The following is a 257,403-nucleotide window of genomic DNA, read 5'->3' as shown; positions in this document are numbered from 1 at the left end:
TAAAAAAAAAAAAAAATTAGCCAGGCGTGGTGGCGCATGCCTGTAATCCCAGCTACTCAGGAGGCTGAGCCAGGAGAATTGCTTGAACCTGGGAGACGGAGTTGCAGTAAGCCGAGATTGTGCCATTGCACTCCAGCCTGGGCAACAAGAGCGAAACTCTGTCTCAAAAATATATATACATATCCCTAAAACTACCTCAGTTGAAGAATTCAAAGTGCAAAATAACTTTTCTTAGAATTTTTTAATCTATTCCCCCCAAAATGGTGGCGTAAGTATTCTCAAATACATAAGTATACACATATATGTATATGTATACATTTTATATATATATATATATATAATCTCAAAGAAGTGCGGTCTGCCATTTGTCTGCCATTTTGAGGATTAGGTACTACATAAAGTATTAGAAATTCATTTAGACCAGAGTTGTAAACTGGTGGTTCACATAGGCCAGTTTGACCCACAGTTATTTTATTGGATGTACATAATGTTTCAAAAATGTTTGAATTTGAAAAGTCTTTTTACTGGGTATGCATTCCCCAGTTTGCCACAGCCTACTGGACTTCCCTCTTATATCAGACAACTTCTCTACTTTGTAGTTCCTGCTCAGCCCTGAAGATCTCTAAGTTTGAGACCCCTGATTTAGATCTGTAATTAGAAAAAGCTTCTGAATTTCATGATTTGCTAATGTAATTACTATTAAGTCATTTTAGCATGTGCATTTTAGATTCCTTCTTTGTATTTTTGTAATGTGGTGCTTTCTCTCATAAAGATAATTGAATTGTTAACACTGTAATTGAAATTTTAAAAATCATTTCCAAATCTTTTATTATTATATTTCATAATAAAAGTCTATTTAAGAAGCTAATCATTTGTGCTTTTTTTCAAGAGGTATTATTGTAAATACAGTAGACAAATGTCATATTTGATTAATGTATCCAAACTTGAACTGAGTGTATATGTTCCCTCTTTGTTATTATGCCCTAAACGAAGTAAGACAGAAATAAGCAAGGGAGGCTCTAGCAGAACAGTATCAGTATCTCTATAAAAATAACCAAAATTTTCCCCAAATATGTGTGATCTGAGGGAAATAGACATTCTTACAGACCATAGTTATCTCAATGTTGCTCAATGTTGAATGTGATTACATTTACACTCATGAATAAATATACTGCAAACAAAATCTAGAGATTTAGTTAGACTGGGAATGGGAGTCTTAGATAGTCTTATTAACTATTATATGTTCATAATAGTAACTGCGTTTGGAAATGTGAAGAAAGATTATGGTAGATTAGACAAAGGGGAAAAAGGTCATTTGTCCACTTTGCAGTAAAATAGCCTAATTCTATGAATATTCTTATAGACAAAATCCTAGGAAACCAATGACTGTATGAATTATAAGCCAGGAATTGAATCAGCCAGCACCTTGGTGGACTCCCCAGCTCCAGAAGTGTGAGAAATAAATATCTATTGTCTAAGCCACCAAATTAAGGTATTATTTTATACTAGCCCAAACAGACTGAGGTAACAGGTCATGTGAGCAAGCATTAAATAAGAGTATAAAACAGCACTGTCCAATATAACTTTATACAGTGACAGAAAAGTACTCCATCCACTCTACCCAACACAGTAGTCATTAGTCACATGTAGCTATTGATCATGTGAAATGAGGCAATCATAACTGAGGTACTGAATTTTTTTTTTTTGAGACGGAGTTTTGCTCTTGTTGCCCAGGCTGGAGTGCAGTGGCACGATCTTGGCTCACCACAACCTCTGCCTCCCAGGTTCAAGTGATTCTTCTGCCTCAGCCTCCCAAGTAGCTGGGATTATAGGCATGCGCCACCACGCCAGGCTAATTTTGTATTTTTTTTAGTAGAGACGGGGTTTCTCCATGTTGGTCAGGCTGGTCTTGAACTCCTGACCTCAGGTGATCCACCCGCCTCGGCCTCCCAAAGTGCTGGGATTATAGTGTGAGCCACCGCGCCTGACCTGAATTTTTTATTTAACATTCCAGTGTTAAAATTTAATGTAAATAGGCTGGGCCCGGTGGCTCACGCCTGTAATCCCAGCACTTTGGGAGGCCGAGATGGGCGGATCACGAGGTAAGGAGATTGAGACCATCCTGGCTAACACGGTGAAACCCCATTTCCACTAAAAATACAAAAAATTAGCCGAGTGTGGTGGCGGGCGCCTGTAGTCCCAGCTACTCCTGGGGAGGCTGAGGCAGGAGAATGGCGTGAACCCGGGAGGCGGAGCTCGCAGTGAGCCGAGATTGTGCCACTGCACTCCAGCCTGGGCAACAGGGCGAGACTCTGTCTCAAAAAAAAAAAAAAAAAAAAAAAAAAAAAAAAAAAAAAAAATTTTAATGTAAATAGCCACATGTAACTAGTAACTATTAGATAGCACCTATACAAAAAATCTGAAAAGTGGCCCAGTGCGGTGGCTCATGCCTGTAATCCCAGCACTTTGGGAGGCCCAGGTGGCTGGATCACCTGAGGTCGAAGTTCAAGACCAGCCAGGCCAACATGATGAAACCCCATCTCTACTAAAAATACAAAAGTTAGCTGGGCGTGGTGGCGGACGCCTGTAATCCCAGCTACTCGGAATGCTGAGGCAAGAGAATCACTTGAACCTGGGAGATAGAGGTTGGAGTGAGCCAAGATCGCACCACTGCACTCCAACCTGGGCAACAGAGCAGGACTCCGTCTCAAAAAGAAAAAAAGCTAGGCCTAGCAGAGCACAGTCTTGTGTGCCTGTACTGCCAACCACTCAAGAGGCTGAGGCAGAAGGATCACTTGCACCCAGGAGTTCAAGGCTGCAGTGAGCTATGGTTGCACTACTGCATTTCAGCCTGGGTGACAGAGCAAGGCCCTGTAAAAATAGCTGGGCACAGTGGCTCAGGCCTGTAATCCTAAAGAGAACCAAAAGTACACAGGCCGGGTGAAGTGTCTCACGCCTGTAATCCCAACACTTTGAGAGGCCAAGTCGGGTGGATCACAAGGTCAGGAGTTCGAGACCAGCCTGACCAACATGGTGAAACCCCATCTCTACTAAAAATACAAAAATTAGCTGGGTGCGGTAGCACGCGCCTGTAATCCCAGCTACTCGGGAGGCTGAGGCAGGAGAATCGCTTGAACCCTGGAGACAGAGGTTGCAGTGAGCCGAGATCCCACCACTGCGCTCTAGCCTGGGCGAGAGAGTGAGACTCCATCTCTAGATAAATAAAAATAAACTAATGTTGACTAAAGAATTTATAGATGCACCAAAATTTGACAAAATTTAGATCTGCAAATTTGACCTACAAAAATCAGTTAAAATAAAGATTTTCAAAGAAAACTCAAAATAGGCCAGGCACGGTGGCTCACGCTTGTAATCCCAGCACTTTGGGAGGCCGAGGCAGGCGGATCATGTGGTCAGGAGATCGAGACCACGGTGAAACCCCATCTCTACTAAAAATACAAAAAAAAATTAGCCGGGCGTGGTGGCGGGCGCCCGTAGTCCCAGCTACTCGGAGAGGCTGAGGCAGGAGAATGGCATGAACCCAGGAGGCGGAGCTTGTAGTGAGCCGAGATTGCGCCACTGCACTCCAGCCTGGGTGACAGAGTGAGACTCCGTCTCAAAAAAAAAAAAAAAGAAAACTCAAAATATAAAATTAAGAGGGATGAGAATTGATCCCGAGAAAATTAGTTAACAATTAGTATGGGCCAGGCGTGGTGGCTCACGCCTGTAATCCCAGCACTTTGGGAGGCTGAGGCAGGCAGATCACAAGGTCAGGAGATTGAGACCAGCCTGGCCAACATGGTGAAACCCTGTCTCTACTAAAAATACAAAAAATTAGCCGGGTGTGGTGGCAGGCGCCTGTAGTCCCAGCTACTTGGGAGGCTGAGGCAGGAGAATCACTTGAACCTGGGAGGTGGAGGTTGCAGTGAGCTGAGATTGCACCACTACACTCCAGCCTGGCGATAGAGCGAGACTCCGTCTCAAAAAAAAAAAAAAAATTAGTATGAAAGTGGAAATGGGCTTAACTGCATCATGAAGAAATTGATCAGAGTTTAACTTGTTTAGTAAAATTTGTTCCTGAAAATACTTTATTAATGAAGTGCTATAACTAGATTATGCAGGGTCCTGTAGGATTTTAGTCTCTATGCAAAGAGCTACGGGAAGACATTAAAGGCTTTTCTCCATTGATTTACCATGTGTCTTAAATACATTTTAAGATGTATTTGGGACAAATTTAGGATTAGAACAAATACCTAATGCATGCAGGGCTTAAAACCTAGATGACGGGTTGATGGGTGCAGCAAGCCACCATGGCACGTGTATACTTATGTAACAAACCTGCACGTTCTGCACATGTATCCCAGAACTTAAAAAAAAAAAAGATTGTCAATTGATCATTAGAAAAAATGTATCTTAAAAAGCTCATTCACTCTGGCTGCAGTGAGAAGAACCAATTGAAGGGAGCCTATAGCTCATGCAAATGTTTCAACTAGAAGGTCATCAACGTGGCCAGGTGAAACATGATGATAGCTAAAACTAGGATGGTGGCAGTGGATATGAAGAAATCTGGATGGATTTCAGAGATAATACAGGTGATGGGATGATGGTAGGTTGGGGGCGGTGGGGGTGGTACTCTTCAAAGAGATAGAGAACCCTGGAAGAAAACCAGTGTGAGAATACAGATTACAGATTAAAACTCTAGTCTGGCACATACCTTGTTTTTTTTGGTTTTTGTTTGTTTGTTTTTTGTTTTGTTTTGTTTTTTTTGCCACAGTCTCACTCTGTCACCCAGGCTGGAGTGCAGTGGCGTGATCCCGTCTCACTGCAACCTCTGCCTCCTGGGTTCAAGCGATTCTGTTGCCTCAGCCTCCTGTGTATCGGGGACTACAGGGGCCTGCCACCACGCCCGCTAATTATTTGTATTTTTTAGTAGAGACAGGGTTTCACCATGTTACCCCAGGCTGGTGTGGAACTCCTGAGCTCAGGCGATCTGCCCACCTAGGCTTCCCAAAGCGCTGGGATTACAGGCGTGAGCCACCGTGCCCAGCCCATACAGATTTTTATATGTCTAAAACTAGATAGTAAGATGGCAGTTGGAGGCTCAAAGCAGAGCCCTGAACAGGAGATAAAAACTCCTAATCACTAGTATTTAGATGGTAACTGATGTTATAGGCATGGGTGACATTTTGAGGAGAGCCTAGGAAAGGAAGAGGACATTGGACAATGGTTCTCAAACTTTTTCATCTGGCCGGGCGCGCTGGCTCACGCTTGTAATCCCAGCACTTTGGGAGGCCGAGGCGGGCGGATCACGAGGTCAGGAGCTCGAGACCACGGTGAAACCCTGTCTCTACTAAAAATACAAAAAATTAGCCGGGCGTGGTGGCGGGCGCCTGTAGTCCCAGCTACTTGGAGAGGCTGAGGCAGGAGAATGGCGTGAACCCGGGAGCCGGAGCTTGCAGTGAGCTGAGATTGCGCCACTGCACTCCAGCCTGGGTGACAGAGCGAGACTCCGTCTCAAAAAAAAAAAACAAAAAAAACAAACAAACAAAAAAAAAAAACCTTTTTCATCTAAGAAATCCTTTAACTCTTTTTTTATTTTTTTTGGAGACAGAGTTTTGCTCTCGTTGCCCAGGCTAGAGTGCAATGGCACGATCTCACTTCAACCTCCGCCTCCCGGGTTCAAGTGATTCTCCTGGCTCAGCCTCCTGAGTAGCTGGGATTACAGGCGCATGCCACCACGGCTGGCTAATTTTTTTATAGTTTTAGTAGGGACGGGGTTTCGCCATGTTGGCCAGGCTGGTATCAAACTCCTGACCTCAAGTGATCCGTCTGCCTCAGCCTCCCAAAGTGCTGGGATTACAGGCATGAGCCACCACGCCCAGCCTGAACGATATCTATTTTATAAAAAGAAAACACAGTGAAAGGCGTTCAGGTACTTGATGAGATCCTCACTGTTAGTTTAATGGTAGAGCCAGAATTCTTCTCCTTCCCCTCCTTTTGAATCAGCCCTCCAGAGATTTCTCTTAACTGGGGCTAAGGCCCCTAATTTTGTTATTTCTGTGACACTTAGTACTTTCCTTTATCACAGCCCTTATTTCATTATATTTAAATAATTAGTTAATTGTGTCCCACCCCCTCCATACCCAGTCTGTGAAGGAAGCAGATCTTATTCATTTTTATGCCCTCAGTGCCTGGCACGGTTGGAGGCATTACCAAGTGTTCCACCAAAGTTTGCAGAATGATTTGAAGTGTAGTGTTCTTTTCACTGTTCCAGCTTGTAGTTTTAAACCATATTAGAGAGGAATTTTAAGCAGAAATTTTATGATCTTCTCCAGTGGTTTTCAAACTGGGTTCCACATGCTTCTGAGTTGTTTTTTAGAATTAAAAAATTACAGCCAGGTGAGGTGGCTCACGCCTGTAATCCCAGCACTTTGGGAGGGCAAGGTGGGTGGATCACCTGAGGTCAGGAGTTTGAGACCAGTCTGGGGTAACATGGTAAAACCCCGTTTCTACTAAAAATACAAAAAATTAACCAGGCGTGGTGGCGCATGCCTGTAATCCCAGCTACTCGGGAGGCTGAAGTGGGAGAATCGCTTGAACCTGGGAGGTGGAAGTTCCAGTGAGCCGAGATCACACTACTGCACTCCAGCCTGGGTGACAGAGTGAGACTCCAACTCATTAAAAAAAAAAAAAAAAGTACATGTTTTCGTCTTAATGACATTCTAAAACAACTAGTATACAATCTTCTGCATCATTTAGGCCAATAGTTCTCAATTCTGGTTACTGATTTGAGTCTCAGTAGAAAGCTTTTAATAAATATTGATGTCCAAGCTATACTCCAGACTAATTAAATCAGAACCTCTGAGAAGGGGGCCCCCTACAAGGGCATTTTTTTCCCCAAAAAATCTTGAGGTGATTTAAATGTACAGTCAAGGCTGGGCATGGTAGCTCATGCCTGTAATCCCAGCATTTTGGGAGGCCAAGGCAGGTGGATCACCTGAGGTCAGGAGTTCGAGACCAGCCTGGCCAACATGGTGAAACCCCGTCTCTACTAAAAATACAAAAAATTAGGCCGGGTGCGGTGGCTCACGCTTGTAATCCCAGCACTTTGGGAGGCCAAGGCGGGTGGATCACGAGGTCAGGAGATCGAGACCACGGTGAAACCCTGTCTCTACTGAAAATACAAAAAATTAGCCGGACGTGGTGGCGGGCGCCTGTGGTCCCAGCTACTTGGAGAGGCTGAGGCAGGAGAATGGCGTGAACCCGGGAGGCGGAGCTTGCAGTGAGCCAAGATTGTGCCACTGCACTCCAGCCTGGGCGACAGAGCGAGACTCCGTCTCAAAAAAAAAAAAAAAAAATTAGCCAGGCGTCGTGGTGGGCACCTGTAATCCCAGCTACTCAGGAGGCTGAGGCAGGAGAATCACTTAAACCTAGGAGGCTGAGGTTACAGTGAGCCAAGATCACGCCATTGCACTCCACCCTGGGTGACAAAAGTGGAACTCCACCTCAAAAAAAAAAAAAAAAATGTACAGTCAATGTTGAGATTTACCATGATCTAGATCAGGGGTTGGCAAACTTCATCTATAAAGGGCCAGATAGTAAATATTCTAGGCTTTGCAGGCCAACACACAAAATTGAGGCTATAATTTAGGTACTTATATAAGGATGGAAATAAATTTCCACAAATTTTTATTGATGAAATTCAAAATATGATAATAATTATTGTTTCTACTATAGCTCCACTAATGAGAAGAATTGGATTCTTTTTGGAGGAGATAATTCACTTAGTTGAGGATCAAGATTTGTGTTCCCTATCATCAAAATCTGTTGCAAATATTCATCTGTTAATACTGATCTGTAATGAAATTTTACATATTTCAGCTTTGAAAATGTCTCCACTTGCCGGGCGTGGTGGCTCAAGCCTGTAATCCCAGCACTTTGGGAGGCCGAGGCGGGCGGATCACGAGGTCAGGAGATCGAGACCATCCTGGCTAACATGGTGAAACCCCGTCTCTACTAAAAATACAAAAAATTAGCCGGGCGTGTTGGCGGGCGCCTGTAGTCCCAGCTACTCGGGAGGCTGAGGCAGGAGAATGGCGTGAACCCGGGAGGCGGAGCTTGCAGTGAGCCGAGATCGCGCCACTGCACTCCAGCCTGGGGGACAGAGCAAGACTCCGTCTCAAAAAAAAAAAAAAAAAAAAAAAAAAAAGAAAATGTCTCCACACAGATAGGTACTGCCAAATACTGATATCAATCTAAAAGCAAATGCTTTTATCTATTTATTTTTTCTTTTTTTGAGACAGAGTCTCGCCCTGTCGCCCAGGCTGGAGTGCAGTGGCGTCATCTTGGCTCACTGCAACCTCTGCCTCCCAGGTTCAAGCAATTCTCCTGCCTCAGCTTCCCGAGTAGCTGGAATCACAGATGCCTGCCACTATGCCCAGCTAGTTTTTGTATTTTTAGTAGAGATGCGGTTTCACCATAATGGCCAGCCTGATCTCAAACTCCTGATCTCAGGTGATATGCCTGCCTCGACCTCCAAAAGTGCTAGGATTACAAGGGTGAGCCACGGCGCCCAGCCAAGGAAATGCTTTTTTTTTTTGAAACAGAGTCTCGCTCTGTCGCCCAGGCTGGAGTGCAGTGGCGCAATCTCGGCTCACTGCAAGCTCCACCTCCCATGTTCACGCCATTCTCCTGCCTCAGCCTCCCGAGTAGCTGGGACTACAGGCGCCCACCACCACACCCGGCTAATTTTTTGTATTTTTAGTAGAGACGGGTTTTCACCGTGTTAGCCAAGATGGTCTCGATCTCCTGACCTTGTGATCTGCCCGCCTCGGCCTCCCAAAGTGCTGGGATTATAGGCGTGAGCCACCGCGCCCGGCCAGGAAATGCTTTTAATTGAACATATTCACCATTTGAAAGGCAATTTATAGAATTCTATTTGATTCTGTTCCTGATATTTGCCTTTCTTTATACTGCCTTTTTGCAGCAATATAAAGTGATGATAGCACCACATAAGGTCTCTGTTACCACTACTCAGCTCTGTTGTTGTAGTGTGACAGCAGCCATAGACAATACATAAATGAATAAGTATGGCCTTGTTCCAACAACATTTAATTTATGGAACTGAAATTTGAATTTTGCTGGGTGCAGTGGCTCATGCCTGTAATCTCAGCAGTTTGAGAGGCCGAGGCTGGTGGATCACCTGAGGTCAGGAGTTCAAGACCAAACCTTGTCTCTACTAAAAAAATAACAAAAATTAGCCAGGCGTGGTTGTGCACACCTGTAGTCCCAGCTACTCGGAGGCTGAGGCAGGAGAATCGCTTGAGCCTGGGAGACTGAGGTTGCAGTGAGCCAAGATTGAGCCACTACACTCCAGCCTGGGTGACAGAGTAAGACTCCATCTCAGGAAAAAAAAAAAAGAAAGAAAGAAATTTGAAATTTGTGTTTTTTTATGTGTAACAAAATACTCTTCTTTTTTTCTTTTCTTTTTTTTTTTTTGAGACAGAGTCTCGCTGTGTCGCCCAGGCTGGAGTGCAGTGGCACAATCTCGGCTCACTGCAACTTCTGCCTCCTGGGTTCATGCCATTCTCCTGCCTCAGCCTCCCGAGTAGCTGGGACTACAGGTGCCCGCCACCATGCCCGGCTAATTTTTTGTATTTTTTTTAGTAGAGATGGGGTTTTACCGTGTTAGCCAGGATGGTCTCGGTCTCCTGACCTCGTGATCTGCCCGCCTTGGCCTCCCAAAATGCTGGGATTACAGGCATGAGCCACAGTGCTTGGCCCCTCTTTTTTTATTTTCTTAATCATTAAAAAATGTAAAATTCATTCTTAGTTTGTTCCTGTATAAAAATAGGTGGTAGGCCTGGCGCAGTGGCTCACGCCTGTAATCCCAGCACTTTGGGAGGCCGAGGCGGGTGGATCACGAGTTCAGGTGTTTGAGACCAGCCTGACCAACAAAGTGAAACTTCTTCTCTACTAAAAATACAAAAATTAGCTGGGCGTGGTGGCACACGCCTGTAATCCCAGCTACTTGGGAGGCTGAGCCAGGAGAACTGCTTCAACCTGGGAGGCAGAGGTTGCAGTGAGCTGAGATTGCGCCACTGCACTCCAGCTCGGGCAACAGTGTGAGACTCTCTCAAAAAAAAAAAAAAAAAGGTGGTAGACAGATTTGGCTCATGGGCCATAGTTTCCCAAGGCCCGATCCAGATAATCTATATGACCTTGAATTGTTTTCTAAGTAATATATTTTTACTAGTGCTTATGATTGGAATCAAGCAGTTATATAGTAATAAATATGGTTGTTCATATATTTGACATATAGTAATAAAAACATTGTAAGTCAGAAAAAAAGCCAGTAGTCTTTCTTACCCTTCATGTTCCCTATCTATGATTTTGTAATTAGAAAAATATTGGGTCACTGAGTTATGTAGATCTCCAAAATGTTGACACATTTCATTACACAACATCAAAAATTAGGTTCATTAAAATCACTACTGAGCTCAACAGAAAATCTTTAAGCACTAGGAAGCTGTTGAGTTCATGGTAATGGTTACAAGTTTTCCAAGCTTCTCATTTTCTCTTGAAAACTTGAAGGTTATCACTGACAACAAATATTGTCTCGTTGTTGCCACTGATGTGACAGGCTCATTTCATTCATTTTTTAGAAAATGTCTGCCAAATTACCTAAGCACAAGTAAACCTATTTTGTTACCAATAGTTTTTTTCTTTTTTGTGTGTGTGACAGAGTCTCACCCTGTTCCCTAGGAGTGCAGGGGCGCGATCCCAGCTCACTGCAGCCTCTGCCTCCTGGGTTCATGTCATTCTCCTGTTTCAGCCTCCGGAGTAGCTGGGATTACAAGCACCCACCACCACACCCAGCTAATTTTTGTATTTTTTAGTAGAGACGGGGTTTCACCATGTTGGCCAGGTTGGTCTCGAACTCCTGACCTCAGGTGATCCGCCGGCCTCGGCCTCCCAAAGTGCTAGGATTACAGGTGTGAGCCACCATGCCCAGCCCCATTTCATCTTATTTCTAGGGGATCATGACACTGAAACCACAGAGAAGGGAATGCAATCCTCTCATACTACACTGTTCTGCAGTAAGAGATAGCTATAAACTCAAAATAACATAAAGCTGTTTGTGGATTCTTAAATTTTCGGACCAATCTATGAACAAAGCACAAAGGTACATTATGGTTACTCAATAGAGTATAAGTGATTACTCCTAACGATGTAAGGAAAAGGAAGAAATGTCCAGGATGGGCCGGGCGCGGTGGCTCATGCCTGTAATCCCAGCACTTTGGGAGGCCGAGGCGGGTGGATCACGAGGTCAGGAGATCGAGACCATCCTGGCTAACACGGTGAAACCCCATCTCTACTAAAAATACAAAAAATTAGCCGGGTGTGTTGGCGGGCGCCTGTAATCCCAGCTACTCGGGAGGCTGAGGCAGGAGAATGGCGTGAACCCAGGAGGCGGAGCTTGCAGTGAGCCGAGATCGCGCCACTGCACTCCAGCCTGGGCGACAAAGCGAGACTCTGTCTCAAAAAAAAAAAAAAAAAAAAAAAAAAGAAATGTCCAGGATGTGGAGACCTCTCATACACTGCCAGTGGGTGTGTGAATTGGTACAAGAGTTTGGAAAATGACTTGGCAAAATATTTGGAACAAATGAAGATATACAGATCCTATGACTCAGAAATTCTTTTTTTTTTTTTTTTTTTTTTTTTGAGACGGAGTCTCGCTCTGTCACCCAGGCTGGAGTGCAGTGGCGCAATCTCGGCTCACTGCAAGCTCCGCCTCCCGGGTTCACGCCATTCTCCTGCCTCAGCCTCTCCGAGTAGCTGGGACTACAGGCGCCCGCCACCACGCCCGGCTAATTTTTTGTATTTTTAGTAGAGACGGGGTTTCACCGTGGTCTCGATCTCCTGACCTCGTGATCCGCCCGCCTCGGCCTCCCAAAGTGCTGGGATTACAAGCGTGAGCCACTGCGCCCGGCCTATGACTCAGAAATTCTATTCCTAAAATGATACCCTCAATAAATTGGCACATGCACACCAGAAAAAAAAAGTTCATAAAAGCCATGTTTATAGTAGTCCCAAATTGGAAGCTGAAAAATTCATCAACAATAGTATAAAAAATTGTGAGTCATTCAATGAAATACACATACTATAACAGAACAAATGACCTACAGCTACTCTCAACTTGTATGAATCTTAGAAACATAGTATTGAATGAAAGAAGCAAGACAGAAAGTAGCATATGATTCCATCTACATATAGTTTTAAAAATAGGCAAAACTATGGAATGCATATTTAGTGATAAACCGTAAAGAAAAGCAAGAAATTTGGGGAGGCCAAGGCAGGAGTATAGCTTGGGCCCAGGAGTCCAAGACAAGCCTGGGCAACGGACACCTCATCTCTACAAAAATGGAAATAAATAAAAAATTTGCCAGGGCCGGGCACAGTGGCTCACGCCTGTAATCCCAGCACTTTGGGAGGCCGAGGCAGGTAGATCACGAGGTCAAGAGATCGAGACCATCCTGGCCAGCTTGGTGAAACCCCATCTCTACTAAAAAAAATACAAAAATTAGCTAGGCATGGTGGCATATGCCTGTAATCCCAGCTGCTTAGGAGGCTGAGGCAGGAGAATTGCTTGAACCTGGGAGGCGGAGGTTGCAGTGAGCTGAGATCGCACCACTGCACTCCAGCCTGGTAACAAAGCGAGATTTCGTCTCAAAAAAAAAAAATTTGCCAGGCTTGGCAGCTCATGCCTCTGGTCCCAGCTACTTGAGTGGCTGAGGTGGGAGGATCTCTTGAACCTGGGAGGTCAAGGCTGCAGTGAGCCGTGATCGCAGCACTACACTACAGCCTGAACAAAAGAGTGAGATCTTGTCTCGAAAAAAAAAAAAAATGGTGTGTGTTGGTGGGAGGACACATGGGAGTTCTAATAAGAGGGTTGAATGTAAAAATAAAGAAAAGCAGACAATATAAGAAGCTCTTTCTAAAATTGGTGAAATACTAAGTAAACGTTCAAATTACTTAAATTATTTAAAATTTCCAAGTAAACAACAAAAAATATCAGAAATTGGGAGGAGAATCGAGGAGGGGCTTATGTAAGTGTGTTAAATCCTCATGTTTTATAGTGGCAAGGCAAAAGTTGAAAGATGGTAACTTTGGGGATTAGTACTTCTGTGAAGTAGAACTGTTTTTTTATTTTCATTATAAACAATATTGTACCATTTGCTGTTACCATATGCATAAGCTAATTGCATTTTTTTTTTTTTTTTTTTTGAGACGGAGTTTCACTCTTGTTGCCCAGGCTAGAGTGCAATGGCGCCATCTGCGGCTCACCGCAACCTCCGCCTCCTGGGTTCAAGCGATTCTCTTGCCTCAGCATCCTGAGCAGCTGGGATTACAGGCCACCACACCCAGCTAATTTTGTATTTTTAGTAGAGACGGGGTTTCTCCACGTTGGTCAGGGTGGTCTCGAACTCCCAGCCTCTCGGGTGATCCGCCCGCCTCGGCATCCCAAAGTGCTGGGATTACAGGCGTGAGCCACCACGCCTGGCAGCTAATTGCATTTTAAAAACCACAAGCTTGGCCGGGCGCGGTGGCTCACGCTTGTAATCCCAGCACTTTGGGAGGCCGAGGCGGGCGGATCACGAGTTCAGGAGATCGAGACCACCGTGAAACCCCGTCTCTACTAAAAAATACAAAAAATTAGCCGGGCGTGGTGGCGGGCGCCTGTAGTCCCAGCTACTCGGAGAGGCTGAGGCAGGAGAATGGCGTGAATCCGGGAGGCGCAGCTTGCAGTGAGCCGAGATTGCGCCACCACACTCCAGCCTGGGCGACAGAGAAAGACTCCGTCTCAAAAAATAAAATAAAATAAATAAAAATAAATAAAAAATAAATAAAAACCACAAGCTATTTTGTAGTATTGCTGAACAACTTTAAGGGAAAAAAAAGGCAAAATAGTGTACTGTTATGGTTAAGAGTATGAACTATGGAGAACTATGAAGCCAGATAGCTTGGGCTCAAATCCTTGCTCTGGCACTTTCTTTTTTTTGAGATGGGAGTCTAGTTAGTTCTGTCGCCTAGGCTGGAGTGCAGTGGCATGATCTTGGCTCACCGCAACCTCTGCCTCCCGGGTTCAAGCAATTCTCCCGCCTCAGCCTCCCAAGTAGCTGGGACTACAGGCATGTACCACCACACCCAGCTAATTTTTGTATTTTTAGCAAAGACGGGGTTTCACCATGTTGGCCAGGCTGGTCTTGAACTCCTGGCCTCAGGTGATCCACGGGCCTTGGCCTCCCAAAGCGCTGGGATTACAGGCGTGAGCCACCACGCCCGGCCCTGGCACTTTCTCATTGTATGATTCTAGGCAAGCCATTTATCCATTTTGCCTCAGTTTCCTCATTTAAAAATTGGGGGCAATAATAATCTGTATTTTATATAGTTGTTCTTAGGATTAAATGAATTAACACATGTAAAACACTTAGTGTCTAGCATATGTGTGTTAACTATTACCTACCACTAGGTAGTTAATTGTGAAAAATAAAGCTGAAAGGAAAAGATGAAGACTGAAAATTACCCAGTAGATTTATTAACATGTAAGTCATTTGATATTTTAGTGACACGGTTGAGTGATAGAGCCAGAAACTGGACTGAAGAGGGAGAGGTGAAGAAACAGATGCATACTCAATTTTCCATGAATCATTGATCATATTCCTTACATTTTTTTCTAAACTCCTTTGACTTTCCCAAAGATAACTACTATCTTTTTTTTTTTTTTTTTTGAGATGGAGTCTCGTTCTGTCACCCAGGCTGGAGTGCAGTGGCGCGATCTCGGCTCACTGCCACCGCGCCTCCCCGGTTCAAGCAATTATCTGCCTCAGCCTCCCGAGTAGCTGGGATTATAGGAACAGGCCACCACGCCTGGCTAATTTTTGTATTTTTAATAGAGACAGGGTTTCACCATCTTGGCCAGGCTGGTCTTGAACTCCTGACCTCGTGATCCACCCGCCTCAGCCTCCCAAAGTACTGGGATTACAGGCGTGAGCCACTGTGCCCGGCCTGATAACTGCTATCTTTACTTCTAACACAATAGATTAATTTTGCTCCTTTTGAACTTTAATTTAACTCTACTCAAATCACAGTGTATTTATGTGTGCCATCTTTTATGTTTACCAGCCTAACACTATGCCTGTCAGATGTATCCATATTGTTGCCTGTAGATGTAGTTAATTTTTCAAAGCTGTATATTATTTCATTATATACTGTATTAGTCAGGGTTCTCTAGAGGGACAGAACTAATAGGATATGAAAGGGAGTTTATTAAGGAGAACTGACTCACACTATCACAAGGTAAAATCCCAGGATAGGTGGTCTGCAAGTTGAGGAGCAAGGAAGTCAGTGGTAGATCAGTCCCCCAAAACCTCAAAAGTAGGGAAGCCAACAATGCAGCCTTCTGTTTGTGGCCGAAGGCTCAAGAGCCCCTGGCAAACTACTGGTGTACATCCAAGAGTTCAAAAGCTGAAAAGCTTGGAATCTGATGTTTGAGGGCAGGAAGCATCCAGCATGGGAAAAAGATGAAGGTCGGAAGACTCAGCAAGTGTAGTCCTTCCACTTTCTTCTGCCTGCTTTATTCTAGCCATGCTGGCAGCTGATTAGATGGTGCCCACCCAGATTGAGGTTGGGTTTGCCTCTCCCAGTCCACCAACTCAAATGTTAATCTCTTTTGGCAACACCCTCACAGACACACCCAGGAACGATACTTGAATGAAGGATTTTTATTCTTCAATCCAATCAAGTTGACACTCAGTATTAACCATCACATATACCATGCCACTATTTATGTATTCTACTGCTGGTAGGCATTTAGGCTATTTCCAGTTTAGGGTTAGAAGAACGATAAAGAATGCTGGGATTTTTCTGTTCATGTGTTTTGGTGCACTTGTGCACACATTACTGTTGGAGCAAAATGGCTGGGTCAGAGATATGCTCATATTCAACTATAGTAAGTACTGCCAGTTTCCCACAATAGTTGTACTAATTTTGGTAGTGTCAGACTGTTTTTTTCTCTTTCTTTTTTTTTTAATGTCATCTGGTAAGTTGTAGTGTTTGTTTTCTCCCTTTCTGTTTTTTTTTTTTTTTTTTTTTTTTTTGAGATAGAGTCTTGCTCTATCGTTCAGGCTGGAGTGCAGTGGCTTGATCTCGGCTCACTGCAACTTCTGCCTCCTGGGTTCAAGCATTCTCCTGCCTCAGCCTCCTGAGTAGCTGGGATTACAGGCGTGAGCCACCAGGCCCGGCTAATTTTTTTATTTTTAGTAGAGACGGGGTTTCACCATATTGGTCAGGCTGGTCTCAAACTCCTGACCTCTTTGATCTGCCCGCCTTGGCCTCCCAAACTGCTGGGATTACAGGCGTGAGCCACTGCGCCTAGCCAGGTTGTAGTTTTTACTCTTTGTGATTTTAACTTACATTTCCCTGCTTTCTTTCTTTTTTTTTTTTTCTGAGACAGAATCTTGCTCTTGCTCTGTGGCCCAGGCTGGAGTGCAGTGGTGCGATCTCGGCGCACTGCAACCTCCGCCTCCCGGGTTCAAGCGATTCTCCTGCCTCAGCCTCCCGAGTAGCTGGGATTACAAGCACACGCCACCGTGCCCGGCTAATTTTTGTATTCTCAGTAGAGACGGGGTTTCACCACGTTGGCTGGGTTGGTCTCGAACTCTTTGACCTTGTCATCTGCCTGTCTCGGCCTCCCAAAGTGCTGGGATTACATGTGTGAGCCACCGCGCCCCGCCCCATTTCCCTGCTTTCTAATGAGGTTAAACATGATTTTGTTTCTTTCTTTTTTCTTTTTCTTTTTTGAGACAGGGTTTCACCTTGTTGCCTAGGCTAGAGTGTAGTGGTATGATTGCAGCTCACTGCAGCCTCAATCTCCCAGACTCAAGTGATCCTCCCACCTCAGCCTCCCTAGTGGCTGAGACTACAGGCATGCCACAATACCAGGTATCCATGAAAGTGTCAAATTCTGTAAAATATTTGAAGAGATTTATTCTGAGCCAAATATGAGTGACGATGACCCTCAGGAGGTCCTGAGAACATGTGCCCAAGATGGTAGGGGTGCAGTGTGGTTTTATGCATTTAGGGAGGCATGAGACATCAAGAACATTTAAGAAATACGTTGGTTTCGCAGGAAAGGCAGGATAACTCAAAGCGGAGTGGGTGGGGGGCTTCCAGGCTATAGGTAAATTTAAACCTTTTCTGGTTGACAATTGGTTGAGTTTGTTTAAAGACCTGGCAAAGTAGCCAGGCATAGTGGCTCATGCCTGTAATACCAGCACTTTGGGAGGCGGGGGCGGGCAGATCACCTGAGGTCAGGCGTTCGAGACTAGCCTAGCCAACATGGTGAAACCCCATCTCTACTAAAAATACAAAAATTAGCCGGGTGTGGTGGCTGGTGCCCGTAATCCCAGCTACTTGGGAGGCTGAGGCAGGAGGATCACTTGAACCCAGGAAGTGGAAGTTGTGGTGAGCCAAGACCGCACCATTCAGCCTGGGCAACAAGAGGGAAACTCCACCTCAAAAAAAAAAAATAAAATAAAAAGACCTGGGAAAGAAAGACATTTTCCTTTTGAAAGAAAGAAAATGTTGAAGTTAAGATAAAAGATTATGGAGACCGAGGTTATTTTTGAAGCCTGATAGTGGCTAAGCTTAGAGACAATAGATGACAAATGTTTCCTATTCAGATCTTTAAAAGGTGCTATGCTCTTAGTTAATCTCTTTAGGATTTGGAGGGCCTGGAAGAAAATACCTAGCTATGTTAATGTGGATTCTTTACAGATACAGATATCCCCCCCTACAAAGGACAGCTTTGCAGGGCCATTTCAAAATATGGCAAAGGAAAGAAAAAAAAAAAAAGGCCTGGCGCAGTGGCGCAAGCCTGTAATTCCAGCATTTTGGGAAGCCCAGGCGGGCGGATCACCTGAGGTCACTGAGATTGAAGCCAGCCTGGCCAACATGGTGAAACCCCATCTCAACTAAAAATACAAAAAACTAGCCAGGCGTGGTGTCGTGCACTTGTAATCCCAAGTACTCAGGAGGCTGAGGGAAAAGAATCGCCTGAATTCGGGAGGCAGAGGTTGCACTGAGCTGAAATCGTGCCACTGCACTCCAGCCTGGGTGACAGGGTGAGACTCCGTCTCAAAAATAAATAAATAAATAAATAAAATAAAACAAAATATGGCAAAGAAACATGTTTTGGGGTAAAATATTTTGACTTTCTTCTTTGTTATGCCAGAGTCACATTGGAAAGTAAGTCACAATACATAGGGTTAAATAAAACCCATCTGATGAGAATTTATGGTTTGTAGGGCATGACTCCCCAGACCCCTTAGATAGGAATTTGGGCAAGATAAAAAAAAATGAGAGCTTAGTCCTCACTGGCCATATATATATATATATATTTTTTTTTTGTAGAGACCAGGTTTCATCATGTTGCCCAGGCTAGTCTCGAACTCCTGGGCTCAGTCTCCTGGGCTCAGTCAATCCACCAACATTGGCCTCCCAAAGTGCTGGGATTACAGGCTTGAGCTTCTGTGCCCAGCCTATGATTTTCATATAAACATATGAAGCATTTTGATTCTCTCAGATTTTACACTCAGAATACACTATCTACAGTTAATTCTCAACTTTTTCTCCTACTTAATTATATTATAAGAATACTAAGAAGATGAGCTGAGATAGGGTCTTGCTACATTGCCCAGTCTGGTCTCAAACTCCTGAGCTCAAGTGATTCTCCTGCCTCAGCCTCTCAAGTAGCTGGGACTACAGGCAGCTGCCACTGTGCCCAGCTTTAGGCAGAAATTTAGAACTTGATCTCTTTATTTCATTTCTCATATCCATTAGATTAGCAATTCCTGTTAATGAGATCATTCCCAAAATGTATCTCAAATCATTCCATTGTCCTATGTACTGCCACCTCTTAAGTCCAGACTATCATCATATCGTTCTTGGAATACTGCAACAACTTCATGTTTTTCACATTTTGCATTTTGTCACTGCCCATTCCACTTCATTTTCCGTATTACAGCAATAGGGGTAATAACTCTTACATCTTTTCAGTGTTTTTCTTTTTTTTTTTTTTTGAGACGGAGTCTTGCTCTTTTGCCCAGGCCAGAATGCAGTGGCGCGATCTCGGCTCACTGCAAGCTCCGCCTCCCAGGTTCATGCCATTCTCCTGCCTCAGCCCCCCAAGCTGGGACTACAGGCACCCGCCACCGCGCCTGGCTAATTTTTTGTATTTTTAGTAGAGACGGGGTTTCACCATGTTAGCCAGGGTGGTCTCGATCTCCTGACCTCGTGATCCGCCCGCCTCGGCCTCCCAAAGTGCTGGGATTACAGGTGTGAGCCACAGCGCCCGGCCTTTTTTCTTTTTTTTTTTTTGAGACGGAGTCTCGCTCTGTCGCCCAGGCTGGAGTGCAGTGGCGCAATCTCGGCTCACTGCAAGCTCTGCCTCCTGGGTTCACGCCATTCTCCTGCCTCAGCCTCTCCAAGTAGCTGGGACTACAGGCGCCCACCACCACGCCCGGCTAATTTTTTTGTATTTTTAGTAGAGACGGGGTTTCACCGTGGTCTCGATCTCCTGACCTCGTGATCGGCCCGCCTTGGCCTCCCAAAGTGCTGGGATTACAAGCGTGAGCCACCGCGCCCGGCTTTTCAGTGTTTTTCCATTGCTCTGATAGAATTGAAATTCTGTCATAATCCAGAAGCCCCTGCAGCCTCTGCCTTAGGCTATCTCTCTAACCTCATCTTTACTCATGCTTTTTTTTTTTTTTTTTTTTTTGAGACAGTCTTGCTTTTTCATCTAGGCTGGAGTGCAGTGGGGTGATCTTGGCTCACCGCAACCTCCGCCTCATGGGTTCAAGCAATTCTCCTGCCTCAGCATCCCCAGTAGCTGGGATTACAGGCACCCCCACTACACCCGGCTAATTTTTGTATTTTTAGTAGAGACGGGGTTTCACCATGTTGGCCAGGCTGGTCTTGAACTCCTGACCTCAAGTGATCTGCCCGCCTCAGTCTCCCAAAGCGCTGGGATTACAAGCTTGAGCCACCATACCTGGCCGTTTTCTTTCTTTCTTTCTTTTTTTTTTTTTTTTGAGACAGGGTCTCGCTTGAACTCGGGAGGCGGAGGTTGCAGTGAGCTGAGATGGCGCCACTGCACTACGGCCTGGGCAATGCAGCGAGACTCTGTCTCAAAAAAAAAAAAATTTAATTAAAAAGTGAAATGGAACTGAATAGACCATGTAAGAATGTCTTCATAGCAAGGCGCAGTGGCTCACGCCTGTAATCCCAGCACTTTGGGAGGCCGAGGCGGATGGATCACCTGAGGTCATGAGTTCGAAACCAGCCTGGCCACCATGGTGAAACCCCGTCTCTACTAAAAATACAAAAATTAGCTGGGTGTGGTGGCGGGTGCCTGTACTCCCAGGTACTCAGGAGGCTGAGGCAGGAGAATGGCATGAACCCGGAAGGCAGAGCTTGCAGTGAGCCGAGTTCGGGCCACTGCACTCCAGCCTGGGTGACAGAGCAAGACAGAGGCGGTGGCTCTCGCCTGTAATCCCAGCACCTTGGGAGGCTGAGGCCGGCAGGTCACCTGAGGTCAGGAGTTCAAGACCAGCCTGGTAAACATGGTGAAACCCCATCTCTATTAAAAACACAAAAATTAGGGACGGGTGCAGTGGCTCACGCCTGTAATCCTAGCACTTTGGGAGGCTGAGGCGGGCGGATCACTTGATGTCAGGAGTTCAAGACCAGTCTGGTCAACATGGTGAAACCGCGTCTCTACTAAAAATACAAAAATTAGCCAGGCAGCGGGTATGGTGGCTCACACCAGTAATCTCAACACTTTGGGAGGCCGAGGAGGGTGGATCACTTGAGGTGAGGAGTTCAAGACTAGCCTGGTCAACATGGTGAAACCTTGTCTTTACTAAAAATACAAAAAACTAGCTGGGCTTGGTGGTGCGTGCCTGTAGTCCCAGCTACTAGGGAGGCTGAGGCAGGAGAATTGCTTGAACCTGGGAGGTGGAGCTTGCAGTGAGCTAAGATCCCGCCACCACACTCCAGCCTGGGCAACAAGGTGAAACCCCGTCTCTACTGAAAATACAAAACATTAGCTAAGCATGGCAGCACATGCCTGTAGTCCCAGCTACTCGGGAGGCTGAGGCAGGTGAATCTCTTGAACCTGGGAGGCAGAGGTTGCAGTTAGCCGAAATCATGCCGCTGCACTCTAGCCTGGACTCCAGCTCAAAAAAAAAAAACACCAACAAACAAACAAAGATATTTATGGCTGGGTGTGTGGCTCACGCCTGTAATCCCAGCACTTTGGGAGGCCGAGGTGAGTGGATCACTTGAGGTCAAGAGTTTGAGAGCAGCCTGGCCAAGATGGTAAAACCCCTTCTCTACTAAAAATTCAAAAATTAGCTGGGTGTGGTGGCAGGCACCTGTAATCGCAGCACGACACCACACCCAGCTAAATTTTTGTATTTTTAGTAGAGACGGGGTTTCTCTGTGTCGGCCAGGCTAGTCTGGAACTCCTGACCTCGTGATCCGCCAGCCTTGGCCTCCCAAAGTGCTGGGATTACAGGCGTGAGCCACCTCGCCTGGCTGATGGCAGTGTTTTGAACCAAATAATTTGTTCTTCCAGACCAGGTGAACACCCTACCCAAGGGCAGGTAATCCACAGATTGGCTAATGACTTGTATAATCTGGCTGGAAAAAGTAAGTAGGGTCAAGCAGTCTTTTATCCTTAATTTTGAACTAAGAAGCAGAGGAAGAGTCTGGCATGTAGCTGCAGAGGCAGAATGAAGTAACAAGATAGAGGTTAGTAACAAATTGGGTCAGTCAGATGAAACTAAAATCAGACAGAACGCTCAAATTTTGGAATTTTAAGTTTATTATTAAAAGGACACTTTACAGAGGTATGAGGCTAGGCGTGTGGTGGCTCACGCCTGTAATCCCAGCACTTTGAGAGGCCAAGGTGGGGGGATGATTTGAGGCCAGGAGTTCGAGACCAGCCTGGCCAACATGGTGAAACAGCGTCTCTACCAAAAATACAAAAATTAGCCGGGCGTGGTGATGGGCGCCTGTGATCTCAGCTACTCGGGAGGCTGAGGCACGAGAATTGCTTGAACCCGAGAGGCAGAGGTTGCAGTGAGCCGCGATCGCACCACTGCACTCTAGCCTGGGCGACAAAGAGAGACTACCTCTAAAAAAAAAAAAAAAAAAAAAGCCGGGTGCGGTGGCTCACGCCTGTAATCCCAGCATTTTGGGAAGACGAGGCAGGTGGATCATTTGAGGTCAGGAGTTCAAGACTAGCCTGGCCAACATGATGAAACCCCGTCTCTACTAAAAATACAAAAATTAGCCGGGTGGTAGTGGCGCGCCTGTAATCCCAGCTATTCAGGAAGCTAAGGCAGGAGCATCTCTTGAGCCTGGGAGGCAGAGGTTGCAGTTAGCCAAGATCACGCCACTGTACTCCAGCCTGGGCAACAGAGTGAGACTCTGTCTCAAACAACCACCACCACCACCACCACCTCCACCAATAAAAAAATGCAAAGCGCCACTAATAACAGAGCTAGTAAAGATGGATGGGAATATAGGTGGAAGTACAATCCCCGTTTAATTGCAACAAGGTTCTCCAGGTTGCTTAGAGTCGGGTAAACTGGAGATCACTGACACGGAAAACAAGAAAACCCTTATTGTTTATAGCTGTTATGTATGAATAGGTTATTAGCCTTAGGAAAATCATTTGTGCCGAATACAGCTTTTGAGTAAGCAAAAAATATTAACGTCAAGTTGAATGTAATTGAAGCGACTTATTGGGCGTGGGGTGGGGATGGGGGTTGCAAGCCCATACAAAAGGCGAGCACAGATAATTTATTTAACAAGACTATGGGGTTGTGGGGGGGCTCGGAAAAAAATCGGCGGAACCTGCTCTCAGTCACCTTGCACCAGGACACAAACACTGACTCAAAAATACACGCATATGAAACGAGTATCATCTCTAAGTGAATATGAGTGCCAAGTAGAAAGCTCGTATCCGATTTATTATCAAAACGTCTTTGTACCATTTTAACATCCATTCCAGGAAGAAAAAACCTATTGGGAATATGGTTAATTTGTAATTAAGTGCTATTCCCCAAATTAAAGAAACAGGTAACAAAAAAATTTTAAAAGCCGGCGAAATACTATTTAATTTATTCAGGAACACTTTAAAACTCTTGTTAGGTGGTGGGTGGGAATCCGGGCGGGGAAGCGCACTAAGCCGAACGATCGGGCAAAGGTTTCCTAAACAGTCACCCAGAGGTAACTCCGCCTTCATCTGGGACGTGGCTCAAGATTACAGGTGATCGCGGTGCTCCGAGGCGCCAGGAGGCAACTTTCACCTGGGGCAGGCGCCGGGCGCCAGGGGAACAAGCGGCCCAGGCGGGGAGCCCACTTCACTTGGGGAGCTGCCCCAGGCCGGAGGTCGACACCGCGTCCCCCCCCTTAGCCTAGCTGCGACCCAGCTTTAGGGCCTAAGGGCAAATCGAGCGCCCGGTCCTCCCGGCGCCATGTGCGCGGCCCGCCCAGGCCCTTGGCCGCCGTCGCCGCGGGGGCAGGCCGCAAGCCAGCCGCGAGCCACAGAGGCCTGGTGCGCGCCCCGCCCCTGAGCCTGCAGTCGGGGCGGCCTCAGCCAGTGAGCCGGGAGTCGTCCCCTTCGTCCTCCCTCGCACTCGGAGGGCCGCTGGGGCGGGGCAGGCGCTCGGGCCGGGTGGCACCTGGGCGGGCGAATCCGTCAGCTCCCGCGGGAGGTCCGACGAGGGAAGGAGCCGGTGAGTAGCCACGTCACGCTCCTCAGGGAGGCCCCGCCCCGTGCTCTCGGGCCGCCCCTTCTCGCCGTCTCCACGCCTCCGCGGGCAGTTAGTGGCTCTGGTTGCTCGCGCTTCTCCAACTCCGGTAAAGCTCCTCGGCCTCGGCGTGCTGCGCCTCCGCGGCTGCCCTGCGCCAGGTGAGGGCTCGTGGCTCCCGGCTGCGGCTCCCGGCGCGTGGTGGCGGGCTCCGGGCGTGCGTCGCGGAGAGGACGGGGCAGGTGGGCGGTTGGCGCTCCGTTCGGTGCGGGGAGGGGCGTCACGCCGGGCGCTGCGCGGCCTCGGCGGGCGGCGGCGGCGGCGGCCACGGCCGCCGGGCTCTCGGGTTGTCTGCCCCCAGCTGGAGCCGGTCGGTGTCCCGGCGGAGAGACGGGCAGTCGGGCTCCCTGGCCTCGGGGCCACCCCGGCTGGGGCGGCTGGGGCAGAGGGACGATGTCTGCTCGCGCCCCGATGCCCGCCGCCCATTCTCGGGAGAATCCGCCCGCGGTGACTGCAGACAGGGAGTCGCTGTTGGCCGCGGCGAACCGGCCGGCCGAGCAGCCGCCCCCGCGCGAACGTGAGGGCAAAGAGGCGGCGAGGGAGGAGAGGGCCGCGGCCGCCACTAACGCTGGTGCGCGGGGAGAGCCGTCGCCGGCGCTGGTGCTGGGACGCAGCGTGCCCCAGGCGGCTGTCCCCGTGAGGCCCCTGGCGCTGCACCTGGCGCACAAGGCGCGTGGGCCGGGGGGCCCTTTCAGCGGGGAGCCGCCACCACCGCCGCCGTCGCCGTTGCCGCCGTTGCTGCGGGATCCGCCAGCCGAGGACGCCCGGGAAGAGGCGGCAGCTGGCCCTGCGGAAAAGCGGCAGCCGCAGCCGCTGCCGCCTAAGAGAAATCCCTGGACCAAAAAGCCTCCCCAGCACCTGTCCCCAAACACTACAGGTCCGCCACCGCCCCCGCTGGAAACCCTGGAGGCAGGTCTGTGGTTGCTCTGCGTTGGGCACTGGCGGGGTGCGGGCAGGGGCGACTTGCGGGACTTGCCGGCGCGTGGCGGCGGTAGCGGGCACCGGGCCTGGGTAACGGCAGGCCTCCCCTCCCTGTCAGTCGGAGGTAATTTGTTCCAAGGTGTCATTCACTTTGCCTATTTACATACATGGGCATCTGGGAAGGGAGCGGCAGGAAGAGGTGGGACCTCAGGTTCTCTTTGCCTGATGGGGCACGGAGGTGGTAGCTTGGCGGCGCAGCCCTGCTGGCGCGGTTGCGATTGTGTTTTGTCCCCACGTGTTAGTGACTTGGGAAAGTAGCTAACTTTAGATACTGCAGTGCTTCGTATGGGAAAGTTTTGGTAGACTTTTTTTTTTTTTTTTTTTTAATAAAAAAAAAAGGATTGAAGCAAGTCAGAGCAAGGGGATTTATTCGTAAGTGGAAGCGCGATTGTGGTCTTTTATTGTGAAATAAGATGAAAATCTCAAGGTTTTCAAAACACTGCTAAGCAGTCATATTGAAAATGAGACTTTAAATGTGGTTTTTAAAGTGCTTTATGGGGGGAGGGGGGAGGGATAGCATTAGGAGATATACCTAATGTTAAATGACGAGTTAATGGGTGCAGCACACCAACATGGCACATGTATACATATGTAACTAACTTGCACGTTGTGCACATGTACCCTAAAACTTAAAGTATAATTTAAAAAAAAAAAAGTGCTTTAAGCTATAAGTGTGCTGGAAAATAATTGAAATAGGATAGTTGACATGCCAGCGTGGATTGCACGTTAGGTAAATGGTTTTCTAACATTGTCAGCTCTCCTTCCCTTTAGAGGAGGTAAGATTATGCCACTGTATTTGAATGCTGACCAATGCTGTATGGCCCTCGGTGCTTTATTTTGATTGTAGTAACTGCAATTTAAGAAGGTTAAAATGGGCCGGCGCGGTGGCTCACGCCTGTAATCCCAGCACTTTGTGAGGCCGAGGCCGGCGGATCACCTGAGGTCAGGAGTTCGAGACCAGGCTGGCCAATATGGCGAAACCCCGTCTCTACCAGAAATACAAACATTAGCCAGGCCTGGTGGCAGGCGCCTGTAATCTCACCTACTTGGGAGGCTGAGGCAGGGACAATCGCTTGAACCCGGGAGGTGGAGGTTGCAGTGAGCCGAGATCGCGCCACTGCAGTGCGGCCTGGTCGACAGAGTGAGACCCACTCTCAAAAAAAAAAAAAAAAAAAAAAAAAGTTAAAATGGAAATAAAAACCATGACAAAGAGCAGTATCTGGCCGGGCGCGGTGGCTCACGCCTGTAATCCCAGCACTTTGGGAGGCCGAGGCGGGTGGATCACCTGAGGTCAGGAGTTCAAGATCAGCCTGACTAACATGGAGAAACCTTGTCTGTACTAAAAATACAAAATTAACCGGGCGTGGTGGTGCATGCCTGTAATCCCAGCTACTGGGGAGGCTGAGGCAGGAGAATCGCTTGAACCCGGGAGGTAGAGGTTGCGGTGAGCCGAGATCGTGCCACTGCACTCCAGCCTGGGCAACAGGAGTGAAACTCCGTCTCAAAAAAAAACCCCAAAAAACTGTATCTTCTACTTTCTAAATTAAGTTGTAAATGAGTTGAACTTTTTATATGCAAATGACAGCTGTTTAATTGCAAGTCTTCATTTTTATTTAAAATTAAAGGTTAGCAGTAGAATAGGAAATATTTGAGCGTGTTTACTGGCTTGTGAGGATCAAATACAATGAAGAGGTGGTATAAATGTAAGGCGATTGGCTGTGCGCGCTGGCACAGGCCTGTAATCCCAGCACTGGGAGGCCGAGGCGGGTGGATCACCTGAGGTCAGGAGTTCAAGACCGGCCTGGCCAACTTGGCGAAACCTGTCTCTACTAAAAACACAAAAATTAGCAGGATGTGGTGGTGCATGCCTGTAATATCAGCTACTCAGGAGGCTGAGGCAGGAGAATCGCTTGAACCCGGGAGGCGGAGGTTGCAGTGAGCCAAGACTGAGCCACTGCATTCCAGCCTGGGTGACAGAGCAAGACTCTGTCTCAAAAACCAAAAAAAAAACCAAAAAAAAAACCAAAAAAAAAAAAAACGGTGATTGTTACAAGCACCCATTATGTTATGTTAACATTTCTTCAGAGGAACTCTCCAAAGAGGGTTGAGTTAATTGATTCTTTTGCCTTTGCACAGAAATACTCCTCATTAATTGCTGATAAATTTTGACACTTGCAGAAAAAAACAGTTTGCTCCGGATTTAATATTGGCATAATTCCTTCCTTGCTGTAAAGAGCTGTTTGTTTACTCCTATTACTAACCAAAGAGAACATGGTTAAGTAAAGACCTCATAAAGTTTTTCTTTTTTTTCTTTTTTAAAGCCCAGTGGCAAGCACTCTAAAATTTAGCAAAGAAAGAAAACCCTAGTGAATCATCTTATTTGCTGTTTCACCCCTCTACTTCTAGACTTACAGACAATAATACATTCAGTGAATTACCAAGTAGGAACTCTTTGTTGATCATAAAACCAGTATCATAATTTTAAAACTTTGAAGCCATGCATGGTAGTATGTGCCTGTAGTTTTAGCTCCTTGGCAGGCTGAGGCAGGAAAAATCAGTTTTGCCCAGGAGTTTTAGGCCGTAGTGTCCTATCATAGTGCCTGTGAATAGCTACTGCATTCTAGCCTGGGCAATATAGCAAGACCACGTTTAAAATAATAATAATAATAATGATAATAGAACTTTAAAAACTGTCAAGGTAAGCCTTGGGAACTTTAATTGCAAATGACCTGCGAAAAATATTTAACAGTTAACCTATTGGTGCCTTCATTCTCCAGTCTTCACTGGAGATTAAGAATACTGTGATACTAGTTGTATGGTATCGTTCATGGAAATTTCAGTTTTGCTGTTGTCTTGTGTAGGCAACTCTTTCTGTCTTTGGATGGAATCCATTCTGCACTGGCAGGAAGACCATCTTTCAGACCTGGAATAGTGTAGTAATAGTGTAGTAACCATGGTCTCTTCCCAACACTGACTCTGCACCATTCTCCCACAATTTCTTTCTTTCTTTCTTTCTTTCTTCTTTTTTTTTTTTTTTTTTTTTCTTTTTTTTTTTTTTTTTTTTCCAAGAGATGGAGTCTCTCTGTTTCCCAGGCTGGTCTTGAACTGCTGGCCTCAGGCGATCCTCCTGCTTCCCAAAGTGCAGGGATTACAGACATAATCAGGCTTTCTATTTTCTTAAGCAGATTTACAACTTCAGGAGTAAAGAAATAGGACCACAGTCTATTTGCAGTTAAATAACTTAAGTAACTTAGATAAAAGAGATTGAGGTGTAGAAACGTACTGTTTTGAGAGACTTGGGTTCTAGTGCAGGTTTTGTTACTAACTAGCTAGTTGACTTCTGGCAAGATTTCTGGGCATTATAAATGAGTAACATGGATAGACTCATCTCTTCTGGTTCATAATACCAGAGTGCCACTTATAACCTGGCTGTCTTGGCTTCCATTTATATATTTATTTAATATTATTTAATTTATTTAAATAAATAAATTTTACCTTAGTTTATTTAAATAGGTAGATGTCTTGCTCTATTGCAGTGGTGAGATCATAGCTCACTGCAGCCTTGAGCTCCTGGACTCAAGCAATTCCCCTGCCTTGGCATCCCAAGTAGTTGAGATGACAGGCACGCATGTCATTCCATGGAATTAGCCATGCCTGGCCAGTTATTTTTAATTTTTTTTTTTGTAGAGACAGGGGTCCCTTTTGTTGTCCAGGCTGGTCTTGAGCTCTTGGGGTCAAGCTATCCTCCTGCCTCGGCCCCCACAAAGTGCTGGGACTACAGGTGTAAGCCACCCTGCCTAGCGGCTTTCTATTTTCCATTTTCTTTCTTTCTTTTTTTTTTTTTGAGACGGAGTCTCGCTCTGTCGCCCAGGCTGGAGTGCAGTGGTGCCATCTCTGCTCACTGCAAGCTCCGCCTCCCGGGTTCACACCATTCTCCTGCCTCAACCTCCCGAGTAGCTGGGACTACAGGCACCCACCACCATGCCTGGCTGATTTTTTGTATTTTTAGTAGAGACGGGGTTTCACCATCTTAGCCAGGATAGTCTCGATCTGCTGACCTCGTGATCCGCCGGCCTTGGCCTCCCAAAGTGCTAGGATTACAGGCGTGAGCCACCACGACCCGCCTTTTTTTTTGTTTTTGAGACGGAGTTTCATTCTTGTTGCCCAGGCTGGAGTGCAATGGTGTGATCTCTGCTCACCGCAACCTCCACCTTCTGGGTTCCAGCGATTCTCCTGCCTCAGCCAGCCAAGTAGCTGGGATAACAGGCATGCGGCACCATGCCTGGCTAATTTTTATATTTTTAGTAGAGACGGGGTTTCTCCATGTTGGTCAGGCTGGTCTCGACTTCTGACCTTAGGTGATCCTCCCACCTCCGCCTCCCAAAGTGCTGGGATACAGGTGTGAACCACTGCGCCTGGCCAAGCTTTCTATTTTCTTGTCTTTTTTTTTTTTTTTTTTTTGAGACAGAGTCTTGCTCTGTCACCCAGGCTGGAGTGAAATGGCGCGATCTTGGCTCACTGCAACCCCCCATCTCCCAGGTTCGAGCAATTCTCCTGCCTCAGCCTCCTGAGTAGCTGGGACTTCAGGTGTGTGCAACCATGGTTGCCCGGCTAATTATTATTTTTTTTATTTTTACTAGAGATGGGGTTTTACCACATTGGCCAGGCTGGTCTCGAAATCCTGACCTCAGTTGATCCACCCGCCTCGGCCTCCCAAAGTGCTGAGATTACAGGGGTGAGCCACCATGGTTGGCCTCAGGCTATTTTCTTAAGCAAATTTGCAACTTAAGAAGTAAAGAAATAGGACCAGAGGTTGTTTAAAGTTCACAGTGGTTATCTCTAAATCTATTAGTTATCTGTTAGTGATTGTATAATTTATACTATATAAATTGTGTAATTCTACAAAACAGGATGCTCTTTGAGAGAGATAATTGTATTGAAGTAACAGACTTAAATCAGGTCTATCCTGCTCAAGCTTGGATTTACTGTCACTGTGTTAATGAGGTAAAGGAATTCCATCCACAGAATTTTGCCAGGAAGTTTATTACTACAGTTAGAAACATAGGAAACACAGGGGAGAGTATTTCAGGACAGAAATTATGAATTTTCTCTACATTACAACCTGCAGATCTAAGTGAACCAGATTCTTGATGCCTCGGCCCTTGTGAAAGACTTTCTTCCACTTTTAGGATGATTTTGATCATGTGTTGCTGTTTCTAGACATCCAGATAAGGCACTCTTCAGCCAAAGTTGCTACCTACCCAAGAGGCCTTTTATCTTGAAATTTAGTCATGAGACCAGAAGGAACTTCTCCCATCTGTGTCTTGACTTGGTATTACTTTTATTTTGGATTCTTCCTTTTTTTTTTTCTTTTTTTGAAATGGAGCCTCGCTCTTGTCACTCAAGCTGGAGTGCAATGGAGCAATCTCATTGCAACCTCCATCTCCTGTGTTCAAGCGATTCTTCTGCTTCAGCCTTCCGAGTAGTAGCTGGGATTACAGGCGCTTGCCACCATGCCTGCATAATTTTTGTATATTTAGTAGAGATGAGGTTTCACCATGTTGGCCAGGCTGATCTTGAATTCTGGACCTCAGATGATTGACCCACCTTGGCCTCCCAAAGGCTGGGATTGCGGACGTGAGCCACCACATCCGGCTTTTTTTTTTTTTTTTTTTTTTAAGAGACCGGGTCTCACTTTGTCACCCAGGCTAGAGTAGGAGTACAGTGGCACAATCGTAGCTCACTGCAGCCTAGAACTCCTGGGCCCAAGGGATCCTCGTGCCTCAGCCTCTCAAGTAGCTAGGTCTACAGGCATGTGCCACCATGCCTGGCAAATTATTTTATTTTTATTTTTTAAATTTAAAAATAGAGACAGTATCTTGCCATGTTGCCTAGGCTGGTCTCAGAACTCTTGAACTCAAGCTATTTTTATTTTTTTTTGAGACAGGGTCTCACTATATTGCCCAGGCCTAGTCTTGAACTCTTGGCGGCCTCAAAGGATTCCCCCCACCTCAGCCTCCCAAAGTGCTGCTATTACAGGTGTGAGCCTGGCCTGGCAGATTCTTTTTTTCCCCTCTTTTAAAGATTTTATTTTAAACCTATTATATCAGAGTATGTTTTATACACTGACATATATAACCCCCTAACAAGATAAAGCAAAGACAAAAAAGTTTATCTTATTAGAAAGAAGATAGACCATCACTTATTCTCTTCAAGCATTTTTGCACTTTAACTTTTCTTAATTTGACAAAGCATTCATGAAACAGTCTGCAGACTAGTTTTAACAGATAAATAATACCTGTAAGCAGACATGATTGTCCTAAATTATTTGTTAGGTATGAATTTTATAAACTTTACTTATGTTGGCTGTAACGGTGGAGCTGGAGAGTATTGCGCCTTCTCCAAGCTCCCTGGTGAGAACCACCAATAGTGTGGTGGCACTTAAGGCCCTTTCCAAGGCCATGGCTCTTTCGGCCTACAGATGGCAGCCCATGCATCTCCCTATGCTTGTGGACTGATTTAGTGATCCATTGGGTGTCAGGATTTCTTCTGATAGCTTTAAGGAATGGATCAATGAGGATAACCTCAAAAAACTTGTATGTGGAATCTTCACCAACCCAGTAAGAATTCAGGACTTTTAGAGCCCCACAGTGGCATCCAGCTCGCTCCTTTGCAACAGACTGAAGACTTTGAGCAAACTTTAGCTGGTTAACACCATGATGGACAGGCTTGCCATAAGTTGCACCCTTAGGAACTGGGTGTTTTCGGCCACCATGGCGAACACGAATGCTATATATAACGTAAACTTGCGTGGCCTTGTTAGCCCCGTTGGTGTGCTTTATCAGGCCAGGTGGGGTGGGGAGCCCTGTGAAGAGCAGAGAGCTGGTGGTACTGCCAGCAACTGACTCTCAGAAGAAAGCGCATGGCATCAGACTGCTTTTCTCCATAGCTCCTGGATTTACTTGTATGCACCCATCTTGGCTTACCTGATGGCTGCCGCTAGACGGAAGGGGTGCAGATTCTCTTATTAAAATCGCGATATGGGTTTATTAATCCCTTACTTGTAGTTATGGTTGTTTTTTGCCTGTTAAACATCAGCATTCTAGTATAATTTCCATTCTTTTACTCATAACAATATGATGTTTAAAAAATACTGATTTTTTTCTGTCTTTTTCATTCTTATTTTTCTCGAACCCTGTGTTCATCATCAACCTCTTTTCTCCTACTATTTGGTTCATCAACACTATTTTCTCCTGTTTGGTTCCTAGAAACCTCAAGTAAGCTTACTGTTGTTACCCTAATGGAATACCATTTTAAGTAAGTTATATAGAAAAAATGCGTAAATATATTCTCCTTACAAAAATGAAAAACTTTCATGTCACCTTCAGATAATTTACTGAGGCCGGGCGCAGTGGCTCACGCTCGTAATCCCAGCACTTTGGGAGGCTGAGGTGGGCGGATCACGAGGTCAGGAGATCGAGACCATCCTGGCTAACACGGTGAAACCCTGTCTCTACTAAAAATACAAAAAAAATTAGCTGGGCGTGGTGGCGGGCACCTGTAGTCCCAGCTACTTGGGAGGCTGAGGCAGGAGAATGGGGTGAAGCTGGGAGGCAGAGTTTACAGTGAGCAGAGATCGCACCACTGCACTCCAGCCTGGACGACAGAGCGAGACTCCGTCTCGAAAAAAAAAAAAAAAAAGATAATTTACTAAATCTAAACTCCTTTTAAAAATTGCTGAGGACTTCCCGGGCATGGTGGCTCATGCCCGTAATCCGAGCACTTTGGGAGGCTGAAGTAGGCAGATCACCTGAGGTCAGGAGTTCAAGACCAGCCTGGCCAACATGGTGAAACCCTATCTCTACTAAAAATACAAAAATCAGCCGAGTGTGGTGGCCGGCACCTGTAATCCCAGCTACTCGGGAGGCTGAGGCAGGAGAATTGCTTGAACCCAGGAGGCAGAGGTTGCACTGAGCCAAGATGGTGCCATTGCATTTCAGCCTGGGCAACGAGTGAAATTCCGTCTCAAAAAAAAAAAAAAGAAAAAAAAAAAAAGGCTGAGGATGACCAGCTGTAGTGGCTCATACCTGTAATCCTAACACTTTGGGAGACCAAGGTGACCAGGGTTTGAGGACAGGAATTTGAGATCAGCCTGGGCAACATTGTGAAACCCCATCTCAATTTAAAAAAAAAATAGCTAAGGAGTGGTCCTAAATATGGCTGACATAGTTGATTTAGAGATTTACCTATTGATCATCTTGATTTTTTTCATTTTTGTATCTAGAATAAACTGAACATTTTTATACATATGTTTTATATCCATGTGTGCCTTTCTCTAGGGTAGATGCTGAGAAGTAGAATTGTTAGGTTATAGGGCATTTTTTAATTTATGAGTTGCTTTTTATTTATTTTTTAATGTTTTTATTTTTATTTTTATTTTTTATTTTTTGAGACAGAGTCTCGCTCTGTCGCCCTGGCTGGAATGCAGTGGCGTGATCTTGGCTCACTGCAAGCTCCGCCTCCTGGGTTCATGCCATTCTCCTACCTCAGCCTCCTGAGTAGCTGGGACTACAGGTACCCGCCACCATGCCCGGCTAATTTTTTGTATTTTTAATAGAGACGGAGTTTCACTGTGTTAGCCAGGATGGTCTCGATCTCCTGACCTCGTGATCCGCCACCTCGGCCTCCCAAAGTGCTGAGATTACAGTCGTGAGCCACCATGCTGGCCTTCACAAGTTGCTTTTTAAAGTAACTGTATAAATTGATACTCCCACTATTAGAGTTTGAGAATTGTCTTCTTTCACTTTTTTTTTTTTTTTTTGAGACAGTCTCACTCTGTCACCAAGGCTGGAGTGCAGTGGCACTGTGTCGGCTCACTGCAACCTCCGTCTCCTGGGTTCAAGCAGTTCTCCTGCCTCAGCCTTCCGAGTAGCTGTGATTACAGGCGTCTACCACGACGCCCAGTTAGGTTTTATATTTTTAGTAGAGACGGGGTTTCACCATGTTGGCCAGGCTGGTCTTGAACTCCTGACCTCAGGTGATCTGCCCACCTCAGCCTCCCAAAGTGCTGGGATTATAGGCATGAGCCACCGCACCCGGCCATTCTTTCACATTTTAAAAAGCACTAAGTTTTACCACATTTTCCCTTAAATATGATAAAATGTGAAATATTGATATCATCAGTGCATTTTCTTAATTAAAATTTTGCCAAAAGATCATGGTCATAAGAATTAAGCTGAGTGAAGTAGGCTGTATTGTGTTGTAGCTTCTGTTTAAAGTATCCTAGCCCTTAAAAATATATTATTTTCTTTATCTGTTTACAGTTATTTCCTTGTAGGTCCCAGGGTTTAAGGATAACATTTTATTATTTATTTATTTTTATTTTATTTATTTTTTTGAGATGGAGTCTTGCTCTGTTCCTCAGGCTGGAGTGCAGTGGTGCGATCTTGGCTCACTGCAACCTCTGCCTCCTGGGTTCAAGTGATTCTCATGCCTCAGCCTCCAGAGTAGCTAGGATAACAGGCACCCACCGCTATGCCTGGCTAATTTTTGTGTTTTTTAGTAGAGACGGGGTTTTGCCATGTTGGCCAGGCTGGTCTCGAACTCCTGACCTCAGGTAATCTGGCCTCATTGGCCTCCCAAAGTAGTGGGATTATAGGCGTGAGCCACTGTGCCCGGCCTAAGAATAACATTTTAAAGACAGTGAAATAACGCTCAAAAAAGATGTACTGGTATATAGTGTCTGTCTTACTGATGATGTCTGAAAAATGGAGATATGTAGATCCCATGCTTGTTCATGTATATTTATAGTAGCTTAAATTTGCAGGGTGTTTTGTTTGTTTGTGAGAAAGGATCTCACTCTGTTATCCAGGCTGGAGTGCAGTGATGTGATCATTGAGCTCCAGCAATCCTCCTATCACAGCCTCCTGAGTAGCTGGGACTACAGGTGCACACCACCATGCCCAACTAATTTTTTTTTTTTTTAAAGACAGGGTTTCACTTATGTCACCAGGGCTGCTCTCGAACTCTTGGGCTCAAGTGATTTCTCCCGCCTTGGCCTCCCTGAGTGCTGGGATTACAGGCTTGAGCCACTGTGCCTGGCTTGTTTCTTACTTAGAAACAAAAAACAAGTTTCATCTGTTTGAATATACATGTTTTAGACTGGGCACGGTGGCTCACTCCTGTAATCCCAGCACGTTGGGAGGCTGAGGCGGGTGGATCACAAGGTCAGAGATCCAGACCATCCTGGCTAACACAGTGAAACCCCGTCTCTACTAAAAATACAAAAAATTAGCTGGGTGCGGTGGCATACGCCTGTCGTCCCAGCTACTCAGGAGGCTGAGGCAGGAGAATCGCTTGAACCCGGGAGGCAGAGGTTGCAGTGAGCGAAGAGCGCGCCACTGCATTCTAGCCTGGGTGACAGAGTGAGACTCCGTCTCAAAAAAAAAAAAAAAAAAAAGCATATACATGTTTTTTAATGCGAAATTTTTTTTTTTTTTTTTTTTGAGACGGAGTCTCGCTGTGTTGCCCAGGCTGGAGTGCAGTGGTGCAATCTCAGCTCGCTGCAAGCTCCGCCTCCCGGGTTCATGCCATTCTCCTGCCTCAGCCTCTCCGAGTAGCTGGGACTACAGGCGCCCGCCACCACGCCCGGCTAATTTTTTGTATTTTTAGTAGAGACAGGGTTTCACCGTGGTCTCGATCTCCTGACCTCGTGATCCGCCCGCCTCAGCCTCCCAAAGTGCTGGGATTACAAGCGTGAGCCACCGGCGCCCGGCCGAAAAATTTTTTAATTTAAAACAATTTCCTAAACTGGCTTGCTATTTCAGTCTTAGGTGTTCTCTAATGACATGCAGTGTGATTTCCTCCATGTTAAAACATGAGAAAATGAAAAATTTCCTTTCTTAGGCTTCTTTTACCTGTAATCTGTACATATATATATATATTTTTTTTTTTTTTTTTTTTTTTTTTTGAATCAGCGTCTCACTCTTGCCCAGGCCGGAGTGCAGTGGTGCAATCTCGGCTCACTCCAACTTTCACCTCCTGGATTCAAGTGATTCTCCTGCTCAACCTCCCAAGTAGCTGGGATTACAGGCATGTGCCACCACACCTGGTTAATTTTTGTTTTTTTAGTAGAGATGGGGTTTCGTCATTTTGGCCAGGCTGGTCTTGAACTCCTGGCCTCAAGAGATCTGCCTGCCTTGGCCTCCCAAAGCTGTTTGGATTACAGGCATGAGCCACTGAGCCTGGCCTGTATATATAAAATTATATTTAAAACCTGGTGGACTTCTTTCCATGTCAATACATATACAGCTTTGTCTGATTTCTAAAAGTTATGTAGTATTTTGTGTATTATTACATAGAGGCTGTTTAAATAGGATTATCAACAAAGTTGCACTGAACATCCTATATAGACATCTTTGTACCTTTTCTTGATTCCTAGATAATTTCCTGAAAATGGAATTCTTTTATTAAAAGTTATATACATTTTAGATGACAGATTACCCTTGAAAGATACACTACCTTGGCTGGGCGCCGTGGCTCATGCCTGTAATCCCGGCACTTTGGGAGGCCGAGGTGGGCGGATTACTTGAGGTCAGGAGTTTGAGACCAGTCTGGCTAACATGGTGAAACCCTGTCTCTCCTAAAAATACAAAAAAATTAGCCAGGCGTGGTGGCAGGTGCCTGTAATCCCAGCTGCTTGGGAGGCTGAGTTAGGAGAATGGCTTGAACCCGGGAGGGCGAGGTTGCAGTGAGCCAAGATTGCGCCACTGCACTCAGCCTCGGTGACAGAGTGGGAAGATTCTGTCTCAAAAAAAAAAAAAAAAAAAAAAAAAAGAAATACTGCCTCATACTCTTACCAGCAGCATGACAGAAATAAAGAGACTCTGTCTCAAAAAAAAAAGTTGTATTTGTAATTTTCTCCTGTTTTTTTTATATATATATATATATATATATATATATTTTTTTTTTGACAGAATCTAGCTCTGTCGCCCCAGCTGGAGTGCAGTGGTGCAATCTCGGCTCACTGCAACCTCCACCTCCCGGGTTCGAGCGATTCTCCTGCCTCAGCCTTCTGAGTAGCTGGGACTATGGGCATGTGCCACCATACTGGGCTAATTTTTCTATTTTTAGTAGAGATGGGGGTTTCACCATGTTGGCCAGGCTGGTCTCAAACTCTTGACTCCGGTGATCCACCCGTCTTGGCCTCCCGAAGTGCTGGGATTACAGGTGTGAGCCACCAGGCCCAGCCTATATTCTGTTAATGAAAGGATTGTTCTGTCTGTTCAGTGTAATACACTGTGTTTTTTTTTTTTTTTTTTTTTTTTTGAGGCGGAGTTTTCCTCTTGTTGCCCAGGCTGGAGTGCAATGGCAAGATCTCGACTTACCGCATCCTCTGCCTCCCAGGTTCAAGCGATTCTCCTGCCTCAGCCTCCCAAGTAACTGGGATTACAGGCGTGCGCCACTGTGCCCGGCTAATTTTGTATTTTTAGTAGAGATGGGGTTTCTCCATGTTGGTCAGGCTGGTCTCGAACTCCTGACCTCAGGTGATCCACCCACCTCAGCCTCCAAAAGTGCTGGGATTACAGGCATGAGCCACCGCGCTTGGCAACACTGTTAATATTTCTTACTTCTTGATTTGAAGACTGAAGATCACCTTGAATCTATGTGTCAAATGGAGTTGATTTTTTGCTAGGAATTTGAGTCTCAGAACCTTGGATTTTGGTTGGAAATGATGATTATACTGATTTACTGAAATTGACATAATAGTTATTTTGTTGAATTTACTGAATGAAGTAGTTGTAAAAACAATCCTGTATATTTTCTTTAGAGTTCGGTTCCCTAAAAATTATAAAAGCAGGAAAGCTCAAGACAAAGAAATCCAACAAGGTATGTCTTCATAGGAAATAGTTCTTAACTGTATTGATTTTTGAAACTTGAGGCTAAGAACTCTTAGGTTATTATAAGTGTATTTTTCTTCTAATTGTATTATTGGTATTAGATTAAAGTTAATATTATGGGAAATCATAACCTTTATCCAAATCTCTATATATGCCTTTGTTATCATGTATAACTCAATTTAATGTTATTAAATAGTGGTGAAAGTTTTATCATAAGATTAAGCCATTCTTATTTCAAAATATTCTATTGTTTGCAGAAACTTTTTGATTAATTTGGCAGATGCCTGCATATAACTGAATATAAATGATTATTAAAACTCCTTTTACTTTTAGAAAATGTTTTTTTCCTGCTTAAAATTTCTAAAACTAATTTGCAGACCTAACACTTATTTGTTAACTTCTTAGGCTAGTGATTTCAGTGATATGGAGAATTGGCCAACACCAAGTGAATTAGTGAACACTGGAGTGAGTATTATTTTAAAGTTTTTTTTTTAAAGAAAGGAATATATATTCATTTCAACGTGCAGAATTTTATTTTACTTAAAATGTAAATAATTGTCATACTGGGGGACAGATTTTTTTTATTTGTTTGAGACAGGGTCTTGCTCTGTCTCCAGGCTGGAGTGCAGTGGTGTGATCACAGTTCATTGTAGCCGGAAACTCCTAGGCTCAGATGATCTTCCTACCTCAACCTCCAGAGTAGCTGGGACTACAGGCACGCACCACTGTGCACAGCTAATTTTTGTATTTTTCATAGAGACAGGATTTTGCTGGTCTCCAACTCCTGAGCTCAAGTGATCCTCCTGCCTCAGCCCCCCAAAATGTTGAGATTACAGTGCGAGCCACCATTCTGGCTGAGGAACAGATTTAAAAACTTGATTCATCAAGAAGATTACATTTTTGTTAGTTTAATTTGCAGTTATTATTTGATGCTGCCAGTAACATTAGTAATGAACTTGTTGTCTTAAGCTTTACTCATGGTAAGCTTAACCTAACCTATTATTTCTTTCTTTTTTTTTTTTTTCTTTGAGACAGGGTCTCACTCCATTACCCAGGCTGGAGTGCAGTGATGTGATCACAGCTCACTGCAGCCTTGGCCTTCCAGGCTCAGGTGATCCTCCACCTTTGCCTCCCAAGTAACTAGGACTACAGGTGTGTGCCACCACACTGGCAGATTTTTAAACTTTTTATAGAGATGGGGGTTTGGTCATGTTGCCCAGGCTGGTATCAAACTCCTGAGCTCAAGCAATTGGCTCGCCTCAGCCTCCCAAAGTGCTGGGATTATAGGCGTTAGCCACCATAGCTCGCCTGTTATTTCTTTAATAATGAAGACATATTATAAATTGTAATCAAATTTTTATATTTGTATAAAATCACATACATTGATAAAGAGGTGCTGAAAATGTGGCAGCTATCCTTTTGATAGTTGACCCGCTTTTCAGATAACCTAATTTAATTCATCACATTTCCCTCATCTGGTTGTATTCTTTTTTTGAGATGGAGTCTTGCTCTGTCGCCCAGGCTGGAGTGCAGTGGTGGGATTTCAGCTCACTGCAACCTCCGCCTCCTGGGTTTAAGTGATTCTCCTGCCTCAGCCTCCTGAGTAGCTGGTATTACAGGCAGACACCACCACATCTGGCTAATTTTTGTATTTTTGGTAGAGACAGGGTTTTGCCATGTTGGTCTCGAACTTCTGACCTCAGGTGATCCACCCACCTTGGCCTCCCAAAGTGCTGGGATTACAGGCGTGTGCCACTGCGCCCGGCCTCGTCTGGTTGTATTCTTAAGAGGTAATCTTATATTTGAGATTTGCATTTTCTAGAATTTTATATATGTGGAAGCATTCAGTAGGTACTCTTTTTTTTCCTGGCTTCTACTCAGCATTATTTTGAGATTTACTTGTGTGTCAGCAGTTCATTCCTTTTTCTTACTGAGTAGTATGGATGTAACACAGTTTGTCCATTCACCTATTGTTAATGGACATTTGGATTAATTTTACGTTTTGGTTGATACAAATAAAACTGCTATATGAACGTTTGTGTGGAAAATTTTTCATTTTTTCTTGGATATGTAACTAGGTTGGATCATATAGTAGCTACCTGTTTTAGCTTTTTAAGAAACTGCCGAATTTGCCCTTCTATCAGCAGTGTACATGAATTCCAGTTACTCCCCGTCTTTACTCACTCTCTTTTTTTTGTTTTTTTTTTTTTTTTTGTGAGACCGGGTCTTACTTTGTCACCCAGGCTGGAGTACAGTGGCATGATCTCAGCTCATTGCAGCCTTGACCTCCTGGGCTCAAGTGACCCCCCACCTCAGCCCCACAGGTAGCTGGGACTATAGGCATGCACCACCACGCCTGGCTAATTTTTTTGTATTTTTTGTAGACATGGGGTTTCGCCATGTGCCCAGGCTGGTCTCAAACTCCTGAGCTCAAGTGATCTACCTGCCTTGGCTTCCCAAAGTGCTAGGATTATAGGTGTGAGCCACCGAACCCATCTTTATTCACCCATAATATAGTCAAGTTTCAAAAAATATTTTAGCCATTCTAATAAATGTGGAGTGGTATCCCATTGCAGTTTTAATTTGCATTTTTCTGATGAATGAATGCAATAATCTTTTCATAGATTTGCCATCAGTATATCTTTTTGATGAAGTATCTGATCAATCTGCCCATTTAAGAAAATGGAAGGCTGGGTGCAGTGGCTCATGCTTGTATCGCAGCACTTTGGGAGGCTGAGGAGGGTGAATCATTTGGGGTCAGGAGTTCGAGACCAGCCTGACCAACATGATGAAACCCCCTCTCTACTAAAAAAAAAAAAGAAAAAAAAAAAAAAAAGAATTAGCCAGGTGTGGTGACATGTGCCTGTAATACCAGCTACTAGGGAGGCTGAGGCAGGATAATTGCTTGAACCCAGGAGGTGGAGGCTGCAGTGAGCCGAGATCGTGCCACTGCACTCCAGCCTGGGCAATAAAGTAAGACTCTGTCCCCCTGCCCCCACCCCCACAAAAAAAAAGGCGATATTGATTTCTTGTTACTGAGTTTTGAAAGTTCATATGTATTTTAGATAAAAGTTCTTTATCAAATACTTAGCAAATACTTTCTCCTAGTCTGCAGCTTTACTTTTAACTGTCTTTTGAAAAGTAATTTTTTGCTTTTGATAACAGTTTTTGTCATTTGTTTTGCAATTTTAGGTTAGGTATATTACAAATTTTGGGGTATGTTAGTGAAAATATTAATGGAAATCATTTCATTCTGAAAACCTTTTTGCAGTTTCAGAGCGTCCTCAGCCAAGGAAATAAAAAGCCACAAAATAGAAAAGAAAAAGAAGAGAAGGTTGAAAAGAGAAGTAACAGTGAGAGCAAAGAAAACCGGGAAACAAAATTAAATGGTCCTGGTGAAAACGTCAGTGAGGATGAGGCTCCGTTAAGTAATCAACGAAAGAGAGGTCAGTTTGTCCGTATCTTTATTTTGATTTTAGTTTTTGAAGAAAGTTGTAATGAGGAATTTCATTAACTGATCTCTGGTAGTCAAAAATGTATAGTTTGTATTTCTTCAGGATAAACAATCTGCAGTGGTAACTCATTTGCTTTTGTAACATTTCTGAACTATTAGACTTTCCTTTTTGTATGTAACTTGTATTCTATGCAAGAAAATGGAATGGAGTTCCACTTAGAGGTACAGTTGTAGATACATTCTTGGAAAGTTGTGTGACAATTATTGTTCTTTTAGATCTGCATTGGAACTGCTTCCTATATTTAGGGAGTACTGTGAAAATTAAATACATTTTTTTCCTAAGAGAAAAGTGTGAATAGGCGGGGCGCAGCGGCTCACGCCTGTAATCCTAGCACTCTGGGAGGCCGAGGCGGGCGGACCACTTGAGGTCAGGGGACATGGTGAAACCCTGTCTCCACTAAAAATACAAAAAAAAATTAGCCGAACTTTGTGGTGCGTGCTTGTAGTCCCAGCTACTCAGGAGGCTGAGGCAGGAGAATTGCTTGAACCCAGGAGTTGGAGGTTGCAGTGAGCCGAGGTCACGCCATTGCACTCCAGCCTGGGCGACAGTGCGGGGCTGTCTCAAAAAAAAAAAAAAAGGAAAAGTGAGAATAATTTTATTCAACCTTTTCCCTCATAGCAGTCACCTGTCAAAATTACAGTTTGAAGGAATAAAAATATTGTCTTCATATCCTTTTCCATTTTCTTTTCTGAACTTTTCGTGTGTCTAGGGACAGTTTATGATTTACCTGCTTTGTAAAAGCATATACTCATTCAGTGGTCGGAGTCTTGGTAAAAGTGTCTTCAGGCGCTTCTAGGCAGAAAAGGGCTTTAAATTGTTGTCAGTGACTGAAGCAAGGTGATTTTCTGGGAGAGTAGCAGGAGATGATGTTAGAGACATAGATAGACAATGTCCATGGTATACAGGGCCTTGGAGTTACGATTCTATTTTGAGTGTCATGGGAAACCATTAAACCAAGATACTCTGGAGGTGATATGGCACGGGAGGGAACATTTAATGGTAAAGTTGTTGCCAATTTCTTTAACACTTTAACTTTTACCATAGATTGATCACTTACTTGAATAATGTGTCTTTTTTTTTTAAGAGACAGAGTCTTGCTCTGTCACCCAGGCAGGCCGTAGTGCAATGGCTCCATCTCGACTCACTGCAACCTCCACCTCCCGGGTTCTAGCAATTCTTCTGCCTCAGCCTCCTGCGTAGCTGGGATTACAGGCGCACGCTGCCACGCCCGGCTAGCTTTTTGTATTTTAGTAGAGACGGGGTTTCACTGTGTTGCCCAGGCTGGTCTTGAACTCCTGAGCTCAGGCGATCCACCTGCCTCGGCCTCCCAAAGTGCTAGGATTACAGGCATGAGCCACCGGGCCTGGCCGAATAGTTTGTCTTTTTAATAAATAACTAATCCTTAGTGTAGGATAAGTATTATATTCACTTGATACAGTGAATAAAGGCTAATTGCTCAAAAACAGTGACAAGACAAACAAGTGATTGTTAGAAAAATTTCTTCCTGTTTCTTTTTTTAAATTTTTAAATTTTAAAATTTTGAGACAGGGTCTTGCTCTGTCACCCAGGCTGGAGTTCAGTGGCATGCTCATGGCCCAATGCAGCCTCGATGACCTGGGCTCAAGTGATCCTCCCACCTCAGCCTCCTGAGTAGCTGGGACTACAGGCATGTGCCACCATGCCTGGCTAATTTTTGTATTTTTTTGTAGAGACAGGGTTTCACCATGTTGGCCAGGCTGGTCTTGAACTCCTGGGCTCAAGCGATCCACCTGCCTCAGCCTCCCAAAGTGCTGGGATTAGAAGTGTGCGCCACCATGCCTGGCCTCCTCATTTCTTAACTACTTTGTCACTTAACTTTTTCCTGCTTCCTACATACATAAGTAGTGTTCTTGACTGTCTAGAATCCATACGGATGACAGATTTGTTATCCTGATCTAAAATTTGTCTTTTTTTTTTTTTTTTTTTTTTTGAGACGGAGTTTCGCTCTTTTTGCCCAGGCTGGAGTGCAATGGCGTGATCTCCGGCTCACCGCAACCTCTGCCTCCTGGGTTCAAGCGATTCTCCTGCCTCAGCCTCCCAAGCAGCTGGGATTACGGGCCCCACACCCAGCTAGTTTTGTATTTTTTTTTTCAGTAGAGACGGGGTTTCTCCATGTTGGTCAGGGTGGTCTCGAGCTCCCAACCTCAGGTGATCTGCCCGCCTCGGCTTCCCAAAGTGCTGAGATTACAGGCGTGAGCCACCGTGCCTGGCAATTTGTCTTTAATTGCTTCAATTAAAACTGGTCAGTCAACAGTAAAACCCAAGTGTTTTGTAGTTAGAACAATTCATATAATCAAGCTATTAATTGATCTAGAGTACAGATTTTTGACTTTAAAAGGAGGGCATCTTTATGTCAAGGAATCTCATTGACATAATTTATAGTATAAGATTAAAAGCCTTTTTAGATGCATTTATATTCACTTTTCCTCATTTTATCCATAGATTGCAGGATTTATAGGATATCAATATTGTAGTTGCACACTAATATTTATTTTTAAATTACCTTGGCAGTTTTTTCATTGCCATGAGTCTTTATTTTTGTAGAAAATATAGATTGGGGGCCGGGCGTGGTGGCTCACGCCTGTAATCCCAGCACTTTGGGAGGCCGAGGTGGGCGGATCACGAGGTCAGGAGATCGAGACCATCCTGGCTAACACGGTGAAACCCCGTCTCTACTAAAAATACAAAAAATTAGCTGGGCGTGGTGGCAGGCGCCTGTTGTCCCAGCAACTCGGGAGGCTGAGGCAGGAGAATGGCGGGAACCCGGGAGGCGGAGCTTGCAGTGAGCCGAGATCGCGCCACTGCACTCCAGCCTGGGCAACAGAGTGAGACTCCGTCTCAAAAAAAAAAAAAGAAAATATAGATTGGGCAGAATACTAAACATTTTGAAACCCAAGCTATGGCATTCATGAATAGATGATCTTCAGAATTTCACTGTAGAATAACTACAAATAATTAGTTACATTGTCATTTAGTCATCAAGAAAAGTTAAATTGCTTATGTTTTTTTTTTCCCTTAGGAAGATGCATAATAGCTGTAAAAAGTTCTGTCAAGTTAAACAAATTTTGTACTTATCCCTCTTCCCTCTTGTATTTTGAGAAACCTCATTCATTAGTAAAAATCTTGGGTAAATTAATGTTTTAGGCAGTGATCTGGAACTGAAAGTGCTGCAAACCTAAAGCCTAACTTTCCAAAGTATACGTTATAGCGTTTTATCAGATATATCCCATTCTTTTTTTTTTTTTTTTTTTTTTTTGAGACGGAGTCTTGCTCTCTCACCCAGGCTGGAGTGCAGTGGCACGATCTCGGCTCGCTGCAAGCTCTGCCTCCCGGGTTCACACCATTCTCCTGCCTCAGCCTCTCCGAGTAGCTGGGACTACAGGCGCCCGCCACCACGCCCGGCTAATTTTTTTGTACTTTTAGTAGAGACGGGGTTTCACCGTGGTCTCGATCTCCTGACCTCGTGATCCGCCCGCCTCGGCCTCCCAAAGTGCTGGGATTACAAGCGTGAGCCACTGTGCCCGGCCAGATATATCCCATTCTAAAGCCTAAGAATTTTAAATTAAACTGATTTTTTTTTAAAAAGCCTAAGAATCAATTACTAAACAGGAATAGTATGTATATGTACTTTTTTTTTTTTTTTTTTGAGACAGACTCTCGTCTCTGTTACCCAGGCTAGAGTGCAGTGGCACGATCTTGGCTCACTGCAACCTCTGCCTCCCGGGTTCAAGGAATTCTCCTGTCTCAGCTTCCCGAGTAGCTGGGACTACAGGCATGTGCCACCATGTCCGGCTAATTTTTGTATTTTTAGTAGAGATGGGGTTTCACCATGTTGGCCAGGCTGGTTTTGAACTCCTGACCTTAGGTTATCTGCCCGCCCCAGCCTCCCAAAGTGCTAGGATTACAGGCGTGAGCCACTGCGCCCGGCCTTTTTTTTTTTTTTTGAGATACAGTCTCACTCTGTCACCCAGGCTGGAGTGCAATGGCACGATCTCGGCTCACTCTAAGCTCTGCTTCCCAGGCTCAAGCTATTCTCGTGCCTCAGCCTCCCGAGTAGCTGGGATTACTGGCGTGTGCCACCACACCTGGATAATTTTTGTATTTTTTAGTAGAGACAGAGTTTCTCCATATTGGTCAGGCTGGTCTTGAACTCCTGGCCTCAAGTCATCCGCCCACCACGGCCTCCCAAAGTGCTGGGATTACAGGCATGAGCCACCGTGTCTGGCCTCTTTACAAATAATCTTAAAATACACATTAAGTGTTTCACTTATTTGATTAAAGTTCAGAGTGCTTTTAAATTGCAAGGGTTTAGTGAAAATTGTACATTTGTCCTTAAATGATTTTATTTTGTTTTCTTCAAGCTAATAAGCACAAGTGGGTACCGCTCCACTTAGATGTTGTAAGATCAGAGAGTCAAGAAAGACCTGGATCCCGGAACAGCTCAAGATGTCAACCTGAAGCCAATAAACCAACACATAACAATAGGAGAAATGATACACGAAGTAAGTTACCATTCTAAGACAAAAATGACTAAGGAAAGACTTAGTCTTAATGCTCATTATTTTAGTAACCGCATGTATAAACCATTTGAGAATAAGTTGAAGACATCATGTCCCTTTAACCCCAAATACCTTCAGGGTATATTTCATAAGAACAATATAACCGTAATGCAATTAACAACAATGAAACTTAACATTAATACAATGTGATTGTCCACAGGCAGATTTTTCTCAATAAAGTCCTTTATAGTCGTCCCCTCCCCTGCTCCAAGGATCCATTCTGGGATCACCCATTTAATTTAATTTTTTTTTTCCTCTTTAGGCTCCATTAATCTGTAACGGTTCTTGCTTTTGTCTTTCATGACATTAATTTTTTTGAAGATTGTAGGATAATTATATTGTAGATATCCCTTACTTTGGGTTTTCTAATGTTTCCTTATGATTGGATTGGGGTTGTGAATTTTTGGCAGGAGTACTGTATAAGAAAATATATCATTTTCTTCTTAGTGAATCACATGGGAGTATGACCTTGGTTTGTCCCGTTATTGAAGATGCTGACTTTGATTACCCCTGTAACTTTATTTGATTATTAGTTTGATTAGAACATTGATTAATATTAACTTTGATTACCCCTGTAACTTTGATTATTAGTTTGATTACAACATTGATTATTATTATTATTATTATTATTTATGTTTTTTGTTTGAGATGGAGTCTCGTTCTGTTTCCCAGGTTGGAGTGCAGTGGCTTGTGATCTGGGCTCACTGCAACCTCTGCCTCCCGGGTTCAAGCAATTCTTCTGTTTCAGTCTCCCAAGTAGCTGGAACTACAGGCGCATGCCACCACACCCGGCTAATTTTTTTATTTTTAGTAGAGATAGAGTTTCACCATATTGGTCAGGCTGGGCTCAAACTTTTGACCTCAGGTGATCCACCCACCTCGACGTCCCAAAGTGCTGGGATTATAGGCTTGAGCCACTGCGACTGGCCACAATGATTATTAAGCTTGATTACTTGGTTGAGGTAGTGTACTCTAGACTTTTTAAAAATTTTTAAGTTTCTTCAGTTTTTTTGTTTAATTTCTTTTCTCCCTTTGTAATTACTATGTAATTTGTGGAGAGAGGCTTTGAGACTGTGGAGATAATAATTTTCTCAGACTTTTCAAACAAGCCTTAGCTTCCTTTTTTTTTTTTTTTAAATAAGTGATGGTGTCTCATTCTGTTGCCCAGGCTGGAGTGCAGTGGGACAGTCATAGCTCACTGCAGTCTTGAACTCTTGGGCTCAAGCGATCCTCCTGCCTCAGTTCTCCAAGTAGCTATGATGACAGGTGCGTGCCACCATGCCCGGCTAATTAAAAAAAAAGTTTTCTTTAGAGACAGTCTTGCTTTGTTGCCCAGGCTGGTCTTGAACTCCTAGCCTCAAGCGATTCTCCTGCCTCGGCCTCCCGAAGTGTTGGGATTACAAGCGTGAGCCACTGCACTTAGCTTCTCCCTCTTTATTGCCAAATAATATTCTGTTGAATGCATATAGCCCTTTGTCTTTTCATCTGTTGATGGATAAGTGGCTTGTTTATAGGTTTTGGTCTTCATGAATAACGCTGATGAATAGTTGTTTACAAGTCTTTGTGTGGAATGTATGTGTTTCTCAAATGCCTGTGAGTGAATTGATTGGTCATATAGTAGCTGTATATTTAACATTATAAGAAACTGCTACTTGTAGCATTTTACATTTTCATCAGCAACTATTTTTCTCTTTGCTATGTGTTAAGTCCCATGTCTAGTGGAATTCATGTATTTTGGATTTGGCTGATTGCTTTTTCATGGCATTTTTTTGTTTTGTTTTTGAGACGGAGTCTCGCTCTGTCACCCAGGCTGGAGTGCGGTGGCATGATCTCGGCTCACTGCAAGTTCCGCCTCCCGGGTTCACACCATTCACCTGCCGCAGCCACCCGAGTAGCTGGGACTACAGGCACCTGCCAGCACGCCCGGCTAATTTTTTTGTAGTTTTTAGTAGAGAGGGAGTTTCACCACATTAGCCAGGATGGTCTTGATCTCCTGACTTCATGATCCGCCCTCTTTGGCCTCCCAAAGTGCTGGGATTACCGGTGTGAGCCACCGCGCCCAGCCGCTTTGTCATGGTATTCTTTAGCATTTGCATGTTCCTTTTTTTGAGACAGGGTCTCACTCTGTCTCCCAGGCTAAGTGCAATGGCATGATCTCAGCTCACTGCAACCTTCACTTCCTAGGCTCAAGCGAGTCTTAGCCTCCTCAGTAGCTGGGACTACAGGCATGCACAACTGTACCTGGCTAATTTTGTATTTTTTTGTAGAGATGGGGTTTCCCCATGTTGCCCAGGCTGGTCTCAAACTTTTGGGCCCAAGCGATCTTCTAGCATCCGCCTCCCAAAGTGCTGAGATTAGAGGTGTGAGAGCCACTGTACTTGGCCTGCCTGTTCCTTTTGTCTTTTCTCTTTATAACTGGCAATAAGAAAGAGCTAGGTTGATTAGGTTCAGGCTTATTTTTTTGCTTGGAATACTGCTGTGTGTATTTCACTTTCAGTTGTGTTAATATTGAGCTAGCTCAGGTGTTAGGTTGATCAGTCCATTATAAAGTATTCCATTAGTCTTTTTTTTTTTTTGAGACAAAGCCTCAGAGTGTCGCCCAGGCTGGAGTGCAGTGGCGCAATCTTGGCTCACTGCCTCCCAAAGTGCTGGGATTACAGGTATGACCCACTGCACCCTGGCCCATTAGTCTTTACTGAATGGTTTTACTTTCATTAAAATCATTGGCTAGATACTTTTTTTTTTTTTTTTGAGACAGAGTCTCGCACTACTGCTCAGGCTAGATTCTCCTGCCTCAGCCTCCTGAGTAGCTGGGATTACAGGCATGGGCCACCATGTCTGGCTAATTTTTGTAGTTTTGGTAGAGGCAGGGTTTCACCATGTTGGGCCAGGCTGGTCACGAACTCCTGACCTCAAGTGATCTGCCTCCCTCGGCCTCCCAAAGTGCTAGGATTACAGGTGTGATCCTGTAAATATACTTATGTAGAGTATATATAGTATATATATATACTATATATATAAGTATATAAGTATATATACTATATATATAAGTATATATACTTATGTAGAGGTAAATATATTTTGATAAAAAAATTTCCAATATATTATGAAAAACTTTAAACATACGAAAAATTGAAAGAATTGTACAGTGAATACCTGTCTAGCCACCATCTAGATTAATAATTTCTCTGTATTTAATTCATTCATCTGCTGAATCCCTTGAAAGTAACTTGGAGAAGTTGATGCTTTATCACTAATGGCCTAAGAAAATACATCATTTAAGAAAATCACACTAGTTTCCTAGTACCATCTAAAATCTAGTCAATAAGTTAATTTTTCTCAATTGTCCACAAAATATGACTTTTAAATTATAAAACTTTAGCTAAATGCAGTGGTGCAAGCCTGTAGTCCCAGCTACTTGGGAGGCTGAGGCAGGAGGATTGTTTGAGCCTGGGAATTTGGGGCTGTAGTGCACAATGATCATACATGTGTGTGGGGGAGCATATATATATATATATGTATTTATGTATAAAACTTGTCTATAGAAAAATGGACTTTTTTTCTATTGTTTTTCAAAATGTAATTTTAAGTTTTCTAAAAGTAATGGATTCTAATAATTTCATTAATTTTTTTCTTATTAAATATTGAATATGTAAGAAAATAGACAAAGTTATACAGAACAACAATATAATGAGCTGAGTATGGTGGCACTCAACTGTAGTCCCAGCTACTTGGTAGGCTGAGGTAAGGAGGATTGCTTGAGAGCCCAAGAGTTCGAGGCTGCAGTGAGCTATGATCATGCCACTGCAGCCTGAGTGACAGAGTGAGACCCCATCTCTAAAATCAATAATAATGATGATGATGATTATGATGAACAGTGGAAACACCCTGTTTAAGAAATGTATGTTAGTATTACTTTTAAACTTCACTTTGTGCACTCTGCAATTTCATGCCATTGTCTCGGAAAAAATGAGCTTAAGTGCATGGGTTTCTTGCATGTTTTGAAATCGCCATGCAATGTGACTTTATCAACATTCTTTGGCAGGAATTTTTGTTTTTTTTTTAATTCAGCCTACTTTTCTTTAGATTAATGCATGTTGGTTGTATTACTGTAAGTCTTTTCCTGCTGAAGGGCTGTTTCACTATTTGATAAAATCTGTACTAACGGTGGGTATTTGGATTGTTTCTAGTTTTTTTTAATATTAAAGTACTACCAAGAACATTTTAATGCCTGTTTTGCACACAAGTACAAGAGGCTCGAGCCTAGGATAATTTTTTCAGACTGCAGACACTACAGTCTGTGAGTGGGTTGTGAAATCAGTATATTGGTTCATGATCAGGTTTTTAAAAACCTAGAGTGCTTCACATAGTAAATTTTTAAGTGATACGTGTTTAAATTATTAAATTTTTTGTAAGTGTACTTGTGTGTGAAATAAATAAGGCTTACTTACAGATTAAGGCAGAAATGTTTGAAAAAGTGGCTGGGCGCAGTGGTGCACGCCTGTAATCCCAACACTTTGGGAGCGGGAGGTGGGTGGATCGCTTGAGCTCAGGAGTTTGAGACCAGCCTGGGCAACATAGTGAGAACTCATCTCTATTAAAAAAAAAGGGAAATGTTTGAAAAAGACTGTTTTAGGTCTAAGCATTGAGGATGGAACTATAGGATCTAGGGTAATGTTCTCAGTGAGGGTGATTTTTTTTTTCCCCAAAGAGTCATTTGGCATTGTCTGGAGATATCTGTTACTGGTTGTCACAACTGAGGGAGTGAGTGGGTGCTACTGGCATCTAGTGGGTAGTGGTCATTGATGATGCCAAACATCCTGTAGTCCACAGAACAGGCCCCCACACCAGAGTCTAAAGTGCTAAGGTTGTAAAACCTTGTCTCTAGGATTTGCATATCTTCACATTAATTAGATTATTCCAAGTTGATTTTCAAAGTAGATATACCTATTTTCAACCTCATTAGCAATATATGAATGTTCTACCTGTTTTTTGAGACAGAGTCTCACTCTGTTACCTAGGCTGGAGTGCAGCAGCGAGATCTCGGCTCACTGCAGCCTCTGCCTCCCAGGTTCAGGCGATTCTCCTGCCCCAGCCTCCCGAGTAGCTGGGATTACAGGCGCCCACCACTATGTCTGGCTAATTTTTGTATTTTTAGTAGAGATGGGGTTTTCCCATGTCGGCCTGGCTAGTCTCGAACTCCTGACCTCAAGTGATCCACCCACCTCAGCCTCCCAAAGTGCTGGGATTACAGGTGTGAACCACCGTGCCTGGCTAATGTTCTACCTTTTTAAACTTTGTCAACATTTGATATTAGAGACATTAAAATATTTGTTGTACTGGGGTAAAGAGCCTTTCGTTGTCTTAATTTGCATTTCTTACAGTCAATAAGGCCGAGCACTGTTTTCGTTTTTCTTTTTTTTTATTCTGAGACGGAGTCTCGTTCTGTTGCCCAGGCTGGAGTGTAGTGGCAGGGTCTTGGCTCACTGCAACGTCTGCCTCCCAGGTTCAAACAATTTTTCTGTCTCAGCCTACTGAGTAGCTGGGATTACAGGAACTCCACCACCACGCCCGGCTAATTTTTTGTATTTTTGGTAGAGACAGGGTTTCGCCATGTTTCCCAGGCTGGTCTTGAATTCCTGAGTTCAAGCAATTTGCCTGTCTCAGCCTACCAAAGTGCTGGTATTACAAGTGTGAGCCACCACACTGGGCCTCTTTTTATGATTTCTTTTTTTTTTTTTTTTTTGAGAGGGACTCTCGCTCTGTAGCCCAGGCTGGAGTGCAGTGGTGCAATCTTGGCTCGATGCAACCCCTGCCTCCCGAGTTCAAGTGATGCTCCTCCCTCAGCCTCCCGAGTAGCTGGGATTACAGGTGTGCACTATGGCACCCAGATAATTTTTGTATTTTTAGTAGAGGTGGTATTTCAGTATGTCAGCCAGGCTGGTCTCCAGCTCCTGACCTCAGTTGATCCGCCCGCCTTGGCCTCCCAAAGTGCTGGGATTACTGGCCTGAGCCACCGCACCCAGCCTTGTATGATTATTGACCCATTGGTAGGCACTGTTTTCTGTATTTATTGTCCACTTGCATTTTTTTGCCCTGCTTGTATTTTAGATATTTTTCCCATTGAGTGGTTGTGTCTGTGTGTGTTGCATGAGAGAGAGTGGTATGAGTTCTTACATGTACTCTAGATAGAATTTCTATATTTCGCTTCAGATATCTTTTCTCAATTCGTTTTGTGCTTTCATTTCCTTTTTACTTTATAAGGAATGTCATTTACTTAAATCGAACCATCCTTAAATATTTTATGAGAAATGTTTTTTAGCAGTTTTATGTAATACAAACTTAGTAGTCTTGGAACTTCTTGAATCTTTAACAGCACAATCTTAATAAAACTATCTCTTTACCTTTCTAGTATGTTACTTGTTAGAATGTATTCTTCATGTGTCAGTACCTTTTAGGCTCTGTTTTATGCTAGAGATATTTTTGATAAATTCTTACTGCATCTCTTCAGTTTGTATCCATCTGAAAAATGCCTGGCTACTGTTAATTAGTTACAAAGTGGAAGAAGGTGGCTACTATGTTTTCATAAAGACAATCATGTTATTTTACTTGGCAAATTGAAGTATATAAAAATATTTTTATTTTTAAAAGGTTGGAAGCGAGATAGAGAAAAAAGAGATGATCAAGATGAAGTTTCCAGTGTGAGAAGTGAGGGCGGTAATATCCGAGGTTCCTTTAGAGGTCGAGGAAGAGGCCGAGGACGAGGAAGAGGACGAGGCAGAGGAAATCCTCGATGTATGACTTAATTTTTGTTTTGTTAAATTAGATAAACTTTGAAAAAAATAGAGCAACTATCCTTTATTATGTTTTAACTAATTTTCTTTGTCTGAGAATAGATGGTTTTATGTTTGTTAACCTTTGAAGTTCTTCACTTTATCCGTAGTAACTATTTTTTTTTCTAATATGTGATTACCTTTCTTTTTCTTTATTCACATCAAGTGAACTTTGATTATTCATATGGTTATCAAGAACATGGTGAAAGGACTGATCAACCATTTCAAACAGAACTTAATACCAGTATGATGTATTACTATGATGATGGTACAGGTGTACAGGTGTATCCTGTGGAAGAAGCATTGCTTAAAGAGTATATTAAGCGTCAAATGTAAGTGGATGTTTGATGTAAGCAGATGGGATAGCAAAATCTGTTGCAATATCAAACTTTAATGTCGTTGATAATGAATATGTTATAATTTTTTTTTTTTTTTTTTTTTGAGACAGAGTCTCACTCTGTTGCCCAGGCTGGAGTGTAGTGGTACAATCTTGGCTCACTGCAACCTCTGCTTCCTGGGTTCAAGTGATTGTTCCGCCTCAGCCTCCTGGGTAGTTGGGATTACAGGCACACGCCACCACACCTGGCTAACTTTTGTAGTTTTGCTAGAGAACGGGTTTCACCATGTTGACCAGGCTGGTATCGAACTCCCGGCCTTAGCTGATCTGCCCACCTTGGCCTCTCAAAGTGCTGGGATTATAGGCGTGAACCACCGTGCCTGGCCTGTTTATAACATTTTTAAAAGCTACTTATTTGTAAAGGTTGGAAAATGTTAATTATTTTGATTATATATTTTTAGGGAATGTGATTAAAATAGGTATTTTAAAAATTTTGTATTTGGTTTATGTTGTTTATATAAGTCTCCTGGCTTCTATACTATTTAGATATTTTTCTCCTTAAAGGAGATTAGGTAAAATTTATTGCATAATATGAATAAATATAAGACTGTAAAGCTTCTCTATATATACTTGAAATTGAACAAGTAAAATTTGGCTTATTATTTGCCAATAGGTGTTTATATTAGAATTTGCAAATGAACATAAATAAAAAATGGTAGTATCTTTTGATTTTCTTCTTAGCAATTGACTTTTGAATTCTTAAGTTTTTTTTTATCTTCTAAGTTTTTCTTTGTGACACAATTAAATGGGGACTACCTTATATTTTAGTTCAGATTTCTTACTCTAGTTCTCATAGTAGTTGCTTTCTGGGTACTGAATGTGAAGTCAGGAGAATATTAGTTCTATTTTCTGAAAGAAAAAACAAACCCTATACATATTAGTAGTGTATAGGATATTTTGCTTATTTATATAGTATGTTTTTATAGAGGCAAGAGAAAAATGTTGCCAAGCAATTTGCATAACCAATTTGTTAAAACTTGAAATTTTTCTCTCCTTACAAGGTGAAGGAAAAGGGCTGTTTTTGAAAGGGCATAAGCATTTTTAAATCATCTATTTTTCCAAAATAAAATAGACTCTACTCTGTTACTAGAAAATTTCTTTATCATCATCAGCCAGGCACCTTCCTGGGTTGCCTTCATGGTGGATCCAATTTGCTTACAGTGTGGAGCAACTTGTTTATATTGTTCTTGCTTCTTTTGTTACAGTTGATGCAAACACTGAAGAAAAGGGCCTTTTTATGGGCACAAAGTGCTTGACATGTGGCTGTCAACTTCATACCACTATTACTGTCTTTTTTGTAACTTTTGCTGCCAAGTCCCTTCTGAGACCTGACAGTGGACATGCAACTCCATGTCAGGATAATCGGCCTCCAGTGTGCTCATACAAGTGAGGGAGGAACAGAGCTACTTCAGTGTTGACAAAATTTCTGATCATGCAGTGTAGAATCCAGAGCCTCTAAGGTAGGACTTGATGATGTCCCTAGGACACTGAGCAAAATGTCAGACATGGCATTGGTCATGCCTCTTTTTTTGTTGTTGTTCTAGCAGTAGGGATTTTGGCAAGTGTTAGTAGAGCACTAGGTTTAGTGTGGCTTATTATTACCATTCTTTGATTAGTGGAGTTGTGGCTTTGAAGGAGTTGTGCTTTTTGCTTTGTATTATTTGGTTTCTAATATATAGATGGGCTGATTGATTGAGGTTTTGATTTTCTTTTTGAGAAGTCACTAAAAATTTTCCTGGCCAGGCGCGGTGGCTCACGCCTGTAATCCCAGCACTTTGGGAGGCCGAGGCGGGCAGATCACGAGGTCAGGAGATCGAGACCATCCTGGCTAACACGGTGAAACCCCGTCTCTACTAAAAATACAAAAAATTAGCCAGGCGCGGTGGCGGGCGCCTGTAGTCCCAGCTACTCTGGAGGCTGAGGCGGGAGAATGGCGTGAACCCAGGAGGCAGAGCTTGCAGTGAGCCGAGATAGCGCCACTGCAGTCCGGCCTGGGCAAAAGAGCTAGATTTCGTCTCAAAAAAAAAAAAATAATAATAATAATAAGTTTTCCTGACACCTGTGGAAAAATGATGCAAAATGTATTGTAAAGTATGAGGCCTAAACGTATTCAAAATGGTTGAGGGTTTTTTTTTTTTTTAAACTTTTTTTTTTTTTTTGAGATGGAGTTTCGCTCTTGTTGCGCAGGCTGGAGTACAATGGCACGAACTCGGCTCACTGCAACGTCCGCCTCCCGGGTTCAAGCAATTCTCCTGCCTCAGCCTCCCGCGTGGCTGTGATTAAAGGCATATGCCACCACGCCAGGCTAATTTTTGTATTTTTAGTAGAGATGGGGTTTCTCCATGTTGGTCAGGCTGGTCTCAAACTCCTGTCCTCAGGTGATCCACCCACATCGGCTTCCCAGAGGGCTGGGATTACAGGCGTGAACCACCGTGCCTGACCCTTTTTTTTTTTTTTAACATTTTAAAAACTTCTTATTGCAGTCTACTTTTTTTAACATTGGTTTTTATTTTTTTGAGATGCTAATTTTTGTGTTTTTAGTAGAGACAAGGTTTCACCATGTTGGTCAGGCTGGTCTCGAACTCCTGACCTCGTGATCCGCCCTCCTCAGCCTCCCAAAGTGCTGGGATTACAGGCGTGAGCCACCACGCCCGGCCTACTTGTTTTTAACATTTTAAGTGAAAATTTATATTAATTCTTTGTGATGTCAGCATTAAAATGTAAAGATCTTGATTATTTCTAGCTGTGATAATCTCTCTTGGCACTCAGATGACAGCACTCTGACAGATTTGCAGATCTTTAGAGGTTTTTTTCCTTTTTTCTTTTTCTTTTTTTTTTTTTTTTTTTTTTTTTTTTGAGACGTTGTCTCACTCTGTTGCCCAGGATGGAGTACAGTGGCGCAATCTTGGCTCACCTCAACCTCTGCCTTCCGGGTTCAGGTTCAAGCAATTCCCCTGCCTTAGCCTCTCGAATAGCTGGGATTAGAGGCGCGTGACACTGCGCCCAGCTAATTTTTGTATTTTTAGTAGAGACGGGGTTTTGCCGTGTTGCCCCGTCTGGTCTCGAATTCCTGAGCTCAAAGTGCCTGGCCAGGACAGTTTATTATTGATTTAGGGAAGTTCACATCTCACAGCTAAGAACAGTTGTAACTTGTGACTAAATCGAATGTCTTAATGTCTGAAATTTTAGAATTTTTTTTTTTCTTTTGAGATGGAGTTTTGCTATTGTCACCCAGGCTGGAGTGCAGTGGTGCAATCTCGGCTCACTGCAACCTCCACCTCCTGAGTCCAAGCGATTCTCCAGCCTCATCCTCCCGAGTAGCTGGGATTACAGGCATGCAACACCATGCCCGACTAATTTTGTATTTTTAGTAAAGTCGGGGTTTCACCATGTTGGTCAGGCTGGTCTCGTATTCCGGACCTCAGGTGATCTGCCCGCCATGGCTTCTCAACGTGTGGAAATGACAGACGTGAGCCACCGTGCCCTGCGTGAAATTTTAGAATTTTAACACATGTATTATATATCTACCACATGCCAGACATTATGAATAAGGCTTTTGAGGTGTAACAACCATCAGAATCTTCATTTCTTTAAGACTTAGATTTTTTCCTTCAGTGTTTAAAAAGAGTAAATGAGGCCAGGGCGTGGTGGCTCACTCCTATAATCCCAGCACTTTGAGAGGCTGAGGCAGGTGGATCATCTGAAGTCAGGAGTTCGAGACCAGGCTGGCCAACATAGTGAAACCCCGTCTCTACTAAGAATACAAAAATTAGCCGGGCATGGTGGCACACACCTGTAGTCCCAGCTACTCAGGAGGGTGAGGCAGGAGAATCGCTTGAACCTGTGAGGCGGAGGTTGCAGTGAGCCGAGATCATGCCATCCCACTCCAGCCTGGGCAGTAAGAGTGAAACTCCATCTCAAAAAAAAAAAAAAAAAAAAAAAAGCGTAAATGATTTACTAGTGTTACTGAGATGTCAGTAGTATTTCAGTAGTCTTTGAGAGAGCTTTGCACTCTCACAATTGGATACATATCAAACTATTAAAGGAAAATTTGGCTATTTACATTCTTAAAATAAGTTGATTTATTTTCTTCCCGTTCAGTAAAAGGTAGCTGAAAACCAGTTTTCAGTTATAGATGCCTTTATTCAAAGATAGAATTTGGCCCATATACTTCAAGGGCATCTTTAGTCACTGAGTTTTATACCCAAAAATGTGAGCTGGTTTGTTTTCTCATAACTTGTATTCCATGTTTGAAAACTTTCTCTGTGATTTGGAAATAGTGTGGGATTATTAAACTATAGGCCCCATCATCACTGATGTTATGTATTTCTTTTGTATCATTCTTCTCTTTATTTTCCCGTTTGTCTTCTTCTCTGTCTTTAAAATCCTCATACTCTCATTTATATATATGGAGGCTATAATTTAAACATGTATTTCTCTCTGTCTCTTTAACCTTTCCTGTGGTGTGGATAAACATGTATTTCTCAAAGGCTATTATTAAATGTATTGTGAATATTATCTTTATATCTTGGGATTTGTAGTTACTGATCATACTGACAGTTCATCCATTTACATTTCTCTCGGAAAGGTTAAGTGGGTTTGTGTTTTTCAAGAGAAGACAAAACATCTAATCATCTTCTATATTTTTGCCTCCATGTGCCTCATGGTGTCAAGGATATTCCTTCTTTAGCTGTATTCCGTTCACCCTTAATGTCTTTCTTTCTTTTTTTTTTTTTTTCTTTTTGAGATGCAGTCTCGCTCTGTCGCCCAGGCTGGAGTGCAGTGGTGTAATCTTGGCTCACTGCAAGCTCCGCTTCCCAGGTTCACGCCATTCTCCTGCCTCAGCCTCCCGAGTAGCTGGGACTACAGGCACCTGCCACCATGCCCGGCTAATTTTTTGTATTTTTAGTAGAGACGGAGTTTCACCGTGTTAGCCAGGATGGTCTCGATCTCCTGACCTCGTGATCTGCCCGCCTCAGCCTCCCAAAGTGCTGGGATTACAGGCGTGAGCCACCACGCCTGGCTAATGTGTTTTATTATTATTTTTAGACAGTCTTGCTCTTTCGCCCAGGCTGGAGTATAGTGGCTGGAGTATAGTGGTCCCTGTTCACTGCACCCTCTGCCTCCCAGGTGCAATCGATTCTCCTGCCCCAGCCTCTCTAGTAGCTGGGATTACAGCCACCCGCCACCATGCCCAGCTAGTTTTTGTATTTTAGTAGAGATGAGGTTTCCCCATATTGGTTAGGCTGGTCTTAAACTCCTGACCTCAAGCGATCCACCCACCTCGGCCTCCGAAGTTGTTGGGATTACAGGCGTGAGCCACTTCACTGGGCCACCCTTAATGTCTTATAGTCTGTCTATCAAAGAAAGAAGCATGGAGGACTTGAATCATTGAAAATATATATGTGCACATATGCCTGTGTGTTCACTAAGTGTTTTTTTTTTTTTTTTTTTTTGAGATGGAGTTTTGCTCTTGTTGCCCAGGCTGGAGTGCAATGACGCGATCTTGGCTCACTGCAATGTTCGCTGCCCAGGTTCAAGGGATTCTCCTGCCTCAGCCTCCCGAGTAGCTGGGATTACAGGCATGCACTACCACACCCGGATGATTTTGTGTTTTTAGTAGAGACAGGTTTTCTCCATGTTGGTCAGGCTGGTCTTGAATTGCTGACCTCAGGTGATCCACCCGTTTCAGCCTCCCCAAGTGCTGGGATTACAGGCGTCAGCCACCGCGCCTGGACATGTTCACTGAGTTTTTAACTAAGAATTGTGCTGGTTACTAGGCTTCAGAAGTATTAAACATGTCAATACTTTGTCAATTTAGAAAACAAAATGAACTACTTTTCTGTATGCGAAGTTGACAAGGGATACTTCCAGTATACCATTCTTCTCAGCGACTGGGAAAAAGGTGGAAGGCATTATGCTAACATGTGATTGGCTTTGTTATCTAATGCTTAAATGAAACAAGTAGAAGTGGCTTTGTAAAGATTTTCATCTAATTAACTCATTAAAATCAATTTTGGAACTATTTTAAGGTAAAATGAGCAGCTTAATTCTATTTAGTGAAGCTGATCTAAATAGAAGTTATTAATTTTTTGGAAAATAATCAGTATTTTAAGTTTAAGAGAAATTATTAATTCAGTAGGGTTTTTTGCTATCTTATATGTTTACCCTATCTATGTTGTATTAGAGCTATACATATTGTTAACCAAATTACAATATTTTCATGTTAATGATTGGTTTTCACAGTTAATGTGCGAGCAATAGAAATATTTATTTCCTACTAAATAAATGGATGAAATTCTAATTTCTCTTTTCAGTGAATATTACTTCAGTGTAGAAAATTTGGAACGAGACTTCTTTCTTCGGGGAAAGATGGATGAACAAGGTTTCTTGCCTATTTCCCTGATTGCTGGTTTTCAGCGTGTTCAGGCTCTCACTACAAACCTTAATCTCATCTTAGAGGTAATTACTCATTTGAAGAACAATTTGTACTTTCCGCTCAAATTTCCTTTGTACCTAAAACTTATCTAAAAAACAGAGTATTAAAAACAGACAATCTGTAGTTGCTTGAGGCTCAGACAGCATTCCATGATGTTTTTCTATTTTGTAAAACCTTCATAAATGTCTAACCTTGGAAATCCCTGAAAGTATTGCTAATGATGTTACTATGTATTTTCTCCTTCCTCTCCCCCTCAATTAGTCAACCTATTTTAAACCTGATCCTTCAAACGTTAACCCTTTTGAACATCCTTGGTCCTTAAAACTTCTTCAGGGCTGGGCGTGGCGGCTCACCTGGGTGATAGAGTGCAACGGCGCAATCAAACAAAAATTTCTTCAGGTTACTGTAAAAAAACATGTGTTCCTGTGTGTGTGTGTGTGTGTGTGTGTGTGTGTGTGTGTGTGTGTGTATTTTTTTTTTTTTTTTAGACAGCGTCTCACTCTTGCCCAGGCTGGAGTGCAGTGGCACGGTCTCGGCTCACCACAACCTCCGCCTCCCGGGTTCAAGCGATTCTCCTGCCTCAGCCTCCTGAGTAGCTGGGACTACAAGCACGCACCATCATGCCCGGCTAATTTTTGTATTTTTAGTAGAGACTTGGCTTCACTCTCTTGGCCAGGCTGCTCTTGAACTCCTGACCTCGTGATCCGCCCACCTCCGCCTCCCAAAATGCTGGGATTACAGGTGTGAGCCAGCACTCCCAGCCGTTCCCACTTATTGAAAGGCTAATTTAAAATAGTCCTTCTGGCTGGGCATGGTGGCTCATTGCTGTAATCCCAGCACTTTGGGGAAAAAAAAAGTCTCTCATCTGGCGAAATGCTTTCAACATCTTTTTTTTTTGTAGCCAATTTCTTTCCCTACACACAGCCCTTGGTAACCACAATCACTAATCTGCTTTTTCTGTTTTTCTTTTCTTTTTTTTTTTTGAGACAGAGTCTCATTCTGTTGCCCAGTATGGAGTGCAGTGGCACAATCTTGGCTCACTGCAACTTCCGCCTCCCAGGTTCAAAGATTTTCCTGCCTCAGTCTCCCAAGTAGCTGGGATAACTGGAGTGTGCCACCATACCCAGCTAATTTTTGTATTTTAATAGAGGCAGGGTTTCCCAATGTTGGCCAGGCTGGTCTTGAATTTCTGACCTCAGGTGATCCATCCCCACCTGGCTTCCCAAAGTGTTGGGGTTATAGGTGTGAGCCACCACGCCTGGCCACTAGTCTGCTTTTTATCCCTATAGTTTTGCATTTTCCAGACTATCATAAAATTTTAAAAGTTGTAGCCTTTTGTTTCTGATTTTTCACTTAGTATTGTGCTTTTGAGATTCACCTATGTTGCATGTAGCAGTAGTTTGTTCTTTCATATTGCTGACTAGTATTCCGTGGTATGGATATACCACAGTTTATCCATTCACTTGTTGGTGGACATTCAGATTGTTTATGGTTTTGGAGAGTATAAGTAAAGCATGAAGATCTTTACAGGGATATATATATATATATATATATACACACACACACACACACACATATATATATACACATGTATATATATATACACACACACGTATATTATATATATATATATTTCTGTTGGATAAATATCTAGTATTGTGATTGCTGGAAAGTATAGTAAGTATATGCTTATCTTCATAAGAAAATGCCAACCTATTGTCCAAAGTGGCTTTACCATTTTGCATTTCCATGATTATGTATGGGACTTGTTCCTCAGCCTTATCATTGCTGATATTGTCAGTTTTTTAAATAATAGATATGTAGTGGTTTCTCATTGTAGGTTTTTTATTTTTTTTTTGGGACAAAGTTTCAGTTTTGCTCTTGTTGCCCAGGCCGGAGTGGAGTGCAATGCCATGATCTTGGCTCACTGCAACCTCCACCTCCTGGATTCAAGCAATTCTCCTGCCTCAGCCTCCCAAGTATCTGGGATTACAGGCGCCTGCCACCACGTTTAGCTAATTTTTTTATATTTTTAATAGAGATGAGATTTCACTGTGTTGGCCAGGCTGGTCTCGAACTCCTGACTTTCAGGCGATCCATCTGCCTTGGCCTCCCAAAGTGCTGGGATTACAGGTGTGAGCTACCGCGCGCCTGGCCTCGTTGTGTTTTTTTGTTTGTTTTTTGAGACAGAGTCTCTCTGTCGCCCAGGTTGGAGTGCTGTGGTGCGATCTTGGCTCACTGCAACCTCCGCCTCCTGGGTTCAAGTGATTCTCCTGCCTTAGCCTCCCAAGCAGCTGGTACTACAGGCGCACGCCACCATGCCTATCTAACTTTTGTGTTTTTAGTAGGGATGGGGGTTTCACCATGTTGGTCAGGATGGTCTTGATCTCTTGACCTTATGATCTGCCCGCCTCAGCCTCCCAAAGTGCTGGGATTACAGGCGTGAGCCACCGTGCCTGGACTCATTGTGGTTTTAATTTGCATTTCCCTAGTGATTGAAGTTGTTAGCAGTTTTTCATGTGCTTTTTTGTCTGCATACCTTATTAGTGGAAATGTCTGTTCAGATTTTTTATTCATTATTATTGAAGTGTTTTTTAAAAGATACTGTATGAGTTCTTCATTCTGGATACAAGTCCATTATGTATTTTGCAAATATTTTTTCCTAGTTTTTGTCTTTTCATTTTCTTTTTTTTTTTTTTTTTTTTTGTTTTTGAGACAGAGTCTTGCTCTGTCACCCAGGTTGGAGTGTAATGGCATGATCTTGGCTCACTGCAACCTCCGTTTCCTGGGATCAAGCGAGTCTCCTGCCTCAGCCTCCCGAGTAGCTGGGATTACAGGCGCCCACCACCATGCCCGGCTAATTTTTGTATTTTTTAGTAGAGACAGGGTTTCACCATGTTGGTCAGGCTGGTCTCGAACTTCTACCTCAGGTGATCCACCTGCCTTGGCCTCCCAAAGTGCTGGGATTACAGGAATGAGCCACCGCGCCTGGCCTCATTACTTAACAGGCTTCTTTGAATAGCAAGTTTTTGAACACATGTGCTTCGTGTTTTAAAAATCAACTACAGGGCTGGGCACGGGGGCTTATGCCTGTAATCCCAGCACTTTGGGAGGCCCAGGCGGGTGGATCACTTGAGGTCAGGAGTTTGACACCAGTTTGGTCAACATAGTCAAACTGTGTCTCTACTAAAATACAAAAATTAGCTGGACATGGTGACGTGCATGTAATCCCAGCTATTTGGGAGGCTGAGACAGGAGAATTGATTTTACTGTAGTAAAATCCATGTTTTGAAAACAACATGAAATAATGATTTGTTGGTGTATAATTAATGGTTCTTGGTTTCATGAAAATACTGTAAGCAATGTCATTATTGCATTTGTTTATAGGTAAGTATATAAGGTTTCTATATATTGTAATTAACAGAGAAAATTAGTTTTTTTTTTTTTTTGCAAAATTTGCTCTTAGAGCAAATATTATGATTCATAGTAGAATGAGTTTGTATATTTATTTATTTATTTATTTATTTTCATTTTTTAGTAGAGATGGAGTTTCACCATGTTGGCCAGGCTGGTCTCGAACTCCTGGCCTCAAGTGATCTTCCTGCCTCAGCTTCCCAAAGTGCTGGGATTACAGGCATGAGCTACCGCCCCCGGCATTAGAATGAGTTTATTAACTGCTGCCATTGTGCTATAGCAAAGTGCTATAGCCAACTCAGCTGCTGTTTTTTTATGAAGTTGTTGCTATTTTTCCCTGTCTACTTCTGTACGAATGTAGTGGTAATTTTATTATTGTATGCCTTTTTGGTCTGTTTGTAGTCCCATTAAATCCTCAAGCACAATTTTAAGATTATTGACATTTTCTTTTTACAACTTATAGCAGTAAGGAAGGATTTTTAAAAGGAAGCTTTGAGCTACTGTTATGGTTAGCACTGATACAGTAGCTAATGATACAGTAAAAAATAATACCACCATTGAAAAGCAGAAACACGTAGGCATAGCAATTTAGAAGAACATAAGTCTGCATTCACTTAACATTCATTATGCACCTACCATTTGTAATAGTAGGAAAGGTGTTCTTTTTCTGTTGAGAAAGTAAGGCTTCATTAGACATTGCAGTGTTAACATATCAAGATCATGGACCTATGAATATGTCCCTTGTAGCTCTGTGACTATGGTTAGTGTCCTGAGATAGTAATATGTATTTCCTAGGGTTGTCCTGAGGATGAATTGTGTTAATGAAAGTATCTGGCAAATGTGGTAAGCTCTAAATAAGTAAGCATTTGCTATTGTTAGTCTTAAACGATGTATTTCTGTTGATAACTCCTTTATCTTCATGCATTTCATTTTTACCAGCTTCTTCCCATATGTATTTGAATATGCTCAAGTTTTTTTTTTTTTTTTTTTTTGAGACGGAGTCTCGCTCTGTCGCCCAGGCTGGAGTGCAGTGGCGCAATCTCGGCTCACTGCAAGCTCCGCCTCCCGGGTTCACGCCATTCTCCTGCCTCAGCCTCTCCGAGTAGCTGGGACTACAGGCGCCCGCCACCACGCCCAGCTAATTTTTTTTGTGTGTTTTTAGTAGAGACAGGGTTTCACCGTGGTCTTGATCTCCTGACCTCGTGATCCACCCGCCTCGGCCTCCCAAAGTGCTGGGATTACAAGCGTGAGCCACCGCGCCCGGCAAGTTTTTCTTTTCTTGAAAAACTCTCAAGAGAAGCAAAATACTTTAGCTGATACCCGTATCTGCCCTGGTTGAGTATGCAAACGCAAACCAAACTTGTTGAATCTGATTCTTCTCCACTCATTTATTTTTTAGCTTACTGCATTCTTGATGTCTTCCCCATAATTGAAAGCTTTTTGTGTCTTCCATTTGTTAGAGCAAATTGATCCTGGTTCTATAGCTTACCGGTTGTGTAACTAAGCAATTAACATCTTCATGCATCAATTTTCTTGTTAAAATATAGCAAATAATACTTAAGCTACAATAGAGTATGAGGATTTAGAGGAATAATTTATATAATATCAGCCTCAGAACTGTGCCTGCTACTTTCATCTCAAACCTTGTTTTCTAAATTGTCTGAACTTGTGCTTCCTCAAAACTTGTGCTCTTTTCTTTTTATCTCCAGGTCTTTGCACATTCAAGTCTTTCTCTTACTACCAGGCAGTAAGAATACAACATTTATGTATTCCAGCATTGGTAGTTATTCATAGTAGTAGGTCTGTATCATTAAGAAAAGAACCAAAATTAATAGCTAAGTCAGTTAAAACCTCAGATACTGGAAAATACTGATGTACCCAGTAACTCATTGTTTAGGAGTTCAGGATTACCAAGGCTTGGTTTTTAATAAAAATATGTGTAACTCTGTTTCTTCTAGGTCTTTACCTTAATTTTGTGCATGGTGTAATTTTTATATGATCCTTTTATGGCCTGAGTGATGAATGTTTCACTTTCTGTGTTCTTCATTTCCCTTTTAAATTTATTATTTCTAAATAGGAAATAAGTTACACAAAATTCAAAACTCAAAAGGTTATATGGTTATCTTACAGTGATTGTCCAAGGAAAAAAAAGGTATATGGTAAATTTTTTTTTCCCATTTTTCACCAACAATGAATGAGTTACCTGCCTTGGTAGTGGTCAGTGTTACTTCTTTCTTGTGTCTTCCTCCTGAGATAGTTTGTTTATGTAAGAGAATACTATGATACCTTACTACATACAATGTTTGTTATGCCCCTTCCTCTTTTGTTTTTTTATTTTTTTGAGACAGAGTCTCACTCTGTCACCCAGGTTGGAGTGCAGTGGCATGATCTTGGCTCACTACAACCTCTGCCTCCCAGGTTCAAGCGATTCTTCTGCCTCAGCCTCCCGAGTAGCTGGGATTACAAGCGCCTGCCACTACGCCTGGCTAATTTTTGTATTTTAGTAGAGACGGGTTTTTGCCATGTTGGCCAGGCTGGTCTGGAACTCCTGACCTCAAGTGATCTGCCCGCCTCGGCCTCCTAAAGTGCTGGGATTACAGGTGTGAGCCACCATGCCCGGCCTCCTCTTTTTTTTATTTTTTATAAAAAGCTTGTGTTGGCAGAGGCTTTAGTAGCTGTACATAAAGAACTTTGAGCTTTTCATCCCACAAGTTTTTCTTTATTTTCTTTTTTTTTTTTTTTTTTTGAGACGGAGTCTCGTTCTGTCGCCCAGGCTGGAGTGCAGTGGCGCAATCTTGGCTCACTGCAAGCTCCGCCTCCCGGGTTCACGCCATTCTCCTGCCTCAGCCTCTCCGAGTAGCTGGGACTACAGGTGCCCGCCACCACGCCCGGCTAATTTTTTGTATTTTTTTAGTAGAGACGGAGTTTCACCGTGGTCTCGATCTCCTGACCTCGTGATCCGCCCGCCTCGGCCTCCCAAAGTGCTGGGATTACAAGCGTGAGCCACCGCGCCCGGCCTCTTTATATTCTTTTAAATTGAGGCATAATTTATACATTATTATTTATTTATTTATTTTGAGATGGAGTCTCATGATCCTCCTGCCTCAGCCTCCCAAAGTGCTGGGATTACAGGTGTGAGCCATCGCACCTGGCCTTTATACATTATATATTGTAACTCATAAGATTAGAGATGATTTTTTTTCCTATGTATACGGTCAGGTAACTGCCATCCAGATTAAGATAGAGAACATTTTCAAGACCCAAGCAAGTTGCTTTCTGTACCCTCCTAGTCAGTACCACTGCTCTCCCTTTTAAGAGGCTTCTCTCCTGTTTTTGAACTTCACATAAATGGTGTTATGACTTTTATATCTGATTTTATTTCTGAAGTTGTTTCTGTGAGATTTATTCATATTGGTGTATAGCAGTTGTTTGTTTTTTGGTAGTTTTTCCATCGTATGAATATAACAGTTAATCAATCTTTCTTTTCTTTCTTTCTTTCTTTTTTTTTTTTTTTGAGACCAATCTCTCTCTGTGGCTCAGGCTGGAGTTGTACTGACCTGATGTCAGCGCACTGCAGCTTCCACCTCCCAGTTTCAAGTGATTCTCCTGCCTCAGCCTCCCGAGTAGCTGGGATTACAGGCACCCACCACCAAGCCTGGCTAAGTTTTTGTATTTTTAATAGAGACAGGGTTTCACCATGTTGGCCAGGCTGGTCTTGAACTCCTGACCTCGTGATCCACCCGCTTCGGCCTCCCAAAGTGCTGGGATTACAGGCTTGAGCCACCGTGCCCGGCAACAGTTAATTTTTCTGTGCTCCTATTGACAGACATATTTGGGTTCTTTCCACTTTGGGTCTTTGATGCTACTGTGAACATTATCGTAGATATTTCTGGGTGAACATAAGCATTTATTTTCCTGGGAAATTGGTGGGTAACAGGGCATAAATGTGTGATTACCTTTTGTAGATACTGCTAAACATTTTTTTAAAGTATCGAACCAATCAAAACCACCACTATTGGGAGTTTGACTTGCTTCACATTCTAACCAACACTATTGGCAGTCTTTTTCCACAACTTTACTTTGGAAAATTTAAACATATGGGAAAGTTTCAAGGAGTTTTGTTTTTGTTTTTTTTTACATTCAGGGATAGATAACATATGGTAAAATACAGCAATCTTCGATGTTCACTGTGAGTTTTGAAAATTAAACATAAGCATTACCCCAAACAAGATGTAGAATACTTTCATTATTCTAAAAACTTCCTTCATGGCTCTTTCTAGTCAGTGTCACACAGCCTCTCCAACAACTTTTCTGATTTTCATATCATAGATTAGATTAGTCTGTTCTTGGCATTTGTGTAAATTGATTTCTTCTGTCTCTAAGTTCTTTTCATTGGTAGTTTTTGACATTCTTCCATGTTGTTGCATGGTCTGGATGCTGGGCATACTGTTTGCTACTGGGGTGTCATTGCTTCTAGGTCTTTCAGTGGACAAAATGAGGAAAATATATGTTGGGAAAAATATACTGATTTTACTCACTTAAAGCTTTCACCATAGGATTCTTTCCTATCTTTCTCCATTTTATATTTCAGACTCCCTTCTCAAAGGAGTTTTGTTTAAAATAAGTCCTAATTGTAATTTAAAGAAATGCCCAATTATGGCTGGGCGCGGTGGCTCACACCTGTAATCCCAGCACTTTGGGAGGCCGAGGCAGGTGGATCACGAGGTCAGGAGTTCAAGACCAGCCTGGCCAACTTGGTTAAACCCCATCTCTACTAAAAGTACAAAAAAATTAGCCAGGTGTGGCAGCGGGCGCCTGTAATCCCAGCTACTCTGAAGGCTAAGGCAGAGAATTGCTTGAACTTGGGAGGCGGAGGTTGCAGTGAGCCAAGTTCACACCACTGCACTCTAGGCTGGGTGACAGAGTGAGACTATGCCTCAAAAAATAAAAATAATAATAATAATAAAAGAAATGCCCAGTTATGGAAAATATAACTTGAGAGTTAAGTACCATACTAATATTAAGAGCAAGAGTAGGTTCTTTTTTCAAAATCTGTTCATTTCTGAATGGATAATGTTCTTTTTTTCTTTTTCTTTTGAGATGGAATCTTGCCCTGTCTCCAGGCTGGAGTCCGGTGGCGCCATCTCGGCTCACTGCAACCTCTAACTCCCTGGTTCAAGTGATTCTCCTGCCTCTCCCTCCCAAGTAGCTGGGATTACAGGCACGTGCCACCATGCCCAGCTAATTTTTGTATTTTTAGTAGAGATGAGGTTTCACCATATTGGCCAAGATGGTCTCAATCTCCTGAGCTCGTGATCCACCTGCCCCGGCCTCCCAAAGTGTTGGGATTACAGGCATGAGCACCTGGCCCAGTTAATGTTCTTAATTATATACAGCATGTTCTCCAGCTAAAATGTAGTGGGCTTTAATTTTTATAAGTTAATGTACATATAACTGTATATTGTTTTTATATTATACATTTTGTATTTATCCTAATTTCTAAAAGGTGAGTACTCCTGTATTTCAGTGAGAAGTTAAATCAATAAGGCTTTAGTTTGTATCTTGAAGAAATTTTGGCCTAGTTTTGTTTTATCCTTATAGTACATATTAGGGAAGCACCTTTGGCCTAATGGCTAAGACTTTTAGTTGCAGATAGATAGTGGTTTGAGTCCTGGTGTTGTCTCATACTAGATCTATGATCTTTGATTAAGTTTATTTCTTTGAGCCTCAGTTTCCTCATCTATATGTAGGGGTGATACCTTCTTTATGTGGTATTGCGGGGAATCATGAGTACATGTAGTACTTATTATTCAATAAATTTTGGTAATTATTACAATACTAAAATGCCTAAATTTTATTTGGTAATATTTTAATGGAAGACAAGGAAATATGAGAGAGAGAAGAAAATAGTAAAAGTCAATTTGCTTCTAGCTGATTCAGTATTCCTTAAATGACTGTTCTAATTGTGAAAAATATATCATCTGAAGTTAAATAAGTGGGAGATCAGGATATTTGTTACTTTACAGGTGCAAATGATTTTAAAACTTGTGTTCTGTGTGGTTAACTTATGGATTTTTTAGAATCATTAACTGCAAATGAGTTTGCTAATTTCAGATTTTCAAATTTTTAGGTTCTTAGAAGTATAGCACAGGCAGTGAAATAGCTCATAATTTTAATAGCTCAATTTCTGTTAATAGGCACTGAAGGATAGCACAGAAGTAGAAATTGTGGATGAGAAAATGAGAAAAAAGATAGAACCAGAAAAATGGCCAATTCCAGGCCCTCCTCCACGCAATGTGCCACCAACAGACTTTTCTCAACTGATTGATTGTCCAGAGTTTGTACCAGGCCAAGCCTTTTGCTCACATACAGGTAACATCTTTTCTTCTAGAGCAAACGATGTAGCAGTGGGTTATTTGGTCCAATTTACTTATTTATTTTTTTTTAGTTTATTTAGATTTGATAGGAAAATTAAAGCTAACTGAAAGACTTTTGATGTCCCATTTTGTATTCATATTGCCTCACAGAGGTATAAATAAGGATTTAAGAATTATAAGGAAAGCTGTCTTATGTTTCTTGTTCTTAAATTTTATTTGTACTTTGTCATGTATGGAATTTCTAACTTTTATTTTTACTAAATAACTATAGATATGTATTGTTTTCCCCTGTAGAATTGGAATAGTATGATTAGATTATTCTGAAAAAGGTCTTATACTCAAGAATGGGGTAGTCTTCCTTTAATTTTGTTACCAATATGCTTTAATCTTGTCTTGGAAAGATAAGATGACCTACATTCTAAATCAGAATTGGGGTTCTGTTTAATTTGGTTGTGTTTAGAATTTCCAAAAGATTTAATGTTAATAATTTTTTCCTGGATCATTTTTAAGACATTCCCTCTTGGGAAAAAATGTGTGCTTAAACTTTTTTCAGTCAGGGTGATGATCTTCTGAAGCTCTTGGATGTCATTTGATCGGAATATGCAGTGGAATAGGTGACTCACTGAAATGCCATTATAAACACTGGAACAAATCCTGCTGCAAAATGAAAGTGATCAGACTGTCTTCTGTTCAAGAATGTCTATTCCCACCTCTTGGTGGAGGAAGTTGGGCCAACACTGCAGTGGAGATAACCACCTTTGTGATAATGAGAGACAGACCAGAGGACTGCTGCTCTTTTTATAGGAGCTGCCTATTTCTGTGTAATTGGCCTGGGCTGCATGGGCTGCTTTTATTCATGGTGGGAAAGTTTATTATTATTATTCTGGAAATACCGCAAGATTATGTTTTCTGTTTCCAGGGTTATGTACTTGTGTCCAGATGAATAAAGCAGAAAAAGAGGGGATTGAGTAGCATTTCCCAGATTCTTAAGTACTTTGCTATTTGATTTGCCTTTCAGTGTAGTGTACATTGCAAAACTCAGATATTGTCATGATGTTTCACTTAGACATAAGACTTATTAATGTGGACACTTAAGGGGTAAGGAATTTAAGAACTGGATGAGGTTATTTCTTCCTTTACTCTTCAAAATGTATTTTTGATACATCAGTATGAGAGAACGTCCCATCAACAAAGCATCGATGATGGACAGTCTCACAGTATTTTTATCTTATGTTTCTTTGTCAGCCTTCTCCTTCTAATCCCAGTAAGCAACTTGGACAGGCATTTTAAAAGCTGAAGAAAAGTGACATTATTTTAGCAAGTGGTTTTTAATTTATTTTTTGTTAAGATAAAATGGGTGATTATATAAGTTAGATTTATTTATGGTATCAACTTGGGTCCAAGATGATAGTTTTAGCTAGCTTGTGAACATTGGGTTCACAAGGCATTGGGTAAGTTAGATAAAATAGCATATACTTTCTCTACAGGGTAGGTAAGATAAGTCAGTCAAGTTGGTAATGCCTGTCCATTAACCATTTATTCATACTAATAAAATTATAAGAATAAAATCATAATGTACATTTTTGTGTTTTTTAATATACACTCAGATGCATGCACATACATATTGTCTGAAACAAGCCAGTATATATTAAAATGTCATAAATTTTAGGTTATTTAGATTATATATCAGAAACTAGATGGTTAATGAAGAAATATAAAAAGATGGAGGGTTCTTAGAATTATGCTGATTCACATTAGGTCATAGGAATAAATATGTAAATCACCTCTTTCCATGAATTCTCAAATTGCTGACCTTAATAATTTCCTAGTGATAAGAAAGCCTAGTTTCTTTAAGTCAATGGAGAGTAGTATGTCACCAAAAATTTGAAGTGGAAATAGGGATAAGAAGCCTAAACTGTGTTTATATGTATCTATGAGTAGAGAAAAGTAGTGAAACTGTATATCATTTTAATCTCAAATTTGAAGACCTTAAAATTTTAATAACATAACGCTTTATGATTTCTGAGGGATTTGTATGGTAAAATATTCTAACATAATTGGTCTTCTTCATCAAAGAGATTAAAATTTCTATCTGGAGGTTGAATTTTCTAATAGGGGTTGAACTAAGCAGAAGTCTACCTTTATGCACCACAAAACATTGATTGTGGGAATGGTAAGATTACTTCTGAAACATAGGTTTTGCAGTTTTATGGATATTGTGTAACTCTTAAATGAAAGAATTTCATTCATCAGAATTGAAAGGTCAGGTACCTGACAATGTTGGGTTTTTTTTCTTTTTTTAAATTTTAATAATCTTCACAAGGGCACTGTAATGTAGTGTTTTTCTTTCTTTTCTTTTTTTTTCCCCTTGACTCTTAACACCACTCAATGAGAATTTTAAAAAGTGCCACACAAAATATGTAATCCTTTTTTCAGGAAACCTTTTTAATTACCCAGAACTGTGATACTCCCAAGGTAGAAAAAAAAATCATACCAGAGATGAAATGTATATGGTGATTTTTCTTGGGAGAGTTTAGTTGATAATTTTCTTTCTTTTTTTTTTTTTTTGGTTGGGACGGAGTCTTGCTCTGTCACTCAGGCTGGAGTATAGTGGTGAAGTCTCGGCTCACTGCAACCTCCGCCTCCTGGATTCAAGCGATTCTCTTGCCTCAGCCTCCTGAGCAGCTGGGATTACAGGTGTGCGCCACCACGCTTGGCTAATTTTTGTATTTTTAGTAGAGATGGGGTTTCACCATGTTGGTCAGGCTTGTCTCGAACTCCTGACCTTGTGATCAGCCCACCTTGGCCTCCTAAAATGGTGGGATTACAGGCATGAGCCACTGTGCCCGGCCACTGATTTTTTCAATTAATAAAAGCAGCAAAGATAAATTTTCTGTGTTCTTACAAATTAAAACAAGTATTAAATATATGTATCTAAATTTTTTTTTGTTTCTAAGTAAGTTTAATATCGGTAATCTAAGTCATTTAAACTCATTTTATCTTGGAAGATTAGGGGTTTACTATTACCGTTAATCCATTCAGATGTATAGTTTGAAATCTTTTCGTTATTTAAAAAAAAAAAGATGCAGCAGACCACACAGAGCATATATATAAATTAATCATGAGGTTAACACCTTTACAAGTCTTATTCTAAGAATTGTGTGTTTTCTCGTTTTACCCAAATTCTTTAGTGTTTTAATGTCATTTCATTCCTAAGCATATGTGTTGGCGAATGTATTGAAATGCTTTACTTCACAGTAGAAGCATAATTCAAGCTTAAATAGCATTTAGAGATAATTTTATAAGAAACATCTGAGTGTGGGGGGTGTACACCTATAGTCCCAGCTACTTGGGAGGCAAAGTTGGGAGGATACTTGAACCCAGGAGTTCCGAGGCCAGACTGGGTGACATAAGAAAAACTCATAATGTTTTTTTTTTCTTTTAAGAGACGGTGTCTTGCTCTGTCGCCCAGGCTGGAGTGCAATGGCACGATCTCTGCTCACCTGCAGACTCTGCCTCCCAGGTTCAAGCAATTCTCCTGCCTCAGCCTCCCGGGTAGCTGGGACTACAGGTGTGTGCTGCCACGCCTGGCTATTTTTTTGTATTTTTAGTAGAGACGGGGTTTCACCATGTTGGTCAGGCTGGTCTCAAACTCCTGACTTCAGGTGATCTACCTGCCTCGGCCTCCCAAAGTGCTGGGATTATAGGTGTGAGCCACTGAGCCCAGCTCTTCATCTACTTTTAAGGCTTTATTTAGTATGAACATTGATAATTCATAGTATTAGAAATAGAGTTCTCTGGGCCAGGTGCAGTAGCTCATGCCTATAATCACAGCACTTTAGAGATTGAGGTGAGAGGATTGCTTGAGGCCAGGAGTTCAAGACCAGCCTGGGTAACAAAGTGAGACCCAGTCTACAAAATATATATATTTTTAAATTGGCTGGATGTGGTGGTGTGCACGTGTAGTACTAGTTATTCAGCAGGCTGAGTTGGGAGGACTGCTTGAGCCCAGGAGTTTGAGGCTGTAGTGAGCTATGATCATGGCACTGTACAGCTGTAAGAGGCCCTCTTTTTTTTTTTTTTTTTTTTTTTTTTTTTTTTTGAGATAAAGTCTTGCTCTTGTCCCCCAGGCTGGAGTGCAGTGGCTCACTGCAACCTCTGCCTCCCGGGTTCAAGTGATTCTCCTGCCCCATCCTCCCAAGTAGCTGGGATTACAGGTGCCTACCACCACGCCTGGCTAATTTTTGTATTTTTTTTTTTAGTAGAGAAGGGGTTTCACCAGTTGGCCAGGCTGGTCTTGAACTCTTGACCTCAGATGATCCACCCACCTCAGCCTCCCAAAGTGCTGGGATAGGCATGAGCCACCGTGCCCATCCTCTGTCTCTCAAAAAAAAAAAAAAAAAAAGTTTTATGTATGGTTCATTAAAAAGAAAAAAAATGTGTTCTCTGGAGTTAATAATTCCCATTCCTATAACTAGCCTATTAATGTTCATTCAAAGCTTGTATTTCACTTGTACTTTTTTTGTGAATGAATTGGTGATATATGTGCTGTTAATAAAGTTACAGAGCACCAGTGTCCAATAAAAATGTGAGCCATATATATATAACTCTAAAAATTTTAGTATTCTTAAAATTATAAAACATGAAATTAATTTTAATATTTTAAATAGATATTTTAATTTAACTTAATAGATCCAAATGTTATATGCTCAATGTAAAAATTAATGGCACTATTTTTTTTTACCAGGGTTGGGAGTACCTGGTCTTTAATACCTGGTGTGTATTTTACTCTTGTCCTGAGCATGTTTCAGGACTAGCCACATTTGACGTGATAGATAACTGCGTATAGCTAATGCCTACTCTATTTTTTTTTTTTTTTTTTTGAGATGGAGTCTTGCTCTGTCTCCCAGGCTGGTGTGCAATGGTGTGATCTCAGCTCACTGCAACCTCTGCCTCCTTGGTTCAAGGGATTCTCCTGTCTCAACCTCCCAAGTAGCTGGGATTACAGGCACCCAACACCACGCCCGGCTAGTTTTTGTATTTTTAGTAGGGATGGGGTTTCGCCATGTTGGTCAGGCTGGTCTCCAACTCCTGACCTTAGGTGATCTGCCCACCTCGGCCTCCCAAAGTGCTGGGATTACAGGCATGAGCCAGCACGCCCAGCTGTGCCTACTGTATTGAACAGCACAGTTCTAGAGCTTTTCCTGTTATGAAACAATATATAGTCTTTTATAAATAATACAACAATCTAGTAGTTGAGTCCCGGTTGAGTCCATGTGTCCAAGGAGAAGATATTAAAGCTATCTGATTTTACTCTCATCTATGTCTAGCATGTAGATGAATGTAAAATCTTGAAATATTCTTCTTAAACCCATTCTTAAAATGTGCCTTTCATTTAGTAAATATTAAAAAAAAGATCGCTGATGTTAATTTATTTCAGCTTTCTGCTGGTGTTAATTTATTTCAGCTTTCTGCATTTAACATTTAACTTCTCAATATTTTCAATGAATTGACTTAGAGGAGTTAATGATGTTAAGAATTTTATGGTATACATTTTTGAAAAATAAATCTTATTGTGTATATTTGAGGCTTACAACATAATGTTACCTTTTTTAAAGACACCTTGTGTCCAAAGCAAGTTCATATTGTATCTTCAGATCTAAACATGAATATAACTTAAAATATTTAAATATTCTTTGACTTTTGAAAAAGTATTTATAAAAGAAGCCATTTGATTTTTGTTTTCTTTTTCTTTTTCTTTTTTTTTTTTTTGAGACAGGGAGTTGCTCTGTCGCCCAGGCTGGAGTGCAGATCTCAGCTCACTGCAACCTCCGCCTCACGGATTCAAGCAATTCTCTGCCTCATCCTGAGTAGTGGGGATTACAGGCGCTCACCACCAGGCCTGGCTAATTTTTTTGTATTTTTAGTAGACATGGAGTTTCACCATCTTGGCCAGGCTGGTCTTGAACTCCTGACCTTGTGATCCACCTGCCTCAGCCTCCCAAACTGCTGGGATTACAGGCGTGAGCCACTGCACCTGGCTGCAATTTGAATTTTAATCGTTTTGATTAAAAATAAACCTACAGAAGTGTGCCGTATAAAAAGGCCTTTTAAATTCCAACAATTTTTAAATGCTTTTAATGTTATTGCCAGGGCTGTGTGCGTTAGTGATGTGACGTTTACTCTTTTTTTTTTTTTTTGAGTTGGAGTTTCGCTTTTGTTGCCCAGGCTAGAGTGCAATAGCGCCATCTCGGTTCACTGCAAGCTCCACCTCCCAGGTTCAAGCGATTCTCCTGCGTCAGCCTCCTGAGTAGCTGGGATTACAGGCATGCGCCACCATGCCCGGCTAATTTGCAGTTTTAGTAGAGATAGGGTTTCTCCATCTTGGTCAGGCCGGTTGACATTTTACTCTTTAAAGTATTTCAGTATGAGCCAAAGTAGTAAATGACTACACTGCATTTACTGCAGTAGGCAAACCTTGCTGAGCCAAGGAAATGTGAAAAGTAGGAGTAATAACGGCTTTAGTATAGACCCTAGTAGAACAAGAGACTAATTTTACCTTGAATAAGATGTGCATTTAGCTTAACTATGGCTTAATAGCAATTGAGATTCCATAATTTCCTTATAATTTATAGATTTTAATCTAAGATTTTTCAGAGAACTTGACTTCCTAATAGTTGTACTGTCATAATTAGGAAGTGACTCACACTGATATTTTTGAGAAGTTTACATGAATGTAGTGGTCTGTGTAAGAGTCGGTGACATTCTTTAATTATTCAATGGCTTCACTTTTGAGTAAATCTTATGAGCCCTTCAGGTTTGAAAATCACTGGAAAGCTTACAGTTGAGACTGATCATGTTTTTGTGAAAAAATATCAAGCCCCAGTTAAGGAAAAAATGAAATGTATTTTATAAGTAAGAAAAGCCATTATCATTTTAACTATAGAACTAACTTAAAATTTTAGAGTCTGCCCCAAATTCTCCAAGAATTGGAAGCCCATTGAGCCCAAAGAAAAACAGTGAAACAAGTATTCTTCAAGCAATGTCTAGAGGTTTGTCTACCAGTTTGCCTGACTTGGACTCAGAACCTTGGATAGAAGTTAAAAAAAGACATCAGCCAGCCCCAGTGAAATTGAGGGTAAGTTGTTACAGACTGAGTGAAGTGTGACATACCCTGGGTGGAGTATAAGGTCAGTGCATTTTATGTTTGTTAGGTACATATGTAAAATTTGGAAAAGTTTAGCACAATTTTAAATTTGTAATTGTTGGCCTTCAGTAGAGCCCTGGCCTCCTGAGTAGCTGGGATTATAGGCGTGAGCCACCATACCCCGCTAATTTTTGTATTTGTAGTAGAGACGGGGTTTCACCATGTTGGTCAGGCTGGTCTCGAACTCTTGACCTCATGATCCGCCTGCCTCCGCCTCCCAAAGTGCTGGGATTAGAGGCATGAGCCACTGCGCCCGGCCTTAAAATGTATTTTTTATTTCTGAACATGATTTAAGAATTTTGGAGGCTGGGCACAGTGTCTCATTCTTGTAATCACAGCACTTTGGGAGGCTGAGGCAGGAAGATTGCTTGAGCCCAGGAGTTCGGGGCCACCTGGGCAACATAGGGTGACCCTGTCTCTACAAATAATTCATAAAGTTAGCTGAATGCTAATTTTTTTGGTGGAATGTGCCTGTGGTCTCAGCTACTCAGGAGGCTGAGACAGGAGGAACACTTGAGCTCAGGAGGTCAAGACTGCAGTGAGCCATGATCACACCACTGCACTCCAGGGAGGGTGACAAAGTGAGACCCTGTCTCAAAAAAAAAAAAAAAAAAAAAAAAAGAATTTTGTCTTGGTTTTTCTACTTGTGACTAATTTTAGCTTGAATAATATTTCAGTTTTTTATAAAGTTGAAAAAATATGACTTTTTTTTGAGACAGAGTCTCGCTCTGTCGCCCAGGCTGGGGTGCTGTGCTGCCATGTTGGCTCACTGCAGCCTTTGCCTGCTGGGTTCAAGAGAGTCTTGTGCCTCAGCCACCTGACTTACTGGGATTACAGGCTCACTCCACCATGCCCAACTATTTTTTTGTGTTTCTGGTAGAGACGGGATTACACCATATTGTCCAGGCTGGTCTCAAACTCCTGTCCTCAAATAATTCGCCTGTCTTGGCCTCTCAGAATGCTAGGATTACAGGCGTGAGCCCCTGCAGCCTGGCCAGAAAATATATAAATTTTGAAGTTATACTCATGTTAATTATTTATAAGGTTTATGTAACTGTTGGTGATTTATATATCTGGTTTATATATGTTTTGGTGATTTAATGCACAAAAGGAAAAGAAAATAGAATTTTTGGTGGGGGGTACATAAGGGAGTGAGATGGTTATATTTATAAAAAGAGAAATAGGAGATCGTTGTGGTGGTACTGCTCTGCATTTTTCACTGGTGGTAGATACACGAACTTACGTACGTGATAGGATTGCTTTGATCTAAATCACAAATGAGTGCAAGTAAAACTGAGGAAGTATAAGCTAAGATTGATTTATATCAAAGTCAATACCTTGTTTGGGATGTTGTAGTATATTTTCGTAAGATGTTAACATTGGGGGAAACCAGCATACATGAAGATCGATCTCTCTTATTTCTTACAACTGTATCTGAATGTATAATTATTTCAAAGTAAAAGTTCACTGAAAATACACTTGGGAAGAATGCCACTCAAAAGATTCAAATATTGAAAGTAAGCTCTCTAAAGGGGATGGAAGGTATTGAGAGGCTTGTGATGTGGAGGACCAGCAAATTGGTTCTGGTAGCTGGTTTTAAAAGTGTAAGGAGAACTGTGTAGTTTTATGGCCAAAGAATGCCAGTACATCTGAAATGTATGGTATTCTGATGCTACAGACTGAGGATCTGGCCTGGAGGAAACATGATTTTAGGTTCTGGGGGCCTAGATATTTCAGAGGTAGCTCAGTTACTGACATTATTTTTAATATACTTTTAAAAAAGTGATCTTTTAAAAACATTTTAGAGTGGGTATACAAATCTTTGTTGGACATCATTTTTCTTTGGAATTCTAAAAGCGTTTTTCTTTTGTCATCTTGGTTTCTTTTCTCATCTTATGAAAGTCAGTCCATTCACATTCTTTGTATCAAGTGATTTTTTTTTCCTCAAGATTTTTTTTTTCTTCGAGTCTTGCTGTGTCACCCAGGCTGGAGTGCAGTGGCGCAATCTTGGCTCACTGCAATCTCTGCCTTCTGGGTTCAAGCAATTCTCCTGTCTCAGCCTACCGAGTGGCTGGGACTATAGGTGTGTGCTACCATGCCCAGCTAATTTTTTTGTATTTTTAATGGAGATGGGGTTTCACCGTGTTAGCCAGGATCTCCTGACCTCCTGATCCACCTGCCTCAGCCTCCCAAAGTGCTGGGATTATAGGGATGAGCTGCCACGCCCGGCGTGAGATTTTTTTTTTTGAGACAGAGTCTTGCTCTTATTGCCCAGGCTGGAGTGGAGTGCAATGGTGTGATCTTGGCTCACTGCAACCTTCACCTCCTGGGTTCAAGAGATTCTCCTGCCTCAGACTCGTGAGTAGCTGGGATTACAGGCACCTGCTGCCACACCCGGCTAATTTTTGCATTTATCCATTTATTTTTTTCAGACAGAGTCTCACTCTGTTGCCCAAGCTGGAGTGCAGTGGCGCGATCTCGGCTCTTTAACCTCCCCCTCCCGGGTTCAAGCGATTCTCCTGCCTCAGCCTCCAGAGTAGATGGGATTAAAGGCACACGCCACCACGCCCAGCTAATTTTTATGTTTTTAGTAGAGACGGAGTTTCGCCATGTTGGCCAGGCTGTTCTCAAACTCCTGACCTTAGGTGATCCACCCACCTCGGCCTCCCAAAGTGCTGGGGTTACAGGTGTGGTCCACCGCACCCGGCCTAATTTTTGTATTTTTAGTAGAGACGTGGTTTCACCATGTTGGCTAGGCTGTTCTCAAACTCCTGACCTCAGGTGAACCGCTGGCCTCGGCCTCCCAAAGTGTTGGGATTACAGGCATGAACCCCCGCACCTGGCCTCGCTTGAGATTTTTAAGATCATTTCTTCATTCCCAACTCTTGAAATTTCAAGATGATATGCTTTGGTGTAGGTCTAATTTTAAACAGAAAATCTTTTTTTTTTTTTTTTTTTTTGGCAGAGGGTTTCACTCCCTTTGCCCAGACTGGTGTGCAGTGGCTTGATCTCTGCTCACTGCAGCCTCTGCCTCCTGGGCTCAAGCGATTCCCCTGCCTTAGCCTCCCAAGTAGCTGGGACTACAGGCACAAACCAACAGGCCCGGCTAATTTTTTTTTTTTTTTTGTAGAGACAGGGTTTCTCCTTGCTGCCCAGGCTAGTCTTGAACTCCTGGGTGCTAGTGATCCACCCACCTCAGTCTTTCAAAGTGTTGGGATTACAGGCATGAGCCACCGTGCCCAGTCAGGTCTTTTTTTTTTTTTTTTTTTTTTGAGATGGAGTCTTGCTCTGTCACTAGGCTGGTGTGCAGTGGTGCGATCTCAGCTCACTGCAACCTCCACCTCCTGGGTTCATGCCATTCTCCTGCCTCAGCCTCCCAAGTAGCTGGGACTACAGGCGCCTGCCACCATGCCCAGCTAATATTTTTTTTTGTATTTTTAGTAGAGATGGGGTTTCATCGTGTTAGCCAGGATGGTCTTGATCTCCTGACCTCGTGATCCGCCCACCTCAGCCTCCCAAAGTGCTGGGATTACAGGCGTGAGCCACCGTGCCCTGCTCAGTCAGGTCTATTTTTATGCATTGTGCTGAGTATTCATGTCCTTCATTTTGGGGAAACCAATGTTTCTCTTATTTCCACTTTCTGGTATCTGTTTTCATCTGTTGTTGGACCTCCTTGATTGATCATCTAAATACTGGGCATTGGGTGTTTAAAAAAAGTTCTCTTCTGATACTTTCATTATTTCCATCATTGTTTTGGTTTCTTTTTGAATGCTTTCTTAATATCTGGCAATTTTTGGTTGATAGTTTATATTAATATTAGTAAATTGGCATGGTTTTCTTGTTTGGTCTAATCTGTTCATCTAGTGGGCTGTTTTGTTTAATGTGAGGTATGATTGCACACTCTTTTTTTTTCCTTTTTTTTTGATAGTTTCGCTCTTGTTGCCCAGGCTGGAGTGCAATGGCAGCGTGATCTCGGCTTACTGTAACCTCCACCTCCCAGGTTCAAGCGATTCTCCTGCCTCAGCCTCCCAAGTAGCTGGGATTATAGGCACCTGCCACCATGCCCAGCTAATTTTTTTGTGTATTTTTAGTAGAGACGGGGTTTCACCATGTTGGCCAGGCTGGTCTCAAACTCCTGACCTCAGGTGATCCACCAGCCTTGGCCTCCCAAAGTGCTGGGATTACAGGCGTGAGCCACTGCACCCAGCCGATTGCACGTTCTTAGTAAGTGAAAACGTCCTATGGACTTGGACACCTAGGCAGAGAATAGGGATGCTGGCTCTTTTTCTCCAAAATTGCTAAAAAAAAAAAAAAAAAAAAAAAAAGGAGTACTTTTCTCTGGGATGTAGAATTTCTTAGTGTATCTCATTCATTGGTGAAATTACCTTTTCTTTTCCTCCCCCACAGCTCTATTTTAGAGGTTCAGAATAATACTAGGATGTGTTCAACTTCTATTGAGCCCCAGTACACAAAACATGAGCCCTCTCATGTCAAATCTTACTTTGTTTAGAAAGTAATTCTTGGGCTTTTAGTTGGGAGCGATCTTTATATAGTTTTATATTCTGAGATAAAGGGATTGGATCTACTGTTCTAGCTGTGTTCTGTAGTTGGTTTTCCAAATACCTATTTTGATTGCCATCCAGTAGTCCATTCCTACTCCTTGTAACTGCCATCTCAAAACTTTCTAGAACCCTGGCGGGATCAATGGCTTTTGCTTCCCCTTTAACCTTTGTATCGGTTCTAGGTTGCTGTTTTCTCTGCTCTTGTTTATTATCAATACAATCCCATTTATTTTCTGCTTTCCAGAAAGTCATAAAAGTCTTTGATCTTCTGATAGTGATACTTGTTTTCAGTATTGATGTAGATTTATTGTTTTTATTCTTTGCACTGTGTATTATTACTGCAAATAAGCATGCAAACTTAAGTCATCTTCAACCCCTGATCTCTTAATAATGGCCTTTTCCTCAGAAATTACAAAAACAAATTTAAGTTTGTTTATTCTCTTAGACTTTTATCATGTACCTACAAATGTGAAAAGCAATGTATATAGTTTAAAATATATCATCAATGTTTTTAAAAATATATATTCACAGTGTTTTACAACTTGTCTTTTTTTTAGTAAAAACATCTTGGGCAGCCTTCTGTTTACTAGAATGTTAGCTCCATCAGGGCATAGTTGTTAAATTTATTGCTGTCTGTCCCTGCCTAGAACAGTGCCTGGCTCAGAGGAAGCACTCAGATAATTATCAACTGACTAAATGAATATGGATCTACATTATTGGGAATTTTGCAAGGGAGGAATTGTTTTTTTCCTAGACATAGGAAGTTAGCATGAACTGACGGGTAAAATAGGCCAGAGGATGAAAAATGAAGGTAACACCAAGGAGAAACTACTTCCTTCTGTTGGGAGTTTTAAACTAGTTTACATGTTATAAGATCTAGGATCTAAAAGCTTAGACTTTTAATGTAAACCGACAACTGTTTTAAGTTCTTTTTTTTTTTTGAGATGGGGTCTCATTCTGTCACCCAGGCTGGAGTACAGTGGCACAATCTCAGCTCACTGCAGCCTCCGCCTCCAGGGTTCAAGCGATTCTCCTGTCTCAGCCTGTCTCAGCCTCCCAAGTAGCTAGGACTACAGGTGTGCACCACCATACCTGGGTAATTTTTGCATTTTTAGTAGAGAGGGGGTCTCACCATGTTGGCCAGGCAGGTCTTGAACTGCTGGCCTCAGGTGATCTGCCCACCTTTGCCTCCCAAAGTGTTGGGATTACAGGCATGAGCCACTGCACCTGGCCTAGCTGTTTTAAGTTCTATAGAAGGGGTAGACAGTTAACTGTCTATCTATCTATCTATCTATTTATTTTTTGAGACAGTTTCACTCTTGTTGCCCAGGCTCTAGTGCAATGGCGCGATCTTGGCTCACTGCAACCTCCCTGCCTCCCGGGTTCAAATGATTCTACTGCCTCAACCTCCCAAGTAGCTGGGATTACAGGAATCCACAAGCAGATAATTGGTTCTATTTATAATTATGAAATCATAGGCAAATACTTTCATATCTCTAGGCCTTTGTTTTAATCAGTAAAATAAATCAGTGCAATGTAATGGATGATTAAGACTATTCCAACTCTAAAAGAGTCTTTAATGTAATCCTTTCTTTATTCAACTTTGTGTTTTTCTTTAGTCTTAAATTTACTAGGCCAAAATAATACTCACTTGATTTTCTTTTACAGTTTGGCTGTTAAACTAGCAATTGAGCATAAAAGCTTGATATTACTTACTTGCAACACTGTTTTATGACATTTAATTTAAAAATGATAGAAAGTTTTTTATATAAATTACCAATTTCTTCCTTCAGGAATCAGTGTCTGTCCCTGAAGGGTCATTAAATCAGCTATGTTCTTCAGAAGAACCAGAACAAGAAGAACTTGATTTTTTGTTTGATGAAGAGATTGAACAAATAGGACGAAAAAACACATTTACTGATTGGTCTGATAATGATTCAGATTATGAAATTGATGACCAAGACTTAAACAAGATTTTGATTGTAACTCAGACACCACCTTATGTGAAAAAACATCCTGGAGGAGATCGAACAGGCACCCACATGTCTCGGGCAAAAATCACATCTGAACTTGCTAAAGTTATCAATGATGGCTTATATTATTATGAACAGGATCTATGGATGGAAGATGATGAAAACAAACACACAGCCATAAAGGTAATTGTTTCTGGCCAACATCTTTCTACTGATGCTTTGTTTTGATTGTATGTTGCTGTTTATATTTTCTTAAACTTGAGGCTCTATTTTTTGAAATGTTGAATATAAATACATTGTATTTAACTTGAAAAATTCCTGGAAATATACCTGATAATTACCACCTGAGGAATCATTTTATTTTGTGAAAGTAACAGTGTGATGAATACTGTAATTACAAAAGAAAATTAGCACTCACTTAAACCCTTTTTTTTTTTTTTTTTTTTTTTTTTTAGGTGAAAATACTAAGAACGCCCTTTCTCATATGAAAGAATAAAAACAAGTTACTGTGGACAGGCTTAATTTATATGCTCATTACTTAGCTGGCTATTATCCCAGCTGTATGAGCCAGTGGCTTTAGAGAGCACTCTTCTTGCCTCTTTCTGTTTTCCCCACTTAGTCTATGGTGCATGATCTAAGGTAGTGGAAATGGTTGTGGACAAACTATAAATGACTGAACTGGATGATTGTCTCTCTTGGTCTAGTCATTACTGTGGTGGTAGGGTTACTTTTTACAATCTTGTTCTAATTTTTTTTGTCTTCTTGCATTTCACCCCAGATCCTGGTTCCTATCCTAGTTATTAAGGTAAAATAGAGAACCAGAATAGTTTATTAGGTATCTGCATTCCTTCAATATGAATTATAATGGTACAGATATGGGGATAAAAGGGATCTTTTTCTGCTATTAAGTTTATCAGAAAAGCCCCAATAGTTAAATATTTGTCTTCAGGATAGGGTATAATAAGGGAAAGTTATATAACATTATATTCCAAATAGGAAACTGATCTTGGTTGGAAATAAAGTTGTAGGAAGAAAAGCTAGCCTATTAGTGGCTGAGTGGAGGGGACTACCTGTCTATGGGGCTTCATATCATCAACAAGAAGTGTGCTAGCCTTCTTGGCTCCTCATTTCTTTTCTTCCTGGTATCCCCAGTACTGCTTTTAGCCTTCTGTAGCCACTGCCTTCTTGGAGAACCTGCCTCAGGCTATGATAGCTTGTTATGTGACTTAGAGCCTGAGCAGTTCTCTGCCTGTCCTACTGCTGTGGGAAAGGAAGTGTGTTTTTATAATGCTTCTCAGTTGAAAGTCTTTCCTAGTGAAAGCATTGCTATTTTATTTGTAATACTTAGGTTCTGTAAGTAATACGTATCTTAAATCCTTTTAGAACAGAGATACTAGTACATTCTACTAATAATCAGTTAAAATTATCCTTCCCCCATTCTCTATCCCTTTTCCCAGCTTTGTTTTTCACCATAGCATATATCATTATCTATAATTCTATATATTTTACTTACTTTTATTCTCTTGGAGAAAAAACCATGGATGTAATACCAATGACAATAGGATTTTTTGTCTATTTTTTTCATTACTATTGTATCTCTAGTGCTAGAATAGTTTCTGGCACAAAGAAATGTTCAATTCATGTTTGTTAAAGTGGGTAAATAAATTATGGAGTAAACATTATGCATTAACCAAAGGAACCCAACCATTGTGTATACTATTTGTTCTGTGGGAAAATGTTTTCAGTCTTCCAAGTAACAAATTTGTAAGCCAACTTGAGAAACATGCCATTTGTAGGTGATTATTTCCTTAAATTATAGACAACAATAATTAAAAGCCATGTATTGAGTTCTTGAGGCATGTGCTGATCTTATTCATTAAATATTAACGGAAAGTAATCTTGGCTTATATAACTTTAACCATTATAATTGCAGATATGTCTTACTTTGACCTGATTCTTACGTACATTCCCATCATTTAACTCATCTTCTTTGGTTCTGATTCTGTCCTCTACATGTAGTTTCTCATTAGACTTGTACTTTTCCTGTGGGTCTGCTTAAAGGGAGAGAAATCAGTCATTTAACATATACTCATTGAATGCTTACTATGTGCCAGACACTGCTTAGAAACTGGGCACAGATTGAGAAGATAACAAATAGGGTTTCTACATGCCTAGAACCTACAGCTAATTGGGGGAACAGACATAAAAATAAACCCACAATAAGTACTTAATCACAAATTACAATAAATATTCTAAAAGAAAAACAGGATGCTATTTCATTGGGTAGTCAGGGAAGGCCTCTGAGAAAGTCAGTAATAGTGAAATCTGAAGTGGAAGTAGGACGTAACCAAGCAAAGAGTAGGGAAACAGTATTCCAGGAAAAGGGAACAGTAAATGTCAAGGATCTGTGGCAGGAAAGAATTTGGTGTATTTGAGGAACTGGAAAAAAGGTCAGTTTGCCTACGGTATTATATAAAATGTTAATTATAGATGAATAGGCAGGAGTCATCATTTATGCACCATGTTAAATAATGTGGAATTTATCTAAAGTTCAAATGCAGTACCTTAGGTTTTGCAAAGGCAGTATGACATCTAATTTTTATTTTTAATAGATCACTCTGGTTGTTTTGGCACAGAATGGATTATACAGGGACAAGAGTGGGCAGAAGAAATCCAGTTAAGAGGCTGTCCATATAGAAGATGAATTGGTCGGCTAAGACAAACAGGTGGCAGAGGAAATATAGAAGTGAGAAGACCCGTCTCATCTGAGCCTTGAGGAATGATTATACAGGAGTTGTATAGGAAATTGTGGTGTTGTGGAAGTCAAAAGCTGGCTCTAAGAGAAGAGAATAATCAGGTGTGTCAGCAACTTTACAGGTTGAATTAGATAGGAATGAAAAGTATGCCAAATTGATAGGGCAGTTTAGTACTCATTTTTGACCTCTGCAAAAAGAGTTTTGGTGGATCCAGAAGCTATGTTGAACTGGATCAAAGAGTGAGCAAAGGCTTTATTCTGTTTTTGGCATATATTTACTGCTGAAGACTACTAAAATGATAGGCTTATAGGTAAGAAAATATCTGCTTAAAATCTTTGAAGATATGCTAGGTAAGTTATTATCAGGATAAAACTATACAGAAGTGAAGTACTGAAACTTAGTTTTGCCCTTAAGACCCTTTGTATAAGCTACCCAAAATGGGTAAAAACCATAAACTCAGGGACCAGCCAAAATCGTGGATTCCCATAGGATTCCTTTTCCCGTTTAATTGGTACCCAAAAGTGCACCAAGATCTCACAGATCACCACTAAGGAACTTACTCATGTAACCAAATACCACCTGTTCCCCAAAAATCTATGGGGAAAAAAAAGATACCCCAAAAGAATGCACTTACAGTGGAAGAACTAAACTTGCTTCCTACCTACTCCCCTAAGGGACTCTATAAAGAATATTTTTCTGGCTGGCGCAGTGGCTCACGCCTGTAATCCCAGCACTTAGGAGGCTGATGTGGGCAGATCACGAGGCCAAGAGATTGAGACCATCCTGGCCAACATGGTGAAACCCCATCTCTACTAAAAATACAAAAATTAGCTGGGCGTGGTGGCGTGTGCCTGTAGTCCCAGCTACTCGGGAGGCTGAAGGCAGGAGAATCACTTGAACCCGGGAGATGGAGGTTGCAGTGAGCGGAGATCACGTCAATGCATTCCAGCCTGGTAACAGAACAAGACTCTGTCTCAAAAACAAACAAACAAAAAACAATGTTTTTCTGGTTGTGCTGAGCAGAATAGGAAGGAAAAAATTGGGCTAGAAGTTGTATTCATGCAACCCAAGTTCATACGCTCTGAGTGACTAAAGGAAGCACTAGTTGTAAATTTAATGTGATTGTGGTCTCTTAGTTTCCCAGACACCTAGCATATGAAAATAAAGATTTTTTGTGTGTGAAAATATTCACCTTTATCCTAGACCTCCTTTATTCACATTATATTGCAAGGAAAGTTAGCAGCACATAAAGTGAATAATCTAACAAGAAAGTGAGATCTCACATGTGAGAATGAGCAAAAGTAACAGGCAGCAGAAACATACCTTAAAATAATCTTTTTTTTTTTTTTTTTTTTTTTTTTTGAGATGGAGTCTCGCTCTGTTGCCCAGGCTGGAGTGCAGTAGCACCATCTCAGCTCACTGCAACCTCTGCCTCCCAGGTTCAAGCGATTCTCCTGTGTCAGCCTCCCAAGTAGCTGGGATTACAGCCATGTGCCATCACACCTGGCTAATTTTTTATGTTTTTTGTAGAGATGGGGTTTCACCATGTTGGCCAGGCTGGTCTCAAACTCCTGACCTCAAGTGATCTGCTTACCTCGGCTTCCCAAAGTGCTGGGATTATAGGCGTGAGCCACCATGCCTGGCCCCTTAAAATAATTTAGATAGTCAGATTATTAAACAAAATATGCAGTAGCTAGGCTTACTGTGTTTAAGGAAATAAAAATATGTGTAGAGAAGAAGAAATCCTAAAGAATAACCATAGAACTTCTGGAAGTAAAAACAATTATGATTAAAATTAAGAACTAAATCAATTGAAGGGATTAACAACAGATTAGACAGAATTAGAGAATTAGTCAATTGGAAGACTGTTCACAAGAATTTATTCAGAAATTTCCACAGAGTAGCAACGAAATAGAATATATGAAAAGAGGGTACAGAATGATTTTCTACAGTCTTTGCTATTGGTTGGTAAGTTTTAATCAAGTTTTGTGGTTTAACATCTAGTAGATTTTATTATAAAGCTTTTTATTTGTTTTTTTTTTTTTTAAAGGTAAGCAAGAAACTTGGAATATAGGGTAATGGAGAAGGTCTAAAATACACATTTAGTCAGAGTTCCAGAATGAAAGGGTAGAGAGAATAGGGCCAAGTCATTATTATAAGAGGCAATTAGGACCTCTACAGAACTGAGGAGAGGTGTCAGAGTTTAGCCAGAAAAAAAAAGACAGGTTACTTTCAAGAAAGAAGAATCATTAGATAGCTGATAGCTAGTTTCCCAACAGTGACAACCAATAGACAATGGAATGATCGCTTTAATTTGCAAGGGAAAATAACTATCAACTTACAATTGTAGGCCTTGCAAAAATATCTTTCAGTAAGAGTGTAGAATATGAGAAATGACCACCAGCAGAGCCTCATGAAAGAAAGTCCCAAAGGGTAGAATAAAAGTGATTTTACCTATCTGAGACACAGAAAGGACTGCAGAGCAAAACAAGTAATAAATACGTGAATAAACCTAAGTGAATATTAACTGTATAAAGCAATTATTATGTCTTACAGATTTACTATAACAACACAAACTGGGAGAGAGAGCAGTAAATGAATCTAATATTTAAATGTAACTTCCTATCTGGAAAAAGGGTACTGATTAAAGTTTGCAAATTGCAGTTTGAAGGATACACATTTAATTGACAAGGTGATCTAAATTCATATGGAAATTTCAGGAATCCATAGTAGTCAAAATATTCTTAAAAAATAACAAAATTATGGCCGGGCTCGGTGGCTCACGCCTGTAATCCCAGCACTTCGGGAGGCCGAGGTGGGTGGATTACCTGAGGTCAGGAGTTGGAGACCAGCCTGACCAACATGGTGAAACCCTGTCTCTACTAAAAATACAAAATTAGCCGGGCATGGTGGTGCGTGCCTATAATCCCAGCTACTTGGGAGACTGAGGCAGGGGAATTGCTTGAACCCGGGAGGTGGAGGTTGCAGTGAGCCAAAATTGCAACATTGCACTCCATCCTGGGCAACAAGCGTGAAAACTTGCAAAACAAACAAAAAACAAAATGGAAGAACTCATATTTTATGATTTCAAAACTTACGACAAAGCTGCAGTAATCAAGATAGTGGTACTATCATAAGGATGAACATATAGATCAATGGAATAAAATTGAGAGCCCAGAAATAAACATGTCTATTTTCAACTGACTTTGCAACAAATATGCCTAGACCATTCAGTATGGAAAGAATAGTTGTTTCAACAACTGGGACTCTGTCAACTTGGTATCTACATACAAAAGAAGGAAGTTGGGTCCCTCCCTATCTTACATCATGTATCAAAATTAACTTGAATTAAATTCATAAATTTAAGAGGAAAAAGTATAAAACTCTTAGAATAAAATGTGTAAAATCTTCATGACCTTGGATTTGACGGTGGTTTTTCATATGACACTAACAGCACAAGCGACAAACAATAAAAACAGGTAAATTGCACATCATCAAAATTTAAAAATTTTGAATCTCAAAGGACACCATACAGAAAGTGAAAAGCCAGTACAGATGTTCCTCAAATTATGTTGGGTTTACATCCTTATAAACTCATCATAAATTGAAAATATACTGTTAAACTGAAATGTATTTAGTACACCCAAACTACTACACATCATAGCTTAGCCTAGCCTACCTTAAACATGCTCAGAGCACTTATGTTAGCCTTAGTTGGGCAAAATCATTTAAACACAAGGCATATTTTATAATAAAGTATTAATAGCTTATATAATGTATTGATTACTATAGTGAAAGTGAAAAACAGAATGGCTCATTGCTGCTGCCCTGCATTGCAAGAAAGTATACCACATATTGCTGGCCTGGGAGAATTTAAAAATTTGAAGTACAGTTTCTTCTACTAAGTGCCTCTTGCTTTCACAACATTGTAAAGGCAGAATCGTAAGTCAAACTATCATAAGCCTGGGGCTGTTTGTACAAAAAAACACAATACAATTTACATTATCACCCAAATACATGAAATAGTTATAAATCTGACAAAATATGTACAGGATCTATCTGAGGATTACTACAAAACCCTGATGAAAGAAAAAGGGGCCGGGCGCGGTCGGCTCACGCCTGTAATCCCAGCACTTTCGGAGGCCGAGGCGGGCAGATCACGAGGTCAGGAGATCGAGACCACCCTTGCTAACACGGTGAAACCCTGTCTCTACTAAAAATACACAAAAAAATTAGCCGGGCGTGGTGGCGGGCGCCTGTAGTCCCAGCTACTCAGGGGGCTGAGGCGGGAGAATGGCGTGAACCCGGGAGGCAGAGCTTGCAGTGAGGCAAGATCGCACCACTGCTCTCCAGCCTGGGCGACAGAGCGAGACTCCGTTCCCCCCCACCAAAAAAAATAAAAAATCAGCCAGGCATGGTGGCACGCGCTTGTAGTCCCAGCTACTCCAGAGGCTGAGGCAGGAGAACTGATTGAACCCGGAAGGCGGAGGGTGCTGTGAGCCGAGGTCACACACTGCAGCCTGGGCGACAGAGCAAGACTCCATCTCAAAGAAAAAAAAAAGGAATAAGTAAATAAATCGAGAAACATTCCATGTTCATATTATAGATAGGAAGACTCAATAATGTCATGTCACTTCTTTCAAACATAACCATAGATTCTGTGCAGTTTATGGTCTTGTTAAATTGAGATGCATTTAGTATACCCAATCAAAATCCCAGCAAATGATTTTGTGGCTATCTCCAGAGGCAAAAAAAAAACACCTAAAAAACCCAGAATAGCTAATACAACATTGAAAATTGAAAGATGACACTACCTGACTTCAAGATTTACTGTAAAGCTACAGTAATGAAGGCAGTACGGTATTGGTGAAAGAACAGACAAATCAATAGAACAGAATGGAAAGTGCAGAAATAGACCCACAGAGATGCAGTCAACTGATGTTTGACAAAGGAGCAAAGGCAATATAATAGAGAAAAGTGTTTTCAACAAATGGTGCTAGAACAGCTGAGCATTCATGTGAAAAAAAAATGAATCTTCACCCTTCAGAAAAATTAAAGTGGACGGACCATCATCCAAAATGTAAAAGACAAAACCATAAAAGTCCTAGAAGATGATCTAAGAGAAAATCTAGATGATCTTGGGCTTATCATGACTTTTTAGATTCAATACCAAAACAATCCATGAAAGAAATAATAAGCTAGAATTCTTCAAAATTAAGAACTTCTGCCCAGTGAAAGATACTGTCAAGAGAATGAGGAAGGCCAGGTGCAGTGAGTGGCTTATGCCTATAATCTCAGTACTTTGGGAGGCTGAAGTGGGAGGATTGCTTGAGACCAGGAGTTTGAGACCAGCCTGGGCAACATAGTGAGACTGTCTCTACAAAAAATTTTTTTAAAAAAGGAGAGAGGCCATTGACTGCTAGAAAATACTTGCAAATGACAAATCTGATAGAGGGCTATTATCCAAAATATATAAAGGGCTATTAAAACTAAGAAAACAGAATCCAATTTAAAAATGGTTCACTAAAAAATGGTTGATAGACCAGTTTATTGAAGAAAAAAAGAAAAAACTATTGAAAGACCTGAGCTGACACTTCACCAAAGAAGATAAACAGCAAATATGCATATGAAAAGATGCTCAACATCAAATATCATTAGGGAGCTGCAAGTAAAAACAACAATGAGATACTACTGTAGATTCATTAGGAGTGCCAAAATCCAAAACAATAACACCAAATGCTTTCAAGGATGTGGAGCATTAGGAAATCTCATTCATTCCTGGTGGCAATGCAAAACAGTACAGCTTCTTTGGAAGGTAGTTTGACAATTTCGTACAAAACTGAACTAAACTCTTACCAAAGGATCTAGCAAATTTACTGAAATGAGTTGAAATGTATAGCCACACAATAACCTGAACATGGATGTTTATAGCAGCTTATCCATAAATTGTCAAAACTTGGAAAAAACCAAGGTGTCTTTCAGTAGGTGGATGGATAAGCTGTGGTACATTTAGACAATGGACTTACTCAGAGCTCAAAAATGAATGAGCTATCAAGCTGTGAAAAGACATGGATTCATACAAAGAGTTTATATTGGGTGAAAAAAAGCCTATTTGAAAAGACTACATACTGTATGTTTCCAACTATGTGGCATTCTGGAAAGGGCAAAACTATAGTAACAGTAAAAAGATCAGTGATTGCCAAGAGTTGGAAGGGGAAGAGATGAATGGACAGAGCACAGGTTTTTTAGGGCAGTGACACTATTTTCTATGATGTTCTAATGATGGATACATGTCATTGTACACTTCTCAAAACCCATAGAAAATGTACAGTACAATTTTGATAATACTATCAGTGTTTTCATCTATTGTAACTAATGTATCACTCTAGTGCAGGATGACAGTGTGGGAGGTTGTATGTGTTTGGGCACAGGGGGTCTATGATATACTCCGTACATTCTGCTTGGTTTTGCTGTGAACCTAAAACTTCTAAAAATACCTAAAAAAAGATAACAGGTTAGGAGAAAATATTTGCAAATCAAAGGAGGGAGGGGCAAAGAGCTTATTTTCTTCTAAAATTTTTTCTTTAAAAAGTTTTTACCAGTCTGTGTGTGTTGAAAAATATTTGTAATATACAAAGAGCTCTTACAAATCAATAAGACAAATAACCTAATTTTAAAATGGGCAAACAGGAGTTCAAGGCCAGCCTGGGCAACTTAGTGAGACTCTGTCTCTAAAAAACATAAAGATACAAACTAGGCAGGTGTGGTGGTGTGTGTCTGTAGTCCCAGCTACTCCAGAGGTTGAGGCAGGAGGATTGTGTGAGCCCAGGAGTTTGAGGTTACAGTGAGCTGTGATCGTGCCACTGCACTCCAGCCTGAGCAATCAAGCAAGTCCCTGTCTCTAAAAAATAATAAATAAATTAAAATGGGCAAAGAATTTGAGTAGACATTTCTTCAAAGAAGATATACATGGAGCCAATAAGCACTTGAAAAGTTGCTTAGCATCATTAGCCACCAGGGGAATTGAAATAAAATCGTCATTATACCATGTTATACCCAAAAGGATAACTATAATAAAGAAGACAGATACACTGACAAGTGTGAGGATAGGGAGAAATTGGAACCCTCATACTCTACTGCTGGGAATGTAAAATGGTGCATCTGCTTTGGAATACAGTCTGGCAGTTTTCAAAAGGCTAAACATAGGGTTACCATGTGACCTGGCAATTCCACTTTTATGTATGTAATCCAAAGAAAGACATTTGTCCACACAGATGTCATGTTCTTGTACATGAATGTTCATTTCAGCATTTCAAAAAATGAACAAATTCAGATTTTTATTAACTGATGTTCGGATGAATGTGGTATATCCATACAATAGAGTATTTGGCAATCAAAAGAAATGAAGTGCTATTTGTTTTTGATTATTATTATTATTTTTTGAGACAGAGTCTCACTCTGTGGCTGAGGCTGGAGAGCAGTGGTGCGATCTTGGTTCACTGCAACCTCTGTCTCTTGGGTTCAAGTGATTCTCCTGCCTCAGCCTCCCAAGTAGCTGGGATTACAGGCACGCCCCACCACTCTTGGCTAATTTTTGTATTTTTTAGTAGAGATGGAGTTTCACAGTGTTGGCCAGGCTGGTCTCAAACTCCTGACCTCAAGTGATCTGCCTGCCTTAGTCTCCAAAAGTGCTGAGATTACAGGGGTGAGCCACTGTGCCCAGCCGATTTTTAAATTTTTATTTTTTGTCTTAAGATCTTTTTTCTCTAACCTGCTTCAGAGAAAGAGAAATGAAGGACTAATGCATGATAAAATATGAAAGCATTATGAAGAAAGTATGTGAAAGGAGCCATCTACATATTGTAGAGCAGCGGTCCCCAACCTTTTTGATACCAGGGACTAATTTTATGGAAGACAGTTTTTCTGTGGACTGTGGGGCATGGTTTTGGAATAATGTAAGCACATTACATTTATTGTGCACTTTATTTCTGTTATTACATTATAATATATAATGAAATAATTGTGCAACTTATCATAATGTAGAATCAGCAGGAGCCCTAAGCTTGTTTTTCTGCAACTAGATGGTCCCATCTGGGGGTAATGGGAGACAATGACAGATCATCAAGCATTAGATTCTCATGAGGATCACACAACCTAGATTCCTCGCATTTGCAGTTCACAATAGGGTTCATGCTCCTATGAGAATCTAATGCTGCCACTGATCTGGCAGACGGTGGAGCTCAGGCAGTAATGAGAGCAATAGGGAGCAGCTGTAAATACAGATGAAGCTTTGCTCACTTGCCTGCCCACCGCTCACCATGGTTCCTAACAGGCTACAGACCAGTACTGGTAAGTGGCTAGGAGGAAATGTGGAGTGATTGTTAATGGTTATCAGGTTTCTTTTGGAGGTGATAAAAATGTTCTATAGTTGATTGTGGTAATGGTTGTGAAACTCTGAATATATGAAAAACAATTGAATTGTATACTTCAGTGAATTATACTGTATGTGAATTACACATTAATAAAGCTGTTATAAACAGCAAATAAATGGAAAGTCATCTCATGTTCATGGATGACTTAATATTATTAACATGTCAGTACTACCCAAAGTATCTACAGCTTCAGTGTAATGCCTATGAAAATCCCAATGGCATTTTTTGCACAGTTAGAAAAAGCCACCCAAAAAATTCACATGGAATCTCATGGGGCCTTGAATAGTCAAAACATTATTGAAAAAGAAGAAATTGGGAAGCTTCAGACTTCCTGATTGTTACAGTAATCGAAACCTTGTGGTACTGTCATAAAGACAGACATACGGACCAATTGAATAGACAGTCCAGAAATAAACCCTTACGTATATGGTTAAATGATTTTTTTTTCTTTTTTGAGACAGAGTTTCACTCTTGTTGCCCAGGCTAGAGTGCAGTGGTGTGATCTCAGCTCACTGCAACCTTTGCCTCCCAGGTTCAAGCGATTCTCCTGCCTCAGCCTCTTGAGCAGCTGGGACTACAGGCCTGCACCACCATGCCTGACCATTGTTTGTATTTTTAGTAGAAATGGGGTTTCACCATGTTGGCCAGGCTGGTCTTTAACTCCTGACCTCAAGTGATCCACCTGTCTCAGCCTCCCAAAGTGCTGGGATTACAGGCGTGGGCCACCGTGCCCAGCCCGATTTTTTTTTTTTTTTTAAGACAGTTTCTCACTCTTTTGCCCAGGCTGGAGTATGGTGGCACCATCATGGCCCACTGCAGTTTTGACCTCCTGGGCTCATGCAATCCTCTCACCTCAGCCTCCAGAGTAGTTGGGACTACAGGCTCACACTGCCACACCCAGGTAATTAATGATTTTTTTTTTTTTTTTTTTTTTTTTTTTTTGTGGAGGCAGGGTCTTGTTGTACCTGGTCTCAAACTCCTGGCCTTAAGCAATCCTTCCGCCTTGGCCTTGCAAAGTATTGGGATTACAGGTGTGAGCTACTGAAGCTGGCTGGGTAAATGATTTTTTTGACAAGTGTATCAAGACCACTCAATGGAGAAAGGATAATCTCTTCAACAAATGATATTGGGAAAATTGGGTATCCACATGTAAAAGAAGGAAGTTAGATCTTTACCTTATACCATAAATGAAGATTAATTAACCTGGATTAAACATATTACATAAAATTTTTTTTTTTTTTTTTTTTGAGACGGAGTCTTCTTACCAGTTATCAGGAACATCGCTTTTAGCCAGGAAAGCCCTTAGGGGGAAAAGGCCCCTTCAATGATCTTGGGATTTATTTGGCAGTGGTTTCTTGGATATCACACTAAAATCACATGTTACAGAACAAATGTAGACAAATGGAATTCTTGAAAATTAAAAATTTGTGTGTATGAAAGGACACAGTTAACAGTAGGCAACCTATGGAATGGGAGAAAATATTTGCAAATTATATATCTGATAAGAGATTAGTATCCTGAGTATATAAAGAACTCCTACAAATCAACAAAAAATATAACTTGATTTTAAAAATGGACAGAAGACTTGTATAGACAGTTCTCTAAAGGTGATATGAAAATGGCTAATAAGGCTGGGTGCAATGGCTCGTGCCTGTAATCCCAGCACTTTAGGAGGCTGAGGTGGGTCAATCATTTGAGGTCAGGAGTTTAAGACCAGCCTGGCCAACATGGTGAAACTCCATCTCTACTAAAAATACGAAAAAATTAGGGTTGGTGGTGCACGCCTGTAATCCCAGACATTCAGGAGGCTGAGGCAGGGGAATCGCTTGAACCCTGGAGTTGGGGGTTGCCGTGAGCTGAGATCACACCACTGCACTCCAACCTGGGTGACTGAGACTTCATCTCAAAAAAAAAAAAATAAATAAATAAATAAAAAGGATAACAAACATTGGAAAAGATACTCAGAATAGAAATGCAAATAAAAAAATCACAGGATTATCACCTCACACTGATTAGGATGGTTACCATTTAAAAAACCACACAGAAAATAACAATTGGTAACAAGGATTTGGAGAAATTAGAACCCTTGCGAACTCTCAGTGTGAATGTAAAATTGTGCAGCCCTTATGGAATACAGGATGGCAGTTTCTCAACAAATTAAGGATAGAAATACCATGTTATCCAGCAATACCAATTCTAGGCATATATCCAAAAGAATGAAGGCAGGGTCTCTGAGAGGTATTTGCATGTCCATGTTCAGAGCAGCATTATTCACAATACCCAAGAGGTGGGAGTAAGCCAAATGTCTTTCAGTGGAGGAATGGATAAACAAAATGTAGTATATACATACAGTGGAGTATTATTCCACCTTAGAAAGGATGGAAATATTGCTGCAACAGGGATGAACCTTGAGGACTTTATGCTAAGGGAAGTATTCAGTCACAAAAAGACTCAGTTGAAGTATGTTTCCACTTATAGGAGATATCTAACTAAAGTGGTGAAGTTTATAGAAACAAAGTTAAGAAGGTAGTTGCCAGGAGCTGAAGGGAGGAGAGAAACAGGGAAAGTGTTGCTTAATATGGGTATAGGGTTTTATTTTTGCTAGATGAAAGTTTTGGAGATCTATTGCACAGCAGTGTGAATATATTTAACACTACTGAATTGCACACTTTAAAATGGTTAAGATGGTAAATTTTGTGATGTGTTTTTTAACATTATTAAAAATTATTTTAAAAATCCAACTACATACCAAATTAAAAAAAAATAACCAAAAGAAAACTTAATACACATAGGCTGGGTGCGGTGGCTCAGACCTGTAATCCTAGCACTTTGGGAGGCCAAGGTGGGCGGATCATCAGAGGTCAGGAGTTCGAGACCAGCCTGGCCAACATGGCGAAACCCCATCTCTCTTAAAAATACAAAAATTAGCTGGGTGTGGCGGTGCACGCCTGTAATCCTGGCTACTCGGGAGGCTGAGGTAGGAGAATTGCTTGAGCCCGGGAGGTGGAGGTTGTAGTGAGCCGAGATTACGCCATTGCACTCCAGTCTGGGATACAGAGCTAGACTCCGTCTCAAAAAAAAACAAAACAAAAACAAAAAAACAAAAAACAAAACTTACATACATATTAATAGCAGATGGAAGACTTACAAAGTTGACTTAGAGATAAAAAGCATTACTAGTGTGAAAGTGTCATATAATGATAAAAAGTGAAGTTTATTGGAGGAGATAACTTCAAATTCAATGTATTTAATATCAACGCTTCAAATATATGAAAAAAAATTGGTAAAACAAATCCACTGCTGTAATTTACTCTCTAAGTGATTTACTCTCTAAGTAAACAAGGCATAATCAGACAATAAAAAGTAATTTCAGAAACGTTTTGCCTAAGAACTGCAGAGCATATGTTCTTTTTTAGTATATACATGGTACTTAGACCTCCACTGGTCTATAAAGTGAATTCCAAGGCATTTATATTACACAAAGCACATTATTAGTGGAATTAAACTGGTGATTTTATTTGTTAATTTTTACATGTTTTTGTAGAGATGAGATCTCACTATGTTGCCTGGCTGGTCTTGAACTCCTGGCCTCAAGAGATTCTATGGCCTTGCCCTCCCAAAGTGTTGGGATTACAGGCATGCCACACTGCACCTGGTCAAGCTAGTGATTAATAATAATAAAAGTGAATGTAATAAATTCCCATATTCCCAAAAACAATGATATGTTTTTAAATTAAATAACTCAGTGTTCAAAGAAGAAATTAGTGGAAATTAGAAAATATGAATTGAATGATAACTAAAGTTAAAAGGTGCAGCTAAGGCAATAGGCTTAAATGCAAATATTAGGAAAAACACTTGAAATTAATAGGCCAATTACCAATATTATCTTGGCTTTATTTAAAAAAAGACTCCCCCAACAGGTTGCAGTGAGCAGAGATTGTGCCACTGCACTTCAACCTGGGCAACAGAGCAAGAGTCCATCTCAAAAAAAACAAACAACAGCAACAACAGCAACAACAAAAAACTCCCCCAATTCTCAAAGACAGAGCAAAAGCTTCTCATTCATGTTACCTGACATTGGCTGTGAGTCAGCTATTACAGCTCTGTATGTTTGGTTCTTCTCCAATTGTCTTCTCATTTGGGGATTAATTCCAAAACACCAGTTCCTATACAATACATGCTTATTCATGTGGCAGAGGGGAAGAACAAGAGGCAGAGCCAAATCTTAGTTATATTTGATGTTGCTGCTTATATGTGCTTTATGTGCATTTTTTATATTCCATTGACTATATGGCCAAGCCTATATAGGCGGGGAACATATATTTTTTCCTTCCATTTGGTATTTATCTTTTAGGGATACATAATAATAGTATATATTTATGGGATACATATGATATTTTGATACATGCATACAATGTGTAATGATCAAATTAGGGTAATTTATATATCTGTCACCTCAAACATTTATCATTTCTTTGTATTTGAATAGGGAATATATATATATATTCTCAGACTGGTCTCGAACTCCCAACCTCAGGTGATCCGCCCGCCTCGGCCTACCAAAGTCCTGGGATTACAGGCGTGAACTACTGTGCCTGGGTTATGTTGTATATTTCAAAATGCAAAATTCTTTTACTCTCTTCCTAACACCTTTCTCTGAAAGACTTCTCAGATCGCTTTCCTTTCATGGACAATGTGAGCTCTCAAGTTAACTGTAGTCACTCTCTCTTTTTTTTTTTGAGACGGAGTCTTGCTCTGTCCCCCAGGCTGGAGTGCAGTGGCGCGATCTCGGCTCACTGCAAGCTCCGCCTCCCGGGGTTCACGCCATTCTCCTGCCTCAGCCTCCCGAGTAGCTGGGACTACAGGCGCCCGCCAACACGCCCGGCTAATTTTTTGTATTTTTAGTAGAGACGGGGTTTCACCCTGTTAGCCAGGATGGTCTCGATCTCCTGACCTCGTGATCCGCCCGCCTCGGCCTCCCAAAGTGCTGGGATTACAGGCTTGAGCCACCGCGCCCGGCCGTCACTCTCTCTTTAGAAATGGTTTTGAACTAAAGTTCTTTCTGCTGGAGAGTCAAGTGAATCAAGAGACCTGATTTTAGAGGCCAGGCACGGTGGCTCACGCCTGTAATCCCAGCACTTTGGGAGGCCGAGGCAGGCTGATCATGAGGTCAAGAGATTGAGACCATCCTGGCCAACATGGTGAAACCCCATCTCTACTAAAAGTATAAAAATTAGCTGGGTGTGGTGGTGCACACCTGTAGTCCCAGCTATTCGGGAGGCTGAGGCAGGAGAATCACTTGAACCCTGGAGGCAGAGGTTGCAGTGAGCCAAGATCACACCACTGCACTCCAGCCTAGTGACAGAGCAAGATTCTGTTTCAAAAAAAAAAAAAAAAAGAGACCTGATTTCAAGTTTTGCCTCATTATGTAAATTCTAGCCATAACCCCTTGCACAAGTTAGTCCTATATTTCAAATATGGCAGCCTTATAATAAATTGACTGTGACAGGGATTCATTCATTAACATATATTTGAGTGTCTGCTATGTACCAAACAATGTTGGGAGCTGGGAATTTGGTAGTGAACATGACTGACAATTGAAAATACAATCTCTAAATAATTCAAAATGGTGGAGTGGGTGGAGCTAATTAAACTGGAAAATCTAGGCAGAAGAGAACTATCTAATTGACCACTGAATTCAGTTTTATGCCTCTCGATAAACAAGAGAGAAGAAATTTGCTGAGGTATCTCAGTGGAACAGTGGTGGGGGAAGAGTGTGAATGAATTAATAAGCAGAAATATGAGTATGATACATTCAAATGTATAAGAGTATATTGCACTCAAATATTGAAACTTGGTATAGGTATTGGAGAAATGACAGTATCTGAACATAGATAAGGCACAGGGTGTGTGTGTGTATGTGTGTATGTATGTATCTATGTTAATATGCTTTTATTTATTTATTTATTATTATTTTTTTTTGAGATGGAGTCTTGCTCTTTCACCCAGGCTGGAGTGCAGTAGCGCAATCTCGGCTCACTGCAGGCTCCGCCCCCCGGCGTTCACACCATTCTCCTGCCTCAGCCTCCCGCGTAGCTGGGACTACAGGCGCCCGCCACCTCGCCTGGCTAATTTTTTGTATTTTTAGTAGAGACGGGGTTTCACCGTGTTAGCCAGGATGGTCTCGATCTCCTGACCTCGTGATCCGCCCGCCTCGGCCTCCCAAAGTGCTGGGATTACAGGCGTGAGCCACTGCGCACGGCATTAATATGCTTTTAAAGAATGAAAAGAACATTTTACATGGTGATGGCAACGGTCCAGTGTAAAGAGAGAATTGAAGATAGAGTTGAGAGTAGATAATGGGGCTAAGTTCCTGAAAATATGAGACTAGATAGGATTCGGAGCATGTAGTACAGGGTTTCTCAACCTCAGTACTATTAACATTTCGAACTAGGTGATTCTTTGTTGTAGAAGCTGTCTTATACATCATAGGATGGTTAGCATTATCTCTAGTCTCTACCCACAAGATGCCAGTAGCATCCCCTCACCCCAATCCCATGACAATGAAAAATGTATTGTGGAGGTGTGGACAAAATCAAAACCCAGTTGAGAACCACAGAAGTCAGCCATTATTTGTATTCTTGTTCCCTTGTATGTAATGTGTTGTTTTCCCCTCTGGCTTTCAAGATTTTTACTTTACCATTGATGTTCAGCAGTTTTACTATGATGTGTCTTGGTTTGGTGTTCTTTGAATATATCCAATTTGAGGTTAACTGAAACTTTTGAATTAGTAATTTGATGTTTTTCATCAAATTTGGGGACATTTCAGTCATTAATTCTTCAAATATTTTTTCTGTTCCTTACTCATTTTTTACTTGGGAATTCACTTACAGGTATGTTATACTATTTGATAATATTTCACAGGTCCTTGAGGTTCTTCCTGTTTTTTTGTTTCGTTTTTTTGAGATATTACCCAGACTTCTTGTGAAATCCTAGGCCCAAGTGATCTTCCCATGTCAGCCTCCCGGGTAGCTGGGATTTCAGGTGTGAGCTGCCATGCCTGGTTCTTTCTGTTTTCTGAAATATTATGTTCTATAGATTGGACTATGTTTATCAGTCTGTCTTAAACTTCACTAATTTTTGTCTACCATTTTCATTCTATTTTTAGGCCCATCCAAGTGTAAATTTTTTAGTTCCGGAATTTCCGTTTTTTATAGTTTGCATTTTTTGGGCTGTGATTTCCTATCTATTCACTTATTAAGACCATGTTTTTCTTCTGTTTCTTCATATATATTTATAATAGTTGCTTTGAAGTCCTTGTCTTAAAATCTGACATTTGACATTTGAGAGATCTTGTGATAACATTTGAGCGAGCTACTGAGTGCTTTTTTACCTTGACTATGGATTACATTTTCCTATTTATTTTCACTGCTAGTAATTTTTATTTTTTATTTTTTTATTTTTATTTTTATATTTATTTTTTTTGAGACGGAGTTTCGCTCTTGTTGCCCAGGCTGGAGTGCAGTGGTGCGATCTTGGCTCATTGCAACCTCCGCCTCCTGGGTTGAAGCGATTCTCCTGCCTCAGCCTCCCGAGTAGCTGGAATTACAGGCATGCGCCACCACGCCCAGCTAATTTTGTATTTTTAGTAGAGACGGGGTTTCTCCATGTTGGTCAGGCTGGTATCGAACTCCTGACCTCAGGTGATCTGCTCGCTTCAGTCTCCCAAAGTGCTGGGATTACAGGCATGAGCCACCGTGCCCAACCACTGCTAGTAATTTTTAAAGTTTTATACTGTGTATTATACATATGCTGTAGAGATTATAGATGTCATCTTCCTCTGAAGGATGTTGAGTTTTTTTGTTTTATTGGATGTTGTAGGCTACACTTGGAATTGTGTAGGCTTATTTTACTCTTTGTTAGGTTAGATCTGTGGAAAGCCTCTTTAACTTGACAGAACTTAACCTCCAAATTCTGTGTTTCCTCTAGATCTTATCAGGTTTTATATTAGGCTTTGCTAGTGAGTCTAGAGTAGGTCTTATTCCCTATACTCGAGTGTGGACCTTATTCTGTAGCATGGCTTCATTTCTAAGCTGTATCACAGATGAATGCCCAGAGGGTTAATACTGAAGAGTAGCTTACAAAGGCTATCCATTCTTAACTGGGCTTGTATGCTCACCATCCCCCAGCACTACTGGACCTTTAGTATATCTGTTCAGCTTAACCACATAGCAGTCACTTTGGGGTATGTCTTAGGTAGTGTTATCCTGAACATATGTGCTCTGCCTCCAGCCAAGGACACACAGCAGCCTGACCCTCACATGGACTTATTGCCCCCCTCTTCCCTGCATAGATTGTCTCCAGTGCTCTATTCCACAGGTTCCACTGCTTCAACTGTATTAAACTCTAAAGCACTACCTTCTCAGCTCAGCAGGACAGTTATACTTTGCTTGGGCTGAAGCTTGCTGTACCATGGTTAGGAAATTGTACCCAGAAAGAGAGCTGGAGTGATCGTGGAGCCCATCTTGTGAGCTTTTCTCTCAGAGATCACGGTCTTACATCACTTTTGTTCAATCCCTAAAAATAGTTGTTTCATAGTCATATCAGTTTTATGGTTATTTACATGAGGAGGCACAGGCTGGTATTGCTTGCTCCATCGTAGCCGGAAGCAGAAGACCATACCCATTACATCATAAAATTAAAAAGTCTGACAATATTAAGTCTTGGTAAAGAAGTGGTGCAGCATGAATTCACACATCACTGTTGGTGTTACATTAAGTTGTTACAACCAACTTTAGTATTACTTATTAAAGTTGATTGTTTATGTATCCTAAGAAGCATCAGTTTCATTTCCACATGTACATATGTATACATGCGTATTTCTAATACACATCAATTCCATTTCTAGTTATGTCCATATGTGTACATATGTGTGTGTATCTTTTGTAGAGAAACTTTTGAATATGTGGACTATGAGACACATACGTATTGTTAAATCTAATAGCTTCATTATGTCTAAAATGGTATTATATGTGTTTTGTGTACAGTGGTATGGTATTTAACAGTGAAATAATTGGTATAGAAATGAAGATGATTTTAAAAACAATGCCAATATAGATCAAATAAGAGAATGGTAAAATGGTGATAGTTGTTGAAACCATGTGGTGTGTATATAGGACTTTGTTATACTATTCTATTTTTGTATATGTTAGAAAAATCCAAAGTAAAGAAGTTTTAAAAGTTTGGTGGATGTTAGTCATATAATATATGCAGAAAATGTGATTTTATTAGTATACAGTTCTAAAACGGGAAATGAAATATATTGCATAGGGAAACTTTCAAAGGTAATAAATGAAGGAACAGTTAGGAAATTGGTCTCTGCTAAGGTCAATATGGTGGTTTTTCTGAAGAGAAGGAGGGGAATGGGATTGGGCAGGGGCAAAAAGGGACTTCTAGGATATTGGCAGTGTCCTATTAACATAGATGGGTAGTAGCATGTGGTGTTCATTATATTAATTTTCATACCATACACATAGGTTTTATACAAGATATTTCAAAGCAAAACAGTTATTTAAAAATAGCTGGATGAAAGAATTTTGAGAGTTTTAGGTTGGCATAATCAAGGGAAGCATCCTAGAGAAGCCTAGAACTTAGAACTAGGTCCTAAATAATGAATATTCTGTATTGTAAAACATCTGATCTAGGACCCACTGTTATGCTTAGTATTCCTGACCAAAAATAAAGGACACAGAAGATAACTTCCATTGGAACACATTCTCCTTGATGACAGTGTCTATCCCATTTGTTCACTCATTCATTCATCTATCCATTTATTCATTTAACAGATATTTAAGTAGCTGTTAGGTGCTAAGCATAGTGATAGGCAATTTGTGAACAGTGTTGAGGAGTGATGGAGTTTCCAGTCCCCAGATTCTTTATGATTCTCCTCTTTGTTGAGCTGGGACGAGAGACCTCTTTTGTATATTTGCCTTGAGGTGTGAACTAGTTAGCCCCAAAAAACTGGCTGGCTTCTTTCTTGCCCTTTTTCTAAGACTGCCTGGTTTCTTTGCTCAGATTTCTGTGGCAGAGTCTTTCCCTTTTTCTCACTGCTAAGACAGCGATTGAAAAATTTGCTCTTTTATGCATTCTTTCAAAAATTCCTCCCCTTGATGCATGCAAGAGTTTTGCCTTGATTATTAGGCAATGTTTGGATATATGTACAAAATCAAAACAGAGAATAAGTAGTCTAGCTAGAGAAGGTAGCTGGTGGGCTTGATTTATGAAGGGGAACAGTGAAAAAGAGAGGTTGAGGACAAAAAGTAGTATGGGGTGCTCTAAGTGGGTAGATTGCCTCTTAAATATTGAAATCTGGATGTGGTTATTGCTAGAACAGTGGCTGAAGAAAATCTTGTGTTTCAAAGAAAGTGGATTGAAGAGTACTTTTTGTGACCCGGAATTCAAAATTAAAAACTTATAAAGACAATAAATGGAAAACAAATGAGTTTCTGAAGTGTCTTCATCAAATATAGAATTATGGCCAGTAGTAAAAGAAGAAAGAGTTATGGCCAGTAATTACAATATAATTTATAAAGTTTCTAGTCACTCCTTCATTGATAGAATACAGTAATATGTAAGCACAAATGTGTTTATTAATAGCCTGTTGATATAATTTATGAAAAAAATACAGAGTTTACAACTTTTTTTCGAAATTGGCTCCTGAGTAATAAAAGGTTTCTTGACATTGATTATCTAATGAGAGCTAAGTATGTGAATTATCTAACAGAGTTCAATATTATTTGGGAATAGGTTTTAGAGCCCTTTTAAGTTGAAAATTGAGAATGATCAAAATATCCTAATTCTCTTAAATCACCAGTAAAATACATATCACTTCATGCATAGCCTTACACCTTAATATGCATCTAAAGCTGGACGCGGTGGCACATGCCTGTAATCCTAGCACTTTGGGAGGCTGAGGCAGGTAGATCACCTAAGGGCAGGAGTTTGAGACCAGCCTGGCCAACATGGTGGAATCCCTCTCTACTAAAAATATAAAAATTAGCCAGGCATGGTGGTGGGCGCCTATAACCCCAGCTACTTGGGAGGTTGAGGCCGGAGAATCTCTTGAACCTGGGAGGTGGAGGTTGAAGTGAGCCAAGATTGCACCACTGCACTGCAGTCCAGTCTGGGCAACAAGAGCAAAACTCTGTCTCAAAAAAAAAAAAAAAAAAAGCTTCTAAATATATATGTAGTAATGTAGCAGGATCATATTTCTAAAATAAAGTATTGAAGTGCTTGAATTTTGAAGTACTTGAGCATATTTTTAAAGATTCTAATTTGGTGGGTCTTCCTGTCCATAGTCATCTTTCTCTTTAGAAGCTGAATTTTTTAAATTTTATTATTTTAACTTTATTTTATTTATTTATTTTTGAGATGGAGTCTCATTCTGTTGCCCAGGCTGGAGCACAGTGGCGGGGTCTTGGCCCATTGCAACCTCCACCCTTGGGGTTCAAGCAATTCTGCTGCAGCCTCCTGAGTAGCTGGGATTATAGGTGCTCACCACAATGTCTGGCTAATTTTTGAATTTTTAGTAGAGATGGAGTTTCACCATGTTGGCCCGGCTGGTCTCGAACTCTGATCTCAAGTAATCCATCTGCCTTGGCCTCCCAAAGTGGTGGAGTTACAGGCGTGAGCCACTGCACCTGGCCAGAGGCTAATATTTAAAATAATTCTTTCTACTTTTAGTTGTTATTTCCCTATGCTTTTCAACATTTTTGAACATGAAAGGATATGGTAAAACTATACTTGTTTGGGCACTTTTCAGTGGTCAGGACATTATCGAAATGTATTCATCCTTTCGTTAGGTTTTTCTTTCTGTGCATTAACATTAGGGTTTGATTACATCAATGCATACATTCATTGAGTAGAATAGCAGTGGCATTGCTGGCCCATTTAAAAAGTGTTATTATTATTGCTAAACAAGTATAATTGAATTTCTATAAGTTAAATGTTAGCACTACAGTACTCTGAAGATTGTTTGGGTAGGTGAGGTGGGACCAGATTGCAAAGTGTCTTGAAAGCTATATAGGAATTTAGAATAAAGAGCAATTGCAGTTTTTACAAAGAAAGTGGAATGATCAAAATAGTGGTTTAATAGGTTTATGTACGTGAGGCATTAACCTAGATCAGAATAGGGGAGGACAGAAGTTGAGTTAAAAACCCACTTATAATAATCCAAGGGTGAAATGAAGTGCTGAACAAAAGGAATATCGTTTATTTTCTCAACATTCATTAATAACCTACATGAGAATGAAAAAGTGCCAAAATTGGGAAGAGATTTTAAAGAATCAGTTCATAATACCTTGTGAAAGAAGTAGGGACATTAACAAGGAAAACCTAGGAGAGAATGATCTTGAGATCAGATTTGGAAATGTTGAGTTGATGTCATGGTGTCTATTCATGTAAAATGTCTTTTATCCTCTCTCTAAATCCTAGAGATGATAAGAAGGCCAGAAATGTAGATTTTGGAGTATTTAGTAAAGAAGGGAGACTTAAAGCAGGAAAAGTGATTGAACTTTTTAAGGTATTAAAGAAAAGGAAAGGGAACAATTGAGACAGGAAGTTCATTAGTGGTAATTTGGAGGAAAAAAATAGGTGTGGGCTGGGCGCAGTGGCTCACGCCTGTAATCCCAGCATTTTGGGAGGCAGAGGCAGGCAGATCATGAGGTCAGGAGTTCGAGACCATCCTGGCCAACATGGTGAAACCCTGTCTCTACTAAAAATAAAAAAATTAGCCAGGCATGGTGGCGCACACCTGTAGTCCCAGCTATTCAGGAGGCTGAGGCAGGAGAATCACTTGAACCCGGGAGGCGGAGGTTGCAGTGAGCTGAGATCGTGCCACTGCACTCCAGCCTGGGCGACAGATCAAGACTCCGTCTCAAAACAAAACAAGACAACAACAACAAAAAAGTGTGGTTATTATATATAGTTTCACTGAAGAAGCCAAGAAAATAAATGGTGTCTGAGATTGTGACCCATAAAGGGACACATTCTATCTGAACTATAGCTTTAATTTTTTTCTTTTTTTTTTTTTTCAGACAGGGTCTCACCCTGTTGTGCCTAGGCTAGAATGCAGTGGTGAGATCATAGCTTACTGCAGCCTCAAACTCCTGGGCTCAAGGGAGCCTTCTGTCTCAGCCTTCCCAGTAGTTGGGATTACAGGCATGTGTTACCACACTTGACTAATATTTTACTTTTTTGTGGAGACAGTGTCTCACTGTGTTGCTCATGCTGGTCTTGAATTCCTGGCCTCAAGTAATCCTTCCACATCAGCTTCCTGAAGAGCTGGAATTATAGATGTGAGCCACTGCACCCAATCAGCTTTCATCTTTTTCCCCCCCACTGACTTCTTATTTTAAGGCAGAGAAAATTGCTTGAACCTGAGAGGCAGAAGTTGCAGTTAGCCAAGATCACGCCACTGCACTCCAGCCTGGGCAAGACAGCAAGACTCTGTCTTGGGAAAATAAATGAATAAATAAATAAATATAAAATAAAAAAATAAAAATCCCTTACTGCTGACCACCTTGGACCTACCATCAGACTGTAATTCACATTGACATGAATAGGAAGTGAGAAAGTTGAAGCACCGAGGGTTCTTTCAAGCAATTTGGCTGAAGGGAAATCCTTGTTGCTTAAACTTCCTCTTTCTAGTCAGATCAATATGAGTTGCAGAGAAATGTATACTTTGAAAGACAATGTAATTTTCTCACTTAATGTTATGAATATTTTTCTGTATCAGTAATATGCATCTATATTTTATTCCCTCCAAGTCTTCATTTTGAAATATTTCAAACCTTCAGAAAAGTTACATACATAATATGAGGAATGCCAGTATATTGTTCACCTAGATTTGGCAAACATCTTACCATATTTCCTTTTCTTCTATGTATAAATATATAGGTGCATATATGTAGATTTTTTTCCTGAATCATTTGAGAGTTAGTTGTAGACATTATGTCAACTTATCCTAAAATACATCAGCAAGTATCTCCTAAAAACAAGTACACTCTCCTACATAACCACAATTATCAAAAACACAAGAAATTTAACATTGATAGGATGCTATTATTGAATATGCAGTTTATATTTACATTTCTCCAATTGTCTCAGTTGTCCTTTATAATTTCTTTTATTTTTTTCTAAGTCAGTTCTAGACAGGAATCACACATTGCTTTGAGAGTCATATAATTTTAATGTTCTTTCATTTAGAACAGTTGTGCTGCCTTTTTTTTTTCTTTTTGGCTATTCATGACATTGATGTTTTTCAAGAGTTCAGGCCAGTTGTTTTGTCCTTCAGTTTGGATTTGCCTGATATCTTTATATGATTAGCTTCAGGTTAAGATTTTTTTTTTTTTTTGAGATGGAGTCTCGCTCTGTCACCCAGGCTAGAGTGCAATGCCGTGATCTCGGCTCACTGCAGACTCTGCCTCCCGAGTTCAAGTGATTCTCCTGCCCCAACCTCCTGAGTAGCTTGGATTACAGGCATGCACTACCACGTCTGGCTAATTTTCTGTATTTTCAGTAGAGACAGGGTTTCACCATGTTGGCCAGGTTGGTCTCGAACTCCAGACCTCAAGTGATCTGCCCACCTTGGCCTCCCAAAGTGCTGGGATTACAGGCGTGAGCCACCGCGCCCAGTCAGGTTAAGTATTTTTGACAAGAACATTACATAGGCAATGTGCCCTGTTAAGTATATGCTCTCCAGAGACGTGATGTCAGTTACAAAATTTGATGTGGTTAGAATTGGTGATTTGGTCATTTGGTTATGATGATATCTACCAGATTTGCTCACTGTAAATGTACCTTTTCTCCTTTGTAATTAATAAATGATCCTTGGAGTGATATTTTATTTTATTTTATTTTATTTTATTTTTTTTTTTGAGACGGAGTCTTGCCCTGTCACCCAGGCTGGAGTGCAGTGGTGCAATCTCGGCTCACTGCAAGCTCCGCCTCCTGGGTTCACGCCATTCTCCTGCCTCAGCCTCTCCGAGTAGCTGGGACTACAGGCGCCCGCCACCACGCCCGGCTAATTTTTTTGTATTTTTAGTAGAGACGGGGTTTCACCGTGGTCTCGATCTCCTGACCTCGTGATCCGCCCGCCTCGGCCTCCCAAAGTGCTGGGATTACAAGCGTGAGCCACCGCGCCCGGCCTGGAGTGATATTTTAAAACTGTGTTCCCCAACAGTCTTTATTCAGTATTTTAGCTTCCATTGGTGATTTTTGCTTGAATCAGCTATTATGCTTATTATAAGATGGTGATTTTTTTTTTTTTTTTTTGAGGTGGACTCTTGCTCTGTCCCCGGGCTGGAGTACAGTGGCGCAATCTCGGCTCACTGAAACCTCCACTTCCCGGGTTCAAGCGATTCTCCTGCCTCAGCCTCCCGAGTAGCTGGGACTACAGGCGCATACCACCACGCCCAGCTAATTTTTGTATTTTCTATAGAGATGAGGTTTCACCATGTTGGCCAGGATGGTCACGAACTCCTGACCTCGTGATCCGCCTGCCTTGGCCTCCCAAAGTGCTGAGATTACAGGCGTGAGCCACTGCGCCCGGCCAACATGGTGATTTTTATTTATTTTTTATTTTATTTTTTAGGTTAATGTTTTTTATTTTTTTTTATTTTTTTATTTAGATGGTGATTTTTAAATTTGTTATTCCCTATACGTCTGTTAGTATTCTTCTATAAAGAAGAACTTTCCTCTCCGCTTCATTTTTTATTTTTATATTTTAATTTTCTCCCTTTTTAGTGCTAGTATGGACTCCAACATGGATTTCTATCCATTCTTGTCCTCATTCATTTTGATGTTCAGAATATCTCAAACCTAGTCAGGTTAGAGCTCTCTCAAGATGGCTCCTGCTTATAACCAGCATGTCCTCATCTGTTCAGCACATTTACATTTTATGGCACAACAAAATGGTCTTCCTGCCTTCTTTCTTTTTTACTTTTGTTTTATAATTGTGATAAAACATACACAACAGGATGTATTATTTTACAGTTTTAAGTTTACAATTTTGGTTTGCATTTTTTTTTGTTTGTTTTTGTTTTGTTTTGTTTTGTTTGAGACGGAGTTTCGCTCTCGTCACCCAGGCTGGAGTGCAATGGTGCAACCTTGGCTCACTGCAACCTCCACCTCCTGGGTTCAAGGGATTCTCCTGTCTCAGCCTCTCAAGTAGCTGGGATTATAGGTGCCCACCAGCACACCCAGCTCATTTTTGTATTTTTAGTAGAGACGGGGTTTCACTATGTTGGCCAGGCTGGTCTTGAACTCCTGACCTCAGCTGATCCGCCTGCGTCGACCTCCCAAAGTGTTGGGATTACAGGCATGAACCACCACACCTGGCCTTGGTTTGCCATTTATTTATTTATTTATTTATTTATTTATTTTTGAGACAGAGTCTCACTCTGTCGCCCAGGCTGGAGTGCAGTGGCGCGATCTTGGCTCACTGCAACTTCCGTCTCCCGCGTTCAAGTGATTCTTCTGCCTCAGCCTCCTGAGTAGCTGGGACTGCAGGTGTGCACCACCATGCCTGGCTAATTTTCGTATTTTTAGTAGAGATGGGGTTTCACCATATTGGCCAGGCTGGCCTTGAACTCCTGACCTCGTGATCCATCCGCCTCGGCCTCCCAAAGTGCTGGGATTACAGGCATGAGCCATGGTGCCTGGCCAGTTTGCCTTTTAAAATGTGGTCTTCCCTGGTTTATCCCTGGCTTACTTCTCTTATTATTTTGACAGCTTGTCTAGATATGATAGACTCTATTCTTAAATTTTGGGTTTTTATTCATTAACTGTATGCTAATGACTCCCTTATGTCTTTGTGGGACTCTACAACTATATTACTGGTAGCCTACTAAATTCTCCAGTTATTTATCTTATGTTTCATAGGCATCTTTTTTATATTCTCTCATTTAAAAAAATGAAAGAAAACCTACCCCAAACCTATATTTTTTATTTTGCGTGGATGCCTTAGGAATCCCCATCCACTTAACGTAACTTCTAACACGCAGTTTGTCACTAGGTCCTATCAGTTCTTTCATATTCATTCCTACTGCCATGCGTCATCTCTCTATATAAGTTTTATAGGATGTTCTTGGCTCTAGTTCATTCTCTTTCTAGCTTAACTCTTGTCAGAGTAGTCTTTCCTCCTTATTTCTCATTTCATTTTTTTTTCCTAGCAAATTAGATAATTTACTACAAGTCCAAGAAGCAATTCTTGATTTTAGGCAAGGCTTTGTATAAGACACCAAAGAACGACTTTGCTTTTCTTTACCCCTATCTTTGGTGTACTTTCCTCTGTGTTAGCTTCATTTTCAGTTATGCTTTCTCTGAGTGGGAGCAACAATGGCCATTGATGGTTTCAGGCTTACATTATTTTCAAAGTAAATGATTCCAAGGAAAATCCTTCATCCTTCTAAAATCTTTCATCATCGTAAAATATAAATATGATTATTTCTCTATTTTTCTTAATTCTATTCAGTGGTTCCTCACCCCCTTCAGGATAAAGTTCAAATTCTTTGGCAAGCAAGAATTCATGAATTCTTGATTTGGCTTTTACATATTTTCATTGTCCTGTTGCTCTCTGCTTTAAAATTTATATCCATAAATACCAAGTTGCATGTGCAGTTTCCTCCGCCTGCAGTGGCTTTTCACATTATTTACTTGCCAAACTCCTTATCTTTTAGCTAAATAAACCCCAGTTCAGATATTACTCTTCCAGGAAAATCTTATTTGATAAATTTTGTGCTCAATCCCAGAAAAATTACTCTCCTATTCTACCTTTGCACCACATATGTATGTTTGTTTTTGACTTATACTGAATTGTAATCTGTTTACAAAATTTTATTTTTTTTGAGACGGAGTTTTTGCTCTGTCACCCAAGTTGGAGTGCAATGGTGTGATCTCGGCTTGCTGCAGCCTCCGTCTCCTGGGTTCATGCAGCTCTCCTGCCTCAGCCTCCTGAGTAGCTGGGACTACAGGTGCCTGCCACCACGCCCAGCTAATTTTTATATTTTTAATAGAGATGAGGTTTCACTATCTTTTTTAATAGAGATGAGGATCCACCTGCCTCAGCCTTGCAAAGTGCTGGGATTACTGGTGTGAGCCACTGTGCCCAGCCTACAAATTTTTTTATATCCATTAGATCATTAAATCTCTTTGGTCCCTTTTTGAACAAGGCAAGGTATAAATTTATTAAAAATAACAACAACAACAACAAAAACAAAAACCAAAATTAGTCTTTGCTTGTGCATCCAGTTGTGGTAGACTGGCTAATTCTGATCAACCCTATTGCTGAGAACAGCTGAAAAAGTAGGTTTAAAAAATCTCTGTGAAGGCACAGTAGAGGGCCAAGACAGTAAAACATCATGTGATCAAAACCTGGAAAGAGAGTCGGAAGCCAGCACCGTGGACCCCACGGAGCCGCCAGCCCCGCTTATGTTCTGAGACTTCAGGGAAACCGGCCCGAGCTCCGGGAATAGCGCGGGTATGGCGGCCCCGCGCATCCCCCCGGCCGCAGCGCAGGCAGCCCAGCAGAAGTTCCACCTAGTGCCAAGGATCAACAACATGAGTGGCAGTCAGGAGCTGCAGTGGATGGTACAGCCTCATTTTCTGGGGCCCAGCAGTTACCCCAGGCCTCTGACTTACCCGTAGTCCAGCCCCCCACAACCCCAGCCAGGAGTCATCCGGGCCCTGGGGCCGCCTCCAGGGGTACGTCCAAGGCCTTGTGAACAGATCAGCCCGGAAGAAGAGGAGAGCCGCCAAGTAAGGCCCGAGCGGAACAAGCTGGCTGCGGCCAAGTGTAGGAACTGGAGGAAGGAACTGACCGACTTCCTGCAGGCAGAGACTGATGAACTGGAAGATGAGAAATCCGGACTGCAGCGAGAGATTGAGGAGCTGCAGAAGCAGAAGGAGCGCCTGGAGCTGGTGCTGGAAGCCCACTGACCCATCTGCAAAATCCCCGAAGGAGCCAAGGAGGGGGACACAGGCGGTACCAGCGGCACCAGCAGCCCGCCAGCCCCCTGCCGCCCTGTACCTTGTATCTCCCTTTTCCCAGGGCCTGTGCTTGAACCTGAGGCACTGCACACCCCCAAGCTCATGACCACACCCTCCCTAACTCCTTTCACCCCCAGTCTGGTCTTCACCTCCCGCAGCACTCCTGAGCCCTGTGCCTCAGCTCATCACAAGAGTAGCAGCAGCAGCGGAGACCCATCCTCTGACCCCCTAGGCTCTCCAACCCTCCTCGCTTTGTGAGGCACCGGAGCCTTACTCCCTGCAGGTGCCACCCTAAGCAACGTCTCCTCCCCTTCCCCCACCAGTCCAGCTGGCCTGGACAGTATCCCATACCCAACTCCAGCAGCTTCTTCTCCATCCCTCTAATGAGACTGACCATATTGTGCTTCACAGTAGAGCCAGCTTGGGGCCACCAAAGCTGCCCACTGTTTCTCTAGAGCTGGCCTCTCTAGCACAATTTGCACTAAAACAGAGACAAAATATTTCCTATTTGTGCCAGAGGAATCCTGGCAGCCCAGAGACTTTGTAGATCCTTAGAGGTCCTCTGGAGCCCTAACCCTTTCCAGATCACTGCCACACTCTCCATCATCCTCTTCCTGTGATCCAACCCTACCTCCTGACAGAAGGTACCACTTTACCCACCTAGAACGCTAACTCACCAGCCCCACTGCCAGCAGCAGCAGGTGATTGGACCAGGCCATTCTGCCGCCCCCTCCTGAACCGCAAAACTCGGGAGGTGCCCGTGGCTTCTGTGATGAGCTGATCTGCAGATCTCAGCTTTGAGAAGCCTTCAGCTCCAGGGAATCCAAGCCTCCACAGTGAGAGCAGCTGCTATTTATTTTCCTAAAGAGAGTATTTTTATACAAACCTACCAAAATGGAATAAAAGACTTGAAGCTAAAAAAAAAAAAAAAAATCTGGAAAGAGAAGGAAGCCTAGAGAAATAAGGCTGGAATTTGGGTCTTCATTTCCCTCAAATGCATCTGCCAGTTCTGTCCTGAGCCTCAAGCTTTTACTAATAATGTCTGGTCCTCAAAAAATAATTAGGAATATTGGAAGACAATATGATATGATAGAAAAAAACAAAAGAAACAACAGGAAATAGAAACAGACCCCTAGTGATCCAGAAAATAGAGTTATCAAGCAGACTTTGTTTTTAATAAGTTAAAAACTAAAAGATAAGATGGAGAATTTCGGTATAGAGCCAGAAACTTTAAAAAATAATCAAGTGGAAATTTTAGAGCTGTAAAATATGATAATCAAGTGCAATGGGTAGGCTTAATAGTAGATCAGGACAGTGAAGAGATAATTATTAAACTGCAAGATGGATCAAAAGAAAAATCCAGAGTGAAGCATTGAGCAAAAAGATGGAAAATACAGAAAAGGGTGTAAGAGACATAGTCTAACACATATCATTGGATCTTCCAAAGGGGGAAGAGAGGGAGAATAAAGCATAAGTAATATTTGAAGAGATTATGGGTAAGAATTTTCCAAAACTGGTGAAAGACACCAAAGGACAGATTCTAATCCTAAAAACTTCAAAGAAGATAAATACAAAGAAAACCTCTTCAAGACCATCCATATAAAACAACTGAAAACAAAAGCTGGATAAAAAGGACAGATTACTTTATAAGCGTTAATAGTAAGACTTACAGCTAACTCCTCAGTAGAAATAATGGAGGTGAGGGAACAAAGGGATGATGTAGTTACAGTGCCTGAAAGAAAGGGAAAGTAGTGTTCAAGAATAAAGGTAAACAAATAATTGAATTGTATGCTTAAATAGGTGAATTTATGAGATGTAAAATAAAGCTCTAAATAAACCTGTATAAAAATGAAGGTAAAATAGAGATATTATCAGAGAAATGAAAACTATGAAAATTTATTTTCAGCAGATCTGCTTTAAAGAAAATACTAAAAGGAATTTTTCAGGCAGAGGAAAATGATTCCAGAAAGAAGTTTGGAGATGCAGGAAGAAATGAAGAGCAATGGGAAGGGTAAATATGTGTAAATATTTAAATAAATAGTGGCAATAAACACAACAAAGCTGGTGTAACTCTGTTTATCAGGCAAAGTAGGTTTTGAAGGGAAAACTTATTCAAGATATAAATATGGATATTTTATAATCATGACAAGTTTCATTGCCTCAGAAGATATAATAGTTCTAAATTTGTGTACATCTAATGATGTAGCTTCAAAATACATAAAATTTACAGGCAAATAGGCGCATTCATAATCATAGTGGGAGATTTTAACACACACCTTTCTTACAAAGAAAGGTGTAAGATGGAGCAATCAGAACCAAAAAATCAGTAAGGTTATAGAAAATGTGAATGCAGTTTAGAAAAGTGAATTCCAGATGGATTATAGTTCTAAACGTGAAACACAAAATAATAAAACTTATAGAAATAATAGCTCAGTAATATTTCAGTGGGGAAGATTTATTGAACAGGAAGCACAATGAAGGAAATGATTGATAAATTGCACTACATTAAAGGACTTCTTTTCATCAAGATACTATAAGAGGATAAAAAGACAGTTAAAAAAGTGTCAAAAGGTATTTACAACATTTTATGAAGAACTCTTACAAATCAATGAGAGAGACAACCCTATAGAAAAATGAGCAATAGTACTGAATAGAATAGTCACCTCAACAAAAGAAGCTATCTAAATCAGCAAATATACTCAAGGTTTTCAGCCTCATTAGTAATCAGAGAGATACAAATTAAAGCCACAGTGAGATAACACATATACCTACCAGGATGACTACATTAAAAACTTTTTCTGAATATTTATTTTGAGATATTTATAGATTCACAGGAAGTTGCAAAAATTGTACAGAGAGGTACTGTGTACCGTCACTTCCCTTCAAAAGTCACATCTTATATATAACTATATATACATCTTATATAACTATAGCACAATGCTGGGCAAGGTAGCTCATGTCTGTAATGCCAGCTGTTCTGGAGGCTGAGGCAGGAGGATTGCTTTAGGCCAGGAGTTCAAGACCAGTATGGGCAACATAGTGAGACTTCATCTCTTAAAAAAAAAAAATAAAAAAAAAAAATTAGCCTGTCATGGTGGCATGCACCTGTAGTGCCAGCTACAGGTTGAGGTGGGAAGATCACCTGGGCCGAGGAGTTCAAGGCTACAGTGAGCTGTGGTCGTACCACTGCATTCCAGTCTGGGCAACAGAGCAAGACCCTGTCTCTAGAGGGGGGAAAAAAAAGAAATATGTTGTATAATATTAAAACAAGAAAGTAGACATTTCTTATCACAAATGTATGTGTATAGTTTTGTGCCGTTTTATCACGTGTAGATTCATATAACTACCACCACAGTCAAGACACTGAACTGTATTATTACCACAAAGTTCTCCCTGTGCTCTCTAAAGTTAACCCCTTTAGAGTCTCACCCACCTGCCTCACCTCCACTATCCCTAACCCCTGGCAACTGTTCTTCATCTCTATAATTTTGTCATTTTGAGAATGTTACATGATGGAATCACACATTTCTTAGAGCAATTTTAGATTCATAGCAAAATTGAGCAGAAGGTAGATTTTCCATAGATCCTCTTCCCCCACACAAGCATAGCCTCCCGTATTGTCAACATCCCCTACCACAGTGGTACATTTGTTGCAGTTCGTGAAGCTACCTAGATGCATCATTCTCACTAAAAGTTTGTAGTTTACATTAGGGTTCATTCTTGTTCAAATGGCTAAATTTTGAGACTGAAAATACCACACATTGGTGCAGATGTAGATCAATAGGAACTTTAATATACTGCTAATGGGATAAAAATAGGTACAGCCACTGAAAAACTGGCATTTTCTACTAAGGCTAAATAGAAACCTACTGCTCAATTCAGCAATCCACTCCTAAGTAAATATCCAACAAAAATTTGTGTCCCTGTTCACCAAAAGAAGTTTTTGTAAAAACGTTTTCATAGGAATTCATTTGTAATAGCTATAATCTGAGAAAGGACCCAAATGTTCATCAATAGCAGAATGGATTTCTTAAAAAATTGCAGTGTATTCATATGGTAGAATAGAACAAGGGTAGACAAATATAGTAAATATCTTAGACTTTGTGGGTCATACGTTGTCTGTGGTCATACATTGTCTACCTAACTCTGCAGTTGTAGCAATGAAGTAGTCATAGGCAGTATGTAAACAAATGAGTGTGGTTATGTTCCAAAACAGCCATTTATAAAAACAGGCTTTAGCCTTTGGGCCTGTAGTTTGCTGACCTCTGCTGTAGAGCCACAAACTGTGCTTACCTGCACGTACATGGATCAGTCTCATAAACATAATTTTGCATGAAAGAAACCATATGGTATAATTCAATTTTTATAAAGTTCAGAAACATGCAAAACACCTACTGTATTGAAGGTGTATGAGCTATTTTGGGGGAGAAAGAGGAGATCCGGACCAGAAGGGACATGAAAAGGAAGCTTCTGGGGTGCTAGCAATTGCTTTTACCTGAATGGTGATTACTTAAGTCTGTTTACCTTTGATTATTCATTGAGATGTATACTTATGATTTGTACACTTCTCATGTATGTGTGTGTGTGTGTGTGTGTATGTTATACATTAATGAATTAGTTAAAAATAAAAACTAAACAAAAACATACACAACTTGTGTTTCCATCAGGGTAGAATTGTGTTATTTATCTCTGGCATGTAGTAAACATACAATAATTATTTATAGAATTGGGAGTTGCTAATAGCAAGCTCTGTAGCAAGGTAAGGGACAAGAGGAGTGAGCAATGATTCTGATTTAGCCTGAAGAGCTTATTGAAAACTTTTGAGGAAAAAATGTTGATAAATATACATTTTGATGTAATTAAAGATACTTTAGTGAAAAAAGATCATAATCTAAAAGGCTAACATTGGGATTTAATAAACGATTTGAGCTGACAAGTGACTATTCATCTTTGGACAGAAGGAAAAGATTCTTTTGTTATTAAGAGCAAGCTACAACTATTTTGTAATGATATTTAATTTGCTTCCTGTTTTAAATTTGCTTCAACCCGACAAATTCTTTGTTACGTTTTTTGCTTGCTTAAACCCTCTATGGATGTTGCCCTGTAAAGATTCACGTACCCATTAGTACCAGGTGGCATAGATGTGATATAGGGTTTTATTGGGAAAAACTTAGAAGAAATAGTGGAGTGTAAGCAGTCCCTCAAACTCCTTTTTTATCTCGCAGTTTAGGCCAGACATAGAGGGTCTTTATGCACCTGTGGCCAAGTGAACTTCCAGTAGAGAATGACCTCTACCCTCTGTAATGCTCCACACATTTGTAGGTCAGGGCCGGAAACACCTAAGTGAGTATGTAATAGTAGTTACGAAGGGGAAGCCTTTAGAACCCCAGAGGCATGGAGGGGTCTATTCTTCCTTTGAGCTAACAACTCAAACCTACTGAGTCTCTTTGTTGCAGCTATCCAGGGCCATCCAGATTTATCTTTATCACATGCATCCCATTATTATAAAACAAAGTGAAATCTTCTTGACCCAGTATTAAAGGTCTTCTAGTAGCTTTCTCCAACTTCCTCATCAGGCCTCTTTGCCACTGGTTCTACACAGATTTTTCTTTTTTTTTGTTTGTTTTTTTGTTTGTCTTTTTTTTTTTTGTCTTTTTTTTTTTTATGGATCAGTGATAATAACTCAATCCTCTATTTGACAAAGAAGAAGGAGAAGGAAGAGGAAGAAAAAGAAAGTGGGATAAAGGATCAGAAAGGGAGGAAAATAGAAAAAATTAGAGTATGACTCCAGGGTAGACCTGTTTTGTTGTCACTGAGTTGGTTGGTTGGTTTGTCTGTTGTATTTTTCATGTTTCGCCATGTTGGCCAGACTGGTCTCGAACTCCTAGCCTGAAGTGATCAACCCGCCTCGGCCCCCCAGAGTGCCGGGACCACAGGCGTGAGCCACCACGTCGAGCCCCCAGATTGCTTCTGGCCTCCGTGGTAGACCTCCCAGACGGGGCGGTCGGGCAGAGGCACTCCCCACATCCCAGACGGGGCAGCCGGGCAGAGGCGCTCCTCACTTCCCAGACGGGGCGGCCAGGCAGAGACGCTCCTCACTTCTTCCCAGATGGGGTGGCCGGGCAGAGACGCTCCTCACTTCTTCCCAGATGGGGCGGCCGGGCAGAGGCGCTCCTCACTTCCCAGACGGGGCGGCCGGGCAGAGGTGCTCCTCATTTCTTCCCAGACGGGGCGGCCGGGCAGAGGTGCTCCTCATTTCTTCCCAGACGGGGCGGCCGGGCAGAGGTGCTCCTCACTTCTTCCCAGACGGGGCGGCCGGGCAGAGGTGCTCCTCATTTCTTCCCAGACGGGGCGGCCGGGCAGAGGTGCTCCTCACTTCTTCCCAGACGGGGCGGCTGGGCAGAGGCGCTCCTAACTTCTTCCCAGACGGGGCGGCCGGGCAGAGGCGCTCCTCACTTCCCAGACGATGGGTGGCAGGGCAGAGGCGCTCCTCACTTCCCAGACGATGGGTGGTCTACACAGATTTTTCTTATTCACTTAATTACTTTCTAATAAACACATTGCTTTTTCCAAGCTTCTTATCTTTGCTCACATTACCTATTTAGAATGTTTCTCCCTTTCTGTAAATTCTCATTCTTCAAGAGCTGCTTTCGTCCCATCTCTCCTGTGATGGCTTCCTGATGATCGTAATTCTTATACCAATATCGCTCTTCACATACTACCTAATATTATTTATTTTTATGTGTTCATTTCTTCCTTTTCATCTAACATATAAATTCCTTAATGGTAGGGAACATGTATTAGATTACTTTGTAACATCTGTAATACCTGGTAGTCTTGTATGTAAATGCTCAACAAATAATTAATGATTAGTATGTGTGCTCTTATAAGGTTTTTTAGTTTTAAAATCGTCATATTTTAGGGTTTTATATGCCTCTTAGATTCTGAATGTTGTTATTAAGTATAATGCTAGAGTCCATAATAGAACATCTTTTTCACTCCATTGTAATTAATCCCTATTTTAGAAGTTCATTTTTTTTGAGGTTGGTATCAATTATTGTCTGTTGGTTACTCTGTTAGCCAGTTTAGTAATTAGCTTCCTCCATTCTACTTCAGCAAGAAGTTGAGAACTTTAAGAAGCTAAATCTCATTAGTAAAGAGCAGTTTGAAAACCTAACACCTGAACTTCCTTTTGAGCCAAACCAAGAAGTTCCTGTAGCACCTTCACAGTCCAGGCAAGGTATGTAAATCTGCTTTTGTGTAAGTGTCTGAATAGTATTAAAGCAGTTCTGAATTGTTTTTAAAAATTGCTCCTTTTTTTTTCTTTATTTGTGGAAAATCATTAGGTAAATGGTAAAATGCTAGAATTTTAAAACTCAACTTTTATCCTTTTGTGAACTTCTATTATCACACCAGATTATGCTCAAAGCCAGAGGCTTACCTTAGAAGTAGGCAGAATTTGTTGGTTCTTTATGTATCTGATGTGATTTTAAGATTGCTGGGAATGTTTCTCTTCCCAAAATAAAATTTTTCATTGACTCACTGATCCTTAGAATGCACTAGAGTCATTCTTTTGTTTTAAGGGTTTAGCTCTGTGTGAGAGTGTAAATAAATACATCGGGCGATCCATAAATTGAATCTGACATTTCAGACAAGTATAACTGATTTTGTTATAGGCTTTTCCTGAAGGTGGTTAAAAAAAAAGATTTATAAAAAGTCACACATATACAAAGATAGAGTGAATTTTATAATACAGCTCCCATGTACCTGTTATACTTAATCATCTCATACCCAATTTTGTTTTGTCTTGACTCCAGTCACTCCTATACCTCCCTCTGGATTATTTTTAAACAAATTCTCAATCATATGATTCATATTTTTTTATCCCTAAAGATTTCTGTATGTGTCTTTAAAAAGATAAGGGCTATATCTTTTAACACATAAATAGCAGGACATTATCATATCTAAAATTAACAATAATTCCTTAATGTTAGATATCTAGTTAGTGTTCAAATTTCCTCATTCATCACTTTTTTTTCCAGTTTCTTCAAATAGATTGCAATAAATTGATATGTCTTTTTTAGTCTACAGGTTTCTACTATTTTTTGCCTTATAATTTATTGGTCCTTGCAATTTGGTATTGAAGAAACTGGGTTGTTTGTCCTGTAGAATTTCTCATATTCTGAATTTTCCTGATTGCATCCCCATGGTTTCATTTAACCTGTTTTCTAGTCCTGAATTATCTGTAACTGTTAGTTCAGCATAGAGACTTGATTAGATTAAGACTCAAATCTCTGTAAGAATATGTCATATGTAGTATTGAATACTATTAGGAGATACATAATGCTCTATTGTCTCTTTTTGTAATGTTAGCAGTCATTGATGATCAGTGAGTGAAGCTTTTATTTTACTAGGGGTTGCAAAATAGTGATGATTCTATTTTTAATCATTACGTCTTACCTTAATAGGTAGAATACTCTTATAAAGAGAACTTTCCCCAGAATATTTATTTATTCTGAGGTAGAGTTCTTACAGGAAAGTGAGTCAGTGCTGAATTATTTCCCTTTGTTTACTAGTTTCAAAGTACTAGCTGGTTCCTTAACATTCTTCGCTGGTGACTAATGAAGTTTTTGTTTGTTTGTTTTTAAATCATCATTGTGAACTGATAAATACATGAGATGGGTTTCACTCTATTATAGTTATTATTATTATTATTATTATTATTGATACCTGTACCAGTTATCAGTTTATTGACTTTTAGCTCTAAAGCCACCTTTCATTTTCTTGCTCAGTAATAATGGAGTTGGACTGTTAACTTTAATGTTTCCCACTCCACAGAAGGTTGAGTCCCCACACAGGGTTGAGCTTTGTCAGTACCACATCTGCTACTCAGTTGGTCATTGTTTCTAGGCCTTTTGAACAGAAAGAGCTAGGAAATTTTTTAAGGAGAAAAATATATTATGTATTCATGTTGATATTTTCTGTCTAAATTTAAGATTATAGGTTTTAATTTTAATTTCTTTGATTTTGTAGTTGTATTGCTTTTTACTTATATATAAAACATCTTTCTTTCTAACCACAGTAACATAATTATTTATTTGCTAATCCTACGATATAATAGTTCCAGAATAACAATAACATTAAATAATAATATTATAAATACTGAAAGGTAACTACTTTTAGAGTTCTTTAAACTGTAAACTTTTTTTTTTAATTATTATTATACTTTAAGTTTTAGGGTACATGTGCACAATGTGCAGGTTTGTTACTTCATACTTTAAAGCTTTCTTTAAAGTTCTTAGTGTGTCCCACTAGGGTTGTTCAGTTAAATTGCTGGATTTTTTGTCTTGTTAAATTTGAATACTTTAAAATTGAGAATGTATATTCCTTTGCACATCATAGAAAGCATACAAGTCACAAATAAGGAGATAAATTTGGCACTGCATGACATTAACAAAGAATTAATGTCATAGAAATCTAAAACCTTAAAAATTAGTATGAAAAATGGCAAACATTAATAGAAAAAGTAGTAAATTAAACATGAACATCAGTTTCATATTTGGGAAGACCAAATGGCCAATAAATATGAAAAGATGCTATTTTTACTGAGGTTTTCCAATTAAAACCATAGTGATACACCATATTATAACCCAGCAGTTTCATTTCAAGAGATACTGTTGCAGGCCGTTGTGGCTCATGCCTATAATCCCAACACTTCGGGAGGCCAAGGCAGGAGGATAACTTGAGCCCAGGAGTTTGAGACCAGCCTGGGCATACTGTTGCCAATGTTTACCAAGAGAACATTTGTAGTATCATTGTTCATAATAGAAAAAAGCAAATGAAAACTAAAAAATGCCAAGTTATAGTAGAATGTATTATAAGATGTGGTGTATTCATACATAGGAAAAATAGGCAGCAGTGGAAAATGAAATAACTAACGTTACATGTGACAAAATGTGTTAATCTAAAAATATAGGAAAAAATAACAAAAAAATAAAAAAAGGGATGTATAAAATAAGCTAGAACAAAAAAGTTCATTCAGTGTAATGCTATTACATAAAGTATAAAATTCATGGATAGATGCATAGCACATAGGAGCCATGAAGAGAAGCAAGGAGAATTATTAATATAAAAAATTAATATATTAATTTACTCCTGAGGGTGGGGGAAATCCCATCTGGAACGTCTGCACATGTGTTTGCTAACATCTGGAATTTATGTATGTATTGGTCTAGTTGGTCGGTATGAGTGTGTATCAACTGTATTTTAAAATTTATATATAAATTTATTAAATTTTATTTGTGTGCTATAATCTCTAGTTTTTAAATATATGAACAGAAAAATATAAAAATAAAGCAAAAATTTGAAAGATAGAATTTGACCCAATATATTGCTATGACAGGAAATGTTGAACAGATTAATGTTCAAATTAAAAGATAATTTTAATCTTAAAATTAATTGGACTTAAAATTCACTCTATGCTAGTTATATGTCATAACATATGGAAAGACTGGAAGGTAAAGGATGGGAAATCATATAAAAGAATGATCCTAATAGAAAAGAGTTGGTATTGCTATTACGATATTGAATTTAAGGCATAAAGAAGGAGTTTATTTTCACTGTCTTCAGTATCTATATTCCTATTTATTCCCTATACCTGCTCCAAACAGGCCTCTGTCCTCCACATCCCAAATCAGCTACTGATAATACCACCAGAAATCTCCATATGTAAGAGGGTTCAAATTAGTTCTCATCTTACCTGACATCAGCATTAGATCAAATTAATCGCTCTGTCCTGAAACACATTTTTACTTCCTGGACACTTATTCACTTATTCTCCTTCTGCCTCATGGAGTCTTTTTTGCTAGTTCTTCAGTGTTTCTCTAACCTCTAAAATTTGGATGCTTTAGGACCCAGTCCTCAAATTTCTCCTCTTTTGAATCCTCAATAACTCCTTGTGTAATAGCATCAAGTCTCATGGGTTTTAAAGAGCATTATTATACTAATGAGTATCAAATTAATATGTATAGACAAGACCTCCATCCTGTATTTCAGACAAATATTCAACTGTGTGGTTAACAGTTCCACTTGTATATTTTATAAGCATGTTAAATTTCATATGTCCAAAATCTAAGTTCTGAATTCCCACCCCTCTCCAAGGACTTTTCCTCCTAGACTTCCACATCTCTAAATATTACCTCCATTTTTCCAGCTGCACAGGTCAAAACATTTCTGTGTCATTTTTGATCCATTTGTTTTTTAAATTCCATATCTTATTTATTGGAAAGTTATATTCATATATATTTAAAATATATCTAGAATCTAACCACTTCTCACTTTCTCCATCTCTATCACCCTGTAAAAGTCACCATCGTTTTCTCCTTGGTTAATTGTAATAAACTCCTAGCCTGTCTCCCTCCTTTCATTCTGATCACCCTACAAATATCCAGTTTTATTTTTTGTTTCCTCTTAAAAATTATATATAAGGTGTACAACATGATGTTTTGATATATACATAGTGTAATGGTTACACTAGTTAAGCAAATGAACATATTCATTATCTCACATAGTTACCTTTTTTTTTGTGGCAAGAGCACCTAAAATCTCTCTTAGCAAAAATACCAAATATAATATAATATTATTAGCTATGGCCCTCAGGTTGTACATTAGGTCTCTAGACTTATTTATCCTACATATCTGCAACTTGGTATTTTTTTACCTGCATCCCCCCATTCTCCCTTATCCCATCCTTGGTAACCACTGTTTTATTATATACATCTATATACTTTTTAAAGATTCTATATATAAGTGACATTATGAAGTATTTTTCTTTCTGTGTCTGGCTTATTTCATTTAGCATAATGTCCTCCAGTTTCATCCATGTTGTAGCAAATGGCAGGATCTCCTTTTTTTAAAGGCTTAATTCTATTCCATTCTCTCTCTCTCTCTCTATATATATATATATACACACATATATACATATATACACATATATATATATACACACACACATATACACACACACATCACCATTTCTCTGTTTATCATAAGTGGACACATACTTTAGTTGTTTCCATATCTTATATCTTGGCTATTGTGAATAATGTGGCAACGAACATGTGAGTGCAGATAGATATCTTTCTATTGTGATGATTTCATTTCCCTTGGGTATATACCCAGAAGAGGGATTGTTGGGTCATATGGTAATTCTACTTTTAATTTCTTTACAAATCTCCACACTGTTTTCCACAATGGCTGCACCAGTGCACCTTTTCATATACTGTTGGCATTGTTATGTCTTCTTTGGAGAGATCTCTAATCAGGTCTTTTGCCCATGTTTTAATCGGATTATTTGCATTCTTGCTATTGAGTTGTTTGATTTACTTATACATTTTGGATATAACTCCTAATCAGATGTGTGGTTTGCAAATATTTTTTCTTATTCTGTATGTTGTCTCTTCACTCTGTTGATTGTTTCCTTTGCTGTGCAGAAGTTTTCTCATTTGATGCAATCCATTTGTTTATTTTTGCTTTTGTTGCCTGAGCTTTGTGGGTCATATTTTTTTAAAAATTAAGATATCGTTTACATTCAGTAAGTTTCACACCATTTATGTATATTATTTTGGGAACTTTGACAGATGAATACAGTCATGTAAACACCACCTAGTTAAGTTACTGAACATTTCCATTGCTCCCTGAGAATTTTTCCATGCCTCTTTGTATTCAACCCAGGCCAAGTTTTTGGCAGCTTGTTGTCTATTTTCTATCCCTATAGTTTTGCCATTTCTAGAATGTCATATAAATGGAATCATATAAAATATAGCCTTTTGAGTCTGGCTCCTTTCATTTAGCATAGTGCCTTTCAGATTTATTCATGCTTTTGTGTGTTGTTTGTATTACCTTTTTATTGACAAGTAGTATTCCCTTGCATGGATGTAAACAGTTTATTTATCCACTTATTAGTTGAAGGCATATAGGTTGTTTTCCTGTTTTTGGTGATTATGAATAAAGCTGCTATGAGTATCAAGTTGCTATGTGAATATATGTTTTCATTTCACTTGGGTAAATGCTTTTGAGTGGCACTGTTGGATCATACAGTAAGTATAACTTTTTAAGAAACTGTCTAACTTTTCCAAAGTGGTTGTGCCATTTTGCATTCTTACCAACAATATATGAGGGTTCCAGTTGCTCTACATCATCACCAGCATTTAGTGTTGTTAGTTTTTTTAAAAAAAAATTTGCCCGTCTAATAGTAGTATCTCATTGTGGCTGATGCTGTTGAGTATCTTTTTATGTGCTTATTTGCCATCAGTTTATGCTTGGTAAAGTGCCTGCCCAAATCTTTGGACATTTCTTTTATTGAGTTGTTTATTTTGTTACTGAGCTTTGAGAGTTCTTTACTCTGGATACAAGTCCTTTGTGTACATATGTACATATGTAATTTGCACATATCTTCTCAGAACCTGGGGCTTATATTTTCATTTTTAAGAATATCTTTTGGGCCAGGTGCAGTGGCTCACGTCATATGGCTTGTCTTAATTAGTCTGTTTGTGTTGTAAAGTACATTGATTGGTTTTCAAATGTTGAACTAGTCTTGGATTCTCAGGATAAGCCTCATTTAGTTATTATATTATCCTTTTATATATTGTTAGACTCAGGTTGCTTACATATTTTTTGAAGCCTTTTGTACTATATTCATGAGGAATATATATATTTTTTCATTGTCTTGGATTATATTTGTCTGATTTTGGTGTCGGAGGAATGCTGGCATCATAAAATGAGTTGGTAAGTGTTCCTTCTTTTGTATTTTGGAAGAGTTTGTCTACAATTGTTTATTTCTTACACATTGGTAGCATTCCCCAGTGATGCCATCTGGGCCTGGAACTATTGGAATGTTTTAAACTACACATTTATTTATTTAAGAAATATAAGACTAAGTAAGTCTTTTTTCTCAGGTGAGCTTTTGTACCTATTGAATTTGTTCATTTCCTGGAATTTATAATACGCTCTTTTTCTCCTTTTACTCTTCGTAGGTTCTGTAGTGATATCTCTTCTTTCATTCCTACTGTTTATAAATTTGTGTCTTTTTTGTCTTGATCTAGCTAGAGGCTCATCAGTTTAATTTTTTTAAGTTTTATTTTCATTGATTTACTTTATTCCAGTTTTATTAATTTTTGCTCTTTATTATTTCCTTTTTTCTTATTTTGTTCCTCCTTTTCTAGTTTGAGTGGAAGCTTAGATCATTTATTTGACACCATTTTTCTTTCCTATTATAACCATTTAATGCTACAAATTTCTCTCTAAGCAATATTTTAGGTGTTATTGTGTTTTGATTTTCATTCAGTTCTATATATTTTCTAATTTCTTTTTAATTTTTTGATACATCAGCTATTTAGAAGTGTTTTTGTTTAATTTTTAAAATTTGGATATCTTCCTGAAATCTATTTTTTTGAAACCTAATTTGTAAGGGAGAAGTTTAAATTATTGATTTGAGAGTTTCTTTTCTGATATAAGCATTTAATATTCTCTCTCTATCTCTATCTTTATCTCTATCTATCTATATATATTTTTAAGACAGAATCTCGGAGTCTCGCCCTGTCGCCCAGGCTGGAGTGCAGTGGTACAATCTCGGCTCACTGCCACCTCTGCCTCCTGGGTTCAAGTGATTCTCCTGCCTCAGCCTCCTGAGTAGCTGGGATTATAGGTCTGTGCCACCACACCTGCCTAATTTTTGTACTTTTAGTGGAGACCAGGTTTCACCACATTGGCCAGGCCGGTCTCAAACTCCTGGCCTCAAATGATCCACCCACCTCGGCCTCCCGCAGTGCTGGGATTACAGGCATGAGCCATGAGCACAGCCCTTAATTCTATATATTTTTATTTAAGCACTGATTAAGCTGCATTCCACAAATTTTGATATGTTGTATTTTATTAATTTTTATTCTTTTCAAAACATTTTCTAAATTCTTTTGAGACTTCCTCTTTATGGATTATTTAGGAGTGTATTCGGTGTAATTTCCAAGTGATTGGAATTTTTTCAGTTACCCCTCTGTTATTAATCTTATTGATATATAGTTTAATTATATTATAGCCAGAGAACATACTTTACATTATTTTAAAATTTAAAATTAATTTGTTAATTTCAAATTTGTTTAATTTGCTAATTTTATCACCCACAATATAGTCTGTCTTGGTGAATGTACCATATGCATCTGAGAAGAATGTTTATTATACTATTTTTCAGTAGAATGTTCCATATTGTCTGTTCAATTCAGTTGGTTAATGGTGTTGATGAGTTCTATATCTTTGCTGATTTTTTGTCTACTGGTTCTATCTTACTGAGAGAGGAGTGTTGAAGTCACCACCTATAATTGCAAACTTGTTTATTTCCTATTTCAGTTCTGTTGTGTTTTGCTTCATTTATTTAGAAGCTCTTTTGTTAGTTCACCTTATACCCATTGGTATATTGTGTCATCTTGGTGAATTGGCCCTTTCATTCATATATGTTGTCCTTGTTTGCTTTGAAATTTAGTTTGTCTGATTTTAATATAGCCATTCCAGCTTTCTTTCATTTCTTCCTCATGGTATGTGATGTATCTTTTGCCAACCTTTTACTTTTTTTTTTAACCTACCTATATCATTATATTTGAAGTCAGTTTATTATAGATAGCATATAGTTAGCTCATGTTTTTATTCAGTCTGACAGTATATCTTTTAATTGGTGTGTTTTGACTAATGTAATTATTGGTATGTTTGGATTTAGGTCAACCTTTTTATTATTCATTTTCTTTTTTTGCTTCTATTGCCCATTTTGTGCACACTTTGTGTTGTTTGTAACTTTTTCCATTACATTTTAATTTATGTACTATGAATTTGGACATATATATCTTTTTTTGTGTAATTGTTTTTAGTGATTGCTCTAGGGATTGCAAAGCACATACTTTTCAGTTTATTTGGAATCAATATTTTACCATTTCAATAAGAATGTAGAAACCTAACCCCCATAGAGATATTTTTTTTTTCCTTTCTCTCCCCACTGGCCCCACCCCAAGAGATAGGGTCTCACTCTGTTGCCAAGGCTGGAGTGCAGTGGTGCAGTCATGGCTCACTGCAGCCTCAAACTGCTGGGTTCAAGCAATCCTACCACCTCAGCCCCCTGAGTAGGTTGGACTACAGGTGCATGCCACAAAGCCCAACTAATTTTTTTATTTTTTGTAGAGACAGGGTCTCACTACATTGCCCAGATTGGTCTAGCACTCCTGGCCTCAAGAGATTCTCCTACCTCAGCCTCCCAAAGTGCTGGGATTATAGGCATGAATCAACACACTCAGCTGAAATTTCTTTATGTAATAATTGTCTTATATATCTTCATATGTTAAAAAGCCCATCAGACAATGTTTTATTTTTTACTTTCAAGCATGTTTTAAATAACTTAAAAGGATAATAGTCTATTATATTTATCCGGACCTTTACCGTTTATCTTGCTGTTCCTCTATTCGTGATGTTTCAGGTTTCCTTCTGTTATCATTTTCTTCTGTCTGAAATACTCAGGTTAGCAATTCTTTTAGAGCAGTTCAGTTGGCCATGATTTATAGTTTTCTTTCTTCTGAGAATGTCTTTATTTCACCTCATTGCCAAGGATATTTTCACTGGATAAAGAATTCTGGACTGACAATTGTTTTCTGTTAGTGATTCAAAACTGTTGTACCACTTCTTTCTGTCCTCCATGGTTTTTGGTATAAAAATTTATAGTCATTCAAATTGTTTCCCTACAAGTAATGCATCTCTAGCTACTTTCAAGATTTTTTTTCATCTTAAGTTTACAGCAAGTAGAGTGTGATGTGCCTTGGTATGGAATTCTTTGGGTTTATCCTGGATGGGATTCTCTGTTTCTTAAATCTGTAGGTTTGACTTTAGACAAATTTGGGAAGTTTTCAGCTAATATTTCCTTAAAAAAAATTTTAGCCCTGCATTTCTTCTCTCCTAGACTTTTTGTTGTCTCACAGGTTCTTAAGGATTGGCTGATTATTTTTTTTCAGTTTCTTTTTTTTTCTGTTGTTGAGGTTGCTTTTCTGTTTTCAGTTCAATTTCTGTTGATTCTGGTTGCTTTTAATGTTTCCTCTTTGTCACCTATTTTAAGCACCTTAATTACGATTGCTTTGGTGTACTTTTCATGTTTCTTGTGCTTGAACTCACTGAATTTTTAAAATATGTGTGTTTATACATTTTTAATCAAATTTGGAAAGCGTTCAGCTGTTCCTTTAAATTTAAAATTTTAATTAAAAATTAATAGGCTGGGTGTGGCAGCTCATGCCTGTAATCCCAGCATGGGATTTTGGGAGGCCAAGGCGGGTGTATCACCTGAGGTCAGGAGTTTGAGACCAGCCTGGCCAACATGGTGAAACCCCATCTCTACTAAAAATAGAAAAATTCGCTGGGTATGGTGGCGCGCACCTATAATCCCAGGTACTTGGGAGGCTGAGGCACGAGAATCACTTGAACCCGGGAGGTAGAGGTTGCAGTGAGCCAAGATCGAACCACTGCATTCCAGCCTGGGTGACAGAGTCAGACTGTGTCTTAAAAAAAAAAAAAAAGAAAAGAAAATTAATAATGTTTTCCTGTTACTTTTTCTCTCAAGACTCCAATTACGTGTAAAATTTATATTAGGGCACTTGAAGTTATCCCATACTTCACTAATGCTCTGTTTTGTTGTTGTTTTTCAGTGCTTTTACTCTGTTTTTGTTTTAGGTAACTTTTATTCCTCTCTTCAAGTTTATTAGCCTTTTCTTCTACAGAGTCTATTTTTAATCCCATCCAGTGTGTGTGTGTGTGTGTGTGTGTGTGTGTATGTGTATGTTTTAAAATCTCAGCTGTCGTCCTTTTCTCATCTAGAAGCTTGATTGGGTTCTCTTTTATACTGCCTATATGTATATATTTTTTAATATGCTTATGTTTTTCTGTGCTTTATTGAATACACAAAATATAGTTATGATTTTGTTTTTTTGCTAGCAAAGTGTAAATCCAGGATTTGGATTCATATCTATCTGACTGCTATAGTTCAGTGGCCAGCAAATTATGGCCCATTGGCTGAAACTAGCCTGCCATGGGCCAATGTGGTAACACCGGTCATTTACATATGGCCTCTCGCTGTTTTTATGCTACAAAAGCAGAGCTGAGCTGTTTCAACAGAGACCTTATGTCTTGAAAAGCCAAAAATATTTACTATCTGACATTGGTAGGAAAAGTTTGCTGAGTTCTGCTTTAGAGGCATTTTTATTTATAAAAAACCTGAAGTGCCAGTTCTCATGTAGCATTTTTAATTTTTGACGTTCACTAAACACTAACAGCATAATATTGAATTTTATTTTTATAAAGGCAGTGGAGACTGTAGACAAGGCTCATATAGTTCAGGTATGAAGCTGTGCAATGATCTGATTTGGTAGTGATAAAATTTGGAAAATCTTAGATAGTAAAATAGTTAGCATACCCCTAAGTTCAGTGGTTTTTACATTTAGCGTGTTTAAGATTCACCTGGAAAGCTTGTTGAAACAGATTAAAGGACTCTGTATCAACTTTCTGATTCAGTAAGTTAGGTGGGATATGAGAATATACGTTTCTAATAAGTTCCCAAGTCATGCCAGTAGTTCTGTTTGGGACCATACCTTGAAAATTACTGCTTTAACCCTTTTTAAGTGTATCATTTGAATTTCAGTAAATGTATAAAATTGTAAACCAGCACCACAGTCCGGTTTTAGAACAATTCCATCATGCTAAAGAGTTCCTCATGCACATTTGCAGTCAATGCCAACATTCACCTTCAGCCTGAGGCAACTAGTTATCTTTCTGTCACTATGGTTTTGCACTTTTCAGAAATTTTATATAAATGGAATCATATGATACATAGTTATATACTTGGAATCTTTCACTTAACATAATACTTTTAAGATTCATCTATGTCATTGCATGTATCAGTAACTTTCTTTTATTGCTAAGTATTATTTCATAGAATGAGCATACTACTTTTTTTGTCCATTCAACATTTTATGGACATTTGGATTGTTTCTAGTTTTGGCTATTATGAAAAATGCTATTATGACTATTCATGTACAAGAGATGGCATATGCTTTTGAGCAAAAGGAAGTTATAATATCTAGATGATATTCGTATATTATCCTATGCTTGTAGTTGACAAAAAATGTTAATATGTTCTTGTTTCCTAATATATTTCCAATAATAATATTTTAATATTTACTATGAATATTTTATGTTCTTGCAATGAACTAATATTTGATAATTTTATGTCAAAATATTATAAATTGGTATATGATAGTCTATAAACATTTTGTAAAATGTTTCTTTTGAGATAACCAACATACTCTATAGATGTTGATGTTACAAAATTAATATATCTACTCTTATTGGTGGGCAAAATTCACCCTGAGCAAACCTGGAATAAAATAATTATAAAACAAATAAAACTTAGCTTTTGATGTTGGAAATGTTCAGATACAGATAACAATAGGGAGAATTGTTTAATGAAATCCCCATATGTCCATCTCACCTAATTTCAACAATTGTTAATAGTTTGACATTCTTTTTTAATCTGTATCTTGCCCCCCAATCTATTCCTGGTATTCTATACTGAATCTCAAAATCATATCATTTCTCCTGGAAATACTTCACTATATATGGCAAATTGACGAGGACTTACAAAACAAGTATGTATGTAAGTTTTTACAGCACCATTAATTCACCTAACAAAATTAGCAATAATTTTTAATATCGTCTACTACCCAGTATATGTTTACTTGTCCCTAATTGTCTGAAATATATTTTTCAAATTGTTTGATTGAACTAGGATGAAACAAGATGCAAACATTGCAATTGACTGATAACACTGTTAAGTTAATCTTAATCTATAATGATTTCTCTTCCCTTGTTTTTCCATGACAATGATTTGTTGAAGAAACTGGTTAATTTGTTGAAGAAACTGGTAGGATTTCTTATGATCTGCATTTACCTGACTATATCTTCTTCATATCATTTAGTATATCCTTTATCCCATGTATTACTAATGAAGTATAAGTACAAAGGATTTAGATAGAGGATTGAGTATATTCAGGTTTTGGCATTGTTTTTTTCCTAGTAGCAAGGATATTTCTTAGGAAGACTTGTCTATTTCCTATAGCATCATAGCATGTCTATCACTCCCACTTTTACTGATGCTGTGATTCATGATTTGATTCAGGTGTTGTTAGCCTGATCCTTTCATTATCAAGTTTCCCTCCAATCTTTTACCAAATGGTTTTAGCAGCTATTGATGAATATTCCCTAGATTTCCTCTATTTCAGTAGAATTGCAAAATGGTTATCTTCTAATTCCATCATTCCTTCTGCAATCCTTACATAAAATTTTTCTGTGAAGAATGTTCTTTCATCAACTCTTTGGTTACCCTGAAATTCAACCTTTACAGACAAGGAAGGATAAATGCTTGCTTCTTTCTTTTTATTCAGTTTATTGGCTTTCAAAATAATGAGTTGGTGCCCTAGGACACTAAATGTGATTGAGTTTTAAAGTATCATTATGAACTCATGGAGCTTATTTATTCGATGTGTTTAATCCATTTCGGTCATTGTTTTTAGTGGTCAAATTGTTTTATTTTTGACTGGTGGACCTCTAAGATTTACTCCTGTGTCCTTTGATTTATGCTAGTATTTTTAAAACGACTTTATTGCTTTTTGCTCAAGATTTCCCAGGCTCAGATTATACATTCTGTGCTCCAGATGTTATTTCTTTGAGGAGAACTAATTAGTGGGAATTGGAATTTATAGACCATAATCTAGGTGCTAGGAAGCTTACTCTTTCTGGGTTGTTACTGCTCCTAGATCTTTGAAAATTTCTTTCACAAAGGTACTGGATTTAACACATTTTTCAGTGTATGTTCATGTTTTTATCTCTAGGATTGTCTCTGTCTCTCTGTCTCTCGATATATATATATATATATATATATATATATATATATATATTTTTTTTTTTTTTTTTTAGATGAAGTCTTGCTCTTGTTCCCCAGGCTGGAGTGCAGTGGCATGATCTTGGCTCACTGCAACCTCCACCTGTTGGGTTCAAGCAATTCTCCTGCCTCAGCCTCCCGAGTAGCTGGAATTACAGGCACCTGCTACCACGCCTGGCTAATTTTTGTATTTTTAGTAGAGATGGGGTTTCACCACGTTGGACAGGCTGGTCTCGAACTCCTGACCTCAGGTGATCTACCCACCTCGGCTTCCCAAAGTGCTGGGATTACAGGCGTGAGCCACTGCTCCTGGCCAGATTGTATATATTTTTGGTATAAGGAAAACAGTATTAACACAATTCAATTAAGTTTAGCATTCCTTTGATGAGGATATATTTTTTCCCAGACATTATATATGTATGGTAGGCACTAGTATTCGATGCAATTGTGGCAGTTGCTTTCTGGGAAGCCATGAGACTTACTCTTGGCATCTATGGGATGATATGTAAGAAAATAAATTTTAATTTAATAAATGAAACAATAAATGGATAAAATGCAGACACAGCACAAAAAGGGACTAATTAACTCTCTTGGCAGGAGGTGTTCAAGGAGTGCTTCACATTCCCAAGAAAGGTAACATCTGTGGTGGGTATTAAAGGAAGGCTATGATATCCGTTGCATTGGGTATACAAAAGATGCAGGAAAGGGACTTTCAGATGGAAGAAAAAGCATATGAAAAGATATGGAACAAGAAACAGGACTGACAGTTTGGTGCTATTTGTGTCACCAAGATCAAATGGTGACAAGATCAAATGGAAAATGACAACAGATGAGGCAAAATCAGCAAAATCTCATATGCCAGGGTAAAGAGCCTAGGCTTATTCTAGAGGCAAATGGGAAACACTGAAGGATGTTAAGCAGAAATATGAAATGATCTAATTTGCTCCTTAGAATAATCATTCTGGTAACAGTGAAGAAAATGGATTGGGAGAGGAAATGGCAAATGTGTAAGTTCACTTTTGACTTTACAAACTCGTAAATAGTACTTGGCAAATAGCGGGCACTTAATATTTGTTGAGTGAAAAAACAAAAAGTTGTTATATGAATCAAAAAAAGTCGATAAGTCTGAAGAAAAACCACACAGATATAGAGCCTATTTTTTATGTTGCTACTGCTTGATTCATCTACTGGCTTGTTTGGTATTTTACCATAAGATTTTCATGAACAAATCAGTAAGTAAAATAACTGAATTAAAAAAACAGTCAAAGGATTTGAATAGCAGGCTCACAAAAGAGGAAGTCTGAAGGGTAACTAGTATGAAAACATGCTCAATTTCACTAGCAACAACTAGATCATTTAAATCCCATGAGATGGAAGAATATTTAAGAGTTTGCACAAAACCCAGTCTTCACCAGAATGTTGAATTGTTGGAATTCTCACATGCTGCTGGTGAGAGTGTAAGTTGGTGAAATCATTATGGAAAGTGGTTTGGCGGTCAGTAGTCATTAAGTTAGAAGATGCACATCTCTTTTGACTCAGCATTTCCACTCAGATATAAACCCTAGAGAAACACTCATACCTGTACAGAGACATGTTCAACAATGTTGATCACAGCATTGTTGATTAAACAAAAAACTTTGAAATAACATAAATGTCTATCTGCAGGAGAATGGATAAATTGTGATATATTTGTACACCACATACTATTCAGCAGTAAAAATGAACAAATTAGAGCTATGTAAATAAAACATGAAAAAAGTTTACAAAGTGATATATATATATATAGCATTATGTTACATATGTAAAAGTTAATTATGCAAAATAATATTACATATATGTAATAATAGATCAAAATTCCAAATTTAAGAGGCTAGTTATCTCTGAGAAGGGAAAGCAGGAGGGAAATGGGATTAGGAGAGGTTACACAGGAAGCTTCACCCTTTCTTTAAAAGAAAAAAAAGGTCATAAATAGATATAGAAAAATAAAAATTTTATAAAGCTAGATAATGGTCAAAAAAGTTTTTGTTATTTTTTTTTTTTTTTTTTTTTTTTTTTTTTTTTTTTTTTTTTTTTTTTTTTTTTTTTTTTTTTTTTTTTTTTTTTTTTTTTTTTTTTTTTTTTTTTTTTTTTTTTTTTTTTTTTTTTTTTATTGTTTTCAGATGATATTGGATACAAAAAAAAAAAAAAAAAAAAAAAAAAAAAAAAAAAAAAAAAAAAAAAAAAAAAAAAAAAAAAAAAAAAAAAAAAAAAAAAAAAAAAAAAAAAAAAAAAAAAAAAAAAAAAAAAAAAAAAAAAAAAAAAAAAAAAAAAAAAAAAAAAAAAAAAAAAAAAAAAAAAAAAAAAAAAAAAAAAAAAAAAAAAAAAAAAAAAAAAAAAAAAAAAAAAAAAAAAAAAAGTCAAAAAAGTATTTGTTATTTTTGTTTTTATATATTTGAAGTGTTTTCAGTGAAAAATCCTTTGAGCTTAGAGAATTCCAGAATTATCCTTATTCTCAAAGTAAAATATTTTCCTAGCATCTAAATAATTTTAAGAGTTTTTTATTTTGCAGATTTGACTGATGAATTAGCTCAGAAGTTATTTGATGTTTCAGAAGTAATTTCAGCAGCAATGGTTCATTCGTTGCCTACAGCAGTTCCAGAATCTCCTAGAATTCATCCTACAAGAACACCCAAAACACCTCGAACACCTAGGTTACAAGATCCTAACAAAACACCAAGATTTTATCCTGTTGTTAAAGAACCAAAAGCCATTGATGTAAAGGTAAACAAAACAACCAGGAATATAAGGCTTGCATTTTGTATCCTTTAACATTACAGAATGAGACGTTTTAATTTCTATCACATTAAAAAATGTGTGTTATAACTTGTAATATTTCACTTAAAAATCATACTTTACCATAGTGATATATTCTCAGGTTAAGAAATTTTTTGGTTGGGCACGGTGGTTCATGCCTGTAATCCAACACTTTGGGAGACCAAGGCAGGTGGATCGCTTGTGCTCAGGAGTTGGAGACTAGCCTGGGCAATGCGGTGGGACCCCATCTCTAAAAAAATACAAAAATTAGATGGGCGTGGTGGCGTGTGCCTGTACTCCCAGCTACTTGGGAGGCTGAGGTGGCAGGATTGCTTGAGCCTGTAGGGATCAGGGCTGCAGTGAGCCATGATCATGCCATTGCACTCCAGCCTTGGCAACAGAGTAAGACCCCATTTAAAAATGAACAAACAAACAAAAACCTTTTTTACAATTGGATAGTGTAATTAAAGACGAACAGAAAGTATAATGAAGAATCACACTAAGCTGCACTTCATTTCATCTTTGTGTCACAAACCTACCAAAGGACTTCATTTATTAAGTTTTGTAACTTGTGTGTGAGATTTTTGAGTTTTGTGACTTCATATGATTTCACAATGTGTTATCTACAGTATGAAAATGTTTGAGTTCATTTATAGTCAGAGGGTTTTAATTTACTTGTGAAGTTCACACTATTGAAACTAATCGCGATGCTTGACTTTATTTTCTTTAGAGTCCAAGAAAGAGAAAAACAAGGCATAGCACAAATCCCCCTCTAGAGTGTCATGTTGGTTGGGTAATGGATTCCAGAGACCATGGGCCAACAACATCCTCTGTCAGGTACTATATGTCTCAAACATTACTTTTTTGTTTGTGATTTGAAGTTTTTTGAAAACAGTTACTAATTAGATATTTCAAAATATTTAAAAATTAATATGTTAGCAAATTATAGAACAATGAAAATGGTACAAAGAAGCCAAAGAAGAGATAAGTTTTATAAGTATGTTAAGGAAATAATCCAGTTAGACAGTTTTTTTTTCCCATTTAAATTATTTTTCACAAATGTGAACTTTTAGATTTATAAACTATGTAGGTCTATGAAAGTTATCTTTGGAAAGATCCCAGAGTCTTGGTGGCATTTAATAAGTTCTTAGTAGATATTCATTGAGGGCATTAATGTGCTAAACAAACTACTAAAACTGTATAAATAATATGGAAACAAAGCATTATTATTTTGCTTTTTTCCCTCTTTTTTGGGAAATCATTTAGATTAGCTGATTATTAGCAGGAATTTTTTTTATAAGAAGAAATTAATTAAAAAAAAAGAAGTCTAGAGCAAATCTTTTAGAGTGCCAGTGATATGCAAAGCACTATGGTATGTTTTATCCTTCAGAGGGGTTGCAGAGGTGATTTATTGCTCATTGCTTTGTGATTCTTTCTTTTAAATAAAAATAGAGACAGAATCTTGCTCTGTTACCTAGGATGGTCTCAAACTTCTGGCCTCAAGCAATCCTCCTACCTTAGCCTTGTAAAGGGCTGGGATTACAGGCATGAGCCACCTCACCCAGCCTGTGTTTCTTAAAAACCATTTTGTGTTTATACTAGATATTTTCAGAATAATTAACTGATAGTTTTTCCATTTGAAAACTTTGGGAAAATAGGTTTTTGACTGGTTACTAGAAAAGAAGTATTAGTTAGTTTCATGAAAAGAAATGCTAGGGAGTTTATCATGCTCTCAAAACCTTGAAATCTGTCTTTTTAATGATACACATTTGATTATTTTACATTGTTCTTACTAGCTATATTGTCTCTAAAAGATAAAAAGTGTGTATGTTCTTCTGCACACCTGTGGTATACTAATAGTTATTTTGGGGTTATAAGTGATTTTTCAGTTTTTTTCCCCCAGAGTATTTCTTTTTATTGGAGCAGTATATGTAGAGATCAACAACAATGGAAAATGTTTAATTTACCTAATGAAGGAATCTTGTCTTTGTTGCTTCCAAGTTTTGGGATTTATGAATAAAGCTGCTATAAACATCTATGTAAAGGTTTTAGTGTGGATATATTTTAAAATCCCTTAGATAAATACTAAGGAGCATGATTGCTGGATTGTGTAATAAGAATATATTTAGTTTTGTAAGAAACTGCCAAACTGTTTTCCAAAGTGGCCCTATCATTTTGCATTCTCACCAGTAATGTTTCTTTTTAACCTTGGTAATGTCTTGTTTTGAAGTCAGCCTTGTCTGATATTTATATAATTATGCCAGCTTTCTTTAGATGAGTGTTTGCCAGTGTATCTTTTTCTACCTTTTTACTTTTAAGCAATCTCTTTGTTTTAAAGTGGGTTTCATGTAGGCAGCATGTATTTGGGGTCTTTCTTTGCTTTTTATAGCCCAGTCTGATAATGTGTTGTCTAATCAGAATGTTTAGACCATCCACATTCAGTGTAGTTATTGATGTGGTTGGATTTAAATCTATCATTTATTTTTCTCATCTATTCTTTTTTTTTTTTTTTTTTGAGACAGAGTCTCACTCTGTCGCCCATTCTGGAGTGCAATGGCGTGATCTTGGCTCACTTCAGCCTCCGGCTCCCAGGTTCAGGTGATTCTCCTTCCTCAGCCTCCTGAGTAGCTGGGATTACAGGTGCCTGGCACCATGCCCAGCTAATTTTTGTATTTTTAGTAGAGATGGGGTTTCACCAGGTTGGCCAGGCTGGTCTCGAACTCCTGACCTCAGGTGATCCACCTGTCTTGGCCTCCCAAAGTGCTGGGATTACAGGCATGAGCCACTGCGCCCAGCTGTCTCGTCTATTCTTCGTTCTTTTTTCTCTTTTTTTGCTTTCTTTTGGATTGAGTTTTTATAATGATCCTATTTTATCTCTGCTATTGACTTATTAGTTATGTCTCTTTTTTATTTTTTACTGATCCTCTAGGATTTACAGGTATACTTTGTTTTGTTGTGCTTCATAGATACTGTGTTTTTCACAAATTGAAGGTTTGTGGCACACCTGTGTTGAGCAAGTTTATCAATGCCTTTTATCTAACAGATGTACTCACTTCATGTCTCTGTGTCACCTTTTGGTAATTCTTGCAGTATTTCAAACTTTATTATTATCATGATGTCCTTTTTTTTTTTTTTGAGACGGAGTCTCACTCTGTCGCCCAGGCTGGAGTGCAGGGGTGCAATCTCAGCTACTGCAAGCTCCGCCTCCTGGGTTCACGCCATTCTCCTGCCTCAGCCTCACGAGTAGCTGGGATTACAGGTGCCCGCCACCACACCTGACTAATTTTTTTTTTGTATTTTTTTAGTAGAGACGGGGTTTCACCGTGTTAGCCAGGATGGTCTCAATCTCCTGATCTCGTGATCTGCCTGCCTCGGCCTCCCAAAGTGCTGGGATTACAGGCATGAGCCATTGAGCCCGGCCTTTTTTTTTTTTTTTGAGACAGAGTCTCACTCTGTTGCACAGGCTGGAGTTCTGTGGCACAATCATGGCCCACTGCAGCTGTAACCTCCCAGACTCAAGTGATCCTCCCACTTCAGCTTCCTGAGTAGCTGGAACTACAGTTGCATGCCATCATATCCAGCTAATTTTTTTATTTTTTATAGAGATGGGGTCTCACTCTGCTGTCTGGGCTGGTCTAGAACTCCTGGACTCGAGCAATTCTCCTATCTCGGCCTTCCAAAGTGCTGTGATTACAGACATGAACCACCATGCCCAGCTACTATTTTGTATTTTATGGTGATCTGTGATTAGTGATCTTCGATGTTAACTATTGTAATTGTTTTGGTGCACCATGAACCACGCCAAGATAAGACAGTGAACTTAATAAATGTTATATGTTTTCTGGCTGCTCCACTAACTGGCCATTTCTCCATCTCTCCCCCTCTTCTTGGGTGTCCCTGTACCCTGAGAGACAAAAATGTTGAAATTAGACCAACTAATAACCCTACAGTGGCCTCTAATTGTTCAAGTGAAATTAAGAGTCAAAATTCTTCAAAATTAGGAATGCCATCATTAATGAGGAACGCATGTTGAAAGCCCCAAGACAGGCTGAAAACTAGATCTCTTGTGTCAGACAGCCAAAATATGAAGGCAAAGTTTTTGAGGGAATTTAAAGGTGCTACTCCAGCGAATACACAAATGATAAGAAAGTGAAACAGTTTTATTGATGATAGGGATAGAGTTTGAGTGGTCTGGATAAAAGATCAGACCACCCCCAATATTCCCTTAAGCCAAAGCTAATCCAGAGCAAGGCCCTGACTCTCTTCAATTCTCTGAAGACTGAAGGAGGCGAGGAAAGTGCAGAAGAAAAGTTGGAAGCTAGCAGAAGTTGGTTAATCAGGTTTAAGAACTGTCTCCATAATATAAAAGTGCAAGGTGAAGGAGCAAGTGCTGATGGGGAAGGTGCAGCAAGTTTTAAGGAAGATCTAGCTAAGATAATCAATAAAAGTGGCTACATTTCTGCAGGTCTACATCTGAAAAAAAAGTGTGGCTACCTTAAACAATAGATTTTCAGTGTAGACAAAACAGCCTTCTATTGGGAGAAGAAGCCATCTAGGACTTTCATAGTTAGGAAGGAGCAGTCAATGTTTGGCTTCAGAGCTTCAAGGGACAGGGCTGACTCTCTTGTTAGGAGCTAAATGCAGGTAGTGACTTCAAGTTGAAGGCAATGCCAGGGCTCTTTTGAATTATGCTAAATCTACTAATCTGCTTATGCTCTATAAATAGAACAACAAAGTCTATGTGACAGCACATCTACTTACAGTGTGGGTTACTACAAATTTTAAGCTCACTGTTAAGACCTACTGTTTAGAAAAAAAGATTCCTTTCAAGATATTACTGCTCATTGACAGTGTACGTCATCACCCAAGAACTCCGATGAATATATACAAGGAGATTAATGTTTTTTTCATACCTGCTAACACGTTTATTCTGCAGTCCATGGATCCCAAGGAGTCATTTTAACTTTCTAGTCTTATTATTTAGAATATTCATATATAGTCTATTCATAAGGCTATAGCTGCCACAGCTAGTCATTCCTCTGTTGGACCTGAGCAAAGTAAATTGAAAACATTCTGAAGAGTATTCACCATTCTACATGCCATTAAGAACATTGTTGATTCATAGGAAGAGGTCAAAATACCAACATTAACAGGATTTTGGAAGAAGTTGATTCCTACCCTCATGGATGACTTTGAGAGGCTCAGACTTCAATGGAGGATTTAACTACAGATGTGGTGGAAATAGCAAGAGAAGTAGAATTAGAAGTGGAGCCTGAAGATGTGACTGAATTGCTGCAATCTCATGATAAAACTTGAAAGGATGAGGAATTGCTTCTTATGGATGAGCACAGAGAGTAGTTTCTTGAGATAGAATCTACTCCTGGTGAAGGTTCTACGAACATTGTTGAAATGACAACAACAGATTTAGAATATTATATAAAGCAGTGGCAGGGTTTGAGAGGACTGACTCCAATTTTGAAAGGAGTTCTACTGTGGGTAAAATGCTATCAGGACAGCAACCATGCTACAGAGAAATCTTTTGGGAACAGAAGAGTCAATCAATGTAGCAAATTTCATTGTTGTCTTATTTTAAGAAATTGCCACAGCCACTCCAACCATCAGCAACCACCACTCTGATCAGTCAGCAGCCATCAGCATGGAGGCAAACCCTCCACCAGCAAAAAGACTATGACTTGCTGAAGGTTCATATGACCATTAGCATTTTTAGCAATACAGTTTTTAAAAAAATTGATACATAATAGTTGTACATATTTTGGGAGTTCATGTGATATTTTGATACATGCATACAATGTGTAATGATCAAATCAGGGTAATGGGGATATCAGTCACCTCAAACATTTTTCTTTACTTTGTTCTATTTTTTTCCTTTTTTTTTTTGAGACAGAGTCTCGCTCTTTCACCCAGGCTGGAGTGCAGTGGCGCGATCTCGGCTCACTGCAGGCTCCGCCCCCCAGGGTTCACGGCATTCTCCTGCCTCAGCCTCCCGCGTAGCTGGGACTACAGGCGCCTGCCACCTCGCCCGGCTAATTTTTTTTTTTTTTTTGTATTTTTAGTAGAGACGGGGTTTCACCGTGTTAGCCAGGATGGTCTCGATCTCCTGACCTCGTGATCTGCCCGCCTCGGCCTCCCAAAGTGCTGGGATTACAGGCATGAGCCACTGTACCCGGCCTCCTTTTCTTTTTAAGATTTTTTGCATACCAATCTTCTACCTATTTTGTACTATACAATATGTTGTTGTTAAGTATGGTTACTCTATTGTACTATAAAATACTAGGTCTCATTTCTGGTATTAACTGTATTTTTGTACCTGTTAAATAACTGCTTTTCACCCCCCTTTCCCCCTACCCATTCTAGTCCCTAGTAAGCACTAATCAACTCTCTATCTGTATGAGATCTACTTTTTTACCTCCCACATATTAGTGAGAACATCTGGTACTTACCTTTCTGTGCCTGGCTTATTTCATATAATATAATGACTTCCAGTTCTATCTATGTTGCTACAAATGACAGAATTCTTTTTTATGGCTGAATAGTATTCCATTGTGTATGTGTGTATGTTTATGTATGTGCATATGTATGTATGTGCATATATTTACACATATATACATACACATACATGCACATATATATACCCATATATATAATTTTCTTCATTCATCCATTGATAGACATTTAGGTTGATTACATATCTTGGCTATAGTGAATAGTGCTGGAATAAACGTGGAAGTGCAGCTGTCTCTTCGACATACTGATTTCCTCTATTTTGGATATATACCCAGCAGTGAGATTGCTGCATCGTATGGTAGTACTGTTTTGGTTTTTTAAGGAACTTCTATTCTGTTTTCTGTAGTGGCTGTACTAATTTACATTCCCACCAATGGTGTGTGAAGCATTCTCCTTTTTCTGCATCCTTGCAACATCCATTAATTTTTGTTTTCTTGATAAAAGCCATTTTAACTGGGGTGTGATGCTTTATCATTGTAGTTTTGATTTTTATCTTCTTGATAATTAGTAATGTTGAGCGTTTTAAAATATACCTGTTGTCCAGTTGATGTCTTCTTTGGAGAAATGTCTATTAGATCTTTTGTCAATTTTAAAATGGGATTATTTGTGTTTTTCTTTTTTTCTACTGAGTTGTTTGAGTTCCTTGTATATTCTAGTTATTAGTCCTTTTTTGGATGGATAGTTTGCAAATATTTTCTCCTATTCTGTAGGTTGTCTCTTCACTTTGTTGATTCCTTCATTTGCTGTGCAGAAACTTTTTTGCTTGATATAATCTCATTAGTCTATTTTTGCTTTTGTTGCTTGTGCTTTTAGCGTCTTACACAAAACATCTTTGCCTAGACCAATGGCCTAGAGTGTTTCCCCAATATTTTCTTCTAGTAATTTCATAGCTTTGGGTCCTAGTTTAAGTCTTTAGTCCATTTTGATTGGCTTTTTGTAGAGAGAGGTCTAGCTTCATACTTTTGCATTATGGTTATCTAGTTTTCTTAGCACCACTTATTGAAGTGACTGTCCTTTCTTCAATGTATGTTCTTGGTATCTTTGTCAAAAATGAATTTGCTGATAATGTGTAGATTTTTTTCTAAATTTTATTCTGTTCCATTGGTCTATGTGTCTGCTTTTACACCAGTACCATGCTACCTTGGTTACCATGGCTTTGTATTATATTTTGAAGTTGGGTAGTGTGATGCCTCCAGCTTTATTCTTTTTGCCCAGAATTAGTTTGATTTTTCACGGCCTTTTGTGGTTCTGTATACATTTTAGGATAGTTTTTTCTATTTCTTTGAAGAATGTCATAGGTATTTTGATAGGGATGGAATTAAATCTGTAGAAGTTGTTGTGTAATATTGGCATTTTAACAATATTAATTTTTCCAATCCATGAGCATGCGCTATCATTCCCTTTTTTTCGTGTGACCTCTTTAATTTCTTTTATCTGTGTTTTTTAGTTTTCTTTGTAGAGATCTTTCACTTTGGTTACACTTATACCTAGATACTTTATATATTTTTGTAGCTGTCTTGATTTCTTTTTCATTGTGTTTGCTATTGGCATATATAAATGCCACTGTTTTTAGTATATTGATTTTGTATTGTGCAACTTTACTGAATTGACCCAGATTTTTGGTGGAGTCTTTAGATTTTTCTAAATATAATATCAGATCATCTGCAGGCAAGGATAATTTGACTTCTTCTGTGGATGCTCTTTCTCTTGCCTAATTGCTCTTGCTAGGACTTACAGTACTACGTTCGATTAAAGTGGTAAAGTGGACAACCTTGTCTTATTCCAGATGTTAGAGGAAAGGCCAAGTGCTCATATGTCTAAGACAATGAGAAAAACACCTTGAACGCATTTTAGAGACTTCCCACCACAGGACCAGAGGCCTAGGAGGACAGAATGGGGCCCTGCACAACTTCAGGAAACTGCTCCCGGCATTCCAGCTGCTGCAGCTGTAGCATGGCTAAAAGGGGCCCAGATACAGCTTGGGGCTGCTGCTTCAGAGGGTACAAACCATAAACCTTGGCAGCTTCCATGTGGTATTAAGCCTGCAGGTGGTGCACAGAATGCAAGAGTTGAGGCTTGGGAGCCTCTGCCTATATTTCAGAGGATGTATGGAAAATCCTAGATGTCTAGACTAAAGCCTGCTTAGGGGCAGAGCCCTCATGGAGAACCTCTACAAGGACAGTGCAGAGAGGAAATGTGGGGTTGGATCCCTCATACAGACTCCCCACTGGGGCACTGCTTAGTGAAGCTTTGAGAAGAGGGCCACTGTCCTCCAGACCCCAGAATGGTAGATCCACTAGTAGCCTGCCCCCTCAGCCTTGAAAAGCCACAGGCACTCACTGCCAGCCCTTAAGAGCAGCCATGTGAGCTAAACCCTGGAAAGCCATAGGCATGGAGCTGCCCAAGGCTTTGTGAGCCCACCCCTTGCACCAGCATACCCTGGATGTAACATATGGAGTCAAAGGAGATTATTTTGGAACTTTAAGATTTAGTGATTGCCCTTCTGGGCTTTGGACTTGCATGCAGCCTGTTGCCCCTTTCTTTTGGGCTATTTCTTCCTTTTGTGTATTTACCCAAGGCCTATACCTCCATTGTATCTTGGAAGTAACTACCTTGTTTTTGATTTTACAGGCTCATAGGTGGAAGGGACTAGCCTTGTCTCAAATGAGACTTTGGACTTCTGAGTTAATGCTAGAATGAGTTAAGACTTCAGAGGATTGTTGGGAAGACATGACTAGATTTTGCAATGTGGGGAAGACATGACTAGATTTTGCAATGTGAGGATGACATGAGATTTGGCAGGGGCCAGGGTGGAATTATATGGTTTGGGTCTGTGTCCCCACCCAAATCTCATGTTCAATTGTAATCCCCAGTATTGGAGGTGGGGCCCGGTGGGAGGTGATTGGATCATTGGGGCAGTTTCTCATGGTTTAACTCTATCTGCCTTGGAGTTGTCATTGTGATAGTGAGTTTTGAGATCTGGTTGTTTAAAAGTGTGTGGCACCTCCACTGTCTCTCTTCCTCCTGCTCCAGCTATGTGAAGTGCTGTTCCTCTTGCCTTCCACCATGATTGTAAGTTTTCCTAAGGCCTGCCTAGAAGCTGAGCCAGCATCATGCTATACTGCCTACAGAACCATGAGCCAATTAAACCTCTTTCATCTATAATTTACCCAGTCTCGGGTATTTTTTTTTTTTGAGGCGGAGTTTCGCTCTTGTTGCCCAGGCTCAAATGCAGTGGTGTGATTTCAGCTCACTGCAACCTCCGCCTCCCGGGTTCAAGTGATTCTCCTGCTTCAGTCTCCTGAGTAGCTGGGATTACAGGCATGCACCACCACGCCTGGGTAATTTGTGTATTTTTAGTAGAGACGGGGTTTCTCCATGTTGGTTAGGCTGGTCTCGAACTCCCGACCTCAGGTGATCCGCCCACCTTGGTCTCCTAAACTGCTGGGATTACAGGCATGAGCCACCGTGCCTGGCCAGGTATTTCTTTATAGTAACGTGAGAACAGCCTAATACATCTAGCTGAAAGTTTGTTGATTTTGTTTATCTTTTCAAAAAGCCAACTTTTCATTTCATTGATTTTTTTTTGTACTTGTTTTAGCCTCAATTTTATTTATTTCTGCTTTGATCTTTATTGTTTCTTTCTACTAATTTAGGGTTTGATTTGTTCTTTTCTAGTTCTTTTAAGTACATCATTAGGTTGCATATTTGAAACCTACTTTTTTGATGTAGGCATTTATTGCTATAAACTTCTCTCTTAGTACTGCTATGCTGTATCTCATAGGTTTTAGAAAGTTACGTTTCCATTTGCATTTGTTTGAAGACATTTTGAAGTTTTCTTCTTAATTTCCTTATTAATCTGTTGATCATTCAGGAGCATGTTGTTTAATTTCCACATTTGTGTAGTTTCCAAAATTCTTCATGTTATTGATTTCTATTTTTATTCTGTTGTAGCCAGAAAAGATACTTGATATGATTTTGACTTTTTTAAATTTGTTGAGACATGTTTTGTCGCCTAACATATGTTTTATCCTGGAGAATATTCCATGTGCTAATGAGAAGAATGTGTATTCTGCAGTAGTAGGTGAAATGTTCTATAAATGTCACTAGGTCCAGTTGGTCTAGGTGTAGTTTAACTTCATTGTATCTTTGTTGATTTTCTGTCTGGATGATCTGTCCATTATTGAGAGATGGGTGTTGAAGTTCCCTGCTATTATTTGTATTATAGTCCATCTCTCCTCTAGATTTATTAATGTTTACTTAATATATCTGGGTGCTCCAGAATTGGGTGCATATATTTATAAATTGTTACAGCCTCTTGCTGAATTGACCCCTTCCTTTATCATCATACAGTGACCTTCTTTGTCCTTTTGTTTTGTTTTGTTTTGTTTTGTTTTGTTTTACAGACTTTCACTTGTTCTATTTTGTTTGATACAAGTATGGCTACTTTTTTTTTTTTTGCTTCCATTTGCGTGGAATGTCTTTTTCCATTCTTCACTTTCAGACTATGTGTGTCTTTATAGCTGATGTGAGTTTCTTGTAGGCAATATATTGTTGGATCTTGTTTCTAAAAGTTTTTAAAAATTCACTCAGCCATGCTTATATCTTTTGATTGGAGAATTTAGTTCATTTACATTCAGTATTATTATTGATAGATAAGGACTTACTACGCGGTATTTCATTACTTGGTTTCTGGTTGTTTTGTAACTCCTCCCTTACTTCCTTCTTACTGCCTTTGTTTGTGATTAAGTGGTTTTTCTCTGTGAGTATGTTTTAATTCATTGCTTTTTATTTTTAGCGTATCTATTATAAGTCTTTGCTTTGTGGTTACCATGAGGCTTACCAAAGCCATAGCTATGTTATTTTAAACATATGACAATTTAACTTTGATCACAAAGAAAAGGAAAGAATCAAGGGAAAAACTAAAAAACTCTACACTTTAACTCCATCCGCCCACATTTTGACATTTTGTTGTCTTAATTTACATCTATTTATCTTCCCTATCTCTTAACAGGTTGCTGTTAATATTTTCAGTAGATTTGTCTTTTAGTCTTCATATTAGAGATATGAATGGATTACATGTAACAATTACTGCGTTAGAGCATTCTGAATTTGTCTACTTTTACCAGTGAGTTTTATACCTTCAAACATTTTTGGTTTTGCACATCAAAGTTTGTTTTCTTTCAAATCAAAGAACTCCCTTTAGCATTTCTCGAAAGATGGGTCTAGTAGTGATGAATTCCTTTAGCTTTTGTCTAGGAAAGACTTTATATCTCTTTCCTGTTTGAAGGAAAACTTTGCTGGGTACAGCATAGTTGGTTGGCAGGTTTTGTTTTTGTTTCCTTTTATCCTGTAGCACTTTGAATGTGTCACTTGACTCCCTCATGGCCTGTTTGGTTTCTGCTGAAAAGTCTCTTGCCAAAAAAATCAGAGCTCTTTTATATGTTCTTTTATTTTTTTCTCTTGCTGTTTTAAGGATCTTCTCTTTGTCCTTGACATTTTCAGGTTTGATTATTATTTGCCTTGGGATACTCTTATTTGGATTGAATATTGATATGGTTTGGCTTTGTGTTCCAACCCGTCTCATCTCGAATTGTAATTCCCATAATCCCCAAGTGTCAAGGGAGGGACCTGGTAGGAGGTGATTGGATCATGGGAGCAGTTATCCCATGCTGTTCTTGTGATAGTGAGTGAGTTCTCACAAGATCTGATGGTTTATAAGTGTTTGATGGTTTCTCCTTCACACATACTCTCTCACCTGCCGCAATGTAAGGGTGCCTGCTTCCCCTCCCACCATGATTGTAAGTTTCCTGAAGCCTCCCCAGCCATGTGGAACTGAGTCAATTAAACCACTTTCCCTCATAAATTACCCAGCCTCAGGTATTCTTTATAGCAGAGTGAAAATGGACTAATAAAAATATATTTGGTGATTTCTGACCTTCTGTACCTAGATATTTATATCTTTCTTTAGATTTGGAATGTTTTCTGTTATTTCTTTGAATAAGCTTACTACTCCTTGCTCTTAAGTCATCATTGAATGCCAGTGGCTCTTACATTTGTTCTTTTGAGATTATTCTTTATATCTTGCAGGTGTTCTTCATTCCTTTTTTTTTCTCCTCTGACTGCATTTTCCAATAGGCTGTATTTGAGCTCACTGATTGTTTCTTGCAATGTGAGAGCCTGTAATCCATTTTCAGAAAACGTATTTCTGAGTTCCAGGATTTTTTTTTTAATTTCAATCTCTTTGTGTTACATTTCTCTGATAAATTTCTGAATTGCTTCTCTGTGTTATCTTGGATTTTGCTGAGTGTCTGTAGAACTGTTATTTTGTTCTTGATCTGAGACCTCAGGCATTGCTTTCTTCTTTAGGTTGGTCCCTGACTCTTTGCTTTGTCCATTTGGGGATGTCATAGTTCCGTGTTTGCTGTTGTTTCTTGTGGATGTACATCTGTGGCTTTGCTTTAAAAGATTTATTATTTATTCCAGTCTTTGCTGTCTTGCTTGTTTTGTCTTTCTAAGGTATGTTTGCTTAGAGATTCTTTGCAGTTGCCTGTGAGTCACCTTAATACTATTGTATATCACTGCCTGCTTTTGGGCACTAGATGGCGCCTTAAGCCCAAGTTTGCCTTGGCTCTGACAAACATTAGAGCCCTGGCTATCAGATGGTGGGGGTGGCAAAGGGGATTACCCCAACTATGTGGTAAGGCTGGCAAACGGTTTGTACCCAGAAAACTCATGGATCATGCCTCCTACAGTGTGGTCCTGCTGAACAGCCACTCTGATATGGCATCTCTTTTGGCTGAAATAAAGAGGAGAATTTCAGGGCTAGGGTTTCTGTTCCTGCGTCCCCTCTTTTTCTGTAACTGCCTTCATGGGTTTTTTTCTCCCTACTGGCCCTCATGATATTATACTTCTTATGGGTTGAGGCAGGAACAGTTTTCCTGCAAGGGAACCCAAGATGGTGGGAAAGCTGGCTGTCCTCCTCGATCTAACTTTTTCCAATGAAGAAGCTGAGTCTGGGAGGAATTTTTCATGCACAGGGCCTGGCAGATTGCGGAAAAGACATCATGCAAAGAGAAAGCTATTTCTCCTACTGTTTGCTTAGAGTTTTTCAGTTCTCTGTGGCTCACGGATAGTATCAGTCTCAGATTTGAGTTCTGGGATATTGCTGATGATAAGCTTTGTGCTAGATATTTGTTTTTGGCTTTCTGTGGGAGAGTGAAGCCAGATTGCTTCTACTCTGCCATTTTGGTGACATCATTGTCTCAATAAAGTATTTTTAAATTAAGGTATGTACTTTTAAGTTATAATGCTATTGCACACTTGGTAGAGTACAGTATAATGTAAATATAACTTTTATATTTACTGGGAAACCAAAATATTCGTGTGACTTGCCTTTTTGCAGTATGTGCTGTATTGTGGTGGTCTAGAATTCACCAGCAATATCTCTGAGACATGCCTGTATAATTCAGCTGTTCCTTGAATCATGATGTGGTTACATCCTGATAAACCCTTTGTAGCTTGAAAATATCATAAGTTGAAAATGCATTTAATACACCTAACCTACTGAACATCATGGCTCAGCCTAGCTTACCTTAAATGTGCTCAGAACACTTATATTAACCTATAGTTGGGCAAAATCTAACACAAAGCCTATTTTATAATAAAATGTTGAATATCTTATGTAATTTATTGAATGCTGTACTGAAACTGAAGAACAGAATGGTTGTATGGTACTTGAACTATGGTTTTTACTGAATGCATATTGCTTTTGTACCATCATAAACCTGAAAAACCGTAAGTGAAACCATCTTTTAAGTTGAGGACCAGCTTTATACATTTTAACTTACCACAGTTTACTTTCAAATAATTTTATCCCACTTCTTGTATAGTATAAGCACCTTACAACATTAAACTCATTATTTCTCCCCATTTCTCTCTTTGTTTCTTTCTTTCTTTTTTTTTTAAATTAGAGACAGAGTCTCGATCTTTCACCCAGGATGGAGTGCAGTGGCAAAATCTCAGGTTACTGCAGTCTCAAACTCCTGGACTTAAGCAGTCCTCCCACCTTAACCTCAAGTATCTGGGACTACAGGTGTGCACCACAATAGCTGGCTAATTTTTAAAAATATTTTTGTTGCGACAAGATCTTGCTATGTAATTCAGGCTGGTCTCGAACTCCTGGGCTCAAGCAATTCTCCTACCTTAGCCTCCCAAAGTGTTGGGATTACAGTTATGAGTCACCACACCCAGTCCCCCATTCTTTGTGCTATACTTTATTATTTTTCTTTAGACAGTTATGTGTACATGTATATACACATACATATATCTGCACATGTGCGTACACACATACACACATATAGTTTGAGTAGATAGTTTAGCACATTAAATCCTTCATATATATCTATTAAAAACTTTCTAAATGCCATTGAGAATCTGGGAGGTTTCTTTAGTAGGTTCGTAATAGATATTTGCCTGTTATTAATACACCCACACACAAACACATACACACACGTATGAAGTATTTATCCTGCTCTGGTTCTCTGATGGTTTCAGATTTATGGCTTTTTAAATTGTTAGAATACTTTTTGACTCATCATAAATTTTTTTGCCCTGTTTTCTTTTTCTCCTTCTTCTGGGTTTCAAATTACATGTATGTTAGACCATTTGATAATACCCATAGCTGTTGGATGCTCTGATCTGCTTTTTCTCCTACTCCTTTTTTATTTTATTTATTTATTTTATTTATTTTTATTTTTTGAGACGGAGTTCTGCTCTTGTTGCCCAGGCTGGAGTGCAATGGAGTGATCTTGGCTCACTGCAACCCCTGCCTCCCTGGTTCAAACGATTCTTCTGCCTCAGCCTCCCGAGTAGCTGGGATTACAGGTGCAAGCCACCACGCCCAGCTAATTTTTTGTATTTTTAGTAGAGACGGGGTCTCACCGTGTTTGTCAAGTTGGTGTCGAATTCCTGACCTCAGGAGATCCGCCTGCCTTGGCCTCCCAAAGTGCTGAGATTACAGGCGTGAGCCACTGCGCTTGGCCTCCTACTCCTTTTAAATTGTATTTCACTTTGTATAATTTTGATTGACTTATATTCAGGTTTCCTGATTCTTTCCTTAGCTGTGTCTAGTGTGCTAATAAGTCCATCAAAGAAGTATTCATTTCTGATATTGTGTTTTATATATTTTTGCATTACTGTTTGACTATTTATTTATTTATTGAGACGGAGTTTCACTCATGTCGCCCAGGCTGGAGTGCAATGGCACGATCTCAGCTCACCACAACCTCCACCTCCTGGGTTCAAGCGATTCTTCTGCCTCAGCCTCCTAAGTAGCTGGGATTACAGGTGCCTGCTACCACACCTGGCTAATTTTTGTATTTTAATAGAGACACGGTTTCACCGTGTTGGCCAGGCTAGCCTTAGACTCCTGACGTCAGGTGATCCGCCCACCTCGACCTCCGAAAATGCTGGGATTACAAGTGTGAGTCACCGGGCCTGGCCCCATTTGACTTTTTAAAAATAGTTTTCTTGGCTGGTTGCGGTGGCTCACACCTGTAATCCCAGCACTGTGGGAGGCTGAGGCGGGCAGATCATGAGGTCAGGAGATTGAGACCATCCTGGCTAACATGGTGAAACCCCGTCTCTATTAAAAATACACAAAAATTAGCCGGGCGTGGTGGTGGGCACCTGTAGTCCCAGCTACTTGGGAGGCTCAGGCAGGAGAATGGCATGAACCCAGGAGGCGGAGCTTGCAGTGAGCCAAGATCTCGCCACTGCATTCCAGCCTGGGCGACAGAGCAAGACTCTGTCTCAAAAAAAAAAAAAAATGTTTTCTTGGCTGGATGTGGTGGCGCTCACTGGTAATCCCAACTACTCAGGAGGCTGAGGCAGGAGAATTGCTTGAACCTAGGAGGCGGAAATTGCAGTGAGCTGGGATGGGGCCACTGCACTCCAACCCAGGCAACTGAGCAAGACTCCATCGCAAAAAAAAAAAAAGTTTTCTTTTTTTCTGCTGAAATTCTCCGTCTCTTCATGAATGTTCATCTTTTACATTAGATCCCTTAACCTATTAATCATGGTTATTTTAAAGTTCATTTGTGATTATGCTAGTACTGAGTTATCTGTTAAGTCTGGTTGTATTTATTACATTGTCTCCTGAATTTTATTTTTTCTTTTTGTGTGTCTTATACATTTTGACTGAATTCTAGATTATTACTTCTAGACTTTTTTTTTAATTTAAATCTTGCCAAATCCCAGTCTGAATAAATCCAGCTTTCTTTCTATTATATTTGCTCCTAGTCCACTGAATGTTGCTAAAGTAAGTCCTAGGCTTATTGATAGTAATATAGATTCATGTGCTGTAATTATAGTTAGAGCTTCGATGTTATCTGTATTTCTTTTACTAATCTAAATATTCGATATTAATTTTATCTTCGTTCTTTCCTTTTGATTGAGGAATTCTTTATCTCTGCTTTCCTTTATCTCTCATTGTTCCATCTTTTGAAAACTGTTTTCAAATTTCTGTTTGTTAGTCCTCATTTTGATCTACCTCTTTGCTTTCTTCTGGCTCCCTGTGATAAGTATGCCAGTAAGGTATATTTATTCATTGTGGAGAATTTATTTAATGATAGCTACTGCTTTTATATGCTTTCAATAAATGTTCCAGGCACTGTGCTCAACATTTTACGTGCATTATTTGTTTCTCTATGTCTTCTTTAGACAATAAGTTCTTTAATATAAATAACTTCTCAGTACCTGTCATACTTTGCAGTCAATAAATAACTACATGAATGAAACTACCGATTCCATATAGAGACAGGGAATTTTATGGCTGTAAATGCCTACATTTAAAAAAGAAAAAAGATCCGAAATTGGCAACCTAGCTTTATACTTTAAGGAACTAGAAAAAGAAGAGCAAACTAAACTCAAAATAATAGAGAAAATCAAGGAAACTAAAAGTTGATTCTTTGAAGAGATCAACAAAATTGATGAAACTTTAGCTAGGCTGACAAAGAAAGAGAGAAGATGCAAATAACTAGAATCAGAAAAAAAAAAACAAAACTGGGGATATTACTACTGGTTGACCTTACAGAGATAAAAAGGATAAGAGAATACCGTGGGCTGGGTGTGGTGGCTCATGCCTGTAATCCCAGCACTTTGTGAGGCCGAGGCAAGTGGATCACAAGGTCAGGAGTTCGAGATCAGCTTGGCCAATATGGTGAAACCCCGTATCTACTAAAAATACAAAAATTAGCTGGGTGTGGTGGTAGGCGCCTGTAGTCCCAGCTACTCAGGAGGCTGAGGCAGGAAAATCACTTGAGCCCAGGAAGTGGACGTCACAGTGAGCCAAGATCATGCCACTACACTTCAGCCTGGGCGACAGAGTGAGAGTCTGTCAAAAAAAAGAAAAAGAAAAAGAAAAAGGAAAAAAAAAAACCCAAAAATTAACACCCAGCCTGGGCAACATGGTGAGACCACGTCTCTACTAAAAATCCAAAAAATTAGCCAGGCATGGTGGTACTTGCGTGTAGTCTTACCTACTTGGGAGGCTGAGGTGGGAGGATTGCCTGAACCCAGGAGGTTGAAGCTGCAGTGAGCCATGACCATGCCACTGCACTCCAGCCTGGGTGACAGAGCAAGACCCTGTCTCAAAAAAATAAAAAGTAAAAAAGAATTAACACCAATCCTTCTCAAATTCTTCCAAAAAAATTGAAGATGAAGGAATTTTTTTTTTTTTTTTTTGGATAGGGAGTCTCACTCTGTCGCCCAGGCTGGAGTGCAGTGGTGCAATCTCGGCTCACTGCAACCTCTACCAGCTATACCACTCTTAGTTAAATATCAAAAGTATTGAAAACACATATTGTATGCCCATGTTTATAGCAGTATTATTCATGATAGCCAAAAAGTGGGATTCTCAACAAAAGACTGGATAAACAAGTATCCAACAACAAATGACTAGATAAACACATACAATGGAATATAAATATTCAACCACAAAAAGGAATGAAATTTTGATTTATGCTGCTACGTGGATGGACTTTGAAAACACTATGCTTAATGAAATAAGGTTGACACAGAAGGATAAATATTATACGATCCCACTTGTATGGAGTACCTAGAATAGTCAAATTTATAGACAGAAAGTAGAATAGAGGTTATTAGGGGCTGTAGGGAGGGGTAGAGGGGTAGTTTTTATTTAATAGGTACAGTTTTTGATGGAGATGATGAAAAATTTTGAGTCAGATAGTGGTGATGATTACAGAATATTGTGATTATATTTAATGCCAATTAATTATACACTTATGAATAGTGTTTAAAATGGTAAATATTATGTTAGGTATATTTTTACCACACATGTACACACAAAAACTCCTAACATTCTTTTTTATTTCATTAGAAAAATCTTTAAGTATTAGTTGTAACTGTCAGGCTCTTAGTGACAAATACAAGATTTCCAAAATTTTTATTTTTGCTTGAAAGCTCAAATTTTATCATTGGAAAAAACAGTTGTTTGCCTTGACATTAAAAACTCATTTTTTTTATCGCTGGGCGCAGTGGCTCACGCCTGTAATTCCAGCACTTTGGGAGGCTGAGGCGGGCAGATCACGAGGTCAAGAGATCGAGACCATCCTGGCCAATATGGTGAAACCCCATCTCTACTAAAAATACAAAAATTAGTTGGGTGTGGTGGCAGGCACCTGTAGTCCCAGCTACTCAGGAGGCTGAGGCAGGAGAATCGCTTGAACCCGGGAGGTGGAGGTTGCAGTGAGCCGAGATGGCATCACTGCACTCCAGCCTGGCAACAGAGCGACACTCTGTCTCAAAAACAAAAAACAAAAAACAAAACTTTTTTTTCGTTTTCAAGGAAATGAGAGATAATAAAGTCTGAGTAACCATAGTTTGTTGGTTGTTCTTTTAGTTAAACATGAAAAAAGTTGCTAGTTTGCCTTATAACTTAATCACACAAGTGCTGTGCTTTAAGAAAACGATTGTAGCTTTTTTTTTTTTGAGATGGAGTTTTGCTCATCACCTAGGCTGGAGTGCAATGGGGTGATCTCTGCTCACTGCAACCTCCGCTGCCCGGGTTCAAGTGAGTTTCCTGCCTCAGCCTCCCGAGTAGCTGGGATTACAGGTACATGCCACCATGTCCAGCTAATTTTTGTATTTTTTATACAGACAGGGTTTCACCATGTTGGCCAGGCTGGTCTCGAACTCCTGACCTCAGGTGATCCACCCGCCTCGGCCTCCCAAAGTGCTGGGATTACAGGTGTGAGCCCACCACACCCAGCCACGTTGTAGTTTAATATGCTGCAAAAATGCTTTGTGCTTTCTTCTCATTTTTAAAAAATTGTAAAAAATGTATAACATGAAATTTACCATCTTAACAGTTCTTAAGTGTACAACTCAGTAGTGTTCAGTATCTTCACATTGTCGTGAAACAGATCTCCAGAACATTTTCATCTTGCAAAACAAGCTTGCATTTCATGTTTGTCACACACAAAAAGATATGTACTCATGAGTGAGATTTTATAAAGTTAATTTTTTGGCTTTATCAAGGATATTTTTAAGTTGAAACTGGAATTGTTTTATTTTTTCTAATTGCAAGTGCATAACAATGAAGAATGCAGTCACAAGTAAGTAAAGTTTGGTGCCACTGCCTCAATTCACATCAGTTTTACACACCATTGCTTCTGTACCTTCAGTAGAAAGGTCAACACAGAGGCAAGGGCCAACAATGTCTTCTTATTGTGAAATCAGTTTTGACTTCGTAGACTTTCTAGAAGGTTCTTAGGAACTTTCCAACAGTCCACAGACCACTTTGAGAACCACTGATTTAGATAAATGTTTTAGGAAGATAACTTCGGTGGCAGGATAGAGAAGGGACACTTGGAAAAACAAAGAGACTGGTTAATTCAAGTGAAAGAAGAGGAAGATCTAAATTTGAATTTAGGTCTAAATTTGAATTTGAGTGCAGATGAGAAGGAAAAGACAGATTTAGGAGACAAATCAAAAGTGGAATTGATTTAGAGAATTGCAGGTTCTGTCTTAACTTTTGATGCCTTTAGAAAAAAAGAAAATTGCAGGTATGTCTTTGAGATAATGAAATTATTGCCCATCTTTGTGCCAGATTTTACCCCTAATCTCCATGTATTCAATTTACATCACTAACCTAAATTATTCAAGATAAATTGAAAGTTTCCACATAATAAAAAACTAATCTAAACTAATAATGATTTGGAGGAGGAATGAGCTATTCAGTTATCTGCTTCTGCTTAAACTATGTTAGCTTGAGAGTTTATGACCATGCTTTTTATCAGCTTCTGAATTTATATATGTGTATTGAACATAAGTAGCACTATATGCGGATCTGTATGTCATTAATTTAGGAGAGTTTTAGGGACTACTGTCTTTTCCACTGCTTAGACCCCCAATAATGAAAAAAAAGTACAAATTGGTTCATATACTTGGTTCTTGATTTTTCATTTTGAAGGCTTTTTTCCCCTTCCTCAAACAGCACTTCAAATGCTTCACCTTCAGAAGGCGCACCACTAGCAGGAAGTTATGGATGTACTCCTCGTTCATTCCCAAAGTTCCAGCATCCTTCTCATGAACTTTTGAAGGAAAATGGGTTTACCCAACAAGTGTACCACAAGTATCGTCGAAGATGCCTAAGTGGTAAGATGCTTGTCCTTTATCTATCTAATATATTTAAAATTAAAATATAATTCTAAAAAATTTAAATGTTGTCATTTAATATCAGGTTAAGATATTCTTTTATTGTTAGACTATAAATAGTTTTACTTTAAGTAAACATGTTTACATATATTCTTTATTCATGTACTTTATAACTTAGACACATTAGGAAATAAAAATTAATATACTCGGCCGAGCATGGTGGCTCATGCCAGTAATCTCAGCACTTTGGGAGGCCGAGGCATGCAGATCACTTGAGGTCAGGAGTATGAGACCAGCCTGGCCAACATAGTGAAACTCCATCTCTACTAAAAATACAAAAGTTATCTGGGTGTGATGGCAGGTGCCTGTAATCCCAGCTACCCAGGAGATTGAGGCAGGAGAATTGCTGGGACCTGGGAGGCAGAGGTTGCAGTGAGCCAAAATCGCGCCATTGCACTCCAGCCTGGGCGACAGAGTGAGACTCTGTCTCAAAAAAAGAAAAAAAATTTAATATACTCTTCTTGTTGCTATTGAGAGATATTTATTATTTAAGCAGTGAGTCAAAAAATGGGTTAGAATTTGTCAGCTATTTCAGCAGTCCTCAATCTTTTTGGCACCAGGGACCTGTTTCATGGAAGACAATTTTTCCATGGGGGATGGTTTTGGATAAAACTGTTCCACCTCAGATCATCAGGCATTAGATTCTCTTAAGGAGTGTCCAGTCTAGATCCCTCACATGTGCAGTTCACAGTAGGGTACCAGTCTGTGGCCTGGGGGTTGGAGATCCCCACTCTATTTAGAAGAAACCTAAATACATTTTGAGGATTAATATGGTTGAGCTTTCTTCATTTTATATATAACATCTGCTGTCTTGTCTTTAAAAAGTATGTTTAATTAAATAATATTTTATTTAACTTTTTTCAGAGAGAAAACGCTTGGGAATTGGTCAGTCCCAAGAAATGAATACGCTCTTTCGTTTCTGGTCCTTTTTCCTCAGAGATCACTTCAATAAAAAAATGTATGAGGAATTTAGACAACTTGCTTGGGAAGATGCAAAAGGAAATTACAGGTCAGATATTTTCTTTTACACTTCGAGGGAGTTTTATTATTTTCTTTTTCTTTTTTTCTTTACCCAGGTAGATCCGATAGAGGGAGTTTTTAGAAAATAATTTTAAAAACTAGTACTGAAGTAGCCTGATTTTGAACTGTGAAAGTAGCACAATATAACTAGAGGGAGAGCTGTATTAGTTTTCTATTTCTGCATTGCAAATTACCCCAAAACTCTATAGGTTAAAACAATAAACATTTGTTAGTTCACAGCTTCAAAGAGTTGAGACTCCAGGAACTGCTTAGCTGGGTGGTTCTGGCTTATGGTTTCTCATGAGCTTGCAGCCAAGATGTTGAAGTGGGCTGTGGTCTCTGAAGACTTGGCCTGGGCTGGAGGATCTTTTTCAAGCTCATTCACATGGCTGTTGGCAGGAGGCTTCAGTTCTTTGCCACATTGACCTTCCCTAGGGCATTTTGCAATATGGTTTCACCCTGAATGAGTAGAGCTTCCAAAATGGAAGCCTCAGTATTTTATACAACCTGCACTTGGAAGTGGCATACCATTATTTCTGCCATATTGCATTGTCCATACAGACCAGCCCTGGCACAGTATAGGAGGGTACTACACAAGGTTGTTAATACCAAGAGATGGGATCATGAGGAACCATCTTAGAGGCTGGCAGAAGGGCTGAATGAAATTACAAAACTTTTCTCTCCCATGCTCCCACCATTACAGACTTCCCTTGCATGTACATATACATACCCCAACTGATATGTGCTTAGAGCCAACCCAGTTCTTAAGATTCTTTGAGAAAAGAAAAAGCAAGGCCTCTCACAATATGTCCTTTGACTCACCTTGTCTAATTTTTTCCCCGCTAGTCCTCTAGTACTCTGGGCAACAGTGGTACTGAACTACATATTCTTCAAATGAACCAAGCTCTCTAGCCTCTGGACATCTGTGCATGTTCTTAACTTTGCTTCTACTTCTCTTCATCCTCCCTGTGCTTTTCTAAACCTATTCTTTTTGTCCCAGCTTAGACCTTGCTTCCTTCAGAAATGTTCACGGAAAGTCTTGAGAGTGCCTGTAGGGCTGAGTGAGGGCAGACCAAGAGGGTAAGAAGGATCATGGCGTGGACTCATGAAGGCTCTTTATTCATGGGGAAAAGGAGAAAGGAACAAGAGATGGAGAGAAGGGAAAAAGATGATTTTTCATTCAATCATATTTACCTAAACTTACCCTTCTTTAAGTTCTGAAAATGGATTCCTCTTGTAAATATCAAATAAGAATATATTGTTTACCAGATATTGTGATCTTTGAGAAGAATACAAGGTGCTACAAATACATTTTTCTGATTAAAAACACAAAAATTTCTTTGCTGCGTTGACTTACGTATAATAAACAAAGCCCGTTTAATTTTTATCTGTTATCTATATCAGGAACAGCAGATCCATGGCAGGTATTTTTCTATTTCTTTTTCCTCTGTCTATTACTGATATCGCTGATCAATCCCAGTTATGTTTTATGTTCTTTCTTACCCCACTTTTAAGATTTATACTCTTCCTTATGACTTTAATAGCTATTGCCAGTTTACCAGAGTTGGCATAAAAGGCAAAATTTGCCATTCCAAATCTCATTGTTCTTATTCAAACTGTGGTTTGCTACCTATTCGTCAATTGTAAAATCAATTTAGTGGTTCTAACGTGCTTTAAAAAATACAGTAGAAAATACCAGACTGCACTGAGCATAGTAATTCATACATATGAATTTAATTCATACCCATTTACATACAAATTTAAGAACTGTTTTGCAAAACATATATCTTTTTATGTACACACATATAGAGAAGTGCATATTGATTTAGTTATAAGGTAAAATATTTTTCATAGTATTGGACCTAGTCAGAAAAGTTTGAAAGCCATTGTTTTAATTTATCTCAGACTATTTTGCTATTTATGCAATTTCTGTTTGTTCCTTAAGACTTTCTAATAACTTCTCTGATTCCATTTCCACCCAAGTCTAGGTTGGGAGTTCCTCTTCTGTGTTCCTATACACACAACTCTGTGTATGTTTCTAATACCTTTGTAATACAGTTTCCTACCTTTGGTTCTGTTTCTGCAGTATTTATTAGCAGACTGTATTAGCTACTTCTAGACACTAGACTGTATTAGCTACTTCTTAGGAAGTAGTGGTTAAGCACCTGAAGTCCTTGAAATCAGGACTATGTTTGAGTCCCAGCCATTAATTTACTGTGGCCTTGGCAGATCATAATCCCACCAGGCTTTAGGTTCTTTATAAAAAGTAGGTTAAGCCAGGCATGGTGGCTCACACCTGTAATCCCTGTACTTTGGGAGGCCGAGGCAGGCAAATCACTGAGGCCAGGAGTTCGAGACTAGCCTGGCCAACATGGCAAAACCCCATCTCTTCTAAAAATTAGCTTGGTGTGGTGGCCTGCGCTTATAGCTGCTTGGGAGGCTGAAACATGAGAACTGCTTGAGCCTGGGAGGAGGAGGTTGCAGTGAGCCAAGGTTGCACTACTGCACTTCAGTCTGGGCGACAGAATAAGACTCTGTCTCAACAGAAAAAAGGTTAAATTATGATAGATACTCTCTCATGGGGTTATTGTGAAGATTACACAAAGCATTTAAAGGGCTTAACACATTAACTTATGTATAGTAAATGCTTGATAAATGATTCCCTCTCTCCCTCCCTGCTTCCCTCCCTCTTTACTTTTTCCTCCCTCCCTCCCTCACTCCCTCCCTCCCTTCCTCCCTCCCTTCCTTCCTTTCTTTGTTTTTTTGAGACAAAGTCACACTGCTGCCTAGGCTGGAGTGCAGTGTCAGGACCTCGGCTCACTGCAACCTCTGCCTCCTGGGTTCAAGCAATTCTTCTGCCTTAGTCTCGCAAGTAGCGGGCATCACAGGTGCCCACCACCACACCCGGCTAATTTTTGTATTTTTAGTAGAAATGGGGTTTTACCATATTGGCCAGGCTGGTCTTGAACACCTGACCTCAAGTGATCCACCCACCTTGGCCTCCCAAAGTGCTAGGATTACAGGCATGAGCCACTGTGGCCGGCCAGATGATTATTGTTATTAGGGAATTGTTACTAATTCTGTCCATTGGTTGAAAGTAGTAATAATGTGATTTCAGGAAGGAGGGAGAGAGCTAACATCGCTTGCATCTCTTCAATGTGCTAGCTCTGGTCTAGAGGGTTTACAAATATCTATTTTTGAAAAATAGGATCTAATTGACTCAATTTTCAGTGATATAATTACAAGCCCATGATTCAAATATAGTTCTTTCTGGTTCTAAGCCTCTAGGTTTTCCACTCCTCTGAGCTGTCTTGCAGTAAGTGGTAAATGAGTAAATGACAACTGAGAAGGCTGATCATTTGCCTCGGTCCTTCACTCCAGCAGTTATGCTGCATATTTGGGTTGTGTTATTAATGTCATACTTTTGGTATTTGGAATAGTTTGCTAAGAAATAAGAGTAAAAATCCAAATATTGCCTATTCAATATAAATGTTGTATTGTTATCCTTTATCAATAATCTTAAGAATTTCTATATTTCTCTAAAATATGATTTACTTGATAAAAGCCAAAAACTTACTTCTCCAGAAATAAAGAGAGATACTGAGGCTTCACCTCAAAGATTCTGATTTTGGGTACAAAAAAAAAATGGTTGGAAAGAATGAACAAGACCTACTATTTGATAGCATAATAGGGTGACTATAGTCAATGGTAGCTTAATTGTACACTTTTAAATGGTTTAAAGAGGCTGGGAGTGGTGGCTCACGCCTGTAATCCCAGCACTTTGGGAGGCCACGGTAGGTGGATCACATGACATCAGGAGTTCAAGACCAGCCTGGCCAACATGGTGAAACCCCATCTCTACTAAAAGTACAAAAATTAGCCAGACGTGGTGGCAGGCGCCTGTAATCCCAGCTACTTGGGAGGCTGAGGCAGGAGAATCACTTGAACCCAGGAGGTGGAGGTTGCAGTGAGCTGAGATTGTGCCACTGCACTCCATCCTGGGCAACAAGAGTAAAACTCTGTCTCCAAAAATAAAATAAAATAAAATAAAATTAAAAAATAAATAAAATGGCTTAAAGAGTGTAATTGAATTGTTTGTAACTCAAAGGATAAATGCTTGAGGGGATGGATACTCCATTCCCCATGATGTGCTTATCTCACATTGCATGCCTGTATCAAAACATGTCATGTGCCCCATAAATATAAGCACCCACTGTGTACCCACAAAAATTTTAAAAATTAAAAAAAAAGATCCCGATTCCATTGGTTTGGAGCAGAGCCTGGGCATCAGTATTTTTTAAAAGCTCCCTAGATGATTATAATAAGTAGCTAAGATTGAGAACAACTGATGTTGGTATAATATGATCCCATAAGAGGAACATCAAAGCAAGTTTGTCATTCTGAACTGTGGTTCCTTTAGTCTTTGATCTCCTTAGACTTCAGTCATGCAAGCTCAACCAGTAGCATCACTTAAGGCTATGGGAGTCAAGGGCTCAGGTTAGTGTATAAGTGTGTAGTTGGCAGTCCTGCATTTCTCTTGTTGGCTTGCCAGACCATCACTCTTCGTCTTGTAAATAAGCTGGTTACAAAAGAGACACACAATCCATACCCTGCTTCCTGTGACTGACAGCCAGTTAACATTATGTTAGCAGAACGAAGAGGTTGTAACCTTTCTGTTGAGGTACCCAGAATGACTTAGGATTCTAACTTAAGAGTGTTTTAATTGTGGTATCTTTTAGTTGAGTCAGCTAGACAAGGTCTTTTTGCTGCCATCTTACAGCCTTGTTTCACTCTCATGGGTTCTGCTCATCACCTGTGGTTGAAGGTTGAGCCTATATAGTTTGCTGATCTACTGAGCAGAACTCCTAGATTCTCTAGATAGTTACAGACAGAAACAAGGAAATTTGTTTTCTCATTTACGTAGTGATTATAGCTCTATTAGCAATATATCTACTATTAATTGTACTTTATAATGAAAGCAGGGAGGCTCTCTTAACCATTTAATTATGTTTGTACCATTATAGTTGAATGGGATAACCACACCTGGGATCTAGGGCACAGCCGTATGGTCTTTATCTTCCTAGAGTAAAGCTTACATTCAAGAGTATTTATTTAATACTGTGTACAAACACACCATTATAAATTTTAGTTTGGGGAAAATCTAACACGTCCCCAATTTATCACTAAATCTTTTGGCCAGTTCTTCAGAAATACCAGGGAGAGATATTGTATGCATCTAAAGAGGTCATACTGAACTGTCCAAGGGCTGTCTCTCATGCAGCAGGTTCTCAGTATACCTTCATGATGTGCTATGGCTGAGTCAACAAAAATAGCAAAGCCAGCTATGGATTACTAACTACCAGTTCAGTTAAAAATCTGCATACCTGCTGGGCGAAGTGACTCACACCTGTAATCCCAGCACTTTGGGAGGCCGAGGCAGATGGATCACCTGAGGTCAGGAGTTTTGAGACCAGCTTGACCAACATGGTGAAACCCCGTCTCTACTAAAAATAAAAAAAATTAGCCGGGCGTGGTGGTGGGCACCTGTAATCCCAGCTACTCAGGAGGCTGAGGCAGGAGAATAGCTTGAACCAGGGAGGCGGAGGTTGCAGTGAGCCGAGGTCGCACCATTGCACTCCAGCTTGAGCAACAAGAGCGAGACTGTCTCAAAAAAAATTTAAAAATCTGAATGCTAAAATTTTATTTTTTGTTTAGGATTATTTGTGCCATGTTTGCTTATATTGATGTTACTAACTATAGAGATATTGTATTTTATTATAAACTTTCTATTTTCTCTTTATAGGTATGGGTTAGAATGTCTGTTCAGGTTTTATAGTTACGGACTGGAAAAAAAATTCAGGCGAGAAATTTTTCAGGATTTCCAAGAAGAAACCAAAAAAGACTACGAATCTGGTAACAATAACATCAGAAAACTTGTGCTCTAATTGGAAATTGTAAACCTGAGTCTGTCAGTAAATAGGGAGGGAGTTCATAGTTTTTTTCTTCAGGGCAAACCATTTAAGATCTTCATGCTATTATTGTGTTTCATGATGAAGGATGGGGCACCAGGTAGTAAGAAGGCCCTTCCTGGGAGGTGTTGGAAAGTAACTACCCTCAAGTCTTTCTTTTATGGAGGTATATTTTGTCATTATCCCTTTGACAAACATGGCTACTCACTGATGTTCCATTACATGAAAATTCTATGCAACATCAGCAGGTAAGCTTGGAAAGGCAGAAATAGCACAGTGCTTGAGTGCAGGCTGTGGGCCAGACTGCTAGGTCCAAATTCCCTTTCCACTATTTAGAAGCTATGTGACTGTGGGTAAATTGCCTACCCTTGCTAGCCTCAGTTTTCTCATCTGTAACATATATGAGAACACCCATGTTTTGGGTTGTGTATGGTTCAAATTAGTTTGATGCATAATAAAGCACTTAATACTTGTTACATAGCAAATGCTCAATAAATATTAGCTGCCATTATTGGTTAATTCATTACATGTCTTATTCCCAAGATCTAGAGTAAGCATATATTGGAAGATAAATTGTTTATTGCCGATAGGATTATATTTAATGTGAATAATTTTTAAAATTTCATATAATTTATAATGTATGTTCTTCTTTGTTATTAGGTCAGCTGTATGGACTAGAAAAGTTTTGGGCTTATTTGAAATATTCTCAATCTAAGACACAGTCTATTGACCCAAAACTTCAGGAATACCTCTGTAGTTTTAAGAGGTTAGAAGACTTCCGTGTTGATGTAAGTTTTAAGTCATTTCCTCTATTCTTTTTATTATCCATATGTTTCAGTCTCTTATCAGTGACTTTTTAAGCTTTAATTTTGTAATTTTTATTTTTTAACTTTTTAGTTTTAAATTAAACTTTGAAATAGATATAAAAATAGTTCAGAGAATTCCCATATACTCTGTTCACTCAGATTTTGCAAATGTTAGCATCTTGTATTACCACAGTGCAATTGTTAATTCAATTTAATTTTCATATGCTGCTATAATTAAACATTTTCTAGATTTATTAATTTTTATCTGATATGCTAATTTGTCACTAGTAATGTGAAAACTTTTCACTTTTTAATGATCTTTTATCTATGTAATTTCTGTAACATGTGCTGATATGGATTTAGGGTACCTGCATAATAAAATTAAAGAGAGAATGTTGTGTGCATGTGTGCAAGCGCAAGAGTGGTGTCTTTTAGTTGAGTCAGCTAGACAAGGTCTTTTTGCTGCCATCTTATGACAATGTCCACTCTCATGGGTTCTTCTCATCACCTTTGGTTGAAGGTTGAACTTATATAGGCTTTATCAATCTGATTTCAAGAGGAAAAGAAAAGCATTAAAAAATGTCATGAATGTAAGAAGATAAAGGAAAAGGAGGAAGAAGATAAATAAAAAATAAAGGAAAAAGGCTGGGCGTGGTGGCTCACACCTGTAATTCCAGCACTTTGGGAGGCCGAGGCAGGTGGATCACTTGATGCCAGGAGTTCAAGACCAGCTGGTCAACATGGCAAAACTCTGTCTCTACTAAAAATACAAAAATTAGCTGGGTGTGATGGTGCACGTGTGTAATCCCTGCTACTCAGGGGGCTGAGGTGCAAGAATTGCTTGAACCTGGGAGGTGGAGGTTGCAGGAGATTGTGCCACTGCACTCCAGCCTAGGCAACAGAATGAGAATCTGTCTTAAAAAAAAAAAAAAAAAAGAAAGGAAGAAGAAAAATTTTAAATTTAAAAATAGGAAAGTAAAAGGAAGGCTAGGTTCATCATCTCTGCTTTGTGTTGTAATTTGTCTTGTGGTTTTGTGTAAATGGACTTGATGACCCACGGATAGGGTTAATAAAAGTGCCTGTCTCTGGAATTAAGAGCTATTTTTCTAGAGTGGCCTAGCCAGTTCTGTCACAAAGACATCCTTGCTCTATATTTCAGACTCTTGCCCCATCTGAACATAAGCTAAGAATTCAGGCCTCCTTTAAGTACAACAGAAGTTTGGATGAGAAGGTTACTATCTTAATTTAGCTCCACATAAAAATACTAGTTCATTGGTGTCCAGTTCTGGGCTCCCAAATCTTGGTAACTGGAAAGGCCTAAAAAGCTGACTTTTTTTTGAATGCAGGATGCCTTTTCACTGGGTACTTAAACGTTTGAAGATGTTTAAATTTGGTATCATCAATAATATTCTCCAGTCTCCTTATCACAGGAATTCTAGATAAACCTTCAAATTTGCTAACGATAATTTAACTTGGCATCTCTTTTATTCCCCTACTGCTTTCCTTTATCTGTTATTTAAACATTTTCACTTAAGCAAGCCTGGAATAGGAGTTTAGGATTGAGAAAGAGACTGAAGGTACAAATCCTTTACAATTGACGAAATTGAATAAAGAAGGCAAATAGCCTCGCTGAAACATTTTCTTGGAGCCATGGAACCCAGCCTTATACCTATGCCCGGTCAGATCGCTCAGGCCCTAAAACATGAGAGAAGCTTAATAAACATATGTTGAGGCCAGGCGTGGTGGCTCACGCCTGTAATCTCAGCACTTTGGGAGGCCAAGGTGGGTGGATCGCCTGAGCTCAGCAGTTTGAGACCACCCAGGGCAACATGGTGAAACCCCGTCTCTACTAAAAACACAGAAAAATTAACCGGGTGTGGTGGCTTGCGCCTCTAGTCCCAGCTTCTTGGGAGGCTGAGGCAGGAGAATCGCTTGAGCCCCAAAGGCAAAGGTTCCAGTGAGTCAAGATCGCGCCACTGCACATCAGCTTGGGCTACAGAGTGAGACTGTGTCTCAAAACAAAAACAAAACAAAAACAAAAACAAAAAACAAAAAAACACTCGGGCTACAGAGTGAGACTCCGTCTCAGAAACAAAAAACAAAAACAAAAACCACAAACATATGTTGAGTAAAAGAATGAGCAAATACTAGTAGGCTGATTTAGTTAGGAAGGAAATTTAAGTTTAGTACCTTAAGTTGCTGTTAAGTTTTTGTTATACTAATAAAATCTGTGAGGCGGCAGAATGGCGTGAACCCGGGAGGCAGAACTTGCAGTGAGCCAAGATCGCGCCACTGCACTCCAGCCTGGGCGACAGAGCGAGACTCCGTCAGAAAAAAAAAAAAAAAAAATTCTGCTGAAGTGTCCATTTAACTTACTTTTTTGGGGAAAAGTCTAGCCTTAGATTCTCAAGGGAGGAAAAACAGTAAAATTGTCAACGGTGTTGTCTTTCATCATTTGCAGCCCCCTATTAGTGAGGAATTTGGAAGAAAAAGACATTCCTCTACTTCTGGTGAGGAGAGTAATCGTCATAGACTTCCACCTAATTCCTCTACAAAGCCACCAAATGCTGCTAAACCTACATCTACCAGTGAGCGTCAGGTACCAATAAACTCTCCCAGAAGGAATACTTCAACGGAGTCCAGTGACAATTCACATTAAACAGTGCTGCCTGTGTCCTGTGGTCTCAAGAAATGGTGAAATGCCTGAGAAATAGACTCTTACGAAAGTTCTTTGTCCTTGAAGTCAACATTTACATCAGTATTTATTTGGGGAAAATCTTCTGGTGTTTAATTGTGATAATCAGAAAGAAGAAAAAGAAAGAAAAGTGGTAGCGTTTTTTCTAACAAGATAAATTCTAAAAATGTTTTCCCTGATTTCACAAACAAGGATAGTCTTGGTGACCTTTTGTAGAGATCCTCTAGTAATGTATTTTGATCTCAGATTTCTTTTTCAAAGCCATGGTTTTACAAAAACAGCATTCCTTAAATATATTTAAAAAACAATACAAGGAATGCCTAACATTTCAGCTCATACTTCTTAAAGAAGATATAGTATGTTGTATTATTCTCTTCTATAGAGCTTTCTTAAAGAATCCACAATCCAATTACCCCACTGTCAATTCATATTTGAACTTACCAAAAACAAAGGAGGATTACGTATATATTTTTTAAATTCAAAAAAGAATATGAAATTATACATTTAGTATTCCTTCGAGACATATAGTTTAAAGAAAACTTTTTTTAAAACAAAAGTGGGAATAGATAGTAAGATTGTAGTTACAATGAGTATATGCACTTTTGATGCTAGGTTTTGCTTTTCTCCCCCCAGTCATATCTCATGATTTCCATAGTAGTTGTATTGGTGTGGAGTTTTCTGAATTGGCATAAGCTGATTACATATTAGAGGTTTATTTTTATGATTCTATATAAACGTGCACAAGTAATTTAAAACCTGCATTGGGATTGGTTGGAATATTGTCCTAAATTAATTAAATCTTGCACTGTTTTGAATGCATCTGCTATTTATACATCTGCAAGTGGGTATGTCGTAAGGAGTCAGATTATCTTTAATTTAAAATGAATACTTAGTTTTACCTTTTTATTTTTTGTTTAATTTTGTTTTGTTTTTATAAGTGTTTTCAAGAGTTATAGCAAATTGATTTCTAATTTTTATTGCTATTACAACTGATGTAAATGATAGTTTCAGTTTTTGTGAGATTTAAAAAAAGCACTTATTCTGAATTTTTTGAATTGATTTTTAATTATTTTTATTTAGAATATAGTTGAAAAGCTGTAATATTCAGTTTTGCTAGTAAAAGACCATTTTTTTGTGTGAATGAAGTTTCAATTATAAACTTACATCCACTTTATTGAGCACTACATAATTTACAGATATTTTGTTGTATTGGCAAAAGCAAGTGGTTTCCATATGCTAAATTAATTGTATTTTCTTTTTGAGCAGATTGGATGTCTTGTTCTTATAAATTATAATATTGAAATACATATAATCTTTGGATGGATGGGCTGTTAATTTGTAAATAGGTTTTCATTAAGTTATTTCTCATGATAAGTAATAGTCAGCAGTTTTATAATTATTATTTGGAGGGTCATTTTGATGCTTTAAATTGCAGAAATAGTCAAATTTGAATATTCAGAAAATAAATTTATTTAGATATATTGTAAATAGGGTGCAAAACAAGCGATGGGTTAGAATAATAGATCTTCAAGTCTTTTCTTAAATGGGGTATATAATTCCAGCTTTTCAGTGAGAAATTTCCAAACCGTGCTTATTAGCTTTAAATGGTCTCTTGAAATGATCATAAATTTTTCTCAGTATCCTTTTTGTGTTGAACACATACATCTGAAACCTGTATTTAACCAGATATTTCTACTCAACTGAATATACAAGTGTAAATTTGATTGGAAAATTGTATATTATAAATGAAAATATAATAATCAAGAGTTTTGTGGTTTGTATTAGTAGTTTTATCATATTTTTATTATAAAAGTAATACATGTACATTAGGAAATTTAGAAAAGCACAAAGAAGAAGATAAAGTACTTGTTATAAAAAGAAGAAAAACCAAAATTGGTGTCAGGCTATATATAGTGTTATAACCTGCATTTTTCACTTAATGGAGTTGAACATCTTCTGATGTCATTAATATTTCTCATTATTATTTTTTTTAATTGTAGAGATGGGGCTTCACCATGTTGACCAGGCTGATCTTGAACTCCTGGTCTCAAGTGATCCACCTTCCTCGGCCTCCTAAAGTGCCTGAATTACAGGCATGATGAGCCACCGTGCCCAGCCAGTGATGTCATTAATATTTCTATTTCATGGCTTTTACTAGTTACATAGTATTCCAGTATGTGAATATGCCAAGTTTACTTAGCCAACTGCTGACTGTTGATCTTTGGCTGTGGCTAGGTTTTGGCTGTTACAAACAACAATTAATAGGCCGGGCATGGTGGCTCATGCCTGTAATCCCAGCACTTTGGGAGGCTGCGGCGAGTGGATCACTTGAGATCAGGAGTGTGAGACCAGCCTGGCCAACATGATGAAGCTCCATCTCTACTAAAAATACAAAAAACTAGCTGGGCGTGGTGGTGCATGTCTGTAATCCCAGTTACTGGGGAGGCTGAGACAGGAGAATCGCTTGAACCCAAGAGGCAGAGAGGTTGCAATGAGCCGAGTACGTGCCACTGCACTCCAGCCTGGGCGACAGAGTGAGACTCCATCTCAAAAAAAGAAAAAACAAAAAACAAACAAACAACAATGAATAGTATCCTTACAGATAAATCTTTGTGTATAAAAGAGTTACTGTCAAGAACTCCTAGAAGCTGGAATTCTAAGTAAAAACGTGTCTCCATTTAAGACCCTCTAGGAAGGTTGTGCAGTTTACATTTTTATCAACAACGTCTGCTTCCCTACATCCTTATCAACACCAATTATGATAAATCTTTCTCTTTAGACTGATAAGCAAAAAATCATTTAAATCTCTCTTTTTTTTTTTTTTTGAGATGGAGCTTTGCTCTTGTTGCCCAGGCTGGAGTGCAATGACACGATCTCGGCTCACTGCAACCTCTGCCTTCCAGATCCAAGAGATTCTCCTGCCTCAGCCTTCCGAGTAGCTGGGACTACAGGCGTGCGCCACTATGCCCGGCTCATTTTGTATTTTTAGTTGAGATGGGGTTTCACCATGTTGGCTAGGCTGGTCTTGAACTCCTGATCTCAGGTGATCCACCTTGGCCTCCCAAAGTGCTGGGATTACAGGTGTGAGCCACTGCGCCTGGCCACTAAATCTCATTATTAATGTCACCATTTTAATCAGGTCACTAATGAGCGATAATTTTTATTGCTTATTAACCACATTGTTTGTAGATTGCTTGAAAATACCCCTTACGTTTTCCTTTTGGAGTGATTATCTCTTTCTGATAAATTTATGGAGCATTTTTACTTATCAAGAATATTAAGCCTTTGCTTTCTAATTCTGCTTATGTATGTTTGACATGATATGTACATTTTTTGGGTAAAATTTTAAAAAACTATACCCCTTAAAGAAATTCTGAATGTAAAGCTCAAGCAAATAAAAGCACTGCTATTTAATGAAAAGAAAAACATTATTGACTATAAATCTAAATGGCCCTACCCAAAATTTATGAAAGTCCCTACAGACCTTAGGGCTTCCTTTTTTATTTTGCACAATTTTCAAGATCATAAAAAAGGCAATGCTAAAAATGTTATTCAAACTCCTCCTCCTCCTTTTTTTTTTTTTTTTTTTTGAGACGGAGTCTCGCTCTGTCGCCCAGGCTGGAGTGCAGTGGCGCAATCTCGGCTCACTGCAAGCTCCGCTTCCCAGGTTCACGCTATTCTCCCACCTCAGCCTCCGAGTAGCTGGGACTACAGGCGCCCGCCACCACGCCCGGCTAATTTTTTGTATTTTTAGTAGAGACGGGGTTTCACCGTGGTCTCGATCTCCTGACCTCGTGATCCGCCCGCCTCGGCCTCCCAAAGTGCTGGGATTACAAGCGTGAGCCACCGCACCCTGGGATTACAAGCGTGAGCCACCGTGCCCGGCCTTCCTCCTCCTCCTTTTAAGAGAATAGTTGAAGCTGTCTTTGACATTCTCTATACTAAAAGGAATTAGGAAGAGAGTTATGTTTTTAAAGTGGTATTATTTTAGTTTTAAAATATATTTTATTTTATTTTATTTATTTTTTTGAGACGGAGTTTCGCTCGCTCTTGTTGCCCAGGCTGGAGTGCAATGGCACAATCTCGGCTCACTGTAACCTCTGTCTCCCAGGTTCAAGCAATTCTCCTGCCTCAGCTTCCTGAGTAGCTGGGATTACAGGCATGTGCCACCATGCCCGGCTAATTTTGTATTTTTAATAGAGACAGGGTTTCTCCATGTTGGTCGGGGTGGTCTCAAACTCCTGACCTCAGGTGATCCACCCACCTCAGCCTCCCAAAGTGCTGGGATTACAGATGTGAGCCGCTGCGCCTGGCTAGATTTTATTTTTTAAATTTATGTTAGTTTGGAACTCCACTCTGACATTCTGTATGCTTCTTGCCATTTTACAAAGTAGTGTCACCACTTTCCTTTGTGTGCTTAATCTTTTCCTTCAACTAATTTCTTGGCTTTTATGAAACTACTTATTATTTTTATTTTATTCTTGCATAGGAGGCTGATCCAATAGAGTAATACCTAATTATATCACTATGAGATGGCAGAAAGGAATGTCAGATCTGTAGACTTTTGACAGGAAAGTATGTGTGTGTTTTTGAGACCTCTTACTCCATCTTGTGGTGATATCATATAATTATATCAATTACTGTTGCATTCCTAATAGTCATATGTGTGTCTCACAACTCATTACGTGGTTAGGCATTGCCCTAGTTATTGGTAAATTTGCATTAGTTATTTGGTTATTAGTAAATATATATGATAACATTAAGACTTGTGTATAGTTAAAAATGGAAATAGTATTGCTTTGGTATTGTCCTTTCACTTAAGAGTTTGAAGTACTTCATTAGCGTTATTTTTTTATTAACTCTTGAGATGTGAACAAAGCAAGCAGATTTTAAGGTATATCTCCTGGCTAACCTAAGCCGTGTAGTTAAGTCACACAGCAAGTTAATGAATGGATCCTGCCTAAAACATGATAAACTTAAAACTAGATGTTAATCTTGTAACTAGAACAAAGTGTTATCACACAACTAGTTGAATGGCTGAGCTAGGGTTTGAACTCCAGTAGTCTGGCTTCAGAGCCCAGGCTCTTCATCTTAACCAGATTGTTCTTTAACAGCGTGAAATAGAACACAGAACCCCTGACTTTCGAATTCAACTGCAATGATTCTTAAGTATTATAAATCAAGATTGGATTCTTGTGGTTAAGACTGCATTTTTTTTGATGATAGGCATCCTCTGCAGTAATGGAGGGTCTAATGGAATATTTAAAAACATACATTATGTGATAAATGATTTACAATATATGGTAAATCTTTTGGGAGGAAATTATGATTAGGAAATAAGTATCATCCATGTGTTTAAATGTTTTCCTAGAATTAGGTAAAATACAAATGAAACTGAGCATTTTATTTAGAATTTGCTTAGAAATTTTGCATTCGTTTATTTAGGGTTACTATTGACAACTGAAGATTCTGAACTGTTCGGCTTGAAGGAAATATCCCACAAGGTTAATTGATAGGAATCAATTTTGACTTTACACTCTGTGCCAGTTTTCCGAGTTCTTTACAATAAGCCTGTTTTTTCCTTGCAAATTAAGAAATAATTTGGTTAATAGAATGGTTTCTAACAATATACTGCGCATATTAGCTTCAATAAATTCTAGAAACCAGAATGTGCTGCTATTGTTTTGTTTTTTTCCAGATAGTGTTCCAAGTCTACAAAATTGAGTACCTTTCTCCGTGTGTTTTAAGATTCATTAGACTTTTATTGTAACACAAACATTATCACAGTACTGTAATGCTTAATGTTAACCTTTTCTGGTTTCCAGTTGAATGCCTTTAAGTATAATCTGAGGTGAGACTTATTTTAATGAGTCAATGGATGGACTTGAAGGGAAAGGGTCTGTGAGAGCCAAAATTTAGTTAACTGCTGCTCTAGAGGCAGCTTATTTGTTAGAAAGATGAGTTGAATCCCAGCCCCTCTCACTAAGTTACAGTCCTTTATCTACAAAATTATACTTACCTCATAGTGTCCTGAAGAATAAATGCACAGCATGTAACACAGTGCCTGGTGGTACAGTAAGCACTTAGTAAACATGAGCTATCATTAGGGCTAAGCACTGGACAAATTATCTCCAGGTATTGCAAGGTATTTTCTCCAGTAGGCTGTGAATATAATTTTAAATTTTCATGGGAAGTTAATCTACTTAAAACATTTTAATTAGTAAGGAAAAGTCTGATTCTAATTGTTTTATTGTCCTAACATAGTGGTTTATGAACGCTTTTCTGCCCTTGCGGTGGTTCACTGACCTCCATGTGAGAAGTAGTAGAGTTGCTTAGATGCCATTATTTCTACTGACCTTGAACAAGTGACAAGAGCATGATTTCCATGAAGCAGTTACCATGAATCTGAAATCACACCTTCAGTTTTAGTTCTTTCCCTTTGTTTTTTAACAATTTTGCTGATTATGTTTTCCCAGAATCACCATGATCGATTACTTCTGCTCATCTTAAACATCTAGTTCCTAAGCAGGATATGAGAATCTGCCTTCCTGTGACCTCTCCTGGGCTCAGTGACACTCCAGTCACTGCCCCACCCCACACCAATGCCACTTCCAAGTTTGACTTGCATCTTACAAACCATATTTCTGTTTACCTTTTTTCTGCCCTGGGATGTTTTTAATAACTTTTAGATAACAACTTCAACAAAAATTTACCTCCCACCAAGAGAAGTTGTCTTTATCGTGAGAAGTTGTCTTTATTCCCAAGACGGGGAATAACTTGCTCTTTAAGTCAGTTTTATTACAGGTAAATTTGTACAACCTTTTTCTCTACTTGTGTTAAGACCTGTCTCCAATAGACATTCCGATTAAGGATTGTGGAAATAGCAAATAACATTGGTGTCTGCCCACCACTGAAGGCAAAAAGCTGGTTTATCTAGGCCACAGGCAGAGCCCGCAGGGGAGGCAGGTAACTTCTTGGACCACCAGATTATCTTGATCTTCAGTCAGCTTTATTGTTGTTCTACATTTTAATAAACACTGCATGTTTATTTTATTTTATTTTATTTTATTTTTTTGAGGCAGAGTCTCACTGTTTTGCCCAGGCTGGAGCACAGTGGTGAGATCTTGGCTCACTGCAACCTCCGCCTCCCAGGTTCAAATGACTCTCGTGCCTCAGCCTCCCGAGTAGCTGGGACTACAGACATGCACCACCATGCCCGGCTAACTTTCCTATTTTTGTAGAGATGGGGTTTCGCCAGGTTGCCCAGGATGATCTCGAACTCCTGACCTCAATTGATCCTCCCGCCTCGGCCTCCCAGAGTGCTGGGATTACAGGCATGAGCACTGCATGCCTGGCCTGTTTTATTATTTTAAAGATTACAGTATAGGTTTCTAGGAAGCCTGGATAGAGGTTCTCATATTCTAGGTAATATTTAACTCTTTAATAAAAATTAATTTTCAAAACCTTAAAGTTTGTGGATTACATATAATTTTTGACTTGGTGCATGAATATATTGAAATGAACTTGATACCATTATATTCACTTTAAGGCATATTGGCACAATTTCCTAGAACCAATCTCTAATGACTATTCCTGAAACTTTTCATACTTGTCATATTTTTCCATTTCAACTATGTTATTTACTTATTTATTTTAATTTTTTTGAGATGGAGTCTTGCTCTGTCACCCAGGCCGGAGTGGACTGGTGCGATCTTGGCTCACTGCAACATCGTACCTCATGGCTTTGAGCGATTCTCCTGCCTCAGCCTTCTGAGTAGCTGGGGTTACAGGCGCACGCTACCACACCTGGCTAATTTTTGTGCTTTTAGTAGAGACAGGTGTCATCATGTTGGCCAGGCTGGTCTTGAACTCCTGACCTCAGGTGATCTGCCTGCCTCAGTCTCCCAAAGTGCTGGGATTACAAGCCTGAGCCACTGCATCTGGCCTCAACTATGTTATTTAAATCACTAGTGCCTAAACTTTGCTAAAGTGATATAGTAATAGCTCAAATAATAATAAGGATATTTTCAGAATAAAAAAGAATATCATGGAAGTTATTACCCAAGTAAAACTTCATTCCAATCTTTGTATTTTACCTTCTCTCAACTATAAGAGGTCAGGAATATTGTCTATCTTGGTTACCATTATATTTCCAACAAAGAAGAATAAAGGAAAGAGGGAAAGAAAAGAGGAGGAAAGATGGAAGGACTATCTTGAAATCCTGTCATCTAAAATAACTATCATGATATCTGGCATATATAACATAATATTTTGCCTAAATTCTTAAACTATACAAGGACAATATATGTAAGATACTTTATTTATATTTATTTATTTTTAATTACTCAGCAAAAGCCACATTCAAATATGTAAGGTATTTTAAACAATATCACAAGTGCTGAAGAGGTAAAACACATAAGAGCCAAAAGAGTGAAGACTGATAGAAGGCAGGCTGTAACTAGAAATCCTTCTAGCCATCATCTAGGGAATGGAACTATATATGAGAATGAAGTATGGTTACAGCTGAACATACTTGCTTGATTTTTTAAAGATTTTACACAATTGGTTCAGGATAATTATTGTGTTATCTTTGGGGGATCCTTGATCCTGAACAAAGCTTCATTGTTAGTACTACTACGTTAAAAGTCCTATTGAGTGAAACAGAGGATATAGTCTAATTCAAGGGCCAAGGGAAGGCATCAGAATATTTCATTGGTTTGTCAAAAACTCCCACCTTTAGAAACTCCTGGGGGGTGCAGTGGCTCATGCCTGTAATCCCAGCACTTTTGTAGGCCAAGGTGGGAGGAACACTTGAGGTCAAGAGTTGGAGACCAGCCTGAGGAAATAGCGAAATCCAGTCTCTACAAAAAAGGAGGAAGAGGAGAAGGAGAAAATGTGCACAAATTTCTAATTTTTTTTCTCCACTTTATAAAAGAAAGGCATTGTCCTGACCCATCCCAAATACTGCTGTAGTTATGCAAGCTGTCATGGGCCACACATAGGTGAAATCTTCATAATAATTCATTGAGCTATCATAAACCCACAAGACTTGCTAAATTTCTCTTCTTTATAAATATTTGTGGGTAAAGCTTTGTACATTGTGGCTAGTGTACACTGTATTATTCAATGAGGGAATTAGAACACATTTTTATCAAATCATAAAATATGCATTACAATTACTATGGGTCCATCTTATAAAATGTTTAAAATTGTTAACTTTTTATTTACAAAATATATTATTTTAAAAATAGCTGCTAAATTTGTTTTTAGTAGACTAAAAGCATTCTGTTTCATTAGATTTATTTTAAAAGTTGAATCATGATTTTTCTCAAGACAGGCATTTCCAGTAAATCTGTGGCCAAGATTGTCGAGCTGTTTACCCAATGCATTTCTAGAATGCTAGACTGCATTCCTGTCCTCCTGCTCTTTCAGGTTTGCCAATATAATTGGTTCTGGTTATTGGAAAGCAGACGAAGTAAGGGGCTCCACTTCTAGACTTGGCCACATGCCATCTTCATGCTCATTCCTTTCTTCTTCAGCTATACAGAAGCCATATGTTGAAAACAACAGAGCCCTGAGGAGTGGCCCTGAATCACTACCTAGTCCTTTTGGGGACTCTATATTAAATCAAGAAATAGCTTTTAATTATATTAAGCCACAAGATTTTGTACTTTATCTGTTACAGTAGCTAATATTATCTTAAGTGATAATAACAAATTTACTACTTATGTTTAATAATTACCAAAATGTGTATATATTTTTGTTGTCTCGATCAATTCTGTATTAATATTTGTAATAACTCAAGAAAAGTTTTTATCAACTAGAACCACTTATAGTCAGAGTAAAATAAAATTTTAAATTATGTACTTATTTTTGTTTTAATACATATACTTATCTGGTGGTCAGTAATATTTTCTTTTTTTTTTTTTTTGAGACGGAGTCTCACTCTGTCGCCCAGGCTGGAGTGCAGTGGCGCAATCTCGGCTCACTGCAAGCACCGCCTCCTGGGTTCACGCCATTCTCCTGCCTCAGCCTCTCCAAGTAGCTGGGACTACAGGTGCCCGCCACCACGCCCGGCTAATTTTTTGTATTTTTAGTGGAGACGGGGTTTCACCGTGGTCTGAATCTCCTGACCTCGTGATCCGCCCGCCTCGGCCTCCCAAAGTGCTGGGATTACAAGCATGAGCCACCGCGCCCGGCCCTATATTTTCAAACATAAAAACGTTATGATAAAAATCTGGAAAAAATGGGATAGAAATAGAAGCTCAAGGAGAAAAAGGAAAGATGTAAGCTTTCTAAATGTTAAAGAATAACTTGCTCATATATTTTAAAAAATAGATCCAAATGTTATATTTGGATTTCGTTGGATTCACTTAAAAAGAAATTTATAATATGCTGGAAATTATGACCTATGCAATTATTTAAAATTATAAAAAATTTAGATGTCAACTTAAAGCTTCATGAGGGATATATAGCTTATGAAAATTATTTTAGGGGGTTTTCAAGCAAAAAAGTGTAAATGCACTGATGAAAGGGGGAAAGTGCATGCTTTGGAGTTAAGTATCCCTGCATCCAAACTCTGCTTTTGCTATATGACTGGGCAAGATAGATTAACCCATTGGCCCTTATTCTGCTCAATAAATTAAATGAAAATACATGTAAAGTGCTATCTGGCACTAACCAGCTCTTGCTATTAAAAATCTTAAGTACTTCTAGGAAGGAAAAATTAGCCACGCAGGTGAAAATTAATTAATCAGAGCCCATATTTCTGAGAGTAGATAAAAAAATTAGGTACAGAGGGGAAAGAACTTATTTGGGAGAGAAAGGATAATTTTAGAACATGTAGTGTAAGCCAAGAGAAGAAGCTCTGTTACATGGCAAAATGATACTGGATGGGACCCCATTTTGGAGGACATCCGGAAAGGTTGGCAAGGCTGTACATAAAGGAAAAGTGAGAAGAAAGCATACATTTGCTTTCATTTGCCTTGGTTCTAGTCTACCATGCAATGAAAATAGCTCTCATATTTTAAAGTCACTCAAAAGATTGCCTTTAAGTGGGTGTAATGATTTTATATGTACCCTAAATTACAGCATGTGCTTTATGAACCTCCTCCCTTGTGTTCCACGTGACTCCTATTTTAAGTAGATTCAAAGTGATACCAGAGTTAACCAGGTCAACTACCACCTGTGCTTGTTTCCTTTAATTCTTTTAAATCCCTGAGAGAAATAAGACATTAAGTTAGCAATTTCTTTTTCTAATACCCCTGATTACAGTGTGTACCTATTGAGACATCGGATAAACGCTAGCGGCCACGGCTGGAACGGAAGCTAGGGAAGGCTGTGGAGTTGCAAAAGTTCCTGCGTGCTAAACATGGCAGATGCAGTTAAAATAATATCTGCATTGCCTGACCTTTCTATTCCTTCATGAGCCACCTTAAAATTCAGATTTGTTGCTGGAGTTCTTATATTTAGGAAGGGATCAGAGAAAGTCACAAGAGAACCATATTTTGAAAAACAGTAGCCAATGTTGGTAGGAGTATAAATTGGTAGAAAACCTCTATGTTTAAAAATTTAGCAATAGCTTTCAAAATTTTAAGTGCATTTGCCATTTGACCTGGCAATTCCACTTCTAGGAATTTACCCTGCAAATAAAATCTTTGCACATGTGTGCAAAGATGTAAATACTCATATAGTCATTACTTTGTTTATTTATTTATTTTTTGCCATAATGTGGGCAGTGACAATATTTATTTATTTTTGAAAATTTATTTTTTTATTAATTTTTTTGCACACAAAACAATAAACATTTTCTAAAAATACAAACAAAAAGATGCATATCAAGCATAGTAGGAAGGTTGCACATGGGAAGATGGGGAATAGAAATGGGGGGTGGGAATGAAAGAAAATAAATGAGAGACGGACTTTGTATGGATCAATGATAATAACTCAATCCTCTATTTGACAAAGAAGAAGGAGAAGGAAGAGGAAGAAAAGGAAAGTGGGATAAAGGATCAGAAAGGGAGGAAAATAGAAAAAGTTAGAGTATGACTCCAGGGTAGACCTGTTTTGTTGTTGCTGGGTTGGTTGGTTGGTTTGTTGTATTTTTCATATATTTCACCATGTTGGCCAGGCTGGTCTCGAACTCCTAACCTCAAGTGATCAACCCGCCTTGGCCTCCCAGAGTGCTGGGACTACAGGCGTGAGCCACCACGTCCAGCCCCCACACTGCGTCTGGCCTCCGTGGTAGACCTCCCAGACAGGGCGGCCCGGCAGAGGCGCTCCTCACCTCCCAGACGGGGCGGCGGCCCGGCAGAGGCTGCAATCCTAGCACCCTGGGAGGCCAAGGCGGAGGCTGCAGCGAGCCGAGACCACGCCACCGCACTCACTCCAGTGCGGGCAACACCGAGTACTGAGTGAGCCGGGAGGCCGGGGCAGAGGCAGGGAGACAGAGAGAGAGAGGGAGAGAGAGAGGGAGAGAGGGAGAGGGAGCGAGAGAGAGAGCGAGAGAGTCATTACTTTAGCACAAGATTATAATGAGATTTGTCAATAAAAGTGATTAATTTTTATTGTATGGTCATATAATGGAATTCCTTGAAGTATGACAGCTCAACAGTTGATAAGGAAGAATGGAATATTCCTTAAGGAGTGATCTGTAAGATATATTAACTAAAAAAGGCAAGGCACGCAGCATTATGTCTTCCACCTTTTGGTTAAAAAAATACACAAATATGTTCATACTGTATACAAGAATATCCTTACAAGGATAAATAATAAAGTGATAATAATGGCTGCCTGTAGAAAGAGTTATATGAGAGAGAATTTTTATCCTATGACCTTTTGAATTTTGTGTTATATGCATATTTAAAAAAATTTTTTTAGAAAGTTCCTAAACTTCACAAGGCTGAGAAACTAAGATATATTGCTGTTGACTGGTCTTAACAGCCCAAATACCATATAGAAGACAATGTGTGGTGCAAAAGCATTTGGTTTTGTTATAAAGACAAATAGTACAGCATCTATGTATATCCCTTCTGGACTTGTGGGTGTTGGGATTTTAAGCAGGAGATAATAAATGATGCCCCCTTTGTTCCCCTTCAGTGTGCTGCAACAAATCAGATATACCCAGGATTCAGACAGAAAGGGAGCAAAATAGCCATCACTATCAACAGTGCTGGATTTGACAACTGGGTTTAATACCTATGCCTTTGCTCAGATAATTAAACTTGCCATCCAGAGACAGCTGGACAAATGCAGGCCTCTCCTTAGAGGCAACCAGCTTAACACTTAGAAGAGGAGGAAGAGATGAGGGAAAATCAGTCAGTTCCACAGGGAGTTACGGCTGGTAAGAGGAAGGGAAAGAGTTGCTGAGCAGGGCAGCTCGGTTCCTCTGCCAGTCTCATCAATCACTCATACATGGGGAAGAGTTGGGAGCAGCGGGGAGGAGGAAAAAAATACTTTTTCCAATACAAACGCCTGAAGGGTTTCAAATTTCTATTCTGTGGACTCTGGCAGGAACACTGGGAGGAGGACAGACTGGTTGCTCCTGAAAGCAGCCAGCACTGCTGCCATCCTTGATCTCCTTGCTGCGGATAACCTGTGCCAGCTGTTCCCTCACAGTTCCCTTGCATCACCTGTCTCCTCTGCTCACACTGGTTTGATTACTGCCCCTTGCATGCCTTGCACAGTTTCCTACCTTTTGCACTCAAAATAGTAATGATCCCCTTTTCTCCCCAATTGGCTCTTCAGGTCCAGATCGAGCTCTAGCTCTGGCAGTCCCAGCGACAGCATCTTCGTGCCCCTCTGAGCCTTTTCAGAACTTGTTTTCTGACCCCTGCTTTGGCCCCAGCATGTGCTGCCCGTCTTATTACATTTCTCTTTATGACTCCAGGCTCTACTTTCTTTGCTTTTCAGTCCTAAAGTAATCCATCAAGCTTAACTTTTTAAAAAAGAGACCCTATGGGCTGCAGTTATACAATATATACCTGGATAACTAAGATAAATTTGGACTCATTTTCATATCCCAAATATTGTAGGGAAGACAATGTGTGGTAGAGGGATTAAGATGTCCTTTCCTAGACTGTGGAACTTAGTGTACAATGAGGGAAATTTAATCTCTCTCCCTGCCCCCATCTCCTGTTTCCCAGGATACTATGGCAATTGTTTGCTCATAGATGCCTCATAAGCTCTTGGAGGCGACTGAGAATTAAGTTGCTTATTAATTCATTTAGTCTTGACCTACATATGGTTGAATAATCACAGGGCCATCTGTCCTTCTTAATTAACATGCAGAGATGAAGAGATTTCTTTCTACCTTCTGTGGATTGTGTGTGAATTCTGTCAAGAGGGCCCCAAAACGACTGCTGCCAGAGTCCTGGCAATTGCTTGTAAGTGAAACCAACAGCTAATGGGGAGGGCTTTTGTTGTTTTCTCTTATTTTATCTTTTTTAAGAGCGCTCCTGTTGTGATTAGCCCTTGCTATTTCACCAGCCTAAGGCAATCTCATAAATGAATCAGCAATAGTATATTTCCTTTCAGGTTGGGAAGATAGAATGAGAGGCTTTCCCAGATGCCTGTGAGTTTCGTCTCTCACAGGCTTCCAGGCTTCTCACAAGGTCCTCACCCTTGGCTGTGTGAAATAGATGGATTAAAACACGGTATTATAGAGCATTGCTTCTTCTTGGTTGTTGACATGAAGTGTGATGGATTAAGAAGCTGTCAACTAAAACCAGACAAACACTTATTGATGAACCTTGGAGTATCTGTGGACTTTTATGACCAGAAAATTCTACTTAACAGTTATCAAGGACCTGACCAGATGCTTCATAGCTCTTGGGACGGATGATCAATAATTGTGTGAGTAATAAGAGCTTCTGTGTTAGAGTGCTTTACAGTACACAAAAACCTGTTCACACACTTTATGTCACTTGAGCCTCAAGATATCTCTGTGAGGTAGACAGGGCAGGTAGTATAATCCCCATTTTACAGATCAATGAAAATAAAAGCATGAGTAAACTGAGCCTTACAGAGCTAAGAGAATTACTAGGACCCACTCCTTTTAAATGCAGAGGCAGGACTAGAATTCTGATTCTGGTCCCCTTGTGCAGTGCTCTTTCCAACATTGTACCCTGTTGGAGTTTTCGTATATCCCTTAATTACAGTGCCATATGCCATGTCCATTTAGCTGTAATGTGACCACAAGCTGCAATATACTGTGAGGAGTGCAGGGTGGACCAATCTGACCAAAGACATTAAATGGGATCTTGCCAGAGGTGTAGAACTGTGAGATAACCTGAATTTTGAATTTCCCCTTTTTCTCTTGAACGTATCCACCACATACTCAAATTCACCTGCATAAAAATGATGACTACCAAAACAATCTTGAAAAAGAACAAAGTTGGAAGACCTGCACTTCCCAACATCAAAACTTACTACAAAGCTACAGTAATCAAAACAGTGTGGTGCTGGCATGCAGACAGACATATAGACCAATGAAATAGAATAGTGTGTCTAGAAATAAGTCCTCACATAATACAGGCATCCATTGTATGATGACATTTTGGTCAATGATGGACTGCATGTACAACAGTAGTCCTATAAGATAATGGAGCTGGGCCGGAGGCAGTGGCTCATGCCTGTAATTCCAGCACTTTGGGAGGTCAAGGTGGGCAGATCACCTGAGTTCAGGAGTTAGAGACCAGCCTGGCCAACATGGTAAAACCCCCTCTCTACTAAAAGTATCAAAGATTAGCTGGGCATAGTTGTGGGCACCTGTAATCCCAGCTACTCAGGAGGCTGAGACAGGAGAATCGCTTGAACCCAGGAGGCAGAGGTTGCAGTGAGCCGAGATCACATAATTGCACTCCAGCCTGGGCAACAAGAGCAAAACTCCGTCTCAACAACAACAACAAAAAAAAGATAATGGAGCTGAAAAATTCCTATTGCCTAGTGATGTCATAATGTCATGACATTACTCACATGTTTGTGGTGATGCTGGTATAAACACACCTAATCTGCTGCCAGTCATAACAGTATAGCACATACAATTAGGTACAGTACATAGTACTTGACAATAAACAACTATGTAACTGGTTTGTGTATTATACTGTTCAATTATCATTTTAGTGTTTACTCCTTCTACTTATTAAAAAACAAAACAAAACTGTAAAACAGCCTTAGCCAGGTCCTTCAGGAGGCATTCCAGAAGAAGGCATTATTATCATAGGAGATGACAGCTCCTTGTGTTTCATTGCCCCTGAAGATCTTCTGGTAGGACTGGATGTGAAGGGGAAGACAGTGATATTGATGATCCTGACCTTATGTAGGCTTAGGCTAGTGTGTGTGTGTCTTAGTTTTTATAAAAAAAAGTTTAAAAAATTAAATAAAAATTTTAAAAACAGAGAAAAGCTTATGGATAAGGATATAAAGAAAGGATTTTTGTCTTTTTTTAAAGTTTTAAAAGTTAAAAAAACAAAAAGTTTTAAAAATTGAAAAAGCTTATAGAATAAAGATTAAAAAAACTTTTTGCACAACTATTTTTGAAACTATTTTTGTATAGTGTGTGTTTTAAGCTAAGTGTTATTACAAAAGCGTCAAAACATTAAAAAATTGAAATGCTTATAAAGTAAAAAAGTTACAGTAAGCTAAGGTTAATTTACTGAAGAAAGACAAATATATTTTATAAAGGTGTAGCCACAGTGTTTATAAAATCTACAGTAGTGTAAAGTAATATCTAGGCCTTCACATTCACTCACCACTCACTCACTGACTCACCCAGAACAATTTTCAATCCTGCAAGTTCCATTCATGGTAAGTGCCCAAAACTGTATTTTTATTGTACTTTTACCATATTTCCTGTATATATGAGTCTACTTTTATGAGCTACTTAGAATAGGCAAGTTCAGAGACAGAACCTATATAAGAGATTCCTGTCTAGATATGTTTAGATACACAAATGCTTACCTGTGTTACAGTTGCCTACAGTATTCAGTAGAGTAACATTTGTGCAGATATGTATAGCCTAGGAGCAATAGCTATACCATATAAGCTAGGTGTGTAGGAGGCTATACCATCCACATTTGTCTAAGTACACTCTATGATGTTTCCACAATGATGAAATTGCCTAATGACACATTTCTCAGGACGCATCCCTGTTGTTAAGCAATACGACAGTATAGTCAATTAATTTTTGACAGGAGAGACAAGACCATTCAATGGGGAAAGGATCACCTATTCAACAAATGGTGCTGGGAAAGCTGGATATCCACATGCAGAGAATGAAGTTGGACCCTTAATTATACCATATAAAGAAATTAACTCAAAATGAACCAAAGACCTAAATTTAAGACATAAACTATAAAACTCTTAGAAGAAAACCTAGGGGAAATCTTCATGACCTTGAATTTGACAATGGTTTCTTAAGTATGTCAACAAAAGCACAGGAAACAAAAGAAAAAACAGGTATTAGACTTCATCAAAATTAAGAACTTTTGTGCATCAAAAGATACCATAAAGAGAATGAAAAAAATGGAAGAAAATATTTACCAATCACATATCTGATCAGGGATTAGAATCCAGAATATATAAGGAACTATAGCTCAACAACAAAAAAATCTGAATTCAAATATAGATGAAGGCCTTTAATAGACATTTCTCCAAAGAAGATATACAAAAGGCCAATAAACACATGAAAAGATGCTCAACATCATTAGGCATTAGGGAAATGCAGATCAAAACCCAAACGAGAAACACTCACTTGAGTTATTCCCTAATAACTAATGGGCTTTTTTTTTTTTAACTCCTCTTACTATCATTCCCAGTTGAATGGGCTATTCTAAAGCAAACTAAACAAAACAGAATCAGAAAATAACAAATGGTGATGATGTGGAGAAATTAGAACTCTTACATATTTCTGGTGAAATATGAATGGTGCCTCCCCTGTGGAAAATACTTTGGCCGTTCCTCAAAATATTAAACTTAGAGTTACTATATGACCAGCAGTTTCACCCCTAGGTCTGTGTTTAAAAGAATTGAAAACAGGGACTCAAAACACATCATACTTGTACACTAATGTTAGCATTATTCACAATAGCCAAAAGGCAGAAACAATCCAAGTACCTATTGACAGATGACTGGATAAGCAAAATGAGGTCTATCTGTACAATGGATATTACTCAGCCATAAAGAGGAATGGAATTCTGATACACACGACAACATAGATGAGCCTTAAAAACAAGCTACACGAAAGAAGCCAGACATGAAAGGAATATTTTATGATTTCACTTTGTAAAAAATCAATTATTTTGGGTACATATGATTCCACTTTTATGAGATACTTAGAATAGGCAAGCTCAGAGACAGAACCTAGATTAAAGAATACCAAGGGGTTGGGGGAAAGGGAAATGGGAATTGTTGCTTAATGAGTATAGAGTTTCTGTTCGGGGTGATGGAAAAGTTTTGGAAACAGGGAGCAGTGATGGTTGCACAATGTTGTGAATGTATTTAATGCCACTGAATTGTACACTTAAAATGGTAAATTTTGTGTTATATATATTATATTTTACCACCTTAAAAACAGATCTGAACATAATTTTTAAAAAATTACAGACCAGGTAACTTCATAGAGATAGAGAAGCAGAAATTCACAGCTGCTCAGAAAATAATTATAAAGCTAGTTGGAAAGAAGGGGACAGGATGTGAGTGGCTGAAACCAAGAGGGGTGAATTGGAGACAGCTTCAAGGAAAAGCCTGTGGAGTAAGAAGGGAAAGAGCACGGATGTTAAGTAATCATCATTTGGCAGACTCCACGGGGAAAGCTTTTATGTACTTTTCATTTCATCCTCATGGCAATTGTGTGTGGTATGTCCTGTTAGTAACCTGTTTCATATGAAGGAACAGAACCTTAAGTTAATTAAGTCATTTGCTCAAGGACTCACCAGAGAGTGGCAGAGCCAGAAATCAAAACCCAATCTGTTGCTTCCAGAACCCATATTCTAATTTTGTCAATCTCAACTTTTTTGGTTAAGAACTGGAACAGGGCTGGGTGCGGTGGCTCGCGCCTGTAATCCCAGAGCTTTGAAAGGCTGAGGCGGGTGGATCACCTGAGGTCAGAAGTTCAAGACCAGCCTGACCAACATGGTGAAACCCCGTCTCTACTAAAAATACAGATTAGCCGGGCGTGGTGGTGGGCACCTGTAATCCCAGCTACTCGGGAGGGTGAGGCAGGAGAATCGCTTGAACCCAGGAGGTAGAAGTTGCAGTGAGCCGAGATGGCACCATTGCACTCTAGCCTGGGCAAAAAGAGTGAAACTCCATCTCAAAAAAAAAAAAAAAAAACTGGAAACAATATCCACCCCCCAGAGTTGTTGTGAGGGTTAAATGAGAAGTAATTTTTAAACTAGCAAGTTCTAAATATAACAGGATTTTGCATTATTTTTTTGACTGCTTTATCCTCTATGCCCCCATAGGAGGCTGAGACCTTTTTTTTACAGCCCTCTATATCATAGTAGATTGTTCACTAAAGATCGTTCTACCATTTGTGCATTTCACAATGGCAAAACTCTATTTTATTCATTGTTAAAAAGGTATGTGATTTTTTTTTTTTTCAGACGGCATTTTGCTCTTGTTGCCCAGGCTGGAGTGCAGTGACACAATCTCGGCTCACTGCAACCTCCGCCTCCTGAGTTCAAGCGATTCTCCTGCCTCAGCCTCCCAAGTAGCTGGGATTACAGGCACCCACCACCACGCCTGCCTAATTTTGCGTTTTTAGTAAAGACAGCGTTTCACTATGTTGGACAGGCTGGTCTTGAACTCCTGACCTCAAATGATCCCCCATGTCAGCCTCCTAAAGTGCTGGGATTACAGGCGTGAGCCACTGCACCTGGCCCTAAATGTTTTTTGAGTGAAGGTGATGTTTGAGTAGAATTTTGAGATGAAAAACATGGCAGAAAGGATGGGCAAGGATCCCTGTTAACAACTACATTTGAAGGCCAAACAGGCTTCTCATTGGAGTGGAGGGCCAGAGCTGGCCTATCATATAATAGGGAAGAAGAGAGTTGAGGCAGGGAAGCAATTAGCGAGAAATTTGGGTCTGAACAGCCTTTGGGACTCAATGTAAGATTCTGGGAAGGAGACGGATCTCTGGAGAACATGGGTGACTTCGCTGTGTAAAGGATCCTTTGGATGGGAAAGAAATGAAAATCAGCAACAAGATCAGCATTCTGAACTAGAACAGTGGTTGTCAGGAGGGGAGATGGGATTTTGAGGAGTCAGCATCAAACATTGCCTCTGTGTGTATTACTCCAAAAGCTTCCTGAATCCTACTGTACCAAATGGTATCATTGCATCCTCATGGTCCTCGCCATCATCAGTGCTGTCATCTTCTGTCACAGCAATAATAACCACAGTAGTAGTGAGTATGCTATGAGAGCCTAGTGGGTGGAAACCACCAACCAGAGCTACAAACAAAAGTTTCAGCCTCTGCTTTCTTTTTTTTTCTTTCTCTTTTTTTTAAAGATGGAGTTTCGCTCTTGTCGCCAGGCTGGAGTGCAATGGCACGATTTCAGCTCACTGCAACCTCCGCCTCCCAGGTTCAAGCGATTCTCCTGCCTCAGCCTCCTGAGTAGCTGGATTACAGGTGTGAGCCACCACACCCAGCTAATTTTTGTAACTTTAGTAGAGACGTGGTTTCACCATGTTGGCCAGGCTGGTCTCAATCTCCTGACCTCAGCTGATCCACCCATCTTGGCCTCCCAAAGTGCTAGGATTACAGGCGTGAGCCACCATGCCCGGCCTAAGCCTCTGCTTTCAAAATATCTAAAAAGGTGCTAGATCCTCCCACCACCGTCCACCCTGTCCTCTGATGCCAGACTCTTCTTTTCTTAAATGCCATGTAAATAATGTCATTCAGGGTTGCTGAAAAGAAAACATCCTAACTCCTTAGCATTTAGGCCTTCAAAAGTGAGATCTTAATATTTTTAAAAAATAATTTTAATTCTTTTTAGAGTAGATTTTACATTCACATGGCTCAAAAAAGCACCTAGGTATATGGTGAAAAGTCTTCCTTTCCATTTTTCTTTCAGTTCTCCCATTTGTTTCCTGTGTGCCCTTCCAGGAGGGTTTCTAAATATGTCTTTTTAATATTTCCCACACCACCCGCACAGTTTTCCCATCGGATCATCCTGTCTTTGAATGTGCCTTTGCTGTTCTTCTTTCTGCCTGTAAAATACTCCTTCTACCCAACTATGAATCTATTAAACCAAGAAATATCCAAGATTTCTCCAGGGTTGTGATTTATTGACCAATAAAAAAAAAAAGGAGAAAAGAGGAAAGGAGCTAGCTTCTGTATTTTGGACCCAGGAAGTCAGGAAGAGATACCCAAGCTGGAGTGCAGTGGCACGATCATGGCTCACTATAACCTTGAACTCTTGGGCTCAAGCCATCTTCCTGCCTCAGCCTCCCAAGTAGCTAGGATTACAGGTGTGCACCACCACGCTCAGCTAATTCATAGACTTTAAACATCAATTAAGATTGGGGGAGCTGACAACCTTTCTGAAGGCCTAGTATCATGAGGATGCTTTTGACTGCAACTTCCAGAGAACCCAACTAAAAAGAACTTAAAGACCTGGGTAATTTATTTTAATATTTCCTGTTTTTGAAAAATTTATTTAAAGCTATAAATTTCCTTCTGAGAAATGCTTAGGCAAATCTCATAGATTTTGGCATGGAGTTTTTCTATTATCACTTAAAAGCCTTGTGTTTAGTAAATATTTCAGTTTTAAAAAGGTATCCTTTGGTTGTTAACATCTAATTTTATTGCGTTATGGCAGGTTAATTTACACTATTCATAATAGCAACAAAAACTTTATAGGATTAAGACAAGAATAAACTATTCTAAGACTAAAATATGATATTTCTATGAAGTAAACTTTAAAGTGCTAGTAAGGGACATAGAAAGAGATCCGGTTAAAGCTGACCACGGTGACTCACGCCTGTAATCGCGACACTTTGAGAGGCCGAGGAAGGCAGATCACTTGAGGTCAGGAGTTCGAGACCAGCCTGGCCAACGTGGTGAAACCCCATCTCTACTAAAAATACGAAAATTAGCCAGGTGCGGTGGCACATGCCTATAATCCCAGCTACTCAGGAGTCTGAGGCAAGAGGATTGCTTGAACCCAGAGGTTGCAGTGAGCCAAGAGCACACCACTGCATTCCAGCCTGGGAGGCAGGAAACAAACTCTGTATCAAAAAAAAAAAAAAAAAGTGGGGGTGGGGGTTAAAGGGAGAGATATTCTTTTTTTTTTTTTTTTGAGATGGAGTCTTGCACTGTCACCCAGGCTGGAGTGCAGTGGCACGATCTCAGCTCACTGCAACCTCCACCTCCTGGGTTCAAGAGATTCTCCTGCCTCAGCCTACCTAGTAGCTGGGATTATAGGTGCCTGCAACCATGCCCAGCTAATTTTTTATTTTTTTTTTGTATTTTTAGTAGAGACAGGGTTTCACCATGTTGGCCAGGTTGGTCTCGAACTCCTGACGTTGTGATCCACCCGCCTTGGCCTCCCAAAGTGCTGGGATTACAGGAGTGAGCCACCGTGTCCAGCAGTTCATGAATTCTAATAAATGCACCATACTAATGTAGGATGTTAATAATGTGGGAAATTGCATGCGGGGTATAGGGGAACTCTCTGTACTATATTCTCAATTTTTATATGTTCATAAATCTAAAATGATTCCAAAAAATAAAATCTATTTAAGAAAATACATATGCAAACAAAAAGATTCTCATGGAAATGCAGCGGATAGGAGTAGAGTATGGGGATACAGAGAAAAACAAGTGGAACAGGAGTAACGCGCAGGGTGCCATGGTGACTGTGTGCCTCACACTAAGGATGGTCAGTAAACTGATCCTCTGTGTCACAGGTCCAAAAACAAATAAAAGAAAACGGTAAGCACGCAAACAAAAGCAAGAGTCAATTCTCACTCCTAATCTCACTGGACTTGGCAGCATTTGAGTCTTTTCTTCTTGAACCACCTTATTTGGGTCTCTCAGTCCACCCTCTCCCCACACACTCTCCTCTCTCCTTTTGGCTCTCCCTTCTATCTCATCCTCTAAAACAAGGGGGCTTTTGCAGTTTGTAGTGCTATGGACTCCTTCGGTAATCTGTTGAATCCTAGACACCCTTTCTCAAAATACGATTTTTAAATGTACAAGATAAAATACATAGAATTACAAAGAAAACCAAATATATATTGGTTTGATTGGTGTATATATATATGTGTGTGTGTGTGTGTGTATATGGTATACACATAGATATACCATTATATATGGCATGCCATATAAATATACACACACAAAAATTATATATATATATATATACACCATTTTGTAAACAGAAATTGATTCTGAGCCCCCCCTTCTCAAAGCCTTCTAGTCCATTGTCATTTGGATAAACAAAAGTGCATGATTGTGCCATTCCTGCACACCACTCTGATGGACTTGATGACTTACATAGCATAGTCTCTAGAATAGGCCTCCTTTATTACAGAAGAAAATAAATTATATTGAAATATAGTATCAAACATTTAAAAAATTATTACATATTAATATAAAGGCCTAATTGTTAACTCATTAAACAATAAGATCTAGAAGTCTGCCTACTAACTACCATCATTTAGAGGCTGTAAAGAATATAAATTATACACATATATATATATATTTTTTGAGACAGAGTCTCACTTTGTCGTCCAGGCTGGAGTGAAGTGGCGCAATCTCAGCTCACTGCAACCTCTGCCTCCCTGGTTTAAGCGATTCTTCTGCCTCAGCCTCCAGAGTAGCTGGGACTACAGGTGTGTGCCACCACGCCTGGCTGATTTTTGTATTTTTAGTAGAGACGGGGTTTCACCATATTGGCCAGGCTGGTCTTGAACTCCTGACCTCATGATCCACCTGCCTTGGCCTTCCAAAGTGCTGGGATTACAGGCGTGAGCCACCATGCCCTGCCCATAAATAATATTTCATGAGAGATATTCTCAGCCAACCAGGAATAGAAGGAAACTTCTTCAACCTGTCAAAGGGGTTCTACAAAAACCCTGCAGCGGTATTTTACTTAATGGTGAAAGATTGAAATGTTTTCTATCCAAAATTGGGAACAAGGCAAGGATGCTCGCTCTTAACCACTCGAATTCAACATTGTACTGGAGGTTGTTAGCACAGTAAGGCAAGAAAAAGAAATAAAAGTCATCCAGAGTGGAAGAGAAGAAACAAAACTATCTTTGCTTGCAGTTAACATGATTGTTTATATAGAAAATCCTAAGAGAGCTACAAAACACGAAACAACTCTCATGACAGACAAGGAAATTAAATATAGGCAAAAGATTTTATCAGATACTTCACTAAAGAAATGTGTAAATCACCATCAAGCACATGAAAAGATGCTCAAATGCATTATTCACCAGGGAAATTCAATGTGATATTACAATGTGTCTGCCTACCAGAATTGATAAAATTGAGAAGCCTGGTAGTACTGAATGTTAGTGAGGATATGGAACAACTGGAACTTGCATATACTATTGGTGGAAATATAAAATGATACAACTACTTTGGAAATACAATTTGGCAGTTTCTTACTAAGTTAAACACACACTTACCATTCATATCAGCAATTCCATTCTTAAGTATTTATCCAAGAGAAGTAAAAACCTCTGTCCATGTAAATATTTATTCAAAGAAGTTTTATTAATAATAGCTGCAAATAAGAAATAACCCAAACAGGTGAAAGAATGAAGAAGTTGTGGTATATCTGTACAAAGGAATACTAGTCAACAATAAAAAGAATAAAGTTTTTATTGCAACAACATGCATGAAACAACATGGATACATCTCGAAACATTGTAGTAAGTGAAAAAAGCAAAACATAACATATCTGTTAAAGAAAAAGGCAAATCTAATCTAAAGTGAGAGCAGATCAGTGGTTACTTAAGATCAGGCAACCTAGGCAAGAGGGAATTTTTGTAGTGAGAGAAATATTCTTTCTCTTGACAGTGGTAATGGTTGCATTAGTATATATAATTGTCAAAGTCATTGAACTGTATTCTTAAAATGAATGTATTTGTTGTATGTTAGTTATATATCAATAAAGTTGATTTAAATATACTGAGTTTTGAAACTCAAGACAGAGTTAGTTGACTGGAAAGAAAAAGAATCTTTGAGTTCTAAGAGCCTAGATGCTTTCAGTCCTGAACTGAAATCCTGGTCTAAACAATAGACATCAGACTGGGTGCAGTGACTCATTCCTTTAATCCCAGCACTTTAAGAGACCAAGGTAGGAGGATCACTTGAGCCCAGGAGTTCAAAACCAGCCTGGGTAACATAGTGAGATTCCATTTCTACAGATAATTTAAAAATTAGCCAGGTGTGGTGGCACCTGCCTGTGGTCCCAGCTACTTCAGAGGTTGAGGCAGGAGGATCGCCTGAGCCTGGAAGGTTGAGGCTGCAGTGAACACTAAGATCACACCACTGCCCTGCAGTCTGGGCAACAGAGTGGGACTATGTCTCGAAAAAATAAACCAACAAAACAAAAAACAATAGGTGTCGAACCTAGAACAGAACAAGAGCATAGCCTCATTATCCCCGGTAGCCCAACTTTGTCGAAAAACTTACTAGGCTGAGGAATGTGGAGAAGAGTTCAATAGGAAAGAAAGTGAGCTATTGGTTGGGGTCCCAAAGAAAGGGTCCTATATCACCTTTGTGCCCCTTCATCCTCCAGCCAAGTTAGATCAGCTTATAGAGACAAGCTGGGAGAGTCCACTTGCTGTGGGAAGTAGCAAGCCCCACAGGACATTCCTGAGGCCACCGTGGCAGGGAGATCAGGTGGGGCTCTGGCAGCCTGAGGGATGTCCTGTATGCTCAGCATGCTTGGAAGAGTGGGTGGCAAAATCCTGAGAAGCAGGAGATCTGGAGGGGCCTCACAGCTAGGAAGTGGGGAAACTATTATATTAGTGGCTGCAGCATAGGCTGCGTGGTTGGAGATACCATCAAGGAGATAGCAAAAGGGAATTTATTTTGGTGGATGCTAACGTGAAGGGGTTGATGACAGAGCCATGGCACTGATGCCATGAGCCCACAGAAGCCTTGTGGAACTTACTTGCCACTTCAGGGACAAGGCTGTGGGTGGGGAATGAAGGCAGGGAAAAAATTCATTTGAAAAATGCTCTTTTGGCCTCTCTTGGAGTTGCCTTGATGTTGTCTCTGCTAACACATCAGACCAGCCCTGTCCTCCCCAGGATTCTCTGGGGACTCTGAGATGTGGTACAGGGGACAGATTGGATCCCTAATTTGCTGCCGACCTCCTTTCTGCAAATTCACTGGGCTAGACCAATGTGAGCACTGCAAGGTGTAAGCAAGGGAAGCCATCATCAATAGCGCACCATTTCCACTTTCCTTCTGAACTCTTAACTGACACATTTACAGAACCTCTTACAAAAATGAAAAGTTTAAATATCCCTGTGTTGTAAAGAAACAAGATGGGCCCAGTGGAATAGTCCATCTTGTTTCTTTACTCTTTACATTTGGATGAAGAACCACACCATTTAGTCTTGGGATCCACTTGAAAACTCTCCAGGACTCAGATTTCTGTTCTTATTTCTCATAAGGCACAGTGTACGTGTGTCATCCTCTGAGCTGTCTGTGATGTTTTCCACCTGACCACAGCTCATGCTGTGTCTCCCACCATGGTCTGGTCAGGCAAGCTGTGTGTACACTTCTTGAGAAGGCTGTTTGTTGTGAAAACCTTTGCCACAGAAACAAAAACGAGGCACTGGCTCTTTCAGATACATTTGCCAGCAACTTTTCTCTTATGACCTCTGGAACACAATTGCATCAACTCAGACATGTGACTGGGCAGAAATATCAGCTCAAAGACCATCTGGTTAAGAATGAGGCATACTTCCCAGCTTGGTGGATGGCAAAATGTCAAAATGTCAAAATGCCCCAGGGGGATCTGCCTCATCTCTCATTCCTAAAATATTCACAGGCTGACTGTTTCTGACCCAGCCTCAGAAAGGGGGGTTTTCCCTGGCAGAAGCTGAAGTGATCCTGGCCTCAGGTTCTATGTCTTTTGGAGCACCGTCAGGGGCTTCTGTGTTTCTGGGGCTAATCTAAGGAATGTGTTGTTTTAGGAGAGTCGTAATTCAGTGAAATTTATTGATTCACTCACTAAGTGAGCAGATACTGTCCTAGGGGGTAGAGATACTGTTTTAGTCTCCCTGTGCTGCTATAACCAAATACACGAGACTGAATAATTTATGAAAAACAGAAATTTATATTCTCACAGTTCTGGAGGCTGGAAAGTCCAAGATCAAGGCAGGTTCAGTGTCTGGTGAAGGCCACTTGTTCATAGACGATACCGTCTAGATGTCCTCCCTTGGCAGAAGGGATAGAAGAGCCAAAAGGTGACAAACACTGTGTCCTCATGGGCAGAAGAGTGGAAGGGCAAACTTGCCCCTGCAAGACCTTTATAAGGCACTAATCCATTCATGAGGGCTCCACCCCCATAGCCTAATCACCTCCTTATAGCCCCACATTTTAATGCTATTGCATTGTGGATTAAGTTTCAACATGAAATTTGGAGGGGACACAAACATTCAAACCACAGCAGGCACAAAGATAGTCAATTTCTGCTCTTAACAGATCAGGCAATGCGGGGAGGGTCTAACAGAGGGAGCAAAGAGACAATAGATTAGATGCTGATGACACAGGGTGGCCATGCTATGACAGAGGTAGGTGAGCATAGCAGGGGAGAACAGATGAGGCACACCTCACCCCAGAGGGCTCATGGGAGTGGTGTTAGTAAAGGCTTTTTGAATAGAAGGATCCTTGGACTCAGTCTTGAAGAAAAAATTTGGAATTCGCTAGGCAAAGGGCGAGAGAGTTCCTAGAAGATGGGATGAGATGTGCAAAGGTGCAGAGGCAAGAGAGGGCCTAGGGCGCTGTACCACCTGGAGTGCATGATGAGAGATCAGATTGAAGATGGCAGTGGAGGCCCAGTGATGAAGGGCCATGAATGTAATGCTAACAGCTTGCAATTTGTCCTCTGGGGACAGGGAACCATTGGAAAGAGAGCCATTTTGTCAGTGGAGCGATCTTAAATGTGTGTTTAAGAGAATATATGGAACTGTGGGGACAGATTCCTGAGAGGCAGTGGGAGGTGAAGAATTGGAGAGGCCTTCTAAGATGATGAGGAGTTATATTTGGCAGAGCTGGGTGGGTGGGTGGGTGTGGAGGAGAGAGCATGGGCCAAGGAAGACTCCAGGTTTCTGGCGTGGGTGACTGAGGACAGTGCTGTTGGCAAACGGGAAGGCCAGAGGATGGATGGTTTGTTTTCTTTTTTAGTGGAGAAGCTGATGAATGCCTTGAACCACTGAATTGGGGGAACCTGTGGGCCATCACGAGGAGGGACTCAGTGGGCAAAGGCCACTAAGGTCTGCGCCTGGGACAGAGTCATCAGTCCAAAGACGGAGGTGACAGTCAGGGGAGTGGCAGAGATTGCTCAGGTGTGTATGGGAGCGAGGAAAGAAGAGGCCCACAAAAACTGGGGGCAGCCACTCTTGCGTTGGCTGAGGAAGAAACTATGAGGCCTGAGGTAGAAGCCCAGGGTGGGGTGGAGTCCTGCTGTCAAAGTCAAGGAGAATGCAGTGGTGGCCATGTGGCAAAATAAGGGCACAAAAGTTTTTCTGAGAATGAATCACAAAAGGAATTGCAGGTCCCTGGAGCCTGCCCTGAAAAGGAGCAGGGGCTGGAAATTCTGGCCCTCTGGGTGGGCCTCCCTTCAGCAGCCTCTGGGTCCCTTTCTGGAGCCCTGCTCACTCCCCTCCAGGAATCGGCCCCTAGCGGGACTTCTACCCAAGGCGTGTTGCACTTTATCAGAAGCTTCCAAGGCCAACAGGTGCTGGGAGCGAGTCATGTCTTTTTAGGTTGTTAGAGTGCCCTTCAGCAAATCGCTATCCTTTCTAGGTTATTTTTTCCTTCTAGTGTATTCCTTTCCTGCTACCTTTAAAAACACACACAAAAAATTCATTTTTCCTCACATAATTCTCTTATCTTAGTTGTTTTTCTGCTTTTAAATGTCTATGTTGCTAGCAGAACCCCTTCCCCAACCTTTTTAAAATGTCAAATACACTTTGTCCTGCTACGGTAAGTGAAGGTTCAATCAATTTATTGCTTTAATCAGTAAACATTTGTGGCATGCCTGCTTGGTACCAGGCCCTGTACCAGGTGCTGTGGCAGCAGAAAGACCACCTGAGGGACAGCCTGAGGGGAATGAATGCTGGGAAGATCAGAGGAAGCCCTCTCCCGCTCTCCCCTGCCACAGTGCCCTTTTATTTTGTCCTCCCCAGTTTTTGAGGTGTGAAAGACCCATACAGCATGGATGCCAAGAGCACGAGATGAGGTGGCAGCGGTTCCTAATCCTTTCTGGGTCTGGAGGAAGCTATGCCCTGGAAGTGGACTCTGAAAGCTGGTCCCCAATGTGCCTGTCACCTTACCATGTCAATCATAGACCTCCCCTTGCCTTTCTTTAAATACACATGCAGCTTCCACTCTTTAGCTTGTAAGAAACAAACAAGCAAAAAAACAACCAAACAAAAACCAAAATAACCCTATACATGTAGGTTCATTCAAAGTAGTGAAGCAGCAACTTAAGTTGCTGGCAGGGAGAGGTAGGATGGTCAGAGAATGGCAGCTTTGCCTACTACTCTGCTGTGCATCTCTGGTGAGTCACTATCTTTAGGAAATGCAAGCAGGACTGAAAGATGAATGGAGGCTACCGTGAGTGGTAATGGGTCGGTCCCAGGCATAGCAGACTCTTCTCACCTCCTTCCACATTGGACACCTGGTAAAGACAGCCATACACTTAACATTTCCATAGCACATTTTAGTTTATCATGCACTTTCCCCCCTACTTTAGTTCACTGAATCAAAAGAGGTAAGCTGTTGTGGTAAATGTAGACATTTCTTTTAGGTACTAAGCAGCGGTTTGAAATCATTATATGGAAAATTAGACTTGAAGTAGTTAAAAAAAAAAGAGGCAAATTTTACCTGTAATACTGTAGAACTATTTCCAAAATATATTAATGAATTAAACAGACAAGTCTGCAGAATAACATACAGTAGGATGCCATTGATGTTAGGAAAAAAAGAGGAGGATGATAATAGCTAGTAGTTTATAGTGCTTATAATGTGCTAGACACTGTTCTAAGTTCTTCACATGCATGAACTCATTTGATCCTCCAAACAAATCTACAAATCTGGCACTGTTATTATCTTCATTTCACAAATTTGAGAACTAGGGCATGGAGAGGCTAAGTGACTTGCCCAGTTATACAGCTAATAAGTGATGGAGCAAGGATTTAAACCTAGGCAGTTTGTCTACAGATTCTGGACCATAAGCTCTACAATATTTCTACAGGTATAGCTATATGAATATAAATGCTGATATGGTTTGGCTGTGTCCCCACCCAAATCTCAACTTGAATTGTATCTCCCAGAATCCCCACCTGTTGTGGGAGGGACCCAGGGGGAGGTAATTGAATCATGGAGGCCAGTCTTTCCTGTGCTATTCTCGTGGTAGTGAATAAGTCTCACGAGATCTGATAGGTTTATCAGGGGTTTCCGCTTTTGCTTCTTCCTCATTTTCTCTTGCCGCTGCCATGTAAGAAGTACCTTTTGCTTCCCACCGTGATTCTGAGGCCTCCTCAGCCATGTGGAACTGTAAATCCAGTTAAGCCTCTTTTTCTTCCCAGTCCGGGTTGTGTCTTAGCAGCATGAAAATGGACTAATACAAATGCTTAGAAAAAAGGTCAGTCATGTCCCCGGATGTTAGGCAAATGTGACATCACTGGTATCCAAATGACTATTCAGCTTTTGCAGCTGATAAATCCTTACTCTCTCTCTCTTCCTTTCCTCTCCAAAGCAGTTAACCTAAGACCACTTCATGTTGAAGTCAATGCAATTTTCTGTGATGCTACCTTTCCAAGCTGGGATATGAGAAACAACTATATTTGGGGAAGGGTTAAATACATGTGACTCTAACTTTCAAATCAAGTTGTTGTTTTTTAAATTTTCCTCAGTCATGTTATAAAGTAATGAAATAGGGAGGAAAATTCAAATGCCAAACAATGAATTGTGATTGACGAGATGAAATCCCTAACGTTCTTAAATATTTAAGAGTAAAATTAAATACTATCTGTTATTTCATATACTTTTCTAATATAGTGGCTAAAGTCTACTTTTCTACATTTTTGTAGTCTACTTTGGTTATTAAAATCCTGCAGAATAAAAGATAAATGAATTAGAGACTGTGAACCTTGATAATCTGAGACAGGTCTCAGTTAATTCAGAAAGTTTATTTTGCCAAGGTTGAGGACATGCACCTGTGACACAGCCTCAGGCGATCCTGATGACGTATGCTCAAGGTGGTAAGGGCATAGCTTAGGTTATACATTTTAGGGAGACATAAGACATCAATCAATATGTGTAAGATGAACATTGGTTCAGTCTGGAAAGGTGGGATAACTCGAGATGAAGGCAGGACAACTTAAAGCAGGGAGGGAGCTCCCAGGTCATAGACAGATAAGAGGCAAATGGTTGCATTCTCTTGAGTTTCTGATTAGCCTCTCCAAATAAGGCAATCAGATACGCATTTGTTTCAATGAGCAGCAGAGTGACTGAATAGAATGGGAGGCAGGTTTGCCCTAAGCAGTTCACAGCTTGACTTTTCCCTTTAGCTTAGTGATTTTGGGCCCCAAGATTTATTTTCCTGTCACATTTCCCCCTTTCTATTTTTAAAAATCTTTTGGAGAAAGCATTTTAGAGAAAATTAGTCTCTGGTCTCATGTTTCCTCTAATCCGTCATGGCTGGGCTGGTTTATTCCTAGATGGGTAGGTCCTGAGTTATTAGGAAAGTTTATTGTTAGCAGGTTGTGAAGTCTCATGTCCTATAAAGAAAAAGTAGGGGGAGGAAGGAAGAAAAACAACAACAAGCCAAAGAACAATTCTGGAAGGCCAGGTGCGGTGCCTCATTCCTGTAATCCCAGAACTTTGGGAGGCCAAGGAAGGCGGATCATTTGAGGTCAGGAGTTCAAGACCAGTGAAACCCCTTCTTTACTAAAAATACCAAAAATCAGCCAGGCACAGTGGCACGTGCCTGTAATCCCAGCTAATCAGGAGGTTGAGGTAGGAAAATCACTTGAACCTGGGAGGCAAAGGTTGCAGTGAGCCGAGATTGTGCCACTGTACTCCAGCCAGGGCAACAGAGCTAGACTCTGTCTGAAAAAAACGAAACAAAACAAACAAAAAAAGAACAATCCTGGAAAATCAGTATATGCCACATTACTCTGAAGTCCATACATCAGTAGTCAGGTATGAAAGTGGCTTGTGTATGTAAATAGGTTGCTATTATTTTCTTCTGAAGTTTAAGCTGTCTAGCTTCAGTTCACAGGGCTTTACGAAAGCACAGCTTAGTTTTCAGTGACTCCAAATTAGGAAAAATGGCAAAAAAAGAAGGAAAAAAATGGAAAACATTATTTTGAAGACTTATAGCCAAGAAAAATTAGAATTCAGTCCAAACTGCAGAAAATAATTAACACTGAAAAACGTTAGGCAAGACTAGAATCTAACAACAGGTGTACTGTAGTTTTTGAAAAATAATTTTTCTCTCTCCAGTTTTCCATTTTTAGTAAAGACAAAGCATGGTAGGACTGGTTTGCTTTATTTTACTTGGCCTGATTATTTGTATGCAGTGCAGCAGGAATAATTATATTCTTACACAGGCTTTTAAATTGGCTTTGATGGAACTTTGTTCCATAGAAGGAATCTCAGATAAGACTGTTTTTTAAAGCCGAGTCCAACCGTAAATTTGTACCATCAAATACCTATAAGTTGGGTGAATTCCTCTCCTCTTGAGATTCCGAGATAAACTTGGGGCTCCTGTGCCTGTCAGAAAATGACATTCTTTACTTACCACAGGTCAGGAACCCTGTACAGGGACTGTATGTACAAGATATGAGGCCAGTTTTCCCATAAGTCAAGTTTGATTCCTTAAAGGAAAGCACAGCATTCCAGTCAAAGCCTTATAACCAGTTTCTCCAATTGTGTTCTGTTATAAATGAAAACAGATTCTTATTGCATTTATACAAATAACTGTATTGCCATTAGTTAAGAATACTCAAAAATAGTTTTGAAATTCTGGAGGAATCAGGTAGAGAGAAGTCAGTATGTTCTAAATTTTGTTCACAGGAGCATACTAAATTATTATTATTATTTTTTAATTTTATTATTATACTTTAAGTTTTAGGGTACATGTGCACAATGTGCAGGTTTGTTACATATGTATACATGTGCCATGTTGGTGTGCTGCACCCATTAACTCATCATTTAGCATTAGGTATATCTCCTAATGCTATCCCTCCCCCCTCCCCCCAACCCACAACAGTCCCTGGAGTGATGTTCCCCTTCCTGTGTCCATGTGTTCTCATTGTTCAATTCCCACCTATGAGTGAGAACATGCAGTGTTTGGTTTTTTGTCCTTGAGATAGTTTGCTGAGAATGATGGTTTCCAGTTTCATCCATGTCCCTACAAAGGACATGAACTCATCATTTTTTATGGCTGCATAGTATTCCATGGTGTATATGTGCCACATTTTCTTAATCCAGTCTATCGTTGTTGGACATTTGGGTTGGTTCCAAGTCTTTGCTATTGTGAATAGTGCCGCAATAAACATATGTGTGCATGTGTCTTTATAGCAGCATGATTTATAATCCTTTGGGTATATACCCAGTAATGGGATGGCTGGGTCAAATGGTATTTCTAGTTCTAGATCCCTGAGGAATCGCCACACTGACTTCCACAATGGTTGAACTAGTTTACAGTCCCACCAACAGTGTAAAAGTGTTCCTATTTCTCCACATCTTCTCCAGCAGCTGTTGTTTCCTGACTTTTTAATGATGGCCATTCTAACTGGTGTGAGATGGTATCTCATTGTGGTTTTGATTTGCATTTCTCTGATGGCCAGTGATCATGAGCATTTTTTTAATGTGTTTTTTACCTGCATAAATGTCTTCTTTTGAGAAGTGTCTGTTCATATCCTTCGCCCACTTTTTGATGGGGTTTTTTGTTTTTTTCTTGTAAATTTGTTTGAGTTCATTGTAGATTCTGGATATTAGCCCTTTGTCAGATGAGTAGGTTGCGAAAATTTTATCCCATTTTGTAGGTTGCCTGTTCACTCTGATGGTAGTTTCTTTTGCTGTGCAGAAGCTCTTTAGTTTAGTTAGATCCCATGTGTCAATTTTGGCTTTTGCTGCCATTGCTTTTGGTGTTTTAGACATGAAGTCCTTGCCAATGCCTATGTCCTGAATGGTATTGCCTAGGTTTTCTTCTAGGGTCTTTATGGTTTTAGGTCTAACATGTAAGTCTTTAATCCATCTTGAATTAATTTTTGTATAAGGTGTAAGGAAGGGATCCAGTTTCAGCTTTCTACAGATGGCTAGCCAGTTTTCCCAGCACCATTTATTAAATAGGGAATCCTTTCCCCATTTCTTGTTTTTGTCAGGTTTGTCAAAGATCAGATGGTTGTAGACATGCGGCATTATTTCTGAGGGCTCTGTTCTGTTCCATTGATTTATATCTCTATTTTGGTAGCAGTGTCATGCTGTTTTGGTTACTGTAGCCTTGTAGTATAGTTTGAAGTCAAGTAGCCTGATGCCTCTGGCTTTGTTCTTTCGGCTTAGGATCGACTTGGTGATGTGGGCTCTTTTTTTGGTTCCATATGAACTTTAAAGTAGTTTTTTCCAATTCTGTGAAGAAAGTCATTGGTAGCTTGATGGGGATGGCATTGAAACTATAAATTACCTTGGGCAGTATGGCCGTTTTCACGATATTGATTCTTCCTACCCGTGAGCATGGAATGTTCTTCCATTTGTTTGTATCCTCTTTTATTTCATTGAGCAGTGGTTTGTAGTTCTCCTTAAAGAGGTCCTTCACATCCCTTGTAAGTTGGATTCCTAGGTGTTTTATTCTCTTTGAAGCAATTGTGAATGGGAGTTCACTCATGATTTGGCTCTCTGTTTGTCTGTTATTGGTTTGTAAGAATGCTTGTGATTTTTGCACATTGATTTTGTATCCTGAGACTTTGCTGAAGTTGCTTATCAGCTTAAGGAGATTTTGGCCTGAGACAATGGGGTTTTCTAGATATACAATCATGTCATCTGCAAACAGGGACAATTTGACTTCCTCTTTTCCTAATTGAACACCCTTTATTTCCTCCTCCTGCCTAATTGCCCTGGCCAGAACTTCCAACACTATGTTGAATAGGAGTGGTGAGAGAGGGCATCCCTGTCTTGTGCCAGTTTTCAAAGGGAATGCTTCCAGTTTTTGCCCATTCAGTATGATATTGGCTGTGGGTTTGTCATAGATAGCTCTTATTATTTTGAGATACATCCCATCAATACCTACTTTATTGAGAGTTTTTAGCATGAAGGTTGTTGAATTTTGTCAAAGGCCTTTTCTGCATCTATTGAGATAATCATGTGGATTTTGTCTTTGGTTCTGTTTATATGCTGGATTACATTTATTGATTTGCATATGTTGAACCAGCCTTGCATCCCAGGGATGAAGCCCACTTGATCATGGTGGATAAGCTTTTTGATGTGCTGCTGGATTCGGTTTGCCAGTATTTTATTGAGGATTTTTTGCATCAATGTTCATCAAGGATATTGGTCTAAAATTCTCTTTTTTTGTTGTGTCTCTGCCTGGCTTTGGTACCAGGATGATGCTGGCCTCACAAAATGAGTTAGGGAGGATTCTTTCTTTTTGTATTGATTAGAATAGTTTCAGAAGGAATGGTACCAGCTGCTCCTTGTACCTCTGATAGAATTCGGCTGTGAATACATCTGGTCCTGGACTTTTTTTGGTTGGTAAGCTATTGATTATTGCCTCAATTTCAGAGCCTGTTATTGGTCTATTCAGAGATTCAACTTCTTCCTGGTTTAGTCTTGGGAGAGTGTATGTGTCGAGGAATTTATCCATTTCCTCTAGATTTTCTAGTTTATTTGCATAGAGGTGTTTGTAGTATTCTCTGATGGTAGTTTGCATTTCTGTGGGATCAGTGGTGATATCTCCTTTATCATTTTTTATTGCGTCTATTTGATTCTTCTCTCTTTTCTTCTTTATTAGTCTTGCTAGCGGTCTATCAATTTTGTTGATCTTTTCAAAAAATCAGCTCCTGGATTCACTAATTTTTTGAAGGGTTTTTTGTGTCTCTATTTCCTTCAGTTCTGCTCTGATTTTAGTTATTTCTTGCCTTCTGTTAGCTTTTGAATGTGTTTGCTCTTGCTTTTCTAGTTCTTTTAATTGTGATGTTAGGGTGTCAATTTTGGATCTTTCCTGCTTTCTCTTGTGGGCATTTAGTGCTATAAATTTCCCTCTACACACTGCTTTGTGTGTGTCCCAGAGATTCTGGTATGTTGTGTCCTTGTTCTCGTTGGTTTCAAAGAACATCTTTATTTCTGCCTTCATTTCATTAGGTACCCAGTAGTCATTCAGGAGCAGGTTGTTCAGTTTCCATGTAGTTGAGCAGTTTTGAGTGAGTTTCTTAATCCTGAGTTCTAGTTTGATTGCACTGTGGTCTGAGAGACAGTTTGTTATAATTTCTGTTCTTTTACATTTGCTGAGGAGTGCTTTACTTCCAACTATGTGGTCAATTTTGGAATAAGTGTGGTGTGGTGCTGAAAAAAATGTATATTCTGTTGATTTGGGGTGGAGAGTTCTGTAGATGTCTATTAGGTCCGCTTGGTGCAGAGCTGAGTTCAATTCGTGGGTATCCTTGTTAACTTTCTGTCTCGTTGATCTGTCTTATGTTGACAGTGGGGTGTTAAAGTCTTTCATTATGATTGTGTGGGAGTCTAAGTCTCTTTGTAGGTCACTCAGGACTTGCTTTATGAATCTGGGTCCTCCTGTATTGGGTGCATATATATTTAGGATAGTTAGCTCTTCTTGTTGAATTTTTCCCTTTACCATTATGTAATGGCCTTCTTTGTGTCTTTTGATCTTTGTTGGTTTAAAGTCTGTTTTATCAGAGACTAGGATTGCAACCTCTGCCTTTTTTTGTTTTCCATTTGCTTGATAGATCTTCCTCCATCCCTTTATTTTGAGCCTATGTATGTCTCTGCACGTGAGATGGGTTTCCTGAATACAGCACACTGATGGGTCTTGACACTCTATCCAATTTGCCAGTCTGTGTCTTTTAATTGGAGCATTTAGCCCATTTACATTTAAAGTTAATATTGTTATGTGTCAATTTGGTCCTGTCATTATGATGTTAGCTGGTTATTTTGCTCATTAGTTGATGCAGTTTCTTCCTAGCCTTGATGGACTTTACATTTTGGCATGTTTTTGCAGTAGCTGTTACCAGTTGTTCCTTTCCATGTTTAGTGCTTCCTTCAGGAGCTCTTTTAGGGTAGGCCTGGTGGTGACAAAATCTCTCAGCATTTGCTTATCTGTAAAGGATTTTGTTTCTCCTTCACTTATGAAGCTTAGTTTGGCTGGATATGAAATTCTGGGTTGAAAATTCTTTTCTTTCAGAATATTGAATATTGGCCCCCACTCTCTTCTGGCTTGTAGAGTTTCTGCCTAGAGATCAGCTGTTAGTCTGATGGGCTTCCCTTTGTGGGTAACCCGACCTTTCTTTCTGGCTGCTCTTAACATTTTTTCCTTCATTTCAACTTTGGTGAATCTGACAATTATGTGTCTTGGAGTTGCTCTTCTCGAGGAGTATCTTTGTGGCATTCTCTGTATTTCCTGAATCTGAATGTTGGCCTGCCTTGCTAGATTGGGGAAGTTCTCCTGGATAATATCCTGCAGAGTGTTTTCCAACTTAGTTCCATTCTCCCCGTCACTTTCAGGTACACCAATCAGACGTAGATTTGGTCTTTTCACATAGTCCCATATTTCTTGGAGGCTTTGTTTGTTTCTTTTTATTCTTTTTTCTCTAGACCTCCCTTCTTGCTTCATTTCATTCATTTTGTCTTCCATCACTGATACCCTTTCTTCCAGTTGATCGCATCGGCTCCTGAGGCTTCTGTATTCTTCCCGTAGTTCTTGTGCCTTGGCTTTCAGCTCCATCAGCTCCTTTAAGGACTTCTCTGCGTTGGTTATTCTAGTTATCCATCCATCTAATTTTTTTTCAAAGCTTTTAACTTCTTTGCCATTGGTTTGAATTTCCTCCTGTAGCTCAGAGTAGTTTGATCATCTGAAGCCTTCTTCTGTCAACTCATCAAAGTCATTCTCCATCCAGTTTTGTTCCATTGCTGGTGAGGAGCTGCGTTCCTCTGGAAGAGGAGAGGTGCTCTGCTTTTTAGAGTTTCCAGTTTTTCTGCTCTGTTTTTTCCCCATCTTTGTGGTTTTATCTACTTTTGGTCTTTGATGATGGTGACATACAGAAGGGTTTTTGGTGTGGATGTCCTTTCTGTTTGTTAGTTTTCCTTCTAACAGACAGGACCCTCAGCTGCAGGTCTGTTGGTGTTTGCTAGAGGTCCACTCCAGATGCTGTTTGCCTGGGTATCAGCAGCGGTGGCTGCAGAACAGCGGTGGCTGTAGAACAGCAGACCTTGGTGAACCACAAATGCTGCTGCCTGATCGTTCCTCTGGAAGTTTTGTCTCAGAGAAGTACCCAGCCATGTGAGGTGTCCATCTGCCCCTACTGGGGGGTGCCTCCCAGTTAGGCTGCTCAGGGGTCAGGGACCCACTTGAGGAGGCAGTCTGCCTGTTCTCAGATCTCAAGCTGCGTGCTGGGAGAACCACTACTCTCTTGAAAGCTGTCAGACAGGGACGTTTAAGTTTGCAGAGGTTACTGCTGTCTTTTTGTTTGTCTGTGCCCTGCCCCCAGAGGTGGAGCCTACAGAGGCAGGCAGGCCTCCTTGAGCTGTGGTGGGCTCCAACCAGTTTGACCTTCCCAGCTGCTTTGTTTACCTAATCAAACCTGCGCAATGGCAGGCGCCCCTCCCCCAGCCTCACTGCCGCCTTGCAGTTTGATCTCAGACTGCTGTGCTCACAATCAGTGAGACTCCATGGGTGTAGGACCCTCCGAGCCAGGTGCGGGACATAATCTCCTGGTGTGCCATTTTTTAAGCCCATTGGAAAAAAAGCACAGTATTACGGTGGGAGTGACCCGATTTTCCAGCTGCCATCTGTCACCCCTTTCTTTGACTAGGAAAGGGAACTCCCTGAACCCTTGGACTTCCTGAGTGAGGCAATGCCTCACCCTGCTTTGGCTCATGCACAGTGTGCTGCACCCACTGTCTTGCACCCACTGTCTGGCACTCTCTAGTGAGATGAACCTGGTACCTCAGATGGAAATGCAGAAATCGCCCATCTTCTGCATCGCTCACGCTGGGAGCTGTATACTGGAGCTGTTCCTATTTGGCCATCTTGGCTCCACACTCCCATACTAAATTATTAAAAGCATCAATAGCTCAAAAGAAAAGTTTCCTTTACTCTGAAAAAATAAAACAAAGGATCAGCAATGTCTTAAGCAAAAAGTCAAAAAGATTACTTCTGTCTGCTATTAGTTCAGTCCATGTAGTTCATTTCCATTCTGCTTGATATTCATGAACATTTCTGTTCTGCATGAGTCCTAAAAGTTTTTCTTCTATCCTGATGTCACAATCTCCAAAGTTTTCAAAAACTTGTATTCAAAAGCACCTGTTAGAGTTTTATAGCTGATTATAAAACCACCTTCTACAGAGGACCAAAACAAGACAACAATTGTCCATGGATGACAAAAAGTTTTAGGGCAGCCATAGCCGAGAACACAATTGACAAGGAAATTTTTACCTCTGTGGCCCACAAAAATTTAACATAACAATTGTAATTATTACTGATAATGTATACTAAGTCATATCAGAATTATAGGAGTTTCCCGTAATTTTGGAGCACATACCAATAACATATTTATACAAATACAGCCCAAAGAAACCAAACACCATTTCATATTTGACAATGTTTCCTGTATAATTTTTATACCAAATAAACCAAATTATGTCATTTTTGGACTTTAGGGAACCTAATATCTTTTTTTTTTTTTTTTTTTTTTTTGAGACAGAGTCTCGCTCTCTCACCCAGGCTGGAGTGCAGTGGCGCGATCTCGGCTCACTGCAAGCTCCGCCTCCCGGGTTCACGCCATTCTCCTGCCTCAGCCTCTCCGAGTAGCTGGGACTACAGGCGCCCGCCACCACGCCTGGCTAATTTTTTGTATTTTTAGTAGAGACAGGGTTTCACCGTAGTCTCGATCTCCTGACCTCATGATCCGCCTGCCTCGGCCTCCCAAAGTGCTGGGATTACAAGCGTGAGCCACCGCACCCGGCCTTAGGGAACCTAATATCTTAAAGGTTTAATTAGGTCAGAAAAAGACATAATTTATAGTTTGAGTTTGAAAGGTTTGTCAAATATCAAAGGTTTAAAACACTTGATATCACAGGCTGTTGTAAAATAAGTCATTAATATGACCAAAGTGCTAACTCAAGGATTTAAAAAAAAAAAAGCTAAAGCCTTCATTTTTTGAGAGAGTAGACTTAATTTTCCAAATAATAAGCCCTAATAAAAACAGCATGAAGCCAATTAAATTTGTTTTTCAAAATTTTATAAACAGTCTATAAAATTTTAATCCTGATTATAAGATATAACTTCTATAAGCCTTTTATAACATTTATAACCTTTGTTAAGGAGTTGGTTAATTCTTCAAGAAAGCCTTGTTAATCTGACATAGGGGCCCATATGCTGATCTTGCATCAGTGTGCCTTTACATTAATGATTAATTTATAGGGAAACTGAACTTATTTTATCTCTCAAAATTGGCCTTTAGAATCTCACATGTCCATCTCCTGCTATAGACCTGGGGCCTTGAGGATTTGAATAGCTTTATTTTCTGGCCCTGTGTCTCAGGAATGTAGTATATTTTTATTGGCATCTTCTACTGAGCCTGAAGATGAGGCTCTAATTGCTGTCAGTGTTTAAGATTTAGCAGGAATTGGTGTCCTTTCTAAACCCAGGAGTCAAAGCCCTGTAACTCAATGTCAGAATACTTTAAAAGCACATACAGAAAGATACATGGACATAGTAACCTTAATTAAAAAAATTTTTTAAATCTCTTTTCTTCCTAAGCAAACCAAAACTTAATAATAATGGCATAGGAATTGTTTCAATAAACCATAAAATCTGTTGGGCCAGTTACCAAAAGGCAAAAGAAAAGACCTTCTGCATTGCACAGTATATTATGTTGAAAGTAAATATTTCCTTTAGATCTTTAAGAAAATATTGTTAGCGTCAGGCCACAACAAATAGAACTCGAGGAAAAAATCTTATATGAACCAAAAATGAGTTGAAGGAGAGGGTTACTATTTTGTGCCTTTAAAAGGGGAGAGAAAACTAAAAATAGGGAGATGCAATAAAAGTTGAACTTTGGGCTTAAAAAAATTAATTGTTCTAACAAATTATTTAGCGTATAAGTGGTTTTTTTTTTTACCTCAAGCATAATCTCTAGAAAGACCATTATGATTTCTCTTTAATTAACAGACAGATTGATCACATAAAAGTTTCTGCTTTTTTAAAAAAAATCTTCTTGTGACTTACACAGACCGTTCATGTCATGCTTGCACTTTCTGGTTTGTCCTGAACATCCTTCTCTCTTCAACAATAGTCATTTTATTCTAGTACTAAATCTGCCATACAAGATTCTTTCTCACATAAAATTATTTCTCTTTAAGTTTTCTTCCCTCCAAAAAATCCACCTCTTTATTTTTATAACTTTTCTTTACATCTCTCTTATTTCCTGGTTCCTTTTACCTTGTCTTATACATAAAATTTATATAAGCTTTGATTTAGACAAAAATTGTTAACCATTTTAAAATGAACATACTTTTTTTTAGAAAGAATGTTTCCCTACAAATATATTTTTATTGGAAAAAATACTCAAATAATAAAATATCTATTATTTAATTTAACTTTAGATTCTAAATTATGATGAGTTTGTCTACATATATTTATCCCATTACATTTACCTAATTATTTTATTTTAATCATTTACCTAGATTATTTATGAAAACTGCAATAGTCATCATTTAAAGTTATGGAATCGTCATTGCAAAATTATAACTCAGACAGTGAAAAAGATCTGACCTGACTCCATCTTGCTTCTAACCTCCAAGCTGTCCTTGTTCATTTCTGGGCATAGGCCAAACTAATTTTGGGAGGAACTTTGTTTATAGTTTAGCTTTGAAACAAATGGTAATAGTCCCTTCCCAAAACAAACCTTACTACCTTTGGACTAAATTGCCTAAAGCCACAAGATTAGAAGTTGCAGTAATTTTACTAAATTCAAGATACAGCTATTTTTCTTAAATGAATATCAATGTCTTATTTATTATAGATTACACAAGCAGAGATCATTCTGTTTTGGGCTGGGTTTATAGTTTTGTAACCCCTATGCCAAATTTTGAAACCTTATAGTATTTGGCAGATATAAGTATGAAATTGCTTGTTTAATAAATGCAAACAAAAATGTATGCTGGCAATTCTTAAGACATTTATAATATTACTTTACCAATAACTTCAAAGATAGCTTATTTATTAAAGATTTTACTTAAGTTATTTAAATTTGAAAAAGCATTTGACTAGTTTTTTCTTTTTTCCAATAAAGCATTTGATTCAGACACTTTTGTTTTCTTAAGCCAATTAATTAGAGCTCTTTTATATATTTTCAGTAGTGAAACATTGTATACACAACACATAAATACGTGGACATATTAGGCATATCAATAGAAATACATCTTACAGAGTCATTAAAACCTTTTTAATTCTATCTTAGACTTTCAAATTATTGATAACCTGCTTTACTACCCTAGGCAGTTGTCAGCTAAATAGCCTTAAATTTGCATATTAAAGGAAACAACTCAGGTGAAAATCAAATAGCAAAATTTGCTTCATAAGGTACAGAGAGAAAAAGTGTGGTGTGCTAGAGAAAAACTAAAATGGATTTAATTGCCAATAACATAAAATTATAGAAATTATAAAGGCCTTTTAAATATATACACAAACACATAAATACACACACACAAAGATCCTATAGCTTTTACTTCAGAACTTTAGCCATGAGATAAATACAAACTCACTGGCTTGCAAAAAGAACCTGTTGGATCAAAACAGTGGTTTTTATCTTAATAGAAAAATAATAGCAGATTTAAAGCGGGCAGAAAAGAAAAATGAGAAAAGAGAACTTAGGAACTCTGTAGTTTGCAGGTCAACCCCAGGGCTCTTTATCCTTAATGTAAATGTGCACAAAGACCATATTACTTCCATTTTACATAAACTTTGGCAAGTAGAGTTGCCATAAAACCTACAGAGTGCTTGAAAGGGGGTCATTCTCCTTTTCTCCTCATTCTTAGATTATTCGTTTCCCACTTTTTTTCTTAAAAGGAAGAACTGATGCAGGGCATGGTGGCTCATGCCTGTAATCCCAGCACTTTGGGAGGCCGAGGTGGGTGGATCACGAGGTCAGGAGATAGAGATCATCCTGGCTAACATGGTGAAACCCTGTCTCTACTAAAAATACAATAATTAGCTGGGCATGGTGGCACATGCCTGTAATCCCAGCTACCTGGGAGGCTGAGGCAGGAGAATCGCTTGAACCTGGGAGTAGGAGGTTGCAGTGAGCCGAGATTGCACCACTGAACTCCAGCCTGGTGACAGAGCTAGACTCTGTCTCAAAAAAAAAAACAAAAAAAAGAAGAACTGAGGAGTGGTCTAGAGTTTTTGTGTGGTGGATCAATGTGTGTGCTGCTTGTGGGCACCCATAGTGTGTTGCCACTGAGCCATTTCTGCCCTCTTACATGTCTCAGTTTCTCTCTCCAAAGGTCTATCACCTCTGAGAGGGCTCAAAACATGAGTGATCAGCTCTTATATGCGTTTCCTGGATGACTCTTTTTTTAACATTAATTTTTATTGGGGATCTCCCTGTAGGGCCGCTGCATGTCACAGGGGTCAACTCCCCAGACACTCCTATGAGGCTCTTGGTCACCCAGGGGTGCCTTTTGGCTGGGAAGAGCAAATGCCCTTTCTTTTTGGAGCTGAGAAAACTCAGTCTCTCATTTACCTAATAACAACAGTCTAGTTCCTCATGCAAATGTGCACAGACAAGCTGAATCAAGATTAATTTTGAGAGAAAAAGCAACAGAGAAGACCCCTTAGAATGCAGCTCTGAACTAGAATTAGGATGCTTAAAGAACAACTTCTTGGGAGAGAAAAAAGGCCAGCCAAGACCACTTCCTGTAAACTGTGCTCAGCCACCCCTACTTTGTAGCTCTTGTCCGACATTATACATGCCAAGGTCAATTCCTCTCACAGTACAAGGTCATTTCTGGTACCCCCAGAGCCAAAGAGGTCAGGTCATGCAATATAAGAAAACAGAGCTTTATTGCCCATGACTCTTGAAACTCCACAAAGATAACAGAACATCCCAAAGGGATGAGTGGCACCTTAGTTCTGAATTCTTTAAAGGGGTTCAAGTCATTAGAAGCCTTCTCTAGATTTTTTGGTACTGCAGATGGCAAAGGGGAAGGAGGTATAGGGTAGAAGCAAAGTAAATGAACGTTTGTTTTTTTTTTCTAAAATAGGAGGCAAACACAGAAACCAAGTGCATGGTTTCTTTGGGGTTTTTTGTTTGGCTTTTTTCTCTTTTGCAGCTGAAAGAAATTTTGGCCAAATTGAGAGGTTTTATTACCCATAATTTGGAATTCTCACTTGGATTTGACCAAATCAGGTAGAGTTGGTCAAATCTGATAGAAGAAAGACTGGAATGAACACCACCACCACCACCACCCAACAATATGGTCACCTAGTGCTCTAATGGTAAGGAGAAATTAAAACCAGCTGGTTGTCAAACTTTAGCCAAGACAAAACCCCAACTCAGCTACTTACCTAGAAATGGGTCTCAGGCTGAAGACTGCTTTCTATCATCCTAGAAGCAGAAAAACAACAACAACAAAAACAAAAAAAACGCCTCAAACTTGTCTTCCTTGCTGGGAGAAAACTCAAACTCCAGAAACAAGTTACCTGCCTTCCATCATCATGGAAACAGGAAATCTTGCCTTCCTTCTTGGAAGAAAGTAAAACCCCAAAAGAAGGGAGTTGTACAGCAAAATAAACTTTAGATCTCGACCAGATTTTGAAGACCAGGGATTCAGTGGAGGGGGTACCCCAGACCTCGGCAAATTGTCCTATTTGTTTGAGCCATAAAGTTAGCTCATGATGGTACCAGGCACTGATAGGAGATTCATCGAAGGTCAGGGGCATCTCCACTCAGAATCCCTTCATGGTTAACCAAAATGCGAACCCTGAAAATCTGAGACAGGTCTCAGTTAACTTAGAAAGTATATTTTGTCAAGTTTAGGACGCTTGCCTGTGACACAGCCTCAGGAGGTCCTGACGACATGTGCCAAAGATGGTAGGGGCACAGCTTGGGTTTATATATTTTAGGGAGACATAAGACATCAATCAATATGTGTAAGATGTACATTGGTATATTGGTTCAGTCTGGAAAAGTGGAACAACTTGTGGTGAAGGCAGGACAACTTGAAGTGGGGAGGCATTTCCAGGTCATAGGTAGATAACAGAAAAATGATTGCATTCTTTTGAGTTTCTGATTAGCCTCTCCAAACGAGGCAATCAGATATGCATTTATCTCAGTGAGCAGAGGGGTGACTTTGAATAGAATGGGAGGCAGGTTTGCCCTAAGCAGTTCCCAGTTTGACTTTTCCCTTTAGCTTAGAGATTCCGGGGCCCCAAGATTTATTTTCCTTTCACAAGACTAACCTGTAATTTTCTTTGAAATATGAATTGTTTGTCACCTTTTTCATTCTCAGCTGTGCTTCTTCTTACTATATTTATCCAATATCCTAGATTTCAGGAGTTCATATGTTCCTTAACAAACATCAGATAGATTTCTTCTGCATAGAGATGCAATGTTTATAATTTGGCTTCTTATTAAACTTAAAAAGTCAGTGTTTTTTATATACACATGTTACAGTACGTAGCAAGTCAGACATGAGCAGGGCAGGAAAGGGCTCCCCTGCGCTCCCCCTCCCACTATACACACACACCAGGAATGTCAGGCGACTATCAGGTGATGATCAGGTGGTTGTTAACAGTCTCTCTAAAATAATAATTTGTCTCAGCATCAGGGAAAGTCAGTCTTGCTGTAGATAGAAAAAACCTGAAACTGGTGATCAGCAACTTCCCGATAAGATCTCAGGAGCTGGGCGAGTGAGCGCAAGCATGTGCATTAAGAGGCAAAATAGCAGAGTTTAACTGGTATATGACCTCCTAGGGACATTTGGCTGGAAAGGGAAGAATGCCTCAAGTGAGCGTGCATACAACTGCAGTAAACAAACTGTCCATGCTCCCCTCCCAAGTGCTGGCAACCACTGTGCATGCAGACAGCCCACCCATTCCTCTCTAAGGGAAGAATTAGGGGAGAAGGGATTGAAGACCCTAAACATATGCCAACATATAAAACCCCAAGTCAAAATGTCAAACAAAAATGTCAAGTTGCCCGCTTGGCCCTCTTCCAGGTGTACTTTCCTTCCTTTTGTTCCTACTCTAGAGCTTTCTAATCAACTTTCGCTCCTGCTCTAAAACTTGACCTTGTTCTCTTTTTCTGCCTTATGTCCCTCAGTTGAATTCTTTCTTCTGAGGAGGCAAGAACTGAGGATGCTGCAGACTCATACAGATTTGCCTCAGGTAACATACACACACATATATGTCATTTCTATTACACACACACATACACACACACGTAATTAATTGTGGCATTTGCTTATGTATATTGGGAAAGGATTTGAAGGAGTGAACAGTAATAATGAAATATTTGGTGTGGGATGTAATGAATCATTTATTTATAAAATGCAATTCAAATTCATGTTAAAAGATCAAAATGGTTTTTAAAAAAAGAAAAACAAGATCAGAAAGATACACACTAAACCGAAAATCATGGTCATCTTTGGAGAGCAATCAGGAATTAGAGATGAGGCAGGGTTAATTCAAACATTCCATTAGCTGCAATGTTTGAGGGTTTTTGGTCCCTCCATCCCCAAAGAGAAGGATTTCATGTTACTTCTGTTGTTAAACGTATTTACAATTACTTTTTAAAATATTTTAAAAAATCAATCTTGGGGTCAACATAAGTGATTCTAAATAAAATTATTCTATTATGCTCCTCAACCTATATGTCACAGGGACTTTGGTGTCATTGAGATCAGAAGTATTAATCATTTCATCTTTCCTCTTGGAGAGTCTCATGACATCTGATGAAATATTATTTTAGAGAATTAGATGAGAAGATATTTCAGATTTTATCTGGGATAATGGGAGGTATATTGGTAAATGTATTACATTTTAGGGCTGAAATGTCTTTCATAGTTCAGAAACTGAAGCCCAGGTGGCCATATCAGGTCAAGTATTAAGTATTGAACTAAGAGGGTTTTGTTATTTAATTACAAAAATGAAGTAAAACTTTAAAAAATCTTATAGTGTACTACTAATGATATAGTATATTAGAGTATTCAGAGAAACAGAAGTAAGAGGAGATGATAGATATCTAAATATGTCTCTGTCTATATTTGTTTAAAGGAATTAGCTCACGTGATTGTCAAGTCTGAAATCTGTAGAGCTGGTTGGCCGGAAATTCAGGTAAGAGCTGATGTTGCAGTTTTGAGTCTAAAATCTGCAGGGCAGGCCAATAGGCTGAAAACTCAGGAAGGGCTTCTGTGTTGAAATACTGAGGAAGAACGGCTTTTTTTTTTTTTTTTTTTTTCAGGAAACCTGTTTGCTCTTAAGTTCTTCAACTGATTGGATCAGGCCCATCCACATTATGGAGGGTGATCTGTTTTACTGAAACTCAAATGATTATAAATTTTACCACATCTACAAATATCTTTACAGCGACATCTAGACTAGTGTTTGACAAAACACCTGGGCACCCTAGACTAGTCAAGTTGATATAAAAATAACCAGCATGAGCAGATTCCAATTTGAACTAAATTCTGTCTGCTCAAGAATATGAGTCTAGTGATTGATTTTTTTCCCGTCTATTTCCAAAGAGCAGTGATTTTTAAAATTTAGGATGACAAGTTTTAATTTGCTTTAAGACTCAGTTGACCAGTCATTTGAGGAAAATCTTTCAACAGTATATTTGCAATGTATTTAGCCATTCTAATCACTAGTTTTGCTTAACACAAGGTGGCTTGTGAAGTGATTCTGAATTATTTTGTGATGGTTGAAAGAAGGCCAACTATAATAAAACAATGCAAACAAATTAGTGAAGCTAAACAGGAAACACACTGGTGAACTCATTGCCGTCATCTGGCATTTTCAATTTTGCTTCCAATTTAAAAATAGCTAACATGCACAATGTACTGTACTGTTCTACAGTGAAGATGGTCAGTAATGAGCTGTTTTCACAATTCAATGTGATCTCTCACTTCCATCTCTGATATTTCATTTACAAATGAATCAAGTCATGCAAATGATTTCAGGATAACCCCCACCCCACGAGTTCATAGTCCTAATGAGTTGTGAGTTGGGCATGTAAGAATATTAATAAATGTGGAAACGGTGACTCCTGGCATTGTTGCTAAACTTTAATATTGCATAGATGCTGTGGGACTAAATGTAAATACATCAATACTTTGTTGCTGACGGATTAACTGTGGGAAAGCTAGTGATTATTTTTCAGATTTAGAACTATCAGTATAATTAACAAAGGGTTATTCAGATTATTTTAAATAAGACAATTATATATTACCTAAAAATACTTAGAACTAGTCCTTTTCTATGCATGTGGAAAATTACGCTCAGCCAAGTTATGAAACTTGCTCAAAGCAGCAGACCCACTCCAGGGCCTGCTTTTCACTACAGATTCTGAAGCACAGAAGGAATTAAAATGCTTGCTCTTGATAGCCTGGGCTGGGAGTTAGTGCATATCATCAGCCCTCCATCTAATGGGATTGCTAAGATGTGCAGGATAAGATAGCTTAGAATGAGTGCCTTGACACCTACATATGGCTGCATTCCATACCTCAGTGAAGAAGCTGAAGGATGCTGACACACAGTGATGTGGAGGGCATTCGGGAGAAACTTTTGCAACAGTGTTATTAATGTGATTGGTTTTCTTTTTGTTTTAAGCTAAACATCTAAAACAAGTTTCAAGTTAACAGTTCATACAACTCAGATTTAGTATTATTGTTTATCATAAAACATATTATGTTCCTAGTTTTAAAAAGACCCAAACTATGATTAATATAACTTATTGGCATTTTTGCTGAATAGGTTTAACTCAGATAATAGATTTTAAAAAAGCAAATGAGGCAATGTATCAAAATTTAATGTTTCATTATAAAAATACATACATTCACTTAAAAAAATAAAATAAAATGTTTGCTCTTACATTTTTTTACATAAGAATGGTTACTTATTCCTATCTTGTCTACCTTATCTTGCTTTTGTTTTCCTTGCTCATTGTTAGCACTATTTTAAAGCCGAAAGGTCTTTCCCTGCTAAAAAGGCATTCCTTCCCAGGAAAGCCTGTCAGGTTGGGCCATTTTCATTATACTCTCACTACATTGCAGTTTGTCTTTGGGAAGATCAAATTTAAATCTTCTTCTCATTTTAACTGGTCTTTTTCTAAATCACAAGTGGAATGGACTAGGAACAACAAGGAGTGCCTCTGTGATGGGGATGGTGGGGCTGGAGGCCAGGGACACAGTGGAAGGGAGAAAAGGGCTCCCCAGGTAGGATTTCAAAGGCATCAAAGAGTGTTTTGTTGAAAGAAAAACAATTGGGCGTCCTCTCCCCTCCTGCAATGATGCCTAAGCTGCAGTTGCTGCAGAACAATTTTGACTACATAGGCACTCAGGTCAGGGTTGCACTGTGGTTTCCACCTTCATTCAGTTGCCAGGAAGACAAATCTTTGTTTTGCAGTCATTGAGCTATGCTAGCTATTTATGACTGCATGGTTCTGCCCTTGAATTGTACTCATAAACCGAAAAGGTGCCAGGTGCGGTGGCTCATGCCTGTAATCCCAACACTTTAGGAGGCCAAGGCAGGCAGGTCACCTGAGGTTGGGAGTTTGAGACTAGCCTGACCAACATGGAGAAACCCCATCTCTATTAAAAATACAAAATGAGCCGGGCATGGTGGCGCATGCCTGTAATCCCAGCTACTCGGGAGGCTGAGGCAGAAGAATCTCTCGAACCCAGGAGGTGGAAGTTGCCATGAGCCAAGATTGAGCCATTGCACTCCAGCCTGGGCAAAAAGAGTGAGACTCTGTCTCAAAACAAAACAAAACAAAAAACAAAAACCATAACCGAAAAGGTACCAGAGGTCATTGAGTCCTGTGGTTTTCTAACCTTTTTTTTTTTTTTTTTTGGTAGCATAAAAACCCTTAAAATTCTTAATTGTAAACCCAATAAAAACCAAACAGGAAAAGAGGTACTGCTCTAATGCAGCTCCTAGGCTCTCTTCTCAGACATTGATGTTTCCTTGGAGGTTGGTATAAAAACTACTGTTACTGGTCTACCCTCTCATTTTATCAACTCATTTAACAAAAATATTTTGAGCAAACACTGTGTAGCCAGCAGTATATTAAGTTTGGGAAAAACACTGGGCCTAAAGTGAGTATAAATCCAGTCCCTAGCTTATCAGAGGAGACATAATTACAACATAGTAAATTCAACGATACAAAAGTACCCCTGTGATAATATGAAAGTACAGAATGAGGGCTCCCTAATTCATTCTGGGGACATTGAGTCTGAGATGGAGTCTCTAAGACTGAGCAAATTAGCAAGGAAGGCACTTAGCTTGAGTGTGGGGAAGAGTATAATCCAGACTGAAGAATGGAGTAAGCAGCTAAGGGTATATTCTGGAAGCTACCCCAGAACCAAGTTGGAAGTGGTTTTATATAGCAGACTGTGAAGTGGGAACTGGTGAGGAGGTGGGCATAGAAGGCTCTGAGCCTTGTCTTGATTCTTTAGAAGATCGGTCGTTACTGAAGTCCTTTAAGGAGGGAAGCAACAAGGCCAAATTGGAGTTTTAGATTAACAGGAACCATACATTTAATGAGAACAATGAGATGCAGGAAGACTTGTCAGAGTATAGAAGCTCACTAACAGACTATAATAGCAGAAGCAAGTTATCTTGAGGTTCCAGGAACAGTCAGGTAGAGATACCCAGTAAGACTGGATGGGTTATCTTGAATCTGAAACCTTGGAGTATCTAAATATACATTATAATCTCATATACATAGAAGGGGATTGGAGAGAAAAGGGATTTTGGAAAAGGCTAGCTTAACTCTGATCTTTGGTCAATTCTTATTTTCTTAACACTTTTCTGTACCATGAGCATATGTTCATTTTATAACCAAGCAAAACCATGATTATTTTAGAGTTATCTTTTAAACTTTGCTGTCCTTCAATTTTCTTTTTTAACCAAACTGGACCATACCATGTATAGAATTAAGGGAGGAGACCACTCCTCATATTGTCTTATGACCAATTTCTGCCTCAAAGAAAAAGTAGGAGTTAAAGAAAAGATAGAAGTGAAATCAGTAGTCAGACAGCCCGGCGCTGCATTCCAGGCCTTGTAGTTAAAGATTGACCATTGACCTAACTGGTTATGTTATCTATAGATTCCAGACATTGTACGGAAAAGCACCGTGAAAATCCCTGTCCTGTTCTGTTCCATTCTGATTACTTGCAGTGAATGCAGCCACCAGTCATGTACCCATGGCTTGTGAAAAGCACTGTGAAAATCCCTGTCCTGTTCTGTTCCATTCTGATTACCTGCAGTGCATGCAGCCCCCAGTCACGTACCCATGGCTTGCTCAATTTATCACGACCCTCTCACGTGGACCCCCTTAGAGTTATAAGCCCTTAAAAGGGACAGGAATTGCTCACTCGGGGAGCTCGGTTTTTGGAGACGAGTCCACCAATGCTCCCAGCTGAATAAAGCCCTTTCCTTCCACAACTCGGTGTCTGAGGGGTTCTTGTCTGTGGCTCGTCCTGCTTCATTTCTTGGTTCCCTGACCAGAAAGCGAGGTGAATAGCAGAAGGCTGAGGCAGCCCCTTAGGCAGCTTAGGCATGCCCTGTGGAGCATCCCTGAGGGGGACGCTGGCCAGCTTGAGCTACGTGGATCCTGAGAGCGCTCCCCAGATCCTGAGAGTTCTCCCAGGTAGGCATTTGCCCCAGTGGAACGCCTCATCAGAGCGGTGCATGGCAGTCCCCCGTGGAGGATCAACACAGTGGCTGAACATGGGAAAGGAACTGGTACTTGGAGTCTGGACATCTGAAACTTGGTAAGACAGGTCTTTGGAACTTGCTCACTCCATTTGAGTGGAAGTGTGGCCTGATCACCCACGACGTGCCTGTACCCGCACTTTGGTTTTTGTTTTTGACTTGACTTGGATTGCTTGATACTTTGGTTTTGGTTTTGACCTGGCTTGGATTTCTTGATACTCTGATTTTGGTTTTGATTCTGGTTTGGTGTAAACTGTAAAAGTGTGTGTGTGCCCTCTTTACCCATTCTTTGTTTTGTGGCGTGTGTGTGGTGTAAGTGTGGTGTTTTGTCTCAAGGAAACATAGGTCAGGCACAAAATAAGCCCACCCCACTAGGAACTATGTGAAAAATTTCAAAAAGGGATTTAGGGGAGACTATGAAGTTACTATAACACCAGGAAAACTTAGAACTTTGTTTGAAATAGACTGGCCAGCATTAGAAGTAGGTTGGCCATCAGAAGGAAGCCTAGACAGGTCCCTTGTTTCAAAGGTGTGGCACAAGGTAACCTGTAAGTCAGGGCACCTGGACCAGTTCCTGTATATAGATTCTTGGTTGCAGCTGGTTTTAGACACCCCCCTCCTCCCACAGTGGTTGAGAGAACAGCAGCATAAGCAGCTGGCAGAGGCAAGGAAAGACCAGCAGAGAGAGAGAGAGAGGAAAGAGACAGAGAGGAAAAGAGGCAAATACAGAGAGGGAGAGACAGAGACAAAGAGGGAGTCAAGGAGAGAGAGAGAGAGGCAGAGAGAGAGGAAGAAACAGAGGCAAAAGGAAAGTCAAAGAGAGAGAGACAGAAAGTCAGAGAAAGAAAGACAGAAAGAGAGAGATATACAAGTAGTTAAGAAAAAAACAGTGTACCCTATTCCTTTAAAAGCCAAGGTAAATTTAAAACCTATAATTGATAATTAAGCATATTCTCCATAACCCTATAACACTCCAATACCACTTTGTTGTCAATGTAAACAAGGGCGTATCCCAAAAGCACTGAGGCCACTAATAACCCGTAGCCTTCCTATCAAAAATCCTTAACCCAGTGACCCACGGATGGCCCAAATGCATTCAATCTGTAGCAGCAACTGCTTTGCTAACAGAAGAAAGTAGAAAAATAACTTTTAGAGGAAAACCTCATTGTGAGCACACCTCACCAGTTCAGAAGTATCCTTAAGAAAAAAAAAAGCCATCTATACCAATTGTAAGTTAATTTGGACTAAACATGATCTTATTAATAGCAAAGGATAATTGAAATCCCAAACTTACAAGGTTTTCAACAAAAGTAGAGTTAGCTAAAAGTTAACAGTGTAACATATATTATAGTAACTTCTAATCTTGTGGCCTTAGACAGTCTAGTCCACAGACATAAAGGAAGTTCGCTTTGGAAAAGAATGGTTATCATCTTTCAAAAAAAGGGAAAAAAAGGGGGGAGCAGAATTTATGTAAAAGGAATGTTATGTGGTAAATTCTTGTCTGAAATAAATTAACTGGTTGTTTAAAGAAAGAAATGTTTGTAATAAGTCAGAAAGTTGAGGCACGTCAAAGAATTTGTCTGTGAAAGTCATGAAAGAGAAAAAAGTTATAAAAAAATTTATGCAAGAAATATTGTTTAATTTAAAAGTAATTAGGCCTTCTGAATGTAAAACTATTTAAAAAACAGTTTATGTGCAAGGTATATAAGAAAAGTAAAATATACCTTTGGTAAAGGGATTATAAGGAGGCATAAGAATGTGGAGTTTCACCTACATTAAAAGTTTAAAAAAAATTGTTTTGAAGGTTTAAGCAAGTTTTAAAACATTAATGGTAAAGGAAATTCTGTGTGTAAACATACTGGCTAAAGTCAAAGTGGTATCATCCAGTTTTTCTGTGAATTGAACATTAAAATAAAAATACAATGGGTTTTTCTTAAAGCACTAACCTGCTCTTTAACAAAAATTATAAAAGGTTAAAAAGAGTCTATGGAAATCTTACCTTATGGTCAAACATTAAAAACTGAATAAATATGTCTACAAAGTTTTAATAAAACTAAGTTTAACATTAATAACACACTAATATAAAAATGAAATTTAGCTTATCTGGTATAAAAATCATACAGGAAGCATTGTCAAATATAAAATGGTGTTTGGCTTTCTTTGGTCTAAAAACTAATAAAAATAGGTGCTAAAGGAAATTCTCAGTAGAAAGGCACCAAGGACTACAAAGTCTACTGCTGATGTCCCCACATTTAAAACAAAAGATCAATTTCTTAAAAAGTATATACTTGGTTTATCTTCCACTTTCCTTTCCCTCAAAACTAAAAGTATTTCAGCACATGTACCACCCCTAGAATTTCCGGTAAACCAGCACCAGCCTGAAGATCACGTTCTCATCAAAGAGTGAAAAGAAGGGAAACTTGAGCCAGCCTGGGAAGGACCCTACCTTGTGCTGCTAACCACCGAGGCTGCTGTTCATACAGCGAAAAAGGGTTGGACTCATCACACCCAAGTCAAGAAAGTGGCACCCCCTCCAGAGTCGTGGGCCATAGTCCCAGGGGAAAACCCTACCAAACTAAAGCTAAGAAAAATGTAACTCTTCAATCTATTCTATTACTCTTTCTTCTTTCCTTGCTCTATTGCTGACCATCTAGTTCTTAACATAACCAAGTCAATTTCACTTCAAACTATTGCATTTAATGCTTGCCTTGTTATACACTGTGGGCATTCACCAAGTCAAAGAGAGCTCTCTACTTCAGAAAATTACCTATGTCCCTCCTGACTCCCCTCAGACTGGGCTTTAGTAAATTAGGACCATTTAATCCAGGAAGATTTCAATAAAGACCCCAGTGTCAACCGGGAGTCCTGCCCCCCGACACAGAGCTTTTATGCCATAGTTGGCCCAATGTTCTGTGGACCACTAAAGAGCAAGGATGGACTGCCCCAACAGCTTTTTGTAATTTCCTGAAATCATACATTCATTTTACTAGAGGATCATAGAAGTTAAAGACTTAAAAAAAACTTTGGCAATTAAGACAGGATACAAAGATGCAAATGCCTGGTTGGAATGGATCAAATATTCCATCTGCATGTTAAACAAAAGCAATTGTTATGCTTGTGCATATGGTAGGCCAGAGGCCCAGATTGTCCCCTTTCCACTAAGGTGGTCCTCCAATCAACCACGTGTGGGCTGCATGGTAGCTCTTTTCCAGGATTCCACAGCCTGGAGTAATAAGTCGTGCCAAGCTCTCTCTGCTATATCCCGAAGTCCGGCACCCTGTGGGTCAGCCCCTGAGAGCCATCCAGCTTCCATCTCCCAACACTAAGTTCACTTCATGTCTCTCATGACAAGGAGGAAACTTAGCATTCCTTGGAGACCTAAAGGGATGCAGTGAGCTTAAGAATTTTCAAGAGCTTATCAATCAGCCCTTGTTCATCCCTGAGGGGATGTGTGGTGGTATTGTGGTGGACCTTACTGGGCACTCTGCCAAATAACTGGAATGGCACTTGTGCTTTAGTCCAGTTGGCTATCCCTTTCACCCTGGCATTTCATCAACCAGAGGGAGGAAAAATAAGACAGAAAGCGAGAGAAGCCCCTTATGGGTCTTTCGAAGCTCACGTATATTTAGACGCAATTGGAGTCCATGGGGAATACCAGATCAATTTAAAGCCCGAAATCAAATAGCTGCAGGATTTGAGTCAATATTTTGGTGGGTGACAGTTAATAAAAATGTAGATTGAATAAACTATATCTATTATAACCAACAGCAACGAGCTTTTCATGAGTTAAAAGAAAAATTGATGTCAGCCCCAGCCCTGGGACTACCTGACCTGACAAAACCTTTTACACTTTATGTGTCAGAGAAAAAAAAAATGGCGATTAGAGTTTTGACCCAGACTGTGGGGCCCTAGCCAAGGCTGGTGGCCTACCCCTCTAAACAACTAGATGGGGTTTCTAAGGATTGGCCCCCATGTTTGAGGGCCTTGGCAGCAACAGCTCTGCTAGCACAAGAAGCAGGTAATCTAACTCTTAGGCAAAACCTAAACATAAAGGCTCCCCATACTGTGGTGACTTTAATAAATACCAAAGGACATCATTGGCTAACGAATGCTAGACTAACTAAATACCAAAGCTTGCTCTGTGAAAATTCCCGCATAACTGTTGAAGTTTACAACACCCTAAACCCCGCCACCTTGCTCCCGGTATCAGAGAGCCCAGTTAAACATAACTGGGTAGAGGTGTTGGACTCAGTTTATTCTAGCAGGCCCAACCTCTGAGACCATCCTTAAACATCAGTAGACTGGGAGCTTTATGTGGACGGAAGCAGCTTTGCCAACCCCTGCAAAGTGACTCTGAAGAAGACAACAAGCCCTGCTCCAGCCACACCCGGAAGCTAACTGGTCCCTACACGGCCAAAGAATGAGGAAAGTCATTGCAGGACTCATTTCCCTTAAAATTTGGACTTGTACAGTAAGGACTTCCACTGACCTTCCTCAGACTGAGGACTATTCCCAGTATATACATCAAGTCACTAAGGTGGGACTATCAGGGGAACTAGCCTGCAATATTTCAACATAGGTTCTTTTCTATTTTCCCTAAATGTCGACTGGTCTGAGAAATAAAGAGAAAGAGTACAAGAGAGAAATTTTACAGCTGGGCCACTGGGGGAGACATCACATATCAGCAGGTTCTGTGATGCCCCCTGAGCCACAAAACCAGCAAGTTTTATTATGGATTTCAAAAGGGGAGGGGTGTACGAATAGGGAGTGGGTGACAGAGATCACATGCTTCAAAGGCAATAAAATATCACAAGGGCAGAGAGGCAGAGTGAGATCACAAGGCCAGGGTGAAACTAGAATTACTGATAAAGGCCCATGTCCCGCTGGGCACACATTGTCATTGATAAACATCTTAACAGGAAACAGGGTTCGAGAGCAGACAACCAGTCTGACTAGAATTTCACCAGGCTGGAATTTCCCAATCCTAACAAGCCCGGGGGCGCTGCAGGAGACCAGGGCGTATTTTGTCCCTTATCTACAACTGCGTAAGATAGACACTCCCAGAGCAGCCATTTTAGAGACCTCCCCCTGGGAATGCACTCATTTTCCCAGGGTTATTCCTTGCTGAGAAAAAAATTCAGTGATATTTCTCCTATTTGCTTTCTGAAAGAAGAGAAATACGACTCTTCTGCTCTGCCCTGCAGGCAGTCAGACTTTATGGTTATCTCCCTTGTTCCCTGAAAATTGCTGTTATCCTGTTTTTTTCAAGGTGCCCAGATTTCATATTGTTCAAACACACATGCTTTACAAGCAAGTTGTACAGTTAACGCAACCATTACAGTGTCCTAAGGTGACATACATCCTCAGCCTATGAAGATGACAGGATTAAGAGATTAAAGACAGGCATAGGAATATAAGAGTATTGATTGGGGAAGTGATAAATGTCCATGAAATCTTCACAATTTATGTTCAGAGACTGCAGTAAAGACAGGTGTAAGAAATTATAAAAGGATTAATTTGGGGAACTAATAAATGTCCATGAAATCTTCACAATTTATGTTCTTCTGCCACGGCTTCAGCCAGTCCCTCTGTTCGGGGTCCCTGACTTCCCGCAACATAGGACAAAAGGTTGCTACAGTCCTGTTATTTTATGGTTACTATAAGTGTACCAGGACTCTAAAAGGAACTTATTTGTATAATGCTATTCTATACAAGGTATGTAGCCCAGGAATTGACCAGCCTGATGTGTGCTATAACCCATCCTTTTTCCTACTGCCCATAAAAACAGGCAAACTTCTAGGCTTCCCAGTCTATGCTTCCTGAGAAAAGAGAAGCATAGCTATAGGTGACTGGAAAGATGATGAGTGGCCCCCTGAAAGAATCATACAGTAGTATGAGCCTGCTACTTAGGCACAAGACAGCTTGTGGGGATACTGGACCCCCATTTGCATGCTCAACCGAATCATATGGTTACAAACTGTCTTAGAAATAATCACTAATAAAACTGGCAGAGCCTTGACTATTCTGGCCCAGCAAGAAACTCAGATGAGAAATACTATCTATCAAAATAGATTGGCTCTCAACTACTTGCTAGCAGCTGAAGGAGGGGTCTGTAGGAAATTTAACCTTACTAATTGCTGTCTACACATAGATGAAAGACATAGTTAGAAATATGACAAAACTGGCACATGTGCCTGTGCAAGTGTGGCATAGATTTAATCCTGGGGCCATGTTTGGAAAATGGTTCGCAGTGCTAGGAAGATTTAAAACTTATAATAGGAGTTACAATAGTAATAGGAACCTGCTTACTGCTCCCTTGTTTGCTACCTGTACTTCTTCAAATGATAAAAAGCTTCATTGCTACCTTAGTTCACCAAAATGCCTCAGCACAAATGTGCTATATGAATCACTATCGATCTGTCTTGCAAGAAGACATGGGTAGTGAGGATGGAAGTGAGAACTCCCACTAATGAGTGAGGTTCTCAATGTGGGGGAATAAGGGAGGAGACCACCCTCATATTGTCTTATGACCAATTTCTGCCTCAAAGAAAAAGTAGGAGTTAAAGAAAAGAAGCAAAATCAGTGAGACAGCCCAGCGCTGCATTCCAGGTCTGGTAGTTGAAAGATTGACCCCTGATCTAACCAGTTGTTATCTATAGATTCCAGACATTGTATGGAAAAGCACTGTGAAAATCCCTGTCCTGTTCTGTTCCGTTCTGATTACCAGTGCACGTAGCCCCCAGTCACATACTCACTGCTTGCTCAGTTGATCATGACCCTCTCACACAGACCCCCTTAGAGTTGTAAGCCCTTAAAAGGGACAGGAATTGCTCAATCGGGGAGCTCAGTTTTTGGAGATGTGAGTCCGCCGATGCTCCCAGCTGAATAAAGCCCTTTCCTTCCACAACTCGGTGTCTGAGGGGTTCTTGTCTGCAGCTCATCCTGCTGCAGAACTTCCTGCATTTTTATTAAAAACTTTATTATTTGGGAACAATACTATGCAGCCACTAAAATCATGCTTTCAAAGTATTTAAAAGCATATGCAAATATTGATCGGTCTTCTTACACTAAACATCATGATGCGGTTTTCTTGGATCTTGAGTGGATACAGTAAAAGAAAAGTTTTAGGAATAAGCCAGTGTTCACAGCATGTCAAATGCTCTCTTGAATGGAGTAATTGCAGGCAGCCCAAATGTTCTCTCAGCCACTAGTGGTGGTAGAACAAATGCAAATCTGGTACTCAAAGTGACTCAGGAGTATGGCAATTTTTCTGTACGTGCTTTTCTGACAGTGCCTAGGAATGATGCTTTTTGCCTAAAAACGGGAGTTGGGTGGTCTTTATTGGAACTTTCTTGCCATAGCCAAATAATCTGTAATGAATATCATCTAACGAATTGATAGCTGACCTTAATGGAACATAGATACTCAAAAGCTATCTTTTAAGCATTTGCTACTTTAATTAGAAGAATTAGAACACTTCATTCAAAATCACTGTTACAATATTCCATGACTCTTTTCAATATACTCAAAGCAACTTGAAAGTTTTATAAATTCTTTACTACAGTATTACCTGCTTATTCTGATCCACAAAAGCTCTGTAGTTACACACTGTTAACATGTTAATGGCACATCTTACTAGCAACTTACTGCACTTCTCAGTTATCAAGAGGTTATGTGAAATACTTGGATAAGGACAGCCTGATTCAATATTGAGTTTTCTACAGAACAAAATATCTCCCAGTGGTAATTTAGCAAATTATTTTCGAGAATGTGGGTAAAGGTAGGTGTAATGTTGGATTCTGAAGATCTACCTGCAGAAAGGCAGGTAGAATTACTGTTAGGAAACATAAGCAGCCTTAGCACCATGGTCAAGGTTTTAAAAACCTGATCTGTAACTGTTATGGGTTCATTTCCTAATGCAGAGAAACTGGCTAGTACACACAGTGTAGATTTAATGTGGGAAATATGCCAACTTGGAAATGCTACCCAAAGATAAAAATCTAAAGACTATCAAAATTTGCTGTTTTCTAAAATCATACATTAGAATTTCGTGAAGTCTTCTGAATGACACAAAACCAAATGAAGGGAATCAGACCAAAATTACCTAAAGCCATTTCAAGTGCCTTAACAAAGATGGTCATTATTAACTTGAAAAATTAGTGTTTCCTGATCACAATGATTACCTGAGGCATTCCTTACAAATAAATTCTGAGGCCCATTCTCTTTAGATTCTGGCTTAGCAGGTGGTAGGTCTGGATTGAAGGCTAAGAATTTGTACCTTAAGCAATTCTAATTATCAGGCAAGTTTGGAAAATAGGGCTAAGCAGGTGTGTGTGTGTGTGTGTGTGTGTGTGTGTGTGTGTGTGTGTGTGTGTGTGTGTAGGGGGGAGTGGGGAACAGGAACAAAGGAACAATACCAGCACTGTCTGGTCCCCTCATTCAAACACTGCCTGAAAAACTACCTGAGAATGAGAAACATTCAATTGAAGTTGAGGAATTATCTACAGAACACTGTTTATTTCAAGTCCAAAACACAAATTACTCATTTTTCTTAACAGACCGCATAATTTTTACTGCATGAATATTTGAGGTTTCTCTATTCACAAGTACAATTTATTACTAGACTTTAGGCTCGAATGATTCATATATATAGATATCAGTTTACTACAGAGGACATGTACTTTTAACATTTTTTGTTTAGAAAATATTTTACATAAAAACACAAAGCATTTACCAACACTCCACAACCAGTCTTCAGCAAAGATTTGACTGAAGATAACTTTCTACAAAACACTCCAAGACTGAATAGAATGTATTTTACATACTTTAGCTTATTGTTGCAGTTAAAAGCTCCCCCTTGTTTGATGGCTTCTGCATATATCTACAAAGCAGAAGTCTTTTAACTGGTGACTTGTTAAATAACATTGTCTTTTTAAGTGAACTTGTCCCCAGCCTGGAACCTAAGTAGTCATAATGAAATAAAGTAATTGATGTATGAGGGGCTTTTAGTAAGGGCTTTTTCAACCTAATAAAATAATAATTTAGTATCTATCAGTGCAATATTTTTTTACTTTGTGTTCAGTAACTACCTGGAGTGCTATTACATCTAGTATAACCAGTTGGCATCAAAATAGAAAGTAAAAAGATGTACATTTAATATACCAATTCTTACCTGAATAATCTTGGATTTCTGGAGAATGTTCCACAAAGTGGAATTTCTTCCTAAAGTTATGCTGAATGTGGTACAATGTGTACAACTTGGTTAACCAGTGCCTGCTTTTCATTTCCAAGATTTTTCCTTATCTTGAATCAAATGCATAATCTTACAACTGTATCATAATGCACTGGCTTACAGTTCTGTATATAAAGTCCAACTCAAGCTTATTTTGGTTTATTGTACATGCTTTATTAAAATGGTACTTGTATTTACAGTATCTGCAGAAAGAGTCCCTTCCAAGGCCTCTCACACACATTCAGACACATCCATACTGACATCCACTCCACAGCCCCATGCACCCACACCAGTGAGATGTGGAGGGTCAGACTCCTAAAATTAGGCAGCTGTTGGGGATAAGAGTTGATTTGTTTTTCAATTTTTTTGAAAACAGAAAAGCACAGGGGAATGCATTTGGCCATTACAATGCTAATTGAGTTTGTGTATATTACATATATGGCAGTTAACACTGAATATTCCTTTTACATTCTATATACACAGAATGGTATCAAGGTTTTATGGTCAACAGAATATTCCAACTTCAGTCTTAATGCTGCTTGTAGTGATTTCTGAATTCATTATAGGGGCTTTCCCTAAAAATAATTCAAGTCTATGTTAAGTGAAATAAGGCACAATTAATATTGATTTGATTTAGGGAAAGGGAAGGAAAGAGAAGGGATAAAAACTGGTTTCAAATGATCTTTCTGTTGGGGAACTAGCTCTGACTTAAACCCACCTGAAATTCCTTCTCCTAATTTCCAAAGATTTCTTTATACAGACATTTTTCTTTTCCCTGACAAAGCCAAAAAGAAAAGTTTGGGAATTCACATTTTAATGTTTCAGTAGCCTAAACTACTCAAATTGATGTGTACCCCCACCTCCCCTGATCAGGTCGCCTCCCTCACCAGTGGTAAAATAAAAACACAGTATGTGACACAGGAGTCCCTTGATGTTTCTTGAGATCTGTACACTTGAGTAGCGAATACATATCTGGTTGTCTTCAATATATTTTAAAAAGAAAGAAAAAGAAGAAAGAAGGAAAAAAGGAAGGAAAGAAGTAATATTGTGACTTTCTTGCTCTTTAAAAAAAATCCCTGTCTCCTCCTTTTCAGGATGATGAAGCCCCACTAGACATTACAAACAACTGCAACAAATGAGTTTGGCAGCATAAATAATGTCTAGTATTCAAATCTTCATAGTGAGATTAATTTATCTTGTACACAATTTGTTGAATGTTTTTCGCAGCAGGTGAATCAAACCCAAAGACTCTGGACATTCTGTGAAAGGGAGTAAGAATTGCAGTTCTGAAGGCCCCTGACTTTGGTTGTTTACAAAGTTCAATCCTGTTTATTGTGATCCTTGGTATCTTCTTCATCTGTATATTCTGATGGTTCTTCTCCTGGTTTTAGGAGTCTGCCTACATAATCATATTTTTCTGAAAGATACATCAAAAGGAAATCAGTGGTGATCAAATTTGTTTCACTATTCCATTATACGGAGAAAAGGCATTTGCCTGTTTTAGAATCATATAAAATATGATTATTAGAATATTATCTAAATATTCTAAAATTGCTTCACCATGGCTGGTCTTTATACACATGTAAAGCTTGAACAAAAGAAAACAGGATTAGGGAACTTATAAGGCTTGGGAATTCTTTGCAAGAGGGTGTTCTGTACCAGTGATTCTTAGTGGGATACTGCATCAGAATCACTTGGAGATCTTTCTTAAAAATGAGTAAGTCCAGGACCCATCTCAGTACCCAGCCAAACCAGAAGAGCTGTTCCCAGGGACCCAAGGGTCAGATAAACAGCTGGGACAGCATCACACAAGTGGTAAAAACTGATGTTATGAGGGCATAAGAAAGGGGAATGATATTTTTTATCTACATTTCGAGTGTTAAGACCTGTAAAATCATTTTGGAATAAAGTATAGTATTGAAATCAGTAATCAACTCAGTTTTAAATATAAGCCTGTATTTTTAAAAAACTAAACCTTAATGAAGAAGCTGACTGTAAGTCTCATAATTTTTATGAGGCTTAGAGTTTGTAACAAGTCATTTTTTTAAATATGGATTTTCAAAATAATTATCACATGTAACAATCATATTTTTATTTAGCTATTTTTTGCAATTTCTTTTTTTGGACAAGTCTCACTATGTTGCCCAGGTTAGTCCTTGAACTCCGGAGCTTAAGGGATTCCCCTCAGCGGCTGGGACCACAGGCATGCGCCACTCCACCCAGCTTTAGCTATCTTTAAAAATATTATCAAATAATGATGGCAATGAAAACAGATGACATCCTTAGGCTCTTAAAGCATGTAAAATAGTATATATTTTCTTCGAACAAATATTTAATTTTCCAAAGAATCCAACAAAATAAAAATACCTTTAAACTGCATTTCCCATTCTCGAACACTCTCCATCTGTACTGCATTCAAATCTGAGAGATCATCATATTCATCTCTAAGTGCATCTTTATCTAGGCAAAATGTGGCCAGTCCTCTGGAGGCATCCCTACCAGCAAATATTCCATATGGACCCGCTGGAAAAAAGAAAAGAAATTATTTAGATCACCTAACAATATTTTAGAATGTCTCAAAGGAAAAAGTAAAACACAAAATACAACAAAGAAAAAACCCCTGATAATTCACATTTGTATATATCCTTAATTTCAAAACATGTACAGATACTAGATGGAATAAGAAAAGAAATTTGTGGAAATCTGCCTTTTGACCAAAGTAAAGCTTTTCACTTAGATCTTAAAACCCTCAATTTCAATTACTTCAGATACTCCCAAACTTATATTCAAAATGAAGACTGTGAGGTAATGAGGGAGAAGAAGAAACTTAAGTGGTTAGGTTTAGAAGCCAGTTTGCTTGAGGGGAAATAATTTTTACTGGTTGCTGTTAATAGTGGCATCAAAAAAAATAAAAATAATCAACAGAACATCATGTATTATGTAAAGACTCAGCTGCACTGTGAATCTATAACATTTTTCTTTTTGCTATCTTTATGAAGGTTGTAGTTCTATGAGAAAAGAGACTGTATCATCTTTGTGGTCCCAGTGACTAGTTCAGTGCTCAACACACATTTAATAAATCTTTGCTGAGTGGTTTAATAAAAAAAGACCCATATTCAAAATCATCTGACTACCATAATATATATATACAATGATCTATATAAACTAGGAAAAGTCATTAAGGAAAATAATAGCTCTTACTTGTCATGACTTTTGGAAAACAGAGGAAGTAGCTATAAGGAATAATTCTTCTGGACTGACACATGAAGCAATAATTAGCATTTTATCCAAGGAATTAGGTACCATTCTCTCTGAGGAGAAATAGCACGACTGATGTGTTGACAAAAACCATTCCCAAGGTTTGTCCTTGAGAACAGCAATTGGTTCATCAATTGAGGATTTGTATCCTCAATGCCTAGCACTGTGCCTGGCATAAAGTAGGAACGTAATAATTTTCTTCCAACTGACTTAGCTGTAGTTCCAAATAAAAAGAAACTCAAGATTCTGTAAACAGATTCACTTATGGTAGGCAAAGACACTATTATGAACAACAACAACAGAGTGGTGAAAAACAGGGCTTATAAATAAAAGAACAAAGTATGTTCTGATAAGTAAACAAGCAGAAAAAACTAGAAATTCCTTGATTTTTAAATGAGCAAAATGATTATATTCACATGTAAAAGTATTTAGGAAACTGAAAGTTATGTGTCAACAAGTCTCTGTACCTTCTGAGAGTAGAAATCAAGGTTTCACTTAAATAGATATCTAAGCATTTATGAGTATTAATTTGAATTGCTAACAGCACTGTACTAAAAAGTTAACCAGATGTGAAATTCATTCTCTGAAAAGTTTACTGCATGGAACTAGAAGTAGCATTAGCAATAATTTTAAGAGTAGCATTAATAGGTATTGATACAGTAACATGAAAGTAAAGCTAACAGTTCCAGTAAAGTACATTTTTATTCTGCTTTTCTTATTCTTATTGCATTTTCCATATTGCTACCTGGTATCACATGACTATCAATTATTTATCATTGAATGGTTAGGTATTATCCCACTGAATGGATGTGTACCTGTAATTTATTTAATCAGTCTATTAACATAGGCTACCATTTTATACTTTCAAATGTGTCTTCTATATAAGAATATGGAACACAATTTACCACTGGCCAATATTCGTAACCTTCAAACTTTTTCTATCATCTCAACTGACATTCAAAAGGGTATTAACCAGGCTGGGTGCGGTGGCTCATGCCTGTAATCCTAACACTGTACGAGGCCGAGGCAGGTGGATCACTTGAGGTCAGCAGTTTGAGACCAGCCTGGCCAACATGGTGAAACCTTGTCTCTACTAAAACTACAAAAATTAGCAGGCTGTGGTGGCGCACGCCTGTAATCCCAGCTACTCAGAAGTCTGAGGCAGGAGAATTGCTTGAATCCAGGATATGGAGGGTGCAGTGAGTTGAGATCACGCCACTGCACTACAGCCTGGCTGACAGAGCAAGACTCTTTCTCCAAAGAAAAAAAAGGATATTAACCAGTTATGTCTGTGTGTGTACACGCATATGTGCATGCTTTGTGGCAATGGGTGTTTTCAGGACAAGGAGAGAGACAGAGACAGAGAACTAGTGTGTTTAAAAATAAAATTTCCTAAGAAACAATGACAAAAAAAATCTATAAACATTATATTTACCCTTAATGCTGACTAGACCAATGCTTATAAACTTAAAAAAGCAAAAAGTGAAACACACAAAAGGAAAAATAAAACTAATAAAGGGCATAACAATCTACAAATGGAAAATGATAGTTTCAATTTTTAAAAGAATTTTCCAGCAAAAACCTCACTTTTCTCTCTCAGAGTTTCCCAAAGTGGAAGGGACAGACTTTGCCTTCCCCATTTGGCAGATAAAAAACAGGAGCAGAGGCATTCAGTGATTTGCCTAAAATTACTGACAGAACTGGGAGTACTATTTCCACTTTCCTAAATCCTCCAGTGTACCTCAAGAAAACACATAGAAGACTCACAAGCCCAAAGATGGAGTAACAACCATGAAAACTGGAGCATTTTACTACTTACAAAATTTCGAGGGAATGAAAATTTTAGAATACTTATTACATCAAAACGGAAGAGAATTAACAAAAAAGCTCTACTTGATAGCTTTTCTTAGCATTCTATTATAGTATTTAGCTCCATGGCCTGCAAACATTAATCTACTTCAGGCACTTCAGAGTATAAGCCATAAAACACATTTAAATGATACAAAGGAGAGAAGATAAAATCATTATAAAAACAGCAATCAGAAAGCCCTCCCTCTTTGAGTATATTAATATATACCAGTGCATTCTCTATTAATTTCTCTACCAACTTCCCTAAGAAAGCTTCAACACTGAATGAATAATAATAATAAAAATTTCATAAAATATGCTCTTTCTGGGGTACGGGGGGTGGGGAATGATTGACTTGGTAAGAGTGAATTTGAGTCAACAGTTAATAATCCAAGCCAAATTCCAGACAAATGATGTTCTGTTGACTCTTGAATAGAAAAGAATAATTCCGTGATTAACATATTCCCCCACTCCCTAAACTATATTAAGCTGTCTTCTCCCTATGTTTAGAATTTCCCTCAGGAAGCATTTAACTTCTGCAAAGGTCTTCTTAGTAATAGTTTTCTATGCTCTTTCCTGTAAGACCATTAAAAAATTTTTTTTGTTGTTTTTCGAGGCAGGGTCTTACTCTGTCACCCAGGCTGGAGTACAGTGGCTCGATCATGGCTCAATCATATTTCACTGTAGCCTCTACTTCCCAGGCTCAAGTGATCCTCCTGCTCTTACCTCCCAAATAGCTGGGACTAGAGGAATAGCCCACCAGGCCTGGCTAATTTATTTTTTGTAGAGACAAGGTCTCACTATGTTGCTCAGCTGATCTTGAACTCCTGGCCTCAAGTAATCCTCCTGCCTTTGCGTCCCAAAGTGTTAGAATTACAGGCCTAAGCCACCATGCCCAGCCTTCTGTAAGGCCATTAAAGAATATAACATTGGGAACTGAAGTTGGAACTGGATGGGTTACTCTGCGGAAGGAGGATTTGAGGTCTAATAAAAGGATATTTCCCTGCATTCATAATACAACCAGGAGCTTATCTGAAAAGTCAGCAATACCTTCCCATTCCGTTATCCCCTTACATAAAAAACCTAAATATTTACCAATTCTAATATTTTGGTAAGTATACTTGGCCATTCATAATACTAAAACAATAGGGAGCTACCCAAATAAAGCAAATTTGAAATGGTTTAAGTCTGTTGCATGGCATAATTTATATTAGTATTTTTTTGAGGCAGAGTCACGCTCTGTGGTGTGATCTCAACTCACTGCAACCTCTGCCTCCTAGGTTTAAGTGATTCTCCTGCCTCACTCAGCCTCCCAAGTAGCTGGGATTATTGGGTGTGGTACCATGCCCAGCTAATTTTTATATTTTTGGTAGAGAGGGGGTTTCACGATGCATGATGGCCAGGCTGGTCTTGAACTCCTGACCTCAGGTGATCCGCCTGCCTCAACCTCCCACAGTGCTGGGATTACAGGCATGAGCCACTGTGCCCAGCCTAATTTATTTTTAAAAAGATAAATATATTTGAACATGGAGAAACCCTGTCTCTACTAAAAAAATTTTAAAATTTTTATTTTACATAAACTGATCTGGTTATTTTTTACTATTAAGGCTCATTTAGACACTAACAGTTCAGTAGTAACTAAAAGAATTAAATTCTGTTGCTTTATCAAATATTAAAATATAATGCTGATCCAAAAATAGCCTCCCAATTTTAAGCAAATTCGTGCTACAAAAAATGAACAGCATTATTCAGTCAAAGCAGACACTCTGAAATGTACTTACATAACAAATACTCAAGGACATCATTTTAAAGATAAATTTTATTTCAAAGCTATTGTTAAATATACCAACAAGAGGCAGGCGGATCACGAGGTCAGGAGATTGTGACCATCCTGGCTAATGCGGTAAAACCCAGGCTGTACTAAAAAAATACAAAAAATTAGTCGGGCATGGTGGTGGGCGCCTGTAGTCCCAGCTACTCAGGAGGCTGAGGCAGCAGAATGGCGTGAACCCGGGAGGTGGAGCTTGCAGTGAGCCGAGATCTCGCCACTGCACTCCAGCCTAGGCGACAGAGCGAGACTCCATCTCAAGAAAAAAAAACAAAACAAAACCCAACATGAAGTACTATACTAGTCAGAATTCAGATTTCATTTAGTTTTTAGTGTCAATCCAACTTGTGGTCAAGATATTTTAAAGTTCAATAAACCTATTTGTTACCGTATCCTAAAACTGCTTACTTTAATACAATCAGTTGGAATGAGGTGACGTATTCTTCAAACCGCAACAACATATGCTCATTGTAAAATGTTTTAAATATTAATTTAATAAACAGAAAATTCCAGGAAGAAGTAAATAAAATATGTAGTAACAGATAATTTTGTGATTATTAGGATGATTATATAGCTACCTTAGTGTTTCTAAAGGGATATTTTAATTATTCTCACAGTTTAAAAACCGTCTCTCTCAGAGATGAACTTTAATTAATTAAAGTTTATCAACAGTGCAGTTTTCAGGCCTGTTTTGACAATAATCTTTTGTGATTATAAATTGAATAACTAATAACATTTAGTATTGGGTAATTTATTCCAAATAAGATTACAATGAGCCTATCAACAAATGAGGCAATATGTAAAAGTGATTAACTGAACTAATAAATTTTTTTTTATGCTTAGGTCCAGTAAGTCCCAAGACTTTTAGAGAGAATGCAGTATGGTAAAACTGAAATAATACCTCTCAAGAAGACAGATACTTGGGTTCTAGAGGATCCACTCACAATGAGCAAGTCTCGATTTCCATAGTCCTTAGATCCCTCAAATATAAATTAGGAAAATTATTTTACCTGCCTAAAGTTGAGGCCAAACTAAATCTCTTGAATAGTATGATTCTATAAGGGACTGAAAATGCAATCTTGCTTCTGAAATTTGAGCTAATGTCAAAAGGTCTCAGCAACATTGTGAACTGAGCATATGGCCTTAACTCCAGGGTCCATGGGTAGGCTGGGGTAAAGAACAGACGGAAAAATTAAAAGCCCAGGCCCATGCCACTTATGGGAGTGGGGCCTGAGTTTATCCAACCCATGCAGAATGAAAATTCCAAGGTGAAAAAATAGTATTAACTCAAATATCTATAGGAATTAATGAACACTAAAGATAATACTTCAAGTATTAGGAAAAAGGGATTATTCCCCTGTTGGGGAAACATGTTGGGACAACTAGATAACCTTCTGTTAAAAAACACAACCCCTTGGGAGGCCAAGGCGGGTAGATCACGAGGTCAGGAGTTTGAGACCAACCTGGCCAAGACTGAAACCCTGTCTCTTATACTAAAAATACAAAAATTAGCCGGACGCGGTGGTGGGCGCCTGTAATCCCGGTTACTCAAGGGCTGAGGCAGGAGAATCGCTTGAACCCGGGATACACAGGTTGCAGTGAGCGGAGATGGCGCCACTGCACTCTAGCCTGGGTGACAGAGCAAGACTCCTTCTCAAAAACAAACACACACCCACCACCCCACCAAATTTGGACTCTAATTTCACATCTTAAAGCAAAATCAATTTCAAATGGAACTAAAAAACTGAGACCACAGAAGTACTAAAAAAACTACAGATTTTTAAAAATAATTTTAAGTGCATAAAGTCTTATAATACATAACTTAGCAGCCATAAAAGAAAAGATAAATTTGAATACATAAAACCAAAAATTTGTGTGGTTCAAAAAAAACACCATAAATAAGTAAAAAGACAAACTAGAAAAAATATTTGCAGCAAAGGCTGATTTACTTTATAAAGAACACCTAAAATCTGTAGATCAACATGATGATTGAAAAACTGCGGCAAGGCTGGGCGCGGTGGCTCATGCCTGTAATCTCAGCACTTTGGGAGGCTGAGGTGGGCGGACTGCCTGAGGTCAGGAGTTCGAGACCAGACTGACCAACATGGAGAAACCCCGTCTCTACTAAAAATACAAAATTAGCTGGGCATCATGGCGCATGCCTGTAATCCCAGCTACTTGGGAGGCTGAGGCAGGAGAATCGCTTGAACCCAGCAGGCGGAGGTTGCAGTGAGCCGAGATCGCGTCATTGCACTCCAGCCTGGGCAACAAGAGTGAAACTCCGTGTCAAAAAAAAAGAAAGAAAGAAAAACTGTGGCAAAAGATATATGAATAAACAATTTGCCTCACTAAGTAAATGAGAAATGTAAATTTAAACAGATACTGAGATACCATTTTAACCTCTCAGATTGACAAAGATCAAGAAGCTTAATACCACATTTTTGGCAAGAAGTGAGAAACAGGCATTTTCATCAAGTGTAAATTGGTCCAACCTCTCTGAAGGGCAGTTTAGAAACAAGAATCCAAATTAAAACTATCCATACCCCAAGCCTCAGTAATTTTATTTCCAGGAATTTACTTTATAATCATAATTTTATACACATGTGTAAAATGACATGTACATATTTATTGCAGCATCATGCAATAACAGGAGATTGAAAACAAATGTTAACAGTGGACTGTTAAATTATGACTTATTCATAAAATAGAATATTATGCATGTATTCAAAAGAATAAGATGGCTCTCTATACTGATGTCAAAGGCTCTTGTGATATTAAAATACTGTGAAGGGTATGTATAGTATACTATAGTTAGTGTGGGGGGAAAGGAAGATATCCACATGCTTGTACTTGCACCCAAAATAGCTCTAAAACAATACGTGGACTGGTCCTTTGCCACTATGGAAGGGAACATGGTGGCTGGGACTAGTTGTGGGAAGTAGACTTATTTTTCACTGTATATCCTTTTGAACTTTCTATTTTGAGCATGTATTACTTAATTTAAAAAATCATTGTTTTAACTTACGTGAGGCCCTATTTCGCAACATACCCAAACCACTTTACAGGACCACTTTCACAACTTAGGGCTCATGGAATTTTACAGGAAATACTCCAAAATAAAAAAAAAATAACTACTGAAGATAATAAGTTCACAATAAAAAAATAAACTACATGAAGAAACAAACCATCATGGAGGAGTGAGCACATATAACAGATACAGAAGCAGATTAAAGAACTAAAGTAAATTTGCTTAAAATTATTAAGAAATGGTACATAAGGAAAGATTAAGAGACATTAAGAATAGAACGAAAACCTAATGTATATCTATTAACAGTTCCAGAGGAAGGAACAGAGATAATGGAGGAGGCAATAAGTAACAGCAAATTTTCTGGAAAAAAAAAAAAAAAAATTAAATTAAAAAAGGACAATATATCCACAGACTTGAGTAGAGTTTGGTACATGGTAAATAAAATCAAATCCACACCTGGACAAATCCTAGTAAAATAGCGAAACCCCAAAGACAAAAAGATCTCAACTACAACCAAAAGGAAGAAACAGATTAATAAAAGTAAAGACAAACTACAAGTCGACTCCTCACCAACAAGTGGAAGACAGTGGCATGACGCTACTGAAGAGTTGAGGTACAATAAGGTCAATTTACATTTTTTTTTGAGACAGGGTCTCGCTGTGTCACCCAGGTTGAGTGCAGTGGTGTGATCAAGGCTCATTGATCTTCTGGGCTCAAGCGATCTTACTACCTCAGACTCTTGAGTAGCTGGGACCACAGGTGCACACCACTATGCCTACCTAACTTTTTATATTGCCCAGGCTAGTCTTGAACTGCTGGGCTCAAGCAGTCCTCCCACCTTGGTCTCCCAAAAATGGTAGGGTTATAGGCATGAGCCACTGCGCCTGGCCCAATCTACAATTTTATATTCTAAACCCAAACTATTATTCATGAGTGAAGAAAAATAAAATTTTTTCCTGCCAGTGAAAAACTATAGGACACACCTCACTAAAATAAAAAGTGAACCCCGAACAAAGAAATGAGATGCAAGAAACAACAGTGAATTAAAAAAATGATAACCATGTTAGTAAATTTAAAGAAGGACTATGTTAAAAAGATAATAATTTCATCAACTTTGGGGTGGAGTTTGAAAAAATATAGTGAAACTAAAGTCTAATAGTGATACTGTGGAAAACAGGATGGGGGAGGAATCAGAGTTAAAACTTTCTAACTAGGGCCTCAACATATGACTATGTAGAATGCAGGGGATACTATCCATATTTGTAGTCATGGCAGTTTTGCTTATTTATTAAGAAATAATCTGTCAAATGTCAGTAAAGTATCTTAAAGAGGCAGCTTTTTCGAATTCACACTAAAACGATGTTTGGCTAAAATTCTTATATTGTTCAGAAGCATAGGATAGTCATCTATAGCAAAAACTTAAGGAAATCACCAAAAGGATAGAAATAGAATACATCTAAATCAGTAGAGGACAGAAAATGGAAGAAATAAAAAAATCAATCCGAGAAGGAAAAATAGTGGGAAAACAGGCAAAGAAAAGTAAGGTGAAGAGAAATCACAAAATAAGATGATAGAAATAAACCTAAATATACCAGTAATCACCAAACATATACACTAATTAAGCTATTAAAGGACATAGTGCTAATATTAAATGAAAAAAATCCAGCTATATGTCATTAATGTGAGAAAAATAAAACAACACAGACTGACTAAAAGGGATGGAAAATGAAATATTGTGTTAATACTAATCAGATAAAGGCTGAAGTAAAATCTGAATATCAACAGTGTTAAAGATGTTTCTAGTATGATCAGTTCTAGATCTACTGCTAGATGGCTTTGCTCAGTATAGAAAGCATAGTAACAATCTCATTTCAGAACATTCTTATACCCAATCTTTGTATGGCTGGCTCTGTTAGGTTTTTGCTTAAATGTCAAGCCCTTTTTCTTGACAATCTAACATAAAAAAGGTAACCTTGCTTAGCCACTTAATCTAAATAAAGTCCTTTGTTACCCTCTATTCCCATTCTATTAATTTCTTTTATACCATATTTAATTACAGATTATAATTACATACTGAAATCCTTGTTTACTGCCTATCTTCCTTAATAGACTATTAACTCCATGAGGATAGGAACACATCTGTTTTGAAGACTCAGTTAACTCCATTTCTCATATCTTAAGGTTTTACTGTAATGAAATCCAGGGAAGTCTTCCTCAGTATTTAAAAATGGAGCTGAATGAAATCCTATTATTAAAGATCCTGAGGCTGGATATAGGCTCCAAAAGAATACAGGAGTTATACAGTCATGTCTGTCTTGGGTGCACAGGGAAGGCAGTGGTCTATGTCAGAGTGTTGAAAAAACAATTAAAAGAACTTCAATGGCTAATTCCAGATGTTATTAAATCTACTCCTTTCTTCCACCCTCAGTAACAGCTTCTGGTTTCAAGCTATCCTTTTATAATATGCTTTAGGATTTAACACAAATACGATTCCCTCAAAGATTAAAAACAATGGGATGATGTTGAATTCAGAGCCAACTGAGTAGTTATAATAGAAATAACTAGTAGAAATTTGAGCAGAATATAAAAAAACATCAGAAAACCTAGCTAATCCTTTTATCTTACTGGTAGTTAATAGATGCATATGGGCATTAGCCCAAACAACAAAGCCAGTTGGCTTCAAAGCAAGAAGCTGGGATGACAAGTAGGTAGTGCCAACTTTAGGACATCCATGAAGAAATAGGTAAGATTGGGTCTGGTTTTTATGATGCAACTCTGCAAACATAGAGTTTCCAATTCTGTAAACTAAAGTGCTAAATAAAAGTGAACAAACCGAAGATAAAGTTTAAAATGGAGGAAAAACACTTCAAGGTACATGTGTTCTTTTCCCCAACCTCCTAAAAATTAGGCATCTCATGGGGTTCTTCTAAAAGGTAAGGTGGAAAAAATATAGCTTTGGTATATGTCAAAGAATACTCTACCTGGAATAAGGGAGCAGCAGTATTGTAAGTTTCAACAACGCGAAATAAACTATCAAAAAGTCAAGTGTATAATTTTTTGCCATTCCAAAAAAAAAAAAAAAAGCACTGTTTTGGTAAAGTTCCATTACAGTAATATTAAATAAAATTGTTAAAAATTATACTAGCTGTTTGAGTCTTCAAAACTTATGATTCTGTAAACACGTGAAACTGAATAGACTACGTTGTAATACAATGGGAAGGACTGAAGCTATGAAAACCTGGATTTAATTGTTAGTGTTGCCACCTACTAGATATGTGGCTTTGGGCAATCTCATAGGGCTGTTTGAAAATTAGAGACACTAAGCTCAGTAAATGGAGTTTCCTCCTCCTCCTCCTCTGACCTTTAGAATCAATGTTGTTTTCAACAACTCTCTGGGAAGACAGAAATACTCTAAAAGATGCCTTGTTAGTGCAGTAGGTGGCACGCCAGTCTCACAATCTGAAAATATACAAAGTGCACTGTCCAAAATGGTAGCCATGGGGGGCTGAGCACTTTATATGTGGCTAGTGTTACTAAGGAACTCAATTTTTAATTATATCTAATTTTAATTAATTTACATTTAATTAGCCACTTGGGTCCACCATTTTGGGTAGTATAACATAAAGCCATAAAAGCATTTTTTTTTTTTTGATACAGAGTCTCGTTCTGTCACCCAGGCTGGAGTGCAATGGCGAGATCTCAACTCACTGCAACCTCCACCTCCTAGGTTCAAGCGATTCTCTTGCCTCAGCCTCCCCAGTAGCTGGGATTACAGGCACCCACCATCATGCCCAGCTAATTTCTTTTTGTATTTTTGTAGAAACAGGGTTTCACCATGTTGGCCAGGCTGGTCCCGAACTCCTGACCTCAGGTGATCTGCCTGCCTTGGCCTCTCAAAGTGCTTGGATTAAGGCGTGACCCACCGTGCCTGGCCTTTATTTTTTTATTTTTATTTTATTTTTTTTTAGTAGAGATGGGGTTCCACCATGTTGGCCAGTCTGGTCTGAAACTCCTGACCTCAAGTGATCCGCTTGCCTCGGCCTCCCAAAGTGCTGGGATTACACGCGTGAGCCACGGTGCCTGGCCGAAAGGCATGTTTTTTAGAGGCTTTAAATCCTTGGATTTATGGGAACCAGGGAAGGGTATAAAGAAAAACAACAGTAAGATTCTCTACAAGTTTATCACAGGATGCAGTTTACTAGAAATAGTATAGATAAGCTGTGTGGTAATATCCATCTGGATTTATTAGACATACATGTGATCCAAGCCAATTTACCTAAAATACCTAAACCTCAGACTCCCCACCTGTAGAGCAGGAATACTTACCAACTTCACTGAGGAATTATGGAGATAAAAAAATTAATGGATCTGATATAGTAGGTGCTTAATGAATCTGGTTTTTTTTCTCCTCCCGTATTCAGTTTTTTACATGATCAAACTTTCCTCACCTGCTGGCAAAGTGCCTGATCTGTTACTAAATTTAATATTGGCAAATACAGTTAATGCCAACTGTTTGCCAAAATGTGTATACTCCACCAAATTATACTGTCAATATTTAATTAAGAGCCTGAACTTTAAAAATATGTGGCTAAAAATAAACGGATGTTCAGCATTATGGAAAAATCTCACAAAATTTAATCCTAAAACCATTACTGTGAAATTAGAGTAGATATTGGCTAGGCATAGAAACTAACAATTACTGCTTCTGAATTATTCTGCTACAAAACTGCTTAATTTATGAGGATGAAAATAAAAATTAAAAGCAAAACTGAACTTGTATCTGTTTTATAGCCAGAAATTTGGCTTTAAGATTTTTTGAAAAGTATTACTTATTACATTTTCTATTAATATGCAATATCAACATATTATAAGCCCATAAAATGATCTGGCTTTCTTTAAGGTTCCTTTCAATAATAAAATATTCAAATATCTGTTAGGTTGTTGATCAACTGTAGAATACTAACTGTATATCACTCTTAGGCTATTCAACAGAACCTAGGAACTGGCAGAAACATCTAAAACTGACTTCTCCATTGTAATTTCAAGAGCCTCCCTCAGTGCACATACCATAAAAAAGCAATCTACCACCTATGACTCTTAATTTTTAATTTTATTTTATACTGAGTCTCTGTCGCCCAGGCTGGAGTGCAATGGCGCAATCTCGGCTCACTGCAACCCCCACCTCCCGGGTTCCAGCAACTCTCTCTGCCTCCACCTCCCAAGTAGCTGGGATTACAGGCACCTGCCACCATGCCTAGCTAATTTTCTTGTATTTTTAGTAGAGACGAGGTTTTGTTATGTTGGCCAGGCTGGTTTCGAACTCCTGACCTCTGGTGATCCACCTGCCTCGGCCTCCCAAAACGCTGGGATTACAGGCGTGAACCACCACGCCTGGCTTTAATTTTTAATTTCTATCACAGCACAAACATTTGCCACTGGAGGCTGCCAAACTGTTACATGACTGTCTCTCCTAGTTATTTTCAGATACTGCCAAGGCATAATGTGTGAGGACTAATAGGATTCTTTGTACTAATACTTTGTTTTCTTCAGTGGCAGTTCAGACAGGGTACAAAAGCTGATCTTTTAGCTGGGTAAGGTCTGTATTAAAAATTTAAACCTGTACAGGATTTCTAATCACTTAACACACATTTTAATACCAATGGGGAAAAAGCTTGAACTAGGTATAAAATGCTGTCTAAATCCTTGATTTAAAAAAAATTTACTTCACTTGGCCTGTTTAAATACTGTACTTTGCCTCTGTTCTCTTGTCCCACGTGTGCTTAAGTAAACAAAAATGTATTAACCATTTCAGTTGATCTAAGTAGATAGACATCTTGTGTTCACATTTATGTAACCAGAAGCAAAAACTTTGTAAGCCATGTATTTACTTGGCTGGATTAAATGTGTATATATACACAGAAGTACAAACAACAAAGAAATAAATTACATAATTCAACACCAAAAATCTCCTATTTCTTATCCCTATTCCCATGAACTACAAACCAAAGCACTTCTAAAATATCTTCCAGCTACCAAGCACTGAAATCAGAAGTATATATTTTTAAGTGTCAATAAATCTCATACACTCACAGATTAAATTAAGGAGAAAACTAGCTTATTTCCAGACTGCCAACCCTATGACTTTAAGGCTTGGATGTACTCTCTCCAGTAACAGGTCACTTTAGGTCTCTAATTTAATTATTCTTATTGTAGTCACTTTTTTTTTTAAAGCTTAGTATTAATCAGTGCACAACCAGGATGTACCATGTTGCTCAACTGTATGATATACCAACAGGTTCCATGAGTCTGGAGTTTATTAACATAATCCAAAATGTATGCTACAACCACACTGTAAAAGAAGGGCGTCTAAATCAACTACCCTACAGAAAGTTCCCTGAAAACAAAGTTCTAAAAATCTTTAACTTGCATAACTGGCACATGGGGGTATGAATCTACAACTCTTCTAAGTTTTTTCTCCTCAGTTTTGCTAAGTGAAAACACAAGTCATTATCAACGTGTACTTGAAAAGAGGAAAAAAAAGAAAAAAGAAACCAGAGACACGCCTGCTGGGTATAGGAGCTCCACCCCCAAAACTCAGGGCGAATATCCTTACTAGTCTTTAATAAGCTCTGCATTCTGGTCTGTCCTCATCCCACATACCTTGTTAATCATGGAAAGCAATTCCGAAATAAAACTGGTTTAAAAAGAGTCCGAGGTGTTGCTTATACGTCTGGACTTCAAGAGACTGGAGGGTTGGGACTTTACATGCCCCTAAACGCGGCCTTACGGAGAGTAATACAGCGAGGGAAAAAGGAGATCAGTGGTCAAATAAAAAAGGGGCAAGGAGAAGAAAGCTGTGAATTACAGAGCCCAAAACTTTAGCTTAGGTCCCAACTTCAGAAATCTCCCTTCCCTGGTGCCCCATCCATCCCAGGAATCAGGAGACTCAAAAAAGGTTAAGGGCCAGCGTTGACCGGTGACAACTATAACGATTTTGAAAAATCCAGCCAAAAAAAAAAAAAAAAAAGGCTGCGAGGAGAAATGGGATGGAAGAAAGATGAATGCTGAGAGCTGGTCTCTGGGGCGCCACCGGGGACCCTGGTTTCGGGGGAAGAACTGGAGGTGCCCGTAGCTGCGGGGGGGCGGTGTGTGTGCAGGGGCGGGACGGGCCGTCCCAGGTGCGGCGGCCGAGGCGCGGGGGTCCAGGCGACGAGAAGGCTGGGCAAACTAACCCGGTGCCCAGAGGCCTCCCCGTCCGAAGGGGTCGTGCTTGAGCTGCAGGGGGGCCTTCCCCTCCCCTTCCAACTCCTCACCCGGGCCGTAGAACTTGCTGCCTTTGGTCACGTCGAAGACTTTCCCATTGACCGCGAGCAGGATGCGCGGGTTGCGGGAGCCGTCGTACTGGCGCAGCTGCTCCAAGCTGAAGTCCCGCTTCTTCATGCGAGGCAGAGAGGCGGCGGGGCTCTCCTCGCCCGCCCCGGCCCCGGCCCCCAGACCCCGCCGCCCCCAGCGCACCCACAGCCGGTAGGCCCCCAGCAGCACCAGCGCCACCAGCGCCACGTTCAGCAGCATCTCCCCGCCCCCCGTCAGAAGCGCCAACGCCGCCGCCGCCCAGCCTCCCCCTTCCGCTGCCGCTCCCGCGCCGCCTGGACTCTCGCTGCCGCCGTCGCTGCTGCTCTCGCTGCCACTCCCCAAGGTGCCTAGCTTCACGTCCCCATCACCAGCCGCCATCACTGCCCGCCAGCGCCTTCCTCCTCCTCCCCGCCCCCTGCCCTCCCCAACCCCACGGCCGGCCCCGCCCATCTGGGGGCCTCCCAGCCAATAACTTGAGGAGAGGGGGCGGGGTCAGACCGGCTCCTGATTGGGTGTTGACGGGGTAACGTTGTCTCGGATCTCTCCCGCCCCCTCCCTTCTTTCGCTGGCCGCGCACGCGTGCGACGCCCCGCCCACCTCGCCCCACACTTCCCTGCTCTCGCTCCAAGCCTCCGCTAGGTTAAGTAGACGAGCCGGGCGGATCTGAAGAAAAGATGCTACGACGGCCGCGCGGACGCTCATGGGCGGGGCGAGACTACAGCGCGTGCGCGGGCTCCTGAGCGCCACGCGCTCGCCTTCCCTCCGTAACCTCTGCGGGAGGCACGCCCCGCCCGGTCTCCTGGCTCTGCGCGTGCGCCCCGGAATTGCTTCCCTTCTCAGGCCTGGGTTCGCGTCCGCAAACTCCCGCCTCCTTGCGCTCCCCGCGCCCGGGAGCTTCACGTGCGCCTTGGCGGCTGGGGCAGGTCCGGGCGGGACGCCTGGCAGAGGGCGCGGGCAGGTGGCTTGTGGGAGGCTGGGGCATAGTTGAGCTGCAAGGCGCAAACCGATGAGGGGCGTCTGCTTTTCCCCAGGGCGCCGTCGCTTTTGTCGGGAAACCGGCAGCGTAGGCGCGCAGACCGGGAAGCGGCAAGAAGATTTGGCGACGAGCTGGGGTCTTCTTGGAACGGAGAGAAAGCACGGAGCCCGCACCAGGCTTCTCTGGCATCGGCAGTCTACGTGCTTCTCGCGCTGGCACCGAGCAGCCACTCCCCGCTGGGTTTGGCAAAGGCTGCTCTTGTAGAATTTTAAAGGATTTAGAGTCTCATTATTCCTTGAATCATAACTTCTGCGGCCGTAGGGAGGTGGACAGGTTGAGGTGGTCTTTCTATTCGTCATTCACTCTTATTTGCAGGTTCTGTTTTATGTACTTGGGACGTCTTTTAGCCTCTCACATCTTGAAATTCTGGCGTGAAAAAGTGACCTCTGAAGTCTCACGCACTCAACTCGTTTGACGTATTCTCTCTTGCCCTTCGTTGTCTGTTGTCTTGAGTCTCATAGAATAGGTTTGAACCTTTCACTGTCGGTTTTGGAGGAGTCACTGAGGATATGGACGGGGCAAGTGACAGGGTCGACACTCTTGTAGAGAGGTTACATAGCAACCAGGTGTCTGAAGGATTAGAGGCTGGGGAAAGAGTGGGAAAGCAGTTAGTAGGCTAGGGTATTTGTGCGTGAGGTGAGGAGACTCAGAGCTAGGGGAGACATTAGAGCAGGGGTTGGCAAACATTTTTTGTAAAGGGCCCGATCATATTTTAAGTCTCTGCCTTAACTCTTCAACTCTACCTTGTAACGAGAAAGCAGCCATAGACGATACTTGAATGAGTGTAGCTGTCTTCCAATAAAACTATGGACATTGAATTTTTAATATAATTTCAGGTATGAAATATCCTTTTGATTTTTAAAAAATCATTTAAATATGTAAATTTTTTTCTTTCTTTTTTTTTTTTAGTTCTGGAGAGGTGCAAAAACAACTTATAAGCCATATTGCTGAGCCCTGCATTAGAGGTACTTGAGGGAGAGCGACACAATTGGTAGTAAATGACCATATACTGTATCCTTCAATATGGAACACTTTTGGAAGTAAAGTAGGGCATTAATAATTATAACCAGAGAACAGGAGTTATATCAGTTAGGCAAACCTAAAGGAATAGTCACCTTAAGGTTAAGGGTTAGGAGAAGCCAAAATTGCTTTAGGACTTGGTAACAGAAAATGAGAGGTGCCAGTGATGGAAATAGGAAGATAAAGAAGAAACAGGTTTTGAGGAGAAGATAGCTATAGCAGTCCCAAGAGCCATATACAGTTGAGACAACATTGATAGGAAGGAAGAAAGCACCCCAGAAGCAGGCCACTTCTTATATCTTATTGACCAGAGCTGGGCTATTAGCTGTCCCTGAAGCAGTAACGGACAAGGAGCATGGGACATCCATGATTGCCTAGTGTTTGTCTGGCTTTTCTAGTTCTTATTCAGGACTGTGTTGAGCATTGCTGGACATTTACCATCTCTGGTTCCTTCCAACTAAATGTCAGTACCACACCTCGCATTGTGACACCGTAAAGCAACCCTTTTTCCCTCCCACCCCCCAGAGGTGTGCTACTGGTTGAGAACCACTAGCTTAGACCCTCAGGATTTACCTTGGGGCTGAATTATGTGTGTGTAGGTTTCTTTTCCAATTGGTTTGGAGGGAAGAGAGGAATTGGACAGTATTAAAGTTCTGCTGTCAAGGAAGTGGGGTGGGGAATGTTGGGTAGCTAACCAACATTGAGTGCCACGTGAAGTAAAAAGTTTTCCTTTATAACCTTGATAAAATAGTGTCTCGACTTCTTCACACTTGAAGCCTTCCCGAAACCCCAGCTTTTTTGATTCTCATTGTAAGCACCTTGAACTGGACTAGTTGCGAGTTCTTATTTTCCACTCTAAATAACAAGCTCTTGTCCCAATAGGATACTCTTGCTTTGAGTACTGGAATAACTTTCCAATTGGTGACTTGCCGTCAGTCTTTTCCTATTTCATTCCTACACGAAGAGACTAGAACTGTGTTCTGATTTCCTTTGCTCAGACACCAATCTCCAGGGGTGCTCTGTAATTTAAAGAGGACAACTCAGAAAGCTCAGTTTGCACTCAAGGGCCTCCATAAGTCCCTGAGTGGCTTCCCTGCCTTCCTGTTCCCCAGCAAACAATCCCTTGGATACCCTCTATTAAATGATACGCTTCCCCTTACGATACCTAGTCCCTTGCCCCATATATGCTATGCGTATTCCACAGTCTAGGACTTGACTCATGCTGTTTCCTCACGGAGCATGCCCTTCTTATTTCCAACCATACAAATTCCATTACCTATCCTTTTAATTCTACTTCCACCTGAGGCCTCTATCAGCCCACATTAACCTATGTTTGAATTGCTATGTGTTCCTTACCTGTACCACCCATTTTGGCCTTTTATTTTATGCTCTTCTTGACTATTCTGTTATTGAAACTGTCCTTTAGATCCCAAGATTTCTACTTTTCCCTGTGGATGCTTTTAAATTTTTTTTTATTTTTGACTTCTTTTTACCCTCCTTTTCCTCTTACCTCCCTAGTTTGCCTAGAGGACATCTACAAGAATCATCATCTACATTCTTTTCTCCTGTTGTTAGCTTTTTTCCCCGACACTTCATCTATTTACTGGTTTACTTGTAAATCTCTGGAAGATATTAGTACTAGCCACCAAATATTTCTATTTCTTTTTCCGCACACATAGATTTGGATTTCCCTACTCCTTTTACCTCAAGAATGGCCAGTGAAATGTGATTGGAAGTGACTTATGTCATTTCCAAATAAAAGCTTTAAGAGCCTGTGGACATTTATCGTGCGCTCTTTCTTTCTGCCAACAGTGATGAAACATTTTAATGATCTATTGTCCCATGACAAAGCACCTTAAATCTTGATGGTTTAAAACAGTCACCATTTTATTATCTGTAACAGTTTTGTGGGTTGACTAGGCTCATGGGTAGTTGTCTAATCTTGCTCAGGGTCTCTTGTGGTTCCAGCCTGGTATTTGGGGCTGGAGTTTTTGGAGGCTCAACTGGGTTGCTAGAGTAGCTGAGCTTTTCTATTTACCCATGCCGTTCCAAAGACTCTCTGATTCGCATGGCTTCTTCAGCAGAGTAGCCTGACTTCTTTCTTGCATGGTGGCTTAGGATTCTCAAATGCAAAAAAGAAAAACTTCCAGGTTTTGTAAGTCTTAGGTCTGGAAATGACATGTTGTACTGGTAAAAGCAGTCACAGGGCCAGCTCAATTTTAAGGGAAGAGGAAATAAACACTTGATAGGGGTGGAGGGAGAGTGACAAAGAATTTGTGGCCATCTTTATTACAAAAACTTTTGTCAACCACAGAGTTCGAGGAAAATGTGGCCATCTTTAATCACTACTCCAACGATGTTTCAAATTGAGTGAGCTTCCATCAGCCAGGGTCTCGGAGACAGGACAAAGTGGAAAAGAGCTCCCAACTAACATACCTAGGTATATGAATAAGAAATACATCTCTGCTGTCCTGAGTCACTTAGCTCTTTGGAGTTGTTTGGTATCAACTTTTGCATACTAATATAAAAATTGGTACTGGAAATAGGGTGGTGCTATAACAAAAATCTAAAATATGAGTCACTGACATATATAATAATTGTGTTAGAAATATTAGTGGTTGGCTGGTAGGCAACATCCAGCTTTGACTCACTTATGCATTTCCCAGTGAACCTAGCTCAGAAGTTTGCACCATGATATTCAATAAATAATTCTTAAATAAGAGAGATTGTTTCTTATAATTTTTCCCTATTTTAGGGAAAAACTTTTTTTTTTTCCGTATCACATTTTTCTTGAAACATAGGAGTGCCACAATCATATCATTTGATGCTCTGTTTGAGTGCCACCAGTGAGTTTCCTGATGTTTAAGTTTGGCTCGTGGGCAGCCCACCTTCTTCCTCTCCACTTTCTCTTGGGAGCCATCCTGCTCATGGAAAGTGTGCTTTCTCCTCTGCTACCTCACACAAGTTTCAGAGGAGCTTGCTCCTGCCAGGGGAGGCTTGGGGTAAGCCGAACAGCATCAGCTCCCTGGGGGAAGGGAAATTTCAGGTTTGGAGTTAAGTTCACTTCTAGGGAGTGACAAAGCCTGTTTGAACTTTAATTCACAGAGTAAAAGAGTTCAATGTTGGCCATTAATGATTTTGGACTTTAACATGAAGTTGGTACGATTACTTTCGGCCATAATTTAGAAGGACAGAGTGATTTAATCTCTGAGCTTTTAATTTCTCTCTGGAAAATTAATATTGGGAGAGGGTCAAAATCAAATTGAGAACATCTTTTTGGTTCTTAGTTATTAAAGTATTTGATCACATTTTAGAAATTCTGATAACGTTGGGCAAGCTGACAGGACATAGTTTGAGATGGCAATAGAACATATTGTGAATTATAGCCTTGGATACAGAATAGCATTGGAACTGATTTAATCGATAAATTATTCTGACCCATTCAGGGCATTTTGGGGACAGACTCTACAGTTTACTAGTGGCCCCAGGACATCCTACAAAAGAGGTCAAATCAGTATTGGAGAAGTGGTCTCATGAAGTTGGGAGCACGACTACTACAATTGACTGCTGACTTCTCACCCAAGGAAATAACTGTATCCCAGCCTGATCTCAGTGGATAAGCCCACAGGGTTAAGGTAATGGTCTTCATACTTTTGCTGACACACCCCTAAACTAGTTTTTAAGTTGACATGTAAAATATTTTGACCTTAGTTGCAAAACATGTAATTTTTTGCATAATATAAATGTGAATATTTTAAAATAAAAAGGGTTATGTTACTTAAAATGCAATCTAAATGAAATCTAAATCCATAGAAAAGGAATACTCACCATCGTTTATTTTCACAGAAATTTTACATTATGCCTTTTCCTATTTGAATTTGTATTTTCATTCTACTTCCCTAACAGAATTTTATTTTAATATATTTTGTGCCCAAATATATTTTATTGCTTACTCTATTATTCTTTTCCACAATAATAAGTTATTTATAGGCCGGGCATGGTGGCTCACGCCTGTAATCCCAGCACTTTGGGAGGCTGAGGTGGGTGGATCATCTGAGCTCAGGAGTTCGAGATCAGCCTGGCCAACATGGTGAAACCCCTATCTCTACTAATAATACAAAAATTAGCTGGATGTGGTGGTGGACACCTGTAATCCCAGCTACTTGGGAGGCTGAGGCAGGAGAATCACTTGAACCTGGGAGGTGGAGGTTGCAGTGAGCTGAGATCATGCCATTGCACTCTAGCATGGATGATAAGAGTGAGACTCTATCTCAAAAAAAATAGTTTGTAATTTAAAAAAATTCCTATGACTATAAGGTTCTAAATGTCACAAATTTCTTTTGAATGGGGTTATCATTACAATTATTGTTAGTACATAATAATCATACCTACATTATAAATTTTTACAAATAATTACTAAACAGAACTAAAAGTTTATTGGAAATGTATCTCTCAACAAAGTGAGTGGAGCTCCCTTCTCCTCAATTACTTCATGTATTTATAGGTGAATGTAACTTTTTGCTAGGCAACAAAATGGGAAAATATGTTGGGTGATAATTAGGTATAGGGCTTACAAAAGCAAATAAATGATTGTTGTTAAATGTGTTATTTAAAATAGAAAACAATATATCTAAATCTAAGTCTATTACATGAATGGTAGGAATGAATAATGAGGTGAGAAATGTTTAACAAATAACACTGAGCAGACATATTTGGGTAAAAAAAAGAATATAGATTTACTGTATTCAATAATCTTTTGGCAAAAATTAATTAGAATATTTTCTCCTAAGATCTGAATATCTATTCAAGAAAATAAGAAACATTAACTTTCTAGTTATATATGTTACTTTTTCATGTAACATTGATATATTGAAAGGAAATTTGGAATTTTTTACATTCTTTTCCTTGAAATCATTTGGAATTTGCATCTGAGACACAGGAGAATGAGATTTTACATCAAATGCTCTCATTCTGGAGTAAGTGTGCCTTGTAGCTAATTGGTATTTCCCAGAATGATTTTTCACAAATCTTGCATATCCAAATTCTGAGATGTATATGTGGAGCGTGGAACCTGACTATGAGTTTGTTATCTGGATGAAGTAGAGTACAACCTCCTTTAGTATTTTTGCTCTCTCACCCGCGTTCTTTGACATCATCAGGAAATGGAAGAGGAAATGGCATTAGACAAAAATTAGCACAGCCCCTGCCCTTGCCCCAGTGTATGTACACTCAGAACACCTCAACATAGACCAAAATACCCAATTTCTAGCACCTTGCTTTTCTCTTAACTGAAATATATGTAAGGAAAGCCAGGAAATCCTCATGTAGGTTTCTTAATACCCTGATTAAATCAAATTTTGATTTCAAGACAGTATTTGGAATTGTTCCTTTGTATGATGCCTTAGAGGTTTTTTTTACACACCAGAGCAATTTGCTATAGAAGGATCTGGGATGGGTAAGAAGATGCCTGTCTTTTATAAGCGGGAAAAGAATGATTTTTTTTTTTTTTTTTTTTTACTTGTCACTGACTTTAAGCTTAAAGAATGATTTTTAAAAGGAGTTGTAAAAATAGAATTGATGTGACATCTCAACCTCAGTCATGTTTCAGGCAGCTCAATTTTGGGAAAGAATAGGTGAAAGTTGAATAAATGGAATAGATTTCCTTAAAATTTCCTATGCCTGTATTCTCCTTAGAAAGCACTCATGGAATCCCAGGGTAGACTTACGCCAGAGTGAAGACTACTAAGTTAAGAGAATAAAATTGAGTGGGGAATGTGATGTAGTTGCAGGGAGTCCTGTTAACACTCCTGGCCTCTTGGGTCACCCCTTCCTCTTCTCCGTGAAGTAAGATACCTGATGGTGAGAAACTGTGAGAAACCTTGGCCTCTTTGGCCAGTCTTACTCTTGGGGCCAGGCTTTTCTCAGGAATAATGCCTTCTGGCCTATTTCTTTGTGCTGCAGATTTTACAGGGATAGGCCTGTGGAGTGAGAGGAGGGGAGGATTACAGTTGCCCTGCACTGCCAGTTAGCACCTCAGTGTAAGCCTGCCTCATCCTACAGTTTGGTGTTGGGAGGCCCATTGTTGCCATGCAGTCTCCAGCATCAGCTTTATCAGTAGGCATGGTAGTTTTCGGCTGTCTCCTCTTTTGTGTTAGACTGAATTATTTACAAGTCTATGAAACATATACAAAATATTGACAAGCTTTACTTCGTTATGATTACTGAGTGAAAGTTCTCCAGTAGAGCAACTGACTTTTAGCAGCAGAAATTTCTGATGAGAAGAACCAAAAGATCATAACTTTGATTCTTTACTTTCTCTTCTCTCCAGTATCCAATGCAGTCTCTCAGGTGGTTTATACCTTGGTGGGAAAGAGGAGTGTGGTTTACTCCCAAGCCCTAAATACTCTCAGTTCTTAACAGTACTGTGCATATTAATACGATAAGTACTGTGAATTTTCCTAAGTTCTTTTTGGCTGTGAGGATATGTTCAATCCTGCTTTTTCCCTTTAGTAATATTTTATATACATTTCATTGATTTGTACATAGTAATTATATTTTCAAAATGTTGTTTTCTAAGAGTCAGTTACTGGGACATATATATAAAGCACCAAAAGAGTTAGGTTCAGGAGAAAGAAAATTGCTCTACAGCCTTAAACAGTTAGTTCTTTGAGATTCACTATTGCCGGAGTTTCACAGAAGATGAATGAATACATTAAGTGTTGACTCTAAGGAAGTCAGCTTGCCATTCTGTTTCTTTCTGTGCTGCAAGCGGCCTGGCTTGGTGAGCCTTGGTTTTAACATTCATAAAACTGTGATATGAAACACGGCCATCATATGAGAAAATAAGACTAAAAAGCAAAGTAAAGAAGTGATTACTGTAATAGAAGCTATGTGCCTATAGATCTCTAATATAGAAATGGTGCTTTTTAAAGGGGGTACAAATCGATGTTGTTTTATAAGTACTTGGGTCTTTAGAAAATGAGCTGCTTTTCAGATTGCAAAAAACAAACAAAAAAACCCCTCAGAAGCTAAGAGCCTTAGTTTAGTGCAAAATAAACTGTTTTTGACTCCTGTATAATAAATTGGCACACATGATTCGAGTATTGTCATACAGAAGCAGAAGTTTTGACTAGCTTTACATTGTTATGGTTGCTGAATGAAAGATCTGCAGTAGAACAACTGACTTTTAGCAGCCTGCAGGTGTAGAAATTTCTGATGAGAGAACCAAGAGATCAAAACTTTGATTCTTCTTTTTCTTTTCTTTCCAGTATCCAATCTATCAAGTTCCATTGGCCTTCCACTATATTATCCCAAATCTGACTGACCACCTACCATGTTTACAGCTACTATCCTAGTGCATGCCATCAGCAGCTCTCATCTGAACCATGACAACAGCTTCTTGACTGGCGTCTTGGTTTCCACTCTAGCCTTCCCAGAGTTCATTCTCTGTTATTAGCCATTTAACAATATAAATCAGACCTAT

The 257,403-nt window shown here is 39.8% G+C and overlaps 2 protein-coding genes and 2 pseudogenes across 10 annotated transcripts; 2 read left to right on the top strand and 2 right to left on the bottom strand.

Annotated features, from left to right (window-relative positions):
• The first annotated feature begins 23,305 nt into the window (after positions 1-23,305).
• LARP1B (La ribonucleoprotein 1B) lies at positions 23,306-170,692 on the top strand. 9 transcript variants are annotated; one of them, XM_030815713.1, is made up of 19 exons: positions 23,306-23,870; positions 37,756-37,814; positions 38,231-38,290; positions 41,097-41,271; positions 45,741-45,881; positions 52,590-52,733; positions 52,938-53,103; positions 59,486-59,630; positions 69,219-69,393; positions 76,364-76,536; positions 82,961-83,323; positions 120,492-120,615; positions 136,934-137,145; positions 137,909-138,015; positions 158,222-158,382; positions 159,307-159,451; positions 165,266-165,375; positions 166,092-166,219; positions 168,699-169,978. In XM_030815713.1, the coding sequence occupies exons 3-19, from the start codon at positions 38,249-38,251 to the stop codon at positions 168,894-168,896; spliced, it is 2,709 nt and encodes a 902-aa protein (XP_030671573.1). In that variant the 5' UTR covers positions 23,306-23,870; positions 37,756-37,814; positions 38,231-38,248; the 3' UTR covers positions 168,897-169,978. The 9 variants fall into 9 exon arrangements, with proteins under 9 accessions (XP_030671573.1, XP_030671572.1, XP_030671578.1 ...); XM_030815712.1 differs by lacking the exon at positions 23,306-23,870 and adding an exon at positions 23,917-24,046; XM_030815711.1 differs by lacking the exon at positions 23,306-23,870 and adding an exon at positions 23,943-24,858 and having other exon boundaries at positions 168,699-170,692.
• LOC105740033 lies at positions 31,230-31,902 on the bottom strand (annotated as a pseudogene).
• Positions 112,818-114,085, top strand: LOC100602077 (annotated as a pseudogene).
• A 59,122-nt stretch (positions 170,693-229,814) lies between the features above and the next one.
• On the bottom strand, positions 229,815-249,276 carry PGRMC2 (progesterone receptor membrane component 2). The gene is made up of 3 exons (XM_030815710.1): positions 247,825-249,276; positions 232,917-233,072; positions 229,815-231,966 (listed from the first exon to the last, which is right to left on the bottom strand). The coding sequence occupies exons 1-3, from the start codon at positions 248,312-248,314 to the stop codon at positions 231,869-231,871; spliced, it is 744 nt and encodes a 247-aa protein (XP_030671570.1). The 5' UTR covers positions 248,315-249,276; the 3' UTR covers positions 229,815-231,868.
• Between the last annotated feature and the right edge of the window lie 8,127 nt (positions 249,277-257,403).

Source organism: Nomascus leucogenys, chromosome 7b (assembly GCF_006542625.1).
Source record: "Nomascus leucogenys isolate Asia chromosome 7b, Asia_NLE_v1, whole genome shotgun sequence".
NCBI classification, from domain to species: domain Eukaryota; kingdom Metazoa; phylum Chordata; class Mammalia; order Primates; family Hylobatidae; genus Nomascus; species Nomascus leucogenys.
The sequence above is the reverse complement of the archived record's forward strand: the minus strand, read 5'-3'. Positions and strand labels throughout refer to the sequence as shown.

Coding starts and splice junctions, on each gene's coding strand:
- PGRMC2 (XM_030815710.1), bottom strand. CDS start 248,314: ATGGGCGGGGCCGGCCGTGGGGTTGGGGAGGGCAGGGGGCGGGGAGGA. Junction 233,073..247,824: donor CAGCAAGTTCTACGGCCCGG/GTGAGGAGTTGG, acceptor TCTTTTTTCCAG/CGGGTCCATATGGAATATTT. Junction 231,967..232,916: donor ATGGGAAATGCAGTTTAAAG/GTATTTTTATTT, acceptor TGTATCTTTCAG/AAAAATATGATTATGTAGGC.
- LARP1B (XM_030815711.1), top strand. CDS start 24,339: ATGTCTGCTCGCGCCCCGATGCCCGCCGCCCATTCTCGGGAGAATCCG. Junction 59,631..69,218: donor ACCTTAATCTCATCTTAGAG/GTAATTACTCAT, acceptor TTCTGTTAATAG/GCACTGAAGGATAGCACAGA. Junction 165,376..166,091: donor CAAAAAAGACTACGAATCTG/GTAACAATAACA, acceptor CTTTGTTATTAG/GTCAGCTGTATGGACTAGAA.